Source organism: Notolepis coatsorum (genome assembly GCF_963971535.1).
Source record: "Notolepis coatsorum genome assembly, chromosome: 14".
Classification (NCBI taxonomy): Eukaryota; Metazoa; Chordata; class Actinopteri; order Aulopiformes; family Paralepididae; genus Notolepis; species Notolepis coatsorum.
In genome coordinates this window covers 52,439,140-52,713,755 of record NC_140178.1, presented here as the reverse complement: position 1 = coordinate 52,713,755, position 274,616 = coordinate 52,439,140, and the positions used below count along the sequence as shown (strand labels likewise).

The 274,616-nt window shown below is 44.0% G+C and overlaps 5 protein-coding genes across 9 annotated transcripts in view; 4 read left to right on the top strand and 1 right to left on the bottom strand.

Annotated features, from left to right (window-relative positions):
- ppl (periplakin) overlaps positions 1 to 13,514 on the top strand; it is a 42,111-nt gene extending 28,597 nt beyond the window's left edge. Inside the window, exons 12-22 of the mRNA XM_084329508.1 lie at positions 1 to 101; positions 3,001 to 3,104; positions 5,061 to 5,218; positions 5,427 to 5,605; positions 5,773 to 5,911; positions 7,284 to 7,477; positions 9,474 to 9,624; positions 9,738 to 9,821; positions 9,936 to 10,052; positions 10,187 to 10,279; positions 10,375 to 13,514. The exon at positions 1 to 101 is cut by the window's left edge and continues 51 nt beyond it. Of these exons, the coding sequence (XP_084185634.1) occupies positions 1 to 101; positions 3,001 to 3,104; positions 5,061 to 5,218; positions 5,427 to 5,605; positions 5,773 to 5,911; positions 7,284 to 7,477; positions 9,474 to 9,624; positions 9,738 to 9,821; positions 9,936 to 10,052; positions 10,187 to 10,279; positions 10,375 to 13,041 (3,987 nt within the window). The 3' untranslated portion in view covers positions 13,042 to 13,514. The remainder of the gene's footprint in view (positions 102 to 3,000; positions 3,105 to 5,060; positions 5,219 to 5,426; positions 5,606 to 5,772; positions 5,912 to 7,283; positions 7,478 to 9,473; positions 9,625 to 9,737; positions 9,822 to 9,935; positions 10,053 to 10,186; positions 10,280 to 10,374) is intronic.
- A 19,907-nt stretch (positions 13,515 to 33,421) lies between these two features.
- Positions 33,422 to 111,622, top strand: glyr1 (glyoxylate reductase 1 homolog (Arabidopsis)). Of its 2 annotated transcripts, XM_084329465.1 has the most exons (15): positions 33,422 to 33,500; positions 34,044 to 34,080; positions 36,176 to 36,255; positions 36,372 to 36,510; positions 38,646 to 38,756; positions 43,413 to 43,466; positions 45,594 to 45,644; positions 51,136 to 51,206; positions 57,245 to 57,344; positions 66,369 to 66,479; positions 67,549 to 67,650; positions 73,831 to 73,993; positions 97,066 to 97,245; positions 104,432 to 104,556; positions 108,018 to 111,622. In XM_084329465.1, exons 1-15 carry the CDS (start codon positions 33,463 to 33,465, stop codon positions 108,090 to 108,092), a joined length of 1,437 nt encoding a protein of 478 aa, XP_084185591.1. In that variant the 5' UTR covers positions 33,422 to 33,462; the 3' UTR covers positions 108,093 to 111,622. The 2 variants fall into 2 exon arrangements, with proteins under 2 accessions (XP_084185591.1, XP_084185592.1); XM_084329466.1 differs by lacking the exon at positions 43,413 to 43,466.
- Positions 111,623 to 114,770: 3,148 nt separating this feature from the next.
- On the top strand, positions 114,771 to 132,274 carry rogdi (rogdi atypical leucine zipper). 4 transcript variants are annotated; one of them, XM_084329629.1, is made up of 12 exons: positions 114,820 to 114,955; positions 115,348 to 115,409; positions 116,273 to 116,344; positions 117,911 to 117,993; positions 119,539 to 119,593; positions 119,723 to 119,803; positions 121,105 to 121,200; positions 122,261 to 122,359; positions 122,677 to 122,790; positions 123,523 to 123,572; positions 124,263 to 124,429; positions 131,583 to 132,274. In XM_084329629.1, the coding sequence occupies exons 2-12, from the start codon at positions 115,392 to 115,394 to the stop codon at positions 131,663 to 131,665; spliced, it is 918 nt and encodes a 305-aa protein (XP_084185755.1). In that variant the 5' UTR covers positions 114,820 to 114,955; positions 115,348 to 115,391; the 3' UTR covers positions 131,666 to 132,274. The 4 variants fall into 4 exon arrangements, with proteins under 4 accessions (XP_084185756.1, XP_084185754.1, XP_084185757.1 ...); XM_084329630.1 differs by lacking the exon at positions 115,348 to 115,409 and having other exon boundaries at positions 114,771 to 114,955; positions 124,263 to 124,389; XM_084329628.1 differs by lacking the exon at positions 115,348 to 115,409 and having other exon boundaries at positions 114,771 to 114,955.
- Positions 132,275 to 132,394: 120 nt separating this feature from the next.
- Positions 132,395 to 143,326, bottom strand: smim22 (small integral membrane protein 22). The gene is made up of 4 exons (XM_084329632.1): positions 143,173 to 143,326; positions 136,048 to 136,191; positions 135,686 to 135,750; positions 132,395 to 133,090 (listed from the first exon to the last, which is right to left on the bottom strand). Exons 2-4 carry the CDS (start codon positions 136,175 to 136,177, stop codon positions 133,043 to 133,045), a joined length of 243 nt encoding a protein of 80 aa, XP_084185758.1. The 5' UTR covers positions 136,178 to 136,191; positions 143,173 to 143,326; the 3' UTR covers positions 132,395 to 133,042.
- A 417-nt stretch (positions 143,327 to 143,743) lies between these two features.
- On the top strand, positions 143,744 to 210,591 carry cog1 (component of oligomeric golgi complex 1). Its single transcript, XM_084329627.1, has 15 exons — positions 143,744 to 144,123; positions 144,366 to 144,613; positions 144,801 to 144,982; positions 145,741 to 145,920; positions 151,954 to 152,110; positions 152,254 to 152,464; positions 152,718 to 153,093; positions 153,641 to 154,113; positions 158,353 to 158,499; positions 184,693 to 184,854; positions 191,151 to 191,275; positions 194,303 to 194,411; positions 204,147 to 204,256; positions 208,016 to 208,100; positions 210,358 to 210,591. The coding sequence occupies exons 1-15, from the start codon at positions 143,815 to 143,817 to the stop codon at positions 210,493 to 210,495; spliced, it is 3,012 nt and encodes a 1,003-aa protein (XP_084185753.1). The 5' UTR covers positions 143,744 to 143,814; the 3' UTR covers positions 210,496 to 210,591.
- The last annotated feature ends 64,025 nt before the right edge of the window (positions 210,592 to 274,616 follow it).

Here is a 274,616-nt window from a genome sequence, read left to right as displayed (position 1 = left end):
AAATGGGATGTAAAGGACCCAGCCGGCCGCAAGCTGACGGCTCCCGGGGTGTGCTTCATCATCCCCCCTACGGACCCCGAGGGGGTGACCATCTCTGACGAGTGAGTGTGGGACCCAGCCGGCCGCAAGCTGACGGCTCCCGGGGTGTGCTTCATCATCCCCCCTACGGACCCCGAGGGGGTGACCATCTCTGACGAGTGAGTGTGTGTGTGTGTGTGTGTGTGTGTGTGTGTGTGTGTGTGTGTGTGTGTGTGTGTGTGTGTGTGTGTGTGTGTGTGTGTGTGTGTGTGTGTGTGTGTGTGTGTGTGTGTGTGTGTGTGTGTGTGTGTGTGTGTGTGTGTGTGTGTGTGTGTGTGTGTGTGTGTGTGTGTGTGTGTGTGTGTGTGTGTGTGTGTGTGTGTGTGTGTGTGTGTGTGTGTGTGTATATACTCATGTATACATGTGTATTTGCGTGGATGTACTGTATGTTGTACAGTATGTGTCACATACACACATCACAGACTCATCCTTTCCCTCCACAGTTGTGAACATACTGTACGCTCCACTGCTACTGTAGCACTCATCCATGACACTCTGTACCACTAAATTAATGGAGTGTGATATCGTTTTCTGTGAAGAACATGTAAACAAACACATTCCCATTGAGAGCAAACTGTGCCCCCTCCCCTACACATCTATATTACTGTACATATGGCGTTTGGGCTGAAGATGTAGGTGAAAACAAGTAAATATGCTAAAAAGAAATTACAAAAAGGTTCAGTGTACCTTCACCTTGTTTCCTTTATACTTTTCAAGATAAACATGATTTATTACATTCATGTCTTGATTATAATGGAATCCTTTTAAAAATTAATTTTCTTTTTTACATTTGAATAGCACTTTTATTGATAAATGTGATCTAGCAGAGGTAAATGGAAAACATTAACCATATGCTGTCTAGAACATCTGTTGAGTATTTTTACATGAATTATTATGGCTTTATTGTTTTAAAATCCCAATAATGTTGTGGATCCACCAGACCCGGGACATTAGGTGAGTAACAGAAACCTGAAACAAGCTCATTCTCAGATTGGTACAGAGGAGTCGTGGTCCTTAGGGTCATTAACCCTTTCACTACCACACTACCAATGGGTTAACCCTTTCACTACCACACTACAGAAGGTTAACCCTTTCACTACTTAACCTTCTGTAGTGTGGCAGTGAAAGGGTTAACCTTCTGTATTGTCGCAGTGAAAGGATTAACCCTTTGGTAGTGTGGTAGTGAAAGCGTGAAACCTGCTCACAGCATGGAGAGAACCACGTTGACTTTCAATTCAAGTGAAAATCACCACCATCACAATCACACAATGGTAGCGACACGTGTATTTCCTGTTGATATTCTCTACATTGTTGATATGTCTCCAGTCTTTGCTGCAGCTATAGGAAAATAAATGGACTATTAATAGATCTCTCCAAGCTTCGTCTGTAGTTCATGCAGCTGTGGTCCTGTGAACAAAGCCTTCTAATATACATTTCTCTCTCTGATAAGGCAGGGGGTTTAGAATTTTAAGCAGCATTTTTTATTTTTATTTTTTTAATTGTTAGCCATGTTAGTGGCGCAGTGGGCAAGGCGCTCGCCACTAACGCAGGATATGCTGGTATCGAGCCCAGCTCTCTGCGTTGCTACCGGCTTGGCCGGCCATCATACTAACACAATTGGCAGTGTTAGAGGGTGGGAAAGCCGGTGGGTGGGGATTGGACGTTGTGGACAGCGACTCCTACAGGTCGGTTGGGTGACGCCGGTGAGGCGGAAACAGGAAGTATCGGGGGCAGCGTGAGCCTCCCACGCGTTACTCCTCGCCACTGAGAGATCGAGCTGCTGCGGTGAAAAGATGCGACAGGCTGCCTCCTCGTGTACCGGAGTGGACACGTGATGCAAGGCTTCTATCCTCACTACAGCCGACCAGTGGGAGGCATAGTCTAGCAACGTTCAAGACAGGGGAGGGAAGAATTGGAAATACGAAAATTGGGATGGGAGAAAAATTGAAAAATGGGGAGAAAAAGTGGATACAAAAATTTGTTAGCCAAAACTAGCTTAGCATAGCAGATCGGGTCACCCCACCAGCGCCAGTACATTCTCTGCAACATCCGGTCAGTTAGGGTTAGCCATTTGGCTTTTAACCCTTTCACTACCACACTACAGAAGGTTAACCCTTTCACTACCACACTACAGATGGTTGACCTGTGGTTGTGAAAGTGTTAACCCTCTGTCGTGTGGCAGGGAAAGGGTTAACCGTCTGTATTGTCGCAGTGAAAGGGTTAACCATTTGGTAGTGTGGCTGTGGTAGTGAAATTGTTAATAATTGTAATGTTTTTTTTTTTTATCCACTTTTTCTCCCATTTTTTCTATATTTTCTCCCATCCCAATTTCGTATCATCCAATTCAACCCTCCCCTGTCACGAACGCTGTTTCTTGCCTCCCACAAGCCGGCTGCAATGTGGACTAAGTCATACATAGCACAAGTCCCCTCCGGTACTTGAGGTAACAGCAGTCGCATCTTTTCACCTGCGCAGCTCGATCTCTCAGTGTCGAGGAGTAACGCGTGGGAGGCTCACGCTGCCCCCGACACTTCCTGATTCTACTGCGCAGGCGCACCAACCGACTTGTAGGAGTCGCTTGTTCACAACGTTCGATCCCCACCCTTCAGTTTTCCCTCCCCGTAATACGGCCAATGTGTATTACTGCGGACGACCAGCTAAACTGAAAACAATGTGGAGAGCTGGATTCGAACACGCGAATCCTAGCGTCTCCACACTGGTGGCGAGTGCCTTGCCCACTACACCACCTAGCCGCCCTAATAATTGGAATGTTAACAAAACATTAAATCCTTTGGTGAAATGCAATCTTCCCATTACCTCCACATGCTGTATCAAGGGGGGGGGCGGTGTGTGGGGCTCGTCATAATGACTGCATGAGAGGTCTATGATACGTATGTAACGCTCTGTGTTGTGTGCTTGCAGCCTGGCCACCCAGCAGAAAGGCGTGAGGCAGAAAATGGCGAGCAGTAAGGGGACTCTACTGCAACACCTGGACCAGCTGCAGAAGGAGGGTGCGAGCAGCACAGGTATTCTATTCTAGATCAGAGAACGGATGAACATTCACAATATCAGGGTCCGGGACCCTGTTCACAATTTTAAACAAGGTTTTTGAGAAAGTCAAGAAACCTGGACTTATACTGACGAGTATATTTTAAAGTTATAGTCTGTTGAACACAAAGACTGAGAACGACACGAGCGCAGAGCAAAATATTGTCTGATTGGATGACTGTAAACCAAGATTAACAATATACAAGAAATACAAAAGAAAAAACAGGGTAATATACAATGGAACTAAATTACTGACAGGATAACCAATCAAAACGGACAAAGGAAATCAAGTAACTTCAAACTAAAGTGTTTTATGATCATCTAACAGGGACGACTCAGGTTTTAAACTCTGCATTGCTTTTATTCTGTCTATTTTATGTCTATTTTACTGCTGTGAAGCACTTTATGATGCAATTCTTGTATGAAAAGTGCTATACAAATAAGGTGTATTATTATTAGCAGTATTAGTATTATAGTGTTCTACTGTCATTTTAACCTGTTTATTAAAAAAACATAGCGGCACCCTGAACACCATGAAATCTTTGGGAACACCACCCAAATTCAGAATTCAAATATGTTATTTCCGTGGCCTAGGAAAGTTCAATTGATATTTAAACATGAGCTACTTTCCCACAAAGCTAGAAACCAGAGAAGTACAACTCAAACGTGTCATCAGGTTTAAGGTTTGGAGGTTGACAAAGACAATGAATGAGATTTTGTGGACCCACAGCATAGTGTTTCTCATACAAAGGGATAGGCCATGTTTTTAAGAAGCGTATCTGATTTGTCTCAAACTGGGCATCATATGTTATATATGAATCTGCTCACTGTCTCCACATGCTGCATAGTATGTATCATGGGGCCCTGAGATTTATTACAAACTGTGGATCTCTTACTCACCACTGTGTGTTATATTTAAAAGTGAATTGGCCTTCCTCATGTGCAGTTCAGTCATTGGTATGTTCTGATTTACTTATCGTCTCTTTTAAAGGGGAACTATCTTATAAATGGCCTTTTTCAGTGTTTAGCATTGTTTCCTAGCTATGTGGACTTATATTAATAGGATCTATGTCTCTAATTCTCATATTGGCGCATTCTTCCAATTCTCCTCTCACAATATTCACCCTCACTGAACTGAGTCATCTGAAAATGTGCATATCTGTGATGTCAGAGATTTCTCAGCTGCATAATAATGTGGCAGTTGGTGTGGCAGTTGGCACCAGGCCACACAGTGGTTGGAGCCCAGCCTCAAAACGGCTTAAGATCTTGAAGTAGAAAAATGCTGTTTTTGAGTACTTGATTAGAAATACAAAACAATGATTTTAATTTTTTTTTAAACCTTACAGAGGTGTTCCATAGACTCACATGAATTGTGTAAAAGTGCCCAAATAGTGAAAGAAATAGTAAAATAGTTCCCCTTTAAATGTGAACGAAGGAAATTACAATCTCCTTCCTTCATTTAAAGGAACACGCCAACATTTTGGGAAAGTAGCTTACAGTCTTCTCCAGAGAGAGACAAGAAGATAGATACCAGTTTCCTCTCTGTGCGTTCAGTAGAAAGCGATCTGGCTGCATGTTAGCCTAGCTTAGCACAATGAATGGAAGCGGACATGACCGGTTAGCCTAGTCATTGTCCAACTAACACCTCTCCCGAAGGCTAACCGGCCATGTCCACTTCCATTCATTGTGCTAAGCTAGGCTAAGGTGCAGCCAGATAGCTTTGTACTGAACGCACAGAGAGGAAACTGGTATCTATCTTCTTGTCTCTCTCTGGAGAAGACGATAAGCTAATTTCCCCAAATGTTGGTGTGTTCCTTTAAGTCTTCATTAGTATCTGTGTAGTTAGGCATGTTGTAAAACTGGAAGGCGTTTGGACGGTGCTACATGTGTGTGTGTGTGTGTGTGTGTGTGTGTGTGTGTGTGTGTGACCTCAGACAAGCAGGAGCAGCAGTGCCGGCAGCTGATGGCCGGTCTGGACAAGGTGGTCGGTGACCTGGACAAGCAGGAGAAGGCCATCTACACTCGAGTGCGCCCCCCGCTGGAGCAGACGAGGCCACTGCAGGACAGCGCCGATCGCGTGCAGGATATGAAGGTTTTAATGGCTTTAAAAACCTTAAAAAAGAAACACACAGACACCATTTCCCTAATGTTTACCTCTGCTCTTTTGCATAGTCTCCTTCTCTTTCCCTTTGTCTAAACCTCATCGATATGATGACCAGGAGTACGAAAATTCAAAAAAGCTGCAGGGAAAAACCTGACGGACCTTGGGTTTTGCTAATCTGACCTTCTTTCCCTGACAGGACATTGCAGCTGCTGTGAGTAAAATAGAGCCAGAGAAATCCTCCAAGGTGCGTGAGGCGGACAACTTCATCACCTCCAACCCCAAATGTGCCAGCGCCCCCCAGCTCCACGCCAAGGTGGAGGAGGCCAACAAGAAATACGCCAAGGTCGACCTGCTCCTCAAGTACTCTAAGGACAGGTACGCACATTTTAAAATCTATCTCAAGCCACACTGGTGTTGGTGGTGGTTGTGGTTGTCGATTTAAGAGCAGCCCCCCCCCCCCACGATAACCAGAGGTCAAACTTAAAATCAAGCATTGGAATCAGTTATGCTTACTTTTCAATCAATTCTTGTTTTGCTTTCAGACTTAAGAATTCCAATTGCCTGGAAAACTCCCTTCAAAATGGGAAAAATGTGCTGTCGACCTACGAGAACAAACTGGCCAGAGAGGAGGTCGCCCCGTCTGACATCTCCTCACTGGAGAAGACACAGCGCGAGCTCGCCGTAAGACCTCTCCCCTTTGACATGCATGTCCTCAGACAATACATCACTCACATTAACTCATTCTGCGCCACAGGTCGGGGCGCCAGAGGGCGCTATTACGCCAGAGCTGTAAGTCAATGGGGCGCTTTGTTCACTTGCGAGTGCTTAAAATATATCTTATATTATATCTATGGGTCTAATACACCTGTCAACTGTCAGTGAGTTGCTTCCAGTCAACATCCACGAAATAGATTGTTTTTTTCATCTGTACATTTCCGTTTTATACCGTTTTGAATATAAATATAGTTTGGGTGCTTCTGAGTAATACCAGGGAAAGACGCGATAATAGCCCTTTAGTGGAATACACTAAACACTAGGGGTGGGGGGGGGGAATCGATAAGTAGTAGTATCGCGATACTTTGCGTGGCGATACTGTATCGATACAGGGACGCCAAGTATCGATATTTAATTATTCATAAAAAAAAAACATTCCCAATGATAACATCAGGCTGGGTGGATGAAAATGAATGGATATAGCTAATAAAAGAAATAACGACCAAAACCCGACTATACTCGTGATTGGCGCTGAACGGTTGGCGAGTTAACCCGACTATACTCGTGACTGCCGTTGAATGAGTTAAAGACAAATAAAGGCGTAATGTGCTCATATACTAGACTCCTAGAGTATCATACTCTAGGCTCTGTTACTCATACTGTACGAACTCTCAACTCTGTTGCCTATACTCACTCTATACCTACTGCCTTCACTGTCTACAACTGCCTTACACTGTAAACATAGCTACCTACCTCAAACTATAGTTTACCCATATAACTCTGTATGATAGCCATGTACAGTGTATATACCATATATATATTTATCCACACCTGTCTGAATATTCCTGCATATAATCCTGTTTACATACCTGTATATACTATATCTATATCTGTATATATCCCTTACCTACTCTTATACCACTGGCCAGTATGGCTACTACCATAGTGCATTTATACCTGTATCACTGTACATAATAATACTGTAGCACTGTACATACATCAGATTAGCATTATTACTCCGTAGTACTCATTTATATATAGAATAGAATAGAATAGATTTTTAATTGTCATTGCACAGTATACAACGAAATTTCAGGGGAGCTTTGGAGCATGTTACTGTCACATTTACATCTCTGGTTAGATGCCAAATTATTTTCTTTGTTCTGTACTTGTGCGGTAGGATGACAATACATTTGAATCTAATCTAATCAACAAAACCGACTACAAACCGGATACATAAAGATTGACATGTATGCATTATTTATTCTAGAAGAGAATACTATGAAGAGAATGAATACTGCATAATGCTCATAATTCTATTGACTTCCTGTCGGGACAGGATATTGCAACAGACCTGAGAGCCAAGAAGTCGATGTTAAACGAAACAGAGCAGAACCTGCAGTCGGCCAAAACCAGCTGTGCCAACATGGCAACCAAGCTGCAGGAGCACTGCCCTGATATTGAGAGGCAGGAGACTGAGGTTCAGAAGCTCAACAAGCGCTTTGACAACCTCAACAGGCAGATCGACAACAGGTGAGAGGGTCACGTCATAAAATGAGATGCTTTACTCAACAAACAGTTTGAAGACCTTTCTCTATCCAGACCTTCATCTATACTGTGGTTTTTGTCAGCAATGCCCTGCTTCACACTCGTACTTAAGCATTACATCACACGCAGGAGTGGTTTGTGAACAATAAACCATGCCTAGGGGTGGTGGTTAGGCCCGAGGCGCAGCCGAGGGTCGTTAGACTCCCCTAGGCATGGTTTATTGTTCACAAATCACGACTGCAAGTGGTGTAATGCTTTTATACAACTGCCACATTCATCCAACCTTATTGCTATAGAATAAACACACATTAATCGAAGATTTATTGAAAAAACCATCCGCCAGAAAAAGTAGTTCCCACAACTACAAAAAAGACAAGTTGCCTCCATGTGGAAGCAGCTCGGAAGTGCATCCAACCAACTAACACATCCAACTGTGTGTTATTGGAAGCAGCTTGAAGTGCATCCAACCAACTAACACATCCAACTGTGTGTTATTGGAACTAACACATCCAACTGCCTTTCAACTAAGACATCCAACCAACTAACACATCCAACTGCCTTTCAACTAAGACATCGAACCAACTAACACATCCAACTGCCTTTCAACTAAGACATCCAACCAACTAACACATCCAACTTTTCTTTAGTTTTTAATTATGAAGTTAGTGGTTATTGGAATGATTGATTGATTGATTGATTGATTGATTGATTGATTGATTGATTGAAAATTGTATTACCAGATGCAGAATGGGTACAATACAGTACGGCTCAATACACACAATTGTTAAGGGGATGCAGACCTACTTTCTATAGAACTTCATTCTTAGATGCTTCTATAGAAAGTAGGTAAAACAAATTAAAAAAAATTCTTTGCCCTATAAGAAAAAAAAAGTTTTCTTCGCCCTATTTTTTTATTTATTTTTTTAGCCTAAACTTAACCAGTTGGAAACCAGACGTACAGTAATAAAATTAGCAATCAACCAATCAATCAATTCAATAGACCATGCTCACTTAAAACAGCGCAGCACTCAGCTGCTCCTCTCTCAGTCTGACTTTCCCCCGCTGTTGCAGACAGGAGTGTGTGTGTGTGTGTGTGTGTGCGTGTGTGTGTGTGTGTGTGTGTGTGTGAATGTGTGTGTGTGTGTGTGTGTGTGTGGGGGGGGGGGGTGTGGGGGTGGGTGGAGACTAGAGCCAGCGCGATTTTTCTTTTGTTACACAATGATTCATGACCCATAGATTACACAATCCAACATTGTGTAAGAGACTAAGACATTCGCCGTGACAGAATCGCTTGATATTTAGTCGTTTAGTCGTTATCAACATATCCATTTGTTAAAGATTATTGTCCGCCATTTTGTGATCCGGCGGAGTGATGTGATGTGATTCGGTTGTGGGCGGGTCCTGGGCCAGCAGCGTGGAATTGTGAAGAATAAACACGTGTAAAATGACTGTTTCAGCCAATCAGAATCGAGAAATTTGCATGCCGTTGTATAAACATTCATATCCAAGAGCTGCCAAGACCACAGTCTTCTACTTTTGGCCACTGAATAGCTCCAGTGGAGCTGTTGGAGATTAGGGGGCACTTCAGCCATAGTCGTTTAGGGATGTGGACAGCGTTTTTCATTCACTCACGCCTGCCAAGATTTCCCTGCCGGCCTGGAGATTTGAACTGACGACCTTCTGGTCACCAGCCCATCTCTCTAACTGCCCCAAACTAAGTCAGCTGTGTGATATATATATATAGAGAGAGAGATAGATAGATATAGAGGCAATATGTTATACAGTATGTTATACATACTGTATAATCTACAGTATAATCTAATTGATGCTTATTATGTAAAGTGTATATAAAAATGTTTCAACAGGTTGTATACATCTTTTGAAATGTTCCCATTCAACATACATAGTAACAATAGAATGTCTGTGATTATATAATACTTCTTCAAAATTCTTCTTCTGTCTATCTTGCTGTATGTTGCAGGGCGCAGTGTTTGCAGAGAGCCAAGATGTCAAACAACAACTACCGCAATGATTATGACAACCTCAACAGCTGGCTCTCTCGTGTGCCAAACTATGAACCCCGTGAAACTGATGACACAAAACAAGTGGAGACCAAGCTGAAGAACCAGAAAGTGAGAATAATGACGAACATTTCTGTTTTATACCTCCTGAGTCAGGAGTCCTGACATTCGGATGAAAAATTTATCATTGATAACTCATACAATATCTGATCGATCCTCCACAGAACCTGCTCTCTGATATTGCAAGGAAGGAGTCTGACTTGAACAAAGTTTCCAAAAATGCCCAACTTTACCAGCAAGCAGTCAAAGTATGATCTTCAATATCCATACCTGCCATTTTGAAACTAGCTACCATACATCTTGCAGAATCCTTTGATTTTCATTTCATGATTTTGGTCCACTGATTTGTCCCTTTCTCGTAGGATTATGAAAATGAGACTGAGAAGTTCAAATCTATCCTTGACCTTGAGGACGGACTCGTCCCTCAGACCTACAAGAGGAGCAGGCTGGAGTCCCCAGCACTGAGAGTCAAGGGAGAGGTGAGACACAATCCTGCAGGACTTGAAGAAAGACCATTATTGTCCACACTTCTTCCAAATAATTATGAAAGCAGTAATCTAAAGGACAATGTGTATGTGCTCACTGTGACATTGTGTGATTTTATTGTATATAGGAAGCTGCTATCGAGGCTAAATTCACTGAGGTGAATGCTGTGAACAAGCAGCGGCTCACAAACCTGGAGTTTGCCCAAAGCCTTCTCAACCAGGTGAAACATTTTAACCTTTATTTTTTATGTTATGAAATTAACATATATTTTGATATAAAACATTGTCTGACATCAATTATGCCTTTTCTTTGTAGCAACCTGAGATCATGGTCCAGTCTACAAATGTCCAATCGGTTCATTCTGCCAAACCGGGAGAGGAGCCTTGGAGAATCAGGAAACAACTAGATGATGAGATCCAGCGGCGGGAGCAGCTGGAAAAAGAGATAGAGACCGTCCAGACTGACATCTATGTCCTGGAAGGCCAGAAGCCCCAGGACACCATTGTCAAGAAGGAGCTGATCAAGAAGGTCCCTGACCCACAGCTGGACGAGGAGGTGCACAAGGTGCAGCAGAAGCTGTCTGAGGAGCGTCGCACTACTCGGGTCCTGGAGAGCGACCTGGAGGTTCTGAAACTGAAGATGCGTGGAATTGAGACAGAAATCAAGGAGGGGGCACAGCAGTACACAGTGAAGGAAGTCCTGCGTATCGAAAGAGACCGCGGCCAGGAGGAGGAGGTGCGCAAGCTCCGGGAGGAGCTGGAAGAGCTTAGGAGGCAGAAGGTGGTCAAAGACAACGAGTTAGTCCAGATCAAAAGGCAGGTGATTCTCCTGGCTGAGGAGAAGAACAAGGAACAAGAGGTGATCACTGAGGAGGAAGTGATCAAGGTCCAGAATGACCCGCAGCTAGAAAGCGAATACCGCGTGCTCCTTGACAGGAGGCAGAAAGATTCGGATAGCAGGAAGCAGTTGGAGGACGAGTTGCGCTTCCTTCAGGAGAGGCTCCGAAAGCTGGAAAAAGAGAAAGCCATGGCCGAGGAGAAGATCTCCATCAAGGAGGTGCTGAAATTGGAGAAGGATGTTGTCTTTGAGAGGGAGGTGGAGAACCTGAGGAGGCAGTATGAGGATGAGAAGACCAAGCGCAGGTCCTCCCAAAGAGAAAAGGCTGACCTTCAGAGGAAGATTTCCGGCCTGGAGGAGGAGAAGTCCAAGGTTATTGTTCAGGAGAAGATACGGGAAATTGTCCGCCCTGACCCCAAAGCTGAAAATGAGGTGGCCAACCTGCGTCTGGACTTGGTAGAGCAGCAGAGGCGCTACAAAGATGCAGAGCTACAACTGAGGTCCCTTCAGGATGAGCTGACGATGCTGAGGAACAGGGGCCCCCAAGTGGAGATCAAGGAGATCATCAAAGAGGTCATCAAGTACAAGACAGACCCACAAACCGAGAGAGAGTTGGAGAAACTGCGCAATGAAATTGTGGATAAAAGCCATGAGACTGAGAAGTCTGAGATGGAGATCCATCAGCTTCGCGATGAGATTGAGAGATGGAAGAACACCCTTCCACAGGTGCAGACCAGAGAGGTGGTCAATGAAGTGCTGCAGTACAGAGAGGACCCCAAGACCAAGGAGGAGATTGAGATCCTCAAGAGGAAATTGTCAGATGAACAGAAGAAACGCCTTGATCTGGAGAGAGAGCGGTCAATCCATGAGGAGAAGATCAGGCTGAGGAAGATTGACCTGTCTCAGGTCAGAGAGAAGATTGTACAGCAAGAGGTGGTCAAGGTGGAACAGGATCCTCTCCTGCAATCCGAATGTGCCACCTTCACGCAAAACATCAACAATGAACAGAGACAGAAGGAGAGCCTGAAGGATGAGCTCTACCGGCTGCAGAGACAGAAGGCTGACCTGGACCTTCAGCTGGAGGAGTTGGAGCGTGAGCGCAGGGCGAGACGTGATGCTGAATTGGAGATCCAAAGGCTAAAGGTCAGACTCAATGAGATGGAGATCCGAGACAAGGAGAACCGTGAGAAGGTGACTGTGAAACAGAAGGTGGTCCTGCAGCAGGATCCCCAACAGGAGAAGGAGCACTCCATCCTCAAACTGCAGGTGGAGGAGGAGAGGCACAAGCGCACTCTGCTAGAGAAAGAGCTGAACGCCCTGACCCAGCAGCAGCACACCCTGGAGAAGATGGAGGTGAAGGAGAGGGTAGTGCGCACCGAGAAGGTCCAAGTTGAGAAGGACCCAGAGGCTGAGCTAGAGATCGAGAGCCTGAGGAGGACACTGGAAGATGAGAAGAGGAGAAGGAAAGAGCTAGACCAGGAGCTGGCCAACCTCACCTCTAGGCTCTCCGAAATGGAGTTTTCCAACACCAAGTCCACTAAAGAGCTCGATCACATCCGTGATGAAAGCAACCGCCTGCAGCAGGAGAACCAGAGACTGCAGAATGAGATTCGCAAGCTTCAGTCCGAGATCCAGATCACCAGCAAAGAGACTCGGCTCATCACAGAGTCGTCGCCCATGGAGAACGGCAAAAACCTGGAGCTGAGACTGGACTCGCTACAGAGCGAACTATCAGAGCTGAGGAACATCACCGCCCAGAAGGACGAGGAGATTGAGAAACTCCAAAAGAACCTGTCGGCCATGAGAATCAAGAGGGAGCAGAGGGAGAGTCACCTCCGCAGGTCCATTGTGGTCATCGACCCAGACACAGGGAAGGAGATGCGGCCAGAGGAGGCCTACAAGCTGGGGCTCATCGACTGGAAGATGTTTGTCAACCTGCAGAGCCAGGAGTGCGACTGGGAGGAGATCAGCGTCAAGGGCCCCAAGGGCGAGTCGTCCGTTCTTCACGACAGGAAGTCGGGGAAGAAGTTCTCCATCGACGAGGCCATGCGTATGGGGCACATCACCAATTGCCAGCTTCAGCAGTATCTAAACAAAAAGATCACCATCCAAGAGTTTGGCGTCATGGTGTCGGGCAAGAAGTGAATGCAAACATTCTGAAGAAGCGTGTGTTATTGTATCCTGTGAGTTGTGAATGTGTGTTCATCTGTGTTCTTGATCAAATCAGTTTCCTCTATATTTCACTTTGATCTCGTGCTGCATCAGAGTCATTGTGAGCCTCTGTCCTTTTTCAATTCTTAAATGCACTATATATTTATTTCCCAATGCTTCTTCAGTTGTATTTGCTAAACTGCTTGGTTCTGGTATGAAATATGGGTCGATGTGGCCATTTTATGGCCAATTAACACGTAACATTCAAAGGTAGGAAAAGGGGTTCTATTCTTGAGATGAGCTTGATGCTGGGTACATGGGTAGCTTTTCTATTGAAATATGAAACACATTCACAAGGATACTGAATCGTGTTCCATTTATTTGTGGTGTAATTTCTTTTTCTTTAATTTTTTTTAATGGTTCTCCACTGTGTGTTCTACATGCCTAAATAAAACAGTAAAATTGTACTGGAAAATTGCATGGTGGTTCTTTCTTGTGCGTGTGAAACAAATGTTTGCATAACCTACTCTACCATGTGGTGTTCATTGAACAGAATTCAGACTAATGCCAAATTCAGAACTGAATATAGCGTCAGAATAGATCTATCTTGGTACTTCGAAATTCACAAGTAACAGTTATTGCCTTTGAAATATTGTCATACGTATGGGTAGGCCATGTGTAAAAATGACACTGATGGAGGGAAGGCAAATCTGAGAAGCTGTGTGATACACCCTGCAGCTGACAAACAGCATTGTGTTGCTAGATCTTTTGCACCTAGACTAGACATTTTCTTTCAGATTCACCACTGTCTGAAAGGCCCAATCAGTAATTCAAAGGTAAACAAAAGGATAAGATTAAGATTAAACTGGACTTTTTTAAGAAGTCTTTATTCATTGCACACATTGACAATGTCGCCATGCAGCGACACACACATGCGATGGGCGGCACACACATGCAAATCTTTTTTTTGGGGGTCGCCGATCAAAATTGATCTGCGCTTGACCCAACCCGTCGTCCTTCCCCCCAAGGGCAGACATGGGCTGCGGCGTGGGGCCGCACCCGGGTACCAATCCAAGTGCTCCTGTCTGTCTTCGTCAGGGACACGACAGCGTTAGCGATCTGTTCTGCATGTTTTTCCATTGGGTTTATATTCTGGAGGGGAAACCCTTGCGAGCACGGGGAGAACATGCAAACTCCACACAGAAAGGCCCGGGAGATACCCAACCTGGGTACCTGGCAACGTGGCGTCCTGGTCCCCAAGCGGAAATCGAACCCTGGACCTTCTGCTATAGCTGTTAACCACCATGCCGCCGGAGACACGTCGTTATCTAGCTGATTGACTGAGCTTTTTACACAAGACATAGTAAATATGAGCTTCAATGTATTTGCTGTATTGGCTGTAAATTACGTTGGTAATGTTTGTAAACACTGAAGTAAAAACATATTTCAATGAGTTAAGAAAGTTTCAAATAGCTTATTTTCAATCTGGGACATTAAATCTGTGTGTTTAATTACAGCACCATGAAATTATGAAGATGAAAAATAGCAATACCATGTCTTATAGGGACTGCTGCTGTAATTAACAACACACAAGGATCCAATGTCCCTGTGACATCACTGGTGGCCATATTAAAACTAATTTACTCTCAATAACTGTCTAACCAAATGAATGTGTGTAAAACTTTCGAGTTTCTGGATGTATGTTATGTTATGGCGTCGTTTCAGTAAAAGGCAAGGTATGGCGAGGAGGGAGGGGGGTGAAGGGGGGTTTCACCCCCTTGGTGTTTTTTTTTTGTCAAATCAGTTGTGCAATAGTCACTTTTGGTGAGTTGTTTCTATACAATTCAGTTATATGACATTTAGGTATGACACAGGACTACACAAGCATTTTTAGTATAGAAATGTGTCAACAGACTAAAGCAGGGAACCACAATATTTTGCATACGAATTATGCAGAATGTAATATCATAACTGTCTATTACTTTTCTTGCAATTGAGCCAATTTTCCTTAGGTACGGTTTTGAGGTGTGTGAAAACACATTCACAAAAAGTATGGGTTACTGAATGCTGAACTGCACTGTTATAATCACTAAGCCATTGTAAGACCTTACCAGTGTCCCTGTATCACTTGTCTCTGCTGCCCTTTGATTAAAAAACGTCCCTATGTCCATTTTCCTTTTTTTTTGGCATATTTCAGTTAGTCACAGTAAAAGTCACCTAGTAAAAGTGAGGTAATTGACTATATCAAAACATGCTAGGGCTGTACCGAATAGTTCGAAGCTTCGTTCATAATGTTGACGTTCGAATTCTAAATCAACATAAAAATTGTAATAAAAAACATTTTATTTATTGCGAGTGCCATATCTTAAGAAGAAAAAAGCCGAAGGCCAGACCAGCACTCTCAGATTTAATTTTTTTTTTTAATGGCAGCCTATAGTACAGACATGTTTCGGAACAGGTGTTCCATCTTCAGTGTAATAGGCTAGCAGTGATAGCTTGTAAAAATGGGAGCTATATACCATGTGGGCAGGAAGTGACATCATAGAGGTGAGCTTGGGAATGCTAGTGAACTTTGACCTCCAGAGTAAGGACTTGTTAATGTAGCATGTTGCAAACACATTTTTACCAGAAACTTAAATAAGCCAAAAGCAAACACAAAACTCTATAAGCAAAGAACCACTACAACAGAAGGAAAACTTTTCTCCATTCATAAAATAATAATAATATACTCATGAAAATAAAAGTAATAAAAAGTCACTTGTAGGAAACAGGATAACAACAATTTTTTGCATTCATTCCCTTTGGTACAGAGCCATTAATCAAATGAATATAGTAACCCGTCTCCCCTCTAGAGGGCATTGTAGACTAACGAGTCCTTTAAACAATAAGATTGCATTAGGAGAAAATAGAGAGATACGGTACACTCTTAAGCAAGGACATAGTGGTGCTAATCACTCAAATAAACACTTGAAATGTCAGTAAATGTGTATATCTCCGGGACCGATGATCCTTTCTTGCTTACTCCTCCATGGTGGAAGGGGGCCGTCCGGAAACATCATCTACGGAGGGAGCACAGCGGATACATGTTCCTAATTTATGCAAATGACATGTCGTCAGCTTGTGACTGCAACTTGTTCCTGTTTGCGGACGACTCAGCCCTGCTGGCCTCTGACAAGAACAAGTTACAGGTTGAAAAAACCCTCAGCTCAGAACTAGGCAAAATCTGCATATGGCTCGCTGATAACAAACTATCATTACACATGGGCAAAACAGAGTCCATTCTCTTCGGTTCAAATAACAAACTCAGCAAGACCGACGGTTTCTCAGTTACAGTGGGTGACAATATTGTCACAAGGAAAGAAGATATTACCTACCTGGGTTCCATCCTAGAGGCAAATCTTTCCTGTGACAAAATGGCATCCAATGTAATAAAAAAAGTCAACCAACGAACTCGATTCTTGTACCGGATCTCCTCACTGGTAAACAAGAATACCCTGAAGACTCTAGCAGGAGCACTCATTCAAGGGTACTACGACTATGCTTGCACCTCATGGTACCAAAGCACCTCAAAGGCGCTCAAAACAAAATTACAAACATCTCAAAACAAACTGGTCAGACTACTGCTTGACCTTACTCCTAGAACCCACCTCACCCCTGCCCACTTTGACAACCTAGGATGGCTTAGAGTAGACAACAGAGTACAGCAACTTGCAATGGGCCTGGTCTACAAGATACACTACACGACCAAGGTACCCATGTACATGTCAAAATACTTCCCAAAGGTCAGTGAATACCACGATCACAACAACAGAGGGAGCTCCACAAATCATGTTAAACCCAGATACGGCTCAAACAAGGGACTAAACACGTTTCGCAATTATGCCACATCAATGTGGAACGCCCTACCCAAAGCTGTAAAGGAATGTGAATCACTACCCACTTTCAAAAACACTCTCAAAAAACACCTAAGGGAGACTGCAACTCGAAACTGGCCCCTGTAAATGTCCGAACACAACCCCCTCCAATGTACAGTAAATTACCAAGTATGGTCTTGTCAATAATCCAATGTACAGTTTTGTTTGTACAGTTGTACAGTGTCCCCCACCCACCCCTCCTACCCAACCCCCCCCCCCCCACTCCTACCCAACCCCCCCACCCACCCACCCAACCACCTCCAATGTACAGTCCCCCCCCACCCCCACCTACCCAATCCAATGTACAGTTTCTACGTCAAATGTATATACTCTTTTTTTCTGGACTCTTTTTGTATCACAAACAGTACTGTAATTGCAAATCTGGTATGTCATAAATGTATAGATGTAGCAGTACTGTCTATCTGTATGTCATGTATGTCATATATGTTACGATGAATTGAAAATGGGGGACCCTGATGTAAACAAGACGAAAGTCTTTCTCTGGTCTGCATCCCCTTAACAATTGTATGTATTGAGCTGTACTGTACTGTACCCGTTAATAAAGTTTTCAATCAATCAATCAAACATCTCCTTCTTAGGTCGGTCTCTGGGCTGCCTGGTAGGCCTGCAGGAGTGCAGGAGGCACCAAGTGTGTAGATAGTCCCGTTCGTCTCCTCGTCTCCAGCATCTCTTATGCCGCTCGATGAGTGCCATATCTTGCCATACCAGAACGACGCCCCTCTAATACAGTTTTTTAAATGAATAGGAATTATTCCTTAAATACTGTGGTATGGCTGTATACAATGGCAACACTTTTCAGAAAACAAGTTACACATGAGAGGTTAGCATGACATTTTAGCAATGGTGGAAGAAGTACACAGCTCCTTTATTTAACCCTTTCACTACCACATTACAGAAGATTAACCTTTCACTACCACAGTACAGACGGTTAACTGTAGTGTGGTAGTGAAAGGGTTAATACTTTGTCGTGTGGCAGTGAAAGGGTTAACCTTCTGTATTGTCGCAGTAAAAGGGTTAACCATTTGGTAGAGTTGTAGTGAAAGGGTTAAAACTGCACTAGGCAACTTCAGAGAAATGAGCAAGAGTACTGTATATTTGCATAATCTTGTATGTCACAAATGTAACAGTACTGTATATCTGTATGTCATAAATGTCATGATATCGGTATATCTGTATGTTGTGTATGTCATTATGAATTGAAAATGGGGCAGCGATCATGGAGTAGACGTGTTTCACATGAGCTCCCTTCTACCGTGCTGAATATACGTTTCTCCCCATTAGTCTTTATTTTATTTTTATTTGTTTTTTATCTGTTTGCTAGGTCGTCGTGTTTAGTGTACTGTCGTCGACTTTTTTCGACTTTCTGCGATGACTGGGGTGGAAACCAGAGCCATGAGCGCCCCATCCAGCAAACCACCACCACCGGGCCTGGCCGCATCGTCGTCCGGTGTCGGGGAAATAAGCGAAGCTGTGCTCTTGGTCATGACCAAGCTACACGCAGACTCTGAGGCACGCGTCGCTGAAGCACAGAAGAAAGTGTTGGCGGATTTTTGTGTCAACCTCCGTCGTGAGATATCGGAGGAAATACGGCTGGCGGTGGTCCCGCTGACAGACAGGATGGAGTCGATTCACGCTGCCTCATCGGCTAATGCTAACGAACTAGCCATGCTAACGACGGAGGTATCATTACAGTGCGAGAGGATGGCGGGTCTCGAATCCGCCCTGCTGGCTAGGCAGGCTGAAGTCAACAAACTACAGTCGGCAATGGAGGAGATGCAGTCCCGGGATAGACGCCACAACGTCAGGATTGTTGGAGTACCGGAGACCAGCGGTGAAGGCCGTCTCTCTGAGACCATGCCCGAACTGCTGCAGAAAATACTAGGGACGGACGTCCTCCCTTCGCCTCCTGTCTGTGAGTCGGCCTACAGAGCGGGCAGGTTTTCTCCCGGCGTGAACAAAGAGCCGAGGCCCATCATAGTCAAGCTGAACAGGCTTCAGCAGAGAGAACTCATCATGCGGTCGGCTCGTACCAGAAGGGGTAATCTGAGGCTTGGCGATCACAAAGTGGCCATTTTCGAAGACTTTACGCCGGAGGTTCAAGCACAGAGAGGCGAATACAAGGTGGTCCTGACTAAGCTATGGAAACTAGGCCTGAGGCCCACGTTATTCGCTCCCGCGAAATTATCTGTATTGGAGAAGGTCGATGGTCAGCGTTCATTTTGGTCGTTGGCTAAAGCGAAGGAATATCTCGCGGGGATACCCGAGACTGTTGCTTGATATCTATGTCGGGTGAGTGACTTGGCGGTCTGGGCCTATATACATTGATTAGGCCGACTATTCACAAATACTTGCTGTCATGCCCAGACATGCTAACTGCCCACTGCCCATCCAACTAGCGGGGCTTCCCAATGACTTCTGTTACTTGCTAAAGCTGACCTCATGGTCGTACTTGTGTATCGCCTCTTTGGAAGCTAACGAGCTAGCTGAACAATGTACATAATAGGCTAACGTGCTATCCGGATTCATCACTAGCTTACGCGCTAGCCTCGGGCTAGCTAAGCGGGCTTCGTCTATCGTCTGCGCTGAGACATTCGAGACCCGTTAATGGTTACGTATTTTGGTTGCTGTTGCTGTTCAAAGTGACATTGGTTTGCACAATTCAAGAGTGATCGGGTCCTTAACTAACTTCTGGTATGCTTTTATTTTTATATCCAGGTTGTTTTGAGCTTTGGGATCCAATAGTAGAAGCCAAGGTCGGTTGAATATGCATATACAATATATGATAACAGGTTTGGTCGGGTATGGCTTGCACTTTATGGCTATATGGTTATATGGCTTGCACTTTAGCCATAACCCTCTTTTCCCCTTTTTTTCTTATTGTCGCTGTTTTTATGTCATCTGTATGCGCGATTTAAATGTGATCCGATTCTACCTTGGACTAACTGCTGATATGCCTTAATTTTGTTTTGAATTTTCCGTGATCCATTTGTGCTATAATGTTGCGACATTAATATGCAGACTCCAAGGTAGATGGTTACAGGGTTGATGTTGAGTAATTATATAATAATGGCTAATTTTTCCATTATAGCTGTCATGTTAGGGCCAAGGCTCACGTTGGCTCTCGACCGAATATACATAAAATATGTGATAACAGGCTGGCTTAGGTTTAGCTTTGCTTGCACTTTAGCCATAACCCTCTTTTTCCTTTTCCTATTATTGTCGCTGTTTTAATGGCATTTGAATGAGCAATTTAACTGTGATTCGATCCTACCTTAGACTAACTGCTGATATGCTTTGATTTTGTTTTAAATTTTCCTTTATCCATTTATACTATAACGTTGCAACATTAATATGCAGACTACGAGGTAGATGGTCACAGGGTTGATGTTGAGTAATTATATAATAATGGCTAATTTTTCCATTATAGCTGTCATGTTAGGGCCAAGGTTCATGTTGGCTCTCGAACGAATATACATAAATATGTGATAACAGGCTGGGTCAGGTTTAACTTTGCTTGCACTTTAGCCATAACCCTCTTTTTCCTTTTCCTATTATTGTCGATTCTTACATAGGTTATGTCATTTCAGCCGTTGTGCCTGATCAGAGGGACTGCTTCAGGGGTGCACTTTAACCATAACCCCCTTTTTTCCCTTTCTTATTATTGTCATTGTTTAATTGACATTGTTCACACAATTTTGCACAATTAACCTGTGACCCGATCCTGCCTTAGACTATCGGCTGGGATGCTTTAATTTAATTTTGTTTTGAATTTTCCTGTACCCATTTGGGCTATAACATTGCGACGTTGAAGCGCAGATTCGGAAATAGATGGTTGCAGGTTGATGTGGAGTTATTATTTAATAATGGCTATTTTTACCATTATGGTTGTCTTATGTTGGGGCCAGGGCTCAGGTGGTTTTCGACCGATATCTTTATTGAATTTTATTTTTATTATTATTTGTGTTTATTGGACTAGTGGGGGTTTACTCAGGGGTTTATCTAGAGGGGGGTTGGAGTGGGGAGCGTCTTATTGGATCCATGTCTCTAGTGGGAAGTGATAGGAAGATGACCATCCTCAGTGGATGGGGCATAGGGTGGGGATTGGAGAGTGGGTATAGGGGGGCTTATAATAGGACGGGTGGGTTAGGGTTTAGAGTAGAAGGAGGGGGGGTTGTAGCTGGGGTGGTATTTTTATGTGTTTTATGTACTGTTGTCTTATATGTGTGTAATTGTTCCTCCTCTGAACTCCTGGGATTGACCGTCTGGGCCCGCCTGGATCAGCGCCTCTGTACTCAGCCTGGCTGCACTGGTATGTTCTCTACGCATTTAGACGAGCTCGACCATGGCTAAATTGAATATTTTAATTTGGAACGCAGGAGGGCTTAACGCCCCACACAAGCGTGCCAGTGTCCTTTGGCTATTGAAGAGGAGAAATATTGACCTTGCTCTCCTTAGTGAGACGCATTTATTGGTAGGTGACGTGTCAAGACTGGCAAATCGGCAATATCACGTTATCTCCTCATCCTCAGCCGATGATAAGACGAAAGGAGTAGTCATAGTTACAAGACGTAACCTTGATATCAAAGTCTTGGATGTATGGTCGGACACGGAGGGAAGGATTACTATAGCAAAAGTTGAATTCTTGCATAGGAAGATGGCTATAATAGCATTGTATGAATGAATGAATGAATGAAAACTTTATTAACAGATTGCAGAATGGGTACAGTGCAGTACAGCTCAATACATACAATTGTTAAGGGGATGCAGACCAGAGAAAGATTTTCGTCTTGTTTCCACCAGGGTCCCCCATTTCCAATTCATCGTAACATATATGACATACATGACATACAGATAGACAGTACTGCTACATCTATACATTTATGACATACCAGATTTGCAATTACAGTACTGTATTTGTGATACAAAAAGAGTCCAGAAAGAAAAGAGTATATACATTAGGCGTAGAAACTGTACATTGGATTGGGTAGGTGGGGGTGGGACTGTACATTGGAGGTGGTTGGGGGGGGGGGGGGGGGGGGGGGGTAGGAGTGGGGGGGGGGGGTGTTGGCGGGGGTTGTGTTCGGACATTTACAGGGGCCAGTTTCGAGTTGCAGTCTCCCTTAGGTGTTTTTTGAGAGTGTTTTTGAAAGTGGGTAGTGATTCACATTCCTTTACAGCTTTTACAGCTGTAAACAGCTTTACAGCTTTTATGCTCCTAACACATTTGATTCAGCGTTCTATAATACAATCACGAAGAATATGTTGGAACTTAATGGATACGCTCTCATTGTGGGTGGCGATTTTAATGCGTGCTGGGATGCGGAGATGGATAGGTCCGGGCCCTCTGAAACGAGCGACCAAAAACGGGCCTCTAAGGCCCTTAGGATGTGGGCCAAGGACACAGGGCTCACAGACCTTTGGCGCTTATCCAACCCCACCCTCAAAGATTACTCTCACCTGTCAGCCAGACACAAAAGCTTCTCTCGAATTGACTATGCATTCGCGTCCCCTAATATGTTTGATAGTTTCGATGTCTCATTGGTTCCCTTGGCTCTCTCAGACCACAAGGGGATTTTCCTTACGGCAACCTTTGGCAGGCTCTCCGCAAGAGCTCCCAGATGGCGTTTTAATTCGACCTTGCTAAAGAACGATGACTTCTGTTCTGAGTTCAGGAGTAAACTAGCTGAATTTGTGCAGATCAACGTTGGCACAGTAGAAGACCCTAGGGTCCTGTGGAACGCATTGAAAGGATTTATCAGGGGTCATGTCACACTATTTGCCTCCAATTTGCGAAAATCCCGGTCAAAAAAGCTAGAAGGACTGGAATCATTATATGCGGACCTATACGCATCCTTGCAAACTAACTATAATGAACGACTAAACACACAACGTAAGATAGTCAAAAAAGAAATAAACTCCATACTTAAACAACAGTCTGAGTTCTTGATACATAGGACAAGACAAAATTACTATTTTCACGGCTCCAGACCTAGCCATCTATTGGCAATGAAAATACGCTCAAATGATAATTTCTCGGATATCCCCTCGATTAGGACGAGCCAGGGTGCAGTCACTACTGATTCGAAAAAGATCAATGACACTTTTAAAGAGTTTTACTCACAGTTATATAGCTCAGAGGGTAATCTTGATGACTCTAAATTTGAATCGTTCATTGGCGGGCTTGAGATACCCCACATTTCTGAGGAAGAGGCCAAGGAACTGGGGAGACCGATTACTCTCGTGGAATTGAGGGACACGATTGTTGAAATGCAGAGGGGTAAGGCACCAGGCTGGGATGGTATTCCACCCGAAGTGTATTTAGCTTTCTGGGACCAACTGGGTCCATTGATGCTCGATATGATCAATTACGCTATCGAACAAGGGGAGTTCTCAAGAGATGTCAATATGGCGTTGATTTCTTTACTTCTCAAGAAGGACAAAGATCCCAATGATTGTGGTAGCTATAGACCCTTGAGTCTTCTCGGGGGCCGATTTAAAAGTGTTTGCCAAGGTGCTGGCCCGTCGCCTGCAGAGATTTATGTCTGTATTGGTACACTGCGATCAAACTGGTTTTATCCCGGGGCGTCTGGCTGCAGATAATCTTAGGAGGCTGTTGCATGTAATCGATAACAGTAAAGACAATACAACTCCATCCACAGTTCTGTCTTTGGATGCCATGAAGGCGTTTGACAGACTTGAGTGGTCATACCTGTGGAAGGTACTTGAGGTCATGGGTCTTGGGAAGAGTTTTATTCATATGATTAAAGTCCTGTATGCCTCGCCGTCTGCGATGATACTGACAGGCAAAAACTGTTCCACACTCTTTCCAGTCTCCAGATCTTCTAGACAGGGTTGTCCTCTGAGCCCAGGACTGTTCGCGCTTTCCCTCGAACCTTTGGCCCAATTTATTAGGCAATCGGAGGACATCATCCCCATAATGGTCAATAATACTCCACACAAAATTGCTCTCTATGCGGATGACCTGCTGATTTTCATGGACGACCCCTCCCGGTCGGCCACAAAATTATTGAGGATAATCTACGACTTTGGTAAATTGTCAGGCTTTAAGATTAACTGGAACAAATCAGCCTGCCTACCTCTTAATGAACTGGCCAAGGCGGTACGACTACCAGCTGATATCCCCATAGTAGAACATTTTAAATACTTGGGCATAGAGATATTCCCCACGCTGAACCAAACTACTAAGTACAACTTCACGGGTACTTATGATAAAATACGCCAGGATCTAGACAGGTGGTCGTCCCTTCCTAACTCCTTACAAGCCCGGGCTTCCATAATCAAAATGAACATCCTGCCTAGGATAAATTTTATTAGCTCAATGCTCCCCCTGCCCCCTCCAATAGACCAGGGGTTCCCAAACTTTTCAGGCCAGGGCCCAGAAAATAAGGCGTCAATGATGACCTCGGAGCAGGTCCTAAATTATTATTATTATTATTACATCGTCAGGCTTTTTTTTCCTTTTTTTTTGCCAGGCGACCGATTTTTTAAGCCAAATATCACTTCAATCCTATTAAGTTAGTTCAAGTTAGTTATTCATTTATATGTGGTATTTATGAGAGGGCTAACTTGTTGCAAAATAATAATGATAATAATAATAGCCTCATTAAAATACTATTGTTGCTTCGGTTGTTTTCAGCGTTTTATGTGCATAATCTGTTATTTAGTTTGAAATGTTCGTTGAAATAAGTAGATTTTTCGTTTTTGTTTATTTATTAAGTTAATATAAAACCATATAGTCACATTTTAGAATACAATAGAATAGAATTTTAGAATACAACTAGAAACACTGTCCTGGCCTGCTTATAAGTTCAGTGGCCTGACAAAAAATAAAAAATAAAAAAAAATAAAAAAAAAAAATAAAAAAAAAAATATTTTTTATTTTTTATTTTTTTATTTTTATTTTTTTTAAATCATCTCGCGGCCCACCCGTGGCTGCTCGCGGCCCACCTTTGGGTCGCGACCCCGACTTTGGGAACCACTGCAATAGACCACTGGCGCAAGGTACAATCGATGGTGTCTAAGTTTATCTGGAATAACAAACGCCCGAGAATCAAAAGGGCTACTACTCAACGTAGAAAACAAGATGGGGGCCTCGCAATCCCTGATTTTAAACTTTATTTCTGGTCCTTTTCACTGAGACCTCTGATGTGCTGGCTAGACCCTGTAGAGGCTGTATCGTGGCGCTCCTTAGAAGCGGCGGCGGTATCTCCGCTAAGATTGCAGGATGTAGTGTACTCCACTGTCTCTATTTCGAAATGCCGGCTGAGGTATGGACCGATCATAACTCACGTGATCCAAACGTGGCGTAATGTACAGAGGTCGTGTGGGGTTAAATGCCCATGGCACCTGGACTCTCCAATTTTTAATAACCAGCAATTACTTGTTGGACACAAGCCGGTTAATATTCCTCAATGGCAAAGGAGGGGAGTGCATACTCTGGAGGATATTTATGATAAGAACGGCCTCCGTGCGTTTCAGGACTTAAGAGAATTTTATGATCTTCCCGGCGAGTCCTTCTTTCTTTACCTTCAACTAAGGTCAGCACTGAGGGCGCATGGCGTACCGTGGGCTCAGGCCTTGCACCCACACCCCTTCCTCAGGCTCATAGTGGACAGGACGACATCCAGAGGGTTTGTCTCCGACTTTTATACGCTCTTAATTCAATCCACGTATAAAAATGTATCATTGGATACAATCTGGCGTGTGGATATCCCGGAGTTGGACCCCGAGTTTGACTGGGATGATGTTTGGGCAAATGTGGCATTATCTTCCTGCAACCCCAATCACCAGCAAATTAATTTTAATTATATTCATAGGACCTATCTTACACCTAGGAAGCTATATGCTATGGGACTGATAACCGACTCTCGGTGCACTTTGTGCTCTCAAAAGGCCACTGGCACTTATATGCATATGTATTGGGATTGCCCACCAGTGGCCCGCTTCTGGAGGTCAATAACGGACAAACTTTCAGATCTGTGTGGCTTAACTATCCCATTCACAGCTGTTACGCTACTCCTGAACGATATAACGACACTACCCGCGTCCGTACAACTGAAAAGGGTTGTCCTAGCGGGCGTCACAGCAGCGAAGAAGCTAATAGCAATGAGATGGAAGGAGCCTGAGAAGCTTACAATGATTAACTGGTCCCTAACTCTATTGGATGTGATTTATCTTGAGATATCCACGGCCCGGGTGATCGGGGTAGGGCAGGCTGGAATTGACCTGTGGTTCGCAGCAGCTGAGAAGGTAAAGACCGCAGTGTGCGGCTGACCGGGGTTGGGGCGCTTGATCGGGGGGGTCCGGCGGTCTCTGGGGAGGGGGAGGAGGAAATGTCTTGTCTGTCTTGGTTTTTGTCTTGTCCTTCTTAACTTTGACTGGGGGGATTTTAGGGGGGGTTGGTATTTAGCTATTCTGCGCTATATGTCAATTCACATGCCATCTCCCCAGGGGACTAATATTGGCAGATTGATTGACCTGTCAACCAACTTGGAGGAAGAATTTCTTTCTTCTTACACTTTACCTTCTGCGAGTTTGGCAGTCTTGAACATGTGTAAGGGACCTAGGCTATCTACAGTAAATCTGCGGCAACACTCTCATAAACAATCTTTTAAGTCACTCCACTTTGTAAAGGTGGGGAAAGGTTGCCATGTTTTGAAGACCCTTTTTGTTATTGAAGTAGCCATCTATATTTGATAGGTTGGACGCTGTTTCTTTTTCTTTTTGTCTTTATAATTTATTATTCTGTATTATTATTGTTTGTTATTCTCCTGTGAAGTTATGTTTTTTGTTACTGTGGTTATTGTGTTGTCCTGTTTCATGTAATTAATAATAAAAAAAAATTGATAAAAAAAAAAAAATGAATTGAAAATGGGGGACCCTGATGTAAACAAGACGAACCTCTTTCTCTGGTCTGCAATTGTGTGTATTGAGCCGTACTGTATTGTACCCATTCTACAAGCTCAAGTTGTTAATAAAGTTTTCAATCAATCAATCAATCAATCAGTATGTTTACCTGCCCAGCTGAAATAGATCATCACTTTTCAAGCACACACAATAAAGGTTATATTTCGTATGGCTTATCGCGTCCCGCTCAAGCCTATTGAAATACCCCTTATCTCCTGTACCTACTGTACTCCACCACGAAACAACTTATGCACCCACACCTGACCGGGTCCCGCCCCTATGGAGGCGTAGCCTATAAGACCATGGTCCTGGTCACCAAACACCCTTCCTCTATTTTCGTTCCATCATATTGGATGCTGTGCACCGTATGTAACTAGTAGTATGAAAAGATTAGAGAAGGTTCGTAATGTTGAAAGCTTACCGGAGGTTTGCTTTTCCCTGGCATCTTCGGAGCATGTTTCAGCGACACATTGGGCCTGTGCTGATGTTTCCTCGGCTGACGGCGGCAGACCGAGGGGCAGCGTACAAGGTTTGACTATCAAGTCGGCTTGTACAAAGGTAAGGCCTGTGTCATTAGGCATCAATGTCAGTATTGGTAATGCTGTGGAGTATGTTTCGGCGCCAGGGCCGGGGCGGCTTGGTGATCGTTCCACTGCAGTGGACGGTTTCCTGGAAATCCTGGAGCACGCTGCTAACGTTAATGGTACTACTGCTACTTCTGCTAATGCTAACGTTGACGCTGAAATGGGTCGTTGTTCTAATAATCCCCGCCGCGGGATACCGCTTTTCCCTCCTCTTACCAGCTTCATTGATGAAGGTCAGTCGGTGGTTGATGTGGGGGGTTTCACTGAGTCCTATTTACCTTTTTTACAGGTGAACGGGCTAACAACAGGGTGCAGGCCGGGTGTACCGTGGCTAAGTAGCCAGGTAGCTTTGTTCCTGTGCCCCGGCGGGGATGAACGACGTCCCGCCCGGCCGATGCTTGATAGCGAATCGGCTCGGAGGGTGGCAGTATGGACGGATGAGTTGTATACTGCTACAGGATGGTATTTGGCGGCGGCCAGTGTTATGGCTCAGCTGGCTAGTTTCCTATCCACATTGACGTCGGGTAGTAGGACTTTGGGTCCAGCCGACATCGTAAACATGGTTCATGTTTGTGGTGTTATGGAGATCTTGACTCAGTCGCAAGCTATAACTGCGGGGAAGATTAGGATGCTATCAACGTTGGTTGTTAGGCATGTTTGGTTGGAGCAATCTCCTCTTGGGGAAAAGGATAGGTTTTCTCTCCTCACAACTCCTTTTTCCACAGATAGTCTTTTTGGGCATTCTGTGGAGGCGCAGGCGGTTGTTGATCTGGGTCCTACACCGCCTCACGCTGTGCAGCCAGAGGTGGGAGCACGGTCTCGTCAACGACTGTGGCGAGATCCTCGACAGGCGGCCATGTTTCCCCCGCCAGTGGTGCCCTGGGTGGAGAGTCAACAGGGTACCACAAGGCCAACAGCCTTGGCGGCCGAGGGATCGGCCATTTTGGGTGAATTCGAGTTTGGTAAAACAAGCCGTCGTCACTTTGCCGCGAGCAGACCGCTCCCCGTTCAATCCTCTCTCTGTTACCCACGGAAGCGGGCTCTGATCGTTCTCCTTTGGCTGCGGGCCACGAACCTTCCTTGAAGCGTATGCGGCCCCATTCTTCACTTCTCATGGGGACAGGGGCTGACACCCAGTTGATGGCTGAGCCTGGGTCTGGCCGTGAGAATGTTCCGTCGCGTGGTTCCTGCACCACACGTTGTGTGTTGGATGAGCCTGGTGTTACAGCTGCCACTAGCTACAGTGGTCAGCAGGGGGACTCGATGCCTCTTCTGTTGAATGCACAGCAAGGGTTACCCCGGCTTCGCCTTCGCCAGGCGGGGTATCGCGCTGATGCCTCCCACTCCCGTCACAGCGGCAGTGGTCTGCAAAGGAGAGGCGAGCGTGATTTGGGTGGTAGCAATATCACTGCAGGGCTGCGGCGTGTAGGAGCCCATGGGGTCCTCATGCCTTGCGTGTCTAGCTGCGGAACAACTCCTCAGCATGCGCTAGAGGGGTGTTCAGGGGGGGGGTGTGTGTCAACCAGTTTGATGACAGCTTCTCCCGTATCAAACCGGCCCTTTCTGTCGGGGTCCCCCCTTGGGTGCGTCGCACAGCGGGAGGGACCGGGCCAACTATCTACTGTTCCTTGCGGCCCAGCGTCAGTTGACGGCGGGTGCGCTGTGGGATTATTTTCACATATGGCGACAGGAATGCCGTCTGGATGGGTGGATAGAGGGAACGTTGAGGGAGGGGCTTGTTTTGCAGTTCGCACAACCCCACCCTCCGTTCTCAGGTTTGGTGCCGACCCTATTGTCAGGGTCAGAAGCAGTGACAGCCCTGGCCGACGAGATCCAATCTCTGTTGGCAAAGCAGGCCGTCGTTGTGGTTCCGAGAGAGGACGCAATGTCAGGCGTCTACTCCCGTTATTTTCTGATACCCAAGAAAACAGGGGGGGTCAGACCTATACTGGATCTGTCCGCGTTCAATCGGTTGATTGTAGCGAGATCGTTCAGAATGTTGACCGTCAAACTCCTTCTGCTTGCTGTCAGGAGGGGAGACTGGTTCACCTCCATAGACCTGAAGGATGCGTATTTTCACATCCCCATTTACCCTCCTCACAGGAAATTCCTACGGTTCCTGTTTCAGGGCATAGCGTACGAGTACCAGAGGATGCCGTTCGGTTACTCTCTGGCTCCCCGCACATTCACCAAGTGCGTGGCGACTGCGCTGGAGCCCTTACGTCGTCGGGGGTTACGAGTTCTATTCTATCTCGACAACATTCTACTCCTCAGTCGTTTGGAGGAGGTTGCCAGGTCTCATACCAGGCTGGTGGTGGAATTCCTCACCAGCCTGGGTTTTGCTGTGAATTGGAAGAAGAGTACCCCTCTTCCCAGTCAACAGGTGGAGTACTTGGGCTTGACGTTAAGGTCAAGGCCCATGATTGCAACCCTCTCGGAGTAGCGTCGGGTGGTTCTCCGTCACGCGCTCTGGGTTTCCGTCTGGGAGGGACGGTCACGGCGCTGCAAGTGATGCGTCTGCTAGGCATTGTGGCATCTGCTCACACGGTGGTTCCTCTTGGCCTCCTCTTCATGAGGAGGATACAGAGGTGGTTTCTCTCTATGAGAATAGATCCGGTGAGGGACAAAAGGAAACGGTTGACGGTTCCTTTGTCGATATGGGGAGATCTCGCCCACTGGAGGAGGCTGGGTATCTTCACCATTGGGGTCCCCATAGGCAGCAGGAGCTCACACGTCACGGTCTTCACCGACGCCTCTATCACGGGTTGGGGAGGGACGTGTCGGACCCACGCAGTGGGGGGCAGCTGGACGGGTCATGCTGGCCCAGCTACCCCGCATATCAATGTGTTGGAGTTGAAGGCGGTCCTCCTGGTCCTCAAACGGTTCGACCACCTGGTGGTAGGCGAACACGTTTTGGTCAGGACAGACAGTATGACGGCAGCGGCGTATATCAACAGGCAGGGTGGGACTCGTTCCATCCGCCTGCTCCGGGCGGCGGTCGAACTTTGGCTATGGGCATCCCGCAGGCTGCGCAGTCTGAGGGCGCTCCACATTCCTGGTACAGAGAATATGGGGGCGGATATGATGTCATAGTCAGACAGATCTGGGATCGGTTCGGGGAGGCCTCGGTAGATCTGTTTGCGTGCCGACGCTCTCACAAGTGCCCCTTGTGGTTCTCGCTCAGTCGAGCGGATCATCCCCCCTTGGGGGTGGATGCCTTCTCGACCTTTCCATGGCCGCCCGGTCTTCTGTACGCCTTTCCTCCTGTACAGCTGTTGAGTCAGCTGTTGGAGCGGATACGGAGGGAGCGCAGGACGGTGATCCTGGTCGCGCCGGACCGGGGCAAGTCAGTGTGGTTCCCGGTCTTGATCCAGCTTCTGGTCGCTCCTCCTTGGGTCATTCCTTGGTCGGTGACGGCCCTCTCACAGCACGACGGGTCACTGTTCCAGTTTCCGATGTTGGGCCAACTGCTGTTGGTGTGGCTGGTGGGAGGGTGAGGCTGGAGAGAATGGACCCTTCGGTGGTTGAGACCATCCGGTGTGCACATGCTCCCTCCACTGTCGCGGTTTACGTGGGCAGATGGCGTGCGTTCCAAGAGTGGTGTAAGGCGGGGGGCTGGGACCCAGTCTCCTGCCCCCTGGATGCTGTTCTGAGTTATCTCCAGTCTCTTCTTGGTAGACTGTCGGCTTCGACGGTGAGGGTATATGCGGCGGCTATATCCTCCTATCATGAGGGAATTGAGGGGACTGTTTTGTTCAGCCACCCTCTTGTGAAGCGTTTCCTGCCTGGCGCTCGACGCGTTAAGCCGGTGCAACGCTCCTTGGCTCCGACTTGGGATCTTCAATTAGTCCTTGGTCGGTTGTCCTTGGCCCCGTTTGAGCCGCTCGAGCAGGCGCCTGTCATGTCCGGTCCGTGCTTTGGGGATTTACCTCAGCCGTACTCAGGACCTCAGGGTTACCGATCAGCTTTTGTCTGTTACGGTGGTTCTCGTGCCGGTAAGGCACTGTCGAAACAGCGCCTGTCCCATTGGTTGTGCGAGGGCATTGCCCTCTGCTACACATTGGCTGGGCAGGATCCCCCTGGGGGCATCAGGGCGCACTCCACTCGTGGGGTGGCTGCCTCTGCCGCTCTCCTGGGTGGGGCCTCGGTGGAGGACATCTGTGCTGCAGCTTCATGGTCCTCCCCGGGCCCCTTTGTAAGGTTTTACCTCATGGACATGACCGGGGGTTCTGTCTCCCAGGCGGTTCTGGGGTCTGTGGCCTTTCCTGCTTCCCGTCCTTTGGTAGGGTAGCAGGAGTGTGTGGGTATGGGCCACAGTGTGTTAGGTCACACGTGGTTCCGCCTGTGCTGTGTGTTCAAGGGGTTCTAGTTCCCTCTTGTTCGCACTCAGGTGGAGTTGACTGCGCCCCCCCTTCGTTAGGAAGGATGGGGTGACAGGGCTCCCCGCACCCCTTGATGTGGGCTTACGGGTCCTCAGGGGGTACATCTGTCGGGTCTCGCGTCCGCTCTAACCCATATCTCAATAGGCTTGAGCGGGACGCGATAAGCCATACGAAATATAACGATAGGTTATGTATATAACCTAGTTATATGAGTATTGGCTGAGCGTCCCGCTCTAAGCGGCCCTGAGTTCCCTTTTGAGGGATCTTTTACTGGAACGGGATTTTGGCGAGGAAGGGTGTTTGGTGACCAGGACCATGGTCTTATAGGCTACGCCTCCATAGGGGCGGGACCCGGTCAGGTGTGGGTGCATAAGTTGTTTCGTGGTGGAGTACAGTAGGTACAGGAGATAAGGGGTATCTCAATAGGCTTGAGCGGGACGCTCAGCCAATACTCATATAACTAGGTTATATACATAACCTATCGTTTTCCAGACTCCTAGAGACATCAGCAGCTTTAAGCTGTCCCAGACTCACTAGTGAATGAATGAATGAATGATGAATGAATGAAAACTTTATTTAACAGATTGCAGAATGGGTACAATACAGTACGGCTAAATACACACCATTGTTAAGGGGATGCAGACCAGAGAAAGACGTTTGTCTTGTTTACATCAGGGTAAATTTTCAAGGGGGGACCCCAGAGTGGTCATATTCAAACTCACATGCTCTACATGCTCGATCGACAACAACACAACAGCAACACGACATGGACAATGCAACAATGTTGCAAGCACTCTGCATTTATACTTCTGTGCGCAGCCTAAGCAACATTGTACCCCGCATGTAGCTATAGGTTCCCTAGCAACATAACGGATTTCCCTTCTCAACCAACCCATTGATAACAACCCATATAATAGCCGTATTTATGTTTGTTTGATTGATTGAAAACTTTATTAACAGATTGCAGAATGGGTACAGTACAGTACAGCTCAATACATACAATTGTTAAGGGGATGCAGACCAGAGAAAGACTTTCGTCTTGTTTACATCAGGGTCCCCCATTTTCAATTCATCATATGACATACACGACATACAGATAGTCAGATAGACAGTACTGTGTTACATCTATACATTTATGACATACCAGATTTGCAAATACAGTACTGTTTGTGATACAAAAAGAGTCTAGAAAAGAGAGTATATACATTTGACGTAGAAACTGTACATTGGAGGAGGTTGGGTAGGTGGGGGGGGGGGGGCTGTACATTGGAGGTGGTTGGGTGGGTGGGGGACAGTCCAAAACCATACAGGTGATTTAGGGTACAATACAGACAGTACGGTTCAATACACACAATTGCAGACCAGATGCAGACCAGAGAAAGACGTTTGTCTTGTTTACATCAGGGTCCCCCATTTTCAATTCATGGTATTAAAAATAAAGTAAGGAAAATGGGCAACGATTTCAAGGGTTAATGATGATGGCTGAGCGGATGTAGCACGGTGGCGAGAAGAAGGTTGTGACGCAGGCGATCTCTGGTGGGTGTGTTGTTCTCTAGATCTCAGTGCGACGTTCAGTAAAGTTGTAAGATGGCGACTGTACATTTGAGAATCGGGGATCTAGTTTGGTGAGATACACAATTTTTACATTGTTCAGTCGTTTTTATTTCACTCAAATGCACCCACATGTTATAAAGCAGTGCCGTTTAATATGGTTTCGTATTTTCTAACGCACGAGAACGCCCCGCTGTAATGAAATATCCGCATGTTAGTTGATGATGTTGTTACCCAAACGAACGCTAAGCCAAACCGAGTCAGCAGAGTCGTTAGCTTCGTGCTAGCAGGGCAAAATAGAGAACACTACGCACCCTATACTGAAACAAGAAGGATATTTGTTTGCATGTAAATCCATCGCTATCACTTGTAGCTTAATCGTGGTGATTTGAGAACTGGTATTATGACGTGCACTTTGATGCGATAAAGCGTTGTGCTTTTACGTTAGCTATTACCGTTAGCCAAGATGATATCTGTCGCTAGCCTTCCATCTGGTGTTTGGGCTTCCTTGCTGGTCGCTGTGGGAGCCCATGTTCTGTGCAACACACGCACACACTCCAGGTTGCAGTGTTTCATTGAAGGCCATATTAATAACGTGATCAACATTCTCGTTTTAGGGGGAAGCTTGGACGCTACCCACCGTGGCCCGGAAAGGTGAGAATTCAGTCTTTTGGTTTAACTGAAAGGGGAATTTCAGTATTTTTAAACCTAGACCACGTTTTTCCATCATGGGGTCTAACTTAATAATTGGGACAACAATTGTTGTAATTGGTCCAGTATTGAGGGAGGGAGCAATGTAATCACACAGGAAAAGAAAGATGGAAAGATGAAATTACCTACCTGGGTTCCATCCTAGAGGCTAATCTCTCCTGTGACAAAATGGCATCCAATGTAATAAAAAAAGTCAACCAACGAACTCGATTCTTGTACCGGATCTCCTCTCTGGTAAACAAGAATACCCTGAAGACTCTGGCAGGAGCACTCATTCAGGGGTACTACGACTATGCTTGCACCTCATGGTACCAAAGCACCTCAAAGGCGCTAAAAACAAAATTACAAACATCTCAAAACAAACTGGTCAGACTACTGCTTGACCTTACTCCTAGAACCCACCTCACCCCTGCCCACTTTGACAACCTAGGATGGCTTAGAGTAGACGACAGAGTACAGCAACTTGCAATGGGCCTGGTCTACAAGATACACTACACGACCAAGGTACCCATGTACATGTCAAAATACTTCCCAAAGGTCAGTGAATACCACGATCACAACACCAGAGGGAGCTCCACAAATCATGTTAAACCCAGATTCGGCTCAAATAAGGGACTAAACACGTTTAGCAATTATGCCACATCAATGTGGAACGCCCTACCCAAAGCTGTAAAGGAATGTGGATCACTACCCACTTTCAAAACCTCTCTCAAGGGACACCTACGGGAGACTGCAATTCAACACTGGCCCCTGTAAATATCCTAACCAACCCCCTCCAATGTACAGTCATTTACCTAGTATGGTTTTGTCAATAGTCCAATGTACAGTTTTGCTTGTATATACAGTGTGCCCCCCCCCCCAACCACCTCCAATGTAGATTACCCAGTATGGTTGTCAATATCCCAGTGTACCCAACCCCCCCCCCACCCAACCTCCAATGTACAGTTTCTACGTCAAATGTATATACTCCCTTTTCCTGACTCCTTCTGTATCACAAACAGTACTGTATTTGCAAATCTGGTATGTCATAAATGTATAGATGTAGCAGTACTGACTATCTGTATGTCATGTATGTCATATATGTCCTGATTAATTGAAAATGGGGGACCCTGATGTAAACAAGACGAAAGTCTTTCTCTGGTCTGCATCCCCTTAACAATTGTGTGTATTGAGCTGTACTGTATTGTTTGTACCCATTCTGCAATCTGTTAAGTTTTCAATCAATCAATCAATCAACAGGCCCATTCATGCACGTCAAAGTATGTCCACTAACGGAGCTTTATTTTGCCACTGACAGGCTCTGACTGTTATAGGCTACGTGTCTGAAGACTTCTATTTATTTTACTACACTCTGGCTCCAACAGAGGTCTCGCTCTGAAATCCTGTGAGGCGTGTGTTGTTGCAGGAAGAGTACTGTCACTGCGCCTTTTTCGTTCCTATCCTTGACAAAAAATGTATAATAGAGTAATAATCTGTATATGTTTTGTGTCTAAATAAAAACCTTCAACCTTCTGTGGAAACTTGAGTGAGTTGGTGAGGAAGATTACGTTGTCTTGTTGGGAGTACAGTCGGAAAGCGTCACATAATCATTATCTAAAATATATAAAACAGTGGTTTGTGTTTGTGCATATCCAAATTGTACCAAGAAAGTGTCGAGCCACATGTTGCAAGTTTAATAGAAAACATGGATCTAAACAAGAGACTGGAAGAAGCGTAAACACAAAGGTCTTATCTGTCAGTGGAATAAAAAGCTCTTTTAATGGACATACTTTGATGTGCATGTTTGCCCTGTGTGTGATTACATTGCACCCCCGCTTTGTGGCTTCCGGGCTGAAGTGATCTCCCTCAACACTGGTCTGGACCAATTACAAAACATTTACGTATTATTCATTTAGATCCCACATGATAGAAAAACAGGGTCTGGGTTTTACATTTTTATTTTTATTTCAGAATTTCTCTTTTAATCAACAGAGGCTTGGTTCAAACCGAAACAAACTAACGTTGGGACTAAAACATCCATCATCTCTTTAATCCCCAGGTCGTCAGCCCCCCAAAGGACCTGAAGAAACCAAGGGGCAAAAAATGCCATTTCGTGAAATTCTTTGGCACTGAAGACCAGTAAGCCGAGAACACACAAGCTATTCTCAATTCAAGCTACTGTGTTATACATTCTCAATTACTTACCTACCAAGTTGCATGTCCCTAGCGCTCTCTTGTCTCTTGTGTCTGTGCAGTGCGTGGATCAAGGTGGAGCAGCTGAAGCCCTACCACCCCCACAAAGAGGAGATGATCAAGATCAACAAGGGCAAGCGCTTCCAGCAGGCGGTGGACGCAGTGGAGGATTTCCTAAAGAAAGCCAAAGGGAAAGAACAGGTGATTGGGGGGGGGGGGGCTTCTCTAACAGCTAAAGTGCTAAAGCAAAGAACAGGTGCTTTGTTTCCTGTCAGCAAATGGGGATTTCTTTTTCACATTAATATGCAAACTCTGTGCCTTCCAATTTTTGGCATCATATACAGCAAAATCTGGCTTGTGCCTCAAAAAATTGGCACACTAAGCTTTGTGTCATAAACCTGCATAGGCTACATACTAACATTTTCAGCCTTTTCGCTATGTTGAAACTCAAAAGTTCCTGTGTCTCCGGCAGGCCTGTACATTGCGACATATATGTCGCACGTGCGACACTGACGTCAGTCTGTGCGATGAATGAATTGACTTCAGTAGCACTGGTGCGATGGCCCGTGGAGCAAGCAAAAAAAAATAAAGTGTGACGGTAAATTGAATGGACCACAGCGCCACGCTATCCACTTGGTACTTGTAGTCTCGTGCGATTAAAAACAATGTCCCGTCTCGCGTAGAGTCCATAATCAAACACCAAATCCCATAATCCCTAGCGAACAATATCCCCGCGACTAAGTTGCGAGCTCAATGTACACTGACTGGGTGACTTCGACAAGATGAAGCGCTTTTTTAAGGTATTAAATCCAACAAAAGAAGTACAAGATCAAAACCCCAAACGAGCCCGAGAGGGACCACCGTTAATAGAAACGAGACAAAAGGAGAAGATTAACAAGATGTACAGATATAACGCAGAGTGGGAAAATGATTTTCCGTGGATATTTTTTAATGAGGAAGCACAGCTATTATTATTCTGTCACTGGTGCCGGGAGACTCCGGAAAAGATCCGATCAGAGAATCCCTTGACTCGCGGGTAACAATATCCTAAAAAGGGATAACATTAATAAACACAATACGTCCCATCGACACATTCTTGCCCGGGATGCCTTCAACGCTAAACAAACTCCTGAGCGCGGGCCGGTGTTCTGCAAAATCCTACTCCCGCACCCTCTTGCACTCGCTGAGTAAACGAGATGCAGCTGGATACTATTGGATGATGCTGATCTCCGTGAGGTAAAGTTTAAGATGAATGTGGCATATTGCATCGCCAAGGAAGAAATGCTGTTCACTAAATTTAAGCCGCTAATTTTACTCTGTAAAAAGAACTCCATCGTATGGCTACTTAAATTCCCCTCCGGGATCAATAAAGTATTAATTATCTATCAATCAATCTATCTATCTATCTAATAACGAGACAATATGCAAATAAGGTAATAATAATAATAATTCATTTTATTTATAAAGCCCTTTTCATTCATGCAGAGTTCCTTGTACTTAGTTCTGATTAATGCAATAGTGTGTGTGTGTGTGTGTGTGTGTGTGTGTGTGTGTGTGTGTGTGTGTGTGTGTGTGGATCTGAAAAAGTGGCCAGCAGACATGATGCTGGAACTGTGACACGTGTGCAGTGCACACACACACACACACGCACGCACACACACACACACGAATAATAATAATAATAATAATAATAATAATAATAATAATAATAATAATAATAATAATAATAATTATTATTATTATTAATAATAATAATAATAATAATAATAATAATACATTTATTTATTTGGTTCCACAAATATGTACAGGTGTTTGTATGCATTATATCTATTTGTTATGTTGGTTTCTATGTGTTTCTAGGTTGGTTTCTAGCTTTCCCTGTAATCTGAGTCCACACCAGCGCTGCCTGGTCTCGGACTGCTTCATATCGGTTATATGGTTATGTCCTTGTTCTTTTTGTTTTACATTATGGGCAAATAAAGAAAGAATTTGTCTAAAAGCATTTCTTGTTAAAGTTTGGATTTTGTGTGCCCTGTATGCAAGATTCATGTCCCTTGCCAGTCACATACCTATTTAAGTAATGAACTGCACTACTTGTGGTTGTTTTTAGAGATTTTAGAGACGTTTTATACTCGTGCTACAAGATTTTGGCCTGTGCTACAAAACTATCAACCTCTGTAGCACCAGTGCTATGTGCAAAAAAAGTTAACGTACAGCCCTGGTCTCCGGCTCCGCACCAATATATGCAAGACACGTTCCTGTACATGGTCGGCTCAAGGGTTGTTTGTGTCTGTTCGATGAGGCCTACATTTTTTTGCGTAACTTCTCCTCAACAGAACTCCGATGGCAAAGTGGACTCCAAAGGAAAGAAGATGCCCAACAAGCCACTGAAGATTTTGGAGGAAGACGACGAGGATCTCAGCGCTCTGAAGGACCCCTCAGAGAAGGTCAGTGGGCCGCTGCGCAGTAGCGAATGTATTTCCTAAGTCAAGAGTAAAAACATTGGAGTCGAGGGAGAGACACCAGTAGGATTGTTGTGGATGGATTTGCTATAATCGGTCCGTGTCGTTGGTCACTTCTACAAGGGTAGCCTAGTTAAGTGGTTTTCAATAATTTTTTTCACAGACATTTTCAGAGTAAATATTCCTGCAACCCAAAATTTGATTTGGCAGATTATTTTTGTAAACTGGACACGATTTACCAAGCCTTTGGACTGTTACGCTGCTAGCCTAGTGTTGTCATTCAAAATGTCTGTTTTTCAATGGACTTGAAAGGACCACTATGATACTTCCAGTGAATATTTTGGAGACCCATGTTAATCTTCCCATGACCCACCTGTGGGTGCAGAGCCACACTTTGAAAGAAACTGACTTAGTTCACTGGTGTAGTCTATGAGATGAGTCGGAAGAAATAATGTTACTTGTTATGGCCTCTGAATAAGACTCCCACTTCCACGTTGTCAGCAGCACTGAGGAACATTTCAATTGAAGATGTTTCGCCTTTGAGACGCCAGCGTAAAGTTGGATAGGGTGTCTTAAAAAAAAAAAAAAAAAAGATTTACAAGATTTAGATTATCATCTAAAAAATGTATGTTTATGTATTTTCGTATAAAATGACCCATAACGGCTGCTGTGTTGTGTCTTTTACACAAAAACACAAGGTCAGATCCAGAATCCTTAGACCATGTGTCCAGCGCTTGCTGTGGCATCATATTACACTCATGTGTTCAGTCAAGTCTTCATTAGTCTAGAATGATGTTGACCAGCATCTTCTTCAGACAAGTCCTGGTGGGTCGTAGTAAAGGGCTCTACATGCTCGAGCAACTGCGACGCAACTGCAACACAACATAGTTGCAGATGTCGCAGAGTGTGTTGCAGATGATGTTGTGAGGATGTTGCGTACCTATCACAAAAATCAAACTAGATTAGATGTTGCGTGGAATAACCGTGGATGTTGTGTAGCATTGGTTGGTTGGTTAGCGAATGGGGGCGGGGCTCTCATAGGGCTGGGCGATATGGAAAAAAATCATATCGCGATAACGATATGATAATTTTATTTTATTTCTCGATATCGATAATTATCGAATTGTTATAAGTATAAAAAAATTAAAAAAAAAATTATTTATTTTTTTTAACAACAGATGTATGTTTATTTTGCAGCAATTCTTTGTCATTGCCGCCATCTTTAGTGTTACATCCCCTCACACTCCAGTTCTCAGGCTGCAGCTGGTTTAAAAGCTAAAGTAAACCGGCTTCTCTGCTGGCTGTGGCTCCAGAGGAGTTGAACAGTTCTGGCTCTGCTAGTTTATTTTCGATCTTTTGGCGCTTTTTTGGTGGACAAACCACCGCACATGTGCACTGTGACTCGTGACTGGAGTCTAGTTCTGCTAGCACACATAGCCTACTGTGTACAGACGGTTTCAAAATTTATTTTAAATTAGAAAGCAAACAAAATAAATGGACAAGAGAAAAAGAAATCTGAATTTGGTCAGTATTGTCATTTGGACAAGCAAAGCCATTACTTTAAGTTGCAGGCAAGAAAGACAAGTCTGTCCACTGTCTCTGGTTTTAAAACTGCCCTGTTGCAGGTGAAAAAAAAAAACGATTTTTCGATTTTTTTTAATTTCGATATTCGATATCGATTATTAAAATATATCGCGATATTTATCGTTATCGTTATATCGCCCAGCCCTAGGCTCTCATATAATATTGGTTCCGCAGACAGGAATACTATCCTCGATAGTTAACGTAATTTATACAAATTGAAGTATTGATTTCTTCGTAACGAATCATTCAAAAAATATACAGTCAACTGGAATATGTTAGTTTTTTACACATATGTTGGATTAAGTAATTGGTTTGTCATGACAAACCAACAAAAAAATCGCGAATTAACCGGTGGTTATCCTATAGCCCTAGTTATATGTACATTTCAACAAAGTGGAGCTGCGGGGGAAGACTTCCATATCATACGCCTTCTAATCCTCTTACCTTGGTGATTTAAAAGCCTCCACAATTTAGTAAACAGTATTCCCATGGCTGGTGTTGATATTTTACAATGCCAGCTTGTGAGAATTTGTTGTAGCCAGCCAGCTAGCGTTGATGCTATTCAATGCTATCATACCCAACTAACGTTAATGCCATTCAGAATTTATTAACATAGCTACAACACACAGTAACGTTAATATAATTACATGCATCATTGTTTACAATGAACGGGTGGGGATAATCAAAAGGACTGGACACGGGGACAAGTTAAACGGCAATCAATTAATTTAATACAACAGGTAGTTTTGAGCTGCATTTTCGTGCCTACGACCACACCACAGCCACAGGGATATGCAGCGTTGACGAGCTCTCTCTCTCCTGCCGATTAAAATCAGCAGCTCTTCCTCGAGTACCTGTAGCTGCCTGCATTTGCACAACGGCGTCCATCCCTGCTGCTAGCTAACGTTAAAACTAACCTAAAGTTAGTTGTTCACCAACAATCTCAACATTTGTATTTAGCGTCAGCTAAAAAACACTGAACCAGACGACACAAGCCGCTAGCGATAGTAGCAATAATACTTCCGGTCGGGGGGGGGTTTAAAAATAAAAGAGCGACGTCTAAAACACCGGAAAGACGTTTATTTTGTACAAATTTTACATGTATTTGTACAATGTTGCATATGTTGCAGAAGTATAAAGGCAGTGTCTGCAACATTGTTGCGTTGTCGATGTTGTGTCGCAGTCGCCCGAACATGTAGAGCCCTTTAGTCTTTCAACTGAACCTTCCAGATCCCTTTTTGATGGGGCAGATAAGAAGCTAAACGCAACAACATTTTCTTTCACATTTCACAAATAAAAACTGCCCCTTTTTCCTTCTTCTGGGGAATGGATTTGTAGTAGGGTTGCTCGATTATGCAAAGATCATAATCACAATTATTTTGATTTATATTGAAATCATGATTATTAAACACTACTCATTGATTTGAGAACATCATATGACGACTGAATTAGTTTTACCTTTCTTCTCGACCAAAAGGTTGCTTTTCTATCATTACAAGTTACCATAGACGTTTCTTTGGCTCCCTCCTCCCCCTCAACACGAGCTGAAACTACTGTTCCATTGTGAAGGAAGGGTGTGCTGCATTTACAACAAGACTAAATGAGAGCAACACGGCATCATCGGTTTATCTTGATTTCATGGTCGTGGGAAGTTAAACAAAGATTGTAATTAAATTAGTTGCCAGGCCCTGATTTGTAGTTCCCGGTGGTCCTCAAAAGCCCAAGGAGAAACGTTCCCTGCCATACCTAAAACACATAGGTCTCCAAACTCCCTCGCCCCTTTTGAACTGGAAGGTGAATGTCTCTTTCTCTCCCCCCCTCCCCCCGAAGGACTTAACTGACTCCGTCCTAAAACATAATGACAATTTATATGGAATTATTTCTTTAAGTAATTTTCCTTCATACATTTTTGCCAGTGGCCGCGAAATAGGTATTCAATTAAATTTTTTAATTATCTTTTCCCCCCTTCTTTTTCCGTTTTTCTCCCATCCCAATGTTGGTTGCTATGCCAATTCCCAATCCCCTTACTGGTCGTTGCGCACTCTACCCCCTACCGTCGGTCTGGGAGGGCGGAGACTATCACATGCTTCCTCCGACACATGTGTAGCCAGCCCACCGCTTCTTTTCACCTGGCAGCGAGGACTCTCACTGGGAGAGTGTAACGTGTGGAAGGTCACACTACCTCTCCCAGATCCTTCCCTTGCTGGGCAGGCGCCCCGATTGAACTGTAGGAGTCGCTGTTTACAACGACCAGGACCCACCCACGCCGGCTTCCCACCCGCTAACACTGCCAATTGTGTTAGTATGGACGGTCGGCCAAGCCGGAGGCACCACAGCCGGATTCGATCCCACTGGCTCTGTGGTGGTAGACAGACACTTAGTCCGCTGCGCTACCCAGCCGCCCATATGTATTCAATTCTTAGAGAGACAGAGTTCACATTCACACGCTAAACCTGTTCAGATGAGGTCTGGAAAATATTGAATAGGGTGCAAAGAAATCACTCTGAAGATTGATATTTGATATATATCAATATTTTTCCTAAGATGATCCGTGTGCTCTAGTACTACTATTCTTTTTGAGGTATTAAATTCTATCGTCTTAAAAAGGTCTTAAATTGAACTGCAGGAACCCTGTAAAAACATGTGAATCACCTAATTGACCAGTGAGTTAATTGGTTTCCATGGTTGTGTTCTAAGTGTCCAACTGGAATGGGAAGCCAGGGTTGATGACCACTTTTACACTTTAAATTGAAGGCCATGCATTTCTCAAGGAGGGCGGAAGAGCAGGAAGATGCACCATGAAGTAACGCCATAACGCCACGTCATTACATAACGTTTTGGAATATGTATTTCAAAAGTGTGTGTGTGTGTGTGGGGGGAGGGGGGGGGGGGCCTAGCCAATGCTTTCTCTTTCCTTTCTCAATTCTAATTGGGGCCTCTTTTCAAAGCTGACTGACTTGTAGAGGATGTCTGCACATTTAGGAACGTTGTTACTCTTATTAGGTCAACGAGTCTCCTCAGAGAATAGTTTCCAATTGAATTCTTCTTCCATTATAGCCGGTAAAGGATGACCCACATTTCCATCACTTCCTGCTCAGCCAGTCTGAGAAGGTAAGACGGAACGTCTGCTTCCCCCCCCCCCTTTGCACCCTCTGTTCCATTTAGTTTATTGGGTGGGAGCGTTGCTTTACACTTGAGTGGTTTTTCAAATTGTTTCAAGATTCAGTACAATGAAAAAGCGTGTTTTAAAAAAAAATCTCATTGCATTTTTTAACAGAAGGTATGTAAATGTAAAATTACCCAAAATGTTAGAACTGTTGTTGTTGTTTTGACAATGATGACTAAAGCTCTTTGATCTCTCTCCCCCTCGATATCAACAAAATCAAGCCATTTCAGATATCCAATCTGCTTCCTTGAAGATATTACATTATATACTCTGGATACTCTGATTGGCCCATCAGTCACAGCTAGCTGAGTGGTGTAACCTTGTCCTGGTATCAAGCATCTATATACTGTGTAGTGAACAGAAGGCCACGCCCCCTCAATCTACTGAGAGTTCAGCATCTATAGTGTGTAGTGAACAGAAGACCACGCCCCCTCAGCCTACTGAGAGTTCAGCATCTATAGTGTGTAGTGAACTGAAGGCCACGCCCCCTCAGCCTACTTAGAGTGGAGCATCTATTAGGCTGGTAAAGCTATGCCTCCTAAAGTGTTAATCGGAAATACAGAAATACCGGCTACAGGCTTTCCGGTTTCCGGAAACCCCCTGATCTGTTTATAGTCCCCAGGGAAACAAACAACAAGCAGACGCTCGTACATCTCGAGGGAGGCGATAACGAGGTTGTTTCTGGGGAGAGTGCATTTTCACGAGCACCTGTCGTGATTTCAGGGGCGGGACTTCCTACCGATTCCCACTTTCGGCCGTAGTGCTTTACCAGGCTTTATCTCTCGAGATATAAAGCTGGGAACGAGGTTAAGCATCTATAGTGTGTAGTGAACAGAAGGCCACGCCCCTCAGCCTACTGAGAGTTGAGCATCTATAGTGTGTAGTGAACAGAAGGCCACGCCCCCTCCACCTACTGAGAGTTGAGCATCTCTATAGTGTGTAGTGAACAGAAGGCCACGCCCCCTCAGCCTACTGAGAGTTGAGCATCTCTATAGTGTGTAGTGAACAGAAGGCCACGCCCCCTCAGCCTACTGAGAGTTGGCTGTGCTCGGAGAGGGTGACTTAAAACGGTTATAACAAATCAAATGATTTGTGACTGAATTATTTGTGACTGAATTAAAACATCATTGTACTGGATCTTTAAATTTCACTTCCCCATTCTATTCTAGTCATGTTTCCTTTGGTAGTCTATGTAGTGGTGTTTAAATTCTAGTCACGTTTCTTTTGGTAGTCTATGTAGTGGTGTTTTTTAAATGACACTTTTCACTGCCATGTTCCCATTTACGTCTTGAGCATAGGTCTAATCAGTCGGCGTATTTCCATGTAGCCCTGTAGTCTTGTTATCTTGCTTTCCTTTCCTTGCATGTATTCCCTGAAGCCCTTGCTATCCCTGCTCAACAGCATTGCCAGCCCGCTGGTTGAAGCAAACAGGAGACCTAATGCCAAAGACACACAATTAGAGCTGAATTTCCCCCGAGGCAATTGCATGCACTCTTGGTGCTATAAGGCATTGCCTTAATTTAGACACTCAATGCGTGTGTAAACATACACACACACACACGTGCACGCACACTCACACACTCGCCACCTCAATGTGAAACTATAACCGTTAAACTGCAGAAGCATGTGTCTAGACTGATAAATACTTTGTTCAGTTCCTAACCCCCCCCCCCCTGCACCACATTGACACACACTTGGTGCAGTCATGTTATCACAGCCTCAGTCCTTACTGAGCACTAGCACAATGAAATCCTAAACCCAATGTCCCTTTGTACAATTCCATTTGTAAGCCAATTATTCACTGCACTTCGGTGAAATCAAATGATGGGTTCATCACACATTTGATTTATTTCACAGTCCAACATGATTAGCTTCAGCTCTATTCAGAGTGTCACAGTGCTGGCCAGTGTGAAATGGCGGAGTTGGAGCATGCTATAATGCTAACCCACACTGGTCTAGCCAATGACTTGTGGTCTGGTTTCTCCTGTGTGTCTGTGTGGTGTTGGTTTGGAAGAGAAGGTGTTTTGTGTGCAAACTGAATGCTGTAGTGTTAACCCTTTCTCTCCCTGCAGCCTGCCTCGTCAATGGAGCCCATTAGCAAGCGCCTGAAGATCGTTGAAGAGGTAAAGTAACCCGCCCACTGTCGAGAGCTTTATTTTCTGCCTGTTAACAGCAGAAGTGGCTTAATAATTCATTAATTAATAATGAACCAACCATGGTTGCTTTCATAAGAGACTTTCATATTATACACTTTAACCTGTTAAGCCCTAGCCATATTTTCAGAAAATTCGCCTAAAAGTACATACCCAAGTAAATGTAAGATTGCCCCACTTCTACAAGGTCAATTTGCATGTTCTTGGTATCTAGGGACATCTATGGACCTCAGGGAATGTATTCCCAGTGTCAGAAATATTGTCTGTTACTATGCTTGAGTAAGTTGTAATGAACCAAAGGAGAATATAAGTTATTATTCGTTTTTTCCCCCCATCTTTGCTAACATATTTCATATATGTAATGATATAACATTTATCATTTCACAAAGTGAAAAATTCAGCACCTTCTTGAGATCAAGTGTACTAAATATCTAAGCAAATAAACAAAGGGCAGATGATTTACCAGGGTTTTTGTAGATGCAGTACTGAATTTTGCCATCCGGACACATTCAATATGAAATATGAATATAGAATATCGCGCCTATAAATTACCTTATTATGGCCAAGTCATGCATCTATGGATCGGCCCAAATCGCCTCTTTCCAATGGCGGAGTTAAATCTGGATTTAGACTGAATGAAATCTACTTTAAGTACAGTTAATGTCCATAGCTCCGTATTTTTTTTTACTGGATTGAGACGCGTTATTTTCCTAGACGTTCACGGAAAGGAAAAAACAAATTTTATTTATCCAGGAATGTCCCATTGAGATACAAGATCTCTTCTTCCAGGGAGTCCTGACCAACACGGCACACAACAAGTTTCAACATAAAAACAAGGGCATTAACACTTTCGCGGCCACTGGGATCCGTCTAATCTCACTCTATAAGGCCAGCTTATCATGACAACCTTTCATTGTGCGTGAGGCTGTTTGTAGAGCTAAATCTATACTTTATATTATTGCTATCAGTCCATTGTCATTGTCAATTGACACTATAAACCGTCCCTTCAATATGCCTTAAATAAAGAATTTTTTCATCAATACGTTCCCATTTTATAGCGTTGTGAATATGAACTATATACCGCAATGTTCTGGGGTATTTCCTGGAAGGCGAGATATAGGACGCTAAGCTAATAACGTTAAATCGAATGGCGTTTCGGCTATACACAAGCTAGAGCTAAAACTCAAAATTCATATTATCGGTATCATGGTCCACCATGAATGCATGGAAGGGGGGGGGGATGGGGGGATGTCGTTTCTGATGATTGATTACCAATAACGGCATTCGTTATTGCAACATCATACGCTGACCGGGTGGATGGCTATGAGAACAAGGCCCGATCAGACTGAAATTGACGTCAAATCGCTCTTACCTGTGGCCGGTTGGATTCCAAAAAGAATTTCCCAGTTATTTGATCGCCATCTGGTAGATCGATATGTCCATTGGCTGCATACTGAATTCGGCGTCGCAAAAAGTATTCCAGGCGATCTGGTGAAGCCATAGCTTTAGGCTAACAGAAAAGCTAACCCGGAGCGGAAAAAAAGTGACACCCGGTCTTAGGGCTGGGCGATATGGCCTCTAAATGATATCGCGAAATTCTTTGGCCATATCGCGATACACGATATATATCGCGATATTTTGACATTTCCTCTAAAGCACTTAAAAATGCTTGATTTAACCCTTTGATGCATACAGTCACGCCAATATGATGATTATAATAAGTCCCTGCAACATATGTTTGCATTATTAAACCATGAAGATGCTTTAAAAAATTATTTAATGAAAATGTACTAAGAGTAGTCTACTGACACTAATAAAAAAAATTATTTACATCTAAGACAATTTATATTAAAACTCTTGGGTGCCTAAGACTTTTACACAGTACTGTGTTTTCTATCCACTTTAGCCAAACACACACACATATATATATATATTAGGGATGCTCGATATTGGCTTTTTTACCGATACCGATATTCCGATATTGTCCAACTCTTAATTTCCGATACCGACATCAACCGATATCAACCGATACCGATATATGCAGGGTTTCCCCGTCCAAAAAACTGAATAATTTCAGGTAACTAATAATTTCACTGGATATATATATAACAAATATTGTTATTGTTTTTTATTTTTTTTAAACCGATACCGATATTTTCCGATATCACATTTTACTGCCGATATCGGCCGATAATATCGGTCGGCCGATAATATCGGACATCCCTAATATATATATATATATATATACATACACACACACTACTGTGAGAAAATAATAATCGCACACAAAGGTATAATGGCTTATAGCAGACTTAATGATTTTAGAATATTTCAGATAATGAAATTAAATGTTTATATCATCAACTATCCAGTTAGTATTTATACTGTCTGTAACGTTTGGCTACTTTAAATCATTGAATGTAGAGAGAGAGCGAGAGAGAGAGAGGGGGCGAGAATGAACAAGAGAGCCAGCCCCCCCCCCCCCCCCCCTCGGGTTTTGTTCTAGGTTCACGTTTTGATCGTCTAAGCCAGGGGTTCCCAAACTTTTCAGGCCAGGACCCAGAAAATAAGGCGTCAGAGACCCAATGCACATCGTCAGTTTTTTTTTTTTTTGTGCCAAATATCACTTCAATCCTATTAAGTTAGTTCAAGTTAGTTATTCATTTATATGTGCTATTTATGAGAGGGCTAAATTGTTGCAAAATAATAATGATAATAATAATAGCCTCATTAACACTTTGGTTGCCTAAGGTTAAATTAATGATATACCATAGATTGCCAGCGCTATTTGTTTATGGAGAAAGTCCCCTTCTTTGCAGGGCTATAACTTTTTAAATTCTATTGCTACATTGCCATTATTAGGGCCCATTCAAAGTCCTATATGTATTGTTCATTGTGTAGCAACGTTAAACTTTTTCATTCACATATTCATAGTAAAGTATGGTCTAATGTATAAGTATGTTTTCATCTCTTTCTGCAGCTTTCTCCAGAACGTGATATATAGCCCCAAATGCATTATATTTATGATGAAATACAGTTTGATGGCAATCAGCGCGATATAAAAAATTCCAACTAGACGTACTTCTAGAAGTTACTACACGTCATCTGATGTTGACCGGATGGGCGAGGGGGCGTTTATAATTCCGTGGGCAGCGTTATACCAATCATCTAATGTGGGTCAAATGTTGATAATATCAGTTATTATCGAAGACGGTAACGTTACACGCTGAAACTCACCCCAGTCTCCGCGCGCCGTTGGGCGATCATCGTCGAGTAGAAATTTTATCATTATGGGATATATTATTACCCGGTCCATCTCCAGCTTGTATAATGGTATATACGTCCAAATCATGTTGTTTATCGAGTTATTGGCAATCGATCGCTATGTAGAGTGACGAGCTAGAGTCACGGGACATGTACCGAGTGGCCGGAAGCAATACGGACGTCTAGCAAAACCTCTAGTGCGCTTCCTGTTAAGCGCTTGCGCCGATCGGCCACCAGATGGCGCTCCTGAACCGCCAGAGAGCTCAGTGGGTCCTGCTGGTGGATCTCAGGCCAGCGGAGGGACATTATGAATCCGATCGCAGATTTTTGAAATATTGATATAAAGACGACGTACAGCGTCCCCCGGCAACTTTAGTATGGCCAGCAAAGACGTCTAAAGACGGCTCCCGGCACCCAAAGTGTTAAAATACTATTGTTGTTTCGGTTGTTTTCAGCGTTTTATGTGCATAATCTGTTATTTAGTTTGAAATGTTCGTTGAAATAAGTAGATTTTTCGTTTTTGTTTATTTATTAAGTTAATATAAAACCATATAGTCACATTTTAGAATACACTAGAATAGAATTTTAGAATACAACTAGAAACACTGTCCTGGCCTGCTTCTAAGTTCAGTGGCCTGACAAAAAAAATTAATTTTTTTTTTTTTTTGGGAAATCATCTCGCGGCCCACCTTTGGGTCGCGACCCCGACTTTGGGAACCACTGGTCTAAGCTGCCGTAGGTGATGACGTCACACTCTAATGTAAACAGGAAGAGATGGAGATGGAGACACACGGAGATGGAAATTGGATGATATACAGAAACGAATAACCAATAAATATGAAGTTATGTTTAAACTTCTGTTGTCAAACGTTGTCAATATAACCCACCCCTTTCCTCACGAATGGAACTAGTCTTGTGGAGTCTGCTTTGACCGTTTTCCAGGGTTAGCAGCTATCGCTAGTTAGCTTAGCATAATCCTAATGGTTACCTTGGTTAGCAGCTACCGTTAGCTCATTGCTCGTGTCAATTAAATTGCATGTTATTAAAGGTCCGCGCTGGTCTGTCTAATGAAATTACAACCGCAACATTATATCGCACTGTACAGCCCTGACTACACTAACGTTAGCCTATAGCTCCGCCGTCCCTGCTACACTCGGGACCAGTACACTAACATTAGCCTATAGCTCCGCCGTCCCTTCTCGAGGAAAGCACTGCGAGTGTCTCTCGGCCGCGGGCGGCGCCATATAAACTAATACTCGATGTTTGCGATATAGTACAGTACTACATTTCGGGTAGAACAATCCGCGATACATCGAGTATACTAGATATATCGCCCACCCCTACCCGGTCTGCAACAGGAGAAACTGCATTCTCGAGACAGCGCCAATACCAGGATCTGGCCAGTACTGCACTTTCGGAGTCCCGATATGCCTTTTCCAGCCAATATACAGCTCTGTGACATTGAGTAGGATATTAAAATGGAATAAAAGCAAAACCGAGTTTACCACGTATATATACGTGGTTGGCCGTCAAGCGCTGGCTCCCAATCACGTTTATATATACGTGGTTGGCCGCGAATCGGTTAATACCGACTGTATTGATCTATTTGTGACATGAAATAAATCTCGGCCTTAAGAGGTTGCACGTCGACTTACTTCGCCTTATTCACTTCCCCGCCGCATTTGGTCGACTTACGATGCCTGCAGGGGTGCGGATGCATGTATGTCCATTCACTCCAATGTTTTTTTGTGTGTTTTGAAATGTATGGACGTTTATTTGAGAATGTTAATTTGCCATGAGCGGGCCAACATGATGATCGGTCCAACACCACGTACACATGCATAGGCACGCACACATGTTTCAATTCAATAAATTCTTCAAAGCAAAATACTTGTTTGTTTTTTCAATGGGCCATAGTAGGTTTAATTAAAAGGAGGGGTGGTTAATACAGTGAAATGCTGTATACCGCTGTATTTTGGTAGATACCGTACTACTGTCGGATGTCCTACCGTTACATCCCTAATCATGATGTATATCATCAGAAAAGGGTCCTCTGGATGTCGTGGTATTTTCTTCTGCCTCATCGCCTGGCCCTGTGTGTTGTTGCCCAGCCCTGTGTGTTGTTGTCCGGCCCTGTGTGTTGTTGTCCTTGTGAGGTGTACACAGAAATAGCAGTGTTGTGTTTGTTTTGGTGCAGGACACAGGGTCGACTATCCAAGCAGCAGACAGCACAGCCATCAACGGCAGCATCACACCCACAGATAAAAGGTACATTGAGCATCACCTCCACAGATCGCCCACAGATAAAAGGTACATTCAGCATCACACCCACTAATAAAAGGTACATTCAGCATCACACCCACAGATAAAAGGTACATTTAGCATCACACCCACAGATAAAAGGTACATTCAGCATCACACCCACAGATAAAAGGTACATTTAGCATCACACCCACAGATAAAAGGTACATTTAGCATCACACCCACAGATAAAAGGTACATTTAGCATCACACCCACTGATAAAAGGTACATTCAGCATCACACCCACAGATAAAAGCTACATTTAGCATCACACCCACAGATAATAAAGGGCACATTCAGCATCATGCCCACAGATAAAAGGTACATTCAGCATCACACCCACTGATAAAAGTTACATTCAACATCACACCCACTGATAAAAGGTACATTCAGCATCACACCCACTGATAAAAGATACATTCAGCATCATGCCCACAGATAAAAGGTACATTCAGCATCACACCCACTGATAAAAGTTACATTCAGCATCATGCCCACTGATGAAAGATACATTCAACAGGCGGCTAGGTGGTGTAGTGGGCAAGGCACTCGCCACCAGTGTGGAGACGCTAGGATTCGCGTGTTCGAATCCAGCTCTCCACATTGTTTTCAGTTTAGCTGGTCGTCCGCAGTAATACACATTGGCCGTATTACGGGGAGGGAAACTGAAGGGTGGGGATCGGGCGTTGTGAACAAGCGACTCCTACAAGTCGGTTGGTGCGCCTGCGCAGTAGAATCAGGAAGTGTCGGGGGCAGCGTGAGCCTCCCACGCGTTACTCCTCGACACTGAGAGATCGAGCTGCGCAGGTGAAAAGATGCGACTGCTGTTACCTCAAGTACCGGAGGGGACTTGTGCTATGTATGACTTAGTCCACATTGCAGCCGGCTTGTGGGAGGCAAGAAACAGCGTTCGTGACAGGGGAGGGTTGAATTGGATGATACGAAATTGGGATGGGAGAAAATATAGAAAAATGGGAGAAAAAGTGGATAAAAAAAAAGAAAGATACATTCAACATCACGCCCACTGATAAAAGTTACATTCAGCATCATGCCCACTGATAAAAGATACATTCAACATCACGCCCACTGATAAAAGTTACATTCAACATCACGCCCACTGATAAAAGGTACATTCAACTTCACGCCCACTGATAAAAGGTACATTCAGCATCACGCCCACTGATAAAAGGTACATTCAGCATCACGCCCACTGATTAAAGATACATTCAGCATCACGCCCACTGATAAAAGGTACATTCAGCGTCAAACCCTCAGATAAAAGGTACATTAAGCATCACACCCACTGATAAAAGGTACATTCAGCATCACACCCACTGATAAAAGGTACATTTAGCATCATGCCCACTGATAAAAGGTACATTCAGCATCACACCCACAGATAAAAGGCACATTCAGCATCACACCCACAGATAATAAAGGGCACATTCAGCATCATGCCCACAGATAAAAGGTACATTCAGCATCACACCCACTGATAAAAATTACATTCAGTATCATGCCCACTGATAAAAGATACATTCAACATCACGCCCACTGATAAAAGGTACATTCAGCATCATGCCCACTGATAAAAGATACATTCAACATCACGCCCACTGATAAAAGTTACATTCAACATCACGCCCACTGATAAAAGCTACATTCAACATCACGCCCACTGATAAAAGATACATTCAACATCACGCCCACTGATAAAAGGTACATTCAGCATCACACCCACTGATAAAAGATACATTCAACATCACGCCCACTGATAAAAGATACATTCAACATCACGCCCACTGATAAAAGGTACATTCAGCATCACGCCCACTGATAAAAGATACATTCAACATCACGCCCACTGATAAAAGGTACATTCAGCATCACACCCACTGATAAAAGATACATTCAACATCACGCCCACTGATAAAAGATACATTCAACATCACGCCCACTGATAAAAGGTACATTCAGCATCACACCCACTGATAAAAAATACATTCAACATCACGCCCACTGATAAAAGGTACATTCAGCATCACACCCACTGATAAAAGATACATTCAGCTGGCGGCTACGTGGCGTAGTGGGCAAGGCGCTCGCCACGAATGCGGAGATGCTGGGCTCGCCTGTTCGAGCCCAGCGCTCCACATTGCTTTCAGTTTAGCTGGTCGTTCATACTAATACACATTGGCCGTATTAGGGGGTGGGAAACTGATGGGTGGGGATCGGGCGCGGTGGACAGCGACTCCTACAGGTCCGTTGGTGCGCCTGCGCAGTAGAATCAGGAAGTGTCGGGGGCAGCGTGAGCCTCCCACGCGTTACTCCTCGCCACTGAGAGATCGAGCTGCGCAGGTGAAAAGATGCGACTGCTGTTACCTCAAGTACTGGATGGGACTTGTGCTATGTATGACTTAGTCCACATTGCAGCCGGCTTGTGGGAGGCAAGAAACAGCGTTCGTGACAGGGGAGGGTTGAATTGGATGATACGAAATTGGGATGGGAGAAAATATGGAAAATGGGAGAAAAAGTGGATAAAAAAAGAAAAGATACATTCAGCATCACACCCACTGATAAAAGTTACATTCAGCATCATGCCCACTGTTAAAAGATACATTCAACATCACGCCCACTGATAAAAGTTACATTCAGCATCATGCCCACTGATAAAAGATACATTCAACATCACGCCCACTGATAAAAGGTACATTTAGCATCACACCCACTGATAAGTTACATTCAGCATCATGCCCACTGATAAAAGAATAAAAGATACATTCAACATCACGCCCACTGATAAAAGGTACATTCAGCATCACACCCACTGATAAAAGGTACATTCAGCATCATGCCCACTGATAAAAGGTACATTCAACATCACGCCCACTGATAAAAGGTACATTCAGCATCACACCCACTGATAAAAGGTACATTCAGCAGCACACCCACTGATAAAGGGTACATTTTTTCACAGTTCTAGATAGGGCTGGGCGATATGACTATTATATAAATATCGGGTACAGTTCATTAACGATACACTTTTTAAACGTATCGTGGATATCGTGATGTTTTGCCCAAGAGGATTGTGTCGCGTCAATCTGGTCCACACGTTGAAACTTTTGACCAACGCCGCCCCCACACACACACTACTGCATCAAAGTTACTACTTATGATAACAAAGGCATTCGTTTTGTGGCATTAACGTTATATAGTTACATGTTCAATAACATCAGCGTATTTACATAGCAACGTCCGAGGTCGACCTAGATATAGCAAGCATTAGTCGTTCATATCTCAGCCCGTGCTGACTCAGTTGTGCCCATTCTGCGGTCTGTTAATAAAGTTTTCAATCAGACAGATGTATGGAAACTAAGGCTTTTATTATAACATCCGTTGCAGTAAAATCATTATGCCTCCAGTCGTTTAGTCTTCCTGCGGAGCTAAAAGCTAAACGTCGGCCGCGGGGAGCTATTGTTGTTGTCATTGAGCTCTCCAATGGCGGAAGTAAAAAATTAATACGCGCTTGCCGATTGGTGCTAAGAACAGCAGGGCGGGTGCAAGCGGTGTGACGTAATTGGCAGACGCGACTGTCAATCAAAATGATTCTGTTTGCCGTCTGAATGAATGAAAATGTTATTAACAGATTGCAGCATGGGTACAATACAGTACAGCTCAATACATCAACAGTGGACTGGAGGATGCAGACCAGAGAAAGACTTTCGTCTTGTTTACATCAGGGTCCCCCATTTTCAATTCATCATATTTCATATCTAAATCATATAATATCTCATTGCTAAATATATGCAATATATAATCTAATAATCCAATAATCTAAATCTAATATATAATATAAAAATGCTAAATGCATGGGTATTTTATTTTGTCTTTAATGTTAGCTTGCAAACTCAAATACTGTCTTGGTAAGCCTCATAATGAATTGTTTGGGGAAAAAAAGAAAAACATCGTGATGCGTATCGTGTATCGCCGAAAGGTCAGAAAATATCGTGATATCATATTTAGGCCATATCGCCCAGCCCTAGTTCTAGAGTCCCACAGGAAACCACAGGACAACTGACACTGGGTGCGTTTTATGTGCACATTAATATTGGTGTATTCCATCAATGAGATGAAGCATGTAAATTACATTCTGTTTACAATAGCTGAGCTCATATCCCAACTGAAAACACTGAATATCATCACTGGGATAAACTGATATTAGACCGAGAATGCTGAATATCACCACTGGGATATACTGATATAAGACTGAGAATGCTGAATATCACCACTGGGATATACTGATATTGGACTGAGAATGCTGAATATCACCACTACTGATATATATTAGACTGAGAATGCTGAATATCACCACTACAGATATTAGGCTGAGAATGCTGAATGTAGCATCCCTGGGAGAGTGATGGATGGACTCCTTTACTGGTGTTTCATGAATGTTTATTTTCAGTTCACAACGTAAGTACTGAAGTGAAAAGACAAAGAGACAAAGAAAAGATACTCAGATATATACATTATATATATACAGATATACATTAGATATACATAAGTGCCACATTCACATTGTTCAATAAAGCTAACATAACACTTGACACAAATGGCTTCCAATAACAGTGACATAGCCAAATACATAAATGAATACAAATATAAAATAAACAGCCCATATCACTAAATACGACAATTTGAGTACCTTGTCCTCTCTCCAACAGGGGGCTTAACCATAAACCACATGAAAGTCTTCTTTCCGGATCTATAAGCAAACAAAACTCTTAAAATGCTGGTACTCTGGACCTTATTAAATGTGTAGGCAAGCTAGCAATTTGCAATGATCAAGCTAGCAAGAAAACAACGTATTCCACAGTAACAGGAATAACTTTAGGTTGTCAAAAACACAAACAAAAGTGAGTTCAAACCAAATATTAAAACCATAGAAAGTGCACAGCAGTTACCTTGTAAACAATTCCCAAATAACAAAAGCATAACGAAGATATTCACGGAGATCTCTCTTTCCTTTTAACGTAACCTAAACCTTCATTTTATCCGTCAAGCTGAGCTCATGCTCGCGGTAGCTGCTTCCGGTTTGGCGGTGCTTCAAAATAAAAGTTCCCTATTGCACACAAAATTAATGACGCTACCTAGAGGGTCATTTACACTGAATATCATATTTCGGATATACTGATATTCGACTGAGAATGCTGAATATCATATTTGGGATATACTGATATTGGACTGAGAACACTGAATATCATCACTGTGATATACGTACTGAGATTAGACTAAGCCATGTAACTAACCCTGTCTTGTTTACTGTTTGGTTTTGTGGCCTGTGTGTGAGTTCAGTTTCCATGAAAATACTAGAAACATTCCGTTGACTTGTGCCTATGGGCATATTGGTACCATTATGAAAATGCATATAACCACCATATCCTGTCTTAAGACCATAACCAGGATATTGGCTAGCATCAATAAAATAATTTATGTAAAACGCACTGCTTTTCACAAACAATGTGAAACTAGTAAGTTGACCTCTGAGAAACGTGCAGTGCCAAGACTCAAAACATTTCTGGACTTGATTTTATTATTTGAATTGTACCTGTTGTGGTCTGACGTTGGTCTCATTCTCCTCGCCAACATTATGGGAAATGTGCTTACCGTCTTCTCCAGAGTCAGACAAGAGGATGGATACCAAATTCTTCAGCAATTCCTAGCTGTTGGCCAAAAACACCCGAGTTTTAAGATAGGCTAGTGGTTTGCATCTGCTTCCATTCATTTGTGCTGGGCTAGCTTGCAGCTGGATAGCTTTCTACTGAACGTACAGAGAGGAAATTGGTATCTATCTTCTTGTCTGACTGGAGAAGATGGTAAGTACATTTCCCATAATGTTGTTGTGTTCCTTTTAAACTGTGAATGTGTGCAATGAACATTTGTATTGGTTCATTCCTGCCTTTTATTTATTTACTTATTTTTTTGTCTTCATTTCCCTCTTCAGGATAGGGTTCCTGGGGCTGGGGTTGATGGGGAGCGGTATTGTGTCCAACCTGTTAAAGATGGGTCACGTGGTCACCGTGTGGAACCGCACGGCAGAAAAGGTAACTCCTAATGTTACTCCCGACGGGCCGGGTTGTAAAACATTAATCAGACTAGCGTTAAATATATATTATGTTATAATGCAGTTGAATGACGTCGCGTCTGACTGTGACATACTGTACCCCACTCTCCCTTAACTCCTTAAGCCTGACAGGCCCAGTACGGGGCTGAAATTAATATCACATCATAAATAGATCAATACAGTCCGTATTAATTAATGTTGCGTTTCTTTTTCAAATGTAGCCAAGAGTAAAGACTCTAGTCTAGTGTCACTCCACAGGACATAAAAAACAAACTTCAGACAGCTCAAAATTAATTATTGAGGGTAGTCCTTAAGTTACCTCCACGCACTCACCTAGGGCCAGCGTTCTTTCGGCAACTAAACTGGCTTCCGGTCAATAAAAGGGTAATTCATATCAAATTAGGTCTTACACACAAGTTCAAAATAAGGGTCCTAAATATTTCTCCAATTACTTCAATCGCTTCTGTGACAATCATACATATTCTACTAGAAGGAGTAGTACAGATTTTATACTTCCTAAATTCAACACGGTAATGGGCACGAATACTTTTTAATATTCTGCGGCATTGGAGTGGAACAAGCTTCCAGTGGCCCTGAAAAGCATAGAAGAGGGGGGAAGCCCTGTAAATCATCTGCCCTTTATTCATTTGCTTAGATTTGTTTTTGTACACTTTGTCTCAAGAAGGTGCTAAATGAGCTCAATAAATTATAATTTATATTCTCCTTTGGTTCATTACAATTTACTCAAGCATAGTAACAGACACAACATTTCTGACACTGGGAATACCTTCCCTGATGTCCATAGATGTCCCTAGATACCAAAAACATGTGTGGCCCGACGTGACCAAACCAGACTTAGTGCGGCAGGGTACATTCCTCAGAAATCGTGAAAATGTCTCATTTCAGATAATGGGTCAAAATAGAAATATTGCATTTTTGACTGCTTTGAAATCTTCTTTATCTTATTCCTTATTTGCAAAATGTAATAGAACTTGTAAATGAGTTAATTATTGTTAGATTGTCCGACGGTATGTATTCAGAAACATTGGGAAAAGACTACACTTGCGAGGGGAGCTCAGCAGAGCCTCTGAGGGGGTGTGGTCTGGTGTGTGTGAGGCTGAGCGCTGTTCATTACATGGTACTTGAGAGGTGCGAAAGCAGACAGACAGAGAGCTCTGCTTTCATCAAGCATGCATAGTGTAACATTAAGTTACACTGCTATCTTAACGTTAGCAAGCTAAGCATGCATAGCGCGACCTGTGTAACGTTAAGTAACTTGTGTTCCGCAGGGAAAGACCGTTCCATTTGTAACACAACTTCAAAGAATAACATCCAAATCCGATCCCGACGCGCATTTCCTTCATTCCACAGCGCTGAGCTCGCAACGTATTTCATTGATACTCTGGCCAGAGCCTACTCAAACGTTCCAATGCTGTCTTCGGGATGATTTTAATCCAAACGTCCATTCAGAAACGTTGTATTATGAAATAATTCTGGGATGTCTGACTATTTCCCTATACATTGGTGCGAGTTCAGCTGACAGTTCATAAAGTCCATGACATAAATTCATGAGATGCTCTGTTCTTTTGTTGTGTTTGAGGTGGATGTTGTTGAGTGTGTGGGGTTTTTCATGTATCAATTTTTTTTTGATCCACTTTTCTCCCATTTTCTATATTTTCTCCAATCCCAATTTCGTATCATCCAATTCAACCCTCCCCTGTCACGGACGCTGTTTCTTGCCTCCCACAAGCCGGCTGCGATGTGGACTAAGTCATACATAGCACAAGTCCCCTCCGGCAGTCGCATCTTTTCACCTGAGCAGCTCGATCTCTCAGTGGCGAGGAGTAACGCGTGGGAGGCTCACGCTGCCCCCGACACTTCCTGATTCTACTGCGCAGGCGCACCAACCGACCTGTAGGAGTCGCTGTCCACAACGCCTGATCCCCACCCATCAGTTTCCCACCCCCTAATACGGCCAATGTGTATTAGTACGGACGACCAGCTAAACTGAAAGCAAATGTGGAGCGCTGGGCTCGAACTGACGAGCCCAGTGTCTCCAGCATTTCGTGGCGAGCGCCTTGCCCACTACGCCACGTAGCCGCCCTTCATGTATCAATTTTAAACAAGCCTCTTGACTGTTGGAATTAGGGATGTTAAAAATAGCTAATAATATTATTCAATATTAGACATTCATTGATCCAGAGGCAACCGGCTATTCGTAGATATATCAAGACAACAACACAACTTGCCCTCAGGGACAATACTATTTCATCTATTTAGATACAGTATGTATGTATGTATTAAGTAAGGGATAATGTATAGCTACGAGGTCATTGTCGCAAAATTGACCGACACAGAGTTTAGAACACAGAGGCGCCGCGCCGAGGTGTTCTAAACGCAGTGAAGGTCAATTATTTTGCGACAATGACTGAGTATAGCTATACATTATCCCGCTTATTACATGGCTAACTTACTAACAATATACCTAATTCATTTTACACCATCGACAAGACGAGATCAAATGCAGACGCAGTTGTTCTGCTCTGTGGCTCCGCGCTGTCATCGCCGGCAGCGGGCAGGTGTGTGGACTTGATTGCACTGATGAGTGCAGCTGTGCATATGCTTAGCTTTCATGACTGCGATCTAAATGCTTGATTGTGATTGGTCAATAGCCCTCTGTTACCCGTATCAGTGGTGATTATTGCGCGTTGCCCATGGCAGCGGTCAAGTTATCGAGAAATAATTCACCGCTGTTAGGGGCAACCGAGCGCTATTGACCAATCACAATCAAGCATTTCGGCGAATGTTAAAACGCCATGTAATAATTACAGATAATTGAAGGTACCTCAAAACATGAAACCAACCCTAACCCTAACCCATGTACTAGTCTATATGCATGAAATGTGCATCTCTATGGCATCTCTAGACTCTACAAGTCAGGTTTTCATTGCCATCAATTATTTTTAGTTCCTTTTCCCCACAAGTTAACATTTCACTACCACACTACATACGGTTAACACTTTCACTACCACACTACATAAGGTTAACACTTTCACTACCACACTACAGAAGGTTAACCTTTCACTACCACACTACAGAAGGTTAACCCTTTCACTACCACACTACATAAGGTTAACACTTTCACTACCACACTACAGGTTAACCTTTCACTACCACACTACAGAAGGTTAACCCTTTCACTACCACACTACATAAGGTTAACCCTTTCACTACCACACTACATAAGGTTAACACTTTCACTACCACACTACAGAAGGTTAACCTTTCACTACCACACTACAGAAGGTTCACTTTTCACTACCACACTACATACGGTTAACACTTTCACTACCACACTACATAAGGTTGTTTCACTACCACACTACAGAAGGTTAACCTTTCACTACCACACTACATACGGTTAACCCTTTCACTACCACACTACATAAGGTTAACACTTTCACTACCACACTACACACACTACAGAAGGTTAACCTTTCACTACCACACTACATAAGGTTAACCCTTTCACTACCACACTACATAAGGTTAACCCTTTCACTACCACACTACATAAGGTTAACACTTTCACTACCACACTACAGAAGGTTAACCTTTCACTACCACACTACAGAAGGTTCACTTTTCACTACCACACTACATAATGTTAAGTTGTTAACCCTTTCACTACCACACTACAGAAGGTTAACCTTTCACTACCACACTACATAAGGTTAACACTTTCACTACCACACTACACACACTACAGAAGGTTAACCTTTCACTACCACACTACATAAGGTTAACCCTTTCACTACCACACTACATAAGGTTAACCCTTTCACTACCACACTACATAAGGTTAACCCTTTCACTACCACACTACATAAGGTTAACACTTTCACTACCACACTACAGAAGGTTAACCTTTCACTACCACACTACAGAAGGTTCACTTTTCACTACCACACTACATAATGTTAAGTTGTTAACCCTTTCACTACCACACTACATACGGTTAACCTTTCACTACCACACTACATACGGTTAACACTTTCACTACAGAAGGTTAACACTTTCACTACCACACTACAGAAAGTTAACCTTTCACTACCACACTACAGAAGGTTAACATTTTACTACCACACTACAGAAGGTTAACTTTTCACTACCACACTACATAATGTTAACCCTTCCACTACCATACTACAGAAGGTTAACCTTTCACTACCACACTAAATACGATTAACACTTTCACTACCACAATACAGAAGGTTAACACTTTCACTACCACACTACAGAAGGTTAACTCTTTCACTACCACACTACAGAAGGTTAACCTTTCACTACCACACTAAATTAAATAAACTTTTAAACTTTTATGACTTTTCCTTCATGGGTGTTGTGTTTACAGTGCCACAAGACAGTCATTGACATAACAAAAGAGCCTGACTAGAACGCAGCAAGGTGTTAAGACAGGGTGTCCGCGGATCCTTAAAAAGTCTTAAAAAGTCTTAAATTGGTTTATCAATAATTAAGGCCTTAGTTTGTCTTAAAATGTCTTAAATCCATTTTCAGAGGTCTTAAAAATGCCATAGAAAGGAAAGATAAAATGCCATGTCATGTTTTATTATGAAATCTGGGGAAGTACGGTTAACGGGAGATAAAGTCGGGAGTTTTTATTGACCGCGTTGTAGCATCACGCAGACCGGAATGGGGCGGAACCAACACGGGTCCTTATGTTGGCCGGGAACAATTTCAGTGGAGTCTAGCTAACGTTAGCAAGGCGAAGCGGAAGCGATAACGTTACGTTTAGTTTAGCATTTGCACTCGTTAATATGGGAAAGTGCCAATTTAACGAGAACTGGCTCGACAATCCACTGTTTGCGCCATGGTTGGTCCCAGTCAAAGACCATTACGAGGCCTGCTGCAACAACAAAAAAAGAGCAGTCGAGTCGCACATGCTGAGCAGCGCTAAGCGTACCTCTGCAAAAACGGCGCCTGCAAACTACTATTTCGAATTTCTTTTCGGCCCCGCCATCTCAGGTAGGACTATAACATCTGCACCAACAGAAGTCTGGATAACATGCGGCTCCACGCCAACACTTGAAGCTGAGGTCTTAACTTGAAAATAATCTATTCACGGATGTAAACAAGGACACGTTTGTGTTTATGTTCGATGAGAGTCACCCACTATGTATTTTTTCCTCCCACCCACCCCCTCCTAATGTACAGTATCCTCCCATCATATGTATGTTAGGATCTATGGGTAACAGTACTGTATATTTGCATATCTTATGTCACAAATGTAACAGTACTATATACCTGTATGTCCCTATGCCATAAATGTCATGTATGTTGAGTGTCATAAATGTCACTATGAATTGAAAATGGGGGACCCTGATGTAAACAAGACTAAAGTCTTTCTCTGGTCTGCATCATCTTAACAATTGTGTGTATTGAGCCGTACTGTATTGTACCCATTCTGCAATCTGTTAAACAAAGTTTTCATTCATTCAACCAAACCACAAAAACAAAACGACTGGATGAATAAATGAAAAACTTTATTAACAGATAACAGATCAATACACACAATTGTTAAGGGGATGCAGACCAGAGAGACTTTCGTCTTGTTTACATCAGGGTCCCCCATTTTCAATTCATAGTAACTGTACTGTTACATTTGTGACATATGCAAATATACAGTACTGTTACCCAGAGATCCTAACAGAAAATATATACATATGATGGGGAGGAGACTGTACATTAGGGGGGGGGGGGGGGGGGGGGGCGTTGGACATTTACGGTGCCCAGTTTCTAATTGCAGCCTCCCGTAAGGTGCTCTTTAAGAGCGGTTTTGAATGTGGGCAGGGGTAAAGTGGGTTTTAGGAGTGAGGTTAAGCAGTAGTCTGACCAGTTTGTTTTGTGATGTTTGTAATCTTGTTTTTAGGGCCTTTGAGGTGCTTTGGTACCATGAGGTGCAAGCATAGTCGTAGTACCCTTGAATGAGTGCTCCTGTTAGAGTCTTCAGGGTATTCTTGTTTACCAGAGAGGAGATCCGGCACAAGAATCTAGTTTGTTGGTTGACTTTTTTGATACCCTGGGGAGGGTGGTAATAGTTATGTGTTCTGACAGGTATCAGTCCTATGGTGATAATCATGTGTTCTTACAGGTATCAGTCCTATGGTAGTATGTGTTCTGACGGAAATGTGGCTGTTGCACTTGCTGCTTGGCCCCTGGTATATTTTGTATAGCTATATTTGCTATTTATGTTTGGTCACCCCTTTGTTGAAATTCATCCAATCCAGTTACTCCTTTAAGTTCAAGATTTGTAAGTTTCCAAGTTATTTTTTAATAAACATCTTTGGACCAACGTGTCCCTAAACTTAAACTAATTGGTGTCGTTGCATGATTTTTGCCATTTTGTTATTGTGAAATTGGTATTAAATTTAATTCTGAGTGGCATTAAAAAAGTCTTAAAAAGCCTTAAATCTGACTGGGCTAAACCTGCAGATACCCTGTAAGAGAGAGAGGGGACTATGGAATACAATGCATTCTGGGTAGGGTTGTAGTCAGGGTTAGAAATTAACATTTTTTTTCAAGGGCTTTTTTTGCCCCCCTTAATTGCTTTTCGGGGGCTTTTTTTTGTATTTCGGGGGCACAACATTTTTATAATGAAAATTAACATAAAGATTATAAAACATTGTTGACACGTTTTTTTACAGTCTTCGTCCCTATGTTTGATAACGTAATGTTAATGTCTCCATATATAGGGCTCTACGCTAACCTTTTTCCCAAGGAGCACATGTGCTCCTAAATAAAATGTTAATAAATAAAATCTAAATACAAATTTAGGAGCACACAGAAATTTAGGAGCACAGTGACAATTGTTCAAGTAACACACACACACGCACACGATGTGTGACATCATGGCTTGGTTTCATGTTTTGAGGTACCTTCAATTATCTGTAAATAATACATACATACTCTATCTAAATAGATTAAATATTATTGTCCCTGAGTGAGGGCAAGTTGTGTTGTTGTCTTGATATAATAACCGGTTGCCTCTGGATCAATGAATGTCTAATATTGAATAATATTATTAGATATTTTATTTTTAACATCCCTAATTCCAACAGTCAAGAGGCTTGTTTCAAATTGATGAAAAACCCCACACACGCAACGTTTGTGAGTATAGGCTCTGGCCAGATCGATCAATGAAATACTTTGCGCGCTCAGCGCTGTGGAATGAAGGAAATGCGCATCGGGATCGGATTTGGATGTTATTCTTTTGGAGTTGTGTTACAAATGGAATGGTCTTTCCCCGCCGAACACAAGTTACTTAACGTTACACAGGTCGCGCTATGCAGATGCTTAGCTTGCTAACGTTAAGATAGCAGTGTAATGCTTGATGAGAGCAGAGCGCTCTCGTGCCTGTAACACGCAGCGGGCCCCGCCTCCCTCCTCCTTGGAACAAACATTCCACCAAAAACTGAATTTCAGTCCAGTTTCAATCTGAACTATTAACAGCGGAGCTGTTTTGTAATCTTCACAATCACTCGTCTGTCTCGCACACTGCAAGTAAATGATTTTTCCGGTTTGCACACACATATTATTAGGGGCAATACGAGGGAAATGCTCGCACTGTAGAGCATATATATAATTATATATATAATTAGTAAACTGTCGGGGGGCTTTTTTTGCCCCCCTTAACTGAATTTCGAGGGCATTTGGTCAATTTTCGAGGGCATTTTGCCCCAAGCCCCCGTTAATTTCGAACCCTGGTTGTAGTTGTTTAACACTGTAAGTGTGAAACTTTCAAGGCCATTTTCTCTGAATACGTTTTGTGATATCACCATGATTCATAGGAAGTAGCTTGAAAAGTATCCCACCAAAATGTTCAAGTGATGGCTTATTTTGAAGGTATGAATCTGTACTTTCATAATATGTAAAAATAAAAATAATAATAATAATTTGACGTTGCCTCAACAAGTCCCTACTATCCACGGCTGGTCACATGTGTATCCTTGTAGAAGTGGAGCAATCTTCCATTTACTTGGGTATGTACTTTTAGGCGAATCTTCTGAAAATATGGCTCAGGCTTAAGAGGTTAAATACTACCGGTAGTCACATTCTGAAGTCTACCGCATAACTCAATGTATTTTTTCAGTTTTATTAGAATTGATTAAAAATAATTTAAATTAATTTAATGAACATTTTTAAAAGATACATCTGAGATGATTTTACCACAAAACGCTCTGGTTGCTCATTTGGCCATAGATGCCATCCGTGTTCTATAAATTGGATGGTGTACTTAACCTCTTTAGACCTACAATGTCTGCTAATAATGCATTATATAGCCTGTATATACACGCATGTGTTTCCCGGTTTCAATGGGTTAAAGCTACAGTAAGCAACTTTGTAGAAATGGGTAAGAGTGAGTTTACCTGGCCGTCACTTTTCAAGCCCACGCACGCGCAACAATGGTTTTCCACAGACTCCCAGAGGCACCAGCAGTGTTAAGCTAAATCAAATTGAAAGAAAATAAGAACATTTCCCAGCCTCTGATCAGTAGGTAGTTTTGCACATTGTGTGTACCTTTTTAAAACCTTTGGTCAAAACCATTTGACCAAAAACATCTGATTGGTTATTGATGCAGGGGGCTGTTGTTTTTGGCTAAGTAGTCCTTTGGGAGTCTATAATAATAATAATAACTTCGTTTTATATAGCGCCTTTCAGAGGACCCAAGGTCGCTTTACATAGGGGGAAACCTATGGAAAACCTTTTGTTGCGCATGCATGGATTTGAAAAGTGCAAAGCTTGCTCTATTTCTGCTGTGCAGGTAAACTCACTCGCTAATTTCTTTGAAAATTGCCTTCTGTAGCTTTAATAAACCAGCTACTATTGAGCTTTTCCCTAAATGTGTTTGTCTGAAATCGGCAGCTCAAATGCTCCTCGTGGTCTGAATTGTAAAGGCGTCTTCCTCCTTCCTTGCATGTCGCAGTGTGACCTGTTCGTCCAGGAGGGAGCCAGGTTAGGCCGGACCCCCGCTGAGGTGGTCTCCATGTGTGAAATCACCTTCTCCTGCGTCTCCGACCCGAAAGCAGCCCGGGACGTGAGTAGTAGTACCGACACTGGGGCCAGGTCACCCCTGCTCTCCTGGCTCAATCAGTGGCGTTGTGTCCAGGGTTTCCGTTGTCCGGTAATTACCGGTTTTTGACCGGCAAAATCTGTTGAAGTCCGACATATTTAATCTCTCCGGTCATAATGTCCGGTGAAAATAATTCCCTCTAAGCACAATTTGAATTGTATTAAAATAGTTACATTTGTTTCATTGTTGCTTCACCAAGCAGGTCTAATAATGACAACGATGTGTGTTCTATTATGATATGTGTGTAGTGTTCTGATAACGACTATTGGTGAAGCGATGTCGAGATTCATTTGCGGGAGCTAGATTTGCGAGAAGCATGCAACTGAGCCGCAGAGCTGATGCAGTTGTGCGCGCACAGTGCAATACTCCAATTCAGCCATTGGCAATTCAGCTGTTGGGTGGGGGGCGCTGCTGAGCGGTCCCCAGACCGGGATGAGAGCACCGCTGGCTCTGCGGCTCTGCAGTTGCATACTACTGGTATGTTCTTCGTTGGGACTGGGAAGCGGAGATATAATAGTCATCACGCAACGTTTATATTTCACGATAATGTTGCCGTCTCTCTCTGCCAAATTTCTCAGTTATTCGCTTGATATAATTAATACAAATTTCCAATATAACGGAATTCGTTAGCTCATAAAAATGTGATTATAACACACTGCTGTTTATTAATGTCGGGCCGACTGCCCACAGACACCTATTTGATTTAAAGTCAGCAGCAGCACGGAGTCTCTGGACTTATTTTATTTGGAATATAATGACTGTATACGCAAAAGTAGCCTAGTTTTAAGTTTAATATTATAAATCTACATGCCTTGAGGATGTCATTCTTTATATAGCCTGCCTATCAATTGTTTTTAAGCTCAATAAACTCTGACCGGAATTTCTCCCATTTGACCGGCAGATTGAAATCTTGCCGGACACGGAGACCGGCACCAATATTTTCTAACGGAAACCCTGTTTGTGTGGATGCTTGTTATTATGTGGTCGGGAAATGATCTCCATCTCTCTTGTCTCCCCACCTCTGGATGTGTAGTTGGTGCTGGGGCCCAGCGGAGTGCTACAGGGCATCAGGCCAGGGAAATGCTACGTAGAGATGTCCACTGTCGACCCAGAGACCATCACAGAGCTCTCGCAGGTAGGGCTGTCGCCATATGCCCAATGTTGCAATACCACGCTATTGACGAGCCAACCGCAGGGGTTGGCAGGCGGCCACCACAACCGCAATGTTCACGTTTGTGAAGGCCCTTCTTGTTTTACACTTCACTGTGTAAACCCTTCACTGTACACTAGGGGTGTAATGGTACGTGTTAGGGCTGGGCGATATAACGATAACGATAAATATCGCGATATATTTTAATAATCGATATCGAATATCGAAATAAATAAAAAATCGAAAAATCGTTTTTTTTTTTTTTTTTTTTTACCTGCAACAAGGCAGTTTTAAAACCAGAGACAGTGGACAGACTTGTCTTTCTTGCCTGCAACTTAAAGTAATGGCTTTGCTTGTCCAAATGACAATACTGACCAAATTCAGATTTCTTTTTCTCTTGTCCATTTATTTTGTTTGCTTTCTAATTTAAAATACATTTTGAAACAGTCTGTACACAGTAGGCTATGTGTGCTAGCAGAACTAGCCTCCAGTCACGAGTCACAGTGCACATGTGCGGTGGTTTGTCCACCAAAAAAGCGCCAAAAGATCGAAAATAAACTAGCAGAGCCAGAACTGTTCAACTCCTCTGGAGCCACAGCCAGCAGAGAAGCCGGTTTACTTTAGCTTTTAAACCAGCTGCAGCCTGAGAACTGGAGTGTGAGGGGATGTAACACTAAAGATGGCGGCAATGACAAAGAATTGCTGCAAAATAAACATACATCTTTTGTTAAAAAAAAATAAAAAAAAAATATTTTTTTTTAATTTTTTTTATACTTATAACAATTCGATAATTATCGATATCGAGAAATAAAATACAATTATCATATCGTTATCGCGATATGATTTTTTTCCATATCGCCCAGCCCTAGACTACGTGTATTCGTCCCGCAAATTTACGGCCGTCACGGTGCGGTACGCGCACCCATGCGACGAATACGCCTCACAGCGCAAACACACCCACATGCAGGCACTCGCGAGGTCCGTGTGAGAACAGCGCGCGTGGCCGGGCACACCGAGCTCAGACTTCAGAGCGGCGAAAGTGCACGGAGGAGAATGTAGCACATTTACATTGGAACAGCTGCAGGGTCATTACAGTTTTCTTTCGTTTCATTGTGCGCCCAATAACGTTAACCAAATGAAACCAATGGAAAGAAACACACACGCGTCGCCGACACACACACACTCGCGCCAACAAACGCATCAACATTCTCCCCCGCCGGACTCACAGGCACAATCAAATAAAAAGAAGAAACATACTTTTCCGGACAGATCATCTGAGCTCCACTGTGTTTAAATCCAAATCATCCTCTCCCATTGTTGTAATATGTCATCTGTTCTCTAGTATTCAGTCTGGTCGTGAAGTAAAATTCTCTCTGGAAGTGAAACTGAAACTTAGCAAGGATAAGTTTAAAGGGGCAGTAAGCAAGTGGATGCCTGAACACAGAATGACACCAGTATCACTAATTACCACGGCAAGCCTATAGAAAATTATTCTATTTAATAATAATAATAATAATAATAATAATAATAATAATAATAATAATAATAATAATTATCATAAATATAATATATAAATTAAAAAAAATGTAAAAAAAAAATATTAACCCTTTATTCGCCAAGGACGAGTTTCCACGTCATTCTCCGCCATGCGTAATCGGCCAATGACGCCGTAAGGCGTCTTTGAGATCAATATTTCAAAAATCTGTGATGGCAATCATATTTTACCTAAGGAGTCTTGAGATCTCCTGTTGATCTCCTCTCAACTCTCCAACGGTTCAAGAGCGGCATCTGGTGGCCGATCGGCGGATCACCAAAACAGTAAGTGACGCGCCGGAAGTGGTGCTCGCCCATATTTCGTCCGGGCACTCGCTATCGTTAGCAGGACTCCATCTTGATACACTGGACATCGATCGGTTGCAAATAACTTGATAAACAACATGATTTGGATGTATATATTATTATACAACCTGGAAATGGATCGCATATATCAACATCCCATAATTGAGAACTTTCTGCTCCACGCGGACCACCCAACGGTCAGAGGAAGCTGCGGTAAGTTTTAGCGTGTTTGAATAATATGATCCATATAAACTGCTGTGATCTATGTATCGCCCATACTACATAAATTATTTAACGTCGGCCACGGACTTATAAACCCCCCCCCCCCCCCCCCCCCCCCCCCCCCCTCCGGTCACCAGCAGATGATGAGGCATGACGCTTAGGACCTTGCACAATTGAAAGTTTTAATATGACGTCAATCGGTATCAAACTACATTTGATGATGTAATATGTATTTAGGGCTATAAATCACGTTCTGCAGAATGCTGCTGAAAACGATAAAAACATATTTATACTTTTTAGACCGTATTTTAGTATGACTATGTGAATGAAAAAGTAGAATGTTTGCTACATCCTAAACGATAGATACTTGAGGTTGAATGGGCCATAGTAATGTCAATTTAGCAATACAATTTAAAAAGTTATAGCCCTGCAAAGAAGGGGAACATCTCCATAGACAAATAGAGCTGGCAGAGGACGGTATAAGGATGGATATAAGCGTGGCAGAGAAAGGGTTAATAACAATTATTATAAATATTTTTTTTCTGTTGTACCGAACCGTGACCCCAATACCGAGGTACGTACCGAACCGTGTCTTCTGTGTACCGTTACACCCCTACTGTACACCCTGTATATGTATGTGATGAACACTTAACCCCTAATTGCTCCCGATGAGCAGGTTGGCACCTTGCATGGTTGCCTCTGCTGTCGGTGTGTGAATGTGAAGAACAAAATTGTAAAGCGCCTTGAATAAAAGCACTACATAACCATTTATTATCTCTTTTATAATAAAAATGAGAGTTAAAGGACAACTTGGTTAACACTTTGGTCGCCAAAAACGCCTTACCACGTTATTCCCTGCCATGCTCATTCTTCCAAAGACGCCGTACCACGTCTTTGAGATCAATATTTAAAAAATCTGTGATCGCAATCATATTTCTCCCCCGGAGACTTGAGATCTACTGTTGATCCCCTCTCAACTCTCCAACGGTTCAAGAGCGCCATCTGGTGGCCGATCGGCGGATCGCCCAAACCGGAAACAGGAAACGGAAGCTGGTGCTCATTTCAATTCGGTCCGATCACTCGCTAATAGTCCCAGGACTCAAGCTAGACACATTGGATAGCAATCCGTTACCAATAACTCGATAAACAACATGATTTGGACGTATATACTATTATACAACCTGGAGATGGATCGCATATTTCTACATCCCATAATAGGAATATTTCTGCTCCACGCTCATCGCCCAACGCTACGAGGAAGCTACGGTGAGATTCAGCGTTTTTTTTAGGGATGCACCGAAAATTCGGCCACCGAAAGTTTTCGGCCGAAAATGGCCAAAAATGGCCTTTCGGCTTCTGGCCGAAAGAGTTTTTTCACCGAAAATATATCACCGAAACAGAAGCAACCTGTAACCTAACGCGTGTTGTTGTGATGATGTCATCAAAACGCGGATTCATTACATGCGCGCTGTGAGCTCTTCAGTCCTGCGTGATACTCCTCTTGGGACTCGGGAGCAATGCATCTCCTCGGGAGTCGCGCTGTTTCTATGTAAACTCCGCGCGCAACCAGTCCAATAAATGCGTCTTTAACATACTTTATCCTTATTTACTATATGCCCGTTGCGGTTAATCACTGAGTGATCTAATATGCATATTATTCAGAGCGAGAGGGGGAGGGATTGTGTTTCTCACATTGACGCTGTCTGTCGCGCGTCTACTGTGCCAAAGTCATCTGGGGACTAGAAAGGTGCGCTCAGTAGAGCACAGATGTCCGCCTCTCTCTCTCTCTCTCTCTCTATCTCTCTCCTTTCTTTCTCTCTTTCTCTCTCTCTCTCTCTCTCTCTCTCTCTCTCTCTCTCTCTCTCTCTCTCTCTCTGATTGATTGAAAACTTTATTAACAGATTGCAGAATGGGTACAATACAGTACAGCTCAATACACACAATTGTTAAGGGGATGCAGACCAGAGAAAGACTTTCGTCTTGTTTACATCAGGGTCCCCCATTTTCAATTAATCAGGACATATATGACATACATGACATACAGATAGACAGTACTGCTACATCTATACATTTATGACATACCAGATTTGCAAATACAGTACTGTTTGTGATACAAAAAGACCCATAATAGTGATTATTTATTATTTAAGTTAAGTTTAGCCATAATCATATATTTTTCCATAATCAGGTAGCTGAACAACATTGGTAAAAAAAAATTCTATTCTATGAATCATTTTCGGCTTTCGGTTTTCGGCCAACTGTTTCCTATTTTCGGTATCGGTTTCGGCCAAGAATTTCCCATTCGGTGCATCCCTAGTTTTTTTTTAACGTGTTCGATATAAACTGCTCTGATGATCATATCACCCACACTAGATTAATCATCTAACGTTGGCCACGGAATTATAAACGACCCCCCCCCCCCATCCGGTCAACATCAGATGATAAGTAGTAACTTCTAGAAGCACATCCATTTGACATTTTTTATCTCGCGCAGATCGCTATCAAACTGTATTTGATCATCAATATAATGCATTTAGGGCTATAAATCACGTTCTGGAGAATGCTGCAGAAAACGATAAAAACATACTTATACTTTAGACCGTATTTTAGTATGAATATGTGAATGAAAAAGTATAACGTTGCTACACCCTGAACAATAGATACTTGACGTTGAATGGGCCATAGTAATGTCAATTTAGCAATACAATTTAAAAAGTTATAGCCCTGCAAATAAGGGGAACTTCTCCATAGACAAATAGAGCTGGCGTGGGATGGTTTATTATGAATATAAGCCTGGTGACCAAAGTGTTAACCTGGACCCTACTATTCTGTCATGTAGGGTCTAAATGAATAATCGGGTCCAGTATTGAGGGTTTCAGCCAGCAGCTGCAAAACGGGCTGCAATGTAATCACACAGTTTAAATATACAGAAATGTAACCCTTTCACTACCACACTACAGAAAGTTAACTGTCTGTAGTGTGAGGGTTAACATGCTGTCGTGTGGCAGTGAAAGGGTTAACCTTCTGTATTGTCGCAGTGAAAGGGTTAACCGTTTGGTAATGCAGCAGTGAAAGAGTTAAGAGCACTAAAGCTCAAGCACTAAAATTAAGCATTAGACCCAATGAGATCACGGGGTCTTCAGCCTGTTCAGCCGTCATGTGACCACATGACTGTTTCTCCCGTCTCCCACTGGATTACTTAGCCTGATCAAGACGTGGATTATTTGCTTTACTGAAAGGAAAATGTTGTGAAGGCATGAGGTACAACAAGTGATGTTAATATATGATGAATGATTATAGGATTCAAGGGAGCTCATTTGGGGTTAGCTAGATGTGGTGAAAATGTAACTCTATGTGTGACCCCCCTCGGGTAGGATGGCTGGTTGTGTGGCTGGTTGTATTGTTAATTGATTATTACATAACTTTATGTGCGACACTGAGGTTGGCTTGTTGCTGCTATGGATGTGGTTTCACTTTTTTGTGTAGATTGTGATGTAGCTGGCTTGCTTGTCTTGAGATATTATGAAATGGGATTTAGGAATGAAGACGAGCACTTATTGTTGTTTATATCAACTGTTTACTTAACACTTGATTGGCGTGGAATCGGCTGCTTATATCACTAATACCACGCTGTTGACTGGCCCACACCCAAGAGCCAAACACTTAACATAAACTGGGCAGTACATTATGTAAGACGAAGCTAATTCATTGCTTGTGTCTCCTGTGACTTGTGTCTCCTGTGACGCCACAAACAACAATAAATGTTGTTCATCTCAAAACGTCAAACCTTGGCGAAAGTATCTGTTTTCCTCCAGCACTTAAATAACATTTCAGACCAAATCCATACAAAGACTTAAGTAAAAACCATCCATGTTATGTCCCGTATCGGAAACCTTTTATTGAAAAATAACCTGTGATACTCATCCCTAACACACACACATACACCCTATAAACTGCAGTCAGCGGCCGTCAAGATTATCTCATCCCTAACACACGCATACACCCTATAAACAGCAGTCAGCGGCCGTCAGATCTCATCATTGTCCTTTGGGCTTTCAAGTCGTCGTCCTTCCTCCTCATTTGGCTCTTTGTTCCCTCCTGCAGGTGATCACGTCGCGGGGCGGCCGCTTCCTGGAGGCTCCGGTGGCAGGGAGCCAGCAGCTGTCCAACGAGGGTATGCTGGTCATCCTGGCGGCCGGCGACAGGACGCTCTACGAGGACTGCAGCAGCTGCTTCCAGGCCATGGGCAAGACGTCCTTCTTCCTAGGTTGGTGCTTGGGCCTTAGGGTCGTCCATAGGGATGGGAATTGATAAGATTTTATCGATACGATTCCATTATCGATTCTGCTTATCGATCCGATTCCATTATCGATCCTGATACATTTATAATTTAAATAAATAAATTGGAAATGCAACAGAACTAAGCTGGTTAGAATAACAACATGCAACTTGACATTTCTGATTGTCATTTATTGTTGAGCCCCCATGTCAGAAAAATACAAAAACTGTAAAAAAAAGAAAAGAATTCTATAGCCTACACTTAAATAAAATAATGTATTTGAGATTCTCTTAACACTTTAATCGCCATGGGTTAAATTCATAATTTACCATCCCTCGCCAGCTCTATTTGTCTATGGAGAAGTTCCCCTTCTTTGCAGGGCTATAACTTTTTAAATTCTATTGCTAAATTGCCATTATTATGGCCCATTCAATGTCTTATATGTATTGTTCATGGTGTAGCAACGTTAAACTTTTTCATTCACATATTCATACTAAAATATGGTCTAAAGTATAAGTATGTTTTTATCGTTTTCTGCAGCTTTCTTCAGAACGTGATTTATAGCCCTAAATGCATTATATTGATGATCAAATACAGTTTGGTAGGAATCTGTGCGAGATAAAAAATTTCAACTGGACGTGGTTCTAGAAGTTTCTACGCATCATCTGATGATGACCGGATGGGCGGGGGATCGTTTATAATTCCGTGGGCAGCGTTAGATGATTCATCCAGAGTGGGTCATATGTTCATCAGATCAGTTAGTATAGAAGACGTTAGAATATAACGCTGAATCTTACCGTGGCTTCCTCGCGCCGCTGGCAGATGAGCGTGGAACAGAAATTTTTCTATTATGGGATGGAGAAATGCCCGATCTATTTCCAGGTTGTATAATAGTATATACGTCCAAATCATGTTGTTTTTTCGGGTTATTTGCACCAATCGATGTTCACTGTGTCAATACGGAGTCTCTCTAACGATAGCGAGTGCCCGGACCACATATGGATGAGCACTACCGGTTCAAAGGTTAATTTCCGGCTGGCGATCTGCCGATCGGCCACCAGATGGCGCTCTTGAACCGCTAGAGAGTTGAGTGGAGCTTTGCACTGTGTCTCAGGGCTCCGGAAAGGAAATATGATTTCGATGACAGATTTTTGAAATATTGACATCAAAGACGAGTTACGGCGTCTTCGGCAGAATGAGCATGGCTAGGAATGACGTGTAAACTCGTTCACGGCGATCATAGTGTTAACATTTATTTATTTTTTGAATTTTTTTTTATTCTTAAACTAATTTATCTATTGAATAACGACCTGTTGAATGTAACTACAGTTCAATATCTTAAACTAATTTAATCTATTGAACCGTAGTTGCATTCAACTGGTCGTTATTCCTCCGACTCCTCTGTCATCTGGTCTTTCAGAAGACCCGCGCACACACACACACACAGAGAGCTCCCTCCCCGGCCCCCGCTCGCCCCTGTCCTGTAAGGTATTGGCTCGTGTTACTACACAGACATGTTTGTATGTTGCAGCACGGTACTTCCTGACTTGCCTACTAGTAAACAGTCAACGTGATCACATGCTCTCCGTCTCTTATTATATTGTGAACTAAAGAGTACAAGGTTTACACAACAGCCCCCACCTCCTTTTTTTTGTATTGGTACCTGTACTACCTGCTGTCAGCTGTTATCTCTCTCTGTGTGTCTGTATGAGCTTGGTTAGCTAGCGTTAGCTCCGTGGCTGGTAGGTTGCCCCGAATTAAATGAATGACTCAGTTCTAAAGCATTCGAGTCGTTTTCAATCACTGCACTTAGAAACAGTCAAACAGCGGGAGCGTTTCGGGAGCATATGACCAAAAACCAGGCAATTTCGAGCCCTTGATGAATCAAATAGTCTGCTCTATGGCTGCATGCTAACGTTATGCGCAACTGTAGGAAAAACCTGGCAGCGATAAGAGGAATCGATAGTCACAGAGCCATGCGATTCCATTCCAGGAATCGGACAATTAGGAACCGGCTCCCAACGGGAACCGGTTTTCGATTCCCATCCCTAGTCGTCCATCTGTGATTGGTGGTCAGGGTTTGTGTTAATGTTAAAGATGCTATGTGTTACTGCGTTGTGCTGAATATAAGACTGGGTTTTTAGGGGCGTCATCTTATTTTTGGCATCTAGACTTTTAAATGTCATTATACATTCACAACAACAGATAGCGCCAAACGAGCCCTCTCTCTCTCACTCACACATGCACACACGCGCGCGCATGCACGCGCACACGCAGCCTTCAGTGACACACACGCACACATACACAGCAACCAGCTCAAACAAACTGGCTCAAAAGTCAGGCAAATGAACAGAGGAGAAGTTACGATGCCAATGTTAAGATCATGGTGATCAACGAAGCAGACTCATCAAATTACTGTCGAGCAGCCATGAAATATGGTGTTACAGAGTGTGATGTCAGAAGATGGCGTGAGAAAAGCTCTCCGCAAAGTGGCTGCTTCCAGGAGATTGACAGGCAGGCATGTGAATACGTGACTGAAAAGCGCAATGACATTATGCCCATTGTGTTTTATTATCATTCTTTTTTTCAATTATATTTATCATTATTTAAGTAAAATCTTTTTCTTTCATAAAAACAAGATTTGGAAATGTTTTTCCCCAAAAATGAGTCTTGAAAAAGACGGGGTTGTCTTATATTCCGACCAATAATAAGTCATATCAAATTATTTGGAATGAGGACCATGTACACTCAACCACATACAAATAATGTGGAATAAAAAAAAGAAAGAGGAATACCATTGAAGTGGGACTGGAGCTAGTGGCTTACTGGATACTGGAAGTGGGACTGGAGCTAGTGGCTTACTGGATACTGGAAGTGGGACTGGAGCTAGTGGTTTACTGGATAGTGGGACTGGAGCTAGTGGTTTACTGGATAGTGGAAGTGGGACTGGCGCTAGTGGTTTACTGGATAGTGGGACTGGACCTAGTGGTTTACTGGATAGTGGAAGTGGGACTGGAGCTAGTGGCTCACTGGATACTGGAAGTGGGACTGGAGCTAGTGGCTCACTGGAAGTGGGACTGGAGCTAGTGGCTCACTGGATACTGGAAGTGCGACTGGAGCTAGTGGTTTACTGGATACTGGAAGTGGGACTGGAGCTAGTGGCTCACTGGATACTGGAAGTGGGACTGGAGCTAGTGGCTCACTGGAAGTGGGACTGGAGCTAGTGGCTCACTGGATACTGGAAGTGGGACTGGAGCTAGTGGCTTACTGGAAGTGGGACTGGAGCTAGTGGCTCACTGGATACTGGAAGTGGGACTGGAGCTAATGGCTTACTGGAAGTGGGACTGGAGCTAGTGGTTTACTGGATACTGGAAGTAAGACTGGAGCTAGTGGCTTACTGGATACTGGAAGTGGGACTGGAGCTAGTGGCTTAGTGGAAGTGGGACTGGAGCTAGTGGCTCACTGAATACTGGAAGTGGGACTGGAGCTAGTGGCTCACTGGAAGTGGGACTGGAGCTAGTGGCTCACTGGATACTGGAAGTGGGACTGGAGCTAGTGGCTTACTGGAAGTGGGACTGGAGCTAGTGGCTCACTGTCAAGTCAAGTCACACTCCCTTTGTTGCCGTAACGTTAGGCTACAGTAATGGAGAAACAACTTACCAAATTCCTTAAAACCCCCACTACTACTAATGTTAACAATGAAGTTATTCAAACCGTCAATACTTTTAAATATCAGTGGTTTATTCTGGATGATGACTTGTCTTTTAAACCCAAAAGTTCAGAAAAAATAAATAACGCACATCCTCCGTTTGTTGGTGCTGAGCCAAAGAGAAAAACACTGCCTACATAACAGGAATAAAAGAACACTATGTGACTGCAAAATACAAATTAAGGGCTGCAATAAGAAAAGCAAAATCCAACTACACCGCCAAACTAGAACAACAAATCACAACCAACGATACAAGAACCATCTGGAAAAAACTCCAGGACATTACCAACTACAAAAAGAACCCCCCCCCCCATACCTGACAGTGATGACCAGCTCCCGGACAAGCTCAACATCTTCTACACTAGATTTGAACAGTCGCCCCCCTCCCCCCTGCCACCTCCCCCCTTCCACATCCAGGAGGAAGAGGTGAGGACCACCTTCAAGAGGATAAAGAAAAATAAAGCAGCAGGCCCAGATAACATCAGTTCATCTGTCCTATATCACTGTGCTGCAGAACTGGCCCCCATCTTCACCAACATTTTTAACACCTCCCTCCGTAATTGTTCAGTCCCCCAATGTCTCAAACAGTCCACCATCATCCCTGTCCCAAAATCCAATAATATCTCCTGCCTTAACGATTACAGACCAATTGCCCTCACATCCGTAGTAATGAAATCATTTGAACGCATCATTCTCACCCACCTCAAAACCAGCACCACCCCCCTCATGGACCCACATCAATTTGCCTACAGAACCAACAGGTCTGTGGATGACACAGTCAACACAGCCACTCACCACCTGCTGCAACACTTGGAAACCTGCAACTCATACGCCCGCATTCTGGTTATGGACTTCAGTTCCGCATTCAACACAATTATCCCAGCCAAACTCATCAATAAACTTCTGGACATGAACATCGACCCCTGCATCTGCCACTGGATCCACAGCTTCCTCTCCAACAGACAACAGAAGGTCAAAATAAATAACATCACATCCCACCCTTTATATCTCAGCACAGGAGCCCCCCAAGGCTGCGTCCTTTCACCCTGGCTTTTCTCCCTATACACCAACCTGCTCATATTCCTCCACAACTCTGTAAAAATATATAAATATGCAGACGACACAACCCTTATAGGCCTCATCACAGACAATAACGAAACAGAATACCGTACACAAATCAACCACACACTCACCTGGTGCACAGACAATAACCTCCTTCTCAACTCATCAAAAACCCAAGAACTCATCATCGATTTCAGACGCCAGCCAAACCCCAAAACCCCCATATCCATCTCCGGCAAACCCATAATCACCACAGATTCCTTCAAATTTCTCGGCACTCACATAAGCAATAACCTCAAATGGAAAACCAACACAGACCACATACACAAAAAAGCAAATCAAAGACTCTTCTTCCTCCGCCAGCTTAAGAAATACAGAGTCAATAAACATCTCTTGCTCCGTTTCTACCAGGCCATTATACAAAGCATCCTCACCTTCTCCATAACTGTTTGGTACAGCAATCTGGACACTCACTCAAAAAACAAACTACAAAGAATCATCAATAAATCCTCAAAAATAATCTGCACCCCCCTCCCTTCTCTCGAATCACTCCACCGCCAAATCACAATCAGGAGAGCCAGGAAAATCATCTCCGACCCCACTCACCCAGCACACCACATCTTCCAGCTGCTGCCCTCCGGGAGGCGCTACAGATCCCTGACCACCAAAACATCCCGGTTCAAAAACAGCTTCTTCCCCACTGCCATACGGACACTGAACTCCCTGTAGCACCCCCCCCCCCCCCTCCCTGTAGTACCCCCCGCAACCCCCCTTGCCTCTGCTGACATGGACATGGACAACTCTGAACTGTATCTATGTAATTGTGTTTTCTTTTATGTACGCTGTAAGTGATGTTATATGTTTGTTTTATGTTGGAACTGCTATGCTATGCACTGAAACCAAATTCCACCAGCCTGGCTGGGTGGTCATTAAAGAAATTGATTGAAATTGAACTGTAATACATAAGACAAAGCGGGGCTCGCAACTCACTTGTTCCAAAAAGACAAAAAGGCAGTAGATGCGACGTTTCGACTAGAGATGTTCCGATACCATTTTTTCCTCCCCGATCTGATTCCGATACCTAAGCTTTGGGTATCGGCCGATACCGATACTGATCCGATACCAGTGCATACAAAAAAAGTATTATATAAATGATAATTATTATTATTATTTTTTACAGCTACAGATACTGTTTTATATATACTGTTTTTAGTAATAACTAGAAAGTAATGGTATTTATTCAACAACAGGTGATTGTATAGATTAGTATTAGTATCATTAATTGACTTAATATGCTCAATGAGTATGGGGCTGCGGCACTGCAGATATACCCTACTCCAATGAGTTCACCCAGGGATCCGCACGGACGCTAGACTGTTGTTGCACTTGCTACCCAGTCTGTTAGCTAGTAGCAGATGCTCTGGCTAGTAGTAACGCTTATGTTGTGATTTTCGATGCAAAATAAATATTCAACATTCTCTTTTGAGACTCCGCCTCAGACTCTTATCCTTTGGCACTTGGAACTTGCTGTACTTTGCTTGCAGGTCTGCAGCCATTATTCCTGGATTATGAATAGCACCAACTTTAGCCAAGGTACCGTTATCGAGCTAAGCTAGCTGACCTAGCTCGTCTTCCGCAAGGTTTTCACATTGACATTTGATAACGTTAGTCAGCTAACGCTAGTCAGTAGCTACCTGACTAAAATTTGATGGGTGCATTATTGTTGATAGACGGTCAGTGTCAGGTCCTGGAGAAAGGACAGGCGATCATCTGATTTGATGTAACGTTAAAGCGGATGTTGTTCCAACTAGCTAGCTTTTCAGCTGTTAATGCTACAGTATAATAACACCAGCAAGCGAAACACATCCGAGCTCCCCGTCACACCGCTGTCGGGACAATGGAATTTAAGAAAGTGTATCTGCTGTTAAAATGACAAACAGCATCACACTTTAAAACACGTTCATTTTATAATCCTCACACTCCTAAATGACGTCATGGGATCGGAGGCTAGAATTTACGTGTACTCGCCGATACTGATACCAGCATTTTAGGCAGTATCGGAGGCATTTCCGATACTGGTATCGGTATCGGAACAACTCTAGTTTCGACCGACCTTTCCGGTCTTCTTCAAGCATGCATACAACACAAAAATGACATTTTTATACAGGAAGTGAAATAGATTGAAATATCAGCTCCACTTGGCAGGGCTGTACGCTAAGCTTTTTCACTAGGGGCACACTTGCCCCTAAATGAGAAATTTAGGGGCAAAGAATATTTTTTAGGGGCACATTTTTAAATAACAATTTTACCATTATTAAAAAAAATATGTTCCTCCTGCCTCATTACTGTGGTCCTTTTATTTAACATTTAAGTGCGTTTGTTTTCAGGTTTGTATCTTTTTATAATGAACCAACTGAGAAAGTGTGTAAATCACTAATAGAACAAAAACAACAAACTGTGTGTGTGTGTGCGTGCGCTTGTGTAGTGCTCCTTGAATGAGATCACCACAACACACACACACCATTGCATTAATCAGGAGGACAAGAGACTCTGCATCAGGGCTCTACAGTGCGACCATATTTCTCGCATATGCCCCTAAAAATGTGTGTGCGAACCTGAAAAATCAATTACTCGCACGGCGTGCGAGTGCAGATTACAGCCCCAGTCGTTCTTTTTATTTCTCCGCTGAGAATCGTTAAAAAACTACAAGTCCCACATTGCACTCAAGCCAACGGTCCAATCACAGTAGAGCGACGTGACTGGTTTCATGGGAAATGAAGCAAATGACCAATCGGAAGCTCTTATTTGGCTCGTTTACTTCCTGAAAGTCTGCCATTGCGATCAGGGCAGTTTTCCGAGACACTAACTTATTATAGTCTTACCAATAGCAATATATTTTAGAACACCTAGATTTAGCGATAGTGTTACAAAGGATCAGATTAAACCGAATATATATATTTATTGATTGATATATATTGCATAGTATTTGTATATCGTTTGATATCCCTTGTATATTCCTTGTACATATACACGGAATATCCCTTTAGCCTACTACAGACCATAATATTTCACTCTCCTATTGGACAGCGGTCCACAGGCGCCAGAGCCATGCCTCCGGAGTCAGGTTCAAAGTCACCGTCAAGACATGTCTGTGCATGCCCGGCCTTGCCCAGGGATACGAGACAGAAATGTCGTTGGCACTAGTTTGTTCACTGTGCATATAAATATGGCGCAGGTGAATACAGAAGCGCTTAATCTAAGAGTTACCCAATAAGTTGAAGCCTCACCCACGATACTCCGTGCGGTGAAGTATGGCCTGTTTGGCCCCAGAATAGAGCATTGAGACCGCGTGCGAATTAATAACTGAATTGTCAGAGTTTGGCGCTATACCGTCGAGTGCGACATATTTCTATTAAGTCAGTAATAGTCTATTTGTGTATAGTGTATCGTGCGGCTAAAGTTCTACAGTGACCAGCATCACCAACGCTTCCTCGTACCAGCTAGAGTTCTTATCCAGGCTGGGCTGCTTTCATGGCGCTTTCACCCGAGGAGACCTAGACGAGAACCGTGTGGACATGTACACTGGATTAATCTACCTGACGACTACATAGCCCTTTGCGGCTGGATTATATTTGTTTTGGTCCTGTGATTTATGGAGCGGAGAATCGCAGACGCCTGCACGTGTTGGATTTACCCTGTGAGGAGCCAAGTCGAGTCCGCGCCTCAGAGAGCCTGAGGCCGGCTAGCTTTCTTCACTGTGGAGCTACAGTCTACGGAGAACAGCTGTATTCGTCTGTGGATCAAGAGGCTATTGCACAGTCTCCTGTACTTGGAGTCTCCTTAGTCATCGTTGACCAGACTCTCTACTACCGACAGATCCTCTACCCCTGCTGGCTTACAACCAGGGGGACCCTTCCAGTATCTCCCGCTATATATTACTAGTGTACCATAGATATAATTCCCTAAGATTCAGGTTGTATAATTACCTCCTGCGTAACCAGAGAATGGACATTCATTGTTGATTTGCCTACGCACATTCCTTTGCCTTACAAGTGCATTCAAAGTATAATAGAGAAGTATTATGTACCTTTTGCTGCAATAAATACTTAAAGACAACTTTGTGTAGAACCGGTTCATTGTGGGAAGTGTTCATTATATTTATATATCATGTACTGTATGGCCAGTAATTAAAGTACATAAAGCGGTAGTGGTTTAATGATACCATACTTATCAATACAGTCAGGGAATTGTACCCCTCAGTTACAGATAGCAATAGTAATATAACGTTAATGCAACAAAACGAATGCCTGGCTTTGTTAATCATAACGTTGATGCAGTAGCGTATGTCGTTGTGTTGACTGTAAGTCTATAACGGACATGATAACAACATCAACAGCAGAGGTGGGCAATAGGTCCAGCTGCAGCGCCGTAGTGGGTCCAGCTGCAGCGCCGGACGGCCGGAGTGCAAGCGGTGTGACGTAATTGGCAGACTCGACTGTCAATCAATGGTCTACCTGACACGCAAACTCATAAACAATGTTTCTGTACTGGAGGTGTACAGTATTTCAATAGGCAACCCTGAAAGGATTATTTTTCTAGAAGAGCAACACAGCCAAAACATAGGCATTGTATGCATAAAAGGGGCAAAAGCTAAAGTTAAGTGACTGTTACTTTTGTAGCAGTAGTTTGATTTGATAGTTTATTTGATAGGGACAGCACATGTTAATGAACATCAAGTACAAAATACAAAATGTAAACATGCAGGGTTGTAGCAAGAGCTAATTTACACACATGCACGCACAGTACAAATATACATTTATTTAAAAAAAAATATACTCTGTTACTTGAAATATTTTCACTGTGCTCCTAAATATTTTTGGGTGCTCCTAAATTTCTTTGTGCTCCTAAATTTTTTCATTTAGGAGCACATGTGCTCCTTGTGAAAAAGGTTAGCGTAGAGCCCTGTGCATACATTTGTTTCACAATGAAAAGTGCTTTAGAAATCAAATGAATTATTATTATTGTAAATAACCCCATGAAAGGTTTATTATTTTTATGGGTAATTACCTGCTTCATATTTGTGATGTTACTGGTTTCAGTGTGTGCCTAAAGTGATCAATGTGTTGGGCCGTTTATAGAGATCTATGCCAATTAATGTTTATGTATATCCAAGACTTTTTTTTATAAGAATTGAGAGGTATTTGTATATGTGACCTTTATTTTGAAAACCGTGTTGCGACGCAACCTTATTTACATTTGCGCTTTTGACAGTGAAATGTTCAGTCCAACTTAGCTTGAAGGAAAGACTAATCAAAAAGGTTTAATTGACCCGTATGAGGCTCTTACGGTAGGACTTTGATTGTTTATAGAAGTGGAATGTAATACTATGCAAAACGAGAAATAAACAGTGATTTTACCAGCAGTAAAGTTGCAAGCCACTTTCATTTAATATACGGGGAACCGTGACAATTATTAGTATTATCTTATTTGCATATTGTCTCATTATTAGATAGATAGATAGGTTGATACTTTATTGATCCCCGGAGGGAAATTGAAGTAGACAGTATTTCACGTCATAATATGGGGTTACTACTCACCTAATGCATGGCTGAACCTGAACGTTAGAAGTGTCCGTGTCCCCGTCAATCAATCATCACATCAATCATCAACATCTTATCATCTCTCCACATCGGACGTGGTTGTCATAAGATGGACTGATATCCACTTCGTTGTTCTTGCAGAGCAAAATTAGCGGCTTAAATTTATTGAAAGGAAGTGCTTCTTTGGCGATGCAATAGCCCATATTATTATTGAAAGGAAGAGGCCACATTTGGTTTCGTTTCGCTAGGAATTATGGGATTTGGTGTTGGATGTATAGACTACGCAGACAGGGACATGGTCTTTAATCACACGATAGACTACAAGTACCAAGTATATAGCGTGACCCAGATTCACTCCACGCAAATCTTTTTTTCACTCAGGCTAGCAGTAAGTTCATTCATTGCCGACAGATTCTTTCATAGCACCACGACATTGTGTCGCACTGTACAGCCTTGGTTGTAGGCTAATGTTTAAAAAAAAAGATTATCCAATTTGTATGGATTAATTTAGGAGTGAAATGCGAATGAAGGGTTGAAATCACTACTCGCAACGTTGCTCCCAAATATTATTTTTCACTCGCAACGGCCAAATGAACCCTTTATCTGCCAGAGATTATTCTGATCTTAATCCCTTCTATGCCACCACTGTAAGTCTATGGAGATGTTCCCCTTCTTTGCAGGGCTATAACTTTTTAAATTGTATTGCTAAATTGACATTACTATGGCCCATTCAACATCAAGTATCTATCGTTTAGGATGTAGCAACGTTCTACTTTTTCATTCACACATTCATACTAAAATACGGTCTAATGTATAAATATGTTATCGTTTTCTGCAGCATTCCATAGAACGTGAGTTATAGCCATAAATACATATATTAGATCATCAAATGTAGTTTGATACCGATTGATGTCAGATTAAAAATTTCAATTGTACAAGGTCCTAAACGTCATGTCTCATCATCTGCTGGTGACCGGGGGGGGGTTATAAGTCCGTGGCGGACGTTAAATCATTTATGTAGTATGGGTGATATATAGATCAGAGCAGTTTGTATGTATAATAATAATCAAACACGCTGAAACTCACCGCAGCTTCCTCGTAGCGTTGGGCGATCAGCGTGGAGCAAAAATATCGTTATTATGGGATATCGATCTAGTTGGTCCAGTTCCAGGTTGTATAATACTATATACGTCCAAATCATGTTGTTTATCGAGTTATTGGCAACGGATCGATATCCAGTGTATCAATATGGAGTCCCGCGAACGATAGCGAGTGGCCAGACGAAATATGGGTGAGCACCACTTCCGGCCACTCGCATCCGGTTTTGGCACCTCGCCGTTCGGCCACCAGATGGCGGTCTTGAACCGTTGGAGAGTTGAGAGGAGATCTACAGCACCCGTCAAGTCTCCGTGGGTGAAATATGATTGCCATGACAGATTTTTGAAATATAGATCTCAAAGACGCTGTAAAACGTCATTTGGCAGATTACGCATGGCGAGGAATGACGTCTAAACACGTCATTGGCGATTAAAGGGTTAAGGGGCAATTTGCGATCATCTCGTCGCAGTGTACAGCCCTGCCTGGTGATCAGGGGCGGTCCCAAGACTTGCATGATTGTCTTTTAAACCCCACATTGAAAAACTGGTTAAGAAGTTGAAATTAAGGCTGGGATTTTATTTTAGAAACAAGTCCTGTTTTTCTTTTCATTCTAGAAAGAGGCTTGTCGCTGCCAATTTTTTTTTGCCAGTGCTCTATTATGGCGATGTATTGTACATGAATGCCTGTTCTACCTCATTGCATATGCTTGACTCTATTTATCATGGTGTCATGAGATTTATTACTGGCTGTCGATCACTCGCACATCATTGTACTTTATATGCCAAGGTAGGCTAGCTGTCCTTGTCTGCTTGTAGGTTTCTCCATTGTTATACCTTTATTTATAAAACACTTATTGGTCTGTTACCTTTATACAGTCTGTACATATCTCACTATCTCTGATCATCTATTTTACAGCTTGCGATCTCAGGATTATCTTTATGCCTCAGTCCCCAGAACTCTCACTGAGTTTGGGAAGAGGACTTTCATGTAATCTCCTCCCTCTACTAGTGTTGTCAAAGATGCCAACATTTTTGTTTCGATACTATACCGATATGAATTTCGATACTTTTCCTCAAAATCAGGGAAACACTCTCGGATGTCATTATTGTTCTTTATTTTAAAACACAAACCTTTATAACAAGCAATGGCATTCAAAATGCTGTAGAACCTTTCTTTGTCAAACTAGTATTGCACTCAAAACAAACTTGTTGAACAATGAGAGTAAAATGTATTAAAGCATTCAAATAAAAATGACAACTGTCAAACAAAAAATACTGTAGCAGCATAATCTCAAACATTCTCTTTATTTGTATTTTTGAATGATACAGTATATTCTGTCCCACTCTAGGGCTGCATGATTTTGGTAAATAATGGAATTGCGATTTTTCTGACATATTGCGAAAAAAATAAAAAAAACGGCCCAATGGAGGTTTATTGTAAAATACGGCTTACATCTGGAAATGTTTATTTTTATCTGGGAATCGATACCGGTACCCAACTGTACCTTTTTCCTGTACTTTACTCTCTCTCTGAAGTCTAAACTTCACAACACACAATCTAAAACCCCTCCCTCTCCCAAACCGTTCCTACAACAATTGTTTTATGTTGCATGAAAATACAAAATTCATGTATACATGTATTTTTTTTTATGTTTAAATATCAACATTATCTGGCAATCCTCAGTAAATACTAGGGGTGGAACGGTTCACAAAATCGACGGTTTGGTTCGTATCACGGTTTTAGGTTTACGGTTTTCGGTTCGCTTCGGTATACGTTAGTTTTTTATTAAAAAAAAATTTAACATTCCAAAAATACCATACATCAACATAAGATATATAGCCTAAAAGTAATCCAACTTTTCAGTTATTCTCAAGGACGTAGTTATGCAAAAGCTGAAAGAATGAGGCCATTTGACATCAGGCACATTATTTTGACAGTATGGTTAGAGCTAGGCGAGATTTTGGTACAGCAAGAGGGGAGGCATTGCTGATTTACACATGCTTCTCATTTATTTGGTAAAATGTTTAATAATGTTTGGCACACAAAGACCGAACTGACTGAAAAATATAGGCAACATTTGTCAAAGTATTAACTCGTCAATATACCCCCCTTCCCCACTAATCGAACTGGTGTCATGGAGTCACTGCTCTGAGTGTTTCCACTTGTTAGCTTGCGTCTAACATTAGTTAGCTCGCGGCTAAAGTTAGGTAGCTCATAGCTAACGTAACGTTATATAACCGAACAATACACACATGCCCCGAATGCGTACCGTTCGGTACAACCTCCACGGTTCGGGGCACGTGTGTATTGTTCGGTACACGGTTTGAATGCGTACCGTTCCACCCCTAGTAAATACTATAAAACTCTATCATCTGGTCTTTCCAAAGACCAGATATGAGACCGTGTACACACACACACACACACACACACACACACACACACAGGGAGAATGGCTTAAATTATTTTAGAATACTTCAGCTAATGAAGTTAAATGTTTTATCATCAACTAACTACTATCAAGTTCGTTTTTATACTGCAATGTTTTGCTACTTAAACGTTAATTGAACCAGGAGAGAGAGAGATGCCCCGCCCCATTCCCTCCCACCCTTTCTTTACTAGTGGAGCTGCTGTTTTCTGTCTCTGTGTTAGCTAGCTTAGCGGCTAACGTTAGTGGGCATCAGGAATGACGAGGATGCATTGCAAAGCTTGTTAGAAGCATTGGAGTAGAGCCATATGAAATCCGTTTTATTTTTTTCCAAATTCCATTTAATTTTTTTCCAAATTCCGTTTTTTCCGTTTTAATATTTCAGAATTCTGTATTTTGCTTTGTACGCTAATTTTACCATCAGAAATAGTGTCTAATAAGTGGGAATGAATAAATGTCCACAATTTAATAAGATATAACAGTCCATTTAATAGGGCTGTCTTAAATACTTCGAAGCTTCGAAGATTTGTTCGATGGGCATGGGATTCGAATATGAAAATAAAATTCAATTATAAAAAAAAAAAAAAATAATAATAATTATATATATTTTTGCAAAATCAACTCTGCCTCTCTTTGTTAACTACAACAAGCAATGCTGTTTGTTATTTAAGATGAGGTCGGACTCGGCACTGACAGATTTGTGTTCATTGTGCTGCTTTTATAAAGCCTCAAATGACGGCTTACAATATTTCATGAAAGCAAAGTGTTTTGTTTGTCTAAGATTTAAAAAGGTTTAAACTTTACAGCACTGACAAAGTTGAACAAAGTGCTGTACAAGTCCCACAACATAAAAAAAAAATCTTTAAAAAAAAAAAAAAAATATTAATTAAATTCATTTTTTTAAATTTTTTTATTATAGTTGATTCCATTTTTATTGCTCAATTCCGCGATTCCGTCCGCCATTCCGTGATCTCGGATTCCAAGAGCTGGGACTTATTTCTTGTTGCAAAATGCGACCAAAGCACTCTGGAGCTATGCTGTAACTTCTTCACACATGGAAGTTTCAAGAGCTGTTGTTGATGGGCGTATACAAAACGAATATACCGTTTTTCTCCAAATGCAGTATAGTATCATTTTGAATACTCTAGTACCGCGGTACTATTTTAGTACCGGTATACCGTGCAACACTACCCTCTACTTCGAATGGACTTAAAAAAAAACTCTGAAGCTACAGGCCCTTGTTACCTTGCCTGATTTTAAAGTTCATGTCAGACTTTACAACGTCTGAACTGGGAGTTTGCAAATGCATTGATACATAATGCTGATGCTACATGTTACATAATGTTATGGATATGGTGGTGCTTGCTAAAAACTTTTGTCTGTCTGTGTTTTGTCCTGTATGTTGTAACTTTGTTAATTATTCTTATTTTCATTCCATTTTGGCCAGGTCTTGCTCGTAAAAGAGATCATTGATCTCAAGCATTTTACCTGGTTAAATGTAGTAGAGAGAAAAAAGAATTAATAATAATAATCATATATTTTTTTTATTAAACTATGGCTGCAACAGTAATTTATAATTTTGATTTTAAGGCAGCAAAGTTTTATTTTATATAATAGAATATTTTAATCAAACACAATGTGTTTGGCTTCGTTTTTAAACATGTATTTTTGCACACGTACTTATCTGTGTTACATATAGCCATTAAACTTGACATTTGGCCAGTAAATTATAATATTATCTGCCACGTTGCCGGCACAAAAAACTTTTTCCAGTGGAAATCCCGGCCAGCCTCTTAATATTCTTGGTTTCGGAATTAATCTGTTGAAGTTGGAGTATGAAGAGATGTTGGCTAATGGAACTGTGACGTAACACTGCTTGTTACAAAGGGTCAGATTAAACCGAATATATATATTTATTGCCTGAGATCCCATGTATAATATTTGTATATCGTTTGATATCCCTTGTATATTCTTTGTACATATACACGGAATATCCCTTTACCTGGTACAGGACAGACCATAATATTCGTTCTCCTATTGGAAGCGATCCCCTGGGCGCCACGGCCATACCCCCCAATGTCTAGTTCAAAGCCACCGCCAAGGCTTGTCTCAACATGCCCAGTTCTGCGCAAGAATACGAGACAGAAATAAGGCTGGTACTAGATTGTTCACCTAACGTATAAATACGGCGCAGGTGAATACAGAAGTACTGTTACCCAATAAGTTGAAGCCTCACACCACGATACAACGTGCTGTGAAGTGGGCCCGTTTTGCCCCAAAATAGAGCCTTGAGACCGCGTGCGAATTGATAGATGAAGTGTCGGAGTTTAACGCTGTATCGTCGACCACGACCTATTCTATTATTTAAGTAATAGTCTATTATCTATAGTGTATCGTGCGGCTACCGTTCTACAGTGACCAGCATTACCAACGCTTCCTCGTACCGAGCTAGTGTGCTTATCCAGGCTGGGCGGCTTAACCTGGTGCCGTCATCCGAGGAGCCCTAGACGAGAACCGTGTGGATATGTACACTGGATAACCTACACCGGCGACTACAGAGCCCTTTTCGGCTGGATTATTGCTTTGGTCCTGTGGCTGTTGGAGCGGAGAATCGTCTACACCCACAATTGTGTGGGATTTACCCTGTGAGGAGCAACGTCGAGCCCGCCTCTAAGACGCCTGAGGCTGGCTAGCTTTCTTCCATGCGGAGCTGCATGCCGGAGAATAGCTGTTATTCGTCTGCGGATCAAGAGATTATTGCACTGTCTCCTGTACCTAGAGTCTCCCTATTCTTCGTTGACCCAGACTTTGCTACCGACAAATCCTCTCCCCTGCTGGTCTACAACCGGAGGGACCCTACTAGTATCTCCCGCTGCCCTACTAGTGTACCATAGATATAATTCCTAAGATACAGGTGGTATTCATTATCTCCTGCGTAATATTATAATGGACTTACGCTCTTGACTTACTCACGCACATTCTTCGCCTTACAAGCGCGACTCTAAGTAAAGTAATGTAATCTACTATTATTGCTGCTAATAAATATTATTCTAACCAAGATTTGTGTGGAACCGTGTCATTGTGGAAGTCTTCATCTCATATACCTGTGTACTGTATGGCCAGTAGTAATGTACATAAGACAGTAGTGGTTTAATGATACCATACTTATTTAATACAGTCAGGGAATTGTACCCCTCAGTTACAGTGAGGTTTGGTTCTTTCCCCACCACGGGCTTCTTAAAGTACTGTGATGATTGGTCCGCTCCCCACCCACTCGCTCCGTTCCTTTAAGGTACTTTGTTGATTTATTGCATTCCCTGCCTCGCTCCGTTCCTTTAAGGTACTGTGAGGATTCTGTGTTGATTGGTCCGTGCCGAACACACACTTCTAAGTCAGTTACAATTGGTCCTTCGAGCCGGAGGGTAATTAGCGTAATATTAATATAATATTAATATTAACATGGCCAATGATGAACACTCCACAAACGGTTATCCTAAGCTAGATCGCCCGACGCGCAGACGACAGCCACCTTCTTACCTAGAGGACTACGCTGTCAGTCTACTACCTAGCTTTATACAGATGTCAAACCCTACCGACCAGGCGACCCCGCCAGTAGAGACCCTAGTGGGTTCTAACGTAACTGACCAAGCTCACGGGGGGGACCAGGAGGGACCTGACATGACTTTACCCCCCGCCGACGCCAACGAGGTAGTCCCCGGAGAGCTCCAGGATAAAGAAAGCCCTCCAGGGACGGAACCCGACCCACTACCAGAAGAGACGCACACCCAGGAGATGGACCTCCTCGGAGCGCGACAGGAGAACGGATCTCCAACGAGCACTGCCAGAAGCCGATCACCTCCGCCTGTGTCTTCCCCCAGCGAAGCGGACAAGATGCAGGCGCAGGCACTCATCGCCACCCTGGCAGCCTCCACCGAACTTGATCGACTTCAAGCACAACAGACGAGCGAGCGCGAACGAGCTGCAGACCAACGAGAGCGCCTTCACGCGCAACTCCAAGCGCAAGCCCTCAGTGAACGCGAACATTCTGCAACCGAGCGAGAGCGCTTCCAGGCGCAACAAAGGAGTGAAGACGACCGCATAAGACTGGAGACCAGACGCCTTCAGACGGAAGAGAACATTGAGAGAAGCCGCGCCGATGCGCAGCACGCCGCCGTCAATGCACAGCGCGACGGCGCAAATGCACAGCTCCACGCCGCCCATGCCAGCGCCAATGCACAGCGCGACGCCGCCAATGCCCAGCGCGAAGCAGTGCGCGACGCCGCCCATGCCCAGCGCGAGGCAGAGCGCGACCGGCTGCAGGCGCAGACGATGGACAAATTGATTGCCATGGCGACACCCCCTCTCTCCGCACGGAGCTCCCGGAGATCATCACGACAAGGGTCTAGGACACATTCCCCTACCCGACCAAGCGACCCGGGACCCCGCCAACAGGAGGATCCTGTCCACGTCTCCGAACCCCCTCCCCGGCCGGTCCATACGAGACCCAGCAACCGGGAAGAACCGGACCACGCCGAGAGACTGAACAGAAGACTCCAGGACCTAGCAGAGGAGGAGGAGGAATGTCAAGCCGACCAGCAGCAACGTACTCTGGACCAGGAGGCCCAATACAGCCCCGACCAGCAGCAACGTACTCTGGACCAGGAGGCCCAGTACAGCCCAGACGTCAGCCCCGAGGCACTGCGCTACAAACCCCCGACTCAACTCACGGGTGAGTTTGACGCACCGTCAGCACAGAGGAACAGCACCTGGGCACCCGGGCTTCGGTACCCACCAAGTACCAGCCCAAGACGACACGCACGGGGAGACTCGCCCAGGAGGCCTCTCCCCCAACGCTCACCGATGTGCCAGCCATCCATGGCATCGTACCTTGGCACACCGACGTTCCCGGACTTCACACACGAGAACAGAGCACAGTACACAGAGCTACGAATGTGCTTAGAGACAATGATGTCCGATGTACCGGATGAAACGTACAAGTATGCTATCCTACTCAAGCACCTGAAGGTGCCCAGAGCGCACAATATAGCTCTGGCATATTCCAACTCTACTACCCCATACACCGCGGCTCTAGTAGCCCTCGACCAACGTTATGGACGCATATGGGACTACGTGATACAAGAGATAAGAGACATTGACCGTCTCCCCCCAGCCAGAGACAACAGAGCATTAGATGACCTCTCTATCAAGGTACAGTCCCTGGTAGGGATGCTGGGGTCCCAAAAGGAAAAAGGGATATACGAACTGTACGCTAACTCTAATGTAGAGAGAATATTAGAGAAGCTCCCTCCCGCCCGACAAGAGCGTTTTCGGCGGCAGAGAGACCACCGTGACCCCAACGGCCCAGAGGCATCCCTCCTAGACCTGTCTGAGTTCCTCGCCAGGGAGCTCAGCAGCTTACGACTGGACACGTTCGTATGGAGTGGACCAAGCCCAAGACTAGGACCTCGGGGATCAAACGATAACCGCCGGTCGGTGACCGTTATGCACCAAGCCGAATCAGTACCGCAGCACAAGAACCACAACACCCCCTCGACGAAAGAGGAGTGGAAGATTGAATGCCAGTACTGTGAAGGGGAACATCGGCTGTATCAATGCGACACTTTCGGGAAGCTGACCACGGACGAGGTGAGTCAGTGGATCAAGGACCACCGCCGCTGCGCGCGCAGCCATATGGCAGCTGAGTGCCGCTTGAAGAAGTGTAGCAGGTGCGGCGGCACCCACTTGGAGGTCCTGCATGACATCAACAAGCGTCCGCCAGGACAACAAAGTGGGCCCGTCACGGTAATGTACCAGGCCGAGGCGGTGGCACCAGTACCAAAGATCCACCAGACCGCTCCCTACTGTACCGACTGCTACAGCAGACACTGGGAGTCACGGTGATACTCGGACGACCGCGAGTCGGCACCACCCCAGACGATCCAAAGCAACCGACCAACAGGAGTGCTCCACATTGACCAGCATAGCGGGACCCCCCGAGTGCTCATCAAAGTGGTCAGAGTGCTCCTGAGCTACGAGGACAAGGTCCTGGACACTTACGCCGTCCTGGACGATGGGTCTGAAAAGACTCCTCCTCGCTTCCGCCGCAGCCCAGTTGGGCCTGCGGGGTGCCAAAGGTACCATGACAATACGCACCATCAGAAGGGACCAGAAGACCATAAAGGGTGAAAAGGTCTCCTTCAAGATAGCAGCGGTGGACCAGCCCGAGAAGCAGTATAGTATTACCAACGTCTTCACCAGCCACGACATAGGCCTGTCCCAGTACACCTACCCCATCCCACAGCTGATGGCGAAGTATGTGCACCTACGTCAACTACCTATACCGCTTATAGACGGCGCCACACCGACCCTGCTCATCGGCTCCGACCACGCGGACCTCATTCTCCCAATTGAGGCGGCCCACATCGGACCCAAAGGATGCCCAGTCGCGGTTCAGACCCGACTGGGGTGGACGCTCCAGGGCCCCCTCTACGGACTTGACAGTCAACCCACGTCTACACGCTGCCTACACACAAAGGCGAGCGACACCGGCCACTCCCTCGTACAGCCCGTTGAGAGGCTATTGACATTAAGCGAGAGGCCTGTGAGAGAACCGTGGGCACAAGAGGGAGTTCGGAACTCCACCCCCCTCAGCTGCGCTCCAGACGTAGCTGACCTCGAACCCAGCACCCCAAGCGACTCCTTGATGGGGCGGCCGGAACCGGCCCCTCCTCAGACGGGGTACAGAGCAAACAAGAGAAACAGACGGAGGAGGTGGAGGCGCAGCCAAGCACAGATCAAAGCAGTCTCAGGCCCGCTTCCTCCTAACCCCCCTACCATCCCTTCCAGCCCGTCAGAAGCGGGTCAAGGACGGGGACAACTTAAAAGTGGACACAGTCGTCGTGATCATAGACCAGTCACTACCCCGAGCTGCGTGGCCGGCCGGCCGCGTAAGCAAAGTGATCACTGGTGCCGACGTTAAGGTCAGAGCGGCAGAAGTGCTCGTCCAGGGGCGGACATACACCCGACCCGTGGCGAGGCTGATCGAGTCGCCAAGGCTCCCCGACTCTCTTAATGACGACCATGACCCACCGACTTTGTGAATTGCCCTACTCCTCACAACGGACATTGAGTAGTGGACAAGGTGGTTAATCTGTCTCTGCTTATCTAATTAGGTGCGGACTAATTAGGAGGCGGCTGTTACAAAGGGTCAGATTAAACCGAATATATATATTTATTGCCTGAGATCCCATGTATAATATTTGTATATCGTTTGATATCCCTTGTATATTCTTTGTACATATACACGGAATATCCCTTTACCTGGTACAGGACAGACCATAATATTCGTTCTCCTATTGGAAGCGATCCCCTGGTCGCCACGGCCATACCCCCCAATGTCTAGTTCAAAGCCACCGCCAAGGCTTGTCTCAACATGCCCAGTTATGCGCAAGAATACGAGACAGAAATAAGGCTGGTACTAGATTGTTCACCTAACGTATAAATACGGCGCAGGTGAATACAGAAGTACTGTTACCCAATAAGTTGAAGCCTCACACCACGATACAACGTGCTGTGAAGTGGGCCCGTTTTGCCCCAAAATAGAGCCTTGAGACCGCGTGCGAATTGATAGATGAAGTGTCAGAGTTTAACGCTGTATCGTCGACCACGACCTATTCTATTATTTAAGTAATAGTCTATGTATAGTGTATCGTGCGGCTACCGTTCTACAGTGACCAGCATTACCAACGCTTCCTCGTACCGAGCTAGTGTGCTTATCCAGGCTGGGCGGCTTAACCTGGTGCCGTCATCCGAGGAGCCCTAGACGAGAACCGTGTGGATATGTACACTGGATAACCTACACCGGCGACTACAGAGCCCTTTTCAGCTGGATTATTGCTTTGGTCCTGTGGCTGTTGGAGCGGAGAATCGTCTACACCCACAATTGTGTGGGATTTACCCTGTGAGGAGCAACGTCGAGCCCGCCTCTAAGACGCCTGAGGCTGGCTAGCTTTCTTCCATGCGGAGCTGCATGCCGGAGAATAGCTGTTATTCGTCTGCGGATCAAGAGATTATTGCACTGTCTCCTGTACCTGGAGTCTCCCTATTCTTCGTTGACCCAGACTTTGCTACCGACAAATCCTCTCCCCTGCTGGTCTACAACCGGAGGGACCCTACTAGTATCTCCCGCTGCCCTACTAGTGTACCATAGATATAATTCCTAAGATACAGGTGGTATTCATTATCTCCTGCGTAATATTATAATGGACTTACGCTCTTGACTTACTCACGCACATTCTTCGCCTTACAAGCGCGACTCTAAGTAAAGTGATGTAATCTACTATTATTGCTGCTAATAAATATTATTCTAACCAAGATTTGTGTGGAACCGTGTCATTGTGGAAGTGTTCATCTCATATACCTGTGTACTGTATGGCCAGTAGTAATGTACATAAGACAGTAGTGGTTTAATGATACCATACTTATTTAATACAGTCAGGGAATTGTACCCCTCAGTTACACTGCTGCTGCTGTGAGGATCACAGGTGGCGTGTGCTAAATACCTAAATATTGTAAATTGATTAATTGAATAATTGATGATTTCTTTTTAATTTTTTTTTATTAAGCTACACAAATTCACACACAATCTGGCCTACACAACTTCCGCCATCTCCTCCTCCACCTCTCCTCAACCCTTTCCCTCTGTTGTCTCAGTACATATGTCAGCCTTTCCATCTCATGTATCACGTCCATCCATTTCCCCTTCGTTGGCACCACCTGACTCATCCACTTCCTTGTGAGAGCCTTTTTGGTTGCCTCCCTTTAGTAAAGAATATACTTGTCATTGTCATCATTATCCCTTATATCAAAATCTACTTCTTCTACTTCTAATACTTCCATGCACTTGTGTACTTGTGTCGATAGAGGGAGAATGGATGGGCAATCCCAGAACAGGTGATAGGATCGTTGATTTTATATATATTTTTTCTGGTTGATATGTCTGTCATTTGGCAACTTTTGTTTGGCTCAACTTCCATCTCTTTCATCTAGTAATTTGTGCTGCATCAGCGGTGCTTACTAGCTACTCTGTAACGAACACTACCTATCCAGATATCTATAAATTGTTCACACATGTCTTTTAACTTCAAGTTTGTTTGTGTGTTGTCAGGCGAGGCGGGGAATGCAGCGAGGATGATGCTGATCCTAAACATGGTGCAAGGCAGCTTCATGGCAACGATCGCAGAGGGGCTGACCCTAGCCCAGGCTACTGGCCAATCGCAACAGACCTTCCTCGACATCCTCTGCCAGGGCCAAATGGCCAGCACCTTTGTGGACCAGAAATGCCAAAGTAAGTTGACACCAAAAAGACTTTGAAGTTTAGATACAATGGGGGAAATACGTTTTTTTTTTAAGTAACACGTCAGCATTTTGTCCGGTAATTATATTTCCAATGTGGCCATTCAAGTGAAATTTTCACCAGACTTTGGTATTAACTCAGGGAATCCAGACAAAAAAATCTAAATATTAAAGTCCATACATGTAATAAAGTGGAATGATGTAGGAAAAAGTATTGAACACACTAACTAACTAAGGGGACCTGCATTGCTATTCCTAGCACTATTTGGGCAACTTTACACAATTCCTGTGAGTCTATGGAAGAGAGAGAGAGAGAGAGAGAGAGAGAGAGAGAGAGAGAGATATAACTGGAGAAAGGTATTCCCGTAACCTATGGGTAACCGAGAATACCTTGAGGTACCAGGAATACCATGACTAGGTATTCTTGGTTACCTAAATAGGTATTCCCGTAACCTGATAGGTATTCACGGTAACTTCAGATATTGATATGTATTCCGGTGACTTGTGAAAAGGAGAGGTTACCAGGAATACCATTACCATATAGGTATTCACGGTAACTTATATGTATTCCGGTAATTAATTAATTGAAGCTAACACATCATGGAGGCCCAGGCCGTTAGCTACAAGCTACAAGCTAACAACACATCATGGAGGCCCAGGCCGTTAGCTACAAGCTACACACACACACACCCCCCTACATGTGACCCCCCCTACATGTGCCCCCCCCTACATGTGCCCCCCCCCCCCTATATGTGACCCCCCCCCTACATGTGACCCCCCCCCCCTCCCAGCTCCTGTATCTTGTCTCATCAGGGCAGAGAAAGTGCTGACGAGACAAAACAGAGCAGAGCTGATTGAGATCAATGCAGATACACTGTTATCTCTCACACACACACATTCTGTACACACAAACATACTGTACACACATACTGTACACACATACTGTACACACACATACTGTACACCGATACTGTACACACACATACTGTACACACATACTGTACACACACATACTGTACACACATACTGTACACACATACTGTACACACACATACTGTACACACACATACTGTACACACACACTGTACACACACATACTGTACACACATACTGTACACCGATACTGTACACACATACTGTACACACACATACTGTACACACACTGTACACACATACTGTACACACACATACTGTACACACACACGCATACTGTACACACAAATATTGTACAAACGCATACAGTGTACACCCACCCACCCACACACACATACAGTACACACACACTAGGGGCATGGTGACCAGGAATACCTGTTTTTTCCAAAATTCAGTTCAAATGCCATCTTGGAATAACAAAACAACGATTGTGTGCAGACAATTGAAAATGTTGGGTTCCTTTCCACTTTCTTGAATATAGAAAAAATGTAAATACTTGTTCTAGAACTGTATTTTTTGCACTTGTTTATTAAGTTACTGGGAATACCCATTCCTTGTTTTTGCTCATTTTAACAGACAAAACACAACACATTCTAGTAATTCTGGTTTACACCTAACCCTTATTATTGCTGTTGTGATTTCCAAAAATAAAATCTCACCAATCTTTAGTAAAATAGGAGATTTAAGTGTTTATCTGGAATTGTGAGGATAGGTATTCGCGGTAACCTGGGATCAATATGTGAAACGTAATTATCTCCTAAAATAATTGGCCACAAAAGACGAAACTCATTTTGGTTGTTCATTGGGGTGCCAAGATCATGCCCAAAGCATATCATGCATCTGCCATGAAAATTAAGCCTTTTTTGTTTGTTATCAATTGAAGGCCATGAACTATGTTGACTCATATCCCATACCCGGATTTTTCCTTCAGATTCAGCTAAATTTGAATTCTCTTGAGATAACTCGGGGAGAACTATGGTATTATGTTACATGATGATGATATCCCTACAAAACAACCAAAACATTTTAATTCTCTCTTAAATTGGAGGAGATAGTGAATTGGTATTCCCGGTAACTTAGGTCAACTTTAGAGGTCCGCCATCCCTCATTACGTGATTTCTTTTTTTTTAAGGTGAATTATTTGGCATCTATAACAATCATTCTTGACATGAGAAAAGATTTTAATGTTGTTCGTATAACGTCCTGGGTTATATGGCCTAGAAATGGGGCAGGTTACCGGGAATACATGCGTTACCCATATAGAGAGAGAGAGAGAGAGATCTGAGCTGAATGAGAGCAATCCGCCAATATGGTATTTAGACACAAACACATTGATACTAACTCCTATTACTATAATACAATGCTAGAGACTGAAAAATGACATTTATAATGCATGTCACCTTTAATTCAATACTTAGTCAGGGTGTCCGCGGATCCTTAAAAAGTCTTAAAGTCTTAAATTGGTTTATCAATAATTAAGGCCTTAGTTTGTCTTAAAATGTCTTAAATCCATTTTCAGAGGTCTTAAAAATGCCATAGAAAGGAAAGATAAAATGCCATGTCATGTTTTATTATGAAATCTGGGGAAGTACGGTTAACGGGAGATAAAGTCGGGAGTTTTTATTGACCGCGTTGTAGCATCACGCAGACCGGAATGGGGCGGAACCAACACGGGTCCTTATGTTGGCCGGGAACAATTTCAGTGGAGTCTAGCTAACGTTAGCAAGGCGAAGCGGAAGCGATAACGTTACGTTTAGTTTAGCATTTGCACTCGTTAATATGGGAAAGTGCCAATTTAACGAGAACTGGCTCGACAATCCACTGTTTGCGCGATGGTTGGTCCCAGTCAAAGTCAAAGACCATTACGAGGCCCGCTGCAACAACAAAAAAAGAGCAGTCGAGTCGCACATGCTGAGCAGCGCTAAGCGTACCTCTGCAAAAACGGCGCCTGCAAACTACTATTTCGAATTTCTTTTCGGCCCCGCCATCTCAGGTAGGACTATAACATCTGCACCAACAGAAGTCTGGATAACATGCGGCTCCACGCCAACACTTGAAGCTGAGGTCTTAACTTGAAAATAATCTATTCACGGATGTAAACAAGGACACGTTTGTGTTTATGTTCGATGAGTCACCCACTATGTATATTTTCCTCCCACCCACCCCCTCCTAATGTACAGTATCCTCCCATCATATGTATGTTAGGATCTATGGGTAACAGTACTGTATATTTGCATATCTTATATGTCACAAATGTAACAGTACTATATACCTGTATGTCCCTATGCCATAAATGTCATGTATGTTGAGTGTCATAAATGTCACTATGAATTGAAAATGGGGGACCCTGATGGAAACAAGACAAACGTCTTTCTCTGGTCTGCATCCCCTTAACAATTGTGTGTATTGAGCCGTACTGTATTGTACCCATTCTGCAATCTGTTAAACAAAGTTTTCATTCATTCAACCAAACCACAAAAACAAAACGACTGGATGAATAAATGAAAAACTGTATTAACAGATAACAGATCAATACACACAATTGTTAAGGGGATGCAGACCAGAGAGACTTTCGTCAGGGTCCCCCATTTTCAATTCATAGTAACTGTACTGTTACATTTGTGACATATGCAAATATACAGTACTGTTACCCAGAGATCCTAACAGAAAATATATACATATGATGGGGAGGAGACTGTACATTAGGAGGGGGGGGGGGCGTTGGACATTTACGGTGCCCAGTTTCTAATTGCAGCCTCCCGTAGGTGCTCTTTAAGAGCGGTTTTGAATGTGGGCAGGGGTAAAGTGGGTTTTAGGAGTGAGGTTAAGCAGTAGTCTGACCAGTTTGTTTTGTGATGTTTGTAATCTTGTTTTTTGTGCCTTTTGAGGTGCTTTGGTACCATGAGGTGCAAGCATAGTCGTAGTACCCCTGAATGAGTGCTCCTGCCAGAGTCTTCAGGGTATTCTTGTTTACCAGAGAGCAGATCCGGTACAAGAATCTAGTTTGTTGGTTGACTTTTTTGATACCCTGGGGAGGGTGGTAATAGTTATGTGTTCTGACGGGTATCAGTCCTATGGTGATAATCATGTGTTCTTACAGGTATCAGTCCTATGGTAGTATGTGTTCTGACGGAAATGTGGCTGTTGCACTTGCTGCTTGGCCCCTGGTATATTTTGTATAGCTATATTTGCTATTTATGTTTGGTCACCCCTTTGTTGAAATTCATCCAATCCAGTTACTCCTTTAAGTTCAAGATTTTTAAGTTTCCAAGTTATTTTTTAATAAACATCTTTGGACCAACGTGTCCCTAAACTTAAACTAATTGGTGTCGTTGCATGATTTTTGCCATTTTGTTATTGTGAAATTGGTATTAAATTTAATTCTGAGTGGCATTAAAAAGTCTTAAAAAGCCTTAAATCTGACTGGGCTAAACCTGCAGATACCCTGTTAGTGGAGAAGCCTTTGTTTGTAATGACAGCTTCAAGGACGCTTGTAACTAATCACCCGCAGTATTCGGGTGTGATTTTGGCCCATTCCTCTACACAGATTGTCTTTAAATCTTGAAGATTGCGGGGGGGGGGGGGGGGGGGGGGGGGGGCCTCTTGTGAATCTGGATCTTCAGATGCTTCCACAAATGTTCAATTAGGTTTAAGTCAGGTGATTGACTGGGCCATTCCAACAAGTTGATTTCCTTTCTCTGAAACCAACTGCGAGTTTCCTTTTGCTGTTTGCTTTGGATCGTTGTCCTGCTGGAAGGTCCGCCCACGTGTCATCCTCAGCACCCTGGTGAATGGCAGCAGGTTCCTCTCAATAATTTCTTTGTACATGGCTCCATTCATTGTTCCTTCAATGATATGAAGTCTGCCAGTACCAGGAGAGGAGAAGCAGCCCCACACCCTGATACTTCCACCTCCAAACTTCACTGTTGGTATAGTGTTATTCGGGTAATGTGCAGTGCCGTTTCTCCTCCAAACATGGTGTGTTGTGCGACAGCCAGAAAGTAACATTTTGGTCTCATCTGACCACAGAGTACATGCTCCCAGAAGTTCCTTTAAACAAGCTTCAACATGTCTTTTCTTCAGTAGTGGAGTCTTGCAGGCTGAGCATGCACAGAGGCCATGGCGGTAGAGTGCATTGCCTATGGTCCTTTCTGTCACAGTTGTACCTGCTGCCTCCAAGTCTTTCTGGAGCTCTTTCCTAGTGGTCCTTGGCTCTCTGGCTACTCTTCTAAGTATCCTTCTGACTCCCTGATCAGAAATTTTGCGCGGAGCACCTGTGTGTGGCCGGTTGATGATTGAGTGATGTTGCTCCCACTTATGGATAATGCCCCTAATGGTGCTTACTGGAAGATTCTGAAGTTGTGAAATACGTCTTTAGCCAATTCTATTGTTATGATTTGCAATAATCTGTTTGTGAAGGTCTTGAGAGCGCTTTGCATTTACCCATCATTTGATGTTTCTTGTGTGGCACCTTGGTAACATTTTATTTTATTATTTTTTTTATAGCCCATCAATATATTCTAACCCAGTTGACATTATTAGCACAGATAGGATGTAGAGTTGCCTCCTAATTAGTTTTGGTTTTCAGCTAGTTCCTTGCCTTTCCTTGCTGTGGTGTACTGCTTTTTCTTAGTGTGTCCAATACTTTTTTCCTGTTTCATTCCACTTTATTACACATAGCTTTATTTACATATTGTTAGATCCTGATCAATCTGGCCAGTATCACGTCTTCGTCTGTTTGGCTCTCCATCCACTCCTCTGCGTTGTGTAATTTTAATGGTCCTGACGTCTCAGATACTGGCTGATATAATCCTTATCTCTCCCCGTTAGTGCATATCCGCATACCGTAGTATTTCTCCACCTTCGTAAGAATCGACACTTTAACACAGCGTAGATACCTTACAAGGAGAAGAGTTGTTTATTGATATAAACAGAAGCCTCAGCTCAGATGTTAACAGATGGTATTGTCCTTGAAAAGTCTATTCTAATGATCTTTCGGTGTGTTCAGTCTATCGTCCCTCTGCTATTCAGTCCAATGGTGGTCAGGCCTGGTCGTTAGCCAAGACCATCCTCGTGGTAGCCGAAGCTAATGATGATGTGGCATCCCCCCCCCCCCCCCTCCGTGATGAGAGGAGAGAGTGTCTTCTGTGTGATCTCAGTCCTAGTCGCTCTTGGTCTGCCTTACACCCGGAAACACCGTTCGACTTATAGATCTTCGTCGTAGCAACGACGGCCCCGCCTTCTGGTTGTCATGCGACGTGCTGTCATGACAACTGCTAATAACCTTTCACACCATTAAAACGTTTCATTAAGATGAACCTCTCTCCGCCCTGCTCTGTGCCCACACTCGCTCTTATCAATGTTGTGTCTTAGATCGGAATTCAAAACATTCTCTCTGCTAACGCGGCCTGCCTCCTGCCTCTGAAACCACTGGTTCCACCACCGTCTAACCCGTGATGATAATGGTATTACTATATATCAGTTTATAAACCAAATATACATTGAATAAACTCCCAGAAACACCTGTTTCCTTCAATATGGACTTTAATGTTTAGATTTCTTGTCTGGATTTCTTGAGTTAATACCAAAGTCTGGTGCAAATTCCACTTGAATACGCTCATTGGAAATACATTTACTGAACAAAATGTTGATTGTGTTCAATACTTATTTCCCCCACTGTATAGCCATTAAAACCTTGTAAAGGTTAAGGCACCCCGCCAACATTATGGGAAATGTATGTACAGTCTTCTCCAGAGTAAGTAGACATAATTAAACACATAAATAAATAAAAGGCAGGAATGAACCAATACATAGTTCATTGCACAGTGCACACATTCACAGTTTAAAGGAAGACAAGAACATTGTGGGAAATGCACTTACCATGTTCTCCCGTCAGACAAGAAGATGGATACCAAGTTCCTCTCTGTGCGTTCAGTGAAATGAATGAATGGAAGCAGATACGGTCCACTAGCCTAGCTGTTAGCCAAAAAAACCTCTACCGAACAGCTAGGCTAGTGGTCTGTATCCGCTTCCATTAAATTGTGCTAAACTAGGCTAGCTTGCAGCCAGATAGCTTTCTACTGAATGCACAGAGAGGAAATTGGTATCCATCTTCTTGTCTGACTCTGGAGTACACGACACAATACCATCATTACATAAATTAAATCAAGTCAGTCCAATGCTATCAATGTTCTCCCATATCTGTATCTGTGCTTCTAATCTTTCCTCTCCTCTGCCTCTCTCAGATATCTTACAGGGCAACTTCAAGCCAGACTACTATTTGAAACATATTCAGAAGGACCTCAGGCTAGCCATCTCCATGGGTGACACTGCCAACCATCCAACCCCAATGGCTGCAGCCGCAAATGAGGTAAGCCTATGTACTTGCCAGAAGCAGTGGAGTTTTAAGTTATAAACTCTCAAAGTAAAGAAAATGCAATACCATGAGGTAATTGAATTGTGCTACTTGAGATGGTTTAAAGAATGTTTTATGAACAGTCATGCGATACCCTGATGAAGACGACCTAGCTTGGTGAAACCTCAATTAAATAAATTATTTTTTTGGGTATCATCCTTATGTTATGGAACCTCAATTAAATTAATTAAATAAAGTAGTGTATCATCCTTGTTAACCCCATGTTATGGACCGTCTTGTTAACATGCTTACATTAACACATTGTGCACCAAGAACGGCGTAAATCGTTATTGCCCGCCATGCGTTGAACGCCAACAACGGCGTATCACGTGTTTGGGATCAATATTTCATTTTTTCGCCATGGCATTCATAATTCATCCAGCCTCCCTCCGGACTGCAGCTGCACCCTGTTCTGACATTGCAACACCTCAATACCGCCGCCTGGTGGATGGTCGCGCGAGTTACACTCACGCCAAACCGGACGTGGCGATCGGTGCATCGAGGAAATTCCTCCGCCAGAGATATATTGTGGCGTGGATCAATATACACACTCGAGTGCATTTGGATCGCTTTCGAAACGCAATCATCGATATGATTTCGGCGTTTATTGCGTCATACAAACCGGAAATGGATCTAGCAGATCGACGTCAAATAATTGGGATCTTTTTCCTCCAGTCTCATCGGCGAACGGTAAGAGGCAACTAACGTTACTTTCAGCTTGATTGTCCATTTCTTTGTTTGCAATCAGTCTGATCAATATATCAACCCATACTAAATAAAGCCGTTACTGACGATCAAGGAATTATAAATGACCCCCCCCCCCCCCCTTTCCTTCACGCATGATGAAGCATAATGTATACCGATCATATGCATTTGAATTTTTTAATATAGCGTGTATAGGAAATTAACGCCAATCGATAATCTATTGTATGCTTCAGGGCCTATAACTAGCGTTTTTGGAATTACAGCAGAAAAGCTTAAAAACATACTTATATTCTCGACGGTGTTAACACCACAATGTATGAATGAAAAAATATAACGTTCCCACATCCGGAACGATAGATACCCGATGTTGAATGGGCCATAGTAATGCAGATATAGCTATAATATTTAAAAAGTTATAGCCCTGCAAAGAAGGTAAACATCTCCATAGGCTTACAGCGGTAAGGGGGGGGGGGGGGGGGGGGGTCGTTTATGATAATTTGATTGCCAGTAACGGCATTCGTATTAAACACTAAAAACGCTTATCAGCCCGATCCGTATAAAAGCATTGCGTGATCAAGCAAAGATTTACGTCAGATAGTCATTACCTGTGATCGGGAGTATTCCAAAAATAATATTCCAATTGTTTGACCGCCATCTGGTACATCCGATGTCTATTTGGTCCACGGCATAACCCACCACAACATATGGATTGGGGATATTTGACGCACTTCAATGGAACCGGGAGAACCGCTCCATTCGCCCGACAAAGAAAAGTGAGCCCGGTGACATTTGACCGTTGCACAGGCCAAGATACAAGGTTTCAAAGGGTGCTCGATACCGCCGTCTAGCTGGATGCGGCCGGTATTGCACTTTGGTGATCTCAAACTCATTCCCTATGGCAGTGCTTCTCAAACTTTTTCTGTCAGGCCCCCCTTTGGCGGACCAAAATATTCCCCCCCCCCCCCCCCCCCCCTCGCCCCAACAAAATAGTCATGAAATGGGCCATGTTTAAATTGATTTAAATAACACCAATATCGTGACCTTTCAAATTGACAACACCTTCCCTCGCGAGAGCCACCTTGCATCGCTGTGAAACAGCACTGCAGAATGGTCAGCTCCCATCTCCTCACACAGCGCAGAGAACAGGCACGCTTTCAGGGGTCGGGTTTTGATGAAATTTACCACGTTTATAACTTCTGTCAAAACCTCATTCAGCTCAGGGCTAAGCTGTCTTGACGCTGGTGCCTCTCTGTGAATTTACAGTGTGTCCATTGCGCGTTTGGCGAGACCCCCTTGATGAGCGCCTGTAGCCCCTCCTTTTCCCTGCCATGGCCTGCGCACCGTCAGAGCAAAAGCCCACACAGTTCTCCCATTTCAGTCCATGTTCTGTCCGGTAACGGTCAATAATTTTGAAGAGCTCATCAGCTGTCGCTCTGTTTTTGACATATTTGCAAAACAGCATATCTTCACTCAGTGACTGGGAATTTACAAAGCGAACATAGGAAATAAGCAAACAGTCTTTATTGCTGTCAGTCTTTGACAAGGCAACACGCATGTCATCCTCAAGGCTCAACTTGGCCCTATATTTTGTTTTCAGAGCTGTCATGGATGAAAAGCCAGCTTCACACAGATATGTGGTGCTGAATGGTATCAACACCTTAACTGCTGCATCATGAGATACTTGGTACTCAGCACCACACTCTGAAACTAGCTCTCCAGGTGGTATCAGATGAGATTGTAATGAGTTCTTCCAAGAGTTTGGATGGAGATGTGTCAGGAAGCTTTGTCTCAATGTTGTCTGTAAAAAAATGTTTTTATCCAGAGTAACTTGGTGATCCTTTTCTGTGTTTTATTAAATAATGATTTTCAGATTTTGAGAAATGGTCAAACTTATCCAAATATGGTATTTTCATGGAGAACAGTGCAGCTGCAACAGATAGCACTTTAGTGATAATTTTCTGTAATCCAAAAAATAAAAAATCTTTTTTTTTATCTCAAGGTCCCCCCTGTCATGCCCCTGCGCCCCCCCCTGGGGGGCGTGCCCCACACTTTGAGAAACACTGCCCTATGGTAACACAGAGGTCCCCGGATGAACAATGAATAAAAATATCGGAAAAAAAGGAAAAGCGATCAAATAACGTATATATACGTGGTTGGCGTTCAACGGATGTCGGCCAAACACGTATAAAAACGTTGTTGGCGGGGAGTTGAGTTAATGGCCTGGGGGTGGGAATCACAATACTATTTTATCACCATACTAGTCACAATATTGCTATTTATTTCCTTTTTTCAACTGCAATTTATGTCCCCAACGGAAAACTTTATCGTTGACATCTGCAATAAAGAAATATATACATCATCCCTTTCATCTAATAAGATAACGTCTGTTGAAACCCATAAAACTAGAAGAAAAAAGTATATATATTCTTTTTTTTACATCAATACTTGCCATCACTGTATCGATATAATATCGGTATATGTTGCTGTATACATTTTTACCCCTAATGATAAAGCTTTCTTTCAACTATCTCTGTCATTTTATAAGACTGTATTTTCCTCACTTTGAGTTGCTCATAAACTCAAAACTTATAAAACAAGAGATAGAAATATTGGCACATTTTACAGAAATGTACAGACATTTTGTATTGAAACCTAAACTTCCATTTCCGTGGAATACCCATTTAACTTTTGATTCTGTTGCCTTTGTGCAGGTCTACAAGAGGGCTAAGGCGCTGGACCAGTCAGACAATGATTTGTCTGCCGTTTACCGAGCCTACATTCACTAGAGTTGAAGATGTGCCCTAACCTCTGGACCACATACACACATACACCCACTTTAATCCCTTTATTTTCCTCCTCCTTTTCTTATGATTTTTATTTTTATTTTTATTTGGCCTGGCACCAGTCATTGTTCCCTGCTCTCATGCAGCGGGATGGGGAACTCCTTTGTTAGAGGCAACCTTGAGCATTGCACTGACTTTGTTGAAGAAAATATATTATGCTACAAGAGGCTCTAGGAAAGGTGGCACTGTCTCGTGGTGAGGCGAGTGGGGGTGTTGTAGATTTTTTTTCTTTCTTTTTTTTATTGTTTTTATTGTTTTTATTCTGATGGTAAAAGTAATGCAGGGTGTTTTCGCAAAAAGATTTGGAACGTGGCCCCATTGTGAACAGCAGGGTGTGCAAGTCATGGCCGATTTAATTGTGTAGCTGTCAGGGTTTGAAGGTGCACCAGGTCAAAAATATTTAATTTATCTCTCACTTTTGTGCATATTATTAGGTTATTTAATTCTTTGTGTGAAGTTCTTTTTTTATTTTTATGTCCAGAATTCCATGTACGGTAAGGCTGATGATTTCTATATTACCTGGGGGTGGGAAACTAAACACGAGGCTAGAGAAGCACCAAGAACATGCCACTGCATTGCCTTAATATTGTAACCCTTGAGTCTTTGAATAATAGATGTATTTATTTATTTCAGTCTTTTCTAGAACTCTTTGGTGCAGTTTGGTCATGGCTTCTTTCTGAACTTCACAAAATGTTGACTAGTGGTCGACCGATATGGGTTTTTCAATGGCCGATATCGATATTTAGAGAGCAGGACGGCCGATATAATGATTTTTATTTTTATTTATATATTTATTTTTTTGCATTTGATCAAATAAAACAATTTAATAATAACAAATGAGACACAAAATAATTGGCACAATATTAAGCCTAAATAAACATGTTAGCTTAAATGTACAAAATATTGCTAACCTTTGGATATAAAATATTACAGTATTTTTCCCTTCAAAATATCAGTGAACTTTGGAACCCTACTTAGCTCCTTTGCAGCTAACCTAGCATTGAGGAATTTGTATCAACAGGTTCTGTGTGTCTCTAGCTTCATATGAAGCCATTGTTTTTTTCGTCATCTCTAGCATTAAAATTGGGCCGACTGGAGCCCGTGGAATATGGTAATGTCGGCAGGAAGATATCGGAAATTCGATATCCGCCAATACAGATATTTTAAGAACAGCCAATATCGGCCTGATATATCGGTTGACCACTACTATTGACAACCTTTTTTGAACAGGTTAGGGATATAGCTAGAGACATGTTGAGGCCTTAAAATGCAGTAATAATTTAACTTGAGGTTAGCATGTTCAAAACCTGAGTTCTCATATTGCATCCTTTTGTTTTTCACAACCAGATAATAATCCCTCTTTTTAAGTTAAACATTTAAAGGTCCCATATTATGAAAAACTATGTGCTTGTGCATATACATTTGGGTCTCTAATGGGCCTACTGACATACAAACTGTGACATAAGGCAACCCAATCAGATTTTGCACACAGCCCATATTCAGAAACTGCCTATTTAAAGCGCATTGCAATGTGCTGTCTCGGGTGTGTGAGTGAAAAACGCGTCTGTACAAAATGGTGGCTTGCTTTCAAAAGTTTAACCTAAAATATGTTTCTGACAATATTTTACACAGTAAATAGGTTATGAAATTGTTGGATCCTCAGTCATTTGATTTGCAATGCTTAGTTTGACCTGAATTTTGTTGACCGTGAGCCGTTCACGTTCAGTTCCAAAGCGCAATGTACAGTCCTTGACTTGTGTGTGCATGTGAAAAAGGCACATGTACAAAATGGCGGCTTGCTCTTTTCTACCTAAAGTTTAACCTAAAATATGTTTAACATTTTACGCCGGAAATGGGTCATATTGAGTCATATTTTATCTACAATGCCTAGTTTCATTGTTTAATCTGAATCTTGTTTGATCGTTTTTGTGCGGCATTGGGGAGTGTGAGCCGAGACGCAGAAACAGCCTGTCAAGAACAGGACTGAACAGAGGGGTAATGTAGGCTGCTAGAATGCATCATCGTGGTGTTTTCAGCAAGAAAATTCTGATATTTTTTGGGGACCTCAGAGACTCATATTAATGAAAGGGAGTATAATATGGGACCTTTAACTTAGTCATCACCCTTTTCAATAGGGGAGAAGCAACATATTCATAGCAGCATAATTGAAGATTAAATAAACACAACTGAATAAAGTAATGTGGATTGGCCCAAATTTGTACAGCCAATAAGTCGGGCCAAAAAACATGTTGATATGCAGCCATTTTCCAGAAGCCTGGAGATGCAAAGTAGGAGCAGGGTAGGGGAGAGCCAATGTTCACACAACCTGGGGGCAACCTGATGACATGGAATGAAAGCAACATACTGCATTACTTTCAAGGGAATAAAAAGCACCATAAAAAAAACCAAAGTGTACTTGGTGATTTGGTGCCCCATTTCCTGACAAGACTGCATTTTTTTTCTTTGTTGTCACTTTGAAATGATGACCATTGACCATTTGTTTTCATAAGTTGTAGATATAGCATTGTTTTTTGCATGTTAAGAAGCTGTTGAATAGTTCATCATACCATGTTAAGCTGTTTTATACAGTAGCTCATCCCATGTTCAGAAGCTGTCCTCTAGCTCATCATCCCATATTAAGATGTTTTCCTCTAGCTCATCATCCCATATTAAGATGTTTTCCTCTAGCTCATCATCCCATATTAAGATGATTTCCTCTAGCTCATCATCTCATGTTTAGAAGCTGTCCTATAGCTCATCATCTCATGTTTAGAAGCTGTCCTATAGCTCATCATCTCATGTTTAGAAGCTGTCCTATAGCTCATCATCTCATGTTTAGAAGCTGTCCTATAGCTCATCATCTCATGTTTAGAAGCTGTCCTATAGCTCATCATCTCATGTTTAGAAGCTGTCCTATAGCTCATCATCTCATGTTTAGAAGCTGTCCTATAGCTCATCATCTCATGTTTAGAAGCTGTCCTATAGCTCATCATCCCAATGTTTTATTATAGTTTTGTTTTTAAGATAATTTGCATCAGTTTGGCAAAAGAAAACTGCATTTTTAGTTTAGGTGACTTACACGGTATAGTGTAAAGAAATGTTTTTAGGAGATTCAGAGACATTTAAATAACCCAGATTAAGTGGAGTGGGGTTTCTTTTATATACATAAGGGGGTAATATAAAATTACTTTTTGGTTTCTGATTCAGTTGGCAGGCTCTCATAATCCTCATCATCATCATCATCATGATGTCTTAATCCTGTAGATTATTCTGTTCCCAGTGTAAATGGTTTATTAATATGTGGTTTATTACAACCTGGCATATAATCACAATGGAATTGACAACTGAGATTCCATTGAAGCGCAAAGAGGGCAAGATTCTATGGTTTTGGGGGATATTTATGATTTTGTGTACATGTGAAGATATCAAGGCTTTTTTGTGCTGTTTATTAAAGTCCTCTCTGATTACTGTCATGTATGTATGGGGACCTCATTTGAACATACTTTCTGCTTGTTTAATGACTGATCCAACTCAGTGTGAATTATGGGGGGGGGGGGGGGATAGGGGTGGTCTTAGCTCAGCTCCCCTGAATGACCCTTGAACCCCCCCTGAAAAACTGCATAATCTTGTGCCCCCCACCCCACTATTGATTTTGTCAGAGTAGGTAGTGTGTCATTCAATGTACACGTCTTCAAGGCTTTTAATAGCAATCCCTATTAAATATATAAATAAAATCCAGTAATTAGGACTGATTAGAAACGAATGCAGTAGATAGGGGTCCATACTGGATAGAGGTTCTATGCAACTTAAAAATAATGAAGCTCCTGACATTAACATTCCACAACATGCCTCTAAATCAAATCAAAATCAAATTTATTTATAGGGCCCGACAACACACGTTAATGTCCCCATGGGCCGTACAGATCTTCTTTAAACAAGTCAAGAAGAAAACATAACAATAAGTCAAGAACACCATAAGGTGCAAACATTTTTAGATGGATGCAAATAAATGAAAGAATGCAAGCACTCCCAGACATACCCCACGCGAAGGTAAGGAAAAACTCACTAAAACCTAACAATAGGGAAAAAAGCTCCACAGGCAGTGTGGAGGAGAGAAACCTTAGAAGGGCCATTCAAGGGGGGATCTCCCTTAGATGTTGGTGATAGTAGTGTTGCAGACGGACAGTTGGTAAGCATGCACTCATGTGTGTAGTGGAACACAGATGAGTGCATGCAATAGCAACTGTACATTTTGAAAAATTAAAGATAGAGCTGATAGCAATCTATTTGAGGCACAGGGGCGGCGCAAAGAGGGTCACGTCCTCCCCGTCTTAGTCAAGGGACATTTAACACTCCGGTCGTTGCTCAGGGACAGCCGGAGACAGGGAGATAGGGGGCGGCGCAGAGAGGGTCACGAACTCCCCGACGTCATCGCGGGACATCCGGCACTCCGGTCACCACTACGAGACCTCCGGAGACAGGGGGGCACGCAGAGGGGGTCGCAACCTCCCGGCCTTCGTCACGGGACGTCCAACACTCCGGTCAACACTCCAGGACAGCAAGTCATAGGGAGACGGGACAGGCGTTAGACAGCTCATGAGATTGTAGTAGGCGGACATAGCAATAGATACAAGTGGTAGGCATATATGTGAATGGAGTAGATATATGAAGTAGGCGTATTATGTGAATAGAAATGGAAGTACTTAACCCAGCAATGAAACCGCATTGACTGTTAATCTGTTAACAGTCTGTTAATACTGTTAATCAGTTGACAGGACCACGGACCGACGGCGGTGAATAACTGATCCAAGGCCTCGGAGGTGCATGTAGAGCAGTCACTACAATCTTGGCCAAGACCCCGAGGCATCCATCACCTTAGTCAGCGCCAGGAGACGGGCACTCAGAGAGAAGGGGGGGGGGGGAGAGTTAGAGAGTTCCCATGTTTGTGGTGCTGCAAAGGAGCAGACATGTACCCTGTAGTGCCATGTAGTACCATGTAGTACCCCGTAGTGCCATGTAGTACCCTATAGTACCCTGTAGTGCCATGTAGTACCCTGTAGTGTCATGTAGTACCCTGTAGTGCCCTGTGGTACCCTGTAGTGCCATGTAGAGCCATGTAGTGCCATGTAGTACCATGTAGTACCATGTAGTACCATGTAGTACCCTGTACCCTAACTAAACTACCCTGTAGTAAACTACCCAGTGGTACCATGTAGTACCCTGTACCATAACTAAACTACACAGATTAATCTAAAGGTCAGTCCCCGACCAGGTGAGATCAGGGTAGGTTGAAGGAGAGAGAGAAAAGATGAGTCTTAAGCAGGGATTTAAAAGCTTCGACAGAGCAGGCGCCCCTGATGACGGCAGGAAATTTGTTCCACAGGTAGGGAGCGCGGTAGACAAAGGCTCTATGGCCGGCGGATTTCTTTTTAACCCTAGGGGTCGATAGAAGCCCCGCATTTTGTGAGCGCAGAGCACGAGCGGGCGAGTATCGGGAGATGAGATCGGATAGATAGAGCGGTGCAAGCCCATTTAAAATTTTGTAGGTGAGGAGTAGCACTTTAAAGTCAGAACGGGCTTGGATAGGAAGCCAGTGTAGGGCGGACAAAACTGGTGTGATGTGATCAAATTTTCTAGTTCTAGTTAGTATCCGTGCAGCCGCATTTTGCACAAGTTGAAGATTTTTGATGCTTGAATTAGGTAGGCCTGAAAAAAGTGCATTACAGTAGTCCAGACGTGATGAGACAAAAGCATGAATCAGGGTTTCAGCATCAGCCAGAGTTAAAATGGGGCGTATTTTTGCGATATTATGAAGATGGAAGAATGCAATTTTGGTGACATTTTTTATATGTGCATTAAATGAGAGGGAGGAATCAAAAATGACTCAGAGGTTTTTTATGGTGGAGCTCTGGGATACATGACAGGTATCAAAGTTGAGGGAGATGTCCTGACTGAATTAATATCATAGTACTGTTTTTTAAGCACTGAGCTTTGTTTCAATTTAGCTCAAGGGTTGTACTTGAAGATCTTTCACTAGTAACACTTTTTGACATGTAAGTTCCAAGTCACTTTTGCATTGATTCAGTCCTGTCATTCCACTGTATCTGAAAATGTAACTTTACCACCACACAAAACCATAACCTCACATGAGTTACTTTTCTGAAATGTTTTGCCATTGTGATTTGATAATAGGAGCGAATTCGCAATAGATGCGACCGCGTGTATGCATTCACACAAACTTAATCCATGATCAAGCTTTCCACAAAATCTTCCATTTGGAAGTTATATGCCTTTTTGCGATAGACCACGCCTCCTTTAGCCAAATGGCATGCACACAGTGCTCACACACATTTAACCTCCATGCGACATTAGACTCATATGGATAAAACTGTCCATTAGAATAGATGGTAGGGAATATTTTGGACAGAGCGACCTAGATATAGCTGCTAGCCGCAGCTAAAAACACACTGGTGCAAGTGCAACGTCCGCAGGCAAGTGTGCGTGTTGTTGTTTTAGACAAGTGTCTCTTGTGTGTAATGACGCATGTCGGAAGTGCATTCCCAAACAGGGATGAGTGGGCGGGGCTAGGACTAATGTGAGTGTGACTGGGTGGACCGACTAGTCGGAGCGAACCAGCTGCCCTAGCTAGCTGCTGAATGCAATTCTAGCGAGAAAGGGGGGTATTTAAAGAGGGTATTCGTCTCGGTATTTGCACCTATCCACAAACAAAAATGATCAATTCACAGAGATCTCTTTCGGAGCTTCCCAAGATGTCAGCTGCAAGCCAAGCCGAGAGAGCTGTGCTGGTAAGATCTGCTGTTGTTGCACTGGGTTGATTTGAACCAACAGACCTCGAGCCACTTGGGTGGCAGTTATCGATAGCCAGTTATCATCAAACTAACCCGCTCGTATTACGCATTGGTTGTTAATGAATACCAGTCTAGTTGCTGTCAACATGGCCATGATGTCTTACCAAGACGTGTTTGAAGAAGCTTAGAGCAGCATCGATCCTCTCTGTCGCCAGGGCCAGTCAAAAGATTAACATGCAGCATCATGACAGGCCTGTATGCACAGTATGACTTGACTGTAATAAGGAGATGAGGGATTTACTATGTTGTAATTCACTAGTCGTATACATCCCCCACATATAGCCCCTATAGATGTGAGACTAACTGAATGGCATCGTTTTTGCTCTCAGGAGATGGGCTTTGGAGAAATACCCAGGGGTGTCATTTAGAGGCCATGGATTGCTGCATAAAGGTCTATGCTACTTATTTGCTAATGCTTTCACAACCTCTAAGATTGATTTGCCTGAGGGTGTAAACAAGCCAAGCTTGTTGAGCCAATATTTACATAAAAGGACCTCTCTGCAAATTAGATGTGAAACAAGTATCTAATCTACCCATATTTCAGGATGTTTACTTCAAATTGAAATTATAATGCATTTGCACATTGAAAAAACAAAACACATTTTCAGTCTTATTGGCTTTTATGTATTTATTACCATTTCACTGCATTTCTTAAATGTCTTAGGTGTATTACCATTAACCATATAATCGGCCAGTCATATGGCCAGCCAGCTTCCTCTAGTCTATAACTATAAAAGATCCTCTTGGCCTATGGTTCAATTTAGCTCATTTTACCACACATCCACTTTTTTTTTTTTTTAATAATTGAATAAAATAATATATATACATGCTTTGGTAATTCATTAATGTGCTATCTTTTCAAACTTTGCTAAATTCGTATTGACACAAGATTCATTATACCAATTGTAAATAGAATGATAAAAAGAAAATCACTTTACTGCAAAAGTCCTTCTCTCCATCAAAGTCAGAGTAAAATTGAGGGTTCTTCCTAACAAAAAAATAAGTGTCCATTAGCCTGTACTGGGGGGGTGGGTCAACTTACTCCACTCTCCCCTACTTTTACTTTTCATGTACTACAGTAGTACAGTTAAAAACAAAATGTAGTAATATTGTGTCAGGGATACACCATGCATGACTTCCTTCTTAAAGTTGCATTCTGTTCCTTCGAGGAACAGATTTTGTTTTCTTTTCACCACTGCATACTGTGCATAGGTTGTCTCTCCTCACCGGTGTGTTTGTGTTTCTCTCATACAGGAGGAGGAGTTCAACTGGCTCCTCAAGGAGGAGGTGCATTCCGTCCTCAAGCAGCTCCAGGACATCCTCAAGGTTGTTTACCTAATCTGGAATAGATTTTGAACATATCAGATAAAGGCACAAACGTTGCTGGGGTAAATCCTTGTGATTTGTAAATCTGTAGAGCGTGTGGCGGATGAAGAACATTTGGACAATGACTATTCTTGATGAGCTTTACTTTGTCTAAAGAAAATTCTATATAAATAGTCTAAAAAAGGAAAAATCAAACTAGAAATAAAATCCCAATGAAAAGGCCCTTTTTATAAATAGTACAAATAGATTTTGAGGAGTGCACTGATTTGGCCAATATCAAGAATCAAGAGGTTTATTTGTCACATACATACCAGGGCATACAGTGAAATGCGGGTGGTCATGCCCACATTGATTGTGCAAAATGGGTAAGACACAAGATATGCATGGTAAAAAGTTCCAGAGAAACTGGTTCCTATATACACTTACTATACAATTTACAATTTTTACAGTACCTCCTTCCTTTAACATGACTTTCTATTTTTTAAAGTGACATTTAGTTTAAAGTGATTGTTTTAGCGGTTGCCGCATGAGTGTTGTGTGTGTGTGCTCATGTGTACTTGTGAGTGGAGAGTTCTGATGGCCTGGGGGAAGAAGCTGAGCCGGAGTCTCTCTGTTCTTGCAGCGTGTGACCGTAGGCGCTTGCCTGACCGCAGCAGCTTGAACAGGCTGTTGTTGGGGTGGTGGGGGTCTTTCATTATTCTGCAGGCTCTGGTTTTGCAACTCCTGTTATATAAGTCCTGTAGGGGTGGTGCAATACCCGTAGTACGCTCTGCTGAGCGCACCACTCTCTGGAGTGCCTTCCTGTTCTGTGCCGTGCTGTTTCCAAACCAGGCAGTGATGTTTCCAGTCAAGATGCTCTCTACAGCTCCGGAGTAGAAGGACTGGAGTATCTTCCCTGATACTCTGAACTTCCTTAGCTGTCTCAGGTGATAGAGGCGCTGTTTTGCCTTTTTCACCACAGAATCTGTGTGTGTTGACCATGTCAGGTCCTCTGTGATGTGGACTCCCAGGTACTTGAAACTGCTCACCCTGTCCACGATAGCCCCGTTTATCCACAGTGGCGTGTGTGTCCCCTGCTGTATTCTCCTAAAATCCACGATCAGCTCTTTGGTTTTACCAATGTTCAGGAGTAGGCTGTTATCCCGGCACCAGTGTGCCAGTTCATCAACCTCCTCCCGATAGGCCTTCTCGTCATTGTTAGAGATCAGCCCCACCACCACTATGTCGTCTGCAAACTTCACTATGGAGTTGGAGCTGAACCTGGCCACACAGTCATGTGTGTACAGTGAATACAGCAGGGGGCTCAGAACGCAGCCCTGGGGGGACCTGATAGTGATTTTGCTGGAGGTATGACCCCCCACGGCCCACCCTGACCGCCTGGGGCCTGTCACTTAGAAAGGAGGACTGTTACATCCAGGAGGACTATATACCCACCTCAACAGTACACCCACCACCTCCTGAACAACCACCACAATAACCTTTCTATGTGTGTCCTTAATGTGATTATGAATGGTACTAAGAAAGCATTAGTTGTGACAGGTGATGTTTTCTTGTGCTCGTCAACAGGAGGCGTCTAGGCGCTTCTCAATGCCAACACCAGGCCTGGAGAGCCAACTCAAGCAGGAGAACTTCATTCTTGGCAGTTCGACGTAAGACTCTGTAACTCCCAACTCTCCTTCCCTCCTCTTTCTACCCTTCCTTTTTTACCCTACCCTCCAATCTCTCCCCAAATCCCATCAGTCTTGTTTGCTGCAGCTCAAATGTATCCCATTCCCCCACTTTGCCTTTTATGTCTTTGTTTGCGTTTGCGTTTGTGTCTTGTATGTTTTTTTGTTTGTTTTACTGCCATGTTGGACAGGTCTTGCTCGAAAAAGATCATTGATCTCAAGTGACTACCTGGTAAAATAAAAATTAATTGATTAAAGAATGCCCCACAAAATCAGTCTGAGGGAAAAATTCTTTCCCCTTTGTTTTTAAAGTTGTGTCCTACTCTACTTGTGATTGATTAGTGTGTAGGGCCAGAGTCGTGTCAAACCAATATATTTTCTGCCTCACCAAAAATCATTTGGGAGCTTTAATTCCTTACAATTCTTTACAATCACCATGCATTTGATTTGAGAAGACTTTCCAGCGTTTCCAACACACAGACCATCTCTGTCTGGTGCATGTAATCAGAATTGAATTATCCACAACATCAGTTTCCTCTCGTGAAACCGGCACCTTGTGGTCAGTCATGTTATTTGAAGCGTGAAGTCAGTCGCTCATGTTCTCATTATGTAATCTTCCATGGCCTGTAATATTAGATTAGTTTAAAATGAGGGATGCTCTATTGGCTTTTTTACCTATACCGATATTGTCCAACTCTTAATTTCCGATACCGATATATGCAGGATTCCCCCCCCCCAAAAATGGAATCATTTCAGGTAATTAACATTACATATCTCTTGTTGTGGAATTAACAACATTATGCATACTTTTGACAAATAAAATCAGAATTTGTTCTTACTTGCTTGCCTGGGTAAATAAAGGTTATAGAAATGTAATAAAAAAAAATGTAACCGATATTTTCCGATATCACATTTTAATGCCGATATCGGCCGATAATATCGGACATCCCTAATTAAAATGTATTGTCATCATACAGCTCATGTACAACGAAAATAAGTTGGCATCTAACCAGAGTGCAAATGTAACAGTGAAGTGCAATATACAATGTACAAGTGATTTAAACTGGAATATATATATACAGTACATGAGCACTACTGAGTAATAATGCTAATCTGCTAATCTGTATGTAGAGTATAAATACACTATGGTAGTAAGCCATACTGGCCAGTGGTATAACTAGTAAGGGATATATATAGATATAATATATACAGAAATATATTCAGACGGGTGTGGATATATATAAGGTATATACAGTATTATTGTACATGGCTATCATAGTTATATGCAAACTAGTTTGAGGTAGGTAGTTATGGTTTTACAGTGTAAGGCTGCGGCAGTTGTAGACGGTGAAGGCAGTAGATGGGTATAAAGTATATGCAAGAGTTTGTACAGTATATACAGTACTTCTTTGACAGTGATCATTTACCTGTGTTTGGCCTTTGCCACACTGTGCTGTTCTCCTGCTCAGTGTGATGGTTAAATGGAACCACATTCCTGTCTGGTCACTGATGTCTTTTATTTTCCAGGATGGACCAAGTGAAAGGGGTGCTGACGCTGCAGGGAGAGGCTCTGACTCAAGCTGTGAGTGTCTCCCAACTATGATACTGTCACAAGACTCTCCTCCCGCAGAACTGGAATGGCTTGTTCTTGTATCAGTTGAAATTACGTGTCCCTTGTCTTTGTTTGTTTGTCCCCTTTTCTTTTTTACAGGACATAAACCTTAAAGTGGCCAAAAGTAGCCAAGTGCTGCATTTTCAATTCAGGGATGACAAGCAGTGGAAACTGCAACAGGTACAGTATGCTGACGTGTGTCTAATGCAACAGGTATGGTATCATTAAGAAATTCTGACGTGTGATGTGTCTAATGGTATCATTTTAATGGTGCTATAGAATAGATAACATTCAGCCACTAGATTTCGGATTAGAGCACCAGCAGATCAAAACAGTGGTGGTCTTACATAGGGTACGATAATGATTGTAATTACTGTCAAACTAGTTTATAATAGTTAGTCGTAAACATATTTTAGGTTCAACTTTAGGTTGAAAAACAAAAATTTGACGCCAATTTCTGCCGCCATTTGTTTTGAAAACCGGGACCTCTCAACTAGCAGCACTTCTATCCAATCGGATGCATTCCATGTTGGGAAATGGAAGGGAGGGGATACATGCACACAACATGTAAATAACATTAACTTCGGACCTGCCAACATTTTTGTAATGCTAAATTCATAAGTCAATCTTTTGGGGAAAAGCAATACTTTTATCCCGCACCTTTCTAAAAGCTCTTTGGGTGTATCGTTTTAAGAAAATTATTAGTCTACATAAACATTTTATCTGTAGCACCTTTAAATGCTGTCGTGTGATGTTTCTAATGGTATCATTTCATAAAATGCAATTCTCTATAAGTGTAGATTAAGTTTTTTATTTTCTTAAAAGGAGAGTTGACAGTCCAATAGTATTAGTATTTTTTTATTATCTTTTCCCCCCTTCTTTTTCCGTTTTTCTCCCCTCCCAATGTTAGTCGTTATGCCAATTCCCAATCCCCTTCCTGGTCGTTGCGCACTCTACCCCCTACCGTCGGTCCGGGAGGGCGGAGACTATCACATGCTTCCTCCGACACATGTGTACCCAGCCCACCGCTTCTTTTCACCTGGCAGCGCGGACTCTCACTGGGAGAGTGTAACGTGTGGAAGGTCACACTACCTCTCCCAGATCCTTCCCTTGCTGTGCAGGCGCCCCGACCGAACTGTAGGAGTCGCTGTTAACAACGACCAGGACCCACCCTCGCCGGGTTTCCCACCGCTAACACTGCCAATTGTGTTAGTATGGACGGTCGGCAGACCCGGAAGCACCACAGCTGGATTCGATCCCACTGTCTCTGTGGTGGTAGACAGACACTTAGTCCGCTGCGCTACCCGGCCGACCTATTTTTTTCATTATTGAGAGGGAGACATTGGAGGTTCTGGTGGAATTTTATAAAAAAATTCTTTTAATCCGTCCTGTACATTCTCCCTGTTCTTTCACAGCGCGTATTTGTGTACATACTGTATATTATGCAAATAAACAAAACTTAATGTAATCCTCAAATCCAGATCCAAGATGCCAGGAACCATGTGAACCAGGCCCTGCAGCTGCTGAGCAGTCGGGACGATAGCTACCACTTTAAGACGGGTGCTGAGGTTAATAAGGTCCGTCCCTACTGAGGGCAACAGGCCTCCTGGGGTGTATCCCATCACTGCACCTACTGAGGGCAACAGGCCTCCTGGGGCGTGGCGTGTCCCGTCCCATCACTGCACCTCCCTACTGAGGGCAACAGGCCTCCTGGGGTGTGTACCGTCCCATCACTGCACCTACTGAGGGCAACAGGCCTCCTGGGGTGTGTACCGTCCCATCACTGCACCTACTGAGGGCAACAGGCCTCCTGGGGTGTGTACCGTCCCATCACTGCACCTACTGAGGGCAACAGGCCTCCTGCAGCGTGTCCCATCACTGCACCTCCCTACTGAGGGCAACAGGCCTCCTGGGGCGTGTCCCGTCCCATCACTGCACCTCCCTACTGAGGGCAACAGGCCTCCTGGGGCGTGTCCCATCACTGCACCTCCCTACTGAGGGCAACAGGCCTCCTGGGGCGTGTCCCATCACTGCACCTGCTAATTTCTTTCACTACCCCTTTCCTTCCGTGACCCCGGAAAACCACAATGTTCAGGATCATGACACCATGTTGCCTGCTGTCCCAATAGTTACAGGGGTCTTACATTTGAGTATTGTTGTTAGTTTAATAAGTAATCATATAAACAGAAGCCTTTATTTTGATAAAAAAAAAATTGATGGTGTGGATGTTTCACTATATAAAGAATCTCTTCTCCTGCTAAAGGCAAAGCATTCAAATCTGCAACTTGCACATTATTGAAACACTGAGGCGATTCATAAACACATGTGCCCACTTACGGGGATACATCAACACATTGCAGATTCTATAAGGGCTCTGGCCCAGTTGCAGGTCCTACAAGAGCTCTGGCCTGGTTGCAGCTGCATATGTTGTAGTACACGTACTTACGGCACCGGTCTTAACCACTACACAATCATTTTCATTCATATTTTATAGTTTACTGTTAAAATATAAAATTATAAATAAATGTACTTCCACTGACCGTGCAGAGGAATGGAGGTTTTAGAATTGACACCTTTTTATTAGAGCCAATTAAAATACATAATGATAATCTTATTATTGGTTTGTTGTCGTTCTAGCTGATGGATGCGGTGATGCTACAGTTGACGCGGGCGCGGAATCGCTTGACCACGCCGGCAACCATGACTCTGCCTGAGCTAGCGACCAGTGGTCTGATGGTAACGTCTCCCTCATACAATAAGAGCACTTCTCTCTATTTAAATTATTAACTGGGAGAATTCCAGGAAAGTAATGGCCCATAAAACTCCTCGTGAAACGGCTTTGCAATGAGTCACATTATTTGAAGCGTGAAGTCTGTTGTTCACATCATCCGTCCTGTAATTTCTTTTAACCGTTTGTCTGTATTGCTTTTAGCAAGACCCATAAGTATTACATTTTAACACTGCACCTCTCGAAGGCAAAGATGGCATTGAAGCTGTATCACAAATGCTTCTTCTTTGCAAACAGTATCTAAACTCTTTGTTTTTGTCATCAGAAAATGTTCACTCCTCCAATGCCTGGAGACGTGATGGTCAACTTCTACATCAACCTGAGCAAGCTGTGTCTGACCGTCTACCAGCTGCATGTGCTGCAGCCCAACATCACCAAGGCAAGGCCTCCGTGTCCTCTAACTACTGTCACACAAGCTAAATCCACGGACGCGATACGATCCAATCAGACTCATTTCAACACTATCACACTTTGATTGACGACTGATTGCTCCAAAGCTGAATTGAATGACAATGAAATCTTATCTTGTGATCTAGTTGAAGGTTTAGACAATGGACTCAAGGTTGATTTCAGTCTTTCAGCTGACTGCTTGTTTGCGTTGTTTGTTCGACACAAATGGGAGGAGGCGGTGTCTCGTTTCTGAATAGTTTATGGATAAACATTGACTAGTCGATGTGTCTGCTAGTGTGTGAAGGACAAACACTTGGGAACAACGGAGAGAAAGGGAGGGAACGAGGGGGAACTCTGAAGACTAGGTTTGCCCAATGTCCCTGCAAGAGTGCCACCCTTCCAAATGTGAAGATGTACAGTAGTTAGTTTCAATGTAAAAACACAACTCTACATTTAAAATTGCAACCTACTGCAAGACCACCCGCATTTCATTGTATACTCGTATGCCGTGACAAATAAAACTCTTGACTTGACTTGACTAGACCACCGTCGGTCCTAAAGACCTCACGCACTAGACCACCACCAGCTCTAAAGACAAACAGTGAAGATACTCTGGAGTGAGGAATGTAGCACTCTGTAAACATCCTACTCTGTGATGCAATCGGGTCTATTTTTGATCCCAAACCTTATTTTCTTTCCCCTCCCTCCTTCATCCCAACAGAACTTCAAGCCGGCTGGAAGCTCAGTGTTGCACAACCCCGGGGCCATGTTGTAAGCTGCTGCTTTATTCATAGCGTCCGTTGCTCTGTAAGGGAATTACATGTTTATTCTTTTATAATTTTAAAGGGCATTTTGAATTGCATTTGATTGACCAACAGTTCGGAAATTGGGAGAGAGATGGGGAGGACATGCAACACATGTCCTCCTGGGCCGAATTCGAAATTTCGAACCCAGGGAGTGTTTTTATTGGGTTTCATAGCGTCAGTCATCCTGTAGGGGGAGTTGCATGTCTATTATAAATTTCAATATAGAATATTCGTTGACAGCCCTACAAGTACAATTAGTTACTGCACACTACATCACCCCTGAGTGGAACATGGAAAGCCAAACTTTTCCCCACTGTACCGAAAACCCGTACCGAACCTTGACTTCAAAACCGAGGTACGTACCGTGGTTTTTGTGTACCGTTACACCCCTAGCTGGTAGACATTAACATATCACTACAGTATCTGTATTTTAAAAAGGGGAGTTCTGACAGAAAATCTAAATCAATTGGAGGTTGTGTATGTGTATTCATATATTACTGTTGACAAACTGGAACTTTTAAAATGTTTTATGTTCCAGTTAAACAAATTTATAATCCTAGGTTGCACAAAAGAAAATCCTTTTCTTCTGAAAATATGGTCACTTTTACTTCATATTATCACCCCTAAACTGGCATGACTTCCTGTTTGCCCACAGCGAGCTCAACCACAACCGGTTTGAGGTGAGCCACGTCCACAAGGTGGAGTGTGTGGTGCCCTGGCTCAATGACACGCTGTTGTTCTTCACCATCTCCCTGCAACTCTGTCAGCAGCTCAAAGACAAGGTGGGTACCTCCCCAGGGCACAGCCAGCAGCTCAGACAAGGTGGGTACCTCCCCAGGGCACAGCAGCTCATAGACAAGGTGGGTACCTCCCCAGGGCACAGCCAGCAGCTCAGAGACAAGGTGGGTACCTCCCCAGGGCACAGCCAGCTCTGTCAGCAGCTCCGAGACAAGGTGGGTACAGCATCAAGTATTCAGAAGACTCATGCACTGCGATAGCGGAGTGCATTTTGAATATAAAAAGGGGGGGGGGTTAGGGGGGGACTCCATGCTACAACTACATAGCATTATACAGTGTGGGCTAGAGTTTTGCTAATATTTGGTGAAATTCTCTTAATGGCTACCAATAAATCAAATGCTCTGAGAAAGGAATCTGGTTTGTGAGTCCCAGGGGCTGTAATTGGACATTCCAATTGAGCGTGGCCTTAATCTTAAGGACCAATGAGTTATTTGGCCTGCTGCCAAGTAGTATTCCAGGGGGCGTGATTTCGAAACCTAGCCGCATTTCTCGGAGACGCTCTCTGATTGGCCGACGCCTGTTTCTACACTGGTTAAGCTTAGGCACTCGTTCGAAGTTGGTTAAGGTCAGAGTTTGTCTTAGAGCGTGACGGCAAGTTCTTTCGACGGTTAAGCTTAGGCACTCTTTCGAAGTTGGTTAAGGTTAGAGTTTGTTTTAGAGCATGGCGATAGAACGCCAGGCTGTTTGACGTGGAAATGGGCAAAGACACAGCTCGTCACACGATTGGGCAAACGCGTCAGTGGCCAATCAGAGAGCGTCTCCGAGAAATGCGGCTAGGTTTTGCAATCACGCTTCCCGGGGTCGCATTGGAAAAACACCACCGCCATGTTCCTCGTCAAACAGTACACACTGTCCAATCAGAGGCCCGGAATTGTTTAAAAAAAAATGTGCACGGCACCGGGCTTGCTCTATTTCAGCTGGACATATCTTGCTCATTTCTCAGAAATTGCCTTCCCCACCTTTAACACTTTGAGTGCCAGCAGGGGGCGCCAGAAATAGCACTTGAGTGCTAGGGCTGGGCGATATGACCAAAAACGTTATCGCGATAAAATTATAAAATTATTTTCATATAATTCGATATCGATAATTATCGTCGATATAATGTCCGTCAAGTTTAATTAACTTCTTATGCTGCTGCGAATGTCTCAAGTCGAGTTGATGTCGTCATCAGTCCGCGCACGTTAGTAGTTAGCCGACAAGCGGAGTATCTCATGACAATAAATATGACACTAAAATACTCTCTTCCGCCACAATATATTGAAACGAACTGTATACCCCACACTACTATAAACGTGGCCTCAGAATTCAAAACACACACACTCGGCACGTAAATATATAAAACATCGCCGTGCAAGCTAATTAGCCTAGCAAGCCTGTAGTATCTAAGCGGTGTATTCCATGACAATGTGCTAAATATTACACTAAAATACTCTCTTCCGCTACAATATATTGAAACAACGTCCACTGTATACCCCCACTACTATAAACGTGGCCTCAGAATTCACGTCACACACATACTCAGCACGTAAATATATAAAACATCGCCGTGCAAGCTAATTAGCCTAGCAAGCCTTGTTGTTGAGTGAGTCCTACCTCCTTCCGGGTATACTTCGCTCTCGGCCATCTCCTTCACTGATTGGTTGTTAGCTGTTGTGCGTAAACACGTCATCATGTAACGTTGGTTGTTGTTAGTGAGTGTGCTGAGCCGAGGCTGAACGGAGCCAAGCTTGGAAAATCGATATATCGAAACTTTGCGACCACGGTTTCATGTTTATTTCGAGTAAATAATTTATCGCGATAGTTATCGTTATCGTTTTATCGCCCAGCCCTAGCTAGTGCTGTAGTCAATGGGAGGGCGATCACATTTGCGAACGCATAAACTATATCTTAAATTATGGCTATGTGTCTAATACGCCTGTCGCTTATCAATGACTTGTTTCCAGTCAACATTGTCAAAACGGATTGTTTTTTAATCTGTTCATTTCCGTTTTATACCATTTTGAAAACCGCTCGTTTAAAAGAATAATTGATTCTGCAGGAATCGCGCTTTACTGGAATACACAAAACACATTGTAATTTTACTGGGGAGCTCCAGTAGCTCACCGCGTATCTCGGCGCTATTTCGGCGTCGGGGACAACCGTGCGTGTCACGGATCTGGGGTACACGAGTTCGACTCCCGGACTTGCCGTATTTTCTCAGAGTGTCTTCCCCTGATCTATATCCCATTCAACCTGTTTCTGTCGGTCATGCTTGACCAGAAAAAAGCGATAAACGCTAAAAAGAACCAGCTGTCTGGTCAAAGTAAAAAAAAAAAAAAAAAAAAAACATTGTAATTTTTCGGCCTATTTATGAATTATTTTCCAATAAACGCTAGATTATCGATAGTATATGTGAATTTATGCACGCTAGAGAAGCGGGCTGAAAAATCGATTAACTTATTTCCTGATCAGCACACACACACTCACAGCCACACACACACACAGGACACGCTGAGATATAGGTGAAAAGAGCTATGATTATCCCAAGACTGGTCAAATAGATTCCTTACCTCGGATCAGATGTTCTCCAAAAAGATTATTCCAATTCCTGATCGCCATTCCAAATATCAATTGCGTTTATTGATCCAACGCTGGGTACTGGTAACGCATATTCCACGCTGTTCTGAGGGTGGGCAATGACTGGGATCGTCTCCGGTTACATGCCTGACAAGTAAAATGTGGATTCCGGACTCTTTTTTTCCAATCCATTTCGTTCAGTCCAATCCAATGGGTGCAATACCATCCGGAGAGACGATAGGGGGCGGTATTTTCCCTGTTCGAGCTCAGACAGATCCCCACTGGTAACGTGAGGCTAGATTGATGAAAAATGAATGGAAATCGATAATAAAAAAAATATCGATTAAATAACGAGATTTCTCGTTCTTGGCACTCAACGCATGGCATGAACTAACGAGATTTCTCGTGGCTGGCACTCAAAGTGTTAATACTGAGCTTTCAGTCTTTTTTTATTTATTTTTTTATCTTTTTCCCCCTCCATTTTTCTCCGATTTTCTCCCATCCCAATGTTAGTCGTATGCCAATTCCCAATCCCCTTCCTGGTCACTGCGCACTTACCCCCCACAGTCAGATCATCTGGGAGAGTGGAGGCTATCACGTGCTTCCTCCGACACACGTCCAGCCAATCAACCGCTTCTTTTCACCTGGCAGCGCGGATCCTCCCCGAGAGGGCGTAGCGTGTGGAAGGATCACACTATCCCACTCAGGTCCTATCCGCGCTTAGCAGGCGCCCCGACCGAACTGTAGGAGTCGCTGTTTACAACGACCCGGACCCACCCCGCCAGGTTCTCCCACCCTCTAATACAGGGGCGACAGTGGCTCAGGAGGTAGAGCAGTCGTCTGGCAATCCGGAGGTTCCTGGTTCGATTCCCACTCCTCCTGGGCAGCGTGTCGATGTGTCCTTGAGCAAGACACTTAACCCCTAATTGCTCCCGATGAGCAGGTTGGCACCTTGCATGGTTGCCTCCGCCGTCGGTGTATGAATGGGTAATATGTAAGTAACAAATTGTAAAGCGCTTTGGATAAAAGCGCTATATAAAAAAGCAGCCATTTACCATTTACAGCCAATTGTATTAGTGTGAACGGCCAGCCAAGCTGGTGACAACCCCGGAGCTGTGAGCTGGATTCGCCTGTTCGAATCCAGCTCACAGCTCCGGGGTTGGTGACGAACGCAATCTCCGCTACGCCACCTAACCGCCCCTGAGCTTTCAGTCTTAACCCATTCAGTGCCAACCACGAGATTAGTCTGGTTAACTCGCCATGCGTTGAGTGCCAAGACCCGAGAACTCTGGTTTTAATCGTTATTTCTTTTATTAGCAATATCCATTCATTTTTCATCCATCCAGCCTGACGTTATCATTGGGAATGGGTCTGAGCTCGAAAAGGGCAAATACCGCCGCCTATCGTCTCCCGGATGGTATTGCACATAATTGGATTGGATTGGGTGGGACTGTGCATCAGAAAAAAACTCCGGTCCCAGGGTTTCCCTTCTCAGGCAAGCAGTAGCTGTTACCACATTCACTGGGGAGGCTGGGAGCAGCTTTCGATTGTGTTTGACTATAACGTTGAATCAATAAACGCGATCAATATTTGGAATGGCGATCAGGAATTTGATTAATCTATTTGCAGAACATCTGATGTGAGGTAAGGACTCTGTTACCAGTCTTGGGTTAATCAGATGGTTTTTTTCTCCGCCATCGCAGCGTGTGTGCCTAATGTTAGCGCTGCCGCTGACCACGGCATGGATAATCGATTTTTCAGCCCGATTTTCTAGCGTGCATAAGTACACACATACTATCGATAATCTAGCGTTTATTTGTTCATAAATCAGCCAAAAAATTACGTGTTGTGTATTCCAGTAAAGGGCGATTATCACGGAATTTCTCTGGAATTACTAGACATCTCAAACTATACTCGTATTCAAAACGGAAATGTATAAATGAAAAAACAATCCGTTTCGTACATGTTGACTGCAAGTAAGTCATTGATAAGCGACTGGTGTATTAGACACATAGCCATAATTTAAGTTTTTATTTTTATTTTTTTATCTTTTTTCCCCCTCCTTTTTCCGATTTTTCTCCCATCCGATTGTTAGTCGTTATGCCAATTCCCAACCCCCTTCCTGGTTATTGCGCACTTTCCCCTACTGTTGGTCCGAGAGGCCGGAGACTGTCACATGCTTTCCTCCGACGCATGTGCAGCCAGCCGGCAGCCAGCCTGGCCGCGCAGATTCTCACTGGGAGTGTAACGTGTGGGAGGCCGCACTACCTCTCACCAGATCCTACCTTCGCTGAGCAGGCGCCCCGACCGAACTGTAGGGGTCGCTGTCCACAACGCCCAGGACCCACCCACGGCTCCCCTCCCCCTAACTCAGCCAAACGAGTTAGTATAGCGATCAGCCCGAGCCAAGGCAATGCTGACTCTCCGGGAGTCGAGACCGCAGCCTCTTGCATTGGTGACTAGCACAATCTCCGCTACGCCACCTGACCGCCCAATTTAAGATAAACAGCGTTGGCAAATTTCCCCATCCTCCCATTGACTTCAGTGTTGGCACGCTAGCCCTAATATGGTCATAAGGGCGTGGCTCTGAATGAGTTAATGGGGCATTCACTTTCAGTGTTAATGGGGCATTCATTCACACAGCAGCAAGTTTAAAAGGTCTATCCTACTCTGGTGCATCTGTTGAGGTCATTGCGTTCTGCCTGCAGTTTTAGCTAGTTCACATCCTGTTTTCCAAATTCAAAAAGATCGAGCATTTGCGATCATGGAATACATTGTATAGTAAAACTATTCCTATGGAACCGCACGCCATGTAGGAAGCTCTCATTTCGTTTATCTAGTGAGAGGAAGAGTTGAATTGTGAGAGGCTCAACATCTAGTTGGGAAATTGATGGTGGAAGATGAGTGGAGGGGCGGTCACTCTCATATTCCAAGTGATCTGCCCACTAGTGAGGCAGTTTCCAGAGCATGTAAAGTAGTTCAAATATCAGCAAAGATATATATATATATATATAGTAGAACTAGAACGTGTCAAGAAGTGTTTGAAATTATTTTTCTTATCTCATTGCTCAGTTAAACAGTGGTCAATGATGTCAGCAGAGGCTAGCCTCACCCCATGCTAATTTACAGTATGGGTCCATGTTGTTTTCAGCTTGATGATTCTGGCATTAGTTATGGTATGAGATGTTTTTGTCCTTGTTATTTATTTTCAAGTAGGTCTCTGAATGTGCTACAGCAATACATTCAAACTGGATAAACGATTATATATATACATACAGGTGCATCTCAATACATTTTAATATTGAGGAAATGATTTTATTTCAGTAATTCAACGTGAAAATCGTATATTATATAGATTCATTACAGTGAAATATTTCAAGCCTTTTATTTCTTTAAATTTGGATGATTATGGCGTACAGCTAATAAACCCAAAATTCTGTATGAGAATTTCACTATTTTGTTTTATAAGATCAATCTTAAATTTAAAGGTGCTATAAATAACATTCAGCCACTAGATGTCGTACTATGAACACCACAGGTCATTTATCCAATCAGGTGCATTCCACATGGGGAAATGGGAAGTAGGGAGGGGATACATGCAACATGTAAATTATAACATTTGTTTTGGACCTGCAAACGTTTTTTAAATGAATGAATCAATACATCTTTGATTCCGCACCTTCTGTGGATGAATTATTTAAGAAAATGTATTACTCCACACAATGTAATCTATAGCACCTTAAAGCGACAATTTGTATTTGTCTTCCTATTAATGAAAGTTCTGGAGTGTGTACAGAACAGACCACCGGCGCTTCACACGACTCACTTTCTCTGCCATAGCCTCAAGGTCTGGTTGGTGAGACACGCTCAGTCAGCCTTCTTGCAATATCAAAAGTATGGCTAGAACGATGGAAAACAAATACATAGCCACACAAACCTAAAATTAGCTCTTCAGGAAGTCTGCATGTAAAAAAAAAGAAAAATATATATATATATAAAAAACACAGAAGCAACAGAGCAAAAGTGTTCATGGGTAGTGTATTGAAAACGGTACTGCTTACGGCCAGCAGGTGCCAGAATTTCACATTGTCACTTTAAAGAACACGATTTTAATAAAGGTGCACTATGCCATTTTGGGATAATATTGTAAACAGACTGCAAAAGAATTCTATCGCATATTTTCAAATAAACTGTCCTCAGGAAAAGTGGATTATGGTACACTGCTAGAAAACGACTTGAAAGGTTACCGTGTCATTGTTTACACTGGCAGGACCTGTGGTTTTGTTGCCAAAGGTATTATTCAAGGAAGTATCCTAGACGTAACATTTGGTTCACAGTTCCTCATGATTGTTTGACTTATGACATAAGATAGACAAATTCCAATAATTACGGTACGTGTATAGTAAATATGTTTTGTAAGCTAATTGCAGGTTCTGCTAATGTAAACAAGTTTCACTCCCCCAAACTGCATAGTGCACCTTGAAGGGACTGAACAAGTGATTCACTGGCGTGGATTCTGGTTCTAGCCAGTTAGTAGACAATCAGCCCATGGCTGTATGGCTGACTCGTGACTAAAGTTATGTCATACCTAAAGCTACATTGTCTTCTTCTTACCTCCCAGATATCGGTGTTCTCCAGTTTCTGGAACTACAGGCCCTTCTAAACGACCACCTATTCATTCATCCTGAAGTCACACCCAGATGAGCCCAGAGAGGAAAGGGATACCTAATAATATATTTTCGGCTATTTATTATAATTTTTTTCACACTTTGTATGAGTTACAGGAAGAGAAAATAAAACCTCAGTGTTCAACCATTCCCCCGTTATTGAGGGGGACCACTCGCGCGCTAGCCATCATTATTCCACCTGTCGTATTTCATTTCGGGGCACCAACTTGAACTCCTAATGAATGAAGGAGCTTTTGTTATTTTTGTTGCCTGTTTTTATGTCGTTTGTCACCCCCTTTTTTTGGGGGTGGGATCAACTTAACACTAATGATTCCAATTTCACAATGACGGTAAATTTGGAAGATGTTAACCATCGTATGTAGAAAGTTAATTGGTGTACTTGGGAGGTATACAAACATTTGTGAATGTGTGTTCTAGGCTGTAATATTTATTATTTATATTTTATTTAAAAGCCTCGTGGAGGAATATAAAGGACTGGACCTAAATAAGCTAATGTTGTCAGTAGTTTCACATCATTGTTGTCCGCTATACCTTTGAATTTATTTATTGATTCTTTTGCACTTATGTCCTACCTTCCTACCTTACTGATTCCGTGTGAACAAAATATTCATTCCAATCTTGAACAAAGATTTTATTCTGGTAAGTGTTGAAAAATTATACATATTATATATACATTATATATATCAAACAATGTGAAAATGATAATTGTCTGTGCAATAAAAATGATTACAAACAGTACGTGGTGTTCTGATTTTGAGTGCATGCACACGGCCAACTCTTTATTGAATGAAATGATCTGTACAATTTACATAAAAAAGAAGGCAACAATAGCCCACTGCTAAAACTGCAATGAAAATAAAAACGCTGAACTTTTGGCTTTGTGAACTCACTTTACAATCAGCCATCAGTGTGAATATACCATTATATTTTTAGGCTTCCTCAGTGGTGTCTTAGCAACAGGCCTCTGCACAGTAGTGTAAATAAACAATCAATCAAATGTCAATTTAAAAAAAAGGGGGGGGGCATTCTAAATATTTTCATATTTCTGGCACTCAGGGCATGAAGTCAACAGGCAACAGTGACTACTAGCTAGTGGATTCAGAATTTCACCTGCCAAATGTAATTTCTTAACATGTGACTGAACACCTGCCAACGTGTCCAGTAGAAATGACAGATTGTTCGTACGGTGGCTACTAGTGTTAATTTCAAGCCCTGCTTGGTGCCTAGTAAACAGATACAACAAAATTAAAAACACTTGATTTGGCACATGGATTAAAGTGCTGGAGTACATCCAATCACAAATAGCCAGCTCTACACAAACAATGTAATTTTGTAAAATGTTTTAATAATTTACAAATGGAAGTCTTAAAGTCTTTCTTGGTGCTTCTGGCGTTCAGGGTTCCAAGGCCATGTTTTCTATCCCCAGCTTGCGTTTATGTGGCTGTATGGGGAGACAGCGTGGTAAGAGAATTTATATACCATATCAACACACTTTACTAGAGACACTGCTTTCACTGTTGTCTCGCAAGAAAGAGTACACAACCTTGATGGAGCTCATAGGCCACAGCGCCTGCGGTCACAGTTTAACACTCAATTATTAGTCTTTGTCATCGTGTTAAACTATATGCCTAGAAGCAGTATTGGTGCCTAGAAGCAGTATTGGTACCCGATAGGAGAAAGGAACACCGCTTGTTTTCTCTAGGGCGGTGAAAAGACCACATTGAAAATAATTCACAGAAATGTGTGTGTTATACACATCTATGTCTTTGACAGCCCACCTTTCTTAACAAGTCAAGTGTTACTTTATTAATCCCCTTAGGGAAATGCAGGTGTCATACTGTAGCAGCATGGGGGGGGGGGGAGGAGGTACAGGCAAGGAAAAAAAAGATAATAATAATAATAATAATAATAATAATAATTGAAGGGACATTTAGTATGGAATAGTATGAAGACATTTCGGCCTGGCCTCATGGGGGGGGAAGCTTTCTTTCCCATCCCCCAATTTAGTTGTTATGCAAGTCCCCTCCTGGTCCTTGTGCTGCCCTACTGTAGGTCTTGAGAGGGTGTAGCCTACCACATGCCTCCTCCAATACATGTGGAGTCTGGATTAGAGTTTCACTGGGAGAGCGTAACGCACACAGATGTTCACGCCATCTCCCCCAGATCCCCTCCCTACTGGACAGGCGCCCCGACTGTAGTAGGAGTCGCTATTGCAATGACCAGGGCCCTCATTATCAGTTTTTCTTAGAAAGTATTCTATTTTCATACGTAAGCACATAATTTAGAATGTGTGCAAGCACAAAAAAAACGGGATTTATCAACCGTGCGTACACAGGTCCTACGCTCCTCCGTGTTGATAAATACCTCTTTGTTCTACCGTCAATGCTCGTGCATGATTATCCATATATGGTCATGAAACACCCCCCATGGGATGTGAAATAATGGACTGACCCGAGCAGAACTCTGAGAAACTTCACAGGAGATTGTTCACTGAGGCGCTGCCGAACCAAGAAGACACAACCGGTGTTTATACAGGGTATAAATAAAGGCTGACTTGTACACGGTGATGTCAGATATCAACGGCTCCCTAAGACCATTGCTGCAATTCTGCCTGGACAGCTCAAAATACTAATAAAGACTGTTCGTTGACCACTGTTTGGCGTTGGTGGTTTGATTGATTGATTGAAAAGTTTATTAACAGATTGCAGAATGGGTACAGTACAGTACAGCTCAATACATACAATTGTTAAGGGGATGCAGACCAGAGAAAGACGTTTGTCTTGTTTACATCAGGGTCGCCCCCTGTTGTCGGTATTAGCCTAATACAGACAACAAAATAGATGCCTCTAAAAATCATATACTATTAGGTAGCCTATATGAATTACATATAATAGCAGCCATAGCCTACATTATGCAACAGTAACTTGCGCATACCAGTGTATGCGACGGACCAGTGTATACCTTATATCATATTCATATAATAGTTTACTCTATCAGCATACCAGCATGTAATACGTTCTGAGTGTGTATCTACCTCAACTCATTATTTTGCGCATAGATTGCAGAAATACGGGAACGTTTTGATTGATATTAAAAGGCTTTGACATTGTAAAACTAAATACGTGGAATTCTGTAAGCATAATACAAGTCATATCACCCACACGATATATGCTCTGTGTCCAGAGCATGTATGCTTTTCATTCATTTAAGACACATTATTGCAAGGGTTTTGTAATACACATACACCCTGTTCTCATTGCAATGCGTTTTTTATTCTTTCTTATACAGTAGGAAGGGGGAAGAACACTATATCGTGGGTGTTCATATGACTTGTATTCTGCTTACAGCTTCGAAATTCCACTTGTTTCGTTTAACGTAAAGCCTTTAAAATATAATCAAAACGTTCCTGTGTTTCTGCGCAAAATAATAATGAGTTGAGCTACGCGGAGCGCAGTCAGTCAGTACACCCCGTATATTCCCGATAACGCTATATAAACCATGCTGCATTCATTCGGAGATAAAGACCTATTATTCCAAATGCTATTTATAGGGTTTTGACCATAATTACACTACTGTTGCTATTTTACAATGAACTATAATGAATTACGGTTCATACAGAACACGCCAGTGATGAAACGAATACACAGAAGCTTATTTCCTTGTTGTAATAATATATTCTACCAACGGGCGCCAGCTACGCATGCTCTGGGCTGTGCGTAGACATACGCACAAAGTCAAGTTCACGTTCAAATTCAAATCCCACACTTTGCTTAGAAATGGTCATACGCACGGGTTAAGCACATATCTGTGCTTACGCAACGTTGATGAATGAGGGCCCAGGACTCATATCCCCACCCGCGTCCCACCCATGAACACCGACACCTTGGTCTCTGCGGTGGTAGGCGAGTGCTTAGACCTCTACATTACCCAGACACCTCGAAAAACCTAATCCTATGGTTAGTGGTTAAGATAAATGAAAATGTAAGTCAAAATAATGTCCTCACAAGTACAATAATACCAGTGTGTGTGAGTGTACCTTCTCATCACAGCAGCAACAGCAGCAGCGGATTAGAACCAGAACAACCAGCAATAGAACCATACCTTAGAAGCACAGAATGGAGCACACAGTCTCATCAGAAAATATACTAATCGACAGGAAAAAAGACACAAATAACCAAAAATACATTAAAAGTATAATTTCAATATATTTAAACACCTCTTAAGTACAACTTTTAACACACCAAGTACACTTTACGAATACATAAAAAGGTATACAAATTATACTTGGATGTGTATACCTTTCGTTGTATGTCTGATTTAGATATATTGATATTTACGTGTGTGTGTGTGCGCGCGCGGCACAGGCATGTGATGTGTGTGCACATCACCTTCCCCTACCTATGAAGATGAAGAAGACGGCGAAGGAGGCGATGTCCCAGTCGGACTGGAAGAGCTGCTTGGACTGCAGCCTGGAGATCACATCGTTGAACTGCTCCTTCACCTCCTCCCCGAGATCTCGCTCAGCCATTGCTTTGGATTAGCCTTGAGGAGGTGCACAGAACACATTACAGTCAGTGCTCCTCAACCCTTTAGTCTTGAGGTGCACAGAACACATTTGAGCCTTGAGGAGGTGCACAGAACACATTTGAGCCTTGAGGAGGTGCACAGAACACATTTGAGTCTTGAGAAGGTGCACAGAACACACTAGAGTCTTGAGGAGGTGCACAGAACACATTTGAGTCTTGAGAAGGTGCATAGAACACATTTGAGTCTTGAGAAGGTGCACAGAACACATTTGAGTCTTGAGAAGGTGCACAGAACACATTTGAGTCTTGAGAAGGTGCACAGAACACACTAGAGTCTTGAGGAGGTGCACAGAACACATTTGAGTCTTGAGAAGGTGCACAGAACACATTAGAGCCTTGAGGAGGTGCACAGAACACATTAGAGCCTTGAGGAGGTGCACAGAACACATTTGAGCCTTGAGGAGGTGCACAGAACACATTAGAGCCTTGAGGAGGTGCACAGAACACATTTGAGCCTTGGGGAGGTGCACAGAACACACTAGAGTCAGTGCTCCTCAACCCTTTGTACTATATTGTAGGTCAGGGGTTCTCAAACTTTTTTATACCACGACCCCATTTTATTTAGTATTTTTTTTTGGCGACCCCACACTTAATGTATGACGTAATTTCAATGTGGAATTAGGGAATATCAAAATAAAAGCACGTTGTTGAACTTGATCATGCATATTTATTCGAACATTTTATTACAGCACTATGTTATCAATAAACATTTATAAAACTTTTTTTTTTAATATATAATTTTTTATTTTTTTTTACTTGCCAATGCACTGTCACCTACCCACGACCCCACTTTGGGTCGCGACCCATAGTTTGAGAACCGCTGTGTGAAAAGGTGGGTATGCCATGAACTCACACTGGGTGGTCAATGTAAGATGAACAACCATTAGCATACAGTGTATATATAAATTGTGTGTGTGCATGTGTCGACTAAAGACGCACTTCTTCAACCATTATCTGAAATGAAAAATATATATATCTAACCCTAACTAACCTTACTTAGAGCCATATGAAATCCGCGTTCACGGAATCGAGCAATAAAAATGGAATCAACTGCAAAAAAATATATATATTTTTTTTTGAGAACTTGTACAGCACTTTGTTCAACTTTGTCAGTGCTGTAAAGTTTAAACCTTTTTAAATCTTAGACAAACAAAACACTTTGCTTTCATGAAATATTGTAAGCAGTCATTTGAGGCTTTATAAAAGCAGCACAATGAACACAAATCTGTCAGTGCCGAGTCCGACCTCATCTTAAATAACAAACAGCATTGCTTGTTGTAATTAACAAAGAGAGGCAGAGTTGATTTTGCACAAGAATTAAAAATATATATAATTTCTTTTTTCTTTTTTTAATAATCGAATTTTATTTTCATATTCAAATCCCATGCCCATCGAACGAAGCTTCGAAGTATTTAAGACAGCCCTATTAAATGGACTGTTATCTTATTAAATTGTGGACATTTATTCATTCCCACTTATTAGACACAATTTCTGATGGTAAAATGCACGTACAAAGCAAAATACAGAATTCTGAAATATTAAAATGGAAAAAGCGGAATTTGGAAAAAAATAAAACGGATTTCATATGGCTCCGCACTTGTCCTTATATACTAACCTACACTGTAGCACTCCCAACACTTTGATGAACATTGTTACTCAGCTGATAAGAGTTGTGCCCTTCCTGATGACTTGTCGTACAGAACTTGTAAGTCGCTTTGGATAAAAGCGTCAGCTAAATGACTACGGTAAATGTAAATGTGATATATTTAAGCATTACATCACGCGCAGGAGTGGTTTGTGAACAATAAACCATGCCTAGGGGTGGTCGTTAGACCCCCCTAGGCATGGTTTATTTTTCACAAATCACGACTGCAAGTGGTGTAATGCTTTTATACAACTGCCACATTCATCCAACCTTATTGCTATACAATAAACACACATTAATCGAAGATTTATTGAAAAAACCATCCGCCAGAAAAAGTAGTTCCCACAACAACAAAAAAGACAAGTTGCCTCCATGTGGAAGCAGCTCGGAAGTGCATCCAACCAACTAACACATCCAACTGTGTGTTATTGGAATGATTGAGAGAAGTTGCCTCCATGTGGAAGCAGCTCGGAAGTGCATCCAACCAACTAACACATCCAACTGTGTTATTGGAATGATTGAGAGAAGTTGCCTCCATGTGGAAGCAGCTCGGAAGTGCATCCAACGGATCCAACAAACTAACACATCCAACTGTGTTATTGGAATGATTGATTGAACATTTTATTACCAGATGCAGAATGGGTACAATACAGTATGGCTCAATACACACAATTGATTTGATTTGATTTTATTAGGGATCCCCATTAGCTGGTGCGATAGCAACCAGCTAGTCTTCCTGGGGTCCACAAAAAAAAAAAAAAAAAAAAAAAAAAAATCACTATTGCAAAAAACAAAATTATTAAAAGTCAGTACACACAATGCATAATGAACCTACTGTAACAATTAATATAGCTAAAATTACATTAGTGTAAAACAAAAACAAAATTACTTTACAGTGTTAAAAACAATTTAAAAACAATTTAAGATTCTTTTTAAAAGTGAATCTACTGTAAATGCAGCAGAGGTTCCGAGGCAGGCCATTCCACAGAGTTAATGCTCTAAAAATAAAAGATCTCCCCAGAGCGCTGGTTCTAGGACCTGGCAATTCAAGCTGCCCACTACTGGAACCTCTAGTGTAATGCTCGTGCACAGTATTACTAAAAACAATCTGATTATGTATAAAAACAGGAGTCTTACTGCTCATGACCAACTTGAACAGCACAAGTATATTAAAAGACAATCTATTTTCAACGTTAAGCCAAGAGAGGCGGGCATGCATACGGCTCACATTAGACCTTAGTGAGCAGCCCAGCCCCAGTACCAACCGTGCTGCCCTGTTCTGGACCACCTGGAGCTTCCTGAGGTCACCACTGGCAGCAGATGACCACATCGCAGAGCAATAGTCAAGATGACATAAAACTAAACTTTGCACTATCTGACATAAAAGGGGACGGGCAACAAAAGAAGCACATTTCCTGGAAATACCAATTGCTCTTCCCATTTTTAAAACAATATAATTAATATGCTGAGACCAAGACAGAGTGCAATCCAGCATCACTCCAAGGAGTTTAGTACTTTCAACTTGTTGAACTGCTGAATTACACAAGTTTAAATGAAGCTTTGGATTTGTAGATAACCTGTGCCTTGTTCCCAGCACAATACATTTAGTCTTGGAGATATTAAGGACAAGTCTATTACATACTACCCAGTCATGCACAACTTTAAGTTCTCTACTCAAAACTTCATTAAGTACATTGCATGATGGTGCAGCGTAATACAATGTTGAATCATCTGCATAAAGAACTGTTGTAGCACATTTGGTAGCCCAAGATAGGTCATTCGTAAATACAGAGAAGAGCAAAGGACCTAGGCAACTTCCTTGCGGCACGCCACACTCTAGACCTCTGCTACTGGACAGGCTGCCATTTAGATACACCTTCTGTGATCTAGAGGACAAATAACTTTAGTATCCACTTTAAAGCAGAAGAGTTAAAACCATAACATTTAAGTTTATCAACCAGTAGAAAATGGTCCACTCCAGCACATCAAATGCAGCACTAAAATCTAACAGCACAGCTCCCACCAACATAGAGTTATCTATAGCTTTAAGCCAGTCATCAGTCATCTGTATCAAGGCAGTAGAAGTAGAGTGACCAGCTCTATAGGCATGTTGAGAATCTGTTGCAAGCTTGTTTGAAACAAAATACTCTTGAATTTGTTAATACACCAACTTTTCCATGATTTTGCTCAAGACAGGTAAAATACTTATAGGTCTAGAATTTCCCTCATTAAAAGCAGCTTTGGTATCCTTAGGTAAAGGAAAAACCTTCGCCTCCTTCCACATCTTTGGAAATAGACCCACATCCAAACATCTATTCATAATATGACATATAGGAGATGCTATAATACCAGCAGTCATTCTCAGCACTTTACTATCCAGGTTATCTAGGCCTGCTAACTTACTATCAGGAAGAGAGCGGAGTAACCGCTCCACCTCACTGACTTCAGCCTGATGAAATTCAAATTCACACATTTTGTCTTTCATTATAATATACTTAATACAATTGTTAAGGGGATGCATACCAGAGAAAGACTTTATGACATACCAGATTTACAATAAACCTACTTTAGAGGGCCTAAACTTAACCAGTTGGAAACCAGGCGTACAGTAATAAAATTAGCAATCAATCAATCAATTCAATAGACCATGCTCACTTAAAACAGCGCAGCACTCAGCTGCTTCTATGTCTCTCAGTCCTCCGCCGTTTCAGACAGGAGTGTGTGTGTGTGTGTGTGTGTGTGTGTGTGTGTGTGTGTGTGTGTGTGTGTGTGTGTGCGTGCGCGTGTGCGTGTGTGTGTGGGTGTGCCAGACAGTGTACGCGAGTGAGTGAGCTCTGCAGTCAGGGGCAAGGAAGAAATTCTTTAAAAAAATATTGCAAATAATCAATCAATCAATCCACGATTTTTCTTTTGTTCTACAATGACTCATGACTAGGGATGGGTACCGAATTCGGTACTTTTGAGGTACCGAACCGAAACACGTCAGTACTACCGAGTATCGAATCAAGTGAGATACCGAAAAAATAAAAAAAATAAAATTACTTTTTTCTTTTCATGTCAACATTCACACGCACAATATATGCTTACCTAGGATTTGACTTGATTCAACAACAAAGCAGTCGGAGCAATGACAAGCCGAAAACTGTCGAAATTGTAGTTATTTGAAGTTTGGATTTTTTTTCTTTTTACGACTGAGGTAGGTAAATTAAATTTCTTGAGACTAAAGTACCGAAAAAAGGTACCGTTGGGTACCGGTATCGATTCACAGGTACCGGTATCGGTTCAAATGTGAAAGGTACCCATCCCTACTCATGACCCATCAATTACATCATCCAACATTGTTTAAAGGACTAAGACATTCGCCGTGACAGAATCGCTTTATATTTAATCGTTATGACGCTATCAACATATCAATTTGTTAAAGATTATTGTCCGCCATCTTGTTTTCTCCGAAGAATCCGCACGGCGGAGTGATGTGATTCGGTTGTGGGCGGGTCCTGGGACCAGGAGCGTGGATTGTGACCTATACATACGTGTAAATGGACTGTTTCAGCCAATCAGAATCGAGAAATTTGCATGCCGTTGTATAAATATATATAATATATCTCAAACTTGAGATCACACGCTAAACCTGTTCAGAGGACCGGTGCTACCCAGATTTGGACCATGTGGTCATCAAAAAGGAAGACCACTGGAGACACAGATCATCTTATATAGAGTGCAAAATAAATCACTGACATTTCAACAGTGTATTTTTTTTGCATCACTTTGAAGAAGTATGTTGAAAAGTTTTTTTGCACCCTATTAAATATTTTTCTAAAGATGATCTATGTGCTCCAGTACCTTCCTTTTTTATACATTATATATAAATAATCAGTACATGTGGGAAAACTATGATTGATTTCCTGGGGTTGGTGAATGAGGTTTCTGAGGCCAGTAATCTGTCCATAAGGCTAGAATAGTGAACAGTTGATTCATCCTAATCTGATTTACTTTGACATATTTTTATGTGTGTTTGTTTAACCCTTACCTTAACCTCAGTGTAGACATCTCACCTAGTCTGACTCACATGATATAGACTGTGGTCTGTGGGTATAAAAGTGTGCCATTGGCCAACTATTTCAGTTGGAATTCTATTTTGCAAGGGCACTGTCACTACATCCTGGGCTTAGTGTCGCCCAGGATGATTGTGATGGTTAAAGAAATACAAACAAGCCAGAGCACGGAATGATAATAGGTTGTTCAGCCAGACCTCTCAAATGTAGTGTGGAGAGATTTACGGCTACATCTCACCTAACCCCAACTTTTAGAGATCAGTTGCTATCCTAATATGTTTAAATTGTTCATCAAAACGAAATGTGTACATGTGCACGACATTCAAGGACTGCGGTACATTTCCCCCTCACATTTACCCAACCAGGCGGGGAATGTACATTATCCGGTTTTGATTGATTGATTGAAAACTTTATTTTAACAAGATTGCAGAATGGGTACAATACAATACAAACTGCTAAGAGGTTACTGCAAAGTTGGCAAATGTAGGCCTACACATTTCCTGTGAAATGTGCAACATCAGTTTCCGTAGTTTTCCTATATTTACCGAACATACAGTCTTAATTTGGGCCCTGAGTGACCCACCAGTTAATGAGGATAAAGACTAGAGAGAATGAGACTCCAGACAGCCAAGTAGCCCTGAATGATGTCACCTGGCCCCTGGGTGCAAAAACATGTAGCAACTTTTCATCTATAGAATTATGAAGCTTTCCTGGTCTGGATTTGTTACAGACTTGTTTGAATAAACAATTGTAACCGAGTGTATTTTAACCTGTGCCCAAACTGCCCATATAATCCAGAGGCAGCCGCACTAACCAGGGTCAGACTGGTTAGCAGGTGCTAGTTGACTTAGTTATTGACTCTTGCTCAGTTTATACTATAATGATTTGGTCAACAAGCCTGAAGCCAGATACTGAGCCTGAAAGACACGTGACCTGACAGGTAAACCAAGGAAGCTACTCAAAGAACAGAGGCTACTTTTCAAATCGTGCAAAGGGCGTTTCAAATCATAGAATCTCACATTTAAACTGGATTAAATTCAATAGTTACATTGACAGATTATAGTACCAGGCCTGTTTCAAACATTTTGGCGACCTTTTCTATTTGACTAACGACTGTAATGAAGAGCTCATAGGCCGCCGGATATATTATAAATAGCGCACTAAGTAACCCCAGTCCCCACTCCCCAGCCAAGAACAGTGAGTGAGAGACTAATATAAAACGAATTATAGAACTTACCTTTAGTTTAATCAAACGAAGATATGATGTTAGTTAGCCACAAATCCTTGTCGCCCACCTGTTAATCGACTCCGCTGCCTGTGTTGGAGTCTTCCGGGTACTAGAGACAGACGGGTCTACCTGGACACCTCGGCGCACCTTGGTTTCCAGTCCACTGGAGCACTTATTTGTATGTATGGGGCAAAGGTAGCCCGTTCAAATAATAATGTCCTCCTTGTTGTTTTCACGTGCAATTTCTCTTTTGTGAATTAGGAAACACCATATTAGACCATTTGAAAGTGACAAGAAGAGGTTTAACGCATATCGTGTGCCAGCCCACTGTCTGTTGCAAACAAAACAATGAATTGCTTTCTGATTGTTTATGATTAGGCAGCCTATGCTGTGTTTGTTTACTGGCTAACACAAGTACTTCAGGCGTATACTAAAGTCAGGATACCAGTCGTACATTGGATAGGTGTACACTCACAGCATGGCTGTAATTGAACATCCCGCAGTCAGAGGGCGCTCTCCTTTTATCTGCTCCTTTTCCTCCTGCGCCCCCCAGCGGCGTCACACTTGTGTTTACGTGGTGCATTTTCTCCGTCTTCCGGGTTGTAGTTTTCCAGTTGGCAGCTCTCTCTGGGCATTTATTTTGGATGTGCGATGGCCGTGGTTCCAGCTCAATCTCTCCGGGTTTCGGAGATCAAAGACCCGGCGGTGTTGTTCGAGCGCTACAACACGGAGGAGATCCGCGGGATCGAGCGCAAGGTCCGCGGCGAAATCGAACAGAAGAAGGAAGAACTGCGGCAGATGGTGGGGGAGCGCTACCGGGATCTGATCGACGCGGCTGACACCATTGGAGAGATGAGGCAGTGCTCGGAGAGCGTCGTTCAGTCAATCCAGGATATGCACCAGTACTGTCAGAAGTTGAAACAAGGGAAAAGCAATGCCCAGGCTACCAACAAGCAGGAGGTAAATGGCTAGATAGTTATCTACGCTGCTATTATAGTAGGGCTTTACTATGTATGGTCTCAATTGACTTCAGTGATGATTCCGTTACTCAGCCTGCCACATGAATAAATACACCTGTGTGTTCGTGCACTAGATTATTTTATCAAGAGTGCCAGGTGTCTGTATGTTAGTATGTTGTCTCATAGTGTTTCCTAATGTCTCTATGATAATCATATACTGTGTCCCCCCCTCCCTCCCCCAAGAGCCAGCGCCAGTTGCAGGAGAAGTTCTACACCATGGCGTCGCAGATCAAGCTCCTCCTGGAGATCCCTGAGCGGATCTGGAGTGCCATGGAGGCCTCCCAGTACCTGCAGGCCACGCAGCTCTACCTGCTGTGCTGCCACCTCCACAGCCAGCTGCACCTAGAGACCTCCGCCGGGCCACACTACAGCCCTGTGCTGGCACGCTTCCCCATCCTGGTCCGACAGGTGGCCGCCGCAGGACACTTCAGGTGTGTGTGTGGGGGGGGGGGGGGGGGGGGGGTTCTCTTGTTGGCAATCACATGTTTGCTCATGGTTTACTTAAATGTTTACATTTTGATGTAACGTTACTTACACTACAGTATACTTGAAAGATGAAGTCGGATGAAGTAGCCGACAGAGAGAGACGGAGGACATATGTTGTCTTGTTCTCCTCAGGTCCACTATCCTGATGGACAGTAAGTCTCTGCTGCGGGGCCGGGCTGTGTCAGACCAGGCCATCGCAGAGGCTCTTGTCTCCACCATGCTGCTGGAGGACAGCTCCCCACGCCAAGCCCTGGCCGACTTCCTATTGGCCAGGAAGGCCTCCATCCACCAGCTGCTCAACCAACCACAGCATGGTACGTTGTTACATCATGATTACAGTGTTTCTACGGGCTTCGAAAGCTTGGAAAGAGTCATGGAATTTGGAAAAGTGTGGGTCCAAAAGGTTTTGGAAAGTGACATAAATGTCAAGCTTGGCTGTTGGTAGATGTAATTATAGTATCTTTGAAGGGATAATTTCCTGATTATTAAGGACCATACCAGACTAATTTTGACTTCTTGTCTTCCCGGAGATTGCCCCATTTATATGCAGTGTATGTAGTTGTCAGCCTGCCTTACTAAACACCATTCACACTGCCACTGATGTTGAAAAAGAGTGCAACATACTCAGTATTTCACCCATGTGAACGTCATGGCACTACCTTTTCTCTACTACAGTCCCCGCATGGTGAAGTAGGTTTGTAGTAGAGAGTAATACAGTAATGTTAGCGAAAGTGAAAGGCATTGTGCTTTTCACATGGGTGAACTATGCCTGGTGACTTTCAAGCTTCACAGAGTATGTTTCCACCCCTTTTCAACATCAACAGCAGTGTGAAAGGTATAGGCTGAGATCTACCAAAACATACGCTGTATACACCTATGTACACAAAACGTTTTGAAGATGGGGACAATCTCTCGTAATGACAAAGTCAAAATTAGACTGGTATGGTCCTTTACGTTCCAAGTGATTGTTGTAGCTGGCTAACTAAAGCCTGGGACCTTCAAACAAAGATTGCATTTTAACATCTCAATTGTTCGGAAACATTGACAGATAGAGGTTTTTCTCTTGTTCTAGGGGCTGGCATCAAGGCTCAGGTGTGCAGCCTGGTGGAGCTGCTGGTCACCACCCTGTTCCAGGCCTATGCCGTCTTCTACGTGCCCCCCGAGGGCTGCCCGAGGCCGGGGGAGGGAGCCCTGAGCTGTGGCCTCCTCTTCTCTACCCTGGAGAATGTCACCTCCTCCACCACACCCACAGGTAAACATCAGCAATGTCTATTATTAATGTCTAGCTATTGCAATGATCAGGACTGATGCCCCACTGGCTTCCCACCCGCAAACACTGCCAATCGTGTTCGTAGGTACCGTACACCGGGATCTGAACCCCGGGCCTCTGCAGTGGTAGGCAAGTCCTTAGACTTCTACACTACCCAGCCGACCCCACAAGCCACTCCTATGAGAACAAGTCAAATTCATTTTTGATCACCTACTGATTAGTCTCAATTGTCCTCCTCGTCATAATTTGGGGACTACTGTCTGGTGTATTTTCTTTTTCAAATGGAATCGATACATTCTAATGCCAGACTGATTGCATGAATCCGTTGCTCTCAGACAGAAAACCCTTCATATAGAATGAGAGAATCTGTTGCCTTGCATACCAGCTGTCCATACGTATGCGTGAGCTAAACCAGGTGTCGTCGTTTGCTAGCTTTCATTTAATTAATTTTATTAGTGAATCATACTTGCAACAAATATATATACTGTATGGAGACACTAAAATCAAAGTTCTACCAAGCAGTAAAGTTTTAGGCTGGATATTGACTAACGACCAGAATACATTTTACATGTGTAATTGTTTCTGTTTCACAGGGATAATAACTCAAATCTAAATTACAATTAACACCACGTTTGGGCAATAACCACTCCTGACCTGTTTCCTGCATCCGTATGTTAGACTCTGCATGTACTTTGCAACAATAAAAATGAGCGCTGTGTCAATCGATTTAAATATTTAATCTGATTAATAGCATAATTGTCCATAGTTAAAATAATAAATAAAAAATGTATCTACCTTAAAGGCCAACTTGCAGGTTGTATTTTTGTTCAATAAACAATGTGGACTAGGCCAATGGTGACTTTCATGAAGAAGAAAAAAAAATATTGAAATTGACTCAGTTTTAGCGTTTTTATCAAACATTTTGTCTGCCCAACACAATCACCACGCACATGGATATTTTAATCAATGGTTCTGTTGGTTCATAACGTGCACGTGTAATCGAAATTATGTCGTCACGGCAGGTGCAGGGCACCTGAGAGTCACACACACACAGAGAGTCTGAGAGTCACACACAGCTAGTGGCAGGCAGAGAGCCTTGCTACTAGTTAGCCGAGGAGTAATGAATGAAAATGTATCTGTTTCACCTAACAACACTATTGCTCCGTGATCATAGCCATCCATCTCTAAAGCTAACCACTATTTGTAAAAGCCACAACCATGTTACCATATTTGTACTAATGAAGATCATTGTGTCGTTGTACATATTGTGTATACACCGTTAGAAGCTAGCTAAGTTAGCTAACGTAGCATAGCTTAGCTTGGTAGCCGAAACTCATAACATCACCCGATTTAAAATGGTTCTTTCCTCTTTGTATACCTTTGTCATCACAAGTATTCTGCCAAGGAACTTATGGACACGACAATAGTAGTAGTTATAAGGTGTTTGAGCTTGTAGCGTTAGTTAGCTCATAGCTGATGCACCGAGTGCAGCTAAAGGGGCTACTATCGTATCAACATGCCGGGGCGCATAGCTTGCTAGCCGGCAGGATGTGTGTGCAGCAGTGCTTTGCCTCACAGGTCTGAGAAGAGGACCTACACATTTTACTCGTTCCCAAAACTCTTTTACATGCACGACAGTAGCCATAATGCTAACGTTAGCGGGGTAACGTTAGCCAGAGCCATATAGCCAGCTTGGTACTATGACCCGGGGATAAGGCGACAGCCCACAGACCAGTAGCGCTGCTGTACTGAACAACAGGCTGCCTAGTGGTAAATGTAGTTCTTTTTTTACGACATTAAAAACATTATAACTACCTTGTTTCAACCAGTTGTAGCTGGTCCATCAAAGTCTCCCGACGATTAAACCCATTTGCGTCTTGTAAGGCGTCCATTTGGATCAAGGAAATAGCTTTCTGCACTCGTCAAAACTCCTTGTAGGGGAAAGATACCCGACGTGACGTCATGGCCCTGATAGCTCTGATAAGCTTTTTTGATTCGCGCGTGCGCATGTTATTTGTGCATCAACATTTTTACCCCTTTCAGAGTGGCATTTCCGGCGTCAAATGGAGAAAAAAAATTAAATTAGATGCCAATGATGTAAACTACCCATAATTGAAGAGTAGGGTTTAACCTGCAAGTTGGGCTTTAAACGGATCTTTTTCAAGTTCCAAGTTGTAATACTCTTATCAGCATGAGAGTCAACAAATGCTTGCTTTATGCAGCCATTTAACACAAAAGGATGACCCTCATGTATTGCAAATTTGCATCAAATTCAAAACAGAGTGATGCACAAAATAACTTAACCCTTGTGGCTCCCTGGTACCGATTCTGTCTTTCTTGACTTTTTGTGTGTGTGTGTGTGAGCACAGCGGTGTCTGTTTATTATTATTTCATGAAATTAGGACCACATCTTCATTTTACATATATTTTCATTATGTCAAAAGATTATGATTTGAAACGCTCAAAAAAAAAAGTTTGAAAAAAAGTTACACGAGATACCCTGGCGTCCAGTTTCATCCCATCCACTTCCATGTTAATAAAAACGCAATAAAAACGCAATAGTCTAAAAAAATAATAATATCTCCTCCCTAATCTTCACATCATATATCGATAAATAAACAGAATAATTACACCAGGCATGCACTATAAAACAATACATACCTTTTAGTAATAGATTAGTAATAACCGGTGCTTACTTACCGGTGCCTCTCGGCTATTTCTGAGTAGTCAACCTTTCTTTTTTATAATGGCAGATTCTTATTCACAGGGATTTTGTCCAGTTTTCACACGCTGTAATATGGTGTCTAAAATTTATAGAACTTTTTCAATAAAAACGGACTTAGTATCAAACAAACACGAATATAAGTGGTTAAAATTCGGAAATATTTGTAATTTGTTACAGATATCTTGAGATTAGGCTTTTAATGTTAATTGTGGGACTTTTTTTTTTTTTTTTAAATAGTAAACAGTTAAAATTATAGGACTTTCAACTTGATCCATACTTTCATCTCTTAAGCCTCATGAGTGGAATCGGTACCAGGGAGGCACAAGGGAAGAAAATAATAATTTAAAACAATGAATAAAGTGTGCATGAAATAATAGGGGAAAGAAAACGTTAGGAACTTGTTACATTCACCCACACAAGGGCTGAGTACTCACACCCCCCTCTCTCTCTCACACACACACACTCTCCCAGCTCTCTTTCTCTCTTGCCCCTTCCTCATCTCTCTCACCCCCCCTCTCTCTCTATCACACACACACACACACACACACACACACTTTGAGTCAGAAAAACGGACAACACAAAAACGGACAACACGCTCATCACAGACAAGCTGGATGTAGCCAATTACTTAAACATTTTCTTCACAAACATAGCCACAACACTGGTAAACAAACTACCCTCCCACTCAGGGCGTTATGGGGTAGAACACATAGTAGCTTACTACAAAAACCTAGGGGTCCGCAAGGACGACTTCAAGCTGGAAATGGTAACAACAGATGAGGTACTCAATAAACTGAGCGCCCTCCAACCTAACAAGGCCACTGGCCATGACAACATCCCCTCCAAATTCCTCAGAGACTCAGCAGCCGCCATCACCCCAATCATCACACACATAATAAACCTCTCCATAAAACAGGGACACGTCCCCAAGGACTTCAAAATTGCGAGGGTGACCCCTCTGCACAAAAAGGGCAGCAAATTAGACCCAGGCAACTACCGCCCTGTTTCTATTCTCACCTCCATCTCGAAAGTCATGGAAAAAATAGTCTATGAACAGGTCGAAAAAGTACCTAGCAGAAAAAAATCTAATCTACGAATTCCAATCTGGCTTCAGAACATCCCACTCCACTGACACATGCCTTCTCTATTTGAATGACTACATCAAACAAGAGGTGGACGCAGGCAAATACTGCGGCATGGTCATGCTGGACCTACATAAGGCCTTTGACACGGTCAATCACTCCATTCTGATTGACAAGCTAAAAGCAATTGGTTTTGATAGTCTATCAGTGAGCTGGATGCAATCCTACCTTGAGGGGAGGGAACAGATGGTGGAGGTAAACGGTACCCTATCCCCCCCCCTCACAGTGAGCTGTGGTGTTCCACAAGGAAGCATACTAGGACCGCTACTGTTCCTAATTTATGCAAATGACATGTCGTCAGCTTGTGACTGCAACTTGTTCCTGTTTGCGGACGACTCAGCCCTGCTGGTCTCTGACAAGAACAAGTTACAGGTTGAAAAAACCCTCAGCTCGGAACTAGGCAGAATCTGCATATGGCTCGCTGATAACAAACTATCATTACACATGGGCAAAACAGAGTCCATTCTCTTCGGTTCAAATAACAAACTCAGCAAGACCGACGGCTTCTCAGTTACAGTGGGTGACAATATTGTCACAAGGAAAGATGAAATTACCTACCTGGATTCCATCCTAGAGGCTAATCTCTCCTGTGACAAAATGGCATCCAATGTAATAAAAAAAAGTCAACCAACGAACTCGATTCTTGTACCGGATCTCCTCTCTGGTAAACAAGAATACCATGAAGACTCTGGCAGGAGCACTCATTCAGGGGTACTACGACTATGCTTGCACCTCATGGTACCAAAGCACCTCAAAGGCGCTAAAAACAAAATTACAAACATCTCAAAACAAACTGGTCAGACTACTGCTTGACCTTACTCCTAGAACCCACCTCACCCCTGCCCACTTTGACAACCTAGGATGGCTTAGAGTAGACGACAGAGTACAGCAACTTGCAATGGGCCTGGTCTACAAGATACACTACACGACCAAGGTACCCATGTACATGTCAAAATACTTCCCAAAGGTCAGTGAATACCACGATCACAACACCAGAGGGAGCTCCACAAATCATGTTAAACCCAGATTCGGCTCAAATAAGGGACTAAACACGTTTCGCAATTATGCCACATCAATGTGGAACGCCCTACCCAAAGCTGTAAAGGAATGTGGATCACTACCCACTTTCAAAACCTCTCTCAAGGGACACCTACGGGAGACTGCAATTCAAAACTGGCCCCTGTAAATATCCTAACCCAACCCCCTCCAATGTACAGTAATTTACCTAGTATGGTTTTGTCAATAGTCCAATGTACAATTTTGTTTGTTTGTACAGTGTCTCCTCCCCCCCCCCCTCAATGTACAGTTTTGCTTGTTTATACAGTGTGTCTCCCCCCCCCCCCCCAACCACATCCAATGTAAATTACCCAGTATGGTTGTCAATATCCCAATGTACCCAACCCCCCCCACCCAACCTCCTCCAATGTACAGTTTCTACGTCAAATGTATATACTCCCTTTTCTTGACTCCTTCTGTATCACAAACAGTACTGTATTTGCAAATCTGGTATGTCATAAATGTATAGATGTAGCAGTACTGACTATCTGTATGTCATGTATGTCATATATGTCCTGATGAATTGAAAATGGGGGACCCTGATGTAAACAAGACGAAAGTCTTTCTCTGGTCTGCATCCCCTTAACAATTGTGTGTATTGAGCTGTACTGTATTGTACCCATTCTGCAATCTGTTAATAAAGTTTTCAATCAATCAATCAATCAGAAACAAACATAGTATCAATGAGAGTATCAATAATACACCGGAGTGAAGTCTAGTTATAAAAAGTTAAAAAGAAAGTGAATCGTGAGTTAAAAAAAATAGTGGCGTTAATAGAATTGTGTGTTAATACCGCGTTAACTTTGACAGCCTTAATAAAAATGCAATATGCAATCAATATGACTGCAGTGTCACTCACACACACATCTCCCCCTCCTGGTGATGAATGAGAAATTAACGGGATATACAATATGATAAAAACGGGGGTATATTTGCAAGTTGCACTGGTGCTACTAGCTATAATTTTTAGTAGCACTATTTTAAAAAGATTGTCTCAAAATTAGGGCTGGGTATCGCCACTGATTTCCCAAAACAATTCGATTCCGATTCACAAGGTTCCGAATCCATTATTACTCCTTATTGTCTCCCCAGGTAAAGGCAGGAGGGTGCTGCAGGAGGAGGTCAGCACCGGAAGTTGGTTCAAGTACCTTCCCTCCTCCATCTCCGAGTTCCAGCCCGCCCTCCGCACCCTGGCTCAGCCAATCCAAAGGGAGCAGCTGAGGGACACGCTGCAGCAGTGGATCAATACGTAAGCTCCGGCCAATCAACGCCCTCACCTTTTTAAATAAATAAAAGATAGTGTCAAGCTCACTGAACACAAGTGCTGCTATTCCGCACCAGGGCACAGGTCTCAACCCTAACCCCCCCCCCCCCCCCCCCGTCTTCCCTCAGGTGTAAGGAGGACATGTGTCGCGGCGTCAGCAGCCTGCTGGTCTTTGTGAAGAGTCTGAAGGGCCTGGCTGCCATCAGGGACGCCGTCTGGGACCTCCTCTCCACCGACTCCATCAGTCAGCACTGGGGTGCCGTCTGCCAGCGGCTGCTAGAGCGCCCCCTAGCCATCTGGGAGGACTTCCTGCAGCAGCTCTTCCTGCGGCGGCTGCAGGTAACAAGACTTTTGAGTTCTGCACCGTTCCATTCGAGAAGCTGTAAACACGCATACATTTTTTCTTTTATTAACTAAATCTATGGTCCTATAAATGTTAGTACTCAGTGCCTCAAACTGTGCCAGTAAAATGGGGAAACTGAAACATACGTTCCACCTCTTCTGAGGCCAGTTATGAGAGTGATCTTCCACATTCTGTGTTTCTTTGAGCTTTTATCATTTTATCTAGATATTCTAATTCTACATCCCTCAGGCTATCACTCAGGAGGGCACAGAGGCCATCTCCGCCAGCTCCACCCAGCTCCTCGCCTCCTCTCTGAGAGACCTGGAGAACCAGGCCACCACCCTGTCCCAACCACCACCACCCCTCACTGGCACCAACATGGGCGCCGGCCGCGGGGCCTGGTACGAGGCGGATGTGGCTTCATTCCTGTGGTCCGAGGGGCCGGGGGACCTGCTGAGCGACGCGGCCTGGGTGAGTGTGGCGCAGCGCGGGCAGCAGCGTAGCGGCCTGGCCATGAAGACCCAGGCCCTCACACCATGCGTCCAGAGCTTCTGCTCCTCGCTGGACGCCAAGCTGAGAGCCAGGCTGGACGACCTGCAGCACTACCTGCCAAACCAGAACAAGGGTATGAGGGGTCTGGTCTGGTTTAGTTCATATTTAGGACGGCATAGCTCTTAGGTTACATATGTGGGAAGAGATTTTCTGATGAGTGTAGAATGCAGGCATATCTGAAGAATGAAATACTGAGGGGTGGATTTCCTCAGAGATATAATAGTAATAATATTGCAATAATACACATATATATATATATATATATATATATATATATATATATATATATATATATATATACATACATACATACATATTGATGGATTTTTACTATACAGTGTAACAGTCATCCACAAGATATATATATATTAGTGAAACATACTTAATCTTTTTTATATCTTGCAGCAGTATTGAAAAGTCAAATAAAATGGACCAGTTTGAATTAAATAACACCATGATAATTGTATTACAAGATGAAGACAAAAAACGAAGGAAATGATTGTGATGTGATATATTGGGCATATCACCCAGCCCTGCATATAGACAGTACATGTCACAAAATATATAATCCACCGTTTCTATTGATGAGAAATATACTGTGTCTCTTTGTCCCTACCCAGCTGGCTCTGACACCTCCTCAGCCCTCCTGTCAAACTCGGGACCAGCCAAAGGCCCCAGCGCCTCCTCCTCTTCCTCCTTCGACCGCTTCACAGACGCCGGCGCCGTGGAGGAGACGCTGCGGGAGCGCTGCCTGGCGTGCGTGCGCCACATCCTGTCTGTCGTCCGCTCTGAGCTGCACGTGACCTCGCCCAACCCCACGCCCGGCCCCGCCAGCCTCAGCGCGGTCCTCTTCATGGCCAGGCTGTGCCAGTCCATGGGGGAGCTCTGTCCCCACCTCAGGCAGTGCATCCTGGGGAAGGGGGGCGGGGCTGAGGCCGTCACCAAGGAGACGCCCCGGCTGGGCAGGAAGCTGGGCAAAGCCAGGGCGGCCTCGGAGGTCAGCCCCGCCCAGGCCAAGTGGGCGTGTCTGAAGGAAGAGCTGCTGGCCTGCAGCATGGAGGCCTACCGTATCTGGAGCTCCGCCCTCTCAAAGGTCAGGACTAGGGGAGACTAAGCCTGTCAAAGGTCAGGACTAGGAGAGACTAAGCCTATCAAAGGTCAGGACTAGGAGAGACTAAGCCTGTCAAAGGTCAGGACTAGGGGAGACAAAGGTCACGACTAGGGTAGACTAAGCCTGTCAAAGGTCAGGACTAGGAGAGACTAAGCCTGTCAAAGGTCAGTACTAGAAGAGACTAAAGGTGCTCCCATAGTCAAGCGGACCGTACACGGAGCGGACTCCGCGAAGGTCTGCGCGGACTCAAAGCGGACTCCAAGTGCGAAGCTCCAATTTTCTAATGCGCGGACGTCCGCGCTGCTCGGCGTTTTGGTTGACATCGACCTGCATTTAATGTGACGCCGATCTGCATTTTACTCTGACCATTCGCTCCGTGCCAAGATAGAGTAGGGCAGGATCATGATTAAATGGGTAGGATTGGTCCGGTAAAACGTTGGCAGGTAGATGACGCTAAATTTAGTTTTACTATCGCTAATCGTCACCCATTCCAATTCATATACATTTGGACCATGTCTTTTTTCATCATCTGAAGAAACTTGAGATGTTTGAATGGCTTTTCTAAATGAAGTGTGTAAAACGACCAGTTTTACTTTGAAATATTGGAAACGGAGATAACATCTCCGTTTCCAATATTTCGAAATAAAACTGGTGTTTTTATTTCATGCAATGCCTGTTTGCCATTTCAGCACCACGCGCTGTCCACCTCATGTTGAGCAAGCCTATATGGTACATTGCACCTCGCTGCCTATATACCCGTTATTCACTCTCAACATGGATAAAACATAAAGTATGCATATAATAAAAATAATATGATGAAAATAAAATAAATGTCATATTTTTTTTTATCCACTTTTCTCCCCATTTTTCTATTTTTCTCCCATCCCAATTTTCGTATTATCCAATTCTTCCCTCCCCTGTCTTGAACGTTGCTAGACTATGCCTCCCACTGGTTGGTTGTAGTGAGGATGGAAGCCTTGCATCACGTGTCCCCTCCGGTACACGAGGAGGCAGCCTGTCGCATCTTTTCACCGCAGCAGCTCGAACTCTCAGTGGCGAGGAGTAACGCATGGGAGGCTCACACTGCCCCCGCTACTTCCTGCTTCCGCCGCACCGGTGTCACCAAACCGACCTGTAGGAGTCGCTGTCCACAACGTCTAATACCCACCCACCGGCTTTCCCACCCTCTAACACTTGCCAATTGTGTTAGTATGAACGACCGGCCAGCCGGTAGCAACGCAGAGAGCTGGGCTTGATACCAGCATATCCTGCGTTAGTGGCGAGCGCCTTGCCCACTGTGCCAATCAGCCGCCCAAATAAATATCATATTCTCAAAATAAACTGACGGGCCAGAAACTATTGCTGGTGGGCCAATTTCGGCCCGCGGGCCGCCTATTGCAGACCCATGAATAGACTCTTTATTTTGACATCGGATGACGACGACATGACAGAAGTTGAACAGCGTGGGACATTTTTTTGTAAACTGGCGCGAGACATGTAGGAAATTGGTCTGCGGAGGTCCGCAGAGGTACGCTCGACTATGAAAGCTCAAAGAGTCCACGCGGAGTCCAGTCCGCGTACAGTCTGCTCGACCATGGGAGCACCTTAAGCCTGTCAAAGGTCACGACTAGGAGAGACTAAGCCTGTCAAAGGTCAGGACTAGGAGAGACTAAGCCCTCTCAAAGGTCAGGACTAGGAGAGACTAAGCCCTCTCAAAGGTCAGGACTAGGAGAGACTAAGCCTGTCAAAGGTCAGGACTAGGAGAGACTAAGCCCTCTCAAAGGTCAGGACTAGGAGAGACTAAGCCCTCTCAAAGGTCACGACTAGGAGAGACTAAGCCTGTCAAAGGTCAGGACTAGGAGAGACTAAACATGAGACTAAACATTTAGGCTTTAAATTCACCAGGCCTGTTTGACATTATGTCTTTACCCTACAAATCATATCCAGACACACACTTCCTCCTCTAATTTGGCCAACTCCAGTATGAGAGTGCATTTCATCCACTCAACAAGTGAACAAACTATGAAAAAATACACATTACTGTATACCAGGGGTCTCAAACTCGCGGGCCAATTGCGGCCCGAAGGATGATATTTTGCGGCCCCCTACTTGACGTCAACGTTTATTGTTAATGCGGCCCGCGCGGGCGCGCGCAACTGTTTGCCGAGTCGTTGCGCGAGAGTTGGAAGTTTTATTTATTTAATCACTTGTAGGCTACCATAGCGCAGGCTCATGACGGCAACGTTGTGTTAGTGACTTGGTTGAAACGTGATTCCGGAGTGATATCAAGTAAAGTGGAAGGAAAATATATCCTCACTATCTCCTCTGACTGCGAGCAGTGCTCTGCATAAGCGGCTGGCTGCACTGACAACTGTCTGTGTCTGTGTACGGGTCTGGTCCAATCACATTCAGCGTCCCGTCAGCGTTCCCCCCCCTCACCCACAGTCTGCGAATCAGATGCAGAGTAGGGCGGGTCTTCACGGATTGCATGTCGTCTCTCTCTTTCAGTAAAAATCAGAGCAGAGTTGACCGCGCATCTACAGTAAACTCGCTCCCAGTTTTATCTCTGTGAAATTAATCATAAATGTAGCTACTAGCCTAGTTTCGCCAGCAGGCAGCCAGCAGAAAAATATGGCATTTTAAAAGATGGTCAGTAAAAGAAAAGTCGACTGCAATTCAAAGGTGAATGGACTGAAAAATATGCGTTCATCCCTAGTCCCAGCACCAAACCAATGTGACTATATGCCAAGAAACGGTAGCTCTTGTGGAGGGTGGCAATTTGAAAATAATGTATGACTGAGTGATGGAGACCATGTTTGAAGGCAAACAAAAGCAAATCCCCCTCAGATCGCACAGCAACCAGAATAACTGAAATACTGGCTGGTGATTTGATTAAACAGATTTGTGATAGAAAAAAAAAAATGCACAGTGCATTTCCATAGCTGTGGATGAGTCCACTGACACCACTGAGAAGCCTATGTTCTGAAGAACCATTCATGTTCTGATGAACTGTTCATGTTCTGAAATGTTATTGCTAAAGATTGAGAAGATTGGATCAGTTGTACTTTTTTTTTGAATACTTGAAACCCTTTTTTTGTGGAATATTTGATGCGGCCCAGCCTCACCCAGACTCTACCTCCAGCGGCCCCCAGGTAAATTGAGTTTGAGACCCCTGCTGTATATTGACATAGCCTAGCTACTAATGAGGAATTATCCAAATAGTAGACTTGAATTAGAGTGGAGGCAGGGTGTGGCTAGTTCATACACAGCTGGGCGCATGCATGTATGATAATGTTCTTTAGAGAATCCATTATAAAACATGTGACAGGTCTTTGTGTTTACCAGTCTGGTAAGTCTCCCTGCGATTTTCAATGGATCTTCAACCCCCCCCCAAAAAACTGAATATAATAATGCTGTCTAGAACAGTATGTTGTCTATGAGAAAAACTGCAGGGAACCATTGCTTCAGACAGCAGAGTTAACGTTAGTTAGCTTGTTGCTTTGTTCATACAAAGAAGTTAAGCAGCTGTACTAAAATTAAGTAATGTGATTCCTTATTGACATAAAAATAAATGCAATAGACGTTGTTTCATCTTTGGAAACACTTCTGTAAGCGAGGGCTTTCGGCCGCCATTAATTTGAGCGGATGTTGGGGGTTAGTTTAGTTCTTCCTCACCCGGCTAGCAGGGTCGCAAGGTATTATGGTATATCCTCCTCTACCTAAGGAACCATTGCCTCATTTGTCAAAATGAGGTACCTAGAAAGGATGCATCATACCCGTTTTGAGCTTAAAAAATGTTCAACTTCCTAACTAGAAATGCTCCCTATATACTGTAGGAAGCTTCCTTGCATTTGAGGAGGAGCCTATGATTCACTTGCAACTTTTTGGACACAGCTAGGGCTCCAAGCAACTAATGGCTATTTTGATAGTTGATTAATCTATCGATTATTGATCTATCGGTTGAGATGCAGCACAACATAGACCCAAATAATTGATTATGAAAATAGTTGGCAAATAGTTGTCGACTATAGGGCTGACCCAGATTAGTCGACTAATCGATCGAAAGGAGCCGTAGTCGACTGCCAACCTCTTAGTCTAATGCAAAAGAAAAAAAGATTATAATTTTTTTATATATACTGTATATGTCATTGTCGTAACACCCTTTACTATCAGCGTACTAGTAATCTACGGATGTCATATTGTGTTGCTCTATGTTCACAGGTGCTATTGGATAGGTTTGCTACAGCTCTACATGCAGAGTCTGCCGGTGACATCTTAGTGACGGCAACCAACTGGGAGGAGCTAGAGATCCAGGAAGAGGCGGAGTCGGGCAGCAGTGTCATGTCCAAAATTAGACTTCCTGTCCAGGTCAGTGATTGACATGTCCTCATTGTTGACGTATGAACACACACACATTTACACGTACATACCGACCATTCATTCAATACATGTTGTGCAACGTCATTGGTCATTTTTAGATGTGATGCACCTCCATGACCAGAAATGTCACTCACTCACTCACTCACTCACTCACTCACTCACTCACTCACTCACTCACTCACTCACTCACTCACTCACTCACTCACTCACTCACTCACTCACTCACTCACTCAGCATTAACACATTAACTGCCACGGAGTTTGCCCGTCTCATACCACTCTCTGCCACCACTCTAAGCCTATGGAGATGTTTACCTTCTTTGCAGGGCTATAACTTTTTAAATTGTATTGCTAAATTGACATTACTATGGCCCATTCAACATCGATTATCTATCGTTCAGGATGTAGGAACGTTATACTTTTTCATTCATAGATTCATACGAAAATACTGTCTAGAATATAATTATGTTTTTATCGTTTTCTGCAGTAATTCCTAGAACGTGAGTTATAGGCATAAACACATATATAGATTATCAACTGCCGTTTGTTGCCAATACACGCTATATAAAAAATGTCAACTGTACATGATCCTAAACGTTATGACTGATCATGCGCGGATGAACGGGAGGGGGGGGGGGGGGGGTAAGAGGACGCTGAAAATGACGTCAGCGTCCTCTTACCGTTTGCCGATGAGACTGGAGGAAAAAGATCACACTTATTTGACGTGGATCGACTTGATCCATTTCCGGTTTGTATAATAATAATAAACGGCCAAATCATATCGATTATTGAGTTATGGCAGCAATCCATATGTACGATGTGTGTCTAGAGTCCCGCAACAATATGTGAGTGCCAGATTCATTTCCCCGGTACACGGAGATCACCAGAGATCCATTTCCGGTTGTAACTCGGTCGATCACCACCAGGCGGCAGTATTGAAGCGTTGCAGAGTTGTGCAGGTTCCCACTGTATCAGCCGAGGCTGGGTGAGGGCATTGTGAATACCATGGCGAAAAAATGAAATATGATCTCAATAACGTCATACGCCGTGGAATGGCAGAATTAGCATGACCTTGAAACACGTTGTACGACGGTTTTGGCGCAGGATGTGTTAAGATGACATCAACGTCAATAACACAAAGTGTCGACATAGGGTAGCCCACCTACCCTATGAATGCTCCTGGTAGAAAACACCATTTCATTTGACTGATATTCTGAGCCGTGTTTATACGGTAGCACGATTTTCCATTTGTCCAAAACCAGGGTTGATGCGTTAGTATTAAGTAGGGATGCTCGATATTGGCTTTTTTACCGATATACCGATATTGTCCAACTCTTCATTTCCGATACCGATATATGCAGGGTTTCCCCCCCCCAAAAATGGAATAATTTCAGGTAATTAACATTACATATTTCTTGTCGTGGAATTAACACAACATTATGCATACTTTTGACAATAAAAAAAAATCTGAATGTGTTCTTACTTGCTTGCCTGGGTAAATAAAGGTTAAAAAAAATAAAAATTTATAAATAAAATTTAAACCCATACCGATAATTTCCGATATCACATTTGAATGCCAATATCGGCCGATAATATCAGTAGGCCGATAATATCGGACATCCCTAGTATTAAGTTAAGTTACTGACATTCTGAGCCATGTTTATATTGTAGCTACGTTGGCTAAGTATTGAAGTTACTGAAAGGTCGATGCACACTAAGTACCAATCCCAATTCCCTTCCTATGGCCCTACCCCTAGTTTTGGAGTGCCCTCGACTGGGTAGTGACCCTTCAGAACGGAGCTACAAGGGGAAGGAGTTGAAATCTTTACCTAGGAAATGGGACACCCCTCTTTACGTCATCAGTAGTAAAATAATGGAAAGGACTTACATATATATATTTTTTTTATCTACTTTTTCTCCTATCTTTCTGTATTTTTCTCTCATCCCAATTTAGTTGTTATGCCAATTCCCCCCTCCCCTTCCTGGTCATTGCGCGCATTTCCCCCCAGCTAGCAGCCTCTTTTCACCTGACAGCGAGGACTCTCACTGGGGAAGTGTAACGCGTGGGAGGATCACACTACCTTCCCTAGTTCCCTCCCTCGCTGTGCAGGCGCCCTGACCGACCTGTAGGAGTCGCTGTTTACAACGACCAGGACCCACCCCACCGGCTTTCCACCCGCTGACACTGCCAATTGTGTCAGTATGGACGACCGCGGCAGCCGGAGGTACCGCGGCAGCCGGATTCGATCCCACTGTCTCTGCGGTGGTAGACGGGCGCTTAGTCCGCTGCACTACCCGGCCGCCCTGGACTTACATATTTCTGTAGTGATGCATACATTTTGTAGTTATACGTATATATTGTACATATAACTTAATACACAGCTTATGTGGTTTTTATATTTAACATATAATGATAGGCCTACATATTTATTGTATGTAACTAACATCTGCGAGTTACGAAACACCACAGGTTCTCTGTAACCGGACAAGTCTCTACAACATTTTGACAAGGGGACTGGCGTTCTACGACCCCGGCCGCAGATAAAACAAACCCAGAATGATGAGCGGTACTGCCCGGTTTGTGCGGTTGAACAGTTTCACAGTATCTGATATCTAAACTGACATAACCACCATGACCGCCATCAAAAGATACCTAAATACATACATTTCTTTCTTGATTTAGAGCAGTGGAAATAGTTGTAATCATTTGAACTTCCTCAAGGGGAAAAGTGTTATATCAAGTTCTGCAAAAACCAAATAGGCTGGTACGTAAAAAATATACGTATGACGTACGTACAAAATATACATATCACTACAGAAACCTAAGTCCTTTACATCCTCCCTTCTACCACTCTGTTTCGAGTCGGCGTCTGAAGACACTGCGTTTGGAGGGCCAGTTGGAGGGCTACATGACCACTACCCTTAGATCAAAATAATCGGTACACTCTACCCTACGCTACCACGCACAAGACGGAGAGGGGTAGGACCAGGTGGTAGGGGGGCAGGGGGGATTGGGTTTAAAGGGGACATGCATTGCTATTCCTAGCACTATATGGGCAACTTTACACAATTCCTGTGAGTCTATTGAAGACATCTGTAAGTTTTTTTTTCTCAAAAAAATGCATTGTTTTATATTTCTAATCAAGTACTCAAAACGATAGGTTATGTATATAACCTAGTTATATTAGTATTGGCTGAGCGTCCCGCTCTAGCCTAATGAGATACCCCTTATCTCCTAGTACCTACTGTACACCACCACGAACAACTTAACACTTTGGCTGCCAGGAAACGTGTTTAGACGTCATTGCCGGCCATGCTCAAGTTGCCGGAGGACGCTTTACAGCGTCCTTATATCAATATTTCAAAAATCTGCGATCGGATTCATATGTCCCCTCCGCTGGCCTGAGATCCACCAGGAGGACCCACTGAGCTCTCTGGCGGTTCAGGAGCGCCATCTGGTGGCCGATCGGCGCAATCGCATTAGATGATTGGTATAACGCTGCCCACGGAATTATAAACGTGATTTGGACGTATATACCATTATACAAGCTGGAGATGGACCGGGTAAAAATATATCCCATAATGATAAAATTTCAACTCGACGATGATCGCCCAACGGCGCGCGGAGACTGGGGTGAGTTTTAGCGTGTAACGTTACCGTCTTAGATACTAACTGCTATTATCAACATTTGACCCACATTAGATGATTGGTATAACGCTGCCCACGGAATTATAAACGCCCCCCTAGCCCATCCGGTCAACATCAGATGACGTGTAGTAACTTCTAGAAGTACGTCTAGTTGGAATTTTTTATATCGCGCTGATTGCCATAAAACTGTATTGCATCATCAATATAATGCATTTGGGGCTATAGATCACGTTCTGGAGAAAGCTGCAGAAAGAGATGAAAACATACTTATACATTAGACCATACTTTACTATGAATATGTGAATAAAAAAGTTTAACGTTGCTACACAATGAACAATACATATAGGACTTTGAATGGGCCCTAATAATGGCAATGTAGCAATAGAATTTAAAAAGTTATAGCCATGCAAAGAAGGGGTACTTCTCCATAGACAAATAGAGCCGGCAACCTATGGTATATCATGAATTTAACCCAAGGCAACCAAAGTGTTAATGCACCCATACCTGACCGGGCCCCGCCCCTATGGAGGCGTAGCCTATAAGACCATGGTCATGGTCACCAAACACTCTTCCTCGCCAAATCTCGTTCCAGTAAAAGATCCCTCAAAAGGGAACTCAGGGCCGCGTAGAGCGGGACGCTCAGCCAATACTAATATAACTAGGTTATATACATAACCTATCGTATGGCTATCGCGTCCCGCTCTAGCCTAATGAGATATGGGTTAGAGCGGACGCGAGACCCAACAGATGTACCCCCTGAGGACCCGTAAGCCCACATCAAGGGGTGCGGGGAGCCCTGTCACCCCATCCTTCCTAATGAAGGGGGGGCGCAGTCAACTCCACCTGAATGCGAACAAGAGGGAACTAGAACCCCTTGAACACACTGCACAGGCGGAACCACGTGTGACTCAACACACTGTGGCCCATACCCACACACTCCTGCTACCCTACCAAAGGACGGGAAGCAGGAAAGGCCACAGACCCCAGAACCGCCTGGGAGACAGAACCCCCGGTCATGTCCATGAGGTAAAACCTTACAAAGGGGCCCGGGGAGGACCATGAAGCTGCAGCACAGATGTCCTCCACCGAGGCCCCACCCAGGAGAGCGGCAGAGGCAGCCACCCCACGAGTGGAGTGCGCCCTGACGCCCCCAGGGGGATCCTGCCCAGCCAACGTGTAGCAGAGGGCAATGCCCTCGCACAACCAATGGGACAGGCGTTGTTCGATAGTGCCTTACCGGCATGAGAACCACCGTGACAGACAAAAAGCCGAACGGTGACCCCGAGGTCCTGAGTACGGCTGAGGCAATTCCCAAAGCACGGACCGGACATGACAGGTGGAGAACCAGGTCTATACAGGTCTATGGAGGAGAACCAGACCCCCACCTGACAGTGTTCAACAGGTAGGAGACGATCCAAAAAATGCTGAACCTTCCCATGGGACAGGTCCAGCCTGGGTCTGACCCCCCCCCCCCCCCCCCCCCCCCCTCCCGATTTCTCAGGCAGAGAACACCGGGAGGAGAACACCACGACGATGGCTTGCTTCGTCCACAGAGATTGGATCTTGTTGACCAGAGCTGTCACTGCTGGAGACCCTGACAATAGGGTCTGTACCAAACCTGAAAACGGGTGGGGTTGTGTAAACACAAGTCCCCGCCTCAGCGTTCTCTCCATCCACCTCGACATATGGTACTGCCGTAGTCATATGTGATGACACTCCCAACGCACCCGCCGCCATGTGGCGCAGGTCCGCCAGGAACTGTAGATAGTTGGCCCGGTCCCCCCGCTGTGCGTAGCCAACCCTGGAACCGTGTGAGCAGAGCGTTCCGTGTCGGGACATCTGACCCTGACACCACCCACGAGGTAATCGCACCCAAGGGGGGACCCCGACAGAAAGGGCCGGTTTGATACGGGGGGCTTCCTAGGTGAAAAAAGCCCCCCCACTGAACACCCCTCCAGAACATGCTGAGGAGTTGTTCTGCAGCCGGACATGCAAGGTGTAAGGACCCCATGGGTTCCTACACACCGTAGCCCTGCAGTGATATTACTACCACCCCAAATCACGCGTGCCTGCGAGACCACTGCCAATTTTCAGGAATGGGAGGCACCAACATGATACCTGGCCTGGCGAAGGCGAGGCCCGGGAAGCCCGCACTGTGTGCCTCAAAAGGTTTCGAGCCCCCCTGCTGACAACACTTAAGTTGACAGACGTAACACCAGGCTCAACCAACACAGCTTATGGTGTGGGAGCCGCTTGACAGCACAACATTCTCACGGACAGACCCAGGCTCAGCCATGGGTGTCAGCCCCTGTCCCCATGAGAAGCGAAAAGTGGGGCCGCCCGCGCTTCAACGAAGGCACGCGGCCCGCAGCCAAAGGAAACAATCAGAGCTCACTTTTTCCGCTGGTGTTGGGGAAGGGAGTGATCGGAGAGCGGGCTGCTCGCGGCAGGACGGTGACGGCTTGTTTGTTAAAGCCGAACCCATCCAACATGGCCGATCCCTCGGCCGCCAAGGCTGTCGGCCTTGTGGACACCTGTCGAATCAACGCCCAGGATACCTCCGGCAAGGGAAAACATGGCCGCCTGTCGAGGGCCTCGTCATCGCCGCTGACGAGGCCGTACTCTCTCTTCTTCTGGCTGCGCGGTGTGATGCGGTGTGGGGCCTAGGACAATACCGCCCGCGCTCCAGCAGAAGACCAAAATCCCCTGCGGAGAGGGGAACCCTGAGCGGTTATAGCTTGCGGCTGGGTCAAAGCTAATAACGTCAACAACCTCGCGCGATGTGTCGACGTCGGCTGGCCCTCAAGGCCCCGCCACCAGACACCATTTTTTTAATAGAAAAAAACAGCAATTCGAACACCGTTCTAATCGCTGCCAATTCCATACCGTGGCGGTACAGGCTTTAGCAGCCCACCAGCCACTCGCCAGGCCGACCCACCCATGGCGTCGGCCGGGCGGGGCACTGTTTCAATATGTCAAAAACAAAGGACTGATGTTAACACTTTGAGCGCCACGCCTGGTTTTCCATTTTACCGCTTGAATGCCACCATCGGCGCCAATGTTAACGTTAATATCGCCTAATCTATGTTTTAAATTATGGCTATGTGTCTAATCTGCCCATCGCATTATCAAATACTATTTTCCAGTCAGTGCTGTGAAGGCAGATTGTTTTTTTATCGCGTCGTTTCCGTTTCAGAGCAGTTAGAAAAGCCCCCGTTTTGATATAAAAAACAGCTCATTCTGGAGCATTCTATGAAAATCGTCTTTTAGTGGAATATTCCACAACGTTGATATTCGTCTGCCTTTTTATGAATCGTTTTCAAATAAACGCTAGATGATCAATATTATATGTGCACGCAAGCACATTACGGCCGCGCACTGATAATCGCTCCGTTGATTTCCTCACGGAGTTTTACAGTGAAACCGAAAGAAGACATTTCACAAAACAGCTTATAACTTCATCAAACTTACTCTGATTATCCTACCACTGATAACATAGAGACCGTACCTGACATCAGATGGTATCCAACTGGTATATTCCAATTCCTGATCACCATTCGAAAAAATCGATACGTGTATGGATCCAACGCGATACAGTAGAACTCCATGATCCGCGGGGCTCTGAGGCTCCAGAATGAACTCTGGTAACCCCGGCTGGATCAGTGAACTGGAAAATGTGGAGTACCGGATTTTTTTCCCCATTGAGTCCATTCCAAAATCACTTATGTCATCTGGGAGACGACAGGGGGCGCTTTTTTCCACAGTGATCGCCGGCGCCCCTCGGCTATACTCGGGTAGGCTCGGGTGATGCAATAATTTTTCAGATCGCAAAAAAAAAAAAAAAAAAAAAGATTCAGAGAAATCTCGTGAGTGGCATGCAACCACCTATAAAAAAACCAGAGAAATCTTGTGAGTGGCACTCAAAGTGTTAACACGGAGCACCAGTGGTGGTTGCAAACAGCAACCTCCACTGTGGTGTGCACCATGAAAGGGTTAAATGAATAAAAGAACTAACCCACAAAATACTGTAGAATGAGCAAACCCATATACACAACGTTAAGGGGAGGCGGACCAGAGCGAACTAGTCCCGCCTTCATTCAAAATATTCACAACAGCACACCAGCCCTAGCTTAGCCCATTTACCAAAAAAGGTAAACAAAGCCCCCCCCCCCGCACTACTCCCCCAGTAGACACCGATTGACCGTCAGCATAAATGGTTGAGAGGAGAGAAAGCTGTAGCAAAGACAGACCTTCTCATAGCAGAGTGACAGAACGAAACAGTAGCCCCCTACACTACTACAGCCTAGCGTGAGGCGATGTGGGACCCAGATCAACAACCGCCTGCGCACAGACACGCAACATGTTTACCATGTCGGCTGGACCCATAGCCCCACTACCCGACGCCAATGTGGATAGGAACTAGCCAGCTGAGCCATAACCCGCCGTTAAGTCCCATCCTGCAGTAGTATAGCTCTACTGCTACACCGCCGAGCTCACGCATCGGCCCCAGATGGGGACACCGTTCCACAGACCCCGCCGGAACACAAAGGTAACGTACCTGGCTAGGCTACCTAGCCACGGCCTACCCTGTTGTCAACCCATTTACCCGTAAAAAAGGTAAATAGGACTCAGCAAAAACCCCACAACAGCTACCGACTGACCTTCATTGATGAACCGGGCAAGAGGAGGGAGAAGTGACAACATCTCACGGCGGAGACATTAGAACAGCGTAGCAGTTAGCATGTAGCAGTAGTGTTAGCATGTAGCATTAGCGTTAGCATGTAGCATAGCATTAGATGTTTAACAGCACGCCCAAGACCGTTTGGAAACCGTTCACTGCAGTGAAACGTTCACCAAACCATCCTGCCCCCGGCGCCAACACACAACATGGTTGTGTAACAAAACAAACCAGCATTACTAACACTGATACCCATGCCTGAAGACACAGGGCCTACCTGGGTACAAGCTGGCCCGACAGCCAATCTTGCACAGCTGAACCTTGGTCTGCTGCCATCAGACGAGGAAACATCAACATAGGCCCGTCGTGTCGCTGTAAACATGCTTCGAAGATGCCAGGGGCCAGCAACCTCCGGTAAGCTTTCAACATTACACAATTCCTCCAATCTTTTTCATACTACTAGTTACATACGGTGCACGCAGCCGATATGATGGAACGAAAATAGAGGAAGAGTGTTTGGTGACCATGACCATGGTCTTATAGGCTACGCCTCCATAGGGGTGGGGCCCGGTCAGGTATGGGTGCATTAAGTTGTTCGTGGTGGTGTACAGTAGGTACTAGCAGGGTTCCCACGGACCTGGAAAACATGGAAAACATGGGATTCATGGGATTCATTTTCCAGGTATGGAAAGGCATGGAAACTGAGCAAAAGTGACCAATTACATGGAAATAGAAACAGTTGTCCTTGAAAATTTTATTGGATGACGTGTAATAAAATTTAACTATTGAGCACAGAATTAACATGAGTTTATAAAAACCCTTTACACGTGAACAGCTTTTACTATAGAAATGGATGATCCCATGTTGTAGAGCATGCTCTTGGCATCCTATATGGTATATTGGATGTTGGAATTTGATGCAGGCAGCTTGGTGAGCCAATGGAGCCTTGGCATCTACAGTGAAACTTGAGTGAAACTTCTTATGCAAGTTTATCCTCAAATGTAAGTAGCTGTGTTTTAACTGTGTGGTAAACCTGGGTTTATCAACGTTAGTTAGTAAGCAGTGCAATCTTGCTAACTAGCTAGCCAACGTTAGCTCTCATAACGAGCCAGTTAGCCAGCGCCAGGTACAGTAGCTAGCCAACATTAGCTCTCATAACGAGCCAGTTAGTCAGCGCCAGGTACAGTAGCTAGCCAACGTTAGCTCTCATAACGAGCCAGTTAGCCAGCGCCAGGTACAGTAGCTACCAACGTTAGCTCTCATAACGAGGCAGTTAGCCAGCTCCAGGTATAGTAGCTAGCCAACGTTAGCTCTCATAACGAGCCAGTTAGCCAGCGCCAGGTACAGTAGCTAGCCAACGTTAGCTCTCATAACGAGCCAGTTAGCCAGCACCAGGTACAGTAGCTAGCCAACGTTAGCTCCAGGGGCGGGGCTAGGGGGTGGCTACTTGGGCTCAAGCCCCGAATGTTTTCTGAAAAGCCCCGAATCTATTTAAAAATTTTTTTTCTTTTTTTTCTGACTATTCATCATTGTTACATGAAAATATGTTTGCACCAGATTTAGCAGAAGCTAATTTCCATCTGTGGTCTATCCAGCTGCTAACTGTATTTGAGTGAGTTAAGTCTTGGTGTCATGGTAGACTCAGACCTAAGCTTTAAATCACAATCAACAAGTTGACAAAAACTTAATTCTTCCACCTTAGAAACATAGCATTTATAAATCAAAAGGACGCTGAAAACCAGATCCATGCCTTTATTTCAAGCCAACTCGACTACTGTAATGCACTCCTTACCGGCCTCCCGAAAAAATACGATGATAACTATTTTATTGCAATGCACTATTGCATTATTTTATTCTATTTTACTAACTATTTTATTGCACTGCACTATTTTACTTTGTATCAGTGAATCATAGACGCCTGGCCATAAGAGCATTCGGAGCATCTCTGCTCTCCCACTATTGAACTTGGGGGAGCAAAGGTATGCTCTTGCTCCACCACTTTTTGATCATATGAAAAATATGATATACCCCCCCCCCCAATATATAAATCTAACCATAACTACGTTATGGTTAACTGAGTTTTATAGTGAAAAGAGCAGCTTTATTGGTCAAGATTGAAGGCTCTATATTGCAGGAAATTGCACGTACAGGTTAATTAAATTAAAAAAAAATCTGCCGCTTGCCTGCAAAAAAAAATAAAAAATTTGAAAAAAAAAATAAAAAGGCGGGCACCTATCTGGGCTAAGCCCCGGATCTCCTATAATCCTAAATCCACCCCTGGTTAGCTCTCATAACGATAACCAGTTTGATTTACAAAAGCTTTTACAAACGCTTTTACAGAGTAAGAGTAGTAGGGGTGAAACGATGCAACCTCACAACGATTAATTTCTATTATGATTACGAGGAGTTGAGAAGAGTAGGAAAAGAAGACAGGAGCGGACACGAGGGGAGGTGTGGAGAGGAGGACAGGATGAGATAGGAGAGGAGTGGAAGAGAGAACATATATCAATCCCAGTGCTCATGTGTTCCAGTTCAATAAATTGTTGTTCATCTACAGCTTGTTGCATTATTTCATGCATTGATATTATCAATAAGACATAATCTCTAAGCATTTACAATGTAGACTTGACTGGTACATCTTTTAAATCAAGTAAGTAGTCAGGTGTCCTAGGGGGTTGTGTGTGTGAGGGGAGGGGGGGCGCGGATGGGGGCGGAAAACTTCAGGGGCCTATAGATCATCACTTAATATGGTACCTGGAAAATCAGGAGGTAGTATGGAAAAAAAATTCAAGGCAAGCGTGGGAACCCTGACTAGGAGATAAGGGGTATCTCATTAGGCTAGAGCGGGACGCGATAGCCATACGATATATAACCATCATTTTTCATCCTCAGGATTTCAGGCTGTTATGGCCTGGCTCCGCCCATAAGCACTTTGAGTGACAGTCAGTCCACACAGTCTGCGACTGGTAGACAGAGAGAGAGAGGGGGGGGGTGGGAGAGATAGAGAGAGAGAGAGAGAGGGGGGGGGGGGGGGGAGAGAGAGAGAGTTAGAGAGTTAGAGAGAGAGAGAGAGAGAGAGAGAGAGAGAAAAAAAAGACAGGCCGTTATTGATAAGGCCCCCTCTCTCCCTCCCTCCCTTTCTCTTTCTTTTTTTCTTTCTTTCACTCTCTCCCTCTCCCGTTCGGGGGTGTGTGCCGCGCGGCAGGTCGCCCCCCCCCAAGTGCTCCCGAATGCTCTATCTCTCTCTCTCTCTCCCCCTCCAGAGTGCATGCAGAGGTGGGTTTCACTCTGCCGCAGTATGAGGAAGTGGTTTCCACTCGCTGTGTAGTCAGTGTTCTGAAGGTCCAGATTAACACTGAAAGTCTGCGTTTATTATTTTGTATAACTTATATATTGTTTATATATATAAGATATATATTTTCACGTCATCTGTTTGCCTAACAGGATTCATCATTCGCTTATTTGTATATGTCCCATTCTTAACGCCGTAGGCGCCAGTGCGCGCGCCCCTCTAGACATGTTTCAGAACATGTTCAGACATGCCCGGACAAGTGAGAGAGCGTATTGATCTGTATGGGTGAACAGGCTGAGCCCACAGGAAAACTAACAGCGTGAGAGAGAAGTAACGTTTGGCTCTCTATAACGATACGTTGCCTGGCCGTCCTGTTTACAACTGCGCCAAAACTAACAGAGTGAGAGAGAAGTAACGTTTGGCACAGTTGTAAACAGGACGGCCAGGCAGCGTGAATATTAAAGGCAACCAACTTGTGTTCGGCTTTTCTCTGATTGGCCGCGCCCCCCGCCCCCACGCGCAGGCAAGCGCACGTCCCAAATGAAATCCAAGGAGCAAGCGAGCGGCAGCGCGGCAACCAACTTGTGTACTCGTTGGGCTGCTGTTCCAAGTCCAACCAACTTGTGTTCAGCTGCGGTAGCAGTGGACATACAGTACACCTCCTATCTATGTTGGGATTATGTTTGGTCATGACAAAACAATAAAAATCGCTACTGTTAGTAATGCTGCCACCACCCACTTCAATTACAGAGCTCTCATATTTGCGAATGCATAAACTATATCTTAAATTATGGCGATGTGTCTAATAATATGGCTGTCGCGAAGTCATTGATAAGTGACAGCCATATTAGACACATAGCCATAATTTAAGATATAGTTTATGCATTCGCAAAATATGAGAGCGCGCCGCTGTCATTGAAGGGCTTCCTACAACAGAGCACCGCCGCTGCTGCTGCTGAAGCTGTATCAAGCCGGCGGCGGTGCACGGACGCCGGGGAAAAACCACTGCGTCGCCCCGCTGGCGCTTCAGGCTCAGCAGCCTCCACGGGCGAAATAACATATAACGTTACAGTTCCACACTGATGTACAGTGAGTGTCTAATATGGCTGTCGCGAAGTCATGCCTCTCCCTCTGAAAGCCGATCCACGCTGTGTATCATAGACTACCAGATTCACTCGTGTATAAAAGCCCACACAGTTATGAAATGCGCTGAACTAGAAAGCGTAACGTTATTATGTTTCGCGTTCCATTGATTAACGCCATTACCTGCTGTGCTGTAGGAAGCAGAGGTACAGTAAGTTACAGTAGGTGTAGGTTACATGTTTAATCAAAGCCCATACAATTTTTTAGATGAATGATTGTGGATATAATATAGAAAACACATCATTATGATATTGTCAGAGGGAGAGGCATGACTTCGCGACAGCCATATTAGACACTCACTGTACATCAGTGTGGAACTGTAACGTTATATGTTATTTCGCCCGTGGAGGCTGCTGAGCCTGAAGCGCCAGCGGGGCGACGCGGTGGTTTTTCCCCGGCGTCCGTGCACCGCCGCCGGCTTGATACAGCTTCAGCAGCAGCAGCGGCGGTGCTCTGTTGTAGGAAGCCCTTCAATGACAGCGGCGCGCTCTCATATTTTGCGAATGCATAAACTATATCTTAAATTATGGCTATGTGTCTAATATGGCTGTCGCTTATCAATGACTTCGCGACAGCCATATTAGACACATCGCCATAATTTAAGATATAGTTTATGCATTCGCAAATATGAGAGCTCTGTAATTGAAGTGGGTGGTGGCAGCATTACTAACAGTAGCGATTTTTATTGTTTTGTCATGACCAAACATAATCCCAACATAGATAGGAGGTGTACTGTATGTCAAATGTCGGTCATGTGGTGGAAGTGTTTAGTACAGTCACACAACAGAACACCGCTGTAGAGTACAGTCACACAACAGAACACCGCTGGTTCGACCAGCGCTTTTGCCGCGTCTCTCTTTGCGCGAGGGCGTGTGCTAGTGGATTGATTGATTGGCCGTGTGGCCAATCAGAGAAACGCTGAACGAAAAGCTGAACACAAGTTGGTTGCCTTTAAGTCACACAACAGAACACCGCTGGTTCGACCAGCGCTTTTGCCGCGTCTCTCTTTGCGCGAGGGCGTGTGCTAGTGGATTGATTGATTGGCCGTGTGGCCAATCAGAGAAACGCTGAACGAAAAGCTGAACACAAGTTGGTTGCCTTTAATATTCACGCGGCCAGGCAACGTATCGTTATAGAGAGCCGAACGGCTAATTAGATACAACTACACGTGGATCCAGTTTTTTCAGAACATGTTCAGACATGCCCGGACAAGTGAGAGAGCGTATTGATCTGTATGGGTGAACAGGCTCAGCCCACAGGAAAAACTATTGGTCCTTCGAGCCGGATGGTATCAGTAATAATAATAATATTAGTGATAACATGGCCAGCGGCGGACACTCTCCAATCGGCTCTCCCCCATTAGAGCGCCCTAGGCGCCAGCGTCAGCCCCCTCACCACTTGGAGGGCTATGCTGTAGATTTACCCCCTAGCTTATCTACGAGGACGTTAAGTAAGGATAACATTGGTAGCTCAAGTGTGCCCAACCTTATCGACCTGTCAACCCCAGATGTAGAGACCCAAGCTAGTTTAAGTGAAACTGACTTAGCCTACAGGGGGGGACAAGCGGGGCATGACTTGACTATACCCATAGAACATGGCGCCCCCGAGATGGAACTCGGAGCGCATCAAAGTAAAGAGTACCGCGCCCCCGAGATGGACCTCGGAGCGCGGGAGAAGACAAAGTACAGCGCCTCCGAGATGGACCTCGGAGCGCGTGAGAAGACCAGGTCACCGCCAAGCCCTGCCAACTCCAAATCACCATCATCAGCGTCATCCCCAAGCGAGGCCGACCAGAGGCTAGCGCAAGTCCTGATCGCCACGATAACCGATTCGGCGGAAAGGGATCGCCTCCAGGGTGAGCGTGACCGCCTCCAGGCGCAACAAGGGAGTGAGCGTGACCGCCTCCAGGCGCAACGAGAGAGTGAGCGTGAACATCTCAGACTGGAAGAGAGTCGCCTCCAGGCTGACGCCACGATGACCATCAGACTGGAAGAGAGGCGCCTCCAGGCTGAAGAAAACATGGAGCGAGGCCGCATCAATGCGCAGCGCGACACAGCCAATGCGCAGCGCGAGGCAGAACGAGACCGCCTACAAGCACAAATGATGGAGCAAGTGCTCCAGAAGGTGACTCCCCACTCTTCCACCCGGAGCTCCCGGAGATCATCACGACAAGGGTCGAGGGCACCCTCCCCTCCCCGACAAAGCTACACGGGACCCCGCCTACGGGAAGAACCTGCTTACGTTGCAGAGCAGCTAGCCGAGCGACTACAAAGCCTGACGGAGGACGAGGGAGGACAGAAAGCCCACCCGCACTACTCCATATCAGACCAGGAGGCTCAGCGCAGCCCCGACACGCTGCGTTATGAACCCCCAACACGTCCCAGTGGGGAGTTCGAGCACCAGACGGCACAGAGGAATAGTGCCTGGGAACCCAGCCCCTGGTTCCCGCCCAGCACGAACCAACGACCCAACGTACAGGGAGACTCGCCGCGGATGCCTCTCCCCCCACGTGCGTCAGTGTCACAGCCATCCATGGCACCCTACATTGGGACACCCACATTCCCAGACTTCACAAGAGAAGACCGAGCGCAGTATACCGAGCTGCGTATGTGCCTAGAGACAATCATGTCAGGAGTACAAGACGAGTCATACAAGTACGCCATTCTCCTTAAGCATCTCAAGGTAACTAGAGCTCACAACATTGCGCTGGCATACTCCAATTCACGGACTCCCTATTCTGACGCCCTGGCGGCCCTCGACGGACGTTACGGACGCACATGGGATTATGTCATTCAGGAGATACGTGAGATCGAACGTCTCCCCCCGGCTAGAGACAACCGAGCCCTGGACGACCTATCCGTCAAAGTACAGTCCCTAGTAGGGATGCTCGAGTCCCAACGAGAGACGGGGATGTACGAGTTGTACGCCAACTCCAACGTGGAGCGCATCTTGGAGAAGCTCCCCCCATTCCGCCAAGAACGCTTTCGGCGGCAACGAAACTACCATGACCCGAATGGCCCAGAACAGTCACTGCTGGATCTTGCCGACTTCCTAGCTAGGGAGGTTAGCAGCCTAAGAATTGACACCTTCGCATGGGGTGGCTCGAACATTAAAGAGGGACCGAGGAGGTTTAAAGACCAAAGCAGGCCCATCACAGTGATGCACCAGGCCGAGTCGGTGTCACGACAGAAGAGTCACACTACTATAGGACTTTGCTATATAAATAACTTTGATCTGCTCTGGTCCAGGAAAGACCATTACAGACCCGATGGCATCCATCCAAACATATCAGGGGTAAATGTGCTAATACATAACGTCATACAAAGTGTAGCATCACTGGCCTGACAACCAACCATATCTAGCTCTGTAGACTATATACAGAAGCAGCCTAAGCTACAAAGAAACACGTTGAGTGTCATCCCGATTCTGATCACCAAAAGACTAATCAATTACTCATTATCACGTCCCATATGTAAATCTAACCTTATCAATATCAGTGTTCAACCACAGACTATCTCACGCCCCACTACAGAACCCGTACAGCTAAAACTAGCACTGTTCAACGTTAGAGCGCTGAAACAAAAATCATTTCTGATAAATGAACTCATAGTAAAACATGGTGTACATTGTATGTTTTTAGTAGAGACATGGTTAGACAATATCACTGGTGTAGCAACACTGATTGAGACCTGCCCTTCCAATTTTAAATTCTATCAATCAAACAGACAGAGTGGGAGGGGAGGCGGAATAGCAGCAATCATCTCCACTCAATTTGTGTGCAATGATATTGACCTGGGAACATTTTTATCATTTGAATACCTTGCTATTGTATTGAAAACAGAAATGCCAGTAATATGTGTGACATTGTATCGACCACCAAGGTACTCGCCACTCTTCATACAGGAATTTTCAGAACTCATATCGATCTGCATTACCAAGTATGATAGAATCATTCTTAATGGAGATCTAAACATTCATATCAACAAAAAGGATGACCCCAGGGGTTGTGAGTTTCTGAACCTACTGGACAGTTTTGGACTGATGCAACATGTTCACGAGGCCACCCACCAACATGGCAACACTCTGGACCTACTAATAACAACAGGGCTAAACATTGAGAATGTATCAGTAAAACAAATTCCAATTTCTGACCATTATTGTGTGTTCTATGGTACAAGCCTAATATTACATAAGACCAGAAGCGAATTCCTAGTTCACAGAAGGCTTCTGGACGCTAGAGCTGAAGCAAAATTCTCTAGTATGATGAAATCATATGACCAATGCAGTGAATCCTCCTTAAATCAGAAAGTGCAAAACTTCCACAGCACCTTGTCAACAGTGTTAGATACTGTTGCCCCTCTGAAGGTTAAAAAGGTAAAAACTGATAGAATCTCTCCATGGTTAAATAAAACCAATATTAAAGATAACAAGAGAAAATGTAGGATAGCCGAGCGAAAATGGAGGAAATTCAAACTCACAGCTCACTTTAATTTATACAAAGACGCCATGGGCGCATACAATAAGGCAATACAACTTGCGAGAAAGGAATATTTTTCCAAAATGATCTCAGAAAATATGAGTAACTCCAGGGTACTTTTTTCCACCATCGACCGGCTGATTAACATACCACCCCCCCATATACCGCAGCAATCAGCCACAAAATGTGAAGAGTTCGCAGTTTTCTTTAATGAAAAAATATCATTGATTAGAGCAAGCATTACCGCTGATATAGATCTGGCTGTGAGTGAAAACCCACCTGAGATAACTATGGGGGAATTCACATGTATTACATTACCTGACCTCTGTAAGATTGTCTCTGAGTGTAATTCCGCCACCTCCTGCCTCGATCCTATACCAACAGCATTTCTCAAGCGGGTGTTCGATAGTGTCTCAAATCATGTCCTTGAAATCATAAATATGTCGCTTCAAACAGGCACTTTTCCAGATGCATTTAAAACGGCTGTAGTAAAACCACTACTAAAGAAAACAAACTTAGATGTAAACGAACTAAAAAGCTATAGGCCAATATCGAACCTTCCATTTATCAGCAAGATATTAGAAAAGATAGTCTCAGTACAAATAAACTCCTTTCTCAAAGATAATAACATCATCTCTGATCTCTGCCAACGACGAAAGGGCCTACCTGGAAGAGGTAGAGAACCTGTCACAGTGGTGTCAGGAGAACTGCCTCTCCCTGAACGTCAGCAAAACAAAAGAGATGATTGTGGACTTCAGGAGGTCGGGGGTCAAGGACTACAGCCCCCTCAGCATCGACGGGGCACCGGTTGAGAGAGTGAACAGTTTCAAGTACCTCGGAGCCCACATATCCGAGGACTTGACATGGACCACACACATTGACAGTGTTGTGAAGAAGGCACGACAAGGCCTCTACTTCCTCAGGCGCCTAAGGAAGTTCCAAGTCAGTCAGAAGATCCTTAGGAACTTCTACTCATGTACAATAGAGAGCATCCTGACCGGCAACATCACCTCCTGGTTTGGGAATAGCACTGCACAAGACCGTAGCAGACTACAAAGAGTGACACGTTCAGCCGAACGCACAATTGGAGGGGGGCTTCCCACCCTCCAGAACATTTACAACAAGCGGTGCAAGGGGAAGGCTAAGAGAATTATTAAGGACTCGAGCCACCCGAACAACTGCCTCTTTGAACTGCTGCGGTCAGGCAAGCGATACCGGAGTCTTAAGGCGAGCACAGAAAGACTCAGAAGAAGCTTCTATCCCCAGGCCATCAGGCTGCTAAACGAACAATAAACACTATGCAACAACCATCAAATGCACACAGCACACACACCCACACGCACACACTCACTCAAACAAACAACACACTGCAGCACCCACTCTCCACACTTTAGATCACACAAACACACTTTACACTTTATATTTATTGATAAAGGATTTGCACTACAACTCGTACACCTACTGTGAATTGTACCTAAATTGCACCTCGTCCCATTTCTTCCTTGCACTATATAGTATGGTATATTAGTACACTGCACAGTATTGTATATTGTATGGTAACTACGTCTATTCTGCATCGAACATTGTACATATGTCTAAACTGAACACTGTGACCTCATTTTTTTACTTCTAATTTTACTATGTTATTTTATTTCATACTTATCTTGTCTTGCACAGTCTCTGGAGCGTAACAGTAAGAAGCATTTTGTATAAAAGTATTCTGTACTTCTGTATGACAAATATTAAAGAAACTTGAACTTGATCATGGAGGAATTACAATCCGGTTTCAGAACAAATCACAGCACTGAAACTGCCCTTACTAAAATAGTTAGCGACCTCAGGCTAAACTCCGATGCTGGCAAAGTCTCAATTCTTGTCATATTGGACCTTAGTGCAGCGTTCGATACGATTGACCATAATATCTTGATCAGTCGTCTTGAAAGACTGGTTGGCTTTTCCGATCATGTACTAAATTGGCTCATAACATACATTAAGGGGAGAAGGTTCTATGTTAAGCTTGGAGACAATGTATCCGAGGAACATGACAGCAGCTTTGGAGTTGCACAAGGAAGCTGCCTTGGTCCATTACTCTTCTCACTATATATGCTGCCCCTCGGGGACATCATTCGAGACCACAATGTATGCTTCCATAGTTATGCTGATGATACACAACTATATATCTCCGCAGAACCAAATAACACTACAGCCATACAGTCCATTACAAATTGTCTGTTAGCAATAAACAAGTGGATGAACAATAACTTCCTAAAATTAAACGAAAGCAAGACCGAAATCCTATTGATCGGCCCAAAAGCGAAAAGGGAAGTGCTGTGTGAAAACCTGGGGAGTCTGTCATCCTATGTAAAGACTGAGGTTACAAGCCTAGGTGTCATCTTGGACTCAGACCTGACCTTTAAGTCTCATATAAATAAGGCCATGAAAACGTCATTCTTCCACCTAAGAAACATAGCGAAAGTAAGACCTTTCGTAAATAAAAAGGATGCAGAGACACTTATTCATGCTTTTGTATCAAGTCGGCTTGACTATTGTAATGCACTGTTCACTGGTCTTCCCAAAGCAACCATTGGGAAGCTTCAGCTTATCCAAAACTCTGCAGCTCGATTACTAACTCATACAAGGAGAAGAGAACATATCACTCCAGTCCTAGCCACTCTGCACTGGCTTCCAATAACTCATAGAATTGATTTTAAGGTCCTTTTCCTAACATATAAAGCTCTTAATGAGCAAGGCCCAAAATACATAGCAAATTCCCTAGTTAGTTATCTGCCCTCAAGAACGCTACGGTCATCCACTACAGGTTTACTAGACACGCCCAGAAACCAAAAGAGGATAGGAAGTATGGCATTTGCCAACTATGCCCCAAAACTATGGAACACACTACCAACACACATCAGAAACGCCAGCTCCATACACATTTTTAAAGGAAAATTAAAAACGTACCTATACAGTCTAGCTTACAAATAGTTATGGCTTGGAAAAACCTGATGGATCCATGAGGCTAGGATAAGCCTTGTGGACCAAACTTTTTAGATGAAGGAACGGGTACATACGCACACAATACACGACCACTGATGGATCCGTAAGGCTTGGAAAAGTCTTGTGGACCCAACTCTCTAGATGAGGGAACGGGTACATACGCACACAATACGCGGCCACTGATGGTTCCATGGGGCTTGGATAAGTCCTGTGGACCCAACTCTGGCCACTGATAAAAACGTAACTACACTAGCGTTATAAGAGCTAAACATTGCTACCTACCGTACAAGTGCATTGGTTTAGTGCACTTCCGGTTGCTACTGAGCGGACATGTTTGTGCGGACCTGTTCTCCCAAACTGGTAAGCAGCGGCCACATGGCAGCAGAATGCCGCCTTAAGAAGAAGTGTGGCAAGTGTGACGGCGCTCACCTCAAAGCACTGCACGAGAGCAACAAGCGAAACCCAGCTCCACAAAGCAACTCGAGAGCAGAAGTACTCTACATCGACCCCGCGAAGAGTGGGAGTTCCAGGGTGCTCCTCAAGGTGGTACGAGTACTCCTCAGTCACGGGGACAAGGTACTCGACACCTACGCAGTCCTCGACGACGGGTCGGAGAAGACACTCCTCCTCGCCTCCGCCGCGACCCAGTTGGACCTGCAGGGCCCAGAGGAGACCATGACCCTCCGTACCATTCGTCGAGACTTAAAGAAAATCAAAGGTGAAAACGTCTCGTTCACCATTGCAGCGATCGACCAGCCTGAGAAGCGGTACAGCATCAGCAAGGCGTTCACAAGCTACGACATAGGTTTGTCACGCTACGATTACCCCATCCCACAGCTGAGGGAAGAGTACGACCACCTACGCCAACTGCCCATACCGCTCATCAGCGGCGCTACACCGACCCTACTCATTGGCTCCGACCAAGCGGACCTCATTGTCCCAACTGATGCGGTCCACATCGGACCCAGAGGATGCCCAGCCGCGGTTAAGACCCGACTGGGGTGGACGCTCCAGGGCCCCCTCTCCGGGCCTTCCAGCCGACCAACGTCCACACGCTGCCTTTACACCAAGGTGAGCGACACAGACAACACTCTCCTACAGCACGTTGAGAGGCTATGGACACTAGACGCGTTGCCATTCAAGAACGAACGCAAGATGGTTCGGTCCAAAGAGGACAAGTATGCCATCGCTCTACTCGAGCAGAAGACTACGAGGGTCGAGGTCGACGGAGTGCTAAGATACGCAACCCCACTCTTGAGGCGGGAAGGGATGCCCACTCTGCATGTGCCTAAGGGAGCGACGCACCACTACCTACAGAGCACTGAGCGGCGCCTCGCCAAGGATCCCCCACAAGCAACGATCTATCGCGCCGAGATCGAGAAGCTGGTAGCGGCCGGCCACATAAAGAAAATCGATGACCACGAGGCAGAAGGGACGACAGAGTCCTGGTACGTGCCCCACCACAAGGTCACCCACAACGGAAAGAACCGCATCGTGTTCAATTGCAGTTATCAGATTGGACAGCAGAATCTGAATAACCTACTCCTGCCTTGCCCGACACTCGGACCCTCCCTCCTCGGCGTCCTGATACGCTTTCGTCAGGACAAAGTGGCCATCAGCGGCGACATCAAGGGGATGTGCCTACAAGTTCGACTGATGGAGGAAGACAAGCCTTTACTGAGGTTTCTGTGGAGGGAGAGGCTCGACGACGAACAACCCTCGATATACCAATGGGAGGTACTCCCCTTCGGCACCACATGCAGCCCGTGCTGCGCCACGTTCGCGTTACAGAAGCACGTGGTCGAAGACCCCGGAGCTGACGATGATGTCCGACACAGCGTGGAACGAAGTTTCTACGTGGACAACTGTCTACAGAGCGTATCCACGCCAGAAGAAGCAGAGAACATCCTAATGAAGCTACGGGCTTCGTTAGCCAAAGGTGGATTCGACCTCCGACAGTGGGCCAGTAGCGACCCTCAAGTTCTCCAGCACCTCCCTCCAGAGACTAAAGCCGCTAGCAGCGAGACCTGGATGGCGCACACCCCAGGCGAAGCGCAAGAGATGACCCTGGGCCTCGTCTGGCGCTTCAAGACGGACTCGCTTCACTACCGACACACACCTCTGAGGACGGATCAGGAGACGTCCACGACTAGACTGACCACTCGGCGGAGTGTGTACCGAACACTCGCCAGCCAGTACGACCCCATGGGGTGTATTCTCCCCTACACCACCCGGGCGAAGATGCTGGTGAGAGAACTGTGGGCCAAGGAGCAGGGCTGGGACGACCCCATACCCGAGCACCTAGCCACCACATGGAGAGAGTGGGAGGATGAACTTGTCTTACTCCGCGAGGTGGCCATCCCGCGGAGCTACTTCCCTCCTACCGTGCGCTTGGAGACTTGTGAGGTCGACCTGCACGTCTTCAGCGACGCCTCTGAAGTGGCGTACGGATAAGTGGCCTACCTGAGAGCTCGAGAAGAGGGAGGAGAAGTCCACGTAGCCTTCGTCCTGGCCCGCTCGAGGATAGCTCCCCGCAAGCAGCAGTCGATCCCGCGACTAGAGCTCTGCGCAGCTCTGGTAGGCGCACAACTCGCAAAAATGGTGCAAAGTGAACTCACCATACCGGTGCGTGAGACCATCCTATGGTCAGACTCCATGACCGTGATCACGTGGATCCAGTCCGCCTCCTGTCGGTACAAGGTTTTCGTGGGAGTCAGAGTATCCGAAATCCAAGACCTGGTAGGAGCGGAATGTTGGAGATATGTTGACACCAAGCAGAACCCGGCGGATGTCATCACACGGGGGATGTCCCGTCCTAACTCATACAGTGACGGCCCAGAATTCCTCAAGCTCCCGGAGGAGAAGTGGCCTATCTCCACACCGCGTGAGGCGAACCAAGACGAGTCAGAAATAAAAGGGTCCATGTTCTGCGGGCTGAGTCAAGCCCCGGCTCCAACGGGCCCGGACCTAGACGACTGTCAAACTCTGGAGAGTGCCCAGAAAAGGACATTCCTATGGCACCACCCGGAGCTTCCCCCCACCACAGACCTTGATGCACCTGCATACAAGGAAGCGGAACTTCTTATGCTGCAGAGAGACTCTTTCCCAGAGGAAATAGAGTGTCTGATAAGGGCAAAGCCAGTCCCCTCAGACAGTCGACTCCTCACCTTAGCCCCAGAGATCGACGCCCAGGGTCTCATCAGGGTGGGTGGTCGGTTGAGACTGGCCCCGGACTTGGCCGAGGATGTTAAGCATCCCATCGTCCTAAGCAGCCGACACAGGATAACCGATCTGATCATTCAGAAATACGACGAGGTGGTGTGCCACGCGGGGGCCGAGCGAGTCTTTGCGGAGATCCGACGGCGCTTCTGGATACTTCAAGGGAGAGAAGCTGTACGCCGATTCCAACGAACTTGCCCAACCTGTTGCAAGTGGAGGGCACAGCCTATTATCCCGAAGATGGCAGACCTGCCTCCCTGCCGCCTCCGACTCGGCGAGCGGGCCTTCCATTCCACGGGTGTGGACTGCTTCGGCCCATTCAACGTCAAGAGAGGAAGAGGAACAGAGAAGAGGTGGGGCATCGTGTATAAATGCATGACCACCCGAGCTGTTCACATTGAGCTCCTCCAGTCGATGAGTACAGACTCGTTCCTCATGTCATTCCGGAGGTTCCAAGCGAGGAGAGGGACCCCATCAGTGCTATTGTCAGACCAAGGGACAAATTTCCGAGGAGGAGACACGGAACTGAGAGCGAGCTTCCTGAACATGGGTGAAGAACTCAAGACTCGCCTTGCTCCGGCGCAGGTCACCTTCCAGTTCAACCCTCCGAATGCCCCCCATTTCGGGGGAACGTGGGAGAGAGAGGTCCGATCAATAAAGACTGCTATGTACACCGTACTTGGAGCCCAGACAGTGGGCGATGAAGTCCTGGCTACGGTCCTCACCGAGATCGAGGGAGTTCTGAACTCCAAGCCCCTCGGCTATGTTTCAAGCGATGTAGCTGACGTCGACCCCATCACCCCAAACTACCTCTTGATGGAGCGGCTTGACCCTGCCCTTCCTCAGACGGTGTACAGACAGGACGAGATGAACGGACGAAGAATGTGGAGACACAGCCAAGTACTGGCCGACCAGTTTTGGGCCCGCTTCCTCCTACACTACTTACCCTCCCTTCAAGCCCGTCAGAAATGGGTGAAAGACGGGGACAACCTGACCGTGGGGACCGTCGTGATGATCATAGACCAGTCACTACCCCAAGCTACGTGGCCAGCCGGCCGTGTGAGCAGAGTGATCAATGGTTCGGATGGGAAGGTCAGAGCGGCAGAAGTCATCGTCCAAGGGCGGACTTATACCAGACCAGTAGCTAAGTTGATAGAGCTTCCTGCGTTCCCTGACCCCCCTGAAGACTATTTTCACGTCATCTGTTTGCCTAACAGGATTCATCATTCGCTTATTTGTATATGTCCCATTCTTAACGCCGTAGGCGCCAGTGCGCGCGCCCCTCTAGACATGTTTTCAGAACATGTTCAGACAAGCCCAGACAAGAGAGAGAGCGTATTGATCTGTATGGGTGAACAGGCTCAGCCCACAGGAAAAACTAACAGAGTGAGAGAGAAGTAACGTTTGGCGCAGTTGTAAACAGGACGGCCAGGCAATGTATCGTTATAGAGAGCCGAACGGCTAATTAGATACAACTATAATATTGTCGAGCCATTATTGGCACAGTATAGTGACTTGTGTAAGCAAAGTAACGTGGAGAGACTTATAGTTGAACCCAGCGACGTTCTGGATATAACTACTCATTGGAGACTTCCTGCGGGTTAGCTTTAAGTACAAACGGAGCTAACTAGCTATCATCCATGCCAACAGGCTTTTGGACTAATAGCTATTAATCCTGCCATCGGGCGCTAGGAATACAAGGACTGGTCCGTACGAGACCCTCTTTCCCAGCGACGACAGGATTATCCCACCAGTCTGCAGTTTCTCTGGAGCCGGAGCTCCAGAGAGAATCACTGTCTCCATCCACCATCTTGCTTTTCCCTGTTCGACGTGCTTCTTATCAATCCACTCCACGCTTCAATGGTCGAGTACTAGTAGTTAAAGACTATCGTTACCTCTGACGTTGTTGCTCTGACATTCCATTATTAAAGGAGAGCTGTGTTTATAGAATATGTATGTTGCTATTGCTATTAAAATGCTTGTTCAACTTGTATCCCTGTCCCCGCGCCGTTAATAGAGTGTCCGCCATTTTGTGTACTTATACTGTCTGGCCATTAACATTCTTTAGCAGTGGTTTAATCTAAACATCTCAATACAGTCAGGGTTGTGTAGCCCCTTAGCTACAGTCAGTCTAGGTAGATTGTGGGCGGGCATTAGCTACAACCACAGAGCCAATCACATCACTGTCCGCTACCCAGAGCCTGAGTGACGTCACTCAGGCCTTCAAATCAGGATGGCCTAATTTACTGGAGCAGGAAATGGTCTGAGCTGAATCAGAGCAATCCGCCAATATGGTATTTAGACACTAAAACACATTGATACTAACTCCTATTACTATAATACAATGCTAGAGACTGAAAAATGACATTTATAATGCATGTCACCTTTAAGTATTTCAGTTTTTCATAATATGTGCCCTTTAACTCAAGCGTCCTTCACAACCGTCACAGCTTTTTCAGTTGTGCTCATATGTAACGTTAGGAATTATGTATTTCCCCGGCTCTTATTTTAGCCTGGTATTGGCTCAATATCTGATACCAATACTTTTATTTGAGCCTGGAACTCTTATTATATCTGATACCAGTACTCTTATTTTAGCCTGGTATCGGCCTCATATCTGATACTAGTACTCTTATTTTAGCTTGGAACTCTTATTATATCTGATACCAGTACTTATTATATCTGATATAGGTACATCTAACTAAAAGCCACCTCTCTCCCCTGTAGCCATCGTGGTTCGTCCAGTCTCTGCTGTTCCAGCTGTGTTTGGAGGTGAACAGGGTGGGGGGCCATGCTCTGCCCAGACCCACCCTGCAGGAGTTGCTCCAGACTTGCCTGGAACAGGTCCTCAACCACTACCACACCCTCAGCCAGCAGGCCCAGGACAAGGTAACACACACACACACATACATACATACATACATACATACATACATACATACATACATACATACATACATACATACATACATACATACATACATACTAAAATAAAATAAGGGGCGACAGTGGCTCAGGAGGAAGAACGTACGCCTGGTAGTCGGAAGGTTCGGTGTGTAATGTGTGCGTGAATGGGTAAAATGTGAGGAACAGAAATTGTAAAGCGTTCTATAAATGCACCATTTACATACGTACATACATACAGTAATGACACAACATTTCTTGTTGTTTTGGCTCTGTACTCCAGCACATTGGACTTGAAATGGAATGATGACTGCAGTGCTGATGTTATATTCCTTACTTACTAATGATGATGTTGACCAGTAGAGTCCTTTCTCAGCCCTATCCATGCTGTTCCTCCTACTAGCTCCGGATAGGTAGCCACAAACCAATGCAAAGTCAATGGGGTACAAGCTGACTGAGGCTCACTGACATTTATTTAATGTGCTCTGGTGTGGAGTAGACTTTGGTTTCATTCAGCGTGTGCAGTCTATACAGTATACACATCTTGTTGTATTTTATTTTTTTATTATTTTTTAAACAAACACATAAACAAACATGACAACACACGATAAGATATACAAGCATTAGTTGTCAGTGTACATCCAATGAAATCACATTTTAGTTAATTGTCTTATATAGGATATACCCTTAATACCTGTTATCTAAAAACCTACACACATATGCTCCAGCTCGTACCCCCCCCCTTCCGGACCCCCCATTGGATAATCCATCCACTTTCCCTCGCTCCTAACCAGACATTACCATTATATGCTAGCTTTTATTTTCTCCACCACTTCTAACCACAATGTCATTTTGGATTCATTGAGACCCAAAATTCTTGCTGTAGATATTTCTTGATAGATCACATCGAGATATGTAATAATCCAGACCTTTCGGCAAATTTTTTCCGGTTGGAACCATCGTGATGCTATCAGCTTTTTAGCCACTGTGATACCCGATAAAACCAATCTCTTTAGCTGTGGATGTACTGCACACTCAAAAACATCATTCAGCAGTAGTACAGAGGGGTGTACAGGTATATTCCTAGTTAAAAGATTTGATAGTTGCTGGGTCACCTCTTTCCAGAATATCTTAACTGGTGGGCAGTCCCAGTACATGTGCATAAATGTCCCCTCGTCCCCATTTGTACATAAGGAGCATTTGGAGTCTTGTATAAGACCCATTTTTTTCAGTCTTATAGGAGTCAAGTATGTCCTGTGAATATAGTTAAGATTTATTTGTTGATGGTCCGGGTTCCTTGATGTGAATCGAATATTTGCCCAGGCTTCTTGCCAATCAAAATCACTTTCCAGGTCTGGTATATCCCTCCTCCAGACGGAGTCTAGGTGGAGGGTTTCATATGAGGACGTTAATAATTGATGATAAAAGTCTGAAACAAAACCTCTTGATGTCTCTCTTTCATAGAAGAATTTGTGGTATCTGTGGTGTACAATTGGTATATTTAATGGAACACCGTGAGCCTTCAAACATGCCAATAACTGTGCGTAAAAGTAATATGTGGACTTGGTGAGATAAATTTTTTTGCGTATTTCCTTGAAACTACAAAAACCCTGTTTATTGAAGACGTCTCCTAATGAGTGTATGCCTTGCATTTCCCATCTAGGGAATCTTATAGGTTGTTTTCCTATCCAGAGTGCATTGTTATTGAATAAGGGAGTATGATTATGCCATTTATGTAGTGTAGAATATTTTTTTTGTGTTTCGCGCCATATCCGGATCGCATGAGTGATTATGGGGCCAAATTTTCGTTCGCATTGCTTAATTGGTAATTTGGTGTATACTATGCCCTTCAGCTTGTGTGGAGCTACTATATTTTCTTCTAAATTTCTCCAGGATACTAATGCTTGGGGATCAAACCATGTTGTTAGTGGTCTTAAAGTGTACGCCTTAAAGTAGTGGTAGAAATCTGGAAATGCCATACCTCCGTCTGCTTTGTTTCTCTGTGCGGTGGATCTTTTTATACGTGGTGGTTTGTTATTCCAAATAAATTTGTATGTGGAGGAGTATAATTCTTTCCAGTAACCCTTTGGAGGGGGTAACGGTAGCATTGAGCTGAAGAAGTTGATTCTAGGTAGGACGTCCATCTTGATTATTGATATACGTGCCTGTACTGAGTTTTTAAGTTTCGACCACCTGACAAGGTCGTATTTGATTTTGTTTTGGATTTTTATGTAATTGTGCTTCACCGTTTGGCTTATGGTGGGGAATATCTCAACTCCCAAACATCTAAATTGTTTTACCATCTGTATCTCTTTTGGGAGGGTTATATTTCTTTTTGCAGAGGCGTTAAGTGGGAGGAAGGCCGACTTCGGCCAATTTATCCTAAATCCCGATAGATCTCCAAAGTCCTCAATCAGCTTGAGAAGATGAGGCAATGCTGTGTTGGGGTTTTGCATGAACAGTATTACGCCGTCCGCATATAAACAAATTTTGTGTTGTGTGCCCTTGATTATGATTGGTTCTATGGATTGGGATTGTCTTATATATTGTGCTAAAGGCTCTAATGATAGATCGAATAGTCCGGGACTAAGAGCCCTGTCTGGCTGAGCGTGATACCGGAAAGATTTTGGAGATGATTGTACCTGTTGTAATCATGGCCGATGGGTCTTTGTATAATACTTTAATCATATCAATGAATCCTTTTCCTAACCCCATCCTTTCTAATACTGCCCATAGATACGACCATTCCAACCTGTCAAAAGCTTTCATTGCATCCAGGGACAGTATCGCCTTAGGTGTGTTGTCTTCCTTGTTGGCATCTAGTACGTGTAGTAATCGTCTTATGTTATTGGTGATCAAGCGACCTCTTATGAAGCCAGTTTGGTCCGGGTGAATTAAAGATGTCATATGCTTTTGTAGTCTGATGGCTAATACCTTAGAGCAGCGGTTCTCAACAGGGGTTCCCCGGCACACAGGGGTGCCGCGAGATGCCTGGCAATGTTCTTTAAAAATATAGAATGACAACAGTCTTATTTTGAAAATCCTATAGCGGGTCTCATTTATGCCCACGCGCAGCTCCAGCTATAATAACTAGGCTCCGAAAGCTAGCAATATTCAGGTCATTATGATTATGATCATTTGAAAATCCGTGGTGTCGTGACTCATATCCGCTCCAGCACACAGCCAATAGGATGCATCTCCACACAGCAGGCTGAGCAGTGAGCAGTAGCGTCTCTCAGCTCAGCAGTAGTAGCGTCTGGATCTGGAACGCGGACATTGAAACACAGCAAGGGTAGTGTTTTTGCGACCCAAAACAAATCCCTGCTGTTTTATTCCGCAACGGGTCAAATGCATATAACATGCTTTGCAATCCTTGCCATTCCTTTATGACCACGTTGTGTTTAAGACCGGAATGAATGTCCCGTTAGCATAAGCTAACAACAAGCTAAAAGCCCTGTTCAGAGCGACAGAGAACAGCAGGGTGGGGACTTAGTTGGAAGGAGGACTGGGAAGGAGGGGGGGGGGGGCATTCTCCCTCTATGTGTGTGCGTTTGAAAAGATGATGAAGTCAGACTACTATATTATATTGATAGTAAATGTACTGAGGGTGGACAGACAGATTATGTTGATATTTAAACATAAAAAATACAATACATAATAAATGTATCCATGTATCATCATGCAACATAAAACAATTGCAGGAACGGTTTGGGAGAGGAAGGTGTTTTAGGTTGCGTGTTCCAAAAAATTTACTTAAAGTTTAAAGCTCAATATATCAAAACGTGGCACTTTATAGTGAACAGGCACTTTATAGTGAATCCAAATTCTTTTTGGATTACAGAAAATTATCCCTAAAGTGCTATCTGTTGCAGCTGCACTGTTTTCTATGAAAATACCATATTTGGATAAGTTTGACCATTTCCAAAAATCTGAAAATCATTATTTAATAAAACACAGAAAAGGATCACCAAGTTACTCTGGATAAAAAAAAACTTTACAGACAACATTGAGACAAAGCTTCCTGACACATCTCCATCCAAACTCTTGGAAGAACTCATTGAAATCTCATCTGATACCACCTGGAGAGCTAGTTTCAGAGTGTGGTGCTGAGTACCAAGTATCTCATGATGCTGCAGTTAAGGTGTTGATACCATTCAGCCCCACATATCTGTGTGAAGCTGGCTTTTCATCCATGACAGCTCTGAAAACAAAATATAGGGCCAAGTTGAGCCTTGAGGATGACATGTGTTGCCTTGTCAAAGATCTCCCCACGTATTGACCGTATTATTAGCCAGCAGCAGCGGACCTCGCATTGAGCTAGAAATGTCCACTGAGTGAACAAGTGCTTATTTTCTGTATTTATTTATATTTGAGAAATGGTAACTTTGTGATCCTTTTCTGTATTTTAAAAAAAATACACGATTTTCATTTTTTTCTTAAATAAACATTATTTTGAAAGCAAGCACTTTTGTCATCAGATTCAGACAACTTTATTGATCCCGCGTGGGGCAATTCATATTTGCAGATTCACCAACAAGCAACAAAGACAAACAAACAACAAAACATCTCAACGACAGCACGGCAAATAAAGAGTCATTGTATCATCATTGTAGCAAAAAAGACAGGACCGGGAAAGTCTTTATCGTATGTAGGGGTGCCCTGGAATATTTTATTGAACACAGGGGTGCCTTGGCAGCAGAAAGGTTGAGAACCCCTGCCTTAGAGTACAGTTTGATATCGGTTCCGAGGAGGCTTAAAGGTCTATAACTACCGCACTCGGTGGGGTCTTTGTCTTTTTTAAGGAGGACTGTTATGAGTGCAATATTGTCATTCTTATGGAAGTTCCCCTCCTTAACTGAGTTGTCATGTACGAAGGTCTGATAATAACAACTGGAGGGCGGCACATGAGCAAAAGCAGCCCCTCTCAGTACATATGTTCAAAATCCAGGTCCCAGGTGTAGGTGAAAAAAAGACACAACACAAGACGTTTTACAAATCGTAAATTATATATTGAATGGAGGTAGGAGTTTAAACCTCCTCCATGGTGCACAGGGGAAAAGGTAGGGGAGGACATACAAGACATACATATAAGGCAACTCAACCCAGATAGACAAACCTTGAGGCTACCGTACTATGTGGCCGTGTGAACATCAGAGAGCACACGGTTCCATACACAAGGTGCAGAAACAGGCTGGCACCATCATCAGTCCCTCAGGTCTATGGACTAGGGCTAACTGCATATCCATATTATATGAACATACACACATATATCTATATCCACGCAGTGGCAAACAAAGGCAACCTCATACACTGAGGTCACTGGAACATGACACACAACAGGAATCCCGACAGCTACTTGTGCACCCGCCCCTTCCTGATGTGACTGCCATCAGCTGTAGTTCATTAAGCAATCAGCACCCTTCAGTATAGGGACGGGCAGCACCTGACAGGAAGAGAAGAAGAGATATCATTAGCTCTCATGTTCACACACACACACACACACAAACGATACTAATCTAATGTTCACATGGTCTTCCAAATACAGTAATAATGATAATGACCAACCCACGTACGTCACATGAGTATAAAATCATATTTAGTAATAAGGGTCCAATTATGTCCCAACAAGAGAGGTACATTTCTGGTGGGATACCGTCTCTTCCAGGAGCCCTACCACTTTGCATTTCAGATATGGCCTCCCTAAGTTCATCTAGTGTGATCAGTGTTTCTAACTGTTTAGCGTCATCCTCTGAAAGTTTAGGGAGAATAATTTGATTAAGATATGTGTCCATTTTGTTTTGATCGAAGGTCGTTTCTGATTTATATAAGTCGGAGTAGAATTCTTTGAATGTATCATTTATTTTTTCAGGGTCTGTTTCAAGTACTTGTTGTGCTCTAATGGTAGTTATATCTGCAAATTTTGCATTCATTCTTAATCGCATGGCTAATAGGTGACTAGGTTTAGAACCTTGGGAGTACTGCTGTTGTCTTGTGCTACGTATTTGTATTTCCGATTGTTGTCTGTATATGGCATTGATCTCTTTTTTTAGTACCTTAACTTGATTTTCTAGTCGAGTTGTTGTATTTTAAAGAATTAAATAACGTTGAGTAAAGCGTTTCCAGCTCAGCCAGTTTTGTGCATCGATTCTTGCGCATTTTGGAGGAAAAGCTATCATTGTATACACATCTGTAACTTATCAGAAATCAAAGCAAAGTGAGTTCTTGTTTTTTTTGCATTGTTAGATCTCCATATATCTCTCTCTATCTCTCTCTCTCTCTAGGAGTGTGTGTTTCCTATGACTCAGAACAGAGCACTGCAGCTGTTGTTTGACTTGCGTTTCCTCAGCACTACACTGGGAACCAAACAGGAGGAGGGGAGGAGCTCCCGCTCCCAGCAAGACCCCAGGTACCACACACACACTCACATACATACATACTAGGGGTGTAATGATTCAACCCCACAATGATTCGATTAAATTACGATTTTCAATGCATCATGAAATCTCTTCATTTGACCACGATTTGATTTGATTAATCTTCGATCAGTTAATTCCCTCAAAAATGTTGAATACACAAATGTGGCTGGGGGAACTGATTTACTCAGCATGAATGGACTATAGGTCAATAATAGGGGTGTAAATATTTGACCCCACTTCGATTCAATTACGATTCTTCAGGCAACGATTCAATATTAATTTGACCACGATTCGATGGAATTCGACCTTAGGATCGATGCATTGTTAAACCCCTAATACATACAGTACATACATATACACACACGCACACATACAGTACATACATATATACACACACATGCACGCATACACACATGCACACATACACACACACTCACATACATACATACATACAGTATACACACACACACACACACGCGCGTACATACATATACACACACACATGCACACACATACATACATACATACATACATACATACATACATACATACATACATACATACATACATACATACATACATACATACATACATACATACATGCACGCACACACATACAGTGATGTCCATAATTATTTCAACATCAACACAATTTTCATAATTTTGGCTCTGTACACCACAATGGATTTTAAATGAAACAATCAAGATATGCTTTAAGTACAGAATTTCAGCTTTAATTTGCGGGTATTCGCATTCAAATCAGGTGAACGGTGTAGGAATTACAGCGAAACCCAATGTCTGGTGATGTCTATGGGTTCCAGACTTCATGCTTTCATTGACTGCAAAGTATTAAAAGTGACAATTTTATTTCTGATTGTTAGTTTGTCCAATTACTTTTGGTCCCTTAAAAAAAAAGAAGAAACTGTTGTAATTCCTACACTGTTCACCTGATTTGGATGCGAATACCCTCAAATTAAAGCAGAAATTCTGCACTTAAAGCACATCTTGATTGTTTCATTTAAAATCCATTGTGGTGGTGTGTTGATGTCCAAATATTTATGGACTTGACTGTATGTTAAATAAAAATAAATTAAGGTACATTTAGGTCTCTACAGTGCAAGTATTTAATTCGCATTTGCCCCTAAAAATCGATATGTGCAAACCGGAAAAATTATTTACGGAGCAGAGCCCTTTTCTCTCACCTACTGCCAAGTGTCACACAAGCAATAAGCAGACCAGCATCATATCAAAAGCTAAACGCTCTCAAGTAGTAGGACCTATGGCTTAGCTTCACTGAAACAGACTATGCCAGCAGCAGATAATTGGCGCATTTTGCACCTTTTTACTTAAGTTAGCCCATTCATTTTCTTTAGGTTGCACTGGTGTGATTTTCAGACGAAAACACTACTTTCAAAATGTGTTCAAAACTTACCCAACAAATGTACATTGTCCATCCCAGTATCAGTCTCTTAATTTAATCTGCTGCACAGCTAAACTGCACGTGTTTGGTTCTAGTGCCTCTCTCTCTCTCTCTCTACCCCTCTGTCTCATTGGGAACAGTATAGGCTACAGAAGCGTCTTATTTCAGGAAAAATATGCCTCTACTCCCCCTGTACAGTGCTACAGCAAATCAACCAGTACCACAAGTAGATGAAACGGAAAGACAGAATTCACATCCAGATCATGCATAATGCTGTCCTCCTGGTTGCAGACTGTCTGAGGCAGGACAGAGGCAACGGCAATGTATAGAGCCATAACATATTGGAATAGGATCCCATTACATATCATACGGACAGAAAACAATGACAGTTTCAAAAAGAAACTTAAAGGAGCCATAATCTGGAAGGAAATCAATATGTCATGCATGAGTGTAGCTGCAGCCATGTTATCCAAACGTCTTCTGTTTACTTTGTTTTTTGTTTTAAAGGTATGGTGAAATGGATTCACCTATGACCTTCTGTTTTATTTTTTATTGATTATGTATGTGATATATGACTGATTTATACTGAATGTTTCATATTTGTATGTGTATATCTGTGAGGACCCCAGGAAGAATAGTCGACACGTCGATCAGTTAATTCCCGACACGTCGATGATGACTAATGGGATCCTAATAAACATAAACATAAATAAACAGAGGCAACAGCATTGCATTAATTTGAGAGATCCGGAAGCTAACATTGCCGTACTCCGCCCGCTCAAACAATGTTGTTCTGATGCGCTCCAGACTCTGAACCCCTGTACTGCATTGCGACTGTACTTGATCCGCGGTATAAAGACCATTACTGCAATGTATCCTCTATGCTGCTTGCCCCGTCTCCATCATCAACTGGCATTTCCATCAAATCCAATTTACCCTGGATAATTTTGCATGCACGCTGCTTTTTCCCCCCACATCAAAGTAATGGTCTTTATACTGTGGTCCGGATCAAGTACAGTCGCAATAGGACCAATCAAGGCTGCTTTCCAGAGCTGGCAGAGATGCAGGTACTTGTCTGCCACATCCACAAGCACAGACAGTGACTCATTTATACATTTATTTTCAGTTTATTGTGTTTTTTTGGTATAATGTCTTGTGGAAAGGACAATGTTCAATACGTTTTTTCATCATCTTGTCGTTTTGTAAATCAAAAGCTAATTTGAATTATTCAATGGTAAAAATAAGAGTACAGTTGTATTCGTTTTGGTATTCGACCAAGTGTTTCCCTTTTTTCTGTTTTGGTTTCAGCCAAGACATGTTATTTCGGTGCGTCCCTAAATTTTACCCATTATTGTTTATAACAGACAATAAAAATTTTCTGGCAAGTGAACGTTACCTTTGGGCAAGTAGAACATGACCTGTACTTACTGTATACTGACTGGCGGAGGCACATTCCTGTCCTTGAGAGGACATTTACTTAGAAGTACAAGAACACACTGCTAATGAAGTCCTGCTTCTCTCTCTCTCTCTCTCTCTCTCTCTCTCTCTCTCTCTCTCTCACTCCTCACACTCCCTTATTCCTCTCTTTGTGTATCAGGATCCAGCAGGCCTGTGATTGGCTGGAGAGCTTCATTGACCCCTTTGACCTGGATGTGTTCACGCCTCCTCTCAACACCAACCTCAGCCGCCTCTCACAGAGGACCTCGGTACGATCATTAACATAGAAACATTCTCTCACAGAGGACCTCATCATTAACATAGAAACATTCTCTCACAGAGGACCTCGTCATTATAGTCCATGGGCCAGAGGCCAAAATTTCACTTGTCGGTGCCACTCAGGGTGACTAAACTTGCATATAATTTTTTCAAAGATCTGTCTGTAGATGATATTTTGGTATGATAGCCGTTCCAGAGTGGTAGCTTTATCATAATTATCAAGTCATGAAGTATACCCACCCCCTCAGGAAATTGCATTTCAGATGCTGGCGCATATCCTGTTTAGACACACGTAGAGGACATCTGTCAATGTTTCACAATATTGTGTTTGGTATAATTTTGAAGGGGACTATGTCATATTTCATTCAAGCTAAGATGTGAATCTTTCTGACCAATATAGAGGTCACTGGAGCTCTTTGAACAGTCAACAACACACATTTTTACACGATTTTCGCCTAAATGATATACTATCTGTTAGCATTGTGTCATCTAGGAGCAACAGAGACACAAAATACAATATCATTCTACAACACTCTCAGGACCATAAGGATTCAGGAAATGTATAATATGCCTATACTATTTCATTGTTACAGGTCATTGTGAGCCTTAAATAAGAAGAGCAGTATTCGGCTCCTATTAAACTATACAGAACAGCCACTATAGTCTAGAATGGAAACATAGGTCCACCTGCATAGGGTGGATTTTTTTTCACCACCTGTTTTTTTATTAATCCTTGAAGTGTCTATTTTAAGATTCTGACAGGTAACAGGTTGGAATAATGTCCCATGGGGTTTCTTTTTAACCCTTTATTACACCCATCCTGAACCAAAACCTGAAAAATAAGAAAAAGAAAACAGAATAACTTTTGAAGTTAACAACATATGGAGACAAATAAAAATAAAAATCCCAAACAAGTTTGACCCAAGAAATTCAGTACAATTGTTATCTTTAAGATTCAAACACATCTTGATTAGATTTCAGGACAGAAAAAGCAACGTATCACATCTCTATTTTCCCTTTTTACTGAAATGTAGTGCATTGGACGAGATCGATTTAGGTTAATATTGGAAATAATATTGTAATAAAGATTGTCTCCATGCTGTTATGCCCTAAATATTATAGTTTTGCATAAACAATTTTATATAGAGACAAATTAACACATTTTCCCATGCGATTTTGATCGGTGATTTATTTATTGTTAAGGTTCAAACTATATGTTTTCATATGGACTGGATATCTTCTTTGTTGACACAACATTCAAGTATTTTTTCTATTTGTATTTTGTACCCTAAACTACTAATCATCATCATCACAAACTATTGTCAAAGTCTATCTCTTCGATCTCCATCCATTCCTCCGCATCATCACACTCGTACTCTCCATCCTCCTCATCCATGTTATTTTTTGCGTAATCTGCCTCCTTATCAAGAGCTTCTTGCTCTTCTGACTCCACTTTCTGGGCCAGTACCTCAACAAGAGAAGGACAGAGGATGGGTCCAACCGTCCAGACAGGTTCTAACACCTCCTCATCCATTGTTTTTCCCAGTCCATACTTTGATCATAGGCTTTGGGCCTCTTGAATATTGGCTGTTCTGCTCTTTTGTAGCAGAACATGTCAGCATGGCCAACCTCTATACTGATGATCCTCCTCTACCATGTCAGCATGACCAACCTCTATATACTGATGATCCTCCTATACCATGTCAGCATGACCTACCTCTCTATATACTGATGATCCTCCTATACCAGCATGACCAACCTCTCCATATACTGATGATCCTCTACCATGTCAGCATGACCATCCTCTATATCAGGGGTCAGCAACCTTTTTGACATGGAGTGCCTGTTTGAAATATAGTTGTAACTAGTGTGCCTCAACAATATTCCATGCATCGTAATTTTTTTTCTCATAATCAGGTATTTTTAATGATAATTTTTACATTATTACATCATTATTGTTATTATTAACAATATTATTATGATGGTTGTATCAACCCTAAATCTGAGTTGGGGGGGGGGGGGTGCAATGCAGACAAACAGCTGCATACAGTGCTACCATTTCACTCACATTTGCCCATTCATTTTTGGACACATCACACACCATCGGTGTTTGTACTGTACGTATGCTGTCATAGCTCCACCTACAGGCCTAATGGAGAACACCAGGATGTGAATGGAGGGTGAATGTGAGGTATATCGTGTAAATAAGTTTTGATTGATCGCAAGACTACACTGTAAAAAAATAAATAATAATAAGTTACCAGAACTTTAAAATATTGAGTTCAATTACTGTGCATTAAGGTTTTCAGTTTTCAATCCATAATAAGTTAACAGAAAAATAAGTACACAACCACATTATTTCAACCTAATAAAACTATGTTTATTGTCATTGTTTTAAGAACACAAGTTGACTTGGTAATACTCACATTTTGAGTAAGAAAAATGGCTTTTAACATGTGCAATGTTCAATGAAATAGAAAAATAAATAATAACATTTGTTGATTAATCCCACTGGTCACAATGGTGACTGTAATAATGTTTTTGTTATAAGGCTCTGCAAATGTTACTGAATGATGTAGCAATGTATTTCCAGCTAAATTGAAATAATAAACAAATAAAGGGTCTCAATTAAATATGCGGTAGTAAAAAGAACCTGTGGGATGATTTCAACATGATAAATGCGACAACAGTGCAAAATATTTCACTATAATATTTCAAAGCCATTTTTTTTTTTTTTAACAAACACATAACAAACATGACAACATACAATTAGATATACAAGCATTAATTAACAGTGCACATCCAATGAAATCACCATTTAAATAAATGTCTTATACAAGATATACACCTAATACCTGCTATCTAATACCCTACACACATATGTGACCGAGTCCAGGGTTTGTGACTACATATCTCCATTTTCATTTTCCAGATTGTACAAGTACTGAATGTAAGCTTTCAAATGATGTGTCATACTTTGAAATATGAGAATGTTTTGAATATCATATATTCATTTAAATCTTGTAACTCTGTCTGTTGTCTAAAACACTCAAGGGGAGAAAACGCCTCTCAAAGATGTTCACACTTCAGCTAGTTTGGGGGGGGGGGGGGGGGGCGTGGACAACTACCCTCACCTGAATGCGTCCATCGTTTACGTTAATGACTCTCTCTGTGTGAATGCCTTTACCTGGCTCAGTGAATCTGAATCCCAACACGCAGCTCTATTCAGATGCAAAAATAAACCCAGCCCCCACCTCTCCTCTGTGGAGAGCACAAACTGTGTTTCAAAATGGCCTTTTTTAAACACAGAATTCTTACAATTAGAGTTATTATATCTGTTCGCTGTTGTACTAAATATGTTCTTCAACTCTCGAACTGTAGTTATATATAAAAAAAAAAACCTGGCGACTTGTAGGCTACATCACCAGACTGGGTCACATATGCTCTCGCTCGCTCCCCCCCCCCGGGCCCCCCCTTGGATAATCCATCATTATCATTCGCTCCTAACCAGGCACTACAATTATATGCTAGCTTTTATTCTCTCCACCACTTCTACTGCACAGCACCCTCTCTCACCTTGACCGTCAGAAGGGGGGCTATGTGAGACTGTTGTTCATTGACTACAGCTCAGCGTTCAACACCATAGTCCCCACCAGACTGGTGGACAAGCTGATCGAGCTGGGTCTGAGCTCCGCCCTGAGCGCCTGGGTACTGGACTTTCTGAGTGAAAGACCCCAGGCGGTCAGGGTGGGGGGTCAGACCTCCAACACCATCACCCTGAGCATCGGGTCCCCCCAGGGCTGTGTTCTGAGCCCCCTGCTGTACTCACTCTACACACACGATTGTGTGGCCAAGTTCAGCTCCAACTCCATAGTGAAGTTCGCAGACGACACGGTGGTGGTGGGGCTGATCTCGGACAACGACGAGAAGGCCTGCCGGGAGGAGGTTGAGGTACTGGAACGCTGGTGCCAGGACAACAGCCTGCTCCTGAACATTGGTAAATCCAAGGAGCTGATCGTGGATTATAGGAGAGGACAGCAGGAGACACACACACCACTGATGATTAACGGGGCTACCCTGGACAGGGTGAGCAGCTTTAAGTACCTGGGGGTCCACATCTCAGAGGATCTGACATGGTCAACACACATAGACACAGTAGTAAAGAAGGCGAAACAGCGCCTCTACCACCTGAGACAGTTAAGGAAGTTCAGAGTATCGGGGAAGATACTCCAGTCCTTCTACTCAGGAGCTGTGGAGAGCATCTTGACCGGAAACATCACTGCCTGGTATGGAAACAGCACGGCACAGAACAAGAAGGCCCTACAGAGAGTGGTGCGCTCAGCCGAGCGTACCACAGGTATTGCACTACCTCCCCTGCAGGTTCTATACAACAAGAGGTGCAAATCCAGAGCCTGCAGAATAATGAAAGACCCCCACCACCCCAATAACAGCCTGTTTCAGCTGCTGAGGTCAGGCAGACGCCTGCGAACCCCAGCTACTAGGACAGAGAGGCTTAGGCTCAGCTTCTTCCCCCAGGCCATCAGAGTCTTGAACAATGAACACTGAGTACCACAGAACACTGAACTATCCACACATAAGCACACATGAGCACACACACGACACGCACGCTGTGCACGCTCACACACTAGCAGCCACTTTGACACTTTAACATGAGCGGGCACACACTCATGCCGCACACACCCACACATATTGCCAAAAGGAAAGGCCACTTTAAACTAGTATTAGCAACAGTAACAGTGTATTGCACTACCAAAGCTACCTAGCATGTCCTATATACTCTGTAAATAACTATGTACAAATGCCGAGATGTCACACCATGTTGCCTGTTACCTGTTATTGCACAATGTTTTTTGTATTGGATTCTATTATATGTTGTACCACTGTATTGCACATCGTTGCGGGCAAGACCACCCGCATTTCATTGTGACTTGACTTAACCACATTGTAATTTTGGATTCACTGAGACCCAAAATTCTTGCTGTAGATATTTCTAGATAAATCACATCGAGATATGTAAGAATCCAGACCTTCCGGCACATTTTTTCCGGTTGAAACCATCGTGATGCTATCAGCTTTTTAGCCACTGTGATACCAGATAAAACCAATCTCTTTAGTTGTATAGGTACTGCACACTCAAAAACATCATTCAACAGTAATACAGAGGGGTGTACAGGTATATTCAGAGTTAGGAGATTTGATAATTGCTGGGTCACTTCTTTCCAGAATATCTTAACTGGTGGGCAGTTCCAGTACATGTGCATAAATGTACCCTCGTCCCCATTTGTACATAAGGAGCATTTGGAGTCTTGTTTAAGACCCATTCTGTTCAGTCTTATAGGAGTCAAGTATGTCCTATGAATATAGTTAAGATTGATTTGTTGATGGTCCGGGTTCCGTGATGCAAGTCGAACATTTGCCCAGGCTTCTTGCCAATCAAAATCTATTTCCAGGTCTGGTATATCCCTCCTCCAGACTGAATCTAGGTGGAGGATTTCATACGAGGACGTTAGTAATTGATGATAAAAATCTGATACAAAACCTCTCGATGTCTCTCTTTCATAGAAGAATTTGTGGTATCTGTGGTGTACAATTGGTATCCTTAATGGGACACCGTGAGCCTTCAAACATAACAATAACTGTGCGTAAAAATAATATGTGGAACTGGTGAGATAAATATTTTTGTGTATTTCCTCATAACTACAAAAACCCTGTTTGTTGAAAACATCTCCTAATGTGTGTATGCCTTGCTTTTCCCATCTAGGGAATCTTATAGGTTGTTTTCCAATCAGGAGTGCATTGTTATTGAATAAGGGAGTATGATTATGCCATTTATGTGGGTTGGAATATTTTTTTTGTGTTTCACGCCATATCCGGATCGCATGAGTAATAATGGGGCCAAATTTCAGTTTGCATTGCTTAATTGATAATTTGGTATATACTATGTCCTGCAGTCTATGTGGTGCTACTATATTTACTTCTAAATTTCTCCAGGATACTGATGCTTGGGGATCAAACCAGGTTGTCAGTGGTCTTAAAGTGTACGCCTTAAAATAGTGGAAAAAATCTGGAAATGCCATACCTCCGTCGGCTTTGTTTCTCTGTGCTGTGGATCTTTTTATACGTGGTGGTTTGTTATTCCAAATAAATTTGTATGCGGAAGAGTGTAATTTTGTCCTGTAACCATCTGGAGGGGGTAGCATTGAGCTGATGAAGTTGATTCTAGGTAGGACGTCCATCTTAACTATTGATACCCGTGCCTGTACTGAGTTTTTAAGTTTCGACCACCTGTCAAAGTCGTATTTGATTTTATTTTGGATTTTTATGTAATTGTGCTTCACCGTTTGGCTTATGGTAGGGAATACTTCAACTCCCAAACATCTAAAGTGTTTAACCATTGGTATCTCTTCTGGAAGGAGTATATATTTTTTTGCAGGGGCGTTAAGTGGAAGGGAAGCCGACTTCGGCCAATTTATCTTAAATCCCGATAGATCGCCAAAATCATCAATCAACTTGAGAAGATGAGGCATTGCGGTGTTGGGGTTTTGCATGAACAGTATTACGTCGTCCGCATATAAACAAATTTTATGTTGTGTGCCCTTGATTACGATTGGTTCTATGGATTGGGATTGTCTTTATATATTGTGCTAAAGGCTCTAATGATAAATCGAATAGTCCGGGACTAAGAGGGCAACCCTGTCTAGAAGAGCGTGATACCGGAAAGATTTCGGAGGTGATTATACCTGTTGTAATCATGGCCGATGGGTCTTTGTATAATACTTTAATCATATCAATGAATCCTTTACCTAACCCCATCCTTTCTAATACTGCCCATAGATACGACCATTCCAACCTATCAAAAGCTTTCATTGCATCCAGGGACAGCATCGCCTTAGGTGTGGTGTCGTCCTTGCTGGCATCTAGTACGTGTAGTAATCGTCTTATGTTATCAGTGATCAAGCGGCCTCTTATGAAGCCAGTCTGATCAGGATGAACTAAAGACGTCATATGCTTTTGAAGTCTGATGGCTAATACCTTAGAGCAGGGGTTCCCAAACTTTTCAGGCCAGGACCCAGAAAATAAGGCGTCAGAGAGCCGCGGCCCAATGCACATCGTCAGGCTTTTTTTTTTTTTTTTGCCAGGCGACCGATTTTTTAAGCCAAATATCACTTCAATCCTATTAAGTTAGTTCAAGTTAGTTATTCATTTATATGTGCTATTTATGAGAGGGCTAACTTGTTGCAAAATAATAATGATAATAATAATAGCCTCATTAAAATACTATTGCTTCGGTTGTTTTCAGTCTTTTATGTGCATAATCTGTTATTTAGTTTGAAATGTTCGTTGAAATAAGTAGATTTTTCGTTTTTGTTTATTTATTAAGTTAATATAAAACCATATAGTCACATTTTAGAATACAATAGAATAGAATTTTAGAATACAACTAGAAACACTGTCCTGGCCTGCTTCTAAGTTCAGTGGCCTGACAATTTTTTTCTTTTTTTTCTTTTTTCTTTTTTTTTTGGAAATCATCTCGCGGCCCACCCGTGGCTGCTCGCGGCCCACCTTTGGGTCGCGACCCCGACTTTGGGAACCACTGCCTTAGAGTACAGTTTAATATCGGTTCCGAGGAGGCTTAAGGGTCTATAACTACCGCACTCGGTGGGGTCTTTGTCTTTTTTAAGGAGGACTGTTATGAGTGCAATATTGTCGTTCTTATGGAAGTTCCCCTCCTTGACTGAGTATAAAATCATATTAAGTAATAGGGGTCCAATTATGTCCCAACATGAGAGGTACATCTCTCGTTTTGGAGTTGTATTTGGAGTGTATTTGGTGACTGTATACACTGTAAGGGAAAGTCAGGCTATTGTCCTCCCCCACTTCCAGTGATGAAGCTAAGCTACGCTAACGGAGCGACTGTTCCCAAAGCTAAATGCACGCACAGAGACAAAAAAGGTATGCATCTTCTTGTCTAACTCCAGGGAAGATGTTAAATAAGCTAATTTCCCAAAATGTTGGAGTTTTCCTTTAACAATAAATAAATCACTGATCAAAATCGCATGGGAAAATATGTTAATTTGTCTCTATATAATTGTTTATGCAAAACTATAATATTTAGGGCATAACAGCATGGAGACCATCTTTATTGCAATATTATTTCCAATATTAACCTAAATCGATCTCGTCCAATGCACTACATTTCAGTAAAAAGGGAAAATAGAGATGTGATATGTTTTTTTCAGCGTTTTTTGCTTTTTATGTCCTGAAATCTAATCAAGATGTGTTTGAATCTTAAAAATTACAATTGTACTGAATTCCTTGGGTCAAATTTGTTTGGGGAAATGTTTTAATTTGTCTCTATATGTTGTTAACTTCAAAAGTTATGCCGTTTTCTTTTTCTTATTTTTCAGGTTTTGGTTCAGGATAGGTGTAATAAAAGGTTAAAAAGAAACCCCATGGGACATTATTCCAACCTGTTACCTGTCAGAATCTTAAAATAGACACTTCAAGGATTAATAAAAAACAGGTGGTTAAAAAAAATCCACCCTATGCAGGTGGACCTACTGTATGTTTCCATCTAGACTATAGTGGCTGTTCTGTATAGTTTAATAGGAGCCTAATACTGCTTTTCTAATTTAAGGCTCACAATAATAATAATAATGGATTCGATTTATATAGCGCTCTTCTCTGACTCAGAGCGGTTCACAGAGTCCATTATTCGTTCATACACAGTCATACCGGTGGTGGTAAGCTACAATTGCAGCCAGAGCTGCCCTGAGGCAGACTCACGGAAGCGTGGCGAATAATCAACGCCTACGGCCCCTCCGACCACCACCAACATTCATTCACATGCATACACATTCATACGAGGCAAGTAGGTTAAGTGTCTTGCCCAAGGACACAACGGCAATGGGATGGACATGGGCTTGAGCGGGATTCGAACCACCAACCCTTCGATCATTGGATGCCCCGCTCTACCCCTGAGCCACGCTGCCCCACAATGACCTGTAACAATGAAATAGTATAGGCATATTATACATTTCCTGAATCCTTATGGTCCTGAGAGTGTTGTAGATATTGTAATTTGTGTCTATGTTGCTCCTAGATGACACAAGGCTAAAATATGGTATATCATTTAGGCGAAAATCGTGTAGAAATGTGTGTTGTTGACTGTTCAAAGAGCTCCAGTGATATATATTGGTCAGAAAGATTCACATCTTAGCTTGAATGAAAGATGACATAGTCCCCTTTAAAATGATACCAAACACAATATTGTGAAACATTGACAGATGTCCTCTACGTGAGTCTAAACGGGATATGCGCCAGCATCTGAAATGCTATTTCCTGAGGGGGTATACTGGGTATACTTCATGTCTCGATAATTATTATAAAGCTACCACTCTGGAACGGCTATCATACCAAAATATCATCTATAGACATAGATCTTTGAAAAAATTATATGTAAGTTTAGTCACCATGAGTGGCACCGATATCTGGTCTGGCCCATGGACTATTAACATAGAAACATTCCCTCTCGAGATTTTTTGTTCACCATCAGATCTTTTTTGAGGGGATAATAAAATGTTCTTAACAGTTCCTTATTTGTTTTTTATGAAATAACATTACATAATAGTGTTACATTGTCCCAACATTATTTGTGTGTGTGTGTGTGTGTGTGTGTGTGTGTGTGGGGGGGGGGGGGGCAGGTACTCCTGGGGCTCCTTACGGGAACAGAGAAGCAGCTTGTCTCGCGGGGCAGCAGCGTGAGCTCCCAGGAGCCCTACAACATCCTGCCCCTGGCCAGCAGCCAGATCAGGTGAGCAGGGAGTTGTAGTTCTACACCATGCCACTTGTAGTTCTCTTTAGTAAATCCTGTTGTGAAATTGGCCATGCAAACCCATTGGGATAGATGGATATAATCTAACAGGGGTTTTCCCAGGCATTTTGCAGGCCTTAGGTGCTTTTTCAGAAAGCATGTTTGTCAGGCGGCTGGGTGGCGTAGTGGAGATTGCGCTCGTCACCAATGCAAGAGACTCCGGTATCGAATCCCAGTCTCAGTTGCCTTCGACTTGGGCCGGCCATCGTACTGGCTCATTTGGCAGAGTCAGCGGGTGGAAGTCGATGGGTGGGGATTGGACGTTGTGGACAGCGACTCCTACAGGTCGGTTGGGTGACGCCTGCACAGCAGAGACAGGAAGTATCGGAGGCAGCGTGAGCCTCCCACGCGTTACTCCTCGCCACTGAGAGTCCGCACTGTCTGGTGAAAAGATGCGACAGGCTGCCTCCTTGTGTACCGGAGGGGACACGTGATGCAAGGCTTCTATCCTCACTACAACCGACCAGTGGGGGGCATAGTCTAGCAACGTTCAAGACAGGGGAAGGGAGAATTGGCAAAATACGAAATTGGGATGGGAGAAAAATAGAAAAATTAGGAGAAAAAGTGGATCAAAAAAAGAAAGCATGTTTGTCGAGGTTTACATTGCACTACTTGGTTTTTTTTAGTGGCCAATAATGGACCAACTTTTTGACATGTCTTTTTCCACAAACTAGTTTATTATATTTTAATGGCAGTTTGCTAGCTTTGTGTGTTACATTTGAAAATGTGAAAAAACCTGAAAGTAGCCTTCTACTGGTCAAATCTCTAACTTGGCATGGATTATACGGCGCCCACCCCTACTCCAAGTGCAGATGGGTCACAGAGAAACGATGTACAGCTTTCCAGAAATGTGGCACCAGCGATCATTTCGAGGTTCTAATAATATATCGCACTATCTTGAGGTTCAAACTTCTTTCCCAAAACGACATAGTGCAGCTTTAAACTTGAATTACATCTCTTGGTCGATCGTATAACCGTAGTTACATGTGTTAGATGTTTCTGTCCTGCGTTGTGTTTGTATAAACCCCTGTTAGTACATCCGTTAGTCATAAGAAACGACACTGCAATGTGATCTCTTTCCTTAGACCCTCATGTTTATTTTCATAAACATAGCCTCATAATCAGATGTAACCAATGTTCCCCCTAAGGTGCGCCCGTGCGAGCGCGCACATGGCAAAACGCTCCCGCGCACATCTGAAATCTGTCGCGCACAGAAGCGTTTGTGTAAAATATGCATGTAGTTAAATTGACTGGCGCGTTGCACCGAATACTACGGTAACCTGTTGCGTGTGACGTTACCAAGAGAAGCCTCGCTTTCAGTGCCTTGTGGGCGGCGCTACTGCACGCTCACACAGACACACATAACAGAGCAGGAAGCGGACAGATCCGACCAGCATCGCTGGCTCCTCAGTCCTCACAATGCAAACGCGAAAATGTACATTACAGATTAACTGCAGAGAAAATTACCAATTTATCGTCCCGGTCGAGACTAATTGGAAGCGGAGTGCAACACGTGCAAAGCTTGACCATATGTTTCTGTGTCTAATAAAGGTGCTGGCGATCTCAAAGCTCACATGGACACAGAAATGATATGATACAATCATTCTAAGGATTATGTGTGTAATAAATTAGTTTAGTACACTAATTGCAACAAATCTGAAACTGCATAGTGCACTTAGTATCTTTGTGAGGTTACTGTTTTATAATTTACATTACATTGAAAAGATACAAAGATATATTTTTTAAGCTGGATTTTCTAATACAGAAGAGGTATTATTTAGAACATTACTTCATATTTTTCTTGTTGTTTATTTTGTCCAGTAAGACTTGAAAATATATATTATTTTGTCATAGGTTGATTTAGTTATTTTCTTGATTTGTCAGATAGATTACGTTAGGCATAATACAGCATGTTGAGTAACTTTGGTTATAGAGAGATATTATTTTGTTATATAAAATAATATAAACAATAATTTTATATCCATACAGAGAAGGCATACTTTAAATATATTATAATGATAAGGCATCTTTGAGTAAACTTTGAGTATCATTAAGTATCTTGAGGCTGAAGGCAGTGTCCTCTTTAAAAAAAAGTCGCATGATAATTCACTTAATAAAATAATGACGAGTCAGCCTCCTAAAAAGACAAAAGTTAGTGACGCGACTCACACCGCTGCCGCCAAAGTAAGGACTTTGCTCTGTATCGCCAATCAATGGTCAAATAAATATTTGATTAAGGAATATAATATGCCTTTTTGTATTATTTCTTGGTGTATCAGCAAAATGTATATATTTTTATGTTAGACATTGAGGGAAATTAAGATTCTCAGATTTTTTACAAACCGCCGCTTATCAACTAACCGGTTAATCGGCAGGTGGTGTATGTTGCTCAGTAGTTGCTGATGTCTGCTCAGGAGGTTTGAGTGTTTGCTCAGACCGAAAAAGAATTAGAGGGAACATTGGATGTAACCCATTCTGTATTGTCCGTGTTCAGTCTTAATTCTCTTTAATCCAATGGTTCTCTCTCTCTCGTCGTAGCCAACCACCTTTTCCTGTTAGCCGAAGCTAGTGATGATGTGTCACTATTTCCCCTCCCCCACCCAGCGAGGGTGGGGAAGGATGAAAGTCTCTGATCAACGCGTCCACTCTTCTGTGCTTCGTATCTCTCTAATTTACCCCGGAAGGAACTCGCATCATAACGTCTTCTCCCTAGCAATGGGGGCCCGCCCCCTTTCCTCGTTACTATGTGATGTGCTGCCATGTCAACTGATCTTCACCTTTAGCATGGTTCTATCGATGTCAAACTCTCCATAGTTCTCTCTGACCAATCCTGCCTGCTCTCAGTCCTTATCAGTGTTTATGTTAACAAGCTGCTGAACGACCTCGGAGCCACACACCCTGCTTGCTACCTTGGAGACACAGAACTGGCTGCCGGCTACTTTTAAGATCTATAGATCCGTCTGAGTAGATGCTGTCACCCACCGATATACATTATATACACATTGAAAAACATAGAACTTTCTTCACATGCCTAACCCGCACTTACTCGCTGTATTTCTTCTGTCCTGCCTCTGAAAGCCTGTAACCAGGGGAACAGTCCCTCAGCTCCAACACATGGCTGCACCAGACTACTTAATTGTCTTGTTGTATTTTAGCCATTGAGTTTGGAGTTTGCAAGGCAGGATGTTTCACTGGCTATCCCTGTATCCTCACTCACTTGTTCAGGATCTGAATTATTTCTTTCGATTTCATCTACTTGTGGTACTGGTTGATTTGCTGAGGCACTGTACAGGTAGATGCATAAGCTGTCTACCGCCTAGGAGGCTGCTTATCCACTGACCGATGGGCAATTTATTTTTAGGTATATTCTCTTTAGCTTGAAAACTCTTAGGAGCTGCATTTAAGTCTTATAATGGCAGCGGAAAAACACAGATGGATAGATGGATAGATAGAAAGAAAGAAAGATAGTGACTTGCTGGCTGTGTTTGAAAGCATATTCTTTCTCTTACTTACTGAACTGTAGTAATACAACACAAACATTTCCAAAACACAAATATCAACACATAATGCAATTGCATCATCAACATTTGGCGTCATATATCCGGTGTTCCAAAACTTCCGAAACTTCTACGCTAGTATACTCCGGATGCCTTAAAACAGTGGGTATTATCAATTTCGACTCTTGGCTTTCTTCCCCAGGTTTGGGTTGCTTCCACTCAGCATGTCCAACTCGCGCACAGCCAAGTTGGCCACAAGGGGCGCCGACAGCACGCGGCCAATGGTGGTGAGTGAAACAGGACAGTGTTGGGAGTCGGTCCCCATCTTGTTGAGTGGCGCTCTCACCATACAGATTAGTATATCTGATTTCCTGTGTAGGGTATTATTATTATTCTTTAATAGTGTATGTATTAGTATGCTGCATTAATTTCCCTGTCGTTTGTTGCATGTCATTCATTTGTTCCACCATGAGTAAACATTGTTTGTTACACCCTCTGCATTCCCAGCCGTTTTGAATGTGGGCGACACAGGCAAGTTCCTCATTAGGCTGTTGCTGCAGTGATGTGTTTGCATGTGTGTGTGTGTGTTTTTCTATGTGTGTGTTTCTCTGTGTGGTATTGCAAATAGTCTTATGTCCTGGATTTGCACAGTGATTGAGCACTTACCTGAAATATTGATGCTTTGGGTTTTGAATTGCTTTTGTAGTTGCTGAAGGCTAAATAATCTGCTTTACTCTCTTGTGTGGTTGTAAACTGACTCTGGATCAGCATGTGCTGCTTTATTCCTGTAAAGGCCATGATCCATAAGACACATTTAAGGACAAATGCAGATGAACATTATTGCCAACAGTTATGACCCACAGTGTTGCTGTCATTATGCTGTTGTTATTTACAGATCACTTCCTTGTCCATTTGGATTTGTTTTGTCTCATTTACCATGTCCCACCCAGGGTTGGGCAATAGTCACCCTGTTAAGATATGTTGATGGGATCATGTTTTTTTTATTGTGACACACAACTCAGTCAATATGAACTCTGTTTCTCACAACATGAGATATCTGAAGGAATATCATTTGAAAACAGCCTTTTGGTTTGATATCACACCTCATGTTACAATTTGGTTCAATCTTGTGAACATCCACTGGATTATATAAGTGATTTTGAATACACACATAACATATATTCATATTGGGGGCGGCTGGGTGGCGTAGCGGAGATTGCGCTCGTCACCAATGCAAGAGACTCCGGTCTCAACTCCCCGAGTCAGCGTTGCCTGTGGCTTGGGCCAGTCGTCATACTATCTCAATTGGCAGAGGTGGCGGGTGGAAAGTCGATGGGTGGGGATTGGACGTTGTGGACAGCGACTCCTACAGGTCGGTTGGGTGACGCCTGTACAGCAGAGATGGGAAGTATTGGGGGCAGCGTGAGCCTCCCACGCGTTACTCTTCGCCACTGAGAGTCCGCGCTGTCTGGTGAAAAGATGCGACAGGCTGCCTCCTCATGTACCGGAGGGGACACGTGATGTAAGGCTTCTATCCTCACTACAGCCGACCAGTGGGAGGCATAGTCTAGCAACGTTCAAGACAGGGGAGGGGAGAATTGGCGATACGAAATTGGGATGGGAAGAAAATAGAAAAATAAGGAGAAAAAGTGAAAAAAATTTATATATATATATATATTCATATTGTACTATGTATCAATATTGGAAAGAGAATTCCCTATGATTATAGTGATATTAATTCCTTCCATATTGCCCAGCCCTTCTCCCATTCAAATCCAAGGTCATATTGTCGTTACTCACAAATGTTACCTATGTATCATCAGTTTAAGACATTCATTGGGCGGCTCACAGATAAATCCACACTGGGCCAGTAATCCAAATGTGAGATTCGCTCCCTATTTGTGAGCGCACTCGCTGTGAGCTCTAATCTGCATGTTCCATTTCATTCTCACCACTGAAGGAAGGGTGCGCTGCATTTACATTGCTAGACAAATTGAGAGCAATGTGGCATGCAGTACAATCGTTTTATTTAGATGATCTTGTTTTCATGATCACAGGAAGTCAAATTGTAATTGAAATTGAAACTCAATTAATCACACAGCCCTATTTGACATGACTTTATATTTCATACCGTTGTTCAATATGCTTTTCTCTTATTGAGATATTTGGTAGCCATTTGGTGCCGATTCATCACTTCCATAGGCTTCCAGTGTATATTAAATCGTGCTGCACCTTGTGGGTGCTCCAAACTCACCTCTGTGGACACAACATGCTAACCTGTCGATCTACAAAGTTCATCTTTTAAACTTAAATACTGCATATCACGGCAAGAATGACATAGAATCCATATAGAAAAACCTGGTGTATCCTTTTAAAGTCAGTGAAAGGTCTGTGTAACAAAATGGATGTCTATTGTGAAGTTCAAGTTGGGATACCGCCCCAAATTAAAGCATTAGGTCACATGATGCATTAAAGGACCGGTACTAATGTAAAAATATTTATCCCCTCTTCTCCTCTCCTCCTCTTCACCCTACCTCCCACCAGGCTCCTCCCACCTCTACACTAGCCAGTGACGACAGCTTCCGTGCCGGCAACCTGTTCAGACAGTTAGCCAATCAGGAGGAAGAAGTGGCCACGCCATCGTTATTTAAGTTAGGCTGGCTGTCTGGGATGGCCAAATAAATATGCAAGTTTTACCTGCTCAATATCTTTTTATTGACCTGTACAGAAACATTGTAAAAAATAATAATATATGTATAAATACAAATTTGCGTTATTAACCAGAAATGGGTGTTGTGAGATTTTATGCATTTCAGTTGACATTTTTATAATGACATACATATCCTGGCTGAGACACACTCTACTGCTGGGCACTGGTATTGAAGAGTCATATCCAAATCAGTATTTAATATACAACATGTTAATAAAAAAAGTTTTGGTAGCACTTTATAATAACACCCTGTTATAATACATGTATAAGGTATTTGTAGATAATGAACTAATCATGAACAAACCATTTATATACATTCATAAATGATTATTAAATAATTTATAACTATTTGTATACCATTTACAAAGTATTTATAACGCATTAGTGGATAATGAACTAATCATGAACAAACCATTTATATACATTCATAAATGATTATTAAATCATTTATAACTATATTTGTATAACATTTACAGATTAGTTCTACATTATTTATAACTCATTATCAACATTGTTTGTACTTGATTTGTTCATCATTAAATAATGTTGTTTAATGTGTAGTAACACATTTGTAGATGCTTTGAAAAATGGATATGAAAAAACGACTATACTCTATTTATTTTTCATGTTCAACAAATGATTTGTTAAGACATTCATAAAACATCTATAAATCATTTGCAGATGCTATCGTGGGGGCCAATCTAAAGTGAAGCCTATTCATTAATTAACAAGTGTCTTCATCATTAACAAGTGTCTTGGGCGTTTTTCACACCTGTAATTCGTTTGCTTTGTTCAGGGAGACACAGGGACTATAATGATACAATGTTGCACTTGTCCCTTAGTTCATTTGTGTTCACACGAACACAGCGGACCAAAACAAATGCACGCGCAAGCAAACTGTCACTCATTGGTCAGATTTCGGGGTGTCTCCCCCCCCCCCCCCTAACCCTGAATCTCAGCGTTACATTGAAATCGGGGAGGGGAGAGCGGGGGGGGGGAGCAAATGAATGAATGTGGATGAGAGCCGTGATGTAAGTGGTTGCAGATACGGCTGTGGGGGTGCTGGAGACACTCACACTGGCCACCGAAGCTCCCCCCTGTGATGGAACAGTCCAGGGCGTGTGTGCGTTGTGTCATCATGCAGCGCGTATACAGTACGGCAAGTGAGTTGTGTCGGTTTGTTAAATTGATTGCATTCTCACAGCGTACGAGTCGCGTCGGGTTCGTTTGGAAGTGTGCCGAGACCACCCTCTCTAGGTGGTCTTGGCCCGCTTGTTTTGTTCCACAACAGAATGTGATTGCTGTGTTCATATATGCCCAACTGAACCGAAATAGGGGGTAAACGCTCCAGGTTTCGGAACAACAGCTCCAAACGAGCTAGGTGTGAAAACGCCCAAGACACTTGTTAATGATGAAGACACTTGTTAATGATGAATAGGCTTCACTTTAGATTGGCCCCCACGATAGCATCTGCAAATGATTTATAGATGTTTTATGAATGTCTTAACAAATCATTTGTTGAACATGAAAAATAAATGGAGTTTTTTCATATCCATTTTTCAAAGCATCTACAAATGTGTTACTACACATTAAACAACATTATTTAATGATGAACAAATCAAGTACAAACAATGTTGATAATGAGTTATAAATAATGTAGAACTAATCTGTAAATGTTATACAAATATAGTTATAAATGATTTAATAATCATTTATGAATGTATATAAATGGTTTGTTCATGATTAGTTCATTATCCACTAATGCGTTATAAATACTTTGTAAATGGTATACAAATATAGTTATAAATGATTTAATAATCATTTATGAATGTATATAAATGGTTTGTTCATGATTAGTTCATTATCTACAAATACCTTATAAATGTATTATAACAGGGTGTTATTATAAAGTGCTACCAAAGTTTTTTTTATATATAAAGAAAATTATATACTGTATATTATACGCATACTTTTATTTTATTTTTTTTACAAAAAAAATACTTTTGAATATATACATACAAAAAAAGATTTTTAAAAGAGAAAATATATGGAATTCCTTATGCTTGTGAAATTCTTTTGACACCTAGTCAAGCTATAGCGCCAATTTCATAAACATGGTCAAAAACTCTTGGATACCTTTTAACCATTATGGGTAAAGAAGAGTAGTTCTTCCAAAATAATCCATGCAACATAAATATACATGTGAAAATAGAATCACATCAGTAAAATTGGAATTTAAATTAATCAAAATGAATGTGTTTATTTGTAGCTATCTGTTCCTATTAGTGTTTTCTTTATCAAATCAACACAGGGGGAAAAAACACTGATGTACAAAAAGAATGCCGGTGTGGTACTGGACGTAAGTGAATAGAATAGAATTTTAATTGTCATTGCACACAAGTATACAACGAAATTTCAGCTGAGCTTATGTAACACATAACACTGTACATATAACAGAATATTTTAAATAATAAAGTGCATGATGAGCGGTAACCAGTGTTGGGAAAGTTCACTTTCTACATGAACTAGTTCAGTTCACACATTTTTTAATGAACTAGTTCAGTTCATAGTTCAAAATTCAAAATTTTGAACTAAAGTTCATCGTTTCAAAAATGAACTAATTTATAGTTTATAGTTCTTTTTTCAATACGTTGCTGCAAGCTATTATTTTTCAAATGTATTGCCACAACCCATAATAGAACCACAGAATACTGGCATTTCCATAACGCTTTGCTGCCGCCCATTCAGTCCACACTAGTAGCAGCTGCAGCTTTCATCTCTACAGTATATTTTCAAAAACATGAGGAAAAACGTGCTGCTTGAATGGTCTTTATTAAGTATAATAATCTAAATATACTTAAAGTACCAAAAGTGAAAGTAGTCATTGGGCAAATATAAACATGTGCCGACATAACTCTGTACTAACACAACACGAGGTAGGAACCAGGCTGAGGTATGAAACTAAGGTTGTACCTCAAAGTTCAATATTCAAAGTGCAAAACATTTACTGACTTTAACTAAAACTCTTTTAAATGCTCATATTGTACACCGACGCCGCTTAGAGTCTGACTGAGCGAGTGCAGCGCCTTCTAGAAGTGCGAGTGCTGCTGCTCTACTACCAGACTCCCCGAAGCTCCGCCCAGAGAGGTTGCCAGATTGTGTGGTTTTCAGCATTATTTTAAAGCCTGTTTACGGTGTGCTTTAACTGGGTTTTCGGCTGAAAGGCATATGAAATCTGGCACACGTTTGAACGCAGTTATAATATAGTGCTGAGAATGAACGCACTTTTGAACGCCGTTATACAGCGCTGAGAATGAACGCATTCTCAATTACGTTCATTTAGGGGGGAAAACATCCGTTCAGTTCCCGTTCGGCCAAAATACGAACGCGTTCAGGTACATCACTGGCGGTAACAGTGATTATCAAGTCCAGGTAAAGTGCATGGTGCACGTGAGGGGACAGTCAATGAGAGTTTAACAGTCTGACTGCTTGGGGGGGAAATCTGTTCATAAATCTTGAACTCTTCGCATGTATGGACCGGTATCTCCTCCCTGAGGGAAGGAGCTGAAAGAGGTGATGTGCTGGGTGAGACTGGTCCTTAATAATACACTTGGAGAGGTGGAGGCAGCGGGAGGTGAAGACGGAGGTGATGTTTGGTAGAGCGATTTGACGTCAATTTCAATCTGATCGGGCCTTGTTCTCATAGCCATCCACCCGCTCAGCGTATGATGTTGCAATAACAAATGCCGTTATTGGTAATCAATAATCAGAAACGTTTTTTTTTTTTACTTTTTTCTCCTTTTTTCTGTGATTTTTCTCCCCATCCCAATTTTACCTCGTGTCAATTCTCCCTCCCCTGTCCTGATCGTTGCTCGCATATTCCCCCCACTGGCCGGTTGTAGGGAGGATAGAAGCCTTGCATCACGTGTCCCCTCCGATACATGTGGAGGCAGCCTGTCACATCTTTTCACCTGCCAGCGTGGACTCATTTGGCGAGGAGTAACGTGTAGGAGGCTCACACTGCCCCTGCCATTTTTGCTGACTTTGCTGTGCAGGCGCCCCAACCGACCTTTAGGAGTCGCTGTTCACAACGACCAGACTACCACCCTTCGATTCCCACCCGCTAACTCTGCCAATTGAGTTAGTATGACGGCCGGACCAAGCCGGAGGCAATGCCGACAGCCGGATTCGAACCCGGTGTCTCTTGCGTTGGTGACGAGCGCAATGTCCGCTGCGCCACCCAGCCGCCTTGTTTCCAGAATTTGTGATATGGTTACGCACAATAATCCATAGACCTCATTGTGAACTATGTCATTGGGAACTATTTTCTACAGGAGTAGGGGAGAGTGGGGTGAGGAGTGCCAAGGGGCATGTAGTTCCACCCCTGTTATCTAGAAAACCATAGAAGAAGTTGGTCATGTGACAACATATTTTTGAAGAGGCATCCATTTCACTCAACCTGCAGAGAAGGGAGACACCTGGCTTGAGAGGTAAGCACATTTACGTTCAAAAAACAGTTTTTTGCCCTCCAAAGTAAAATTTGTATGATCAAGGTTTTTTTATTGCTGTGTTTGAACAATTATAGACAACTTTGAAAACGGTTCACACATGTTTTAGTGCTTTAGTAAGCTACACCATGAGTCTATACAGTTAGCATGATGCTAGCTCAAAACAGCTGGGGGATGTATTTTTTTCAAAATGGTAGGCTTGGGGTGATTTGTGCCAAAGGGCCTGGGTTAAGTTGTGCCAGATATTCTCTTTGTTAAGTTGCCCCAACTTATTTTATTAACTATATATATTACTTTATTGTATTGTATTGTTATTGTACATTGTATTCTTGCATTTGATCACTAAAACTATGTGATATTCTTAATTTTAGACCAAAATCCATCATGCCACGCAGATATACAAACGGAAGACAGACAGGGTTTCAACTCCTCTTGAGAAGTTGGAAAGAGCAGTGAAAGAGGTGCAACAGGGGAAGACTATACGTCAGGTTGGAAAGGAGATGAAGATCTGCAGGATGCTTTTACCGCTTTTGAGATTAAAATGATCTGTTTTACGTAAAATTATCAATGGCACAATTTACCCCAGTGTATTCTCTCTAATGTCACAACTTACCCCGCACCGGGGGCAAGTTGTGCCACAAAACCACTATTTTTTTCTAAAGCTATATTTCTGAAACAGTTTATTTAAGATCCAAAGTGATTGTCCCCAGGGATGCACAACATCCTAAACGATATGTACATATTTTAGTTGGGGGCATTACTGTAATCCCCTTGCTTTAAAGGCACTTTAAGTAAAAAGTGGAACTACTCACTCCACTCTCCCCTACACACCTGCCAAAATAGTTTTTAATTAAACTTCACAATGAGGTCTGGATTATCTTGAGGAAGTGTTGAGGAAAAAAAAATTACCACTCAAGAATCTATAAACATAGGGCGGCTAGGTGGTGCAGTGGGCAATGCGCTCACCACCAATGCAGGAGACGCTGGGTTCGAGCCCAGCTCCGCATTGCTATCAGCTTGGCTGGTCGTTCATACTAATACAATTGGCAGTATTAGGGGGTGGGAAGCTGATGGGTGGGGATCGGACGTTGTGGACAGCGACTCCTACAGGTCGGTTGGTGCGCCTGCGCAGCAGAATCAGGAAGCGACGGGGGCGGCGTGCCCTCCAAACGCAGACCCCCGACGCTGAGAGATCGCGCTGTGCAGGTGAAAAGATGCAACTGCTGCTTCCTCGATAAGTTGATAAAAAAATAAAGAATCTATAAACATTAGAGCTGTGAATCTTCACTGGCCTCACGATTCGATTACGATTCAGCTGTTCATGATTCGATTCGATTCTACGATGCATCTCGATGCAGCTCAATAATATATTACATCCTCAATTTTATAATCTATATTACTGCACATGGCTACCTTTTCATCAATTAATACAAGCAGTCAGATAAATTAACTTTTATTTAGAAAGTTCTTAAATCAGAATGTCAAAATAAATGTCTTTACTAGTGTTTCATGATTCAGATACTAGAAAGGTATTTAACAGAAACCTGTTAAAAACGGTTCAATACTCTTATTAGTATCAGTATTAGTATAGATACTTTTAGAATAGCCTGATGCTGTATTTTCTATGAGTTGAGTGGATGCTTGACCAGAGCACTAGCTTTAATAATACAATAATTATAATATATTTGATTTGTAGGGTGCTTTATATCCCAAAGTGCTACATTGTAAAAGAACATAAAAGCTAGCAAGAGAGAGTACATTAAAAAATATATATATATATTTATAATCTATGTTCTGTCACTGCATCGATGCAGAATCGTCCACATCCGCATCACGATGCATCTTAGAATCGAGAAATGTCCACACCCCTAATAAACATGGTCACAAATCCCTCCAAAATACCACATCAAGAAACCCAGACCATAGAGAATTCATTCAACCTTTGACATTTGGAGATTTCTGTAAGAATTGAATTCTTTGGCCAATTGAATGCTAAGCACTTTTTTATTTTGTGTTTTGGGGCGAACTGTCCCTTTAACAGCTGGTCATCTGAATCAGAGGAAGTAAAGGAGGACCAGTTACCCTGGTGTTGGAGTAGTTTCACTACGATCACACTACTTAGTTTCACTACTATCACACATTAAAGTATCGGTTTAACGCTAACTACATCACATTCAAATGGTGATTTCAGTAGTGTTAGATTCTGATCAATCTGGCCAGTATCACGTCTTCTTGTGTTATCCTCTCTCCATCCAATTCCTCTGCGTTGTGTAATTTTAATGATCCTGACGTAAGAATTTGACACTTTGACACAGCGTAATACCTTTCTTGGAAGAGCGTTGTTTATTGATATAAACAGAAGCCTCAGCCCAGATGTTATCCGATTGTATTTTCATTGCTATCGTCTCTGCTGTTATTCAGTCCAATAGTGGTCAGGCCTGGTCGTTCGCCTGAACCATCCTCGTGTTAGCCGAAGCTAATGATGATGTGGCATTCCCCCCCCCCCCTCTCCGTGATGAGAGGAGAGAGTCTCTTCTGGTTTCTTCCCTCTTAGTCTCAGTCAGATCTTAGTCTGCCCTTAGCCGCTCTTGGTCTGGCTTACACCCGGAACCACTGTCCGCTTTATAGGATCTTCGTCATAGCAACGATAGCCCGCCCCTTTTCTGGTTGTCATGCGATGTGCTGTCATGACAACTGCTAATAACCTTTCACACCATTAAAACGTTTCATTACTGTTTCATTAAGATGAACCTCTCTCCGCCCTGCTCTCTGGGCCCACACTCGCTCTTATCGATGTGTTCTGGATCGGAATTCAAAACATTCTCTCGCTGGCAGTGTGCTGCTATTCAGTGACTCCTGCTCGCTCTGAACCACCTCCTGCTCATTTCGACCTCTCTGACCCGGCCCCTTTTAGCTGTGGTCATCTCCCCCCAATCTATAAATCACCTACATTGAAAAACACCCCCAGAACACCCGTTTTCTCTCATTCCCCCCTTTGATTCTTAATCAACCTTCAGAATCAAAATCATTATTTGGTTTTTTAATTAATAACATCAAAAATAGACTCATAACAATTAGGGCCCCTCCGTCTGCTGTTTGCCTTATTGTTTTCCATTACACGCATCACACCCAAACCAGAAAGGATAAACAACGGTCAGGGAGGAGAGAGAGAGAGACAGAGAAAGACACAGATTCGCAACTTTCCAGACAACACACCTAAACCCTTTGGCCCCTCTACTTAGGTACCCCCCACATCAAATCAGAGCGCTCCCTTCCCTCTTACAGTACACCCCCCCATCTTGGGCCGGTCCCGTCTCCTAGGGCAAGGGCCCCTTTCAGCGATGGCTCCTTTCCTGAGCTGGTCCCCATTCCAGGGCGCGGTTCCCTAGGCAAAAATGTCTCCCCTGGCCTGCTACTGCTCAGTGCTCTGGCTGTCCTCTCCACATCTGCTCTCCCACCGCCGCCGTCTCCTCTCTCTCGTCGTGGATGATCTGTGTACCAGGCTGCGGTGCCTGGCCCCTGCTGCTTCCTCCTCCTCCAGTCTGTCTCCTGGTCGTCTCCACCGCGGTCGGACATCTCCAGACCCTAAAAGCAGAAAACAACACCGGCAGTTTTCTGTACACTCGACCCTTGTGTTTTCTATTAGTCTACGACCTTCTCCACACCCATATCTGTCCCTGTTTGTTGTCTTCCGTCGTGACACCAGCAGCTAACCGATTCCCACTTCCGTCGCCCTATCTCTTCATCCCACGGGTGACCCCCAGCGCGAGCCAGTTCTTTCTGGTGACGTGTCTTCTGAAGACCCTGCCTATCTATCAGGTGTGAGAAGGCCCCACTGGAGATCAAACTCCCTCTTATTTCATAATTAAACCTATTTAATAACTGCACCTCCTCTCTCTGTGCAATTCTTATTTAATCCATTGTATAATTAAACTATTTAATTAACCTGTATATCTAATATTATTATTATAATAATCTACCCTCTCCCAGTAGATTCTAAACTTGAATCACTCCCCCACTCCGCCACTAGATGGTAGTACAGACCTATATCTAAATATTCCCCTATACAGACGTTAGCAGCCAAGCTAACATTACATGAACGTAGCTTTCTAACTTACTTTTAGCAAGTTGTTTCAGTTTCCTACATCTCATTTAGGTGCTCTGCCAGCTCCACCCACCAATCCTGTGAAAGAGGGACACAGAGCAGAGCAAGCAAACAACCATGTGGGGGGATTCGTCGGTATTCATTTTGTTTCAGGTGGAGAGAAGGAGTTGGAGGGAGAGAGGGAGGGCGAAGAGCGGCAGAGAAACACAGCTGCCAGACGATGTCATTTGGGGCTGATTATTATAGATTGCGACTGCGAGCTATGGCGGGCAGTGATAGCGAGAGTGACACCGACGGGACTGGGAGCAGCTCTGCCACAGGAAAGGAGATGGATAGTGACAGTATGGAGTGTAGTGAGGGAGAGGAGCTCGGGGGAGAAGGATGGAAAAAGGTGGAGGAAAGGAGGGGAAGGGTCATAAGAGAAAGAAAGAGGGGAGGTAGTTCAAGTGGGTCTGAGGGTAGGGGAAAGGACTTGACAGAATTACAGGATAAGGAACAGGGGTTCAAAAAAGGGCAATCATCAGTAATATAGTACAGGAGGATAAAGAGAAGATGTGGGAGGAGAAGAAGAATTTGGCGGCCTTTGTAGCCTAAAACTGAAAGGATCAAAATAATTGTCAAAGTAGCAGTACAACATCTGGATATGAAGGGTCTGACATGGGAGGAAGTAGAAAGCGAGCTGAACAAGGGGATTGTGATAAAAACCAAGAAGTCCAGAGCCCTAAACGACGGTGTCCAGCCATGCCAAGTTGAAGTATAGAACTGAGGGCAATAATACGCCATGTTGCGTTTACACTTCCGGAAAAAGAGAAGAAGAAGAACCATGTGGGGGAGGGTCGTCACTCGTCACACCCCCTCCCATAAGACGGGGACCCTAGGGTCACTGGAGCACCCTTTCCTCAACATCCCACGTCAACTATCAATACATTTAATAAAAAATTACATTTCCCCACAAATTATTTGACAGTTGACAATTTTCTCACACAGACATGCCCGCCAACTCCCTCATCCTGGTCAGCTCAGCCCTAGTCTCAACAACTCAGGTGCACCATAGAAGCCTTTTTAAGTAATTGTTGTTCATCCATCGGTCTCCTGAGATCACAGTTCGCCCTCAGCAAGTCATCTATTTTCCCTTGGTTACTTTCCAACTGGGTCTCCGGTTTCCTCTTTCTCCCCCGGGATGAGTGTTTCTTCACCAACTCACTTCGAGTAACGGATAACGGGAAAGCAGGCACAGTAAAAACAACATCCCCTGCCTTGTTACATATATCGTGTCACAGCACAGGCTGGAAACACTTCTGGGTTACACTCCCTCTTATTGGGCTCCCCCACAAGCGGTGTTGAAGTAACCACCAGTGAAGGTGGCACGTCAGGCCAGACACGCTTACAAGCCAAGTTATTCCCCCAAATGACTGCCACTCCTTCAACAGGCAGTGAGGGCCAAACTCCCATTGACACCACCCCTTGCAACAGATCTGAGGAGAACATGAGTTCATGAAGAGGAACCGACAAAACCTGCAACCCCATCCCACGAATCAGACCCCTACGACCAGTATCTGACTTCAGCGAAAAAGGCAATGCAGATTCCAAAATGAATGAATCCAATGCACCTGTATCTCGCAAGATTCTAACGGGTACCTTGGAATCATTCCCCACCAATGAAACATAACCCTCTGAAATGTAAGGCGAATAACCATCGTCATTTTCCAATATTGGAGCTGCTAATGCAGCAGGATTTGTATGCAACCTGACTGCAGCAATAGCATCAGCCTTACTACCAATACGAGCAGGTGCGGCCAACACGACAGGTCTCACCTGCCAATTTCCATTTGGGAACTTTGCTTTTGCTCTAAGAGTATGGCACTTATTCTTCCAATGACCGTCCCCCAAACAATAACGACAAACTCTACTAGAGTTCATTTTACCACATGAGCCTGAATCATAATCGAGTGAATAGGCTTCCGACTCTCTCCCATACATTTCATTTTGGCGATTACCAACATATTTCTCTCTGCGACCCCAATCACTCTGTGCACACTCCATGAAGTTTCCCTTGTGAGTTAGAACGTAATCATCGGCCATCATGGCAGCCTCAGAGGCCGTTTTCACTTTCCTCTCATTGACATACGTGGCTACACGTTCAGGGAGGGTATTCAACTGTTCCAGAATGACGAGTTCTCTTAAGTCTTCTAGGTTTTTACCACAGACGCAACACACCAGCGGTTAAACTGAGTTATTAACTCTCTGGCAAATTCCATATGGGTCTGTTTATCCCCCTTTCTGAAATGTTGACGGTACGCTTCTGGAACCAATTCATATGCTTTCAATACCGCACTCTTAACAGTCATATCGTTTCCACTATCATAGGAACTCGAGGCCGAAAGAGCCTCCTGAGCTTTACCTGTCAATACACATTGTAGTAGTAACGTCTGGTCAGAATCGGACCATTTACAAGAATGTGCCAACCGCTCAAATAACAAGAAAAGGGTGTCTGGATCTTTTTCATTGAATTTTGGAACTATGTGCAGGTTAGCAGAAATATCAAATGAGGGAAATGCCCGTTGGGCTTCTGACTTTTCAAACAAACCTTCAACCGGAAGCTTACCATCTCTAATTAGATCTAAACGATACCGTTTCAATATCAGATCAGCTTCAACTTCATGCCGATGAGAATCCTTTTTTGAACAAGGTTTTTTTATTTGAAGATTTCGTTTTTACAGGCCACATGGGCCAAAAGAAAAGAAAAAGAAAATAAGGCCCTCCCTCCCCCCACCCCTATACCAGACAAAATCACTCTAAAATACACCAAAGCATCCATTAATCAATGTTTTTCCTTTTAGCTTTTAAATCACCAGACAGCAGTGACATATGCATCTCTTGTATTCTGCAGATAGAGAAAAAGAAAGGCAAGAACACAAAAGAACAACAAGCTGAGAGACTAGGAAGGCCAGTCAGATCACCTCTGTCACATTATCCGCTTCCGTACCCTCAAAGAAAGTTAGGAAAGGATCCCAAACATTGTGGAATTTTTCGATACAACCTCTGACAGTATACCTGCTCAGCACAACTGCAGGTGAAAAGCAAAACAGACGTCTGATCGATTAAGCATGTTGAATGTACAAGTCTAGTACCCTGACACCTATAAAAAACAAGGTGCCCAAAATACCCTTCAGAAACGAATCCACACCAGTGGAGGTTTCTCTATGACAACACGTGAAACACAAATTCACTCATAATTCATAATTATTATTAATTTACATATATAATTATATATTTTCTTTAATTATTATTATTATTATTTTTATTCGAAATGTTTTCCTTTGTAAAAAAAAATGCCAGTGAATTTTTTTTTCTTCAGAAATTGCCAAAAGTGACAGCTCTGAGATCTTTGGTCAGGGCTGCAGTCAGTCATGGCTAGCTGTCAATCACTAAGTGAAACTTTCACTACACAGGCAGTTCTTTTCATTCTATTATCCAATCAAAATAGGCTATTTGAGTCATCTAAGAACTGCCTGTGCAGATTTGCCTCACGCCACCCACGAACGCGGGTTGAATGATTGACAACCTTCAAATCCAATCAGAGATTGCTGCATTGCACACAGTCAAAACAGTCCAGCTGCAGTTCCGTAGGTTAGGTTTAGCTGGGGCCAATCTCAAGTTTCTTTATTAGTTGTCATACAGAAGTACAGAATACTTTTATACAAAATGTAACAGAAAGAAGCATTTTGTATAAAAGTATTCTGTACTTCTGTATGACCACTAATAAAGAAACTTGAGAAACTTGAGATTGTCCCCAGCTAAACCTAACCTACGGATCTGCAGCTGGACTGTTTTGACTGTGTGCAAGGCAGCATTGAAAGAGCAAGCTAGTAGTTTAGTAAGCTGTACAGCTGTAACAACACAGTAGGCTAAGGCTAAGCAACTGAGCAACATGAAGAAGTGGACTTATGCATCTGGATCAGAAAGAAGTAAGTTGTAGTGTTTGTAAAACGAATGCCTGCTTAGCCTGGACGCTAACGTTAGCCAGCCGAATTGTTTAGAGAACAATAAGTGTCCGTAACAGTAGTGTAGTTCTAACTTCACTCGGGAGACAAAAGCCAAACATCAATTTGATGCAACAAGCTGGCTCGCGATGCACATGGCTATTGTTTACATTTTCCATGGGATTAATGCACGCGGCTCGAGTCGGACTCGTCACATGGAGAAGCTGCACTATTCAACGAAAGATGAGATAGATCGAGATACCGTCTTTATGGGTAAGTGTCTTGGCTTTAGAATGTCAGTTTGTGTAACGTTACTGTAACACTCCTCCTCTCTCCTCTCCTCTCCCTCTCCTCTCCTTAATCAGAGTTTCCAACGCTATAGGTCTATATGACAGGCGTTGTACTCTTAAACAGTAATGTATATTTGTAGATCTGGTATGTCATAAATGTCTGGATGTAGCAGTACTGTCTATATCTCTGTATGTCATATATAGATGTAGCAGTACTGTCTATCTGTATGTCATGTTATGATGAATTGAAAATGGGGGACCCTGATGTAAACAAGATGAAAGTCTTTCTCTGGTCTGCATCCCCTTAACAATTGTGTGTATTGAGCCGTACTGTATTGTTTGTACCCATTCTGCAATCTGTTAAATAAAGTTTTCATTCATTCATTCATTCATTCATTCATTCATTGTCCTTGTGTTACATAAAACCCATCTGTGGGCTCGTGCAGAGGAAGGTGGTAAATACATGTTAGATATTCCAATGTACAGTTTTGCATACCATTGACTCAGAATGGTCTGTTTTATTGAAATCGTCACAGCAGTATAGTTTGTTTATACTTCAGAAGTATGATATTTAAACATGGTCCCCAAAATGAATGGAAGCGAATGAGGAGCCTGACACCTGGGAGGAATGGGGGTATTGCAGCGTTGGGGATGTTTAAAAAATATAATTTAATATATAATATAATAATTTGTGCTTCACCTAAAAATTTGGTCAGCAGCCTCCACTGATCCACACAAAGTGCTTGTGTTGGAGGTTCTCTATAGAGCCAGCCGCTCAGGCCCTCGTCGAGCCCCTTAGAAGAAAAGGTAAACGTTTTTACTCAGATCTTGGTACTATATGAAATCTTCAGCTGCCCAGTGAAATACACCCAAGGTAATATACTGTAGGTGGCAACGGTAAACGGTAAGCATAACAGTAATATATTAACATTAACAACATCACATTAAGCAGGCCCCGAAGTAAGGCCGAACACCATACTCCCAAACAAGGGCAACCAACGTGCCCTGTTAAACACACAAATGGGTGCCTGGTTGGGTGATATAGAACAAATTGGAAGAGGTGTGTGTGTGCGAACGTGCGTGTGTCCATGTGTCTATAAATGGGTGTGTGCCCTTCAGTGTTTGTGCAGTTGCGTGCACATGAACCTATGTGTGTGTGTGCGTGGATGTATCGGAATATGCGCCTACGTGTGTGTGTTATGTCTAGATAGTGTATCCTTTAGGTGTGCGAGCGTGTGCGTCAGCGTAGGTGTGAGCGTGTGTGTACATGTTTATATGTCTGTATGTGTATACACATATTGTCCTATTGGAGCCAAAATGATACACTGTTCACATCACCTGTACATCATAAGTGGCTGTTAGTATAGGGTCACAGATCCGCTGGATGTTGAGTGAATTATATAGTTTAATAATAACCAGTGGTAAATTCTTGAAGCTGAGTAGGTGGCTCGTTACACTAGATTGTTAAATAGCAGATTGTACAGTGACCTTTTAGCAAGTAGTAACCCGTTGAGGACAAGATGACACATCATTCACAACATCTGTACGGTACAGATATAACATAAATATCCGAGTATCTCCCCTTTCTGATCGAAAAAGTTTATAGTGATGTGCAGAGCAAACAGTATCTCGAAAATCCTTTATTTTTTATTTTTTTAAGAATGCTAGCATTGTGTACTGTGTACCAAAGGTAGCCTACCCGACCTCTCCCGTTGCTGCATGCACTATGTTCTTTCTGACGTAGCCCATCGCTTCACTTGCATCGATGAACTCTTTATCTTCTCCCTTGTACGTGATGCGTAATCGGGCTGGAAAAATAATGCCGTATCGGGTGTCCTCTCGGCCGCGTAGTAACTTCCTCACCTCCGTAAACGCAGCTCTGGCTTTGGCAACGCTTGTGGCATAGTCCGGGAAGATTGCAATAGTCACTCCGTTGATCTGTAATGGAGCCTGGGCGCGCGCCAGGCTCAGCACCTCGACACAGTCTTGGTAGTAGTGAAGTTTAGCCACAATGGCGCGTGGCTTCCCGTCTGTCCTCTTCGGCCCCAGTGTTCTGTGCGAGCGGTCGACCAGCACCTCACTATCCATTTGTAGCACGTCTGTCAGTAGTTTTGAGACCGACGCTGTGGAGCTTGAGCCATCCATCTCAGCTACTCCCAGTATCCTTACGTTACACCTCCTCATTCTTCCTTCCATGTCCTCACACTTTCCCCTGAGACTGGCCACCTCTGTCTTTAAGTCTTTGACTGTGGTTTGTAACGTTACCACCTCGTCTGACCACGTCGAAAGACCGTCTTCCATGTCCTTGATTGAGACCCCCATTTTGTCCACCTCCTCGTGAAGTGTCGCAATACGACTTCGCATTTCCGCTTTCATCTTTTTCAGATCGTTTCTAATAAGGTTGAACTCTTTGGAAAGTGCACCTTTCAATTCTGATTTTATTATAGTCCGATTTTAGCGCGAGGAGAATCTCCGCATTCAAGGCTGCAGTGTCCACGCCGGGCATCCATGGCGATGTGGTTAGCGGCGGCTTGGAAATGGGACTGGAAGTCAAGGCTTTGTCAGGCCTACTGGAGGCCGGTCCGGCGTATTTGTATTTACGTAGGTTCGCCGCCATCTGTCCATGAAAATATTGTCCACTGGCTTAAACAATGTACCCGGAGTAAAATTCACCAAGTTTTGTGAAGTAGAAAGCTTATTAAATTAAAATAAAGTAGAGATTCGACGAGAGCTAGAACAAACCGCATGCTACCCCATTGCCAGCCTAGCCACGCCCCCCTTGCCGATGAGAATCCTGTCTGAGTTTCTTTTTTTGTATCTACTTTTTCTCCCATTTTCTTGGGCCATGCCTCCCACTGATCGGCTGCAATGTGGACGAAGCCTTGCATCACGTGTAGCCTCCGGTACACGAGGAGGCAGCCGTTGCATCTTTTCACCTGCACAGCGCGATCTCAGTGGCGAGGAGTAGCACGTGGGAGGCTCACGCTGCCCCCGTCACTTCCTGATTCTGCTGCGCAGGCGCACCAACCGACCTGTAGGAGTCACTGTCCACAACGTCCGAGCCCCACCCACCAGCTTCCCACCCCTAACACTGCCAATTGTGTTAGTATGAACGACCAGCCAAGCTGGTAGCAATACCGAGAGCTGGGCTCGAACCCAGCATCTCCTGCATTAGTGGCGAGTGCCTTGCCTACTGCGCCACTTAGCCGCCTTTGTCTGAGTTTTTCTAACTCCAGTGCACTTTCACGCTCCTGTTTATATTGCGTTTTTTTTTTTTTTTTTTTTTTTTTTTTTTATTATTATTTTTTAAACAAACACATAAACAAACATGACAACACACGATTAGATATACAAGCATTAATTAACAGTGCACATCCAATTAAATCACTGTTTAGATAAATGTCTTATACAAGATGTACCCCTAATACCTGCTATCTATTACCCTACACACATTATGCTCTTGCTCGCACCCCCCACCCTGGACCCCCCAATGGATAATCCATCCATTATCATTCGCTCCTAACCAGACACTACCATTATATGCTAGCTTTTATTCTCTCCACCACTTCTAACCACATTGTCAATTTAGATTCATTGAGACTCAAAATTCTTGCTGTAGATATTTCTAGATAAATCACATCTAGATATGTAAGAATCCAGACCTTTCGGCAAATTTTTTCCGGTTGAAACCATCGTGATGCTATCAGTTTTTTAGCCACTGTAATACCAGCTAAAACCAATCTCTAGCTGTATAGGTACTGCATACTCAAAAACATCATTCAGCAGTAATACAGAGGGGTGTACAGGTATATTCAGAATTAAGAGATTTGATAATTGCTGGGTCACTTCTTTCCAGAATATCTTAACTGGTGGGCAGTCCCAGTACATGTGCATAAATGTCCCCTCGTCCCCATTTGTACATAAGGAGCATTTGGAGTCTTGTTTAAGACCCATTCTGTTCAGTCTTATAGGAGTCAATTATGTCCTATGAATATAGTTAAGATTGATTTGTTGATGGTCCGGGTTCCTTGATGCAAGTCGAACATTTGCCCAGGCTTCTTGCCAATCAAAATCACTTTCCAGGTCTGGTATATCCCTCCTCCAGACAGTCTAGGTGGAGGGTTTCATACGAGGCCGTTAGTAATTGATGATAAAAATCTGATACAAAAGGGCGGCTACGTGGCATAGTGGTCAAGGCGCTCGCCACGAATGACGGAGACGCTGGGCTTGCCTGTTCGAGCCCAGCGCTCCACATTGCTTTCAGTTTAGCTGGCCGTCCATACTAATACACATTGGCCGTATTAGGGGGTGGGAAACTGATGGGTGGGGATCGGGCGTTGTGGACAGCGACTCCTACAGGTCGGTTGGTGCGCCTGCGCAGTAGAATCAGGAAGTGTCGGGGGCAGCGTGAGCCTCCCACGCGTTACTCCTCGCCACTGAGAGATCTAGCTGCGCAGGTGAAAAGATGCGACTGCTGTTACCTCAAGTACCGGAGGGGACTTGTGCTATGTATGACTTAGTCCACATTGCAGCCGGCTTGTGGGAGGCAAGAAACAGCGTTCGTGACAGGGGAGGGTTGAATTGGATGATATGAAATTGGGTGGGAGAAAATATAGAAAAAATTGGAGAAAAAGTGGATAAAAAAAAAGAAATCTGATACAAAACCTCTCGATGTCTCTCTTTCATAGAAGAATTTGTATCCTTAATGGAACACTGTGAGCCTTCAAACAACAATAATTGTGCGTAAAAATAATATGTGGAACCGGTGAGATAAATTTTCTTTTCTATTTCATCATAACTACAAATACCCTGTTTGTTGAAAACATCTCCTAATGTATGTATGCCTTGCTTTTCCCATCTAGGGAATCTTATAGGTCGTTTTCCAATCAGGAGTGCATTGTTATTGAATAAGGGAGTATGATTATGCCATTTATGTGGGTTAGAATATTTTTTTTGTGTTTCACGCCATATCCGGATCGCATGAGTAATTATGGGGCCAAATTTCAGTTCGCATTGCTTAATTGATACTTTGGTATATACTATGTCCTGCAGTCTATGTGGTGCTACTATATTTACTTTTACTTTTTAATTTCTCCAGGATACTGATGCTTGGGGTTCAAACCAGGTTGTCAGTGGTTTTAAAGTGTACGCCTTAAAATAGTGGAAACATTTGGGAAATGCCATCCCTCCATCGGCTTTGTTTCTCTGTGCGGTGGATCTTTTTATACGTGGTGGTTTGTTATTTCAAATAAATTTGTATGCGGAAGAGTGTAATTTTTTCCAGTAACCATCTGGGGGGGGGGGGGGGGGGGGGGGGGGGGGCGGTAGTAACGGAGAGATGGCGCCGCAACGACCGGCTGCCTGTCTGTACTTAGCTTTCCGAACCGCAACAATGGCCTGAAGAAATTCTCCGGAGAGTAGGACCAGATCCTTTGTTCCTTGATCCCAGGAACAGGGGAACCAGACGGCGTGGGAAGAGGGCTGGGATCCGTAACAGGCTGAGATCCAGACGCCACCGTACACCACTGCCCAGTATATTGCTAGCCAATGTACAATCAATTGACAATAAACTGGATGACATCCGAGCAAGGATTCAATATCAAAGAGACGTTAGGGACTGCAACGTCCTCTGCTTCACCGAAACATGGCTCACACCGGAGGTTCCAGACCACGCAATTCAACCGGCAGATCACTTCTTTATCCATCGCAAGGATCGGACATCAGCAGAGTCCGGTAAACAACGTGGAGGAGGTATTGCCTTCATGTTTAACAAAAATTGGAGCGATCCAACTAACGTGAAGGAATTATCCAACCACTGCTCCCCAGAACTGGAATATATAACCATCAAGTGTCGTCCTTTCTTCCTCCCGAGGGAGTTAACGGCGATCGTCCTGATCGGAGTGTATATTCCACCGCAAGCCAGCAACAAGGTTGCGCTCTCCAGACTCCACGACGAGGTAAATAGAATACAAGTGGCGAATGTTAACGCCGCCATTTTAGTGCTGGGAGATTTCAATAGCGCCAATCTGAGAAAGGTATTGCCTGACTTCTATCAGCATGTGAGCACTTCTGCCGCGCTGACCTTTCCGTCGGCACCAGTGATCACTTTGCTTACGCGGCCGGGCGGCCACATAGCTCGGGGTAGTGACTGGTCGATAATCATGACGACTGTTCCTTCTGTCAAATTGTCTCTTTCTTTCACCCATTTCTGGCGGGTCTGTAGAGACGGTAGATAGTGGAGTAGGAAACTGTTCCAAAACTTGTCAGCCAATACTTGACTGTACCTCCACATTCTTCGGCCGTTCGCTTCTTCAGGCCTGTACACTGTCTGTGGTAGCGCGGGGTCCAGCCGCCCCATCAAGAGAGTGTTGGGGGTGACTGGGTCGACATCTGCTACATCACTTGAGACGTAACCGAGGGGCTTTGAGTTCAATACTCCCTCGATCTCCGTGAGGACTGTCGTGAGGACTTCTTCCGCCACGATCTGGGCCCCAAGCACGGCGTACAGGGCTGTCTTTATTGAACGTACTTCTCGTTCCCAAGTTCCACCGAAGTGAGGGGCATTCGGGGGATTAAACTGGAAGTCAATCTGATATGGAGCGAGGTGGGTCTTAAGTTCTGGGCCCATAGCTTGGAAGCTCTCTCTCAGCTCTCTTTCTCCGCCTTTGAAGTTTGTCCCGTGATCAGACAATAATGTAGACGGTTTCCCTTTCCGCGATGTGAATCTCCGGAAGGCCATAAGGAATGAGTCTGTGCTCATGGTTGGAAGGAGTTCTATGTGTATCGCTCGGGTGGTCATGCATTTGAATACAATACCCCACCGCTTCTCAGTCCCTCTTCCTTTCTTTACATACAGCGGGCCGAAACAGTCCATACCGGTGGAGTGAAAAGGCTTGTCGCCGAGTCGGAGGCGACAGGGGGGTAGGTCAGCCATCCGGGGTATACTGGGCTGTGCTCGCCATTTACGACAGTCTAGACAAGTCCGCTGGAAGCGTCGTACTGCTTCTCTCCCTTGCAGTATCTAATAACGACGTCTGATCTCCGCGAAGACTCTCTCTGCCCCGGCGTGATGCACGTCCTCGTCGTATTTCTTTATGATAAGCTCTGTGACCTTGTGTCGGCTGTTTAAGACTATCGGGTACTTGACGTCATCCGGTAAGTCTGGGGCTCTCCTCAGACGACCACCCACTCTGATGAGATTATGGGCGTCGCTCTCAGGGGCTAAGTGGAGCAATCTGCTGTCTGACGGGACTGGCTTTGATCCCTGTAGACAGTCTAGCTCGTCGGGGAACGAGTCTCTCTGGGCTCGCTGTAGCAGAAGGAGTTCTGCTTCTTCGTAGTTAGCTGCAGTAATGTCAGTAGTGGGCTGAACCTCTGGGTGGTGCCACAGGAATGTCTTTAGCTGCGCACTCTCAAGGGTGAGGCAGTTGTCTATGTTGGGGTCTGTGGGGACGAGTGTGTGTGTCAACCCACAGAACATAGGTTTCTTATTCTCTGCCTCCTCTTCACTCGCCTCCCGTGGGGTGGGTGTAGGCCACTCTTCTTCCGGGAGCTTGAGGAACTCGGGCCCGTCACTATATAGATTGTGACGGGTGAGGTCATCCAGGGACATTCCCTGGGTGATGACGTCAGCTGGGTTGTGTTTTGTGTCCACATACCTCCAGCTTGCTGCTTCTGTTAAATCTTGGATCTCTGTGATTCTGACTCCCACGAAGACCTTGTATCTACACGAATCAGACTGGATCCATGTGAGTACGGTCATGGAGTCTGACCACAGGATTGTTCTTTGCACCGGAATGGTGAGTTCACGTTGGATTAACGTGACGAGTTGCGCTCCTGCTAGGGCTGCGCAGAGCTCTAGACGCGGGATAGATTGTTGCTTGCGGGGGGCTATTCTTGAGCGAGAGCCAGGATGAAGGCAGTATGTATTTCTCCTCCCTCCTCTCGGGCACGCAAGTAGGCCACCGAACCGTAGGCTACTTCGGAGGCGTCGCTGAAGACGTGCAGGTCCATCTGGCACGTCTCCGGCCTCACTGTGGGTGGGAAGTAGCTGCGGCGTATGTTGACACCTGGGAGTGAGCTGAGTTCTGTCTCCCACTCTCTCCATGTGGAGGCAAGGTGTTCGGGTATGGGGTCGTCCCAGCCCTGGTCCTTGTCCCATAACGCTCTTACAATCATCTTTGCCCTGGTGGTGTAAGGTAGAATACATCCCAACGGGTCATATTGTCTGGCGAGTGTTCTGTATACACTCCGTCTTGTGGTCGGTAGTGCAGTCGACCTTCCCTGCTCCTTGGTCAGGGGTGTGTGTTTATAATGGAGCGAGTCTGTTTTGAAGCGCCAGACTAGTCCTAATGTCATTTCTTGGGCTTCTCCTGGGATGGTCACCATCCAGGTCTCGCTACTTGCTGCCTTGTCCTCGGGGGAGAGGCTGCGCAATACTTGAGGGTCGCTGCTGGCCCACTGCCGGAGATCAAAGCCGCCTTTGATCAGGGAGGCGCGGAGCTTGAGTAGGAGGGCCTCGGCTTCTTCTGGCGTCGAGACGATTTGCAGACAGTTGTCCACGTAGAAACTATTTCCTACACTTTGTCGGACCTCTTCATCAGCTGCTGGGTCCTCTGCGACGTGTTTTTGTAGTGCAAACGTAGCACAGCATGGGCTGCATGTGGTTCCGAAAGGGAGGACTTCCCATTGATAGATGGATGGTTGCTCGTCCCCGATCCTCTCTCTCCATAAGAACCGCAGCAGGGGCTTGTCCTCCTCCACTAGTCGCACCTGCAGGAACATCCCTTTGATGTCGCCGCTGATGGCCACCTTGTCTTGGCGGAAACGTAGTAACACGCCTAGTAGAGAGGGGCCGAGTGTTGGGCCGGGCAAGAGCTCTTTATTCAGATTTTGTGATCCGATCTGGTAGCTGCAGTTGAACACAATACGATCCTTGCCGTTGTGGTGGACTTTGTGGTGCGGCACGTACCATGATTCGGTCGTCTGATCGGCCTCTTTAATGTCAATTTTCTTTGTGTCCCGCTGTGATTAGCTTGTCAATCTCAGCGCGGTACACAGTAGCTTGAGCGGGGTCTCTGGCTAGGCGCCGCTCTGTGTTCAATAGATACCGCTCCGTCGCTTCTTTTGGGGCGTGGAAGGTAGGCATACCCTCTCGCCTCAGGAGTGGAGTTGCGTATCTCATCACTCCGTTGACTTTGACTCTCTTTGTCCCCCGCTCGAGGAGGGCTATAGCATAAATGTCTTCCTTGGAACGAATGTGTTTCTTTTCGTTCTTAAAGGGCATTGTCTCTAGTGTCCATAGCCTCTCGACGTGCTGTAGGAGGGTGGTGTCTTCTTCTGTCACTCTGGAGTGGAGGCAGCTAGTGGCTGCTGTTCGGTTAGGAGACCTAGAGAGGGGGCCTTGTAGTGTCCATCCTAGGCGGGTCTCGACTGCTGCAGGACAGCCTCTGGGCCCAGTGTGGACCCGGTCCATCGGGACGATGAGGTGTGCATGGTCGGATCCTATTAGCAGGGTCGGGGTGGCACCGTCTATGAGCGGTATAGGTAGTTGACGCCGGTGCACATATTTATCCATCAGCTTGGCGATGGGGTAGGTGTACTGCGACAGGCCTATGTCTTGGCTGGTGAAAGCGTTAGTGATCCTATACCGTCTCTCTGGTTGCCCGCTTGCTGCGATAGTGAAGGAGACATTCTCGCCCTTTATCGTCTTCAGGTCTCTTCTTATTGTCCGAATCGTCATCGTTTCTTCGCTCCCCCGCAGCCCCAGCTGGGCCGCAGCGGACGCGAGGAGAAGGGTCTTCTCTGACCCGTCGTCAAGATTTCAAGATTCAAGATTCAAGAGTTTTAATTGTCACGGCATACAGGTATACAATGAAATGCGGCTGGTCTTGCCGGACGGCGTAGCTGTCCATGACCTTGTCTTCGTAACTCAATGTTACGCGGACCACCTTCAAGAGCACCCGGGCGCCCCCGCTGCTGGCGGGGTCAATGTACATAACACTTGCCTTTGTGCTGCTTGAGGGTGCAGGCTTTCTTCTGTTACTGTCATGTAGGACGTCCAAGTGGGCTCCGTCACACCGACTACACCTCTTCTTTAAGCGGCAATCGGCTGCCATGTGACTGCGCGCACATCGGTAACAGCGTCGGTTGGACTTTATCCATTGACTCACCTCGTCGGCGGTCATCTTCTTGAACGTGTCACAGTGTGACAGCCAGTGTTCCTTTTCGCAGTACGGGCATACAATCTTCCACTTCTCTTTCATCGAGGGGGTACTGTGGGTCTTGTTGCTCAGTACTGATTCGGCTTGGTGCATGACGGTCACCAGTCTGCGGCCATCGTTTGCTCTCCTAGGTCCCTCTCTGGAGCTTGGTGTGCTCCGCACGAACGTATCCAACCGTAGGCTGTTGAGTTCTCTCGCCAGGAAGTCGGCTAGGTCTAGGAGGGATGGCTCGGGACCGTTAGGATCATGGTGGTCTCTTTGAGCGCTCTTGTCGGGCGGGCGGAAGCTTCTCTAAAATCCTCTCGACATTAGAGTTTGCGTACAGTTCGTGCATACCCTTTTCCTTTTGCGCCCCCAGCATCCCTACCAGGGATTGTACCTTGATAGACAGGTCATCTAGTGAGCGATTGTCTGTGGCTGGGGGTAGACGGTCAATATTCCTTATCTCTTGTATTACGTAGTCCCATATGCGTCCATATCGTTGGTCGAGTGCTGCTAGAGCCGCGGTGTATGGGGTAGTAGAGGTGGAATATGCCAGCGCTATATTGTGCGCTCGGGGCACCTTGAGGTGCTTGAGTAGGATAGCATACTTGTACGGTTCATCAGTTACATCGGACATCATTGTCTCTAAGCACATTCGTAGCTCTGTGTACTGTGCTCTGTTCTCGTGTGTGAAGTCCGGGAACGTCGGTGTGCCAAGGTACGATGCCATGGATGGCTGGCACATCGGTGAGCGTTGGAGGAGAGGCCTCCTAGGCGAGTCTCCTCTTACTTGTCGTGGTGGGCTGGTACCTGTCGGGTACCAAGGCCCGCGTACCCAGGTGCTGTTCCTCTGGGCTGGTCGTGCGTCAAGCTCACCCGTGAACTGAGTCGGGGGTCTGTAGCGCAGAGCCGCGGGAGTAAAGTCTGGGCTGTACTGGACCTCCTGGTCCTGTGGAGTACGGTGATGCTGTTGGGCTTGATTCTCCTCCTCTCCCTCTTCTTCTTCCTCTGGCAGGTCATCTAGATCCTGTAGTCGTCTATTTAGCCTCTCCGCGGTATAGGCCGGTTCTTCCCTGTTGCTGGGTCTCGCTTGGACCGGTCGGGGAAGGGGTTCGGAGAGGGGTATAGGCTCTCTCTGGTCGCCGGGCTCAGGGTCGCTTGATCGGGTAGGGGAGGGTGCCCTTGACCCTTGTCTTGACGAGGCCCTGGAGCCCCGTGCGGAGGGAGGGGGGGTTACCCTGGCAATCAGCTGCTCCATCATCCGCGCCTGTAATCGGTCGCGCTCGGCTTCGCGCTTGGTGAGAGCGAGGTCGCGCTCTGCTTCGCGTTGGGCACCGGCGGCGGCGAGCTGGGCTTCGGCGCGGTCTCTTTACATATTCTCTTCCGTCTGGAGGTGTCTAGTCTCTAGGCGTATGCGGTCTTCGTCACTCCGTTGCTGCGCCTGAAAGCGCTCTCGTTCGGTCGCGGAATGTTCGCGTTCACTAAGGGCTTGCGCTTGGAGTTTCGCGTGGAAGCGTTCTTGTTCCATGGAAGAATGTTCACGCTCTCTAAGCGTCTGTGCTTGGAGTCGATCGCGCTCGGTTGAGGCTGCCAGGCTGGCGACAAAGGCCTGCGCCAGCATCTTGTCCGCCTCGCTGGGGGAAGACGCTGGTTGAGGTGATCGGCTCCTGGTAGTACTCGTTGGAGATCCGTTCTCCTGTCGCGTACCGAGGAGATCCATCTCCGGGGTGCGCGTCTCTTCTTGTGGTGGGTCGGGTTCCATCCCTGGAGGGCTTTCTTTATCCTGGAGCTCTCCGGGGACTACTTCTTCGGTCTTGGCGGGGGGTAAAGTCATGTCAGGTCCCTCCTGGTCCCCACCGTGAGCTTGGTCAGTTACGTTAGAACCCACTAGGGTCTCTACTGGCGGGGTAGCCTGGTCGGTAGGGTTGGACATAATTTTACTATCTACTTTTTCCGCGTTTAACGTCTGTAGAAAGCTAGGTAGTATACTGGCAACGTAATCCTCTAAGTACTGAGGTGTCTGCCGTCTACGCTGCGGGCGATCTATTTTAGGAGCACCGTTTGTGGAGTGTTCATCATTGGCCATGTCAATATTAATACTACTATATTAATATTACGCTAGTTACCATCCGGCTCGAAGGACCAATTGTAACTGAGGGGTACAATTCCCTGACTGTATTATATAAGTATGGTATCATTAAACCACTACTGTCTTATGTACATTACTACTGGCCATACAGTACACAGGTATCTTAGATGAACACTTCCCACAATGACACGGTTCCACACAAACTGGGTTTAAGAATATTTATTAGCAGCAATGATAGTATATAACAATACTTTACTTTACGTAGGGTGCGCTTATAAGGCAAAGAATGTGCATAAGCAAATCAATAACGTATGTCCATTCTCATATTACGCAGGAGATAGTGAATACCACCTGTATCTTAGGAATTATATCTATGGTACTCTAGAGGCAGCGGGAGATACTGGTAGGGTCCCTCCGGTTGTAAGCCAGCAAGGGGAGAGGATTTGTCGGTAGTAGAGTCTGGGTCAACGATGAATAGAGAGACTCCAAGTACAGGAGACGGTGCAATAATCTCTTGATCCGCAGACGAATAACAGCTGTTCTCCGTGGCATGCAGCTCCGCATGGAAGAAAGCTAGCCAGCCTCAGGCTTCTGAGAGGCGGGCTCGACGTTGCTCCTCACAGGGTAAATCCCACACAATTGTGGGTGTAGGCGATTCTCCGCTCCATCAATTACAGGACCAAAGCAAATATAATCCAGCCGAAAAGGGCTATGTAGTCGTCGGGTAGATTATCCAGTGTACATGTCCACACGGTCCTCGTCTAGGGCTCCTCGGGTGAAAGCGCCAGGGTAAGCTGCCCAGCTTGGATAAGCACACTAGCTGGTACGAGGAAACGTTGGTGATGCTGGTCACTGTAGAACGGTAGCCGCACGATACACTATACATAAATAGACTATTACTGAATTAATAGAATAGGTCGAACTCGACGGTACAGCGTTAAACTCTGATACTTCAGTTATTAATTCGCACGGTCTCAATGCTCTATTTGGGGCCAAACAGGCCATACTTCACCGCACGTTGTATCGTGGGTGAGGCTTCAACTTATTGGGTAACTTAACTTCTGTATTCACCTGCGCCGTATTTATACGTTAGGTGAACAAACTAGTACCAGCCCTATTCCTGTCTCGTATCCTTGCGCAGAGCCGTTCATGCCCAGGCATGTCGTTGTTGGTGACTTTGAACTAGACCCTGGGGGTATGGCAATGGCGCCTAGGGGACCGCTGTCCAATAGGAGAACGAAATATTATGGTCTGTACTGGGTTAAAGGGATATTCCGTGTATATGTACAAGGAATACACAAGGGATATCAAACGATATACAAATATTATGCAATATATATCAATCAATAAATATATATATTCGGTTTAATCTGATCCTTCGTAACAGTTATGAGTGCAATATTGTTGTTCTTATGAAAGTTCCCCTCCTTGACTGAGTGTAAAATCATATTAAGTAATAGGGGTCCAATTATGTCCCAGCATGAGAGGTACATTTCTGGTGGGATACCGTCTCTTCCAGGAGCCCTACCACTTTGCATTTCGGATATGGCCTTCCTGAGTTCCTCTAGTGTGATTGGTGTTTCTAACTGTTTAGTGTCATCCTCTGAAAGTTTGGGGAGGTTAATTTGATTAAGATCTGTGTCCATTTTGTTTTGATCAAAGGTCGTTTCTGATTTATACAAGTTGGAGTAGAATTCTTTGAATGTCGCATTTATTTCTTTGGTGTCTGTTACAAGTCCTTGTTGTGCTTTAATGGAAGTTATATCTGCAAATTTTGCGTTAACTCTTAATCGCGTAGCTAGTAGGTGACTTGGTTTGGAACCTTGAGAGTAATGCTGTTGTCTTGTGCTACGTATTTGTACTTCAGATTGTTGTTTATAAATGGCGTTAATCTTTATTTTTAGTAAATTAACTTGAGATTCCAGTCGAACCGAGTCTTATATTGTAAAGAAGTAAATAACGTAGAGTAAAGCATTTCTAGTTCCGCCAGTTTTGAGCATCGATTCTTGCGTATTTTGGATGAAAAGCTATCGGTGAAATCCTTGATCATTCCCTTTACCGACATCCATAATATTCTAGGGTCCGGCACCGATTTCACATTCTCTGGTAGGAATACTGAAAGAGCTTCTTTGAGTTGTGTAATGAATTCCTTGTTATTCAGCAGTGTCGTGTTAAAGCGCCATCTTGGGGCTCGGGATGATAGTACACCAAATGATCCTTTTAGGAGTAAATAACAGTGATCTGATAGTGCATTGGGTACCATCTCCACTTCATAGTTATCAAATAGTCTCAGGGTTGAGAAAACATAATCTATTCTGGAGAGTGTTTTATGTCTTGCTGATCGACAAGAGTACTTCCGGGTCGTGGGGTTGAGTGATCGCCATAGATCATTTACACCTGTATTCTTTGTCCAATCCTTTAACGCATTAGATGACTTTTTTTGTTCGTTGGAAAAGTTGGGATAAGATTTATCCAACCCAGGGTCCCAAATGGCATTAAAATCTGCACCAATTATAAATGAGTATTCTGGAAGGTCTAACATTTTCCTAGTGAGTGCAGTGTAGAAATTAGTTTCGTATAGATTTGGGGCATATACCGCTACCAACACTATTTTCCTATTCTTGTGTATAATCTTAGCTATGGTTATCAGACCATCTGCATCAGACCATACTCCCTTCAATTCAATATTCAATTTCCGTTTCACGACTATAGCAACTCCACGGGTTCTTGTTCCAAAGGAAGAGTGACTAATGTTATGGTATGTGTTGTCCACTAACGTAGCTTTGTCTCCCACTAAAATGTGCGTTTCGCTTAAGAGAGCCACATCAACCTGTTTATTTTTCATCAATGTTAGCACGCTTTTGCGTTTATGTTGATTATTTATTCCCCCAGTGTTCCAGATCATTATATTCAAACTAGCCATAATCTATACATATTGATTTGTATTTGTTGGTAATATTTCTGGAGTGCGAATTCACAATGGATTTACATCCCACTGTTGAGGTCCCGTTGAGAGCCGAGCATAAAAACATACATATAAAAAACCCTGATCCCCCCTCCCTTACAGAGTCGTACAAGGTACCTATTTGATACCTCCTTCGCGTACAACTTCTTCCTTTCCTGCACCTCCGGTCTGCCCAGAATGAGCAATTTAACCTAAGCTTTCCTATGTATACCATAGAATCTATACTTTTAATTCTAATTTAATAGAATGTCACCTGTGACCAGGGCGGTTAGGTGGCCGAGCGGAGATTGCGTTCGTCACCAGCCCCGGAGCTGTGAGCTCGATTCGCCTGTTCGAATCCAGCTCACAGCTCCGGGGTTGTCACCAGCTTGGCTGGCCGTCTGCACTGATACAATTGGCTGTATCAGAGGGTGGGAGAAGCTGGCGGGGTGGGTCCGGGTCGTAAACAGCGACTCCTACAGTTCGGTCGGGGCGCCTGCTAAGCGCGGATTGGACGTGAGGGGGATAGTGTGGTCCTCCCACACGCTACGCCCTCTCAATGAGAATCCACGCTGCCAGGTGAAAAGAAGCGGTGATTGGCTGGACGTGTGTCGGAGGAAGCACGTGGTAGCCTCCACTCTCCCAGATGATCTGACTGTGGGGGGTAAGTGCGCAGCGATCAGGAAGGGACTGGGAATTGGCATACGACTAACATTGGGATGGGAGAAAATCGGAGGAAAATGGAGGGGGAAAAAGACCAAAAAAAAAGAAAAAAAAAATTCACCTGTGACCAAGCCTCTCTCCCGTTAATGTAATTATAACTAAATGAAAAATATATCTCAATTGGTATACTCATTTAAATTTTTTTTTTTTTTTAAACCTTCTATTAACATTTATTGGTTAGAACATTTCAGAATAAAGAAATAAAGAATAATAAATAATTATGTTTTGAGTTAGATATCGAAAACCCATATAATCCGGGAATATCTATATATTTTTTTAAAAATACCTTTGCATGTTTACACATCTAAACGACGAGGAGATTTTTAAATACTTGTATGCAGATCGTCCCCCGTCATGCGTGATCATTAATCTGCTATGGTGGTCGTTGTTCTTCACATCTATTTCATGACCAAGTCTCATATCGTTGTTATTTCACGGGGCCATCATTGAAAAAGGTATTGTATTCCAGAGTGCTGTCAGCCGCTCGTGACTTGCAGATTGATGTTTTAATGTTCCAGTACATTCCTCGTGCCATAGAACAATAACAATCCAGTGTATTCCAGAATATTCCGTTATGACTCATAGCCTTCAAGTAAGAAAAATAGAATAGAAAATTCTAGAATGTTCCAAAATGGTCGGTATCAAATCATGACCTGCATATTACCATGAATCTATATATATGGTGTTTAGCGTTTTATATCAAATTACTTATTTCTCAATGTTGTCAAAAGCTTGTATGTTGCCGTTTTTGATGTCCATGCAATTGTAGAGTTATCCATGAAAGATGAATCTTGTCATCCACTTTTTATATTCTTCATGTAATCTTCTGCCGCCTCAAGCGAACGTAGCACAAATCTCTTTCCTTCTCCCTCAACTATGGAAAGAATAGCTGGATACCGTAAGACGGGGTGGAGACCTTTCTCATATAGCCGGTGTACTACACCCTTGTAGTGGGCCCGCAGAGTTATGGCTTCCTTGCACATGTCTTCATAGAACCACACTTTTTTCCCTTTGTACATCAGTTTTCCCCATTTCTTGCGTGATTCCCTGATAATCGTGTCTCTTGTTGCAGTTTCCCGTAGACTAGCAATGATCACTCTTTCCTTGTTGTTGTCAACAATCCATCAGGATAAGTGGAAGGTGGAGATTTTGAAAAAACCTAAACTTAGAAAATATATTGCAATTAAAAATGAGTATTTTACTGAACCTTATGTAATGTTAAACTTAAAGAGAAGACGGAGGTCTCTGTGTGCCCAGTTGAGGTCTGGCACCCTGCCATTGGCTGTGGAAGTGGGTAGATTCCAGGGTAAACCTGAGGAGGAGCGGTTGTGTGTTCTGTGTGATCTGGGAGTGGTGGAGGATGAATATCATTTTGTTTTTTATTGCCCTTTGTACACTACTTTGAGGAGAGCTTTATTTGCAAAAATTCAAATTATAAACCCAGATTTGTTTTGGCAGTCTGAGAGCTGTATGTTGAGTTGTTTTTTTGTGGAGGACATCTTTGGTTTTGCAGGATTTTTGGAGAAGGCATGGCACCTGAGACAAAACACACTGTATCCTATATAATTGTATTTGAATTCACCTTGTTTTTCTGTTTATTTACATTGAGTACAGCTTGTGTTATATTACGTTTTATTGTATTTTCTTGTATTTTCTTTTTTTATGGCCATCTTGGTCTGTGACATTTGTTAAGTAATGGGTAAAGTATATTGTTATATACTTATTGTTATGTGTCTTGTAAGCCCATATGGGCTGGGCATACATCTGTATGTAAGACACGAAAATAAAAATATCAAATCAAATCAAATCAAAATGTTGTTGTTGTTGTTGTAGTTTTCAGTGCCAATTCTGTAGTGTTTGTCCACTATCGGTTCTGTAGATAGGATTTCAGAACCTAGGATTTCGACTAGCACTGCAGCAAACTTGTCATCTGTGCAGTTGACTGATTCATCCAAACCCACTATACGGAGGTTAAATCTGCGGGCGTGCCGTTCTATTTCTAGCAGATGGATCAAGTTTTCCTCCTTGTTGTCATGGATCATCTGCCGGAGCTGTTTGTTTTCCAGTTGCATTTCCTTCGATACTTCGGCGATAGTTTAAAATAGTTCCTTATTCTTCTCTTGTTTCCGTGAGTATTCGATCCCAGTATTTGCAACCGCCGTTATGCGATCGGATTGTACTACAACCTGTGTCTTGATATCTTCAAGTTTAGCCTCTATGGCTGGGCTATTCAACTAAATTGTTCAGGGGGCCACATTGTCAGAAACCCAAGGGGCCAGGGGCCGGACTGCCACGGCGCCTCCCTGTGCTATGAATATAATATACACTTGACACAACACGCAACCACATTTTCACAACTTTTATTTAAAGGGGAACTATTTTACTATTTCTTTCACTATTTGGGCACTTTTACACAATTCCTGTGGGTTTATGGAACACCTCTGTAATTATTATTTTTTTTAATTCATTGTTTTGTATTTCTAATCAAGTACTCAAAAACAGCATTTTTCTACCTCAAGATCTTAAGCCGTTTTGAGCCTCATGGGCTCCAACCACAGTGGGAACTGTGTGGAAACTCAGCTGATTATCATGCAGCGGTGTCTCTCTGACATCACAAATCAGCACATTTTCAGATGACTCAGTTCAGTGAGGGTGAATATTGTGAGAGGAGAATTGGAAGAATGCGCCAATATGAGAATTAGAGACATAGATCATATTAATATAAGTCCACATAGCTAGGAAACAATGCTAAACACTGAAAAAGGCCATTTATAAGATAGTTCCCCTTTAACTACATTGCAAAAGTAGTATACTTTTCAAAAAAAGTGCTTCATTTATGTGCCACATCTGCAACATCTCCTGCAAAAAGTGCTTCATTTATGACTGTGCAACAACTGCAACATCTCCTGTGCATCTGAACATTCTAACATCAACACTTGAACAAAAAAACACATTTATAGTGCAGCTGAGCTTATGAAAAAGTGCTTAATTTCTGTGCAACAACAGCAAATCACAGCATCTTATTAGCACTTATTGTCGACTCTTAACTCTCAAACATCAGGGGGGTGGGGGGCAGACAGGCCTAGCCTACATACACACATCTAATGAGAGCGATTGCACTTCTTTGACTGGGCAATGGCAGAGAAAGAGGGTTCATAGGAAGTGAGGGCTACCCGCAAACAGTGATGCAAATGCTCATTTGTCAAGGAGGCATGGTTGCTTGTTTTAATGGCATTCATGTGAGAGAAACTGGATTCACAGGTGTATGTTGAGCCTGTAGTGCCGAGAGATGGGAGTCGGAGACGGTAGCTCGGTAGAGCGAACAGCTTTTATTCAGTACACAAATAACAACCAGCTACTGCTACGTTGCGTGCAGATGACTGACTCGTGGTGGCAGGCAGTGCCACCTCCTATAATGTTCGGGCGGAACTCTTGTTCCTAACAATAGTTCCGTGGGTGAATTATGTACAATTAACAATCACTACACAAGCCCCCCCAGAATTCAACCATGGTCAAAATCTCCACGGCGGGGAGAGACCACGACCCGGCCGCGGCGTGAGCGGACAACCCGGGGCGCGGTGCAAGCGATTGCGCCCTCCACGGCGCCCGGGGGCATGAACCGGCCACGGTGAGTGCGGAAAGCCAGGGGCGGGGAGGTAGGGGCGGCGCAAGCGCCCGTGTCCTCCCCGACACCCGGGGGCACAGACGTCGACGAGGCCAACGGTGGCCCCGTCGTTGGCGGGTCCCGGGGTAGCGGCGGACGGCCTCGGCGGGGGGAGAGGGCCAGCTCTAAGGGCTGGGAAACGTCTACGTGGGCGGGTTCAACCCTGTGGTGGTTGTACCCCACCTCAAAGGCGAGCCTTCGCCAGTCCTCAGGGGCCTGTGGGCTAGGGTGTCCGGTGGATAGGTCACTCAGCAGCGTCGGACCCGAGTGACCAATCGCGACGTCCTCCAGGCGTAGACTGGAATCTGCAGTCCCGAGGGCCTGGATGTCGTGGTCGGAGGCCTGTTCCGAGCCCCTGTGGACGTAGTCGAGGTCCGGCTGTACAGCTCCGATGACGACGTTGGGCCTCTCGGCGACGTGTCTCGCGGCGCACTCGGAATCGTACGTGAGCTCTTGTCGTGCCGACCATGGCTCCGCTACCTTTGACTCAGACGTCGTGAGGGGTTCGTGGTCGGTGAAAGCCGTAAGAAGGCCGCCGTATGTCGCCTCATCGCGGACACATGCCAACGAAGCCCGTGTCTGTGCATTTATTAGGCGGCCATGTCTAATGTCCACGAGGAGACCGTGTGCACCCAGGAAATCTGCCCCAAGTAGTGGGAACGAAATGTCGGCCGTGATGCAGTCCCACGTGAACCGCTGGCCCCCAAAACACAGTTCCACGGTCCTTGTACCGTAGGTGCGGATAGGGGTATCGTTGGCGGTCGTCAGGCGTGGACCTCTATCATCGCCGGCGGTGTCCTCTTTCGTAGCTGGCAGGACGCTCCTCTGAGCTCCGGTGTCGCAGAGGAATTTGCAACCGGAGAGCGTGTCTCTAATGAAAAGCAGCCGGTTCGACATACCTGCGCTCACCGCTGCTACCGGGCGCAGGTGTCTGCGTTTATGCGTCATGACGAAAGTGCAAGGGGAACGGCATCTTGTCGCCCTCGCGCCGAAACGTGCGTGGTAATAACACAGGCCTGCGGCAGCGCTGCTCCTGTTCTTCCTCGCCCCTCCCCCCTGCGGCGTGTAACCGCGAGTCGAGGCTATCAGCCCTGGGGTAAAGTGTCGAGTGGCCAGGTAGAACCGATCCGCCTCCTCTGCCAGAGCACGGGGATCCACAATGTTTGTATTGGCCAGTGCCGTCTGTACCCGTGGCGGCATGTGCCTGAGGAACAGCTCTTTAAATAAAAAGTTCGGCTGCTCGGCGCCCAGCAGGTTCAGCATCATCTCCATATGCGCCGACGGCTTGCTGTCTCCCAAGCCACGTATATCCAGCAAGCGTCGGGCCCGCTCAGACGGTGACAACTCAAAAATCCTGAGTAGGTGCGTCTTAAACGCCTCATATTTATACCGGGCAGGCGGAGCTGTTATGAAGCCTACCGTCCTCGCCGCTGTCGTGCTCCCGAGGCTCGAGACGACGTGGTAATATCTCGCGGCGTCGTCGTCAACCCCTCGTAGGGCGAACTGCGCCTCTGTTTGCGCAAACCACGCCGCCGCAGAATGCTCCCAAAACTCCGGCAATCGAATAATAACGGCATCGTTTGCCATGTTCGGTCCGGTCCCTGATACTTCAGCGAGACCAATGTCGGGGTCACCAGTGTAGTGCCGAGAGATGGGAGTCGGAGACGGTAGCTCGGTAGAGCGAACAGCTTTTATTCAGTACACAAATAACAACCAGCTACTGCTACGTTGCGTGCAGATGACTGACTCGTGGTGGCAGGCAGTGCCACCTCCTATAATGTTCGGGCGGAACTCTTGTTCCTAACAATAGTTCCGTGGGTGAATTATGTACAATTAACAATCGCTACAAGCCAAACATTGTTAGCACAGATATTGCCAGCGTTTTTATTTTGGGGAATGTCTTGACATGAATACACTTTATCCAAAATGTTGTGGTGGATTCATTCTCAAGTGCCTGCTTCAGAGCAGATGATGCTTGCATGTCAATTATTTCAAGTTGCAGGAGACCTTCATCAATGTGAAGTGATGCAAGGAACTCTTGTCCTTTTGTGGAAATAGCAGCTACATTGGCAAATGGGTTGCTCACAAATGGACATGTCAAATTCATCAAATCGACTTGCAAAGTTTTCCCTCAATTTATCAATGAAATCTGTCATTAATTGAGTGACGTTTGGCTCAATTGTGCGTGTTAACGTTGACATGAAAAGAAAAAAGTAAAAAAAAATAAAAAAATATGATTTTTTTTTTTATTTTTTTATTATTATTATGTAATCTTTGGCGGGCCGGTCAGAATCATCCCGCGGGCTTTTTCTTTCCACAACTCTAGCAATATCATTAACCTTGTCGGTTAAGATCTTCATCATAGCTGTCATCAGCGTTTTGAAGTCGGGTGAAATACTCTCCATGACTGTCTCGGCTGAGGTCGTAGGAATGTTGGAATCCATGCGATTGTCTGGCTTTTTATTCTCAATAGCTTCTGCCTTTCCCTTCACTGTGGAACGTGTCACCGCACCGTCTACCGTTGGAGAATCTGCTTCACGGCTTTTTGAGTTATCTTTCTTTGCTGGCATGCTGTGTTTCACTGTTGATATAGTTAGTTGAAGGTCTTAGTTAATATATACGTCGAGGGGGAGCTCCCGTAGCTCACCGCATATCTCGGCGCTATTTCTGCGTCGGGGAAAACCGTGCTCGTCACGGATCTGGGGGACACGAGTTCGATTCCCGGACCCGCCGTCATTTCTCAGAATGTCTTCCCCTGCTCTACATCCCATTTTCAACCTGTTTCTGTCGGTCATGCTTGACCAGAAAAGCGATAAACGCTAAAAAATAAAGTTTAAAAACAAAATATATATATATATATATATATACGTCGAGGTTTAAACACATTAGTGTTGTATAAAGTAGGTTTTTAAGCGAAATTAACTAAAACTGGAGCGGAGCTTGTGACAGATGCGACTGTCACATACTGTCGTCAAACCGGAAGGAGTATCTGTGAGTTTTTATAACTCCAGTGCAGCTTTACTTTGCAACACCATTAGCTCTTTCTGCTGTTCAAAAGTTAGCCCCACACCCTGGCCAGGTGGAGCTGAATTGTTAACAAGATGTGTTGGGTGGATTTGTAGAGCATATTGACCTGGCCTGAAACTCCTCTTCGACAGTACTAGCCGGCTCTGCTTTTGCAAGGATAATGTCCAACTCCACTAACCGTGCCTTTAACGTGACCTTAATACTCTCAGACTTAAGGCGTTTATCAGGAATCTCTACCCCATAACGCTCCGCAATATTTAGCAACTGATCCTTAGTGAAGCAGTTTAACAGCTCCTCAGATGGAGTCTGGTAAAGAATCATCTACAGAGGCCATAGCTTCACCAAATTGATTTAGGCAATAGTCAATGATAACCTGGAGGCTAATTAGCAGGATACTTGCCACGCTCACCCTGCAACTGAGCACACTAGACCAGGAAAAAGATTATTATGTACCTAACCCCCTGGTGCAAACACGAAAGAAACAGTTCAATTACAGAAGTGGACAGGGCTGGACTGGGACCAAAAATAGGCCCTGGCATTTTTGGCCCAGACCGGCCCACCATAATCGGTCGGACACCACCCACCAGTACACCATCCTTGTGGTCCCCTTAAATATGCGTACCTACTGTACTATTCCCCCAAACCACTACAAAGCTGGGTAGTAAGTGCCATGGACAAGTGTACTCACTCGCTCTTGGCTGAATCTTGTTTTGGATGGTGATGTAAAAACACCTGCATCATAGCAGGCTCAGGATGGGAAAAGTAGTCTATAGCCTGTTCATCACTGTCTTTGATTGATTGATTGATTGAAAACTTTAATGAACAGATTGCAGAATGGGTACAGTACAGCTCAATACACACAATTGTTAAGGGGATGCAGACCAGAGAGACTTTCGTCTTGTTTACATCAGGGTCCCCCATTTTCAATTCATAATTAATTGAAATTGAATTGCTCTCTCCTCCACAACCTGGCTTGACTAGACATAAGGAGAGAGAGAGATGATTACAATGAACTGGTACATTCAGGTCCGGAATTGTTGGAATTCCCTGACAAAGATGTGCAAAAAGCTGTACAATTTAAACAATACCATACTGGTAATGAGCAAATAGTTGTTTATTCAATTAATGCATGGAGCTGTTCCATCTTGTTTAATTTGATACCAACTACTCAGTTCATACAGATTTCAAGTATTCAAATATCAATGATGAATATTGCATAAGGTTTGCAGTTAATAGATCACCTTTTTGTTTTATATTCATGTTCAGAGAGGAGTAATAGTTATATCTTTGTAGATTTATATGGCAATTAAATCAACGGTGTGCTTGTTTGTTTGGGGAGTTTGACCTACAGTTAATGTGCCTATCACGTGAAGGTGCATGCTCAATGGACAGCACAAAAACAATTTGTGTAGGTGGAGACTAGAACTACCACAGATGGTAATAAGTTATAAGAGTAAGTAATCCATACCATATATATCCTAATAGTTACCTTATTACCATACTTGAATGAAAATAAACTTTGCTGCCTGTTGTGAATGTCTTTTTCCCAGTGTAGGCTAATACATAAGTATCTAGTATCTAGATATCATGCAATTTTTCTGCACCCCCCTTACGCTTCTTCTGTTTATAAATTATTTTCGCTCTGAGCGGCATCTGTTCTTACGAGAAAAATCTGAGAGAGAAGGGGGGGGCTTAGTAAGAGATGTGATTGGGCCAGCTTGATGGGCCGCTGTCCCAGCCTAGTGGTGGGGGGGTGCTTAGTAAGAGATGTGATTGGGCCAGACCAGTGTCAGTCAGTACCAATGGGCCGCTGTCCCAGCCTCGTAGTGAGCCGGTCGTTGACCAAACCTTTTTATAAACAAATTTTTTAAATGTGTTTTGTTTTTATAAATCTAATATTTCTTTATCAAATTATAACGGCCCAAAGATGCGTCGGCCCACCGGGAATATGCCCGTTATGCTAGATGGCCAGTCCAGGCCTGGAAGTGGAGCTTCCCCCCCTGGCTACTTTCCTAAACAATAAGCTAACTTAACCCTAGTCTTCATGAGAGAAATATACATACGGTGGGGAGAGAATATATAATCAAATCAAATTTATTTGTAAGGCCCGACAACACACGTTAATGTCCCCATGGGCCGGACACATCTTCTTTAAACAAGTCAAGAAGAAACATAACAACATACGTCACATCTTTTCACCTGCCAGCGAGGACTCTCGCATGTAACGCATGTGAGGTTCACACTACCCCCGCCACTTCCTGTCTCTGCTGTGCAGGCATCCCCCAACCGACCTGTAGGAGTCGCTGTCCACAACGTCTAAACCACCACCCATCGACTTCCACCCGCTGGCTCTGCCAATTGAGCCAGTATGACGGAGAACACATTTCTTATACCTCTCCAGGGAATAAATGTTTAGCTCCAATTTACCAACTATCCCCCATTGTACACACCGGGAGATAAGCAAAGCACCCACCAATCCCAATCCAATGTCCCAGCAGCAAACAGAGCAAGGTGTCTCTGACATGAACTGTAGTCGGAGAACAACAAAGTCCTCTCTCCACCAAAAGAAAAACAACCAAACAAAATTATCTTCACAACCATAACATTACAAAATGTACAATCAAAAGAGGGCCAAGCCAACCAATCTTAAAGCCAATTTTAAATATATAACCAATTTAACATTTCAATTTCCAATTTGCACCTGAATCTCCCCCAATTTAAGACATATGCAATTAATTTCAGCCAACAAGTTGTTTCCAGGTTACTTACCACACTGGAAAACAGTCCACCATAGATTCACTCCCACTTAGGGCCTAATGCAGAGAGTGAAGAATATGAACCAAAATGCTGACTTTTTTTAGAAACAATTCTAGGGTCTTAAAAATGTTTTCTTGGAACGAGCCCCCACTTGTTACAAGCTGGCTCAAGATCCCAACAAGAAAGGGGAGACGCACAATTTAATAAATAACTAAATAATTTATTTACTAATTATCAGCCAATATGAATGAGTATCAGTGTGTAAGCAGTGTGTGGATGAGAGTGTATGTGCAGCATGAATGTTGTAAGTGTAAAACCAAAGGAAAACTATTAACCAAACAAAGTAACAAAAAGGTGGAGATAGAGGGAGAGAGACTACAGGAAGCCTCCCTCTATATCAGACTGGGACACCGACCCAGGTGTGCCCCAATTAGCCTGATGACCCTCTCCCAGCTCTGCTCTGCCAGCTCCACCCACCAATCCTGTGAAACAGGGACACAGAGCAGAGCAAGCAAACAACCATGTGGGGGAGGGTCATCACACCTGTCACTGACTCAAGCCATGTCCCCACGTATCTGGATCTTTTGCCAAACGGATATTCTCAGGCTCCGTTTAAAAAGAAATCCTCGTCCACACGACAGTGTAAAAAAATTAAAACCTGATCCAGACGCAAACACATAAACGCATATAAATTGCTCCAACAAGCATGCGGGCCAGTAGGTGGCGATAATCGATATCTCAAATACCATACGAGCGGTAACCTCGTTCCCAGCTTTATCTCAAGAATATGAGCGGTCAGGACGATTGAGAAACGATAGGAATTGTCCATTGGTTCCCCCAGCCCACGTGACTATTCCTAGCACTTCCATTGACGTTATTGACATACATACAGAGTAGATAATAAATAGATAGATATAGCGGTGGATTAGATGCAGTCCAGAGGAAACAACCAATCTAGATATGTCACGATTCAATGCTTTACTTCTGCGCACTGGGCGACGGAGAGATACAATGTCAATGTTGAGATCACAATCTCCGGATTCTGAAACTAAATATGGCGAGTCCTTATCACAAACTATATATATACTAATTACAACAAGACATTCATTAATTGAATTGTACTGTTCACGTGTGGTGCCGACATCCTCAACTATCCGCAACATCAGAGAGCATCAGGTGCAGACCTCTTCTGTTGCACCGTCTATTAACTAAATTTAGAATGCAATTTGGCTTTTAACTGAAGCCGGGCGCAAAACTAGACATGTTTAGCAAAACATTAAATATCTTTGCAACAGTTTGTGATAATGCCTCGCCTTATTTTGTTTCGGAATCACGATATTGTGATCTCAACTCAACATTGACATTGTATGATATCTCTCGAGAAATAAGCGGACGAAAAAAACGTCACTCGCCACTTAAATAAATCAAAAGCGTGTATTTAACAACCTCAAAAACATTCGAAACACGGTTTATATTAACTTAATAAATAAACAAAAACGAAAAATCTACTTATGTAAACGAAAATGTCCAGTATAACTAAATAACAGATACATCCCTATTACACGCAAGCAGCGTCTGATGGCCGGCTCTGTCGGCACTGGAGTATACAGTAGCTGTTACATAGACATTTATGAATGATATACAAGATATACAAATATACAGTACTTGTTGTGAAGGGCCAGATTGAACCGAATATATATATTTATTATATATATTTAATTGTATTTGTATATTCTCTAATATTCCCTGATATCCCTTGTATATTCCTTGTACAATATGCATTGAATATCCATTCTAGCCTACTGAACATCCCATAATAGTCTCCATTCTACTATTGGTCGAGACCTTGGTGCCAGGCTGCCATACCCCCCAGACCCAGTTCAAACGTACCGCTCAACATGTACGAACAAGTCCTAGTTCCGCGTAGGAATCTGGCTACCGCACCACTAACGGTACTATTTGTTCATAGTGCGTATATATACTGCGCTACTAAAGTAGGACTTCCTTTTTTAGTCCAGTTTCTTACCCTCCAATAGAGTGACAGACGTAAAGCCTCCCCGCGACGCCACGTGTGGGAGTAAGGCCAAGTTCGGCCTACCATCGGTATTGAGACATCATGTATATTAATATTTGAATAGTCATATTTGGCACTATATCGTCGAGTTGGACGTAGTCTATTAAGCTAATAATAGTCTATTCATATGTAGTGCTTCGTGCGGTGAGAATACTATCGTAGTCAGTACCCCATCGTTTCGGGCAGAGAACTGGCTGCTTATCCAGGGTGGCCGACCCCATGTGAGGCTGCACCCGAGGAGCCCCAGAGCCGACGAGCGAGTGGACCTGCATACCGGATTATTCTACCGACGACAGCCCGCCTTCCCAGGCACGGATTATGCTTTGTATACAGTGATTATTCTATGGATAAAGACCAACACTGCCGTGTGTTGGAAACCCCCCCCCCGGAGAGGACGACAGGTGAGGAGACGCTCTACACGACGAGGTCGCTTCACGTCTCTCCATCGTGGACCGAAGGAAGCCGGCCCACAGAGAGTCCAACTGCTTTCATCTGTAGATCGAGGATCGCTGAGGCACCGAGCCGCACAACCGTGGGTTCTCCCAGGATACCCTCGGCCAGACGGATACAGCCAGACTCTACCCCCCCCCCCTTCTCCAGTTGTCTTACAAGCGACCGGAATTCCCCCCTAGTGTATCCAGTTCTATAATCATTAAAGTATCATTGCTATTATTCCTTAAATATTCCAGGTTGTATATTTACCGCCTGCGCCACCAGAGATTGGACGTTCTCTATTGATATACCAACGAATACTCATTTGCCATAAAAGTGCATCCTATTTCAAATCATAAATGTAATTAAGTGATTGCTCTACATACCTTTTGCTATGTATTAATTATTATTAAACGCAGACTTTCGACTTGGTACATTTGTGTTGGATCGTTTCATCTACGTGGGAGTGTTTACCATAATTATTTATGCCTAGTACTGGGTGGCCAGAGTCTAAAGTACAAGAGGTAGTGGTAGTAAGTATCATATCTAACAATACAGTCAGGGAATTGTACCCCTCAGTTACAATTGGTCCTTCGAGCCGGATGGTAATTAGTGTAATATTAATATAGTGTTATTAATATTGAAATGGCCTATGATGAACACTCCACGAAACGATCCTCCTAACCAACGCCCGCAGCGCGAACGACGGCTCCCTCAGTACTTAGAGGCTTACGCTGTCAGTCAACAACCTAGTCTTCTACTAACAGTAAACGCGGTAAAACTAGAAAGTAAAAGTATGTCTAACCCCAACGCCCAGACTACCCCGACCATAGAGGCCCCTACGGGTTCTAATGTAACTGACCAAGTTCACGGTGGGGACCAGTGGGAACCAGACATGACTTCACACCCCGCCAGTACTGAAGAAGTAGTCCCCGATGAGTCCCGGGAGGAATACAACGCGACCGAGAGAGAACTCGGCACGGAAGAAGACGGGGAGAGCACCGTGGAGATAGAGCTCCAAGGCTCCGCAAGGAGTACCCCGAGGGAAGGCTCCCCTATACAACCGCCTTCTCCCAGCGAGGCAGAGAGGACCCTACAGCAGGCCTTCCTCATCAGCCTGAACGCCGCTGCTGAACGCGACCGACTGCAGATCCAGCAGCGGAGCGAAGAAGAGCATATACGTCTAGAAATAAGACGCATTCAGAGGGAAGAGAATGTGGCCCGAGACCGAGCAGACAGCCAGCGAGCAGCTGCTGGTGCTCTACGGGACGCAGAGCGCGACAGACAGCAAGCGCAACTAATAGAACAGCTGATCAGACGGACAACACCCTCTCCCTCCGCCAGAGGCTCCAGGAACTCGTCTAGACACACCTCCAGGGCGGCATCCCCTAGCCGAGTAAACAACCCTGAACTTGACCAACAGACGAGGTCTATACCCCCCACAGACCACCTCCCCCCACCGGTCCAAGCGAGACCTAGCAACCGGGAAGGAGCAGCATATCCTGTGGAGAGGCTAAACCAGAGACTACAAGCACTGGATGACCTAACTGAAGACGAAGAGGAAGAGGAGGAGAACCACGCCCGACGACAGCACAGTACTCTACCGGACCAGGAGGTCCGGTACAGCCCAGGCTATACTCCCGCGGAGCTGCGCTACAGACCCCCGACTCTATACACGGGTGAGCACGACGCACGACCCGCACCGAGGAACAGCACCTGGACAAGCGGGCCATGGTACACTGCCGGTACCAGCCCATACCAAGGAGCGGGAGGAGACTCGCCTAGGAGGCCTCTCCCCCAACGCTCGCCGATGTATCCACAGTCAGCGTCATACATTGGCACGCCTATGGTACCCGACTTCACCCAAGAGAACCGGGCCTAGTATACAGAACTCCGCATGTGTCTGGAGACCATGTTGGTGGATGTATTGGATGAATGCCATAAATACGCCATCCTACTGAAGCACTTAAAGGTACCCCGCGCACATAATATAGCGCTCGCCTACGCGACTTCCACCACCCCATACACAGCAGCGCTGGTAGCATTGGACCAGAGGTATGGGCGCATATGGGATTACGTGATCCAGGAGATCCGACACATCGACCGCTTACCCCCAGCAATAGACAATCGAGCACTGGACGACCTGTCCATCAGAGTGCAGTCCCTGGTAGGGATGTTGGGAGCGCAGAGAGAGAAGGGGAGGCATGAACTTTACGCCAACTCAAATGTGGAAAGGATCTTGGAGAAGCTGCCGCCCGCTCGACAGGAGCGTTTTAGGCGGCAGAGAGACCACCGAGACCCGAATGGCCCCGAACCGAACCTCCTCGATCTAGCAGACTTCCTGGCGAGAGAAGTCAGCAGCCTGCGGCTAGATACATTCGGACGGAGCACCCCTGGCTCCAGAGAAGGAACCAGACGACTAAATGATGGAAGAAGATCGGTGACTGTGATGCACCAATCGGAGTCAGTACCGAGCAGCAGGAGCCACAGTACCCCCTCCAGAACGGAGAAGTGGAAGATAGTGTGCCCCTACTGTGAGAAAGAACACTGGCTAGCGCAATGTGACTCCTTCCCCAAGCTGAACGCGGAGGAAGCAAGTCAATGGATAAAGTCCAACAAGCGCTGTTTTCGCTGTGCGCGCTCACACATGGCAGCCGAATGCCGCTTAAAGAAAAGGTGCACCAAGTGCGATGGAGCCCATCTGGACATACTTCACGACAGTAACAGACGGCGCCCTTCACCCGCACCATCCAGCAGCAAAGCGAGCGTCATGTACATCGATCCCGCCAGCAGCAGTGGAGCCCGAGTACTCCTAAAAGTAGTGCGTGTGACACTAAGCTACCAGAATAAAGTCCTGGACACTTACGCCGTCCTCGATGACGGGTCAGAGAAGACCCTTCTGCTCGCCTCCGCTGCGGCCCAGCTAGGGCTGCAGGGAAGCGAAACCCAAATGACAATTCGGACAATAAGACGAGATTTGAAGACGATAAAGGGCGAGAATGTCTCATTCTCTATCGCAGCAAGCGGCCAGCCTGAGCGACGGTACCAGATTACAGACGCTTTCACCAGCCAAGAAATAGGACTGTCGCGGTACACATACCCCGTCGCCAAGCTGATGGAGAAATATGCACATCTGCGCAAGTTACCGATCCCGCTCATAGACAATGCTATGCCGACCCTGTTGATGGGCTCCGACCATGCAGACCTCATCGTCCCGATAGACCGGGTTCATACCGGACCCCGAGGCTGTCCTGCAGCAGTCGAGACCCGTTTGGGATGGACTCTCCAAGGCCCGCTCGCCAAATCTCTCAACCGAAGTACAGCCACTAGATGTCTCCACTCCCGAGTCACAGAGGGAGAAACCGCACTCCTGCAACACGTAGAGCGGTTATGGACCTTGGAACAAATGCCCTTTAAGAACGGAAAGAAAGACATTCGCTCTAAAGATGACATTTACGCCATTCACCTCCTCGAGACAGGGACCAAGAGAGTCCCGGTCAACGGCGTGTTGAGATACGCCACGCCACTCCTGCGGTGAGAAGGAATGCCTACTTTCCACGCCAAGACAGACGCTACAGAACGGTACCTGCTGAACACGGAGCGGCGCTTAGCCAAGAACCCCGCCCAAGAGAGTGTATACCGCGCTGAGATTGAGAAGCTCATCACAGCGGGACACGTCACAAAGATGGACATTAAAGAGGCTGACCAGACCACTGAATCGTGGTACGTGCCTCACCACAAGGTCCATCACAACGGTAAAGACCGCATAGTATTTAACTGCAGCTACCAGATCGGATCCCAAAATCTGAATAAAGAGTTACTGCCCGGTCCCACACTCGGCCCCTCCCTACTCGGCGTTCTACTCCGCTTCCGCCAGGAAAAGGTGGCCATCAGCGGGGACATTAAAGGAATGTTCCTGCAGGTGAGATTAGTAGAGGAGGACAAGCCCCTGTTACGGTTCCTATGGAGAGAGAAGCCAGGAGATGAGCACCCAGCCATCTACCAATGGGAAGTCCTCCCCTTCGGAACGACGTGCAGCCCCTGCTGTGCTACATTTGCACTACAGAAACATGTAGCAGAGGACCCAGCAGCGGACGAAGAGGTCCGACACAGCGTAAAGAACAGCTTCTACGTAGACAACTGTCTACAAAGCCTTTCAACCCAGGAAGAAGCCGAGGCTCTCCTGATTAAACTCTGCGCCTCATTGATCAAACGCGGCTATATGACCCGCTAGGATGTATTCTACCGTACACCACCAGGGCAAAAATGATTGTACGAGCATTGTGGGACAAGGACCAGGGCTGGGACGACCCCATTCCCGCACATCTTGCATCCACCTGGAGAGAGTGGGAGATGGAGCTCCACTCACTCCCAGGCGTTAATATGCGCCGAAGCTACTTCCCACCCACGGTGAGGCCAGAGACATGTAAAATGGACTTACACGTCTTCAGTGACGCCTCAGAGGTCGCATACGGATCAGTAGCCTACTTGCGGGCCCAAGAAGAGGGGGGAGAGATCTACACAGCATTTGTCCTCGCCCGCTCGAGAATAGCCCCACGCAAGCAACAATCTATCCCACGCCTAGAGCTCTGCGCAGCCCTAGCCGGAGCGCACCTAGCCACGCTCATCCAACGTGAGCTCACCATACCGGTGTCTAGAACAATCCTGTGGTCAGATTCCACGACAGTACTCGCCTGGATCAAATCGGACTCATGCAAGTACAAAGTCTTCGTGGGAGTCAGAGTCACCGAGATTCAAGACTTAACCGAAGAGTTAACCGGAGAAACAGAGTGGCGCTACGTTGATACAAAACAGAACCCAGCTGACGTCATCACCCGGGGAATGCCCCTAGATGACCTCACCCGTCGCAATGTCTACAGTGACGGCCCAGCATTCCTAAAGCTCCCGGAAGGAGAGTGGCCCACGCCTATCCCGAGGGAAGCCAGTCAGGAGGAGGCTGAGAATAAGAAGCCTGTGTTCTGTGGATTGAGCACTGTTATCTCCGCAGACCCCAACATAGATGATTGCACTACCATAGAGAGCGCACAACAAAGGACATTCCTACTGCACTACCTACCGTCTCTACAGACCCGCCAGAAGTGGGTAAAGGAGAGAGACAATTTGACAGAAGGAACAGTCGTCATGATTATTGATCAATCACTGCCCAGAGCTATGTGGCCGGCCGGCCGCGTAAGCAAAGTGATCACCGGTGCCGACGGCAAGATCCGAGCAGCTGAAGTGCTTGTCCAGGGTCGCACTTACACCCGTCCCGTGGCGAGGCTCATAGAACTGCCCCGACTCCCAGACACAATCGATGATGACCATGACCCTATAACCCTATGACTTTGTGAAGTTGACTGACCCCTACAGCAAACCCTTATGTGTAAATAGACAACGCGATTAATCTGTCTCTGCTTAACTGATTAGGTCTGGGACCAATCAGGGGGTGGCTGTTGTGAAGGGCCAGATTGAACCGAATATATATATTTATTATATATATATATTTAATTGTATTTGTATATTCTCTAATATTCCCTGATATCCCTTGTATATTCCTTGTACAATATGCATTGAATATCCATTCTAGCCTACTGAACATCCCATAATAGTCTCCATTCTACTATTGGTCGAGACCTTGGTGCCAGGCTGCCATACCCCCCAGACCCAGTTCAAACGTACCGCTCAACATGTACGAACAAGTCCTAGTTCCGCGTAGGAATCTGGCTACCGCACCACTAACGGTACTATTTGTTCATAGTGCGTATATATACTGCGCTACTAAAGTAGGACTTCCTTTTTTAGTCCAGTTTCTTACCCTCCAATAGAGTGACAGACGTAAAGCCTTCCCGCGACGCCACGTGTGGGAGTAAGGCCAAGTTCGGCCTACCATCGGTATTGAGACATCGTGTATATTAATATTTGAATAGTCATATTTGGCACTATATCGTCGAGTTGGACGTAGTCTATTAAGCTAATAATAGTCTATTCATATGTAGTGCTTCGTGCGGTGAGAATACTATTGTAGTCAGTACCCCATCGTTTCGGGCAGAGAACTGGCTGCTTATCCAGGGTGGCCGACCCCATGTGAGGCTGCACCCGAGGAGCCCCAGAGCCGACGAGCGAGTGGACCTGCATACCGGATTATTCTACCGACGACAGCCCGCCTTCCCAGGCACGGATTATGCTTTGTATACAGTGATTATTCTATGGATAAAGACCAACACTGCCGTGTGTTGGAAACCCCCCCCCCGGAGAGGACGACAGGTGAGGAGACGCTCTACACGACGAGGTCGCTTCACGTCTCTCCATCGTGGACCGAAGGAAGCCGGCCCACAGAGAGTCCAACTGCTTTCATCTGTGGATCGAGGATCGCTGAGGCACCGAGCCGCACAACCGTGGGTTCTCCCAGGATACCCTCGGCCAGACGGATACAGCCAGACTCTACCCCCCCCCCCCCCTTCTCCAGTTGTCTTACAAGCGACCGGAATTCCCCCCTAGTGTATCCAGTTCTATAATCATTAAAGTATCATTGCTATTATTCCTTAAATATTCCAGGTTGTATATTTACCGCCTGCGCCACCAGAGATTGGACGTTCTCTATTGATATACCAACGAATACTCATTTGCCATAAAAGTGCATCCTATTTCAAATCATAAATGTAATTAAGTGATTGCTCTACATACCTTTTGCTATGTATTAATTATTATTAAACGCAGACTTTCGACTTGGTACATTTGTGTTGGATCGTTTCATCTACGTGGGAGTGTTTACCATAATTATTTATGCCTAGTACTGGGTGGCCAGATTCTAAAGTACAAGAGGTAGTGGTAGTAAGTATCATATCTAACAATACAGTCAGGGAATTGTACCCCTCAGTTACAGTACTGCTTAAGAGGCAGAGATCAATAAGAGAAAATATATACATTCGAGGGGGAAGAAACTACATGCTATTTCTGTCTGTCATTTCAGCACCAGGCGCTGTCCATCTTATTACCTCCATGCGCTTCAAGGCTACGGGTGCCTATTGTATTGCCATAGATAGAACAACAGTCTGAGCATGCGTAGTGAGCTGTGGCGTCATCGTTTATCTAGACTATGCGTTTACCGTTTACAGTGGCTACACGGATCCACTGAACGGATATTTTGGAAAATCTTCACTTTAAAATGCGTTTAAGAAAATCTCCGTTTATGTTTCTGAAAACACCCTTTACATGTGGATGAAAGGCCCAATCGTGGAATAAAATGTGCGTTTGGCAAAAGATCCAGATACGTGGGGACATGGCCTCAGTTAGCCCAGAGCCAAGGCTCTGAGTTAGCCATAGGTTCATTCAAGTGTGGCCCATGATGAGTTAGTACATTTAGGTGTAAAACCTTTTTTTATGTAAGTGTAAAAATGCATATAATATATTTATGTATTGTATATAAGTAATATATTTACATATTGTATCTGCAAAAGATCCGGTAGCTGCAAAAAGCTTAGTTCTGTATCATAGTCGGTTCCGCTCGGCGTCACTCATGCACTGTCCTCGCACACGTGCACGCGCACTGAATAAAGACCACAATGTACCTTTAATCTGTACCTCTCTTCCTTTCTCGCTTTCACCACAAGGAAGTGCCTCGGTAGATCCCCACTTGACGTGATGTGATGGTAGGAGAAGAGTTGGAAAACGAGATACGTTGACATATCTTTATTTTCTCTCTCACTATATTCGAGAAAATACAGCGATATTGTTTTCGTACCATCTACAGTCTGGAAGATGATGATCATTCTAAAAATCCTCCACCGGTTTTCGTATTGGGAGTTTGCGCCGCTACATGCTTTCCAACTGCAGTCCTTGCTGTGTGCTGGTTGCGGTAAAGGCACAGCTGGACTGTAGGATGCGCCGCTGTTGTGAGAAGCGGTGGGTTCCAGGTTTGGTGAGTTATGTTTTTGCTGGCGAGCTCCACTTGTCTGTTAGTGCTATGGGGGCTAGTTGACAATGTTTATGAAAACCGGCCCCAGACTAGGGTCTTTTGTTCAGCCTCTTAGGCGACGGCGGAATACCTTGGTCTGAAGCCCATTATAATTAACTAGTGGGCCACGACCAATAACACTGGTGATCCCTGTGTTTTCTGGACGAGTGGTTGTTTCTCTGTCACCGTGAGGCCCCTTCTTTCATAATACAAATGAGAGTATTCCCTCACGAGGAAATATGGGCATGGATGTTCGTTAGCGGAAGATCTGTGTTCAAGTCAGCTACAGGCCAGTTGGGTATTGTGCTGGCTCCGTCGGGTGTTGGTAAAATCACTGTTGTAAAACTGTGTTAACATCTTGTTTCTCTTCTCTCTTAAACAGTGAGGAGGTTTTCAGAACGGCCGCCTGTCTGAGTGATTGTTATATCATTGTGTACAAGTTCAGGTGATAGCTGCTTAGCTTACGTGCTAGTGGTGGCCTACTGTTAGCCAGTCAGCTGTTAGCTGCGGCGCTACCCTGTTGTGATCACTAGGCTAGGAAACGTTAGCTTGCGTGCTAGTTATGGCCTACCTAGGCTAGGCTAGGAAACGTTAGCTTGCTGCTATCGGCCGAGTGCGGCCGTTAGCTTAATGCTACACTGTTGAACGTGCTTTGATTATAACATGTTTTAAACACTCTTGACTACGACGTCATCTTTGACAGAGGATGTTCGTCAAACCTGCCCTGAGCCAGGACGGCAAGGACTGCGTCAACAAGGGGGACCGTAGCGACGGGATGGAGCGGCGACGCTGCCCAGATCGACAACACAGAATGGCTGTGTTTACTACGGTGCCTTGTTGGAGGCTGCAGTTTCGCTTGATCTGCGCTCAAGGTAGGCAAGGTCTGACCAGACCTTGAGCACGTCTTCTTGCTTTCCCTTCTAAATGTTTTGTAAATAACGATGTTTTCCAAAACGAGTGTTGCTGCACTACATTTAGGATACGATGCGAGTTATGTGTGAATTGTCTTGTCACTGGTATTTAGCTTCTCCATGCAAATCGGGTTGTTTGTTACAGATGTGAAAATGATCTGGTTTGTTGTGTTGAGAAACATCATGTGTGTTTATGTACTGTGTACTCACAACTAAGGGGGTTCAACTAACCTATAAAGCTATGCTTAGTGACATATGAGTATAGAATGTCTCAGCCTGTAATGACAATGAACAGTGTGTTCACATATTAACAGGTTTACCTGTTCAACTGGCCGTATTAAGGGTAAAGTAGGAGGGTTGTGTTTTCCCCCCGGTTCCCTGGGGACTTCTTCATCCTCCTCTCAGACATGTTGTTACACTACATTGTGTCACTGTGTGGTAGGGATACGATGTAACCCTTAGCTTGATTGCTGAGGTTGTGCTAAAACTGCTTGAGAAACTTTATTTTCCTAAAAGAAAAGATTGTTTGGTTGCTTTTCGTGTGCTTAGCAAGGCCTGTGGCCGATACTAATCGAGAATTATGTATTCTCTCATTATGAAAAACGGCGTTCCTCTGTAGAGTGTTTTTGCCATTTTTTGTAGGTGATGATGGGTTGTGTGTGTCATGTGACCTACAACTGGGTTGGGCTGGCCACAGAAGCACATGTGTAAGTTTGGTACCGGGGCTCTTGGAGAGCCCTCTCTATTCTGTGTTTTTTCCTTAGTAAAAATCAGATAGCAGGTTAGCACATGCGCTGTGTGAAGCTGTTAGACGCTTCATGGAGCTGACTATGACTGTGTCATACTCTCTTTTTGTCATTACATCGTATCATGGGTGTGGGGTCGTAAAGGGGTGAACTGGTAACCTTTCCTCCCCCTTTTTTCTGTTGGTCAGGGGTAAACTGACCAATTTATGCAAATGACATGTCATCAGCTTGTGACTGCAACTTGTTCCTGTTTGCGGACGACTCAGCCCTGCTGGTCTCTGACAAGAACAAGTTACAGGTTGAAAAAACCCTCAGCTCGGAACTAGGCAGAATCTGCATATGGCTCGCTGATAACAAACTATCATTACACATGGGCAAAACAGAGTCCATTCTCTTCGGTTCAAATAACAAACTCAGCAAGACCGACGGCTTCTCAGTTACAGTGGGTGACAATATTGTCACAAGGAAAGATGAAATTACCTACCTGGGTTCCATCCTAGAGGCTAATCTCTCCTGTGACAAAATGGCATCCAATGTAATAAAAAAAGTCAACCAACGAACTCGATTCTTGTACTGGATCTCCTCTCTGGTAAACAAGAACACCCTGAAGACTCTGGCAGGAGCACTCATTCAGGGGTACTACGACTATGCTTGCACCTCATGGTACCAAAGCACCTCAAAGGCGCTAAAAACAAAATTACAAACATCTCAAAACAAACTGGTCAGACTACTGCTTGACCTTACTCCTAGAACCCACCTCACCCCTGCCCACTTTGACAACCTAGGATGGCTTAGAGTAGACGACAGAGTACAACAACTTGCAATGGGCCTGGTCTACAAGATACACTACACGACCAAGGTACCCATGTACATGTCAAAATACTTCCCAAAGGTCAGTGAATACCACGATCACAACACCAGAGGGAGCTCCACAAATCATGTTAAACCCAGATTCGGCTCAAATAAGGGACTAAACACGTTTCGCAATTATGCCACATCAATGTGGAACGCCCTACCCAAAGCTGTAAAGGAATGTGGATCACTACCCACTTTCAAAACCTCTCTCAAGGGACACCTACGGGAGACTGCAATTCAACACTGGCCCCTGTAAATATCCTAACCCAACCCCCTCCAATGTACAGTCATTTACCTAGTATGGTTTTGTCAATAGTTCAATGTACAATTGTGTTTGTTTGTACAGTGTCTCCTCCCCCCCCCCCTCAATGTACAGTGTTACTTGTTTATACAGTGTGCCCCCCGCCCCCCCCCCCAACCACCTCCAATGTAAATTACCCAGTATGGTTGTCAATATCCCAATGTACCCAACCCCCCCCACCCAACCTCCTCCAATGTACAGTTTCTACGTCAAATGTATATACTCCCTTTTCTTGACTCCTTCTGTATCACAAACAGTACTGTATTTGCAAATCTGGTATGTCATAAATGTATAGATGTAGCAGTACTGACTATCTGTATGTCATGTATGTCATATATGTCTATATGAATTGAAAATGGGGGACCCTGATGGAAACAAGACAAACGTCTTTCTCAGGTCTGCATCCCCTTAACAATTGTATGTATTGAGCCGTACTGTATTGTACCCATTCTGCAATCTGTTAAATAAAGTTTTCATTCATTCATTCAAACCCACCTGTCCTTCAAGGTTCCTGTCACGTTGCGGTTCGGCACGTTACAGGGTGAAGGGGGGGGGGGGGGGGGGGGAGTTTCCTGGTCCCACGCCCTGGAATATTGGGCGTGTGCACAGCAGAAATTCCCCCGCCATAGAGTACGTCACTGTGCGCGTCTCTGTTGGTAGGACTTCCGTGTGCTGTTCAGGTCCATATGATGGATCTGTTTAAAACGGGGGGTGGTCAGGGCTCCTCCTCACGAAGCTCCTATTCGGGCCTTCTGTGAGTTGGGACTCTCCTTCCATGTGAGGGAGCCTCCTCAGAGTACAGAGCCTCCTCCTCAGATTGATAAGGTGAGTGGAACCTCAAGAAGGAGTCCTACTCTATTGTGTGTGTATTCGATTCAATTCGATTATTGAGTGTGTATGGGTTCAGTGACCCCTCCCCGGAGAGCCCTAAAACCAAACTTTTACATGGCTCAAGGTGCAATATATTCTTTTCAATCTGTACAGCTCGCGTGGGAAGTCTCTCTGGGGATTTCCGTCTCCTCTATGGGAGGGTGGTGGAATGTAAAAATTTAAACAATTTTTACCCCCGGCCGTGTAGACTGGGATACATACTGTTGGTGCTTCCTTCTTTTCTTTTAAAAAGAGTTGGAGTTAGGAAGTATCACACCCCTCTTGTCGTTCCCCTGGGCGCCTTGGGGATTCAATGACAGGTCTAAATAGCCTGTTCATTGATGTGGTTGTGTCCCGACGCAGGCATAGTGCTAGCTCGGGGTGTTCTGTAATCAGGCGACTGACTGGCACGCCTTGGTTGCTTGGGGTTAAAACGGCGTTTTTATAAAGCAACTGGGATGGAGGTTTTTCCTCTTCCGACGACCTGTTTTGGTTGTCGACGGATTCTTGTTCATATCTGGGGGATGATGACGGAATGGATATGAACATATGTAGAGGGGTCTCACGCCCTGGGGGTGGGCCACCGGGCGCGGTTCGCCCCGAACGTCTGGGTGGCGCCTTCTTTTCATGTTTAAGATCAACACGCATATCTGCCCCTTCTCCTGGAGTAGGCATGTCGGCGTGGTTAGGGCACGGGACTGGTTCTGGTCACGCTGGTCCGGATCAGTTGAACCCGTTGTCCGCCGGGGATGCAGATCTGCTGTTCTGGTACCCTGAGGGACTTGGGCTTTTTTCAGGGGGAAAAATGCCAGGTCGGTCCGGGTGTCACAGGGTTAAGCGCTATAGAGACCCTGGTTGGGTAAATTTTTTACTCAGCACTGTCGTAATGGCTTACGGCCATGCCAACCTGTACACGCTCGATCTCGTCAGATCTCGGCCGCTACACAGGTTGGTCCTGGTTAGTACTTGGTTGGGAGACCGCCTGGGAATACCAAGTACGGTGTGCTTGGGGCTGGTTCTCCATTCTTTTTTGCACCTCTCTCACGCATGGCGAAGAGGGGCCTGTTGGGGTGGTCTTTGACCTCCTCTGGTGACCCTGTGCTTCCCGTATCGCCGGGCCCGGTCCGAAGTAATGTTTCGTCGACCCGTAGGCCTGGGTTAACCCTTTTTTGAAAACTGAAACACTTGTACTGCGGTATAGCCGGTGTATACCTGCAGGTGTGTTTTGGAATTTTTTCTTGGGGGGTTATAGGAACAACCACCGCATTGGGTAACATCAAGGTGGTTGATTCCCTGGTGTGTTGGAGCAGTGTCAACTCCAGGGTTCACCGGTTGAGGGTGCCCCTGCACGTTCATGACGTCTGCCAATCGTGTCAGCCTTCTCTGCCTCAACCCCTCTGGGTGGGTTTTTTTTAAATGGAGGCTTGGTCATGCAACAACGCCAGCATACGCCCCTTCCGCCGGGGCGGCTATGTTCAGCTGTCCCCTCTGGCGCTGTCCCCTCTCCAGGCTAGGGTTAACAGCCTGTTGCCTGGTTTTTCCCCGGTGCGCTGCCTGCTTCCGTTGGTTAACCTTTTTTGTGTGCTTACGGCCATGCTGACTGCCTGTTCTGCAGGGTCAGTGTGCCAGGCGGTGTACTATTGGGGGGACAGGGCCCGCTCGGCTGAGGGGCCTTTGTCCGAATATGCTGGCGATGTGGGGGGCGGGGTCACTAAGTGCCCACCTGGTGGGGTCTTGATGCTGGCATCATGGACTTCTCCGGGCCCCCATTCCAGGGGGTCCAGTCCCTTTGGTGGGTCTGGGCCTTCCTTCGCGCTCCGCTGCTACGGCCTTGCCACGGGGTTGGGTTTGCCCTTGACCCCGTGATTCTGGGGGCAGTAACGAGGTTGTTCCCTCCGTTCGTTCCCGGGTGGCATGCGGGTTGTGCGTGTGTGTAGTCGTGGGGTCAGGCCACGGTCTGCTCACCCTGTGCGTTGAGTTGCTTGAGTGCCTCTTCGCACGGTCGGGTCCGTCGCCCTCCCGGGAAACCTCCTATAGGGGGGGTGCCCTCCATTAGGGAGGGTCGGGGGGGCTCGGCCCTCCCTGTTCTGATGGTTGTGGGGGGCCTTCAGCGGGGTGTATTTGTCGGCCGGTGGCTCCGCTCGGCCTCCCTATGTGCATGAGTGACGCCGAGCGGAACCGACTATGATACAGAACGTTGGGTTATGACTATAACCAAATTCTGTTAATAGTGGTGACGCTCGGCGTCCGACGCCGCTGCAGCCCTTGATCTCACCTTGTGGTGAAAGCTTGGGAAGGAGGAGAGCAGGTGACCACACACCTGCTTATGTAGGTGAGCTGATAAGGGTGTGGTCAGACAAATATTGGGATTAAAGGTACATTGTGGTCTTTATTCAGTGCGCGTGCACGTGTGCGAGGACAGTGCATGAGTGACGCCGAGCGTCACCACTATTAAAAGAACTTGGTTATAGTCATAACCTAACGTTAACTGTTAATATGTGCATGCTGTGGTTTAATAATAACACAATAGGGTAAAGTGAGTGACTCAATAAGCAATGCTATTATGGACTTATAATAAACTCATACAGCTTTTTATTAACCTTCTTAAGCAGTCTATAAATTGTTAACAAGTTTCTTATACAGTAAGTGCTTGTTACGTACCCCAGTAGGGAGACGCAACACAAGGCCACAGACAGGGTAGGTGAGGGTGCAGTGACACAAAACCATGAAACAATTTGCAAAATAATAGTATTTATTTTTATAAACACAGATCAAGGAGGACTACCAGTGGCACCAAATGAAATATCAAAATGAAATGAAAACCCACCCCCCCTTACAGGCGCGGACGCCCAAAAGTACAGGTGGCGGTGCTCACTTCTAAGGCTGGTGTCTTTAACAGCAGGTCACCTACGTGATGCAAAAATGTAGACCCCAGGGTATCTTCCTGTCCTCAATGTCCCTGTGTGCGAAAACAAAATAAAGACAATCACCATAGGCTGGGTGAACAGGGAATAAACAAATATCCAACGGTTAAGGTTAACAGAAATGTGCAACAGTAAGGAACACAAAAGATACTATGCTATAGTATAGACAACCAGAGCTTTGACCAGCTCTCACACAATACCAGCTCACACATAGCTTTGATTAGCTCTCACACAAAACCAGCTCACACAGAGCTTTGACTAGCTCTCACACAAAACTACCTAAGAGCCTCAGCTCTATACCAAAACACACAAAGAGCCACAGCTCTATAGCAAACGACAGAGAGAGCTCTGCCACAAAGACACAGAATATAGTTACCACAACCAATGAACCAGAGAGCTAACTAACACTCCACAAAATGGGATATATAAAGGGAGAGTGGATGTTGATTGCAGATCAGCTTCACCTGCCGTTGCACTGGGGTGAGTTGCTGATTGACCAGCTGGCTGCTGGTGCTGCAACTGGGAGACACCTGAGAATGGGATATGTTACACAGGAGGGAGACAAAAACAGAACAACCAAAACATGCCTATATACACACACACACACAACAGATAACATACATTACTCCCTCTATATACATACATAAGGACAGGGTCCGTAACAGTACTTATAATGTCTTATTATCTAACAATAAGACAACAACAACAATTTATGATGATATGATATTATTAACACTTAATAATGAATAAGGACTTATGAGGGCCTTATTACCTATTAACTAAAGCTTATTATTACAAGGACCTTAATATAAAGTGTTACCTATATTTTGTATTCATGTTTACTAATGTACTAGTGAAATAAAATGTCCATGGTCAAATGAATAATTATTGATATAATTCTTCCACTTTCTGCATTTTTGTATTTGTGGACAACACTTTATTTCGGTAGTCCATTGTAGAGTATCTACATCTCATCAGTAGTGTGTCAGTGGGTAGACTTTCAACGATCTTTAGACTGTTAACAGCATAGTTTCAACAATGTATTTTTGTAGGTTGTGGGAACGGTTGAGGTTCAGGTTTAGACACAACTTTTTAGGTGAAAATTATGACTAGTTATGGCTTTGCAGCTTGGCCAACTAGTGACAACACTCTTTTGACAAGTTACTATTGATAATATGTAGAGTCTATGTTGATTTTTATTTTTTTATTTTTTTTAACAAATGTTTTTTATTTTCCCTTTTTTAACATAAAACTAGACAAACAATACAGTAACAGTAAAAATCTATGATAAATCACAGGACAATGACAGAAATAATAATAACAATAATGACAGTCCAGTAATTAAATCAAAATAAATGTAGATTAAAAGACGTAAAAATAATAAATACTTAAGCATTACATCACGCGCAGGAGTGGTTTGTGACCAATAAACCATGCCTAGGGGTGGTTGTTAGGCCCGAGGCGCAGCCGAGGGTCGTTAGACCCCCCTAGGCATGGTTTATTGGTCACAAATCACGACTACAAGTGGTGTAAAGCTTTTATACAACTGCCAGATTCATCCAACCTTATTTCTATACAATAAACACACATTAATCGAAGATTTATTGAAAAAACCATCCGCCAGAAAAAGTAGTTCCCACAACTACAAAAAAGACAAGTTGCCTCCATGTGGAAGCAGCTTGAAGTGCATCCAACCAAACTAACACATCCAACTGTGTATTATTGGAATGATTGAGAGAAGTTGCCTCAGGTGGAAGCAGCTTGAAGTGCATCCAACCAACTAACACATCCAACTGTGTATTATTGGAATGATTGATTGAAAATTTTATTACCAGATGCAGAATGGGTACAATACAGTATGGCTCAATACACACAATTGTTAAGGGAATGCAGACCTACTTTCCATAGAACTTCATTCTTAGATGCTTCTATATAAAGTAGGTAAAACAAATTAAAACGTTTTCTTTGCCCTATAGGAAAAAAACGTTTTCTTCGCCCTATTTTTTTATTTATTTCTTTTAGCCTAAACTTAACCAGTTGGAAACCAGGGGTACAGTAATAAAATTAGCAATCAACCAATCAATCAATTCAATAGACCATGCTCACTTAAAACAGCGCTGCTTCTCTCTCAGTCTGACTCCCCCGCTGTTGCAGACAGGAGTGTGTGTGTGTGTGTGTGTGTGTGTGCGTGTGTGTGTGTGTGTGTGTGTCACAGTGTGTGTGTGTGTGTGTGCGTGCGTGTGTGTGTGTATGTGTGTGTGTGTGTGTGTGTGTGTGTGTGTATGTGTGTGTGTGTGTTTGTGGGTACGCCAGCGTCGGACAGTGTGAGAGAGAACGCTGCAGTCAGTAGAAAGTAGGAAGGAAGAAATTTAAATCAATCAATTAATCTATCAATCAAACCGCGATTTTTCTTTTGTTCTAGATTGACTCAAGACCCATCAATTACATCATCCAACATTGTTTAAAGGACTAACACATTCCCCTTGACAGAATCGCTTCATATTTAGTCGTTATGGTGCTTTCAACATAACCATTTGTTGTCCGCGATCTTGTTTTCTCCCGGAGTGAGCCGGGGAGGGTTATGTGATTCGGTTGTGGGCGGGTCCTGAGCCCAGGACCGTGGATTGTTGCCAATAAAGACGTGTGAATGGCCAATCAGAATCGAGAAATTTGCATGCCGTTGTATAAAATACAATACAATACATGTGCTCTTGCTCGCTCTTCCTCACTCTTTCCTTCCCCTTCCCTCCCCCTCCACCCCCCCCTCAGGACCCCCTCTTGGACTATACATCCACTATACATCCACATGCCTGAATTTCCCCAAGGGGATCAATAAAGGAATATCTTATCTTATCTATTCCATTTAACATCAGAAATTACAAGTTCATATGCTTCCCTTTATCTTCTCCACCACAGCTAAGCAGATTGCTATGCTGGCTTCATTAACACCTAAAATTCATGCAGTAGATATCTCTAGATAAATCACATCGAGATAGGTAAGAACCCATACCTTCCGGCACATTTTATCTGGTTGAATCCAGCGTGACGCTATCAACTTTTTGGCAGCCGTAAGACCGGACAAAATTAGTCTCTTTACATGTACAGAGGTTGATAACTGAGAAACATCATTCAACAACAATACAGATGGCAGTATAGGTATGGTCAGAGATAAAAATTCTGATAATTGAGTGGTTACTTTTCCCCAGAATATCTTAACAGGAGGGCATTCCCAATACATATGCATAAATGTACCAAGAGCACCGTTTAAACACAAGGAGCATCGAGGGTCTTGTCTGAGCCCCATTAGGTGCAAACGTCTAGGAGTCAGGTAAGTCCTATGAACAAAATTAAGATGAATCTGTTGGTGATCCGGGTTGCGTGATGATAGCCGAACGTTTGCCCAGACTTCATCCCAATCAAAATCTACTTCCAAGTTTGGGATATCCTTCCTCCAAACCGAGTCTAGGGGAAGGACATCATATGAGGACGTAAGTAAGTGACGATAAAAGTCAGAGACGAAGCCTCTCGATATCTCCTTTTCATAAAAGAATTTGTAAAATCTGTGGTGCTCAAGTGGAATCTTTAATGGGACTCCGTGAGCCTTTAAAGCTGCTCTTAATTGTAGATAGAAATGAGTGGAGCTGGTGAGGTTAAATTTGTTAGATATATCTTGATAACTACAGAAACCATCGTCATCGAAGATATCCCCCAATGTATGTATGTCTTTCTTTTCCCATCTAGGAAATCTGATAGGTTGTTGTGCAATAAGGAGTCAATTGTTATTAAATAGGGGAGAATGACTGTGCCATTTATGGTGGTTTGTACACTTTTTCTGTGTGTCACGCCATATCCGGATCACATGTGTAATAAGAGGGCCAAATCTCAAGTTGCATTGCTTAATTGATAAGTTGGTGTACACTATATCCTGCAGTCTATGTGGTGCCACTATGTTCTCCTCTAATGGTCTCCAGGATACAGATGCTTGGGAATCAAACCAGGTGATCAGTGGTCTTAAAGAGAACGCTTTAAAATAATAGTTGAAGTCTGGAAATGCTTAACCCCCGTCGGCTTTATTTCTCTGTGCAGTGGATCTTTTTATTCATGGAGGTTTGTTGTTCCAAATGAATTTATATGCAGCGGAGTGTAATTTTTGCCAGTAACCAACGGGGGGGGGGGGGGGGGGGGTAATGGCAACATCGAGCTGAAGAAGTTAATTCTGGGTAAAACATCCATCTTAACTATTGATGCTCGGGCCTGTAATGAGTTTTTTAATTTTGACCACCTGCCGAAGTCATTTGTGATCCTATCTAGGAATCCGGAATAATTATACTTCACCGTTTGGCATATAGTGGGGAATATTTCAATTCCAAGACATCTAAAGTGTTCTACCATGGGTATATTTGCTGGGAGGATGGTAGCCTTCGCAGTCACATTGAGTGGAAGGAAGGCCGATTTTGGCCAGTTTATCCTAAATCCCGATAGACTGCCAAAATCATCTATTACTTTGAGAAGATGAGGTAGGTGGTAGGGTTTTGCATGAACAATAATACATCGTCCGCATATAAGCTAATGTGATGCTGAGTTCCCTTAATTGAGATCGGCGCTATGGACTGGGATTGTCTTATGTACTGTGCCAAAGGCTCTAGGGATAGAGCAAATAGTCCGGGACTAAGAGGACAACCCTGTCTAGACGAGTGCGACACAGGAAAGTGTGGGGAGCAGAATTTACCTGTTAAAATCATGGCCGATGGATCTGTATATAGTACTTTGATCATATTAATGAACCCCTCTCCTAACCCCATCCTTCCAAGTACTGTCCATAAATAAGACCATTCCAACCTGTCAAAGGCCTTCATCGCATCCAATAATACAGCTGTAGGAGGCGCGGCATCCTTGCTGGAATCTATCACATGCAGTAACCGTCTAATATTATCCGTGATCAGGCGGCCTCTTATGAAGCCTGTCTGATCAGGGTGAACTAAAGATGTCATATGTTTTTGAAGTCTGATGGTTAGTACCTTAGCGTACAGCTTGAGATCGGTTCCGAGGAGGCTTAAGGGTCTATAACTACCGCATTCGGTGGGGTCTTTATCTTTTTTAAGTAGGATATGAGTGCCATATTGACATCCCTGGAGAAGTTCCCCTCTTTGACTGAGTATAAAATCATATCAAGTAATAGTGGTCCAATTACATCCCAACATGAGAGGTACAGTTCGGGTGGAATGCCATCCCAGCCAGGGGCTTTACCAATATAGCCTCCCTAAGTTCCTCTAGTGTAATAGGTGCATCTAAATGTTTAGCGTCTTCCTTTGAAAGTTTAGGTAAGTTAATTTGATCAAGAAATGTATCCAGTTTATTATGATCGAAGACATGGGCGGCGGGTGTATAAGGCTGGGGCAGGCTGTGCCTTCCCAGACCAGTCGACACATTATTTTTATTTATTAAAAAAAAAAAAAAAAAAAATTGCCTTTATTTTTTTCCCCTGTGTACCTGTGTGTGTGTGGGGGGGCTGGGGTCCGTCAATGGATAGGTGTGGTGACACTTAACATTCCAGACGGCCTGAATACACTGAAGACTGGCAGGAGCACTCATTCAAGGGTACTATGACTATGCTTGCACCTCATGGTACCAAAGCACCTCAAAGGCACACTAAGGAGAATAGGCTGGTTTTCAACACATTTAAATTGTTCAGGAACACTGTCTTTTCATCTCAACCTGTTTTCTTATACAAACAAATTGTCAGATGCAGTCAGGTTCATTCTTATTTTACTAGGTCAGCTGATGATGGACAGATTATGTTACCACGTCCAAAATCAAATGCTTTAAAGAGGACTGTTGTTTATCGTGCCATCAATCATTGGAATAACTGCCCAATGAACAAAAGTAAATTGAATAGTAAAGTGTCTTTCAAATACCACCTGAGAATGCACTACTTAAATATGTGAGCAAAATATTCTGATTCTAATGATGTCTACAATGTTTTACTGTTTTTAGATTATCATTGTTAATTGTGATTGTCATATGTATCTCATGTTGTTATGTTTTGTGTTTTGTGTTGTCTTTCTGTGTGGACCCCAGGAAGACTAGCTCTGGGGTCGGCCGACCGTCAATAGGTGGACACTTAACATTCCAGACGGCCCTGCAGGCAGGAGCCCCCACCCACCCCCACTTCAAAACATGGTTAAAAAATAACTTGTCAACAACATCCCTGCAGAACTCTAACACCATATGCTTGCCTGTACCTAATATGTAGAATTATTGTTTGTTTGTACATTGTCTGTACATGTCTGATGTAAATATTTAGCATTTATATATAAATAATATATGTGGGCATACTGCAGAATTAGGCAGCCTGTGTGTGTGTGTGGGGGGGGGGGGGGGGGGTCGCCCCGACGGAGGTGTCAATGGGTAGGTGTGGTGACACAGTTGACATTCCAGACCGCATCCAGTACTGTCTGTACCAATCACATCGCACGCACCCGTTTGTATAAACATCTGAATTCGAATGCACTCGCCAGTTGGTTCCAGGTCACAGCACACAGCAACGGCTGCACAAATGCAAGATGGATATACGTAATTTTTTCAAGACAAAGGAGCAAGAAAAAGATAACAGTAATTCAGAAGATCGCATCCGTGAAGCCACAGCGAGCCCTGCCCCTGGGCATAACACCGTGACCCGATCACCTGAGGCTTCAGGTAATCCACCCCACACTGATTTGGGAGAAAAAAACACTGGCCCCTCTCAGCCAGTCCTGCCAGAATATCCTAAAACATATTTTGGGAAACAGAAACGTTCCTTTTCATCGAACTTCTTTAAAAGGTATACGTTTCTAGAGTACAGCAAAGAAGAAGATGCTGTGTTCTGTTTCGCCTGCCGCCATTTCCAGTGCAACAGTGCCAATAACGATCCTGCTTTTGTGAATGGTGTTTGCGACTGGAAAAACATTTCATTCAAATTACAGAAACACACAGAATGCTGTTCCCATCGGCAGTGTATGGAGCAATGGAGCAAAACCACTGGTTCCGGTTTTAGAAGAGATCATTGCTGCCTACGATGCCAAGACAAAACGTCGCATATTGCTGCATTAAGGTAAGACTGATTGATTGAAATCATATTGAATGCCTTAATTTGAACACATAATTTGCACTACAGTATATCTAACGAAAGGGGATAGGCTCGCTGTAGTCTAGTGTGTGTGTGTGTATAAATTCAGGACCATGGACAGTAATTAATTTATGTCACCGCTCCCCCCCCCCCCCCCCCCCATTCTCGCCCCATTACAGCAACACAGACGAAAGACGAGAAGAGAGACATCAGACTGGCGAAGAGAACGCGCAGCCCGTTACTGATTTAATTTGCAAATAAAATTTGCAATATTGACTGCAACTGCAACTACTGATATTATTAGTATTTCATAATAACCTACATGTCTGGTCTTAAAGGAAGGAGGAAAGTAAAAGTCACTTTAAGCAAGGAACAGATGTGGTTCATCTTGGAACGTTTATTTAGATAAGTATAATGACGGAGTTAAAATTATATATTGTATAATAGTGTATATAGGAACCAGTGCCGTCTCAGGAATTTAGCATGTCTATTTTTATCATGCACATTATGTCTTCTTAATACCGTTTTTATTTTATTATTGTATTTTGCACAATCGATGACCACCCGCATTTCACATGACATTTCCCTGAATAAACCTCTTGATTCTCTAATAAATGTCCTTGAATTTGAAACAAACCTTGTTGTGTTGTTATTATATATCCTTTCTAATACTATTGCAATTGTATAGTAGTTCATATTTCATGATCAGTGAACCGTTAATCATATTGGATGTCGCATTTATCTGCATTAAGGTAAGACAATGGTTAATATATTATTGGATGCCTTCATTTGAACACTTAATTTGCACTATATATAAATGAGTGGGGCTCGCTGTAGTATAGCCTAGTAGTGTGTGTGTGTATATGAAATCAGAACCCCTGGACAGTTTGCGACCAAAAATAAAAGGGGGCGTTCCTTTTAGAGCCTACCCTGCCCTAAAGCGCACGCGCCGTCTATGATCGAAGATCACTTCTGACTTGTACAGGTTGGAGTAAAACGTACAGAAAGTCTCGTTGATTTTTTTGGGGTCTGTAATAACAAGTCCCTGTTGGTCCTTAATGGCAGGGATATCAGCAAATTGTTCACTGGATCGTATCTTCATAACTAGTAGGTGACTAGGTTTAGAACCATGAAAGTAATAATGTTGTCTTGTTCTGCGTATTTGAAATTCAGATTGTTGTCTTAAAACGGAGTTAATCTCCTTTTTCAACACTTTAATTTGAGACTCCAGTTGACGAGTAGTTGCGTTGTAAAGAGGAGAACAACAAAGAGTGAAGCACTTCCAGATCTACCAATTTGGATTGACGTTTCTTGCGGAGGTTGGAGGCAAAGACAGTGTTTTCCTTGATAAAACCCTTTACCGATCTCCGTTCTGGGGTCTTGTACCGAACACGCATTAATCTGCAGGAATTCACTGAGCTTATTTTTTAATTGTAGATTGAATTCATTGTTTTTCAACAGTGTCGAGTTAAAGCGCCATCTTGGGGCTCGGGATGTCATTCTACTGAATGAGCCATTTAGGAGTAAATAGTTGTGATCTGACAGTGCAATGGGCCCCAATTCTACGTCAAAGCTATCAAATAGTCTAGGGGATGCAAAAACATAATCTATTCTAGAAAAGGTCCT

Excerpts from the sequence above, each read along its gene's own strand:
- glyr1 (XM_084329465.1), top strand. The coding sequence starts at position 33,463 with ATGGCGACTGTACATTTGAGAATCGGGGATCTAGTTTG. Across the intron at positions 73,994-97,065 it reads CAAGACGTCCTTCTTCCTAG|GCGAGGCGGGGAATGCAGCG; the intron begins GTTGGTGCTTGG and ends GTGTGTTGTCAG. Across the intron at positions 97,246-104,431 it reads TGTGGACCAGAAATGCCAAA|ATATCTTACAGGGCAACTTC; the intron begins GTAAGTTGACAC and ends TGCCTCTCTCAG.
- rogdi (XM_084329628.1), top strand. The coding sequence starts at position 114,881 with ATGATCAATTCACAGAGATCTCTTTCGGAGCTTCCCAAGATGTCAGCT. Across the intron at positions 116,345-117,910 it reads AGCTCCAGGACATCCTCAAG|GAGGCGTCTAGGCGCTTCTC; the intron begins GTTGTTTACCTA and ends GCTCGTCAACAG. Across the intron at positions 122,791-123,522 it reads TGCAGCCCAACATCACCAAG|AACTTCAAGCCGGCTGGAAG; the intron begins GCAAGGCCTCCG and ends TCATCCCAACAG.
- smim22 (XM_084329632.1), bottom strand. The coding sequence starts at position 136,177 with ATGGCTGAGCGAGATCTCGGGGAGGAGGTGAAGGAGCAGTTCAACGAT. Across the intron at positions 135,751-136,047 it reads CGTCTTCTTCATCTTCATAG|GTATGGTTCTATTGCTGGTT; the intron begins GTAGGGGAAGGT and ends TGTGCTTCTAAG. Across the intron at positions 133,091-135,685 it reads GTTGCTGCTGTGATGAGAAG|CCACATAAACGCAAGCTGGG; the intron begins GTACACTCACAC and ends CTCCCCATACAG.
- cog1 (XM_084329627.1), top strand. The coding sequence starts at position 143,815 with ATGGCCGTGGTTCCAGCTCAATCTCTCCGGGTTTCGGAGATCAAAGAC. Across the intron at positions 152,465-152,717 it reads TCTTCCTGCGGCGGCTGCAG|GCTATCACTCAGGAGGGCAC; the intron begins GTAACAAGACTT and ends TACATCCCTCAG. Across the intron at positions 208,101-210,357 it reads ACAGCACGCGGCCAATGGTG|GCTCCTCCCACCTCTACACT; the intron begins GTGAGTGAAACA and ends ACCTCCCACCAG.